Source organism: Chrysemys picta, chromosome 9 (genome assembly GCF_011386835.1).
Source record: "Chrysemys picta bellii isolate R12L10 chromosome 9, ASM1138683v2, whole genome shotgun sequence".
In the NCBI taxonomy this organism is placed as follows: domain Eukaryota; kingdom Metazoa; phylum Chordata; order Testudines; family Emydidae; genus Chrysemys; species Chrysemys picta.
The window spans coordinates 66803042-67091399 of NC_088799.1; the positions used below are offsets into that span (position 1 = coordinate 66803042).

At 43.2% G+C, this 288358-nt stretch overlaps 2 long non-coding RNA genes across 3 annotated transcripts; one reads left to right on the top strand and one right to left on the bottom strand.

Annotated features, from left to right (window-relative positions):
* Positions 1–6421: 6421 nt before the first annotated feature.
* LOC112059290 (uncharacterized) lies at positions 6422–181157 on the bottom strand. Of its 2 annotated transcripts, none has more exons than XR_010590236.1 (6): positions 180812–181157; positions 121060–121115; positions 21068–21192; positions 18133–18234; positions 14792–15184; positions 6422–6985 (listed from the first exon to the last, which is right to left on the bottom strand). It is a non-coding gene; the product is annotated as an uncharacterized LOC112059290 (long non-coding RNA). The 2 variants fall into 2 exon arrangements; XR_010590237.1 differs by lacking the exon at positions 180812–181157 and adding an exon at positions 136772–136859.
* Positions 153333–159287, top strand: LOC135973407 (uncharacterized). Its single transcript, XR_010590235.1, has 3 exons — positions 153333–153568; positions 154739–154821; positions 154922–159287. It is a non-coding gene; the product is annotated as an uncharacterized LOC135973407 (long non-coding RNA).
* Positions 181158–288358: the final 107201 nt, after the last annotated feature.

Consider the following 288358-nt stretch of genomic DNA (forward strand, 5'->3'; position numbering starts at 1 on the left):
AGTACTAGTGCTCAGTGTGTTTACTGTGGGCTAGATTGTGCCCTTGACTTACTCAGTCAAGCAGAGAAGTGAGGCCCTACCTCACAACTTGCTCTGCTGAGTAAGACTGACCCAGATCTTGGGTATAGCTCTTGTGACACCCTGATACCCCCTTGTTCACCACTGTCATATAATTAGGCAATGTTTGCACAAAGTAGGCCTTATGAGGTATCATTCTAAAACTCTTGATCTGCTAGACATTAATATCTCTTTGGATTGTGTGTGCTATCATCGTATGTGGAGTTATGAAGTTTGGCTACCTATGTGTTACTGAACATGTTGTGAAGTTGCAGCCTTTCTGGTACAACAGTAAAAAGCCAAACAATGTTAATGGCTTACTGAGGAAATGCACACAAGCACAAGGATTACCCCAGGAAATGCATACAATGAAACCTCTCAGAGATAGCAGTACACAATGGGAACTGTTTGACCCAGGTCCCAGCAAAAGACCTTTCCAGCAAGTGGGAAGAAGATATAAAAGGGGGAAATAACATCATGTTGGTATCTCACTCTCCCTACAACAACATACCTGGAAATACCTGAGTAACAAAGACTGAACTGGGGGAAGTGATGGTCCCAGGCTGCAAAGCAAAGGAAGCTTGTGCCTTAAGAATCTGTGAGGTTGCTTATCATTCAAGGTGAGAATTTGCTACCTATCTAGTATGTTAAGCTCAGTTTGCGTTTTTGTTTATTTACTAGGTAATCGGCTTTCATCTGTTTACTATCACTCATAATCACTTAAAATCTATCTTTTTCTAGTTAATGAACATATTTTATGTTTTAATCCAAACCACTGTGCGTTTGACTAAGGTATCTGGGGAAATTCTCAGCTTGGTTACCACATGTGTGCATGATCTTCTTCACATTGAGGGAGAGGCACACTGGGTATTAAACCCATATACTGGCCAGATTTGACCAGGACAGGACGGTACTGCTCTGGGGTCCTAGGCTGGGAGGCTGGTGGTTAGAGAGCCTGCATGTAACTGCAGCTGGGTGTGTCCTTACCTGTGGGAATGCTGATGAAAGTGCAAACCTGGAGGGCTTTGCAGCTTGTCACAGCAGCACAGTGTGAGAGGGAGCCCGGGCTGGTGGATCAGAGGTTCCGATGGTATCCCAGTTCCAGGTGGCACCCAGGGAGGAATCCGTCAAAGATCTGGTGTAGAGCATAATCCAGGAGGAGGTATCTGGAGAGCAGTATCTGAGCTGCACTGTGCTCTACACCAGACCTATACCCAAGTTCTGGGTCAGTCCCACTCACTGGCTAGAATAACTGTTCATGCACAAATGAGGAAGAAAGCTGCATTCTTTCAAGGGCTGTAGTAAATTTTTTCCCCTCAGATTACGAGGGGAGCAGAGGAGTAAAATATAAGAGAATTGATGCCTGCCAGGGTTACTCATGGTGAGGTGCAGTTTAAGCACCACCCCTTCTTTGCTCAGGGCAAACCCATTATTGAGCCCTCTAATATTTAGTTACTGTAGATGTAACATTGCATTCATGTGAAGCAGTACGTTCCACATGGTATGAATGAAGTATTAGACTTGATGCAGAACTGTTTGGGCTGTTTAACATGCCTCATTTTCTTCCTGCTTCCCTCCTTCCTGCAAGTCTGAAACACAACAAGCTGTTTTTTAATTTGTGATTCATACTTGTTTTGGAAGCTGATCCATGGAACAGGTTTCCCTCAAGAGAAAGGAGGAATACAAATATTACAATTTGAATTAAAGATAACAATTATCTTTCTTCGTTGTCTCCAGTTAAAGAGATTTGCTACAATGGCATACGTAGATGAATATGCTCGGAAAGAAACCAACTGATTCTATCAGAAGGTTACCTCCTGAGAGGTGTGAATTTCACAACAGGAATGCAAGTGTTTGCCACAAAGAGCAAGAACTGTGATTTAAACAGACCAAATGCTTACTTCTTTTCTGATATTATTTTCCTTGGCTCTTTTTGACATGTATAAATATCCTGCTTTGGAAAGAGACACAGAATATTATTTTAAGATAAGAATAAACAAATTTATCATAATTGAACTGAAACTGATGTAAATTAACTCTTTTTGTGTGAAGAGAAGGGAGTGAAGTGGTTTCCATGGAAATTCCTGTCTTACCTTTTAGACAAAGGACAGCTTGGAACTGTAAAATTAAGCCCCCTTTTACTCCTCCTTTCTCATACTTACAGAGAAACTTCTTGTGCTTTAAACCATCACAGAGACTCATCTTTTCTCATAAATCCAACTTCAAAATCAATTTCTAGGGCAAATTTGCTTTAAGTAATTATTTTAACAAGTCAATCAAAGAGTTAGTGACAATAAAAATCCTTATTTTAAACAGAATGGGCCATATTGTTCTCCCAGTTATCAATGGGGAGTCGCATAAATAGAACTGAGAGAACTTGACCCAATAGATTGAATTCCTCCCTGATGCAGTACTAGTAACTTAATTGGAGTGTACCAAGGATAAATTTGGCCCACTGCAAGTTCAGCTCTTTCCCCTCATTAGGATTATTCGTGAAGAATGTTATTATAATCTATTTCCGAATCCAACCATTGTGCTTCATTATGATTTTCTTTTGATTCAGTTACCATGTGAACAAAAAAATGCATATAGCTGCAGCACATGATCTCAGAATGTCAACCATAGGGCGTTCTCTGCTCCATAGCTGATTGGTAGGACACACAGTGTCCTCTGGCAGGTATTTGAAAAGTTACATACAAGTTTAGATCTAAAATTAATTGGGGATTAAAATAACTAAGTAGCAGGTTAAGAAAAAAATGTGTTCCATCTGAAAGTCTATTTTCACTGAGAAAACCTTCACTGTAAGACAACATTTTGTAATTATGGATCAGGTCCTCAGCTGGTATAAATCGGCATAGCTCCAATTACTTTAATGGCCATTGACTTCAGTGTAGTTCTTCTAAATTACATCAGCTGAAGATCTGACCCTGTATGTAGAGCTCCATTTTGCAAGCTCTCAATGTGTGGTTTTCTTATTGAAATCAATGGAAATGGCATGAATGGAAGCCTTGTACAATTTCTTCCACATGGCTGTGTAACTGTCAATGTTCATACTGTATAAATACTGATAATTTAATAATATGAATTATGTTTGTAAGCTTCTTAAAGACACAGGCCCAGATCCATGACTGTGGGCTGACGAGCACAAAGCGGAACTCATGATGTGGAGGTGCAAAGGTGGCTTTAAAATGTCTCAGTTTCTTATTTTACTAACAAAACCCAATGTCTACTGCTGATAGCACAATTGTTGGCCACATTCAGATTCTAGAATCTTGATAATTGGTGACCATGTGAGACACAATAGAACCCAGGTTTCAGAGTAGCAGGCATGTTAGTCTGTATCCGCAAAAAGAACAGGAGTACTTGTGGCACCTTAGAAACTAACAACCCAGGTTGAACTTCAGAACCCAGGTTGAAATTGCAGGGATTCGTGTTATAAAAATCATCTATTTGACTTCCAAACTGAGCCAATTTGATAGGGAGCTCACCTAAGAGGTAACAATTATGGAGAGCCACAAGGTAACTCTTTTGAGGATATCTAAGAACTAGTAGTTTTGCTGAGTACATTCAGCTTTTCTGGACTGTTGCATGCAGCTTACTAAATAAGTCCCAAAGTGTCTTGCTCTGGCACACAATGATGCTTGCTTAAAATCTGGATTGTCTTTACTTCATTTATTCCAAAGTCCTGGGCTAAAGCACACAGGGAAGCATTGTCCAAGACATTACAACAGCCTGGTGTGATTCATTGCAAAAGGAAGGAGGGAAACTATATATGATAGTTAACAAAAGGAAGGAGGGAACTGTATATTTCCAGTCTCCCTTGTTTTTTGTCAGCTTGTATATTATTTTATTATCCAGTGGGAAACTCAGAATTTGTTTGCATTGCTTGCTATGTTAGACAGAGCTACCTTTACATAATCTGAACCAGGGAAAGTAAGGATTTATGTTTTGCAGCCTGTGCGCTGCAAATGCACGTGTGAAGGCACAGCACCCTCTATGGTCAGATGGAGCATTACACAGAGCTCACTTAGTCTGGTGGGGCAGTCAGTTACCCCCTCTTGCCTGAGGGTATGTCTACACTACAAGAGTAGTTTGATTTTACTTAAAGCGAATTTGTGGTACCGATATTACAAAGTCGAACGTGTGTATCCACACTAAGGACAGTAATTCGACTTTGTGAGTCCACACTAACGGGGCAAGTGTCGACATTGGAAGCGGTGCACTGTGGGTAGCTATCCCACAGTTCCCGCAGTCCCTGCTGCCCATTGGAATTCTGGGTCGAGTCCCCAATGCCTGCTGGGGCAAAAAATGTGTCGAGGGTGGTTTTGGGTAACTGTCATCATTCAATCCTCACTCCCGCCCTCCCTCCATGAAAGCGCCGGAGGGCAATCAGTTCACGCACTTTTCTGGTGATTGACAGCGCGGACGCCACAGCACTGCAAGCATGGAGCCCGCTGCGACCATCGCTGCAGTTATGGCCGTTGTCAACACCTCGTGCCTTATCATCCACCTTTTTCAGAGGCAGATGCTGAGAAATCGGGCAAGGAGGCTACGGCAGCGCGGTGAGGACATTAAGCCTGAGAGGGGCACAGACCTCTCATAAGGCACGGGACCCCGCGCCGTGGACATCATGGTGGCAATGGGTCATGTTGATGTTGTGGAACGGCGATTCTGGGCCCAGGAAACAAGCACGGACTGGTGGGACCGCATAGTGCTGCAGGTCTGGGATGAATCACAGTGGCTGCGAAACTTTCGGATGTATAAGGAACTTTCCTGGAACTTTGTGAGTTGCTGTCCCCTGCCCTGAAGTGCAAGGACATCCGGATGCGAGGAGCCCTGACTGTCCAGAAGCGAGTGGCCATAGCCCTCTGGAAGCTTGCAATGCCAGACAGCTACTGGTCAGTTGCCAATCAATTTGGAGTGGGCAAATCTACCGTGGGAGTTGCTGTGATGCAAGTAGCCAACGCAATCGTTGAGCTACTGCTCTCAAAGGTAGTGACCCTGGGAAACGTGCAGGTGATCATAGATAGCTTCGCTGCGATGGGATTCCCAAACTGTGGTGGGGCTATAGATGGAACTCACATCCCTATCCTGGGACCGGACCACCAGGCCAGCCAGTACATTAACTGAAAGGGCTACTTTTCAATGGTGCTGCAAGCACTGGTGGACCATAGGGGACGTTTTACCAACATCAACGTCGGATGGTCGGGCAAGGTTCATGACGCTCGTGTTTTCAGGAACTCTGTTTAGATGGCTGCAGGAAGGTATTTACTTCCCGGACCACAAAATAACTGTTGGGGATGTGGAGATGCCTATAGTGATCCTCGGGAACCCAGCCTACCCGCTAATGCCCTGGCTCATGAAGCCCTGTACAGGCGCCCTGGACAGTGAAAAAGAACTCTTCAACTACCGGCTGAGCAAGTGCAGAATGGTGGTGGAGTGAGCTTTTGGACGTCTGAAGAGGAGATGGAGAAGCTTACTGACTCGCTCTGATCTCAGCGAAACCAATATCCCCATTGTTATTGCAGCTTGCTGTGTGCTCCACAATCTCTGTGAGACCAAGGGGGAGACGTTTATGGCGGGGTGGGAGGTTGAGGTTGATTACACCCAACCAGACACCCGGGCGATTAGAAGAGCCCAGCGGGACGCGCTGTGCATCCGGGAAGCTTTGAAAGCTAGATTCCAGAGTGACCAGGGTAACCTGTGACTATTACATTTGTTTAAACAGAAGCTGAACCTGCCCCCATTTCTTTACCCAGTTAATGTTGACTATCCACTCCAGTTACCAACCCCCTTCCCCCCCGTTCCAATACACCTTTAAAAATAAAATAAATGAAACTTTGTTCATGAACACCGTTTTCTTTATTAAGGATTTCGCGGTAAAGGGTTGAAACTGGGACGCAGACTGTGGTGGGGAGCGGGTGTAGTGATGGAAAGGACGCTTCTAAACTCGAGGAATGACAGGCTCCTGCTCCTAGAGCAGTCCGCAGTGATGGACTGGTTGTTTCAACGCAGCCTGCCACCCCTCCTTTTCGGGACTCTGTGTGTGGAGGCTATGTGACTTTGTGGCGGGGGAGGGCGGTTACAGATCCCCTGCTGCGTGGCTCTGTCATCCAGGCTAAGGACCGCTACCTAAGATCTGTAACTGCCCTCCCCCGCCACAAACTCACATAGCCCCCACACACAGAACATGAAAACCACCTCCCAGACTGACCAGTGTGCCTACTGACTGCAATTTGTGTGTGACCTTCTGCTGAACCTGCCCCCCATGTCTGTACCCTGGTAAAGGTGACTGTCCTCTCCAATTACCAACCCCTTTCCCCCCCTTCAAACACACTGTCCTCTAAAAGAACATGACGGAAACAGTAATTAACAGAAACATATTTTTTATTAAGAACTACACAGTTAGGGGATGAAACTGGGACGGGGGCTTGGGTGAGGTGCATTTGGAGGGAAGGAAAGGACATATCAAATCTTTGGGAATGAGAGCCTTCTGTTACTTGAGCAGTCTGCAGGGGTGGAGTGACTGTTTTCACGGGCCTTGCCGCCTCTCCTACTTGGGACTTTGGGTGAGGGGGGGATGGGACTTTGTGGCGGGGGAGGGCGGTTAGCGATAGAATGCAGCGGGGCTCTGTCCTCCTGCCTCCGGTCCTGCAGAACATCTACAAGGTGCCGGAGCATGTCCATTTGCTCCCTCATTAGTCCAAGCAGCGTTTGAGTCGCCTGCTGGTCTTCCTGCCGTCCTCCCGTTTGCTGTGTGATCGCTGGTATTGCGACATGTTCTCCCTCCACTGGGTCTGCTGTTCCTCGGCTCGGGAACAGACCACAAGTTCTGAGAACATCTCGTCCCGTGTCCTTTTCTTTTGCCGCCTGATCTGCGCCAGCCTCTGGGAGGGGGATGCCGGGGTAGCTCGGGAGACACTCGCAGCTGTGGGATGGGAAAAAGGGAGTGAATTCCTCAAAAAGATACATTTTTGCAAGCAATGATTATAGTCTTTCTCTGTGAACAAGATCACGCACAGTACCTATCACATGTGCACTCAGTACAAGGTCGAATTTTCTGTCTTCACATTGAGTACCTGGGGTCTTGCTGTACTGATCACACAAGCGGGGCCGGACAACGGAATTCTGCTAGCAGGCGGCCATGGTAAGCCGTAGACTTTTGGCTGCTTAAAGTTTAATTTACAGCAGTGCCCTCCTTTCACGTTCCAAGCAATGCTCCTAGCATTGGCCAGTTCCTGCTGCTGGCGATCCGGTCAGCATGAACTCTGCCCCTGTCCCACCCCCGTCACGGCTGTCTCCGGGAAAGATCCTTGCATGCTGTCGGCGAACCGCTCAGCAGGAACGGTTCGCCTCCCCACCCCCACCATGTGGCTGGGCTCGGGAAAGATCCCTGCACGCTGCCGGCGATCCAGCCGGCATGAACTCTGCTCCTGTCCCACCCCCGTCTCGGCTGTCCCCGGGAAAGATCCCTGCATGCTGTCAGTGAACCGCTCAGCAGGAACGGTTTGCCTCCCTGCCCCCACCACGTGGCTGTAAACCGCCAGTTACAGTTATTTACAGGAACAGGCAATCAGTCCCCATACTAAAATTCCCCTAATTCAAAGCAGGTCACCATGAGTGATATCTCTCTGATGAGGATTACGGAGACAGAGACAGACCGCATGCTGTGTGAATGCCAGCAAACACCGGGGCCGTATGCCGCCATGTTTTGCCAGGCAATGATACCGGAGTACCTGCTGCTAGCCTGCCGCGGAAAAGTTTCCTACCATGGAGGAGGCAATAAGGCCGCTCTCCCCAGGAACCTGATGCAAAGGCTTTCACATTACCTCCAGGAGAGCTTTGTGGAGATGTCCCAGGAGGATTTCTACTCTATCCCCAGACATGTTAACAGACTTTTCCAGTAGCTGCACTGGCAAGGACTAAAAAGTTAAGCGCCTAGCGCAAACTAATCATTAAAAACCCATTGCTAACATACCATGCCTATTCTATTCAAAATAAATGTTTAAAACACTTACCTACTGATCCTTCCCCTGATTCATGGTCCGAGTTACTGCCTTGGGAGGGTTGGTAGGGGATCTCCGTGAGGGTGATGAAGAGATCCTGGCTGTCGGGGAAATCAGCGTTGAAAGCACTGTCAACTGCCTTGTCCTCCTCATCTCCTTCCTCATCTTCCCCGTCCGTGAACAGCTCCGAGGAAGCGGCCGTCGACAATACCCCATCGTCAGAGTCTACGGACAGTGGTGGGGTAGTGGTGGCGGCCGCACCTAGAATGGAATGCAGTGCCTCGTAGAAAAGGCATGTCTGGGGCTGGGATCCGGAGCGTCCGTTTGACTCTTTGGTCTTCTGGTACGCTTGTCTCAGCTCCTTGATTTTCACGCGGCACTGTGTTGCATCCCGGCTGTATCCTCTCTCCGTCATGGCTTTTGAGATCTTCTCGTAGATCTTCACATTCCGTCTTTTTGATCGCAGCTCCGAAAGCACGGACTCATCGCCCCACACAGCGATCAGATCCAAGACTTCCCGATCAGTCCATGCTGGGGCCCTCTTTCTATTCTGCGATTGCATAGTCACCTCTGCTGGAGAGCTCTGCATCATTGCCAGTGCTGCTGAGCTTGCCACGATGTCCAAACAGGAAATAAGATTCAAACTGGCCAGACAGGAAAAGGAATTCAAATTTTCCCGGGGCTTTTCCTGTGTGGCTGGTCAGAGCATCTGAGCTCGGACTGCTGTCCAGAGCGTCAACAGAGTGGTGCACTGTGGGATAGTTTCCGGAGCTATTAGCGTCGAATTCCATCCACACCTACCCTAATTCGACATGGCCATGTCGAATTTAGCGCTATTCCACTCGTCGGGGAGGAGTACAGAAATTGATTTAAAGAGACCTCTATGTCGAAATAAATAGCTTCGTTGTGTGGATGGGTGCAGGGTTAATTCGAATTAACGCTGCTAAATTCGACATAACCTCCTAGTGTAGACCAGGCCTGAGTCTCTATGATAGTCTCATTCTGGGCTTCGCAGGGTGTTAGTTTCAGTCCCATGCCTGGGTTTCCCTTTATACTTGACAGGGTTATTTGATCCTGGTTCTCAGGGGGTCTGAACACCTCTTTTGGTTCTTATGGCCCATTGGGGAATTGGTAAGAGAACCCCAGCCCACCCATGCCACTGGGTTCCAGCTCAGGGCCTTCAAACTAGGCAGGTGGAATTAAGCCTTAACAATTCCTTCTGCTGTGCCCTGAGCTTGTTCTTATTTCCCTTAGGTCTGTAGGCTTCTCCAGCCTGTTGATCCAGTGATCCCATCTCTAGGGTGTTTTCTCTGGGCAACTTCTCACCAGCTAGTGGGCAGGACTTTCCTTCTCCAGACTGCTTATTTCTCTGGCAACCCCTTGCTTCTCAGCTCTTTTATTTTCCTAGCTGCTGAGAGGCTGCCAATCAGTGCTGGCAAGCAGTTCCTAACCCCTTGGTTGCCAGACCAACATGGACTATATACATCCCATGGCACAGCATAATGATCATACTATGATTTCAGCCAAATAAATTGTTTGGAAATTCTGTGGGGCTTGTTCAGTTTGTATTAGTTCTTTCCTGACCCATCTCTGCTGACCTGCATCACTCTAACTCTAATAAAAAGTGTCCTTGTCTTTTTTTTAATGTATATGGTCACCCAAGAGTTATTGGAATGCATCTGTTGAAAATGACCTAAAGGAGAAGATTAGGTAATAGTTTCATAGAATGGCCTCCAAGATATTCTGCAGAGACCCAGGGGGGAAGAGAAAAAAAGGCATGGAAATATAAATGGACTCTAGTGCCCTTTAGATTACTTTTAAGACTCTCTTGTTTGGCATCAGCTGTTCCTAAAACTGCGTCCTGTAGTTTGCTACGAATTACACCTAGCTCTCAGTCCAATTTAATTGCTACTCTGGCATGATAGGACCATTCCCGAAAGAATTGGAGGAGGGAGAGGAGAAAGCATATTGCAGTCATTCATTCCACCTCTGCCTAACAAGGATGAGTGGCCCTCTGATCTGCAGTAGAAAAAAGTTAAGAGCTCAAAATACTATTGCAAAGAGCTGTAAAACTACTGGGATTGCATAATACCCACAAAGGGCAAGGGAAGAAAAACTGCTTGGGTCTGCGAGCAGCCGTGAGAGGTTTCTGGAGGTATTTCTGGATCAGGAAAGTCAGTTCTGGATGGTTTCAGGGTAGTTTTCTGAATACCAGCAGGGAGGAAATGACCAGGAAAGGAACAGGTTCAGAGGGCCTGATTTAAAGTGATAGGGGCCAGCACTGACATTTCACTGAAGGAAGGATGGTTTTGTGATTAAAGCAGATTAGTCAAAAGATCTGGGTTCAATCCCAGCGATGCTACAGAGTCCCTGTGTGACCTTGGACAAATCACTAAAACTTAATTTGCCTCACTTCCCCATCGATAACATGAGTTTAATAGTGCTGCTTTCGTCCCACCCTTTGGCCTGGTCTACACTATGACTTTAATTTGGATTTAGCACTGTTAAATCGAATTAACCCTGCACCCATCCACACAACGAACCCATTTATTTCGAAATAAAGGGCTCTTAAAATCGATTTCTGTACTCCACCCCGACGAGCAGAGTAGCGCCAAAATCGATACTGTCATTTCGAATTAGGGTTAGTGTGGCCGCAATTCGATGGTATTGGCCTCCAGGAGCTATCCCACAGTGCACCATTGTGACCACTCTGGATAGCAATCTGAACTCGGATGCACTGGCCAGGTAGACAGGAAAAGCCCCGCGAACATTTGAATTTTATTTCATGTTTGCCCAGCGTGGAGAGCACAGGTGACCACAGATAGCTCATCAGCACAGGTAACCATGCAGGCCGATAATCGAAAAAGAGCACCAGCATGGACCGTACAGGAGGTACTGGATCTGATCGCTATATGAGGAGAGGATTCAGTGTTAGCAGAACTTTGTTTGAAAAGACGAAATGCCAAAACTTTTGAAAAAATCTCCAAGGGCATGATGGAGAGAGGCCACAATAGGGACTCAGATCAGTGCCGCGTGAAAGTCAAGGAGCTCAGACAAGCCTATCAAAAAACAAAGGAGGCAAACGGTCACTCCGGGTCAGAGCCGCGGACATGCCGCTTCTACACCGAGCTGCATGCAGTTCTAGAGGGGGCTGCCGCCACTACCCCACCTCTGACCATGGATTCCGAGGCGGGGATAATCTCATCAGCTACACCTGAGGATTCTGCGGACGGGGAAGAGGAGGAGGAGGAGGAGGAGCTTGCGGAGAGCACCCAGCACTCCGTTCTCCCCAACAGCCAGGATCTTTTTCTCAGCCTGACTGAAGTACCCTCCCAACCCTCCCAAGCCAGTATCCAAGACCACGACCCTATGGAAGGGACCTCAGGTGAGTTTACCTTTTAAAATATAAAACTTGTTTTAAAAGCAAGCATTTTTTAATGATTACTTTGCCCTGAGGACTTGGGATGCATTCGCAGCCAGTACAGCTACAGGAAAAGTCTGTTAACGTGTCTGGGGATGGAGCGGAAATCCTCCAGGGACATCTCCATGAAGCTCTCCTGGAGGTACTCCAAAAGCCTTGCCACAAGGTTTCTGGGCAGTGCAGCCTTATTCCGTCTTCCATGGTAGGACACTTGACCGTGCCATGCTTGCAGCAAGTAATCTGGTATCATTGCATGACAAAGCCTGGCAGCGTATGGTCCCGGTGTTTGCTGGCATTCAAGCAACATCCGTTCTTTATCTCACTGTGTAATCCTCAGGAGAGTGATATCGCTCATGGTAACCTGGTTGAAATACGGGAATTTAATTAAGGGAACAGAGGTGGCCGTTCCTACTGGGCTGTTTGCCTGTGGCTGAAAAGAAATCCTTCCCTGCAGTTAGCCAAGCGTGGGGGGGGGGGGGCAATTGGCCCTGAGCTTTTCACGTTTGGCTAGCAGGGATCTTCCCTGATACCAGCCATGCGGTGGGGGGAGGGATAAAGCGATCATCCAGAGAATTGGATGGGTGGGGGTTAGTTTGTTTTCTGCTGCTGAAGGTTAACAGGAAAACCATAGCACTCAACGGGCTTTGCTTGGTATGTGGGAAAGGAGGGCTCAGAAGCCGAAAGACAATGGCTTACCATGGCCGCATGCAAGCCAAATTCTGTTGCCCGGACCTGCGTCTGTGATCTCTAGCAGCAAAGCCACAGGCACTCAATATTAAGAGGCAAAATGCGACCTTGCACAGAAATCACATGTGCTATGTAATGTGAATAGTGTTGGTCACTGTGAAAGAGTATAAGCATTGTTCTGCAAAACGTATCTTTTTAAAAAATTCTCTCCTTTTTTCCCTCCCTCCAGCAGCTGCAAATTCTTCAAGCCTCCCTCCTCCGTCCTGAAGGCTATCTCAGATAAGGCGTTGGAAAAAGAAGATGCGAGACGAGATGTTCACAGAAATCATGGAATCCACCCGCAGTGAAAGAGCTCATCTGAATGAGCGGAAGGACACGGTTTCAAAGTATAGGAAAGAAGCCAGTGAACGTGAGGACAGGAGGGACCCACGTGAGGACATGAGGGACCAACGTGAGGAGAGGAGAGACGCTCGAGATGAGAGGTGGCGGCAGGAAGATCAGAGGAGGCAGGATGCAACGCTGGGGCTGTTGCATGAGCAAACAGACATGCTCCGGCATCTGGTGGAGCTTCAGGAACGGCAGCAGGATAACAGAGTGCCGCTACAGCCCCTGTATAACCCCTCTCACCATGTTCCATGGCCTCCTCACCCAGACGTGTAAGAACGCAGGGGGGGGAGTGGGGGAGGCTCCGTACACTGTCCCATTTCACCCCAGTGGACAGCCCAAGCAAAAGGCTGTCATTTTTTTAACCTTTTTTTAGTGGCCTTTTCCTTCCCGCCGATCCTCCTCCCAAACTCCACCCGGGTTCTCTCCCTCTTTTTATAATCAATTAATAAAGAATAAATGATTTTTAAATGATAGTGACTTTATTTCCTTTGAAAGCAAGCTGGGGGAAGGGGGGAGGGTGGGTTCCTTACAGAGAATGAGTCAATAAAGGGGGCGGGTTTTCATGAAGGAGAAACAAACAGAAATTTCACACTGTAGCCTGGCCAGTCATGAAACTGGTTTTCAAAGCTTCTCTGATGCACAGCGCTTCCTGGTGTGCTCTTCTAATCGCCCTGGTGTCTGGCTGTGCATAATCAGCAGCCAGGCGATTTGCCTCAGCCTCCCACCCCGCCATAAAGGTCTCCCCCTTACTTTCACAAAGATTGTGGAGCACACAGCAAGCAGAAATAACAATGGGGATATTGATTTGGCTGAGGTCTGAGTGAGTCAGTAACGATCGCCAGCAAACTTTTAAATGGCCAAATGCACATTCTACCACCATTCTGCACTTGCTCAGCCTGTAGTTGAGCAGCTCCTGACTCCTGTCCAGGCTGCCTGTGTATGGCTTCATGAGCCATGGCATTAAGGGATAGGCTGGGTCCCCAAGAATAACTATTGGCATTTCAACATCCCCAATGGTTATTTTCTGGTCCGGGAAGTAAGTCCCTTGCTGTAGCCGTTTAAACAGAGTAGTGTTCCTGAAGACGCGAGCATCGTGAACCCTTCCCAGCCAGCCCACGTTGATGTTGGTGAAACATCCCTTGTGATCCACAAGTGCTTGCAGCACCATTGAAAAGTACCCCTTGCGGTTTATGTACTGGGTACCCTGGTGTCCGGTGCCCAAGATAGGGATATGGGTTCCATCTATCGCCCCACCACAGTTAGGGAATCCCATTGCAGCAAAGCCATCCACTATGACCTGCACATTTCTCAGAGTCACTACCTTTCGTAGCAGCAGCTCAGTGATTGCTTTGGCTACTTGCATCACAGCAGCCCCCACAGAAGATTTTCCCACTCCAAATTGATTCCCGACTGACCGGTAGCTGTCTGGTGTTGCAAGCTTCCACAGGGCTATCGCCACTCGCTTCTCAACTGTGAGGGCTGCTCTCATCTTGGTATTCTGGCGTTTCAGGGCAGGGGACAGCAAGTCACAAAGTTCCATGAAAGTGCCCTTACGCATGCAAAAGTTTCGCAGCCACTGGGAATCGTCCCACACCTGCAACACTATGCAGTCCCACCAGTCTGTGCTTGTTTCCCGGGCCCAGAATTGGCGTTCCACGGCTATAACCTGCCCCATCAACAACATGATCTCCAAAGCACTGGGGCCCGCGGTTTGAGAGAATTCTGTGTCCATGTCCATGTCCTCATCACGCTGCTGCTGCGCTGCCGTCGCCACCGCCTCCTCGCCTCGTTTTTCTGGCTCAGCATAAACTGCATGAGAACGCGCAAGGTGTTTACAATGTTCATGACTGCTGTCTTGAGCTGAGCGGGCTCCATGCTTGCCATGATATGGAGTCTGCAGTGTTCACCCAGGAAAAAAGGCGCGAAAAGGTTGTCTGCTGTTGCTTTCATGGAGGGAGGGGTGAGGTTGTACCCAGAACCACCTGCGACAATGTTTTTTGCCCCATCAGGCACTGGGATCTCAACCCAGAATTCCAATGGGTGGGGGAGACTGCGGGAACTATGGGATAGCTACCCACAGTGCAACGCTCCGGAAATCGACGCTAGCTCCGGTACATGGATGCACACCGCCGAATTAATGTGCTTAGTGTGGCCGCAGACATTCGACTTTATACAATCTATTTCACAAATTCGAATTATATAAATTCGGATTAATCCCGTAGTGTAGACATACCCTTTATCTGTCTTGTCAAATCAGGTTGTAAGCCAGACGTGATGCATGAGGGAAGGGAGGGCACACACAGACTGAGCATTCTCAGCATCATCTGCTGAAGCCGCTGCGCTCACTCTGCCCCACCACTATCAGCAGGTACTGGTCATCTCTGTTGTAAGCTCTTCATGGCAGGGCCTCTTTCACATTCTGTGTACGTACAGATCCTAGCACAGTAGGACCCTGATCTCAGTTGGAGTCTCTAGGCAGTGGTGCTGGAACAATTTGTATAGTGGGAGTGCTGAGAACCACTGAACCAAACTGTAAACCCTGTATATGATTGTAAACACTTCAAAACAGAAGGTGCGACAGCACCCCCCACACCACTAGTTCCAGCTCCTATGTCTGTAGGCACTCCTGTAATATAAATAATAGCAATTTTAATTAATTAAAAGACATCTCTCAAAATCCTGACAGTCTTCCTTTTAGCCCCTCATCCCCCAGTTTCCTCTGTCCCCACAGTCTTGTCTCCCGCTGCACTTTTCCTTCTTGCCCCCAAAGTAATCCTCACATTCCTGTGTTTCCATATGGTCTCCTGCCTTGGCCACAAATGGTGAATAGCATGTACCTATCTTCTCTGAGGGCACCTTGGTTTTAAACTCATTGGAAATAAAGGGAGATGGAGTGGGTGGCCATCTTTACTCTTGCAGCCTCACTTCCACGTTCAAATGGTGGCATCTTCGGTGAGGACAGCCTGGCTTCAGCTGAGAACAATGGGAGATGGCTGCCATTTTTAGTAAGGGCAAAAATCTTTAAAATGTTGTAACTTTTCTTGGTATCAATATAAGCAGCTTTAACAAATACACCTAAAACCATGACAGCTGTCAACTATTTAGTGGTCATGGCTGATTTAGAGGATGTAATTATGTCTGCCAACTGGTAACCAGAGGCTAGTGTAGTTGTCACCAAGCAAGAAACTTTACTAGAATAAGGAAAACAGTATTACCCCTAAAGCTATACTTGTCACTCTCCCTCTCTCTCTTTAGCTCACTGTAGAGCTTCTGTCTACTACGTTCTCCAGCTCCTCCTTGCCTGGTTTCCTGATACAGATTTAACGAAAAAGTATGCATAACCTTGCTGTTTCTGCTGGAATTTTCTGTCTGCATATCTTACAGATTTGGTGCATAATAGTACCACTGCAGAAGAAATCCTGGAGGTGCTCCAGAAATCAATCAAGCTTTCCATTTTTTTTACAGGAACTTTCAGAAAAACAACAACCTATTCTTACTGTACTTCATAATGATATGCTCAAAAATCTTGTTTCACCTCAAACTCCTTCCTTTACTGAGAAGAACTGTACCTCAGCAAGTGTTATGTTCAGATTAACTTCCCTGAAAATGTCATGAAATTAGACAAGAGGAAAAAAATAAATAGAAATCCAGGCCTTTTTGAGAGTAAAGATTCAATACAGAAATATTCCTAATCATGATATCAGACTCCAAAATTTAGAACTAGATTTGACTTAATATCAGTGAATGTCAAATTCTTTGACAGAGGAATTTGTAAAGTCTTGGTAAAATGGTTACTGCAGAACTGTCATCGTGCAGGCTCCACAGTAGATTATATGACACTCACATAATCATCATTTCCTGGGTTTCCTCTTAATGTGATTCGACACAGATATAAATAAATATTTACAAAAAACCACACTCATAAGCTAATATGAAGCCACATCACTAACTGATTTATACTTCAAGCCTGAGAGAGGTCTACAATGAGTAGGCAGTTTGACACTAACCAGGCAGAGAATAAAAGGGTTGGGTTGGAGGAGAAATGCCATTTCTCATTGGGTTATGCAAAATTAGAGGAAGGAAGGAAGCAGCTAGTTATTTGAGTAGAAGCAAAGTAAGAAGCCACCTAGAGGGATGAAAGTTTCAAAGCTGGAAGAAGTCAGAGCGCCTGATTCTCCTCTCATATTGGTATAAATTTAGAACAAACCTTTTGAAGTCAATGGGTCAGATTCTGATTTCAGTTACACCAATATAAATACTAAATAACTCCACAGATACCAGTGGAGATACTCTGGAATTACACTGATGTAAATGAGATCCAATCTATCCCAATGGTGCTGCATCAGTTTGAATGGATAATCAGGATCAGAGACGGTAACTCCTATATTGTACATTCTACTCAGGTGCTGCAAAGGGTGTTGAGGGAGGGCAGGGAATGGACGGGGTGCAGACTCTACATAATGAATGAGGAGAGCGTGAAACAGAAGCACTTTAGTGCTGGACCAAGAAGAAATAAAGACAAGCCTGGCAAACAATGGGGAGTCAGAACTGAAGATGTCACTTTTAAAACAACCGATGATGGACATCATGATGCTGAGGAGAGGTAACAGCAAAATGACAAGGGATATATGAGTAATGAACATGAACAGTTGCTTTCTGCGAACCTATCATAACGTTGCAGATCCCCAAGAAAAAGTGTTTTGGGTTCAACTGAGGTTTTGGGCAAAGCTTCCCTGGGTGACCTTGTTTTCTCCAGAACAGTTTGCCCATTCCCAGTAAGCAGCAATATTTGGGCCCCAAGACTCTTCAGGAACAAGCTGAAAAGAAAAAATCAGCAGACTGGGCGAGGAGGTCATGAGTGTGGAAAATGGTTGAAACAACTTCCCCTTGCTCCAGGAGGAGTAGGCAACAAGAATAGCCTAAAAATGGGAGGCACTGGGTGGGAAAGGGGCATGGCCAGGGAGGTTGGAAGATGATCTGACTGAATGTATCCCTTCTGCTGTTTCTGCCAGCAGAACTCCTACAGTGTCTGTATGTCAGTCAAGTATTTATACTTATCACCCCAGTAACTAGGTACTGTCCTATCCCACGGGATCATGGCATAAATTAAAACTGCCTCCTTCAGGCAGAAACCCTGAGTTAAATTAAGGGGAAGCTAAAAGCAGAGAGCAATTCCCTCACCTCTTTCTGGCTTGGGTAAGCAGTGTTCCCCTACAGCTCCCCTTCCTCCTCAACTGATGCACTGAGAGCTCCCCCTTTGTTTCATTCTCCTTTAACCACTGGTTACAGTGGCAACACAACATGCCCACCCCTGGGGTGAATCTTTTCCTGGGTGTAGAGATCTGGCAGTGGGAGAGAGCTATAACTCACACCTCCATGTGCCAGCACTAGTGAGTCTGGCCTCATATTTCAAAAACTGGGTTAGTCTAATAACTTGCCTAAGTGTTTGGGTCACATTCTGTGCTGATTTAAATCCTGCACGGTCCCATTGCTTTCAGGCCAGTTGCAGAGAATTTGCAAACTTAAGCTGTAGAGAACCATTGCTGTGGTATGAATTGAAGATATACAACTTACCACCTAGTGAGGAATCAACTCTCTTGCCTGATAGACAGGAAAATCCTTTTGGTGCATTATATCACTGTCTCTCTTTTCCTGTATGCTGCCAGAGCTGGTTTCCTGCAACACAATGGCCAGAACTATGAAATTTCATGATATTTGCTAGGCAAATTGGAACTGCAAATGATGCTGCAGCTGCAGTCCTTGCTTGGCTAGTAAGCCTGAAAGCCACACTGATCCTTCTCAAGTACAGTGAGATATAACCTTTACTTTTTCACTACATCCAATTTCTTTAGATCATTTTTGTCATTCAGAGCATTGGCAATCTTTATGGGTAGGTGAGCACAGAAATGTTCCAGGTTATATTATAAGGAGTATGTGAGAGGTGTGACAAGGAAAGGAGGCATTATGAGTATCTCAGAGAGATTACAAGGAAGGCAGATGCAGTATTAGAAGAAGTATTTGAAAGGCAGCATGTGGAACAGATATATAGTATTATAAGGAGATACTGACAGTGTTATTATAAGGAGCAGCGAGTATCAAAGGATGGAAGATATTTGCGACATTTGGTAAGGAAGAAAAATATTATAAGGCATATGAGTGATGCGACAAGGAAAGGAGCAATTTTGTGACATCCCTGATGCTTTTTATCATAACTGCTGTATTTATCACCCATCATAAACAATTCAGGAATGAGCAGATATTTGGGGCTTGGATAATCTGGGGTTGATGAAGCCACATAAAAGGCTATTGGCAATTTAATGATTGTGATTTATGAAGTTACTTATACTGTATGATTGAAAATGTCCTGCCTAAGGAGCCAGTCTTGTGAGGCACTGGGCACCTTAAGTGAAGTCAATAGGGACCTGATTTGCAGAGGCGCTGAGAACCCACAATTGCGATGAAGTAAATGGAACCTGCAGGAGGTCAGCACCTCTTTGCTTGGGAGTTGAAGGCACTAAGCACCTGGCAGGTTCAGGTCTAAAGTGGCACACTAGGGCTGTGACAAATATGTTTAATAAACTTCTGTCACCACCATGAGTATGCACGTGCTTACACATACTCTCCACAGATAGTCTGGAAAGGCACTATGCCCCTGCATCTTCTATAGTTAAAATGATAAAAATGTAATGTCTAGCTAAAGGCAATCAGGGAAGCAGTAATTATCACAGCAGGCCTGAAAAATCGAAGCACTACTTTGGCGGGGCAGGGTGATAGGAAGGAGATGCAGCATTTCTTGAATGCAATGCAGTGAGAGAAAGAACTTTCCTTTTTAACTAGAATAGCTTATTCCTCCTTTCTTTAATAACTAGCAAACCCGACTGCTGCATACTGCATACCTATTTCTGTATATTCTCCAGGCCCTCATCCACAGACACCTTCACTCCTCTGTTATATCCATCCTTAAACCCAGATCTTCAAGCAATCCATCCTCCCTCCTCCTCCTCATTAACAATCTCCTTACACTCCCTCTCCTCAAGTGTTGTCATATGTTTGTTTTATTTTTGGTATGCGCTTTACAGGGCAGGGCATGTGTATAAATTTGTGATGCTATATACACATATCATGATAATACTAATGATGATCATTAATAATTAATGCACGTTTGCATCAGCAAAAACCTGTCTCAGGCTCTTCTTGCAAATGTAAAATGTGCCATGCCTTTTAGATGATAACAGGAAATATATGGTGTGGGCTAAATTATACAATGGCGTAAGTGATGATGGCTGTAATTTGCTCGGAAAAAAACAGTTATGCAGCAAGTGGTAAGGTACTGCAACCTGCACTATTTGGCATTTTGAGGAACTGCAAAACAAGTGGAACTTACATGCCTAGGGGTTTAGGGGGAAAAGATATATGATAAAACTCGACCCCTCAGTGCTGAAGTGACATTCATTTTGCATACTTGCTGATTGCCAAATAGGAGCAAGTTGCACTGCTCTACCCACTTACATAAGAATATAAGAACAGCCATACTGGGTCAGACTAAAGGTCCATCTAGCCCGGTATCCTGTCTCCCAATAGTGGCCAATGCCATATTCCCCAGAGGGAATGAACAGAACAGGTAATCATCAAGTGATCCGTCCCATCACTCATTCCCTGCTTTTGGCAAACAGAGGTTAGGGACACCATCCCTGCACCCATTTTCTTCTTGATTTTCCTCAATACAAAACTTATATCCACAGTTATGTCACCACCAGATTTGGCTGACAGGCTTCCATGGCAGTGGCACCTGTTTACAACAAGGGCCAAATTCTGTCTGAGTTACATTGGCATAACCCTAAGTCTGAGTAGGGTAGGGTCCCTCCCGCTAGACAGTGACCCAACCACTTCTGAACAAGTGTAGTTATTAGAGGCTAAGATACCAGTCTATGAAGAATGAGTGATGCTGAGGGAAGACGGGAACCAGGAATTGTTTTGCTCATTATAAATAGTTATATTTATGAAGCGAGAGTCAGAAATCCACAGAGTGCTATGAGATACCTGGAAATCCTGATCATTACTCAATAATTGTGGTTAGATTGTCTACTTTGTGAGAGTGCCTCTCTTTCTGGAACACAATCTCCTTGAACCTTTTCCTGCCAGCATTGATTGTTTTAAGAGATCATGCATGTCTCCTTCACAGCAGCAGGATGGATGTAGAGAAGTAACTGTGCTAGCCATTGTATGAGACTATCTTAACCAATGCCATACCAGACAACCCATGTGTGTCCTAGATCAAAAGTCTTCTGTAGTGTCCTATGCTTACCAAATGTTGCCGCCTGGTGGCTATAAAGAGGAGCCTATCTTGATATGGACTCCACAGGTGTTATTCAGAAGAGATATTGGGGGTAATGTCTTAATATTTACCAATTAAAAGATAACTGATTGATAAGGGATGAGTTAGATCATAAGGCTACATACATAGGAAACTCTCATTGATTTCAATGGGTTGAGTAGAGCAACAATGTACCTGAAGTACCTGATCCAGCTCCTTGCCTAGAGGGAAATGCCAGTCAGTACACATGTGGCTATCCTTGTGAGTTTGTCAGATGTCAAGGCATCTATGTTTTCAAGTTGTTTTAAATACTGTGCTTCCTGGAATAAAATCAACAACATTGGCTAATAAGCAAAGTGATCTCATGTTGGAAGCACTGCTATTTGGTGGCATTTGATCTTGAGGAAGATGCACTTTTTCAAGATAGACCCTGTCAAGGCTGCTTCCCCACTTTGAACTTTAGGGTACAAATGTGGGGGCCTGCATGAAAACTTCTAAGCTTAACTACCAGATTAGATCTGGTCCACTGCCACCATTCCCAAAGCTAATTCCCTTCCCTGGGAAGCCTTGAGAAACTCTTCACCAATTCCCTGGTGAATACAGATCCAACCCCCTTGGATCTAAAAACAAGGAAAAATCAATCAGGTTCTTAAAAAGAAGGCTTTTAATTAAAGAAAAAGGTAAAAATCTTCTCTGTAAAATCAAGATGGGAAAATAACTTTACAGGGTAATCAAACTTAAAGAGCTCAGAGGACCCCCCTCTAGCCTTAGTTTCAAAGTACAGCAAACAGAGATAAACACTCTAGTAAAAGGTACATTTACAAGTTGAGAAAACAAAGATAAACTAACACGCCTTGCCTGGCTGTTTACTTACAAGTTTGAAATATGAGAGACTTGTTCAGAAAGATTTGGAGAACCTGGATTGATGTCTGGTCCCTCTCAGTCCCAAGAGCGAACAACTTCCCAAACAAAGAGCACAAACAAAAGCCTTCCCCCCACCAAAATTTGAAAGTATCTTGTCCCCTTATTGGTCCTTTCGGTCAGATGCCAGCCAGGTTACCTGAGCTTCTTAACCCTTTACAGGGAAAAGGATTTTGGAGTCTCTGGCCAGGAGGGATTTTATAGTACTGTACACAGGACAGCTGTTACCCTTCCCTTTATAGTTATGACAGACCCTATAACTGACCGACCTACTGCAATAAATCTGTGTCTTTGGAGTTTTAAGCCCTCTGCCCCCCAACTAATAGAAGTTTTGAAAATTCCTCTCTGAGAATGAATAGCCAGAATCAGGACCAAGAGAACAGTTAGTTAGCAGCTGCTATGCCTTTCCTAGACCTTTTCCCTCAGTTTCCCCCCCTGTGCTTGTTTATCATGAGCCCAAACTATCATGGGTGTCTGTACAATTTGAGTTACTTTTTCTATAGCTGCATCATCTCAGTCTCTTTTCTCTCTAAGCTGAGGTTCGCTACAAGGACTTTGACAGCCTTTATGTTGAACAGAATTTTTAGTCTGGCAATCATGATTAACTCCTCTCCACAGAGAAGTGCTATTTTAATAAGACTGAGTGAACAGTTCTAAGAACATCTTTTTCTTTTCTTTTTTCTTTTTTGAAGACTTTGTACATGTCAGAATTAAGACTCTGTAACTAAAGTTTAGATTCAGCATGGCCAATTCTTCTCTAGACCCTTTACAATATTTCTGAAGGTTTCCAATGACCTAATTTATTTCAGATATGTTTTAGAAGCTATATTCAGGCTGACATAGCAAAATCCATATCATGTCTGCAGTCCTTACCCTCTTTTGACTTATGATTTTTTCTCCCAAAATAAAATGTGAAAAATACTTTATAAAGTAGAAAGAAACCTCCAAGGCTCAGGTACTGGACTTGTCTCAAATTTAAACCATAAATATCAAAGTAGCTTATTGAGGGCCAGGATCATGTATTAAAGCATTAACCTGCTGAAAACTATGCTCCATATATTTATATGAAAAAAGCCATATAATAATACTTTTTGCCCTCTCAAACAATGTTCTCAAAGAGCTTTACAAATATTAATGTGTTAAATCTTGCAAATCAGCCTCTCCACATCCAACCCCACTTCTCGTTCAGTACATAAGCTTTAACCCCATTTTACAGATGAAGGAAATAAAACAGAGAAGTCCAAATGACTTCCTGAATATCCCACAATAAGTCTGAGGAAGAGCAGGGAATAGAACTCAAGAATTCCCTCGCTATTTTGTAGTGAGTTATAGGAAAACCAAACAGCCTCAATGTGGCACCTTGAAAGTGTGGGTTGGAATCCAGGTGTCAGATTCTAGGAACCCATAATGGGTTATTCCGATGTCAGTTGCTTCAGAGAAGGGACAGCCAAGCTTGCAAAGGAAGCCAGATCTGATGATTATGTTCTGTTACTGTTCTCTGAATTACCAAGAAAGCCAGACCTCTTTTGCTCACAGGAGTCCCCACCCAGCTCTTACTCACAGCAACTATGGAATGGAATCTCCATCCTTAGCGGTTTTTAAGGCCCGGCTTGACAAAGCCCTGGCTGGGATCATTAAGTTGGTGTTGGTCCTGCTTTGAGCAGGGGATTGGACTAGATGACCTGCTGAGGTCTCTTCCAACCCTGAACTTCTATGATTCTATGAACTAGATACTTAACCAAAATTTTGAGAATAAGCTACTCCCTATATTACATCCATCTGGGACCCTAACAGTTTCTTAAGAGCTAAGAGCCAGGCAGGACGGAGGATGAGTTTAAGGAAGAAATAAGCATGAGGAAGAAAATAAAACCACTGTAGGATTACTGCATTTCAAATCTTTGTTGTGTATTCTGATGTTATACCAAAGGTTTTAAAAGAAGGGATAGAGTTTAGTGAAAAATCTAGAAGTGCCATATAACGCCTTAACTTTATCAATAGTCTTCTAGGGCTTTTGTTAGTTGGTTTTACAGGAAACTTTGTAGAAAGTTAATTGAAGAAGATACAGGTGAATTGCATGCCTGAAGACAGTTTCCTTTTGTCATGGCATTAAACTTTGTTCCAATGCACATGTAGAGTCACAGCTCAAACTAGCCCTGTTGAAGCATATAATAAAAAGATCAATAATCAGCAATGGCCTCTCATCTTTCCAAAAAAATCTTAGATGCTGGGGGGAAAAAAGCAGCGATGGGGGTGGGCTTCTCCGACCGGAATCTACAGCTAGATGCTGTATGGGGCTGATATCCTTACAGACACTCACCTTCTAAAAGAGGGAGGGAGATTTCTGGTTCCTGTTTTATCCTGAGAAATTACATTCCTGCATGAACAGTGTAAGATAATCACATTGGAACTGGATCAGTGAAGAAGTGTGAAAAATGTGCCAGCATTCAAGCATCTATTTGAGAACATGCATTTACCAGTCTTGGGAGTGAGAGAATAAGAAAGTATATAATTCAACATTTCCTTTTGATCTGTAAACTACTTTTTTCTTCAGAGTTAATTTGCTTAAAAAATGCACAAAGGGGGAGGGCAAGGAAAAAAGTAAATGTGCTAAAATGTTTGACAGAAATTCAAATGTTTGCGAGGAAGTGTGTTTGTTATTCCATGCAGACAGAGCATCAGTATTTGCTCTGCTTAGTTGGGTGCATTAATTCAATGCCAAAAAGGATTTTAATACAGTGTTAGATTTGAGACTAAAACTCAAAAACCTGAGCCTCTGTCTCCAGTAAGGAAATCTGCTCCAGTCGAGAGGCAGCACTGTAGTTACGCTGTGAAAACTGCTAATGTTGATGCTATGCAGTGGAGCAAAGCAGGCTTACGTTGGTGCGGCTGAATCCAGTAAATCACTGGGGTGTTACTTTGGTGTAACCACAGCACCGTAGTCACACTAGTGTGGATTTCCTTAATGTAGACAGGGCCTGAGGAACTGTACAGGCTCTTTCTGCACCTTACCTCCCTACCTCATCACACACATGCACTGTGAAACAATCTTTAATTACATAGATCGCAGCGAGGTAGCTGCTCTGCTACGCACGAAACCCTGACCCAGAATCAGGTCGTCTACGAATGATTTAGCACCAGGTTCCCCACGAACATGCGGTGCGCAACGGGTGAGAGGCGGCTCCCTTCTGTCCGCACTCCGGTCTCGACACGAATGGCTTGTGTCAAAGGCTGACTTTCAATAGATCGCAGCGAGGTAGCTGCTCTGCTACGCACGAAACCCTGACCTAGAATCAGGTCGTCTACGAATGATTTAGCACCAGGTTCCCCACGAACATGCGGTGCGCAACGGGTGAGAGGCGGCTCCCTTCTGTCCGCACTCCGGTCCCGACACAAATGGCTTGTGTCAAAGGCTGACTTTCAATAGATCGCAGCGAGGTAGCTGCTCTGCTACGCACGAAACCCTGACCTAGAATCAGGTCGTCTACGAATGATTTAGCACCAGGTTCCCCACGAACATGCGGTGCGCAACGGGTGAGAGGCGGCTCCCTTCTGTCCGCACTCCGGTCCCGACACAAATGGCTTGTGTCAAAGGCTGACTTTCAATTACATAGTCGCTTAACACTAGGCAGTTATGTGACATTTTTTAGTGATGATGAAGAGATAGGTGTTGCCTGAAGCAATGAGGTTAATTACATTTATTTGGGTTAGATTGTCCCTAAAGGGATAGTAAATTCTTTTACAGGACTGCCCAGGCCCTTCCCAGGAGCACTGTTGGTGGCTGCATGCCACTCAACTGCTATTTACTGGGATTAACATCAAGGGAGGAATCAAATGCCTAGCCTCATATCCTCGGTGAGGTGGGTCACACCTCAGCTGTCAATCAGTTGGGAAGGGAGTGTCTGGGCTGTGCAGCCTGAAGGGAGGCAGGCTTTTGGGAGGCATCTAGCTGTTATCAGCCAAGACGACAGAGAGGGAGCCCTGCCGTCAAACTGAAAAATTTATAATTAACTAGTTGTATTACATTAGCATGTAAATGCCCCAAGAAGGGACCAGTGTATCAGAAACTGTACACACTACACACACACATATAGTGGAAAAATAGTTCTTTGCCCAAAGAGCTAGCAGTGTAGGTAGCCCTCCTTTTCCTCATGCCCAAGGTATATTTGCATATTTTGTTTCTATGTCAAAGTCAAGAGATATGGCCTGCCACCTACGGACACCTTGGGCTGCAGAAACTCCATGACTCTGGCAGAGAGGCGAGAACCTGGGATATTACACAGAACCTCTTGCAGTGGAAGTAGGGGAATTAGTGTTTAGACTGCCAGCAGCTCCATTCCTCCCAACAGTGGAGCAAGCTCCTTCCTCTCCTAACCCATCAGCAATGGGGAGGAATGGATCACTCCTGACCATCTCAGGAACACAAGGCATAGTTTACATAGTGTGTTGGGGATCGTACGCCCCATACCACTGTATAACCTGGATTCAGGACTTAGCCCATTGTTTGTACAGACAAGTTAGTAAAGTCAAAAAGTACGTTGAGATACATGTGCACTAGAGGTGCTATAGAAAATCAAGATCACAATCGTTGCTTGAATTCATCATATTACTAGTCAAATTACATACACATAATTTAAAAAAATAAACATGCTCGTATCATATTCATTGCTTACCTTTGTAATGGAGCTCCAATCACTCACCTCCATGCACCTAATGTGTATAGCATAGAAACAAGCATTCTAATGGCAAAAACAGTGCTAACATGTCCCTAGTGAACCACTCTTGGGACAGGAATCATAGGAATGGGATGGCAGAATCAGGGGCTGCCCCACAGAAACACAGGGACCACTGTCCTAGCTCCTAATCTCTGCCCTGCAATACCTCCTTGGTAACCTGTGTTGCAGAGGATTCATGGACTGTAAATTGAACAGCTGCTATGACATCAAGGAATTGCGGTGCAAATATATTGTACTCCATGGTTCTTCTTTTTCCACTAGGGATATGTGTGAACTGAATCCCTTATCCCAACACCTCTAAACTTTGTGTTTTGAATGAAAAACCCAGATTCTAGCTATGCAAAGGACCATTCTCTTTATAACAGGCTAAAGTAAAACCACCAAACCACACTGAAGTTTGGAGTGTTAAAGTCTGGATCCAAATTCTGTGACTTGGTCCAATTTCTATGTGGCACCTGTTTATCTTGGAAGATGATGGTGTAAGAACCAAAGCGGTTCAGTTATTGTGTGTCACACTGCAGCATCGTGAGTGGCTAAAAAAAATCCAATTCTTGAGTGACAGTCCTTGCCACAGAGAATGAAACCAGCACACTACTAGCACTTGTGGCCTGCTGTGCTTTCCTCTTTTCCTTCCTCTGTCATCCACTTCTCTTCAGCCTCTTTGACTCCCTGGTGCAACACAGCTCTCCAATGTAGACTGTTACTTGCCTCATCCTCCTAGCTTGCAGTGTCAATGCTGGACATTTTCAAGTCCCTCCTGCAAACGTCCTTGAACCTGAGCTTAAGTTGGCCCAGTGATCTTGGAGCATCAGCAAGTTCTCCATACAGGAGATCCTTTGGCATGCATCTGTCATTCCTCTGGTGCAGATGACTAAGGCAAGGAGATGTCTGTGTTTGAGAATAGTGATTACACTTGGTAATTTCACTTTTTCCAAGTACTTCTGTGTCAGGAACTTTGGTTTCCCACTTGTAAATTTAAAAAAAAAATTGTTCCCCACTGTGATAAATTAGACCAAATTGCTGATGAATATAAAGAATTAACATTAACTTATTTTCCTAATGCTTTGCCTCATTTACAAATGTTGTAAAAGCCCATTAGGTACATTAAAAAAAAAGTACGTCAAGTAAAAATTAAACCCTCTACAGGAAACAAAGTAAAATATTTAATAATATAATGAAGACTCATTAATGTAATGTTCATTTTTTAAGATTAAAAATTCACAAGGATTGTCACAGCTTGTCTTACCAGATAAGGTTTTTTGTAATAGTTATTTGTGCTGTATTTTCATAAATGTTTACAGCTATATTTTCATTCCCCCCCTCTTTTGCTTTATTAAATACATTTCAAATTTGCTCACCCTTCAGAAGTATTTTTGCCATATGTGGACGATTGTCATTTTACAATCTGTCCTGTGCACGGGGCAGCACATAGCTGCACTGTCTCATCTGCAAGCCGGGAAACAAACGGTGACGCTGATTGTTATAAGCTGCCTCCAAGTATCCTGCTACACCAGCCCTATATCTGGCAGAGCGTACCTCCCCCAGCACACCAATTGGCATGTTGTGGGGGTGGAGGAGCAGAGTCAACTCTCCACCCATTCCCTGCCCTTTCCCCATTCAAATGGTTGGTGGTGAAGAAGGTAGCAGCTCCAAAGAGGCTGTCTCCCCTCTATGCTGCTACACATAGTATAAGTGGATGGTGCAGTGGAATAAGGGGGTGCCTTACATCTTCTTACTTACCTCATGAGTGCACAGGACAGGCTACAGGCTCATCTAGTAAATTCTGTAAAAATACAAACCTCTGGATATGTTTAAACCATTGTGCATACAATCTATTTCTGACAGTCGTACAATTCCTCTGTCAGTGGCCTGTCTTTGTCCAGTGTCCTAGAAATGGCTCAGAGAATTTAAGGTATAATATGATAACCCATTGCAATTCATGTCAGATCTCATTAGATCTTGCAATCTTAACAGCATTGAGCTCGGTCAGCACTTGACTACGAGGCCTCCATGGGAAACCAAGGTGGCATTCATCATTCTGAATCCATACAGAATTATTTCCACAATATGTGTCTGAGTGAGCACAGTGCTGAGTCTTTCAAATGAAAGTATGGCCCATGACTTTCCATAGTCCTTAAAGATTCTGTTTAGCTCAGTGGTGGGCAACCTACGGCCCGCGGGCTGCACGTGACCCGTCAGGGTAATCCGCTGGCAGGCCGTGAGACAGTTTGTTTATATTGACCGTCCACGGGCACAGCTGCCCAAAGCTCCCAGTGGCCGCAGTTCACCGTTCCTGCCCAATGGGAGCTGTGGGAAGCAGCAGCCAGTCCGCACCACTTCCTGTGAAGGAAGAGAAATTCCAAAATAGGTTATTACTAGATCTAGGTGAAATTTTTCAGATAAAACTTTTTTTCACTGAAAAATGCATATTTGGGTCAACTGAAACATTTAGTGAATTTGTGTTGAATTCACTGAATTGTTTCAGTTGAAAAAAACAAAAGAAAGAAAGAAAAGTCAGAATGTTTAATTTCAACATTTTCTAAAGGAAATGTGATTTTCATTGAAAACTTCCTTACATTCAGCATTTAATTGTATTTTATTTTAAAAAGGTTAAAACCCTAGAAAACAAAATGAAATGTTTCAAGTTGGGTCAAATTAAACTTTTGGTTGACCCAGAACTAATTTTTTTTCCAACTTTTTCATTATGGCAAAAAAAAAAAAAAAAAGAATTAAAATGTGTTGTTTTGGATCTACCTACAATGAAAATGTTTTGAGTTTTTGGTTCAGCAACTGAACCAATAATTGGTTATTTGCACAACTCTAGTAATTACTAGAGATGTGTGAAATTGGTGAAGATATTGGTTGGTGGAAATAAGTGAAAAATATTCCACCAGTTTGTTTTGTGATTTTGCACTACCCAACCCTTCCCAGTAGAAACAAAGTCAGAAGAGTGAACATTTCTTGTAGTGAAACATAGACAAATACAAAAGTCATCTTTTATGGAAAAATTTCACACAGGGCCGTAATAGGAATTTTGAAGAAAATCTGCAGGCATGAGTAAGAACTGGTGACTACAGGTCACATGATTTATAGGAATGGGCACAGCAGCTGGGAGCCAAGACTTCCTGAATGCTATTCCCATCTTCACCACTGCCTAGCCTTAATAATGTATTGAACATATGTAGCACTTTTCAACCTTTGTTAAGGTCCCATTCAGCAAAGTATCATCAGAACAGGGATCTAAGTATCGTGAGACCCAGATCTCCTGAATTCCAAACCATACCTAATACTCTCAGGACTCGAATACAAGGTGGGCGGGTGTTAATCTGCAGTTTTTTGCTGCATGTCAGATAAAATGCATTATGCCAACTGCAGTGATCGTTTGCACACTGTCAATGCGCATCATTGTGTAGACATAGTGGCAGGTTGAAGCCAACTGAGGGCATGGGGTACATGGAGGGTATCCCTTACTCCTTTGCCTCACTGCTGAGCAATGTGCATTTTAGGATTTTTCTCTCTGTGCATTATGGGACACATAGTTACAGATATCCCATTATTCTTCTGCCTTCACATCATACTTCCTTTCTGAGCAGGATTTTCAAATTGCTGTCAGGCAGCCTGAAGTCAACAATGCTCCATGCCAATATGCTGGCCAACTGAAATGTGCAGAGGCACTTGAGCTGTATTTCAGCACTCAAAGCTGGATTAATTTGGCTTGGAGTTTGTCAGCTGAACCACTGAGCAGATGATGTGGCAGCAGCAGCAGCTTCTCCAACAGCAGGAGGTACTTCAGTGGCTGTGGAAATGGGGCACAACAAAAAAGAAGAGGTACACACTGAGTAATTGATACTAGAGGACTGGTTTCTGGAGCAGCTTCACAACATGCACCACTCTTTCTGGGCTTGGGAAACCATTATGGATTAGTGGGAAAGGATTGTTCTGCAGACCTGAGAGGACCATGCAGTGATGAGAGAATTTCAGGGTGAGGAAGGCAACCTTTCTGGAGATATATGCTGAACTAACTTCAGAGCTACAGCAGCAACATGCCAACATGCAGTGCTCTATACCTATGGACAAGCAGGTCGCAAGTGCCATCTGGAAGGGGGTTATCCCCAAATGCTACCGGTCTGCAGTGAAACAATTTGGCATGGGCGGATTGACCACTGGGGCCATTGTCATGCAGGTGTGTGATGCCACGGAAAGGTACTTTTGCACTGAGTTATAAAGCTTGGTAATGCTCAGGAGGCTTTGATAGATTTAACACATGGCATTTCCAAACTATATTGGGGCAATTGATGGTTTTTATGTGCCTATTATTTGCTCCATCCCCCTTCAGAGCTCAGAATTCATAAACAGAAAGGGGTATTTCTCCACGGTGTGCCTGGGGCTTGTAGACCACAGTGGCAGGTTTATGGACATAAATGTGGAGTGGCCTGGAAGGGTCCACGATGTTAGGTTTTCTTAGAACTCTTCTCTATTTAAAATAATGGAGAAAGGACTGTTTGTCCCCAGGAACATTATTCACATTAATGGTGTTGACATTACTCCAGTTATTTTGGGGGACCTGGCTTACCCTCTGCATCCCTGTAAATGAAGCTATTCACAGGCCACTAGGACAGAAGGAAGGAACTGTTTAACTATTGTTTGTGTAGTTGCAGATTGACAGTAGAGTGTGAACATTGCACTGTTTGAAAGGGAGCTGGTGCTATATGTGAAATAGGTTGGAAGCAGCAGAAAAAAACATTCCCAAAGATTATAGCAGCATGTTGTACTTTACCCAATATTTGTGAGAGTAAGGGAAAAAACCATTTGCGATGGGTGGGACTTGCTCAGCAGTTTGAACAGCCAGCAAGGTGTCCAATATAAAATGCAAATATCTGGGGCAATACTGTCAGGTATGTATTGGTCTTACTTTGTGTCTGAGGTCTGAAATTGTGCTGCTGTAAATCCAGCTATTATACACACAGGGTTGGTGGTAGAACTGCTGTGGATTAACCCTCACTCCCCATGTAGACAAGCCCTAGCTGGCTTGCCACTTAATCATCTGTCTCAGTTTCTCCTTTTGTAACTTTGGGATAATATGTATAGTAAGTACATATGTATGTATATGTATACCTATATGTCTATGTATAATACCTAAATGTAGCTGCCGATATGTAGCTATATATATTCTGAGTCCAATTCTCCTCTCACTTACAGTGCATAAATAAATAATACAACTTTTGTAAATCACAGGAAAATTTGGGCCCTGAAGGCCTGAATAAATTTAGATTTTGCCTGTGGCCCTGTAACTTTTGTTTCTAGTCAGTTTTACTTTCAGGTTCCCTTGGGTGGCAAATACTGCAAGGGGAAGGTTTAAATAAAAAAATACACACAAGATTTTTACTGAAATGTTAAAAAAATGCATGAAAACTTTTCTGTTAATATTGGGGTTTTTAACTCCCTCTCCTAGTTTTAAAGAAAACAAAACAAAACTCCCTTACTTTTAGGACTCTTAAAATATCCGTGAAGATCCCTTAAATATTTCATTGGAAACTTAGAGATTTCTTATTCTTTTGAATTTGAACCACGGATGAAGACACCCAAACAGCAACTTTAAGTACCCCTTTGAATTCTGGAGAGATGGTAAATAGAGAACGTTGGATTTCAGATAGAGCTGGACAGATTTTTCCATTCTCTGGAAATTCCTAAAAAAATATTCAATTAGGGTTGAAACAAAAATGACTTTTTTTTCAAAATTTTTGGCAAATTGAAAAGCCTTTTTTTATTTCAGGTCAAATGAAACATTCATTCAACTAGAAGTACAATGTTTCATTTTCATTTTTAACATTTTTAACTGTTTTTCATTTAAAAATAATATTAAATGGAACTTTAAAATAAAAATTATTTTGATTTGAAAAATTGTAATGTTTCATTTAGAAAATTTCAAAACAAAATGATTAGTTTTTATTTTAAGGTATTTTTTCTATTGAAACAATTTGACAAAATTGACATGAATCTGTGAAATCTTTCTGGGTTGTTGAAGCTGCAGTCCCCCTCCCTTTGCAGTGTTGGTTGAAAATGTTCACCCAGTTTTAATTTTGATCTCCAAATCACTGAGACACCAAAGAGGAGGGGTATTCCTAAGATCCAGAACAGAAGTGACCTCTCTGTTTTCTGGTCCTGGTTTGGATGAGCCTAAAGACTGGATGCCTTTTTGGAAGATATACTTTAGTCAAACACGAGTTATTGGGCTCAGTACGGGGTAACTGAGTGAAATTCTATGGTTTGTGTTATTTAGGAGGCCAGACTAAATGATCACATGGTCCCTTGGCTTTAAAATCTACAAATTTGTGTGTTTATTCTTGTGAGATTTCAACTGAAGATGGCAGAAATCTTGCAAGATCATCTGATCTCATGAGAATTCTACCATTTCAAGTTGAAATCTCATGAGAACTGCTCATCAGACTGTTGCATGGATGAAAAACCAAACCTGAGCTATACTTCTTACTTAGCCTAGAAACCACACTGCAAACCATGACCTAATCTAGATCAGAACAACATCCTGGATCCATCTCCAGTTTGAACCTATTGCTTAACTTTGCATTCTACCACTTATTTATTTTTTGCAGTGAATTGAGGTGTACAAAGAGTAATGATTGGGAAGAAGACAGATAGGAGAGAATGCTGAGAGTGACTGGAGGACTGTCTCATAGTTCCACAAATAAATGTATATGCCATCTGGAGAAGCCCAGTAGCCTATCTGGCATCAATCCTCTTCTCCAGCTTTCAGCCTCAAATATGAGACCATTATATTCTCCTTTAACCTAGACCACACCACCTGAGGCTTTTCTAATTCACAGTGACAATGTAATTTATTCAACCTAGCCTGTACTTCACAAATACACTTGCTGTTAAATTTGGTCTGCTTCATTAGTAGCTTTGCAATTTTATAAACATGAGCTGAAATGAAAAAGGAGAGGCAAAGAGGGCTATTGTTACTGGAATGAGAGTTGAGCGGCACTCACTGTAAATACATTTTGTAAGCACTGTACGGGTTATAGAAATGCACACAATGTTCTTCTGATGTTTAAACCACAATGTGACTATGGCCATAGAGAAATTGTTCAAAGTCCTTTTCTGATTGCCGGCTGCTTGTTAAGCATTGTGTGTGATGCCACAACTATGGAACAACTTCCAGTAGTATTTGGCTCCAAGGTCATCACCTATTCTAAAAATGCATTGGACCACCATGTAAAATGGGCTTTTTTTTTTTTAAAGAAAAGGAACAGGGAGAATATAAATGAACATTCTCCCACCCTTATTTTTAATTAGTATTTTTACAAGACATAATAAAATGTATAGCTATAAATTAACCAAGGGTTCCTTCTGCTGCCATCACTCACTTCTCCCACCCTGCCAACTACCCCTCCATGGCAGCCATTTGATATGCTTTACACTTGCCTAAAAACCTGAACTGGGATCCCTCAAACAGCTCCCAAGTCAACTTTTTAGGTAAAGCATAAAGCAGCTAAGATGCTTGTGGATGAATGGGAATTGGGGTGATTTCCTTTGAGGTTTAGAGGCTTGAGAAAGTGCTCACTTAATTAAAGCAGAAGGGAAACTGTTTTACAGTCTCTGACACTGGGCGTCTGTAGTGCTTTTGTCACAAAAGATGTCTCTTTTTAGCAACATGGTCTCCTTGCCACCAACATAAGGCTTAGTTTAATTTGAAATACAATTTAAAGTTTTATACATGGTGAGAACTCTCTCTGTCAGAACGCTCGGCTGAACACAATGGGTGCAACTTTCTTTCAAGCATGCTGTGTTGCTTTGGAGAAATGCAGAAACACAGGCTAGGCTGCACAAATGAGCATCCAAAATTACACTTGAGGGAAACTTTAGCCTTCCAGGGATTTTCAGCAGATAAAGATTTCAGTAAATGGACAGATGCCGGCAATGAAAAATGGAATGCCTGTGTTATCAAAGTAATCTGTCTTTATTGGATTAGCTGGGAAATACTTATAGCTACACAGATGCTTCTGCAAGTGTTTGCAAATGACACATTTAATTTATCAAGAAATTAAAGGACAATAAGAGATTCAAATGAAAATGCACTAGAAAATAGAATACAAATATAATACAAAAAGCATAAACAACTTACTTTGTTTCAGATTGTTTTCTTTTATCATGGTAATACAGAACTCAACATGACTTGTATAAAAAGCTGTGAAGAGGATTTGGGATTAGTTCTCATTGAGGGAGAATTGTGAAATACTACAGGTGACAAAAGTAAGTAGTGAGACATGCTAAGCTTTATTATTTCTTTAAAGCACATAGGCTGTATATTATACCCACACTAGTAAATATGTTTCAGAAGAATACAGCTCTCTTCTACCAAAACAAAAGAAAACAAAAAAAGTCCACTGAGATGGATCCTTTATCCATTTGCTGAGTTCAGGCTCAAATATTTATGGAATTTTTGCAAACACAACAATTAATTACAGAATAAATGTAAAAATTTGTCAAGAGAGATTCCTTGGTTCTTAAAATGTTATTATGTTCCAAGTGACTATGGGTCAAGTTCAGCGGTGACACATAGAGTGGCACCCATCATCTTGCATCATTGAAATGAAATCTCACTCAACAACTCTCTGAGACCATTAATTCTATAAGCACTGAATTTGACCCAGAGACTTTCATGGGAGTTGCACTGATCTTTGCCAGGTCAGAATTTGGGCCACTGTCAAAGCTACTACTTATATTGAGAAATTGCTCTGAGTCAGTTACTTCCACAAGATGGGGAACTATGTGAGAATGCTTGAACTTCCCTTCACAACATGGATGGCAAACAAAGCTAACAGAGATTTCTATAGAAACTGGTAAATAAGTCTATCAAAGACCTTGTTTCAGGATACAAGGAAGCCACAACCTTCCTAATTCATATAGAATTTGGACTTGGAGCTCAAAAATATTTGACAAACAGGCACAGGTGATATTGAAAACTTCTGATCATTAGGTTAACCTTATTGCATGGGACATAAACACGTCTTCCCTGTCACCATTGGTACTATCACCATTGTCAAAGCCAATAAATATACTATAATAATCCCAATAAAACTAATTACTGTGCATAAACGACAACATTTCATTAAAAAGGGCATAGGGATTTTTAGCTGGCAGGATGGGTGAACATTCATGGTAGTCACTCTGAGAGACTGGAATGACTTCCAAGTAGCTGTTGCAGTTGATTGTGTCTATACTTTGAAGATTAAAATGTCCTCAACTAGGCCTTGACACAACAGATGGCAATGACTCCTTTCGTGTTTTATTTGTGGTGTGTTGTGTCAGTATTCATACAACTTTTTCAGAGCATTGTATCCTTGGATATTTCATGCCAATGAGAAGCTGAATTCAGTGGTTAATTATTGATTCTCTTTTGGAAAGTTGTGAGGTTTTGAGAGCTGTGGTTGTGCTTTTTTGTCTAGAGTAACTGGAAAGATCAAGAGAAATGTCAGTGCAGGAGGATAACTTTTTTCCCCAAAGGGCATGGATGTAATAGTTATAGGCAAAGCTCAAAAGATTTGGAAGATAGAGTTTGGATAAGGACACAAAACAAACTTAGGATACTTCTCAGAACCATAACTATTGGAATTTCTTGGCTCTTCAAATTTAGGATAAAAATCTTGAGATTCCAGGCTTTAGAACAAGACTCCTAATACTATCAGCTTCTGGTTTGGTCTCTCAGACTAGAGGGCATGAGTTTCTGATGGTATTTTAACATATGTGCTCCAGGGCTGAGTCTGGCGGTGCAGGTGTGTGGAAATGAAACATAGCAGTGATAGAAAGTGAATAGAACTTGTTCAGAATTCATAGACTCACTTTGCATTTTAGGTGACAATTTTGGGCCAGTTATTTTATCTGAACAAATTTGTGCATGCCTGAATTTTAATGGGACTTGGACACCTTTTTTAGACCCCCTCTGAAAAATCCAGCCTTAATCTCATTAAAGCTTTGATCTATCTCCCACTGAAATTAACAAGAGCCCAATTTGCCCAATCCAACTAACTTCATTTATATTAGAGTATGCAAAATAATGCATAACAATCCAATGATTTATAAAACACATAAAGAAAGGACAAATTATAGAAGTCATAGAGCATTTAAAAACAAAAGGTATTTTACCACACACACACCCCCAGCCCTTAGGGGCACAGCATAATTGTGATCTTATTAGATGTGGACTACATTGGAAGCTTTTTGTTTGTTTACTTGTGTTTTAGGTATTCTTGTCAATCTGTGCTGTTTTCCTGTGTCTGAAGCTTATCCCCTAAAGCATTTTGCTGCACTTGGTTGTGTTTGTTTTCTAAGCTTGTACCATGCCCTCCCCACTTCCATGCTCAGAGAGTGAATAATTTCCATTGCTTATGTTAGCTGGCACAGTGCCTGACTTTATTATCAGTGAAGAAGAACTGGTGTACAACTGTGACATGAGTTTAAGTAATTATCATGAAATAGCATGTGTTATTTAGTGGTAACAACATGGTAACTTCACAGTAAATATCTGCAGCAATGGTAATTACACAGTAACTCATCTTAATGCATTTACATTAGAATTGGATCACTGGGCTGATAACTAGTCTCACTACCATAGGTGATTCACTGGAGCAAGGAACTGAATGCAGCACCCCTAGAGGATAGACACTCTGCAGTTCACAGTTTTTGTTCAAGGTTTATTATGATAGTCTGAAGTATTGATCATCCAGTCTGGAAAAGTAGCTTGAATTACATTTTGTATTTTTTTAGCAGGCCTGATGATGCAAGATAACATTACAGGTGAAATTTTCAATGGCCTCAACATGCATTCAAAAAATCAGAGCCTGCACTCATTAGTGCAATCAGAAGCCCACCTGTGTGTGGAAATTGGATGATTTCATGCTTAGCTCCAAATGTACACAAGCAACTACCCGGTATGTGTACATTTTGCAAGCACACAAATCAGAAGCTCTCTGAAAATTTGGTGGTATGTTAACATTGACAACATAAAATGATGAAACAGAGCAAGAAAATATATGAAGTTAAAATCTTTATTTGCTGGTGAGGAGGGTGACAGAGAAAGTAATGAGTAATCCAACAGAAAAGTGAAGAATTAAAGGATTTTTCAGAATTAAGTTTTGGATGTTTGCATTAAAGGAAGTTTGTAGCTAGCCTTGTTAGATACCCATTTAATCACTGCTCTAGGTTAACGGAGAGCAGATGCATTTTTTAACATAAATGAGGAATAAACACAATGGGCAATTTAACAAACATATACATTAGTAGTAAGCCTTGGCGCATAGCAGCAGCAACATCCAGGAGTATCACAGCCTCCTGCCCCCCCCTTGTTCACTCAGCTCTGAAACTGGGGTCCTGACAGATATTTGTTTCTCATTTAGGACAGACCTGAGGAGGTGAGCACCCCGGGGAGGGAAATGGGAATAACTGGGGGAGTAGGGCAGATACAAAGTGGGCCAGGTTTAAGTAGGGGGAGGGCAGGGGAGATATTGGGGATTAGAACATGGCGGGATATAAGGGCTGAGAGCCTACAGCAGGAAAAGGGAGATAATGGGGTTAGGAGCATGGGGTATTGGACTGAGAGGGCAGGGGATATTGGTTGTCAGGGAAGAATAGGTGGCTTTATAATTGGTGGGGAGTTGTGATCAGCCAGAGGAGGGTGAGTAGAGGGTGCCTGGACAGTGGGCAGGTTAGCTCTTTGCAGGATGGCTGTAGGGTCCCCACTCCATCACAGAGAGCTGAGTGGCTCCTGGAGGAAGCAGTGCTGTTCCTGGCTACCAGTTCCAGAGAGCTCAGCTGCGGGGCACTTCTCCAGGATGAGCTGTGCAGTGTAGCCCTTACCCCTCCCCACTCAGAGGTTTCCTGTCCCTGGACCTAGAGATCCCGATGTGAGGGGCTCAGCCTGGGAAGAGGGTGCCTGATGGGAGTGTTTTACACCCACTTTGCACTCATTTCACAGGAGTGTATATGACTGTGAAGGGGACAATGTAGGGGTGGAGGAGGCAAAACTAGTCTGCAATAGCTGGAGGGTAACATTTTCAAAAGCATCTAAGTGACCTAGGAGCCTAAGTTTCATTGAAAGTCCTGCTTAAGGCGCCTAAGTCACTTAGAAAATGTGAAGCATTTTACCCAGGTAGTCCAGAGCACATTTAAAAAACATGGCTTTAAAAGTGGCTATCTGCTACCCACACCCGCTGGACAAACCCTGTTTAAATCATGCTAGCCTCCGCTTCCTTTAAACCACATTTAAAACCCCAGCTCTGCTAACAGTTTTATCTTCAGAGTAGATGGAGCCTTAAAGCGGCCTCGGCTCATTAAGCTGCCATCTATTCGTAAGTAGTAAAGGCAGATCTGAGGTACAATATGTAATGTCTTGCTGGGGCAATACACACTAGGCCAAATACATCTCTGATGCAACTCTGCTGAGCTCAGTGGAGTCATACGGGATGAATTTAGCCCATTATTTCCTCGTGTTTGAGCTGGCAGTGAAGCCATTATGAGGGCTAGAACTGAGACTGGATACAGTTCCACTGGTAGAAATAAATGAACAAGACTAAAGGGAGGAGATGGGAGAGAGGTGGAATTCCTCTTTGCTATTTCCTTTGTGAGCCCAGGAGTGGATACTGACTATTGGCCATCACTACTAATTTTTCTGGCAACAGACGGAAATGTCAGAAGTGCACCTCACAGTCAAATCAAACAGAAGGAGAAGCCAGTCCGTGGAAACTCCATTCCAAACACAAATATGCTCATTCATAAGCTGAACACAACATTTACAGTAAAGAAAGATCAAGCTTTATTTTCAAGTTTTTCCCAGACTGAAATCCCCCTTTTCAGGGGAGGTTTAGGTATATCTGACTTCAGAAGATTTACTAGGCAGGAAATGCCCCAATATTAGCCTGTAACATTTTCCTGACTGTGTTGTATTCCCTGCATTCTTTCATGATGTAACTTTATTCTACATGCTTTATAATTCTGTGTTTTGCTTTATTGATTTGTTCTTACCATTTTAGCAGGGATGAGCTGACCTGGAAGATGCTTTCTGCTGCCAGTGGGTATATAGCTTCTTGGCCAAACATTATTTTCTGTCTAAACAGCCTTAATGCAAGAGCTTTCCATGGCAGTCAGATAGGAGGGAACCCTCCCATCACACCACTGAGCTGTAATGCAGCTTCTACTGCAACACAGCATGGTACTCACAGACCTAACAATGCCTCTGGTCCTTTAACACAGGCTCCCTAAATCCTACCCTCTCTCTCTCTTCCCCCCCCCCCCCCCCCCACACACAGTGGAACCACACTTGCCTGTGAGTTTTTCATGCCCACAGTGGGGAAGGCATGGCGATATTTGCCTTTCTATACTTCTGAACTTTGGCATAAAGGGACTGGTGGGGACCACATTTTTAAGGTCATTCCTCATAAGCACTGCTTTCAAAATATACAGCTGTACTTTACTTTAGTATAGAGAGATGCTGTGATGTCCCTCTTGGCATTCCTGGTGCTAGGGCTCACAAGAATTACCTCAGCTGTGGTGCTAGTGCCCACTGGTTTGGAAAGTAGGGACCAAATGATCATGAGCCTATGAACACCACAAGATACCTTCTTTGGGCTACACCAGGGCAGCAATTTCTGACTGTTGAGGCTTTTACACTATAGTCACAATTCTTTAATCATTTGAATCAGTATTTTAACTTTCTCCCTTGAATTAATGCTGAAATGCGCAAGTACCAATTGGTATTTTTATTTTTCAAAATTGCCACACAAGCATTTTCCCCCAGGATTGAAATAAATATATTCAAGTAACTTAAGAATGTAGATGGTTCTGTAGTAACTAATTTGCTATCTCTGCTACACCAAAGGTGAACAGATTGAACAAGCTACTTTGCTATCTACTAGATAAGAGGAATGTATTATCATTTTCTCTGATTACTATCTTCTGCAGGTAATTATACTTCTCCTTTGCACATAATTAAAGTGAAGGTTGATTTCCATTCATTCTTCACAGTGGTAAAATTATCAAGTTACCTTTCAACTAATTATTTTCTGTAGTAGAGCAGTATTTCAGATCCCTGTCACATTCCATTTAACAAACACAACATAGCTCTGAATTAGTCTTATCACAGTCTGGGACTTTTATGCTATTAATTTGTAGGGGAAAAATCTTTAGATGGATGCTATCCAAGCTGAAAATGAATTTCTTTTGAAAGAATCCAATCAGGGTTCCCCCCCCCCCATCTAGTTCTGAATCTTTTTCCTGTTCCCAATTTCCATTGTCTTTTTGTATAATTTAAGTTTTCCTTAATTTGTTCAAGCCCACTACACTCTTATCTTGCTTAATTTTAGTGGGTGATCAACTCTTTTCTACCAGGAGTTATTTCAGAGGAGTTACATATTGTTTTAAAGTATTCAAGGTGTCAGACACAATACAGCAGGGGTAGGTTTTTTGAGACACAGGTAGAGATGCAGACAGTATTGTGATATGCAGAAGAACACCCACACAGAAAGCTTTGGCAAGAAATCCGTACATTATCAGCAGAACCAATTGTTGGTTGGTACCATTTTTTTTTTCAAAGACAGAATTTCTCTGTTTTCCCTGCCAAAAGCACTTAGAGGATTCTGACTGATTCTGTTATTTACAGGAGGGAAATTTAGCTCTTACTGTATTATTTTTCATCACTCAATTTAGAGCCATTTTGAAATAGGCTTTAAATTACATGGTCCACCCCACTACTGATTCTTAGATTTTATGTCATCCTCTTTCAATAGTTTTCTCTCTTTCTAACAGTGAGAACAAAACATAATTACTACAACTATTTTTCAGGTATCAGGTTTAAAGCCATCCCCAAGCTGCTACCTCTTATGGGGGTAATTTTTCTTCTCCTGTCCACTGTGTTGCTCTAACTAGTTTGCTGTGCTCAAAAGTATGAATTCTGCTCCTTGCATTGTTTTCTGCTCATGTTGTTCTCTGCCAGCTGTGTCAATCTGATCGCATCACACCACCAGTCCTCCAGGCTTCATTCTTCTCTGTTACCCCAACGTAATTCCATTGAGGTTCCCTGATTCAGGGTGGTGAAGATAAGAGCAGAATCTCTCTGCCCTTATTTATAGCACAGAAGCTTTTTGGTTAACAGGCTCTGAGACTCACTCTTTGGGTGCAACAGCCTTTCTTATCTGTGGCATGCAGTAACAATGTTAAATTTGCCCCTCCGCCCCCCCAATCCCATGTGGCAATGTTTTGATAGTCTGAGATTTTACTGTCACCTTCCACATTAACGTTTCCTCGACTCCTGGATGATAATCTTGCCACTGATATGCTCTGATGTATTTTCCCTTCTTTATTTCACTGTCTATTATGATAATTAGATGTAATATCATAGAAATCTGCCCTCCCCCCCACCTCTTCTTTCTAGTAAAGCTTTTTTTCAGCCTGTTTTCATTGTTGTCCAGGCAAGGTGCCATCAGAAGCCTTTAACAATCTTGAAAAGTACAACCTGTCTGTCAGCTCCTATTTACATCTTGAAGATTTTACTGTCCGCAAATGATGGTGCAAATCAGTCTACTTTCCCCATTACACTCAAAGTTATGACTCGCTTATAAAATATGTAAAATAGAATCTTTTAATTGGGCCTGGCACTCTCTCAATAACTAGATTTCATTTTATCAGTTAATTTAAGCTCAAGGAAGTTGCTAGATTGGCAGCTCTGGAAAATTAAGTTTATTTATCTACAGACTAGGTAACTGCACAAACAGGACAGACTTCCCCACACCACCCTATCAGTATGCCTCAAGAGCAACCTGGAGAGACCATTTTTAGGAGTAAAATGATAGTTTAGTCTCCATGTACTGTGACAGACCCAGACCAGTGGGGTACAGGAGTCTGGTAGAGGGCAAATATACTGGTCACTGGATGAGTAGTTTCCTGTTCCCTGAGTGACCAGACCTATTGGGATCCAGGAAGTGGGTGGGCAAAGCCCACTGCTCCTCGAAGGTGTGAAGGGAGCCAGTGGACGCCGCCCAGAGGAACTCTGCCCGGATACGTGAAAGAACGGAGGACCTGAAATACGCCCCACAGTCACAGGAAACTCCATCGGCCAACCTCCTTATTCTGGTTTTATAGATGACCAGTTTCGCTAGGGCCAGAAGGAGGTTGACCAGGAGGTCCCGCGACTTTGTGGGGCGATGGATAGGGAGTGCATAAATAAAAAGGTGAGGAGAAAAGTGCAACCAAAATCTTAACAAAACATCTGTGAGGAGCCGGAATAGGGGCTGCAGCCTGGCGCACTCCAGGTAAACATGCGCCAGGGTCTCCCTCACGCCGCAAAAGGGGCAGGTGTCTGGGATAGGGGTAAACCGTGCCAAGTACACGCCCCTGCTCACGGCTCCGTGAAGGAGCCGCCAACTGATGTCCCCAGTGGGCTTCGGGATCAGAGCAGAATAAAGGCTGGCCCACCGGGGCTCCTCACCCTCCAGAGGTGGCAGAAGGGCCCGCCACTTTGTATCGGGGCGGGACGTGAGGGTGAGGACATGAAGAACATGGAGCACGAGCGTGTATAGATGTTTCCTTGGCGCAGTCCGGAACAGATGGTGCAGCCGGCTCATGGCGAATGGACGGGGAGGGGGCTGGTTGGGTCCATGAGGGAGGGCTCGGAGTGGAGGGTGGGTGGGGCATGCCCTCTCCGAGCAGCGGGTGGCAAAGCGGCCCTCACTTCTTGAAGTACGCGCCGGGGAGTACGAGGTCTGGAGAGCCCCATGCGCTGAGCGAGCATCAGGGGATCCAGCCATTCTCCCCGGTCGTAGTCCAGGAGGTCTCCAACTTTGGTGACTTCTGCTAGGACCAACCTCTGGCGAACCATGGGGGACTCCGCCACCTGCACACGAAGCTGGGGGTTGTGTAGCAGGGGCTCCGTGAGGAGATCTGCCCCCACGGTGGCCGCCACGGACCTGGTCACTGAGAACAGTTTCCAGGTCCGGAGGAGGTCCTGGTAGAAGACCGGCAGCTTGGAGAGGCCTCGCGGAAGACCTCTCGGATGGAGACAAAGGAGCTGCCGGTCATATCGGAGCCCTCGGAAGCGGCGCAGGAAGGCGTGCGCCAATACGCTCCATGCCGGACTACCTGCACCATAAAGGAGCCTCTGCAGGGCCTGAAGGCGGAAGACGTGGACCTGAGCGTGCAGACACTTCAGGCCCTGCCCTCCCTCCTCCAGGGGTAGATGGAGAACCCCCGCAGAGACCCAGTGCAATCCTGACCAAAAGAACTCCAGAATCAGCGTCCGGAGGATGGTCAGGAAGCCCGGGCAGGGACCAGGGTGTTGAGCCGGTACCAGAGCATGGACAGGACTAGTTGATTGAGCACCAGTGCTCTCCCTTGAAGGGAGAGACACCGGAGCAGTCTTGTCCATTTCCGGAGCCACTCTGACACTCTGCCCTCTAAACCTAGCCAGTTCTCCGGCGGAGACGGATGTGTGGCAGAAAGGTAAACGCCGAGATAGAGCAGAGGACCCGTGCTCCACCGGATGGCCTGAAGTGCGGGTGGGAGGGAGCTCGCCTGCCACCCGTCCCCTACCACCAGGCCAGAGCTCTTGACCCAGTTGACCCCGGAGGAGGCCACCGAATAGATGGTCTGGCAAGCCTCCACCCGCACCAAGTCGCCTGGGTCCTGGACCACAAGGAGCACATCGTCGGCGTACGCCGACAGGACCAGCTGCAGCTCCGGCTCCCGCAGCACCAATCCTACGGAGGAGACAGAGGAAGGGCTCGATCGCCAGAGCATACAGCTGGCCCGAGAGGGGGGACCCTTGACGTACTCCTCGCCCGAAGCTGACCGGTTTGGTCAGGGTCCAGTTGAGCCTGACCAAACACTCTGCGGAGGCGTACAGCACCTGGAGAAAACCCACAAACTGGGGCCCGAAGCCAAACGCTCTCAGAGTGCCCAGGAGATACCCGTGGTCCACCCTGTCAAACGCCTTCGCCTGATCCAGGGACAGGAGGGCGAACGACAGACCATCCCTACACCCGAGTTCCAAGAGGTCCCGGACCAGATACAAGTTGTCGAAGATGGTGCGGCCCGGGACGGTGTAGGTCTGGTCTGGGTGGATCACGTCCGCCAGCACGGACCCTAGTTGCAGCGAGATGGCCGTCGCTACGATTTTATAGTCCGTGCTGAGGAGCGAGATGGGATGCCAATTCTGTAAATCGCGGAGGTCCCCCTTCTTCGGCAATAAGGTGAGCATGGCTCGCCTGCACGAAAGAGGGAGGACCCTGCCCTGCAAGGACTCGGCCCAGACGGTGACAAGGTCCGGGCCGAGGACGTCCCAAAACACGCGGTAGAACTCCACAGTCAGCCCATCCATGCCCGGAGATTTATTGGTGGGCATGCATCGGAGGGCTTCCGAGAACTCGGCCAGAGTGAGAGGCAGCTCCAGCCGGTCTCGGTCGCCCGCGCTGACCGTCGGGAGTTCATCCCAGAGCATTCTGCAAGCGTTAGGATCGGTTGGATCCGGGGAGAAAAGGCCTGCATAGAAGGCCCTGGCCCTCCCGCACATTTCCGCCGGATCCGTGAGGGGGGGTGCCGTCCTCTGCTAGAAGGCAGGTGACGTGCTTCTTGGCCCCCCTCTTTTTCTCCAGGGCGTAGAAGAAGCGGGAGCCGCGATCCATCTCCCGAAGGAGGCGGATGCAGGATCGAACAAAGGCACCTCGGGCCCGATGGTCCTCGAGGGTCCGCAGCTCTTCCCGCTTCTCCCGGCACGCTCCGCAGAGGGATGGATCACCGGGGCTGGCGGCCAGACGCCTCTCCGGCTCTAAGACCTCCCATTCCAACTGCCCTATCGCCGCATCCCTCCGTCGGCTGGTGCTCCGGGTGTAGTCACGGCAGAAGAACCGGGCACGCACCTTCCCCAGGTCCCACCACCGCCGCGCCAAGGGAAAGGCACACCGCTGCCCTTGCCAGGCCAGCCAGAACTCCCGGAAGGACGCCACGAAGCCCACATCCTCCAACGAGCTATTATTAAAGTGCCAATAGGCCGGCCCCGGCCTTTCCGCGCAGAGAGAGGCTGTCATGGTGGCTAGATGGTGATCTGAAAAAGGGGCCGGCCAGATGCTGGAGGAGTGGGCCCGGGAAAGATGGAAGCGTGACATATAGATGCGGTCCAACCGGGAGTGGTACGACCGATGGACCTCCACCCGGACAAAAGTGAACGTTGAAACGTCATCCGGGTGGTGGTCGCGCCAGACGTCCACCAGGGAGTGATGTTCGACGATCTCCCAGAGGACATCCGCGGCGGCCGGGTGCTGCTCGGTCCCCGAGCGATCCCGTTCCTCAAGGGTGGCGTTCAAGTCCCCGCCCAGGATCAGGCACTCGCGAGGATCCAAGGTGCCGAGGAAGGCGGATGCCTGCTGATAAAAACACAACCTCTCCGGGCCCAATGTCGGGGCGTAAACGTTGACGAGATTAACCACAAGCCCCTCTATGCGGACCCGGAGGTGGAGCAGGCGGCCTGGCACAGCCTCGGCGACCCCCAGCACCTCGGGCCGTAGGTCGGGGGAGAACAGGGTCGCCACTCCAGCCGTACGAACTGTGAGGTGGCTAAAGTAGACCCTGTCCCCCCACTCCAGCCGCCAGCTAGCTTCAGCGGCCGGATCCGTATGGGTCTCCTGCAGGAAAATCACAGAGTACCCCCCATCCCGAAGGAAGGAGAGCACATGGCTCCTGCGGAGACCCATTCTACAGCCCCGGGTGTTTAATGTTGCAAAGATGATTGGTGCCATGAGGAGGGCTGGGGGGGATCCTCGCTAGCAGAGACACCCATGGCCTCCGTCGGGCCGCGCAACAATCCGTGACCTACCCCATAGGCGATTAAGGAGTCACGGAAGAGGCGGACCCATTGATAGGCCGCGGCGGCCTGCCTCCCGGTCCTCTTACCCTCCCCCATGAGGGCCCTCGCGGCCCGGAGGATCTGATGGAAATCCCCCCCCATCGCTGGAGTGCAAGCTGTACCTTGTTGCGGGAGCCACGGACGTCCTCAAGGAATTCCCGTAGCTCCTCTCTCAGCGTATGGGGGGTGGGGTTATCGATCTATGGCTATTCCCCAGCGGGGCCCGTCTCAGCCCCGTGGCCCACCGAGACGGGCAAGCAGGGGGCAGACCCTCGACGTGGCGTCCAATGGGCTGGTGCCACGTGGCCCGTCTCAGACCCTGGCTCAATGGGGGGCGGCGGAGGGAAAATAGCAGCCCCTGGTGGGTCGGGACAGGGAAAAACAAAGGCCGCTCCTTGGGGGTCATCCTCTGGGATATGGAAGGAGACAACCCCAGGAGCGGCAATAGCATCATGGGAAGTGGAGGGGACAGGGAAGGGGTCGGTGTCAGGGGCAGGGTCGGAGTCAGGAATAGGGACAGGGGAAGGGGCGATAGTGGGATGGAGGGTCCCAGCAGCCGGACCACTCGGTGGGGGAGGTGGCACTCCACAAAGGGGCTCAGGGATTTGCAGGGAGGGAGGTGGGCCCTCAGCGATGCCGGACTCGAGCTCCAAGGCAGATGGTAAGGCCATGGCATCCGTAGGTGGAGAATCAATGATGTGGCCTTCACCCAGGAAGGAGGTCGGCTGCCCCTCAGGCATGAGGGAGTCCCCTGGCGACTCGGGTGCCGGTTGCATGGCACTGGCCGTCGCCTCAAGAGGCTCGGCGGCTGCTAGTGGGGTGCCATCTGCGGCCGGGTTAGTGGAAGAGTCCAGGGGCTCCTCAGATGCGGGAGTGGAAGCAGTGGGTAGGGGGACAGAACATGCGCCAGGCGCACCGGGGGAGATACCCCTTGGGCCCGAGCGGGAGTGTTGGTGGGCCGGAAAGGAGGAGGGGTGGCTTCAGGCGCCGGGCAGCTAGGGGCGCCGGCGATGACTGGGCCGGCGCCCTGCCGGGGCTTGGGGGTCCCTGATGTCCCTCCATGCTGGGCCAAAGGGCAGTCCCTCCGGACGTGTCCTATCGCCCGGCAGAGGTAGCACCGGGCCTCCCCCGTTGAATAATGCACCCGGTAGCGGGCCCCCTGGTAGGGGACCAAGAAGGACCCCTCGAGCGCCTCACCGTCACGTGCCGCCGGCGGTAGTTGTAACTGTACCTGCCGGCGGAACAAGAGGACATGACGGAGGGCGGGGTCTTTGCAGCCCAATGGGAGAGGGCTGACCACAGAGATTGGCCTCCCCAGGGTAGAGAGGGCGGGTAACAGGGCGGCATTTGGAAGGAAGGGAGGGACGGAAGTCAGGACCAATCGGGCGCCCAGGTCTTCTAGCGGCTCCAGGGGGACGTATACGCCCCCCACCGCCAGGCCCTTCTCCACTGCCTCCTGGGCTGCGGCCTCCGATGCTAGGAAGAAGACGACCTTTCCGTACATCTTAGAGGCCACCACAATGGCCGTGGGCCCCACCACCCTCGCCAACGCCCGCACTTAGGTCTCCACGTGGGGTAAGGCGGGTACGAGGAGGCAACGGATGCTGTGCTTCCGGGTTAAGGTGGGGAAGGGGCCTCGGCCGCTATAGATGGTAGCAGAGGTGGTGGATGGGGAAGATGACGTAGCGGCAGGCGGGGGGGCTGCCGCCACCTGGGCGTATGCCCTGGGAGCTGGGGGTGGGACACCCACAGAGCTGGTGGAGGGAACAGCAGGGAGAAACGCTGCAGCCAGTTGTGGTGCCGCGGCAGTGGGGGCACCCCCTGCCATGGAGGGTCTGGCTTTTTTAACGGGGCCTTTACCCTTTTTTGTGCCCTGGCCCTTCCTGTCAGCTGGGTGGGCTCCCCCAGAGTCAGAGGGGGCGAGGGACGTGGCAGCAGCGGAGGTCACCTCGTTACCCACCGCTGCCGGCACGCCAGCAGGGGTGGTAGCAAGTGGATCGGCAGCGGCGGTTGAGGTAGAGGCTAGGGGGGATGATGGTGGGGCGGTTGGAGGAGGGGCAGCAGGGTCTGCCCGAGGGGTCTCACTCTCCTCGTCCCCTGCCATAATGAGGACGGGGGGAGAGCAAACACTGGAGCGGGGTAGGGAAGGGGGAAGCAGGTCGACCACTCCCCCCCGCTAGGCTGTAGGCAGGGGAGGAGGGCGCCAAAAAACGGGGGGGGTGGATGGGGAGTTACCAAGGGCTGGGGGTCAGTCACCAACTCAGGGAAGGTTTCCGGCTCCTCTTGTTGCACCAAGGAAGGGAGGATATAACAGCATTGGGGAGTGCAGTGAGACAGAATCAAACTAAAACGGGGAGGGGCACAAGCGCATGGGAGGGGACATGGGCGCACGAGGGGAGGGGCTAATCAGGGCAAGGGGACCGCAGGGGGAAGGGAGCAACCAGGTGGGAAATGGGGCAGAGGAACCACGGGGCTAGCTTCAGAGGCTGGGGCAGGTCAAACAAAGGCTGCAGAGGGAAAGGGCGGGGCAGGCATACAAACTGGAGCTAGCGAGGGGCTGGGGCAAGGAGGAGGGGCAAAAGGAAGTAAGGGGCAAACGGGTAGGTAACGGGCAAAGCTGGGGGCTTGCTGTAGGGGGGAGGGGGTCAGTCCAAAATGGGGGGCATGTGCACCCACCTGCACTTGCAACAAAAAAGAAAGTCCTTGTAAGCTGGCTGCTGTATCAGGCCCAATGGTGGCAACAGGGCGTGGCAAGCCTTGGGGAGCAGCTGAGTCCCAGAGGCAGGAGCCCAAGGCAGATGGTGAGTAGCCAGTGGGGGTGGTGGAGGGAGCAACGATGATGGTGGTGGTGAGGGTCGGGGGGGGGGGACACAGGTGGACCAGGGGGCAGGCTCCATGCCACACCTCCTATGTCTCCACAAACACAGTCTAGATCCCCACCACAAGAGTACAATTCAAAAGTTACTCAGTCTGGGAGGGCCTGCTCTACGGTGGTCTGTAGAATTCCTACATGCTCCCCCACTGGCAGATGGTCCTCTTCTTCTCCTCAGGGCTCCAGCAGCTCCCCAGCAGCAAACACAGCAGCTCCAGGTGGCAGTCTGGTGTCCAGCAGGAAGGACCCTTCTCAGGTGGAGGTGGTGGTGGTATCCCCAGCAGCAGGAGCAATGGTTGGGGTCTCTCCCTCCCCTCCTCTGGGGAGTGGGCCAGCAGGCCCCCCCAAGGGGCTGTAGCTGGAGCAGCAGCACCCAAGGGTGTGGGTGGGTCTAGCAGCCAGCCAGCCAGCAAGCAGGTAGCAGAGAAAGAGAAGGAGCAGCCCCCTACCTCCTTCCCTCCAGGCCAGAGGACTACAGGAGAGTGATCTATTAGTCCCAGGTCAGACAGGGTTTCTGTTCCCTGAGTGACCAGAGAAGGGGTTGCACTAGAGTAATCAGGAACCTGCTAGAACCAGTTAAGGCTGGCAGGCTAATTAGGACACCTGGAGCCAATTAAGAAGAAGCTGCTAGAATCAATTAAGGCAGGCTAATCAGGGCACCTGGGTTTTAAAAGGCGCTTTAAAAAGCTGAGAGTGAGAGTGAGAGGGCGTGCTGCTGGAGGACTGAGGAGCACAAGCGTTATCAGACACCAGGAGGAAGGTCCTGTGGTGAGAATAAGGAAGGTGTTTGGAGGAGGCCATGGGGGAGTAGTCCAGGGAGTTGTAGCTGTCATGCAGCTGTTACAGGAGGCACTATAGACAGCTGCAGTCCACAGGGCCCTGGGCCAGAACCTGGAGTAGAGGCTAGGCCTGAGTTCCCCCCCCAAACCTTCCAATTGACCTGGACTGTGGGTTCTTCCAGAGGGGAAGATCTCTGGGCTGTTCCCCCAACCCACATGGGGAATCTCTGAGGTAAAAAAATCTGCCGATAAGTGCGGGGCCCACAAGATAGAGGAACTCTCTTGCAGTACATAGAGGTCCAGATCCACCAAAGCACTTAATGGCATATGTAATCCCATTGATTTCAGTGGAACTACTTGTGTACTGAAACTTAAGCATGTGTTTAAGTGACTTACTGCATTTGCACCACAATCCCTAGACTCTTGGAGACTGCCCAGTGCCTGATAAATTCCAGTGGTAGTGTTTCTGTTCACTGGAAGATGAATTGTGATCACCAGTTCAATCAGCTGACAAACAGCTATCCTAAAATCACTATTTCTGGACACTAATAACCTGGAAGTGAAAAATCATACTGTCCTTTCACCTAAGCCACCCTAATAAACGTAACAACTCTACTCTACAGAAATTTGGGGGAATTTCTAGATTCTGTTTCAGAAACTGCTCAGTTGAAAATCACATTCTAACATGACTTTTGTATCTGACATTTCAAATGGCTTTTATTAATGCTTGAGCTAATCTTTTCTTTGTGTGCTCTGAGATGTACTGTGTATGTGAATGATTTTGTTTTACATGAGATAACTGTGGGTGTAGGAAAGGGAAGTGAGAAAATATTCTCTGAGTATTTCACACCTGAGAGCAAACTAAGGCTTTTAATTTTACTAAAAGTAGATTATATAAATACCCCCTCTAAGGGTCCTTTTCACAGCTTTTGATACTGTATGTCATCCTAGATCAGAAATGAATGCCCTCTGAAGGCAATGCTCAAAAACTGAGAAGCTGTCCAGGAAAGGTATTTTAATTCAATGAAGAAATAAGCCACAACTGTGCCTGCAATACCTGGTTACTGGTGCAAGTCTTCAGTGTTTTGTTAGGATGAGTGCTAGACCTCAAGCAACTGAAAGCTGCAGCAATATTTAGTTAATACACACTCCAGCAACACAAGAGCTTATTTTGAGAGAAAAAAAAGTAGCTTTTCTAACTAGTACTGTGCTGGGAAAATAGGTAACAAGTAAAGAATACAAACTAGAACTTTTACAAGTATGATTCTACTCTGAAAAGTGAGTATTCTGTTAGCCATCAGAGCTATGCCAGAGTGAGCTGAATGCCATTTTGGCTCACGCAGGATCAACGGAATTGTTAAATGAATACCAACTTGTTGGACCAAGTCAAGAAGGATATGCAGGTGTAACTGACGACAAATTTGGCCCTGCAGAATATTTGTTACTGGTGATGAATCACAATGAGGGAAAGAACTCAGCTTGACCAGGGTTTAGTATGCATGGGGCTGGGTTAGGGGAAAAAAAAAATCTCTCTTGGCATGTAATGGTAAGTGACCCACTGAGTAGATAGGAACTAACAGTGGGATTTTCAAAAGCACTTAATCAAGTTAGATGTCTAATGCCCATTGATTTCAACAGGTATAAGTTACCTAAGATGCCTAGGCACTTTTGAGAATGCCACTATAAGAGATCAGTAGGCCATGTGGATACTACCTTATCCATGAATAGTCTCATTAAAATCAATAGAAGCACATAGAATAAGGTGTTACTCAACATGAGTATTGATTAATCTGGACAAAGGTTATTTCCAAGTATTTATGTATCTTTTCAATGATGAGCCCCTAGCTATGTTCGATGGATTAGGTGCATCGCTGTCATATCCGCCCAAAAGATCAAATTTACCAATCAGAAAATGTCTAGGGGCCCTATCATTCTGCAGAGCCATTTTATAACATTTGTAATAAAGTAATAACTTTTCTTCAAGAAAATTCTATGTATAAACTAGAGTTGCATAGAAAAGTTTCACCATCAGTAAAAAAAAAAAAAGGTATTTTTGCAGTTTTACTTAAAATGATGTTCTGCTTTCTAAAAGTTTTAAAAATATAAATGTAAAGAAGAAAATATTATATGGGCTAATTTCATAAAAAAACCTAAACCATGCTATTTTATAAGTTCCCAGCTCCCTCCGTACCCTCCAAATATTAAAAAGTCCCAACAATTGGTAGAATTATTTACTGACAAATAGTACATTTTGTCTGTGTCGGATGTGTGAAGATTAGCAATATGTCCCAGGGCTGAATATACCATATTAGCTATTTGTAACACACAGATACCACTCTCAAAAAACTGTTTGCATACAGAAATGGCATGAAAACTCACTGAAACCACTGGTTTGACCTGCAAAAAATTGAGATGTTTCAGTTCTATATGAAACCAAAGTTAAATCCCCTTCCCCTCCCAAAATCTCACAGCTTCAGGTAGCCTAGTGAAAACAAGGTATGTGAATCTTCTTCTTTTCAGGTGACACATGACTGGGATTCATCACCAAATTTGAGCCGCTGGTTGGATCATTAGCTTCCCCAGCCCGGACCAGGTACCGATGGGGAATGTGACATGAACATTGATCCACGCCCCCTGGTACATGAATGGCAAACTAATAATAATACTCAGCTCCTATATAGCACTTTTCACCAGTAGATCTCAAAGCAATGACGTGATTACCTAACTGATACTGACTGTTGGGCAATATAACAAGCTGTACAAATAAGACAACAGACAAGTCAGCAGAAACTAAGTGCTGTTTTCTATGAGGTGCTGTGTGCCTTCCCCCACACTGCAGGCACTCAGTACCCTTCTGGTGTGGGCCCATTTATGTTTGGTTCCTACGGCCAGATTTATACTAGGATGTGGAAGTGTATATTTAATTCCAAGAAGAATCCTTAAAGTAAGAATTTGACCTAAACATTTAGCCTAGCATTCTGCTTTATACCCAAAATTTGTAAGATTACCTTAAAAATCATAAGGGTTTAAAAAAAATGCTTTTTATTTGTCTTCTGGTTTTTGAGACTTTAGGGCTCACATTTCAAGTTTTTCTTTGAAACCACAAGAGCTAAAGAATTCCGTTTTAAAAAATGCAGGCTCCGATTTTCATGTATTCACATGACTGCTTGAGCTGCAGCTTAAGGAAAACAAAAACTAGTGTGAGATTCATGGACTTAGGCTTCTAAGTGCCTAGATAGCTATTAAATATGGGACTTTGGCTTGTAGGTCACTTAGGCACTTTTTTGAAATTATTACCCTTTGTGCAGCAGTTTTCTATCTGTAAAATAGAACTAATTATATTTACATTTTCACACCCTTTGTCTGTTTTATCTATTTAGTTTCTAAGCTCTTTGGAATAGGGCCCATCTCCTATTATGGGTATGTTTAGCACCTAGCACAATGTGACCCTTCTCTAAATTGGGTCGCTGGGCGCTACCATTATTAGTTATTTTTGTATTACAAGATATAGTGGTAAGAGGTTGAGCTCAGCCCCACAAAGAGAGTGAGATTCTTGAAAGCTTTTTCTCTTTAGCCTATAAGTAAAAAGGTATCACAATGGATCTAAAAATTGTATTAATAATGTTGCCATATCTCATTATTTTAGCATTAGATGTATTGTCAGGTATCAATTTGACTTAACCCTTTATCAAATCTTACTACTATGGCACAGTCTCATGAAATCCTGAAGACATTGATTATTTCTGTTCATTGAATATTGATGGCCACTACTTTCTATTCTAATGGGATACTTATTACACCTTCTAGCTGAGACATTCTTTTAATAATCTTGAATCTGGTAAAACAACACCAGAGATGTAGTCATAATGAGAAATAAAGAATATGAAATAATCAGTGAAATACTCACTATGAATTGCTTCATAAACAATTTACCCAATAGCTCTAATAAAGACTATTCACTGAACAATTTTGAACAAACAAATCCATAAAGCTCACGATCTGTTCAGACAATCTGCAAACAGTACAAAAGACATGATGCCTCTTCCACACTGGCCCCCCTGCACAGAATGCCCTCCCCAAACCTCCTTCCAAAGCTACCTGTCTTTCATTCAAATTGCCCCTGAAGACTCACTTCTTCTATGTATGCTTATAGAATTTGCAGTTGACACTAAGGTGGGAGGGGTTGCAAGCACTTTGAAGAACAGGATTAGAATTCAAAAGCACCATGATAAATTGTAGAACTGGTCTGTAATCAGCAAGATTAAATTTAATCAAGACAAGTGCAAAGCATTTAGGAAAGAAAAATTTAATGAACAAATACAAAAAGGGGAATAACTGGCTAGGCAGTAGTACTGCAGAAAAGGATCTGGAAAGTATAGTGGATCACAAACCAAATGAACCAATAATGTGTTGCAGTTGCTAAGAAGACTAATATCATTCTGAGGTGTATTACCAGGAGTGTCGTATCTAAGACATCAGGGCTTTGCTTGGCCCTGATGAGGCTTAGCAAGTATACTTGGCCTTGCCTCAGCATGGGGGATGGACTAGATGACCTCTTGGGGTTCTATCCAGCCCTACAGTTTTATGATTCTTGAAGAAGATCCCCATAGGCTGTGAGATAATTAAAACAACAAAAGGCAATGGAAACACCAAGATGTATGAGTGACTTACTGAGAAACAACATTTTTTATTCTTGCATTTTTACTTTAATCTCCAGATCTCTTATTTGTATTTATTTGTGAGCCCTACTTAGTGTTTCAAATTTAGCCCTGATCCTACAATCTCATCTGTGTCAGCACATCCCTGTCACCCATTCACACTGGGTTCTACCCATGTGGATACATTGTAGGACTGGGGCTTTCAACTGGAAGCTTCTTGGGCTGTCTTTGCTTACTTCTTTGAGGGCTTCTAGCACTTGAATAATAAAAAATAATTATATTACTATTAAATCAGAACAGTCAGACCAGCTCTACTGTTACCTCACTTAACATCAGCTTCTAGGAGACACTGGAAGCTTTCAGTTGAATAAAATAATATATAGGTATAGCACTTAACAATCAGGCATCTGAAATGCTGCCAAGTTGAGCCTCTTGAAAAAAACAAAACAACTTGCATTCAACCATCAAATTGTATTTAATAAGACACTAAGAAAAACCATCACCTAAAATGTCACAGTAATGGCCTAACTTTGCAGGATTTAGAGTGCATGATTGTTTGATGCTTTTGTTAATGTGTATCAAATGTGGTTAATGGGCTAGTGGTTAAACCCAGGGACAGGCAATCAGAACTCCTGGGTTCAATGACTTGCTTTTTGTGATCATGTTTTTCAGATTTAGATGTGCAAAGATGAGTATAATCATGAAAATGCAACTTGACTAAAGTATTACTTGTCCATTTTACAGGGGTGTCACAAGGCTTAAATAATTGCTTGTACATCCTTGTGAGATCATCAGGTAAAAACTTGCTATGCAAGCACATTCTTTATGATCAGATGCATGAAAAATTACTTTATTATTACCATTTCTTATGGACTGCCATCTACATTCCATATCAAATTAGGTGAGATATTTCTGCATTGCACTCGCTATACAACTTTCCATGTACGTTTCTTAGCTTGAGGATACAAGAAAAGAAGTTTGTATAAAGATGTATCCCTGGTAAAACCTTAATTCAGTATTAATGAATTGCTCTTTCAACACTTCTGAACCTTCTGGAGAAAAATGTACTTATCAAATATTTGACATGTTAAGCATATAAGAAAAAACAATTTTTTCAGGGTGAATCCCATACTTTAATTAGGCGTGAGAGTGCTCATAGTAATTGGGAGAGGGGTGGAGAATGGGTCATGGTTACTAGCTGAGAAATCAGCCATCATTTTTCAGGTTCCCCGTGAATTGTTTGAAAACCTTTTTTTTTTGGGGGGGGGGGAGGGGAGTACATGGAGAGTTGATGGTCTGCACATCTGTACCTTTGATTAGGATGGGATCTATGACAACTTTTTCTACAGTTAATTTTCATTTAATACAATGCTGGAGGAGCACAAGACATACCTTACACAATAGATCTTACCTGTCCACTTCCATTCATAGATTCACCAGGTGACTACAACTATCATTATAATGAAGAACCACACTTCAGTTCATGGTGTCTACATGAAAATTCTCTTCAAATCCTTTGTTTTTCTGTTTGTTCACTTACTCCCCCTCTTTGCTAGGTAAAGAGACTAGGAGCCAACTGAGCAGCATGGTATGAAGAGCAATAGGATGGCAAACCAGGCCCATACAGGTCAGACAAAAATACATGTCCTTTTAGCTTTAAAAGTAGATGCCAATCAATTTGGGTGTGGTTCTGAGTGTTACAATAAAAGAAAAAAATCAATGAAAAGATTTTTTATGTCAAAAAATAGGGTTACTTGCAGAGAGAAGGTAACACTTTCACTTTTAAAAGTAGGACATATGACAATATTAATTTTAAAAGTGCAAATATTACTTTCTATATGAAAGTAAAACTTTCAATACTTCCTGTAGATACGGTTTCCCAACTGGCAAAAGTTGGAAAACAGTCACAAAGTATGAGTTTTTCCCCACTTTTTGACTCTTTTCAAACTTTTTCTAATTGGAAAACAAATCAGAAAATATGAGAAAGTGGAAGGGGAAATAAACCAAACTTGCCATGTTTGGTTACTGCTATGTCAGTAGTTGGGGAAAAGTAGGTTTCTTGAAACTTGCTTTTTTTTTTTAAGTTTTCCCATAAGGAAACAGTTTTTTCCCCAACAGGAAAATTTATTTATTTATTTCCTGTGAAAATTCTCATGTGAAAAATTCTCATTTCCCAGCCAGCTCTACCAAAGGGTATTAATTGTCCCTTGAGGCAAAGATGGCTTATATCTTTGCCATGCTGCTTTCTAGATCCTTTTATATGCTGGATGCTCAAGTCCCTGGTTTTATAGTCCCTTCTATTTCAATTGGCATTTTCAGGGATTGGGTTGCAGTGCCAATTATCAATTTCCATTTATTTATTTCTGGATGAGGTTATCCATAGGGAATGGGTATTTTAACTGTCTCTCATCACTAGTGGTAAGTGAGGTAGCTACACAGGAGTTCAGTTAATGCTCTTTCCCCTGCCCCCACCCAGGTTCCCGGCTTTGTTCTAAGAAATCTGACATATCCGTATTTTATCAAAAGAGAGGGGAGAAAAATGAACGGCAGAAAAAACAGCTGGATTCTCAGATGTTTTGTTCTCTTCCAGATAGCCGTTCCATGCTGTGATATAATTTTTCAAAAGCTAGCTACTGCTGCTCTAAGAATAAGGCTAAGGAACTCATGTAGATTTCAGCTGTGAGAAGGGCAACTGTTTGGACAGACAGGTGGCTCTTCACTCCTACAGGATCCTGTAATTTCATAGTCACAACTACATGAACTCCTAAAACCCTAGCACACATGCTGGCTGTCTCGAGAGTCGTCTAAGTTAAATAGTTACACAGTTATTAGGTTTTCAAACTATTCATGCATGTATAGTAGGGAAGAATAGGTCAGGCATATCTTGTTATGTATTACTGTAATATTATCTAACTGGTTAAAGCATGTGCAATTACCTTTCATTTATTATCCTTTTCTCTTAATACTGATTTCTCTCAATCTGCTCTTTCCCACACCCTCTTTGGGCTACCCTCCAGCTTCAGGCAACACACTCAATGGAAAACTTATGATCCAGCTGTTTAGTAGTTGCCTATTTGTCCATTTCTCCCACAGGCATATTTGTGCTTTCTTTCACATCACCCCTTATTTATGGAATGCTCTCCTTAACTAATCCTTAAAGCCACTACTCTGTCCTGCTTCAAATCGCATTTCAAATTCCACTGGCACTGTGATGCCTTCTGATAATAGCTAGGTAGATACTTATTTTATTCACTTGCTGATTTATGTCTTGTAATTAAAAATCCCATCAACCTCAATGACTCAAAACCACCTGACTATGCTCCTAGATAGTCCTAGGACACTGTTACCCTAATCTTCTTCCCCCAATCCCTTCAACAGTCACACCCGCTTGTTTGCATATCAGCATTTAAGGGGAAGGGACTGTCTATTACACATATTTGCCCGGAGTCATATGGTTAAATAGCAAGAGGTTATTCATGCCATACTGGTATCTCTCAGAAAATGGAAATAACCCAACTGAAGCCAATAGAAAGGCGCATAAAGTACAATAGGTAAAATGTAGCCAGATCAAAATGAGAAGGGCAAAGAGGGAAATTGAAAGCCATATTGCCAAAAATATAAAAACAAATAAATTCTTTACAAATATCAGAAGCTGGAAATCTGAGAGAATGTATGGGTCAGGTGGGCTACCTGGAGAAAAGAGAGCAGTTAAAGAGGATAGGGACGCTGAAGTAAAGGTGGTACAGCAGTTGCTATGTTTTCCTCTTTGACTGAGGCATGAAATCTGCTTTATGCACATATAATAATGATGATAATACTTTGCACTTCAAAAGCTATTTCTATCCCAGGATCTGAAAGATTAATGAATTAGACTTCACAAAACCTATGCTAGTTAGTGTTGAATTGATCATAGTGTTTACAATGCCATGCACATCTTTATTTTTTTATAATAATTTAATTGAAAAGCTTACATTTTAATATTCACTAAACTACAAAGAAGATGGAATTATAACCATTATGGGTCAAATCCTGCTTGCCTTACTCATGCAAGTAGTAAGAGCAGCAGTAGTTGATTTTATCTGTTTCCTGTAAGAAGTAGCAACATATCTAAATTACTGAGTTCTAGAGGTATTATTTGTTCTGATGAAATTATTTTCCTCTCTCTCTTTCTGAAATCCTCACACACAGCATCTTCTTTTCCTCAATCTCTATGTATTGTTTTGATAGCTATATCTGCTCCTGCTCCTCCTGTAACAGTCCTTTTACCTGGTAAGGGCTAGGGCAGGTGGGATCCGTGCTCGTCCTTCATCATTTTTACTTAACTGCTATGACTTTTCTTTCCAAGCTGTAAGAAATTCCAAAAGCTACAGTATGTGTGTCAGGGATGTGCTGCAGCACACAAATCAATATTCATGCTGGGGCTGCTAGGAGTGCAACTCTGACATGACAATCCTGAAACGGAGCTAGAAAATATGTATGATGCATGATGGTCTGTTGTCCCCCACCAACCAAAATATACACTTGTCATCCTCTCTCAAGCTCCAGGCTCATGAATCAGCTAGTCCTGGTTATGAACTAAAGGCTGCTCTTTATTATAGGATCTAGGCTCTTTTATTCATTACAGACCTACAGAGAGTGTTTTCTTTCCTGAGTGCTCAATTCTTCTGGGACAGTCAAACTCCTGTGAAACACTTAATGAAAATGTAAAGGACAGGAGGAGATGATGTGGTCTGCAGAGACCTGCCCTGACTAACCTTGGGAAAAGACCTGCATCACAAATCCTAATCCCCTTTTGAAAACAAAGGTGGATGTTTCCCCTAATTTTTCTCCTGTTCCAAATGAAGATCCAATTCGGTCCTACTTATTCGGGCACATCTTCCAATGAAAGAAATGATTATTCAGCCTGTGCAGTAACTGTGGTACTTTGAGATGTGTATCCCGAGGGGTGCTCCACTCTAGGTGTGCTAGTGCCCCATGGACTATTGATTGGCGATTTCTCATAGCAGTGTCTATTTGGCCTTAGCATGCGTTAGTCAATCTTGTTATATAGCACTACACGGGCAAACCGCCTTCAACTCCTTCTCTACTATGAAGTCCCATGGCAGAGAACTCCAAAGCAGAGTGGAAGGAGGGCAAATAGTGGAGCACCCGTAGGAACACACATCTTGAAGAACCACAGTTACTGCACAGAGTGAGTAACCATTTCTTCTTCTTCTTCGAGTAGCATCCCTAAGGGTGCTCCACTCTAGGTGACTACTAGGCAGTGCCTTTTAAGGTGGTCGGGGCTTTGGAGTCAAGTCCAGTACAGTGGAAAGCACAGACAAACTGAACACAGTACTGGAGATAGAAGCATGAGTTATTGCGTAGTGTTCTGAAAATATATGTATAGATGCCCAAGTAGCAGCTCTACAGATTTTGATGATCAGTATGTTTTTGAGGAAGGCCAGGGAAATGGCTATAGACCTTGTAGACTGAATGTATGTAAGCAAAGGTGAACGAATGTTATGAGACTGGTAACAAGAGTTCCTGCAGTCTGATATCCATTTGGAAAATCTCTGGTTAGAGATTTCTGACCCCGTTGATCTGTCTACTATTGAGACAAATAACTTGTCAGTCTTTCTGAAAGGCTTTTTTCTGTCTAGACAGAAGGCCAGAGCTCTCCTGATGTCCAGAGTATGCAGCATGCATCCTGGGGATTCAGATGCAGTTTGGAGTAGAAGATAGGCAAGTGAATGGGTTGATTGAGATAGAATTTAGAAGAGATTTTAGGTAAAAATTTGGGGTGGAGGTGCAGCATGACCTTGTCCTTTAAAAACCCTGTATAAAGGGAGGGCATGCCATCAGGGCCCCTATTTCACCAACCTGTCGCACCAGCTATCAGAAATACTGTCTTCATTGAAAAATGGCGAAGCAAGTGTAACCCACACACCTCCTGCGTGTGGTGTTCTGTCCCATCTAGTGGCACCAAGACCACTTAGAGAGAGATATTAATGAGTTTGTTCTACAGCCTTAGCTAACAGCCAGTTGGCTTTTAGCTCATGTGGTAGAGGCTCATTCACTAAGCTCCAGAGGTCCCAGGTTCGATCCTGCCTGCCAACGCCCAGGGTCTGTCAGCGTTACACAAGCAGGTAAGCAGAAGTTTGAAGGGAGGTCTTGTGAGGCATTTGAGACACATCAATCTCTGAGCTCCAAGAGATTGATGTGTCCTTTTTTTGTGACTTCTATGTGCCCTGGATCTTGTAAGTGTTGAGATGTGCTTCCCACACTAGCAGAGAGTCGTCCACCATTATAATGACTGTTGGTGAACGATGTGTGAATGGAACTCCTGTGCATACATTGTGATGGTCTGCTCACCGGTTGAGGGATTGTTTCATGAAGAAAGGTACGTAAAGAAGCATATCTAGACTGTGCCTGGTGGGTGAATGAATGGTTCTGAGCCATCCTTGAAGGCAGTGCATTTGAAGTCTGGTATGTTCTGTCATGAAGGTGGTGGCCAGCATATGTTCCAGTAATTGAAAACAGTTCCTGACCAGAGTTTGGGGACTGAGCTGAATTGTATGTGCTATGTTGGAAAGAGCCACAAACCTCTGCCAAGGAAGGCAGGCTCTTGCTGTCATTGATTTGAGATGTGCACCCATGAACTCTAGGTTCTGTACTGGGGTCAAAGTGGATTTTTGTATGTTCAGTTATAGAACCAATTGGAGGAAGTTGCCAGAGACATCTCCAGGGAGCAGCCTTGCAGCAACCAATCATCCAGATAAGGGAATATTGAAATACCTTTGCTGTGGAGCTGTCTTGCTACCACCAACATGACCTTCAGAAAGACTGTTGGGGTGGATGATAGGGCGAAGGAGAGCACTCGATATTGGAAATGGTCCTGGCCAATAATAAAATGGAGGAATCATTTGGGGGATGGGTAGAAAGCGATGTGGAAATAGGTATCTTGAAGGTCATGGGCTCAGAACCAATCCCCTTGCTCCGATGAAGGAATTACCGCTGCAAGCATCATCATTTTGAACTTCTGTGCCTTCACATAAGTGTTGAGTAGTCTCAGGTCCAGGATTGGTCTCCAACTGCCAATCTTTTTTGGTACCAGGAAGTACCTTGAATAAAATCCCTTCCCTTTGCATTGTATGGGAACTGGTTCTATAGGTAATGCAGATTGCCCCTCTCTATTGCGGATGGTATTGGATGCTCTGGAAAATTGTTGGCGATAAGCTCCCAAGAGTCCAAATATGGCCAAGGAGGAGGTGCACAAGACATAGGAGGTGGCACCCAAGTATGCTCATACCAGCAAGGCGTTGGTGGTAATCGTAGACCATGAGCAGTTGCAGCTTCAGCTGAAGCCTCTGGGAAGGCAGCTCTGAAGAAGTGAGGAGGAGAGCTCTGGGCTGACACTTGTGAGACCAAGGTGAGAGACTCATCAGAATCCGCTTTCTCAGATTCACTCAGGAACGGTGAAGTTCCTGGAGAGATCTGAGGTGAAATAAAGTGGAACAGGTTGAACATCAGGTGATGTTCTCAGTACTGACAGCACATTGGAGCCAAGTATCGGAGAGTCAGAAGTCTCACATATAGCCAGGTCCTGGAGAAAATGGAACTCTTGTGGTACCATTAGGGACACTGTTACTGAGGCTGATGACTGTGCTAGAGTAGTTGTGGCCAAGGGTGCTGACTGTATCACAGTCTTTAGGTACTCAAAGGGAAACGCAGTTGCTGATGATGATGGTTAAGGTTTCGTGCGCACTGAGAAAGGTGAGGTCAGAGCCTGAATGGACTTCTTCGGTACTGAGGAAGCAGAGGAAGAGCTGTTCTTGCTGCCTTGAACTGTTGATGGTACCAAGTGTCTCTCCAGGCCCGCGGCCTTTCTGCCTCACAGTCTAGTCATGCCCTGGAGACCTGAGGAACCAGGAGCCTCTTTGTTCCTGACTGGAGAGCCAGTGGTTCCGTGGTAGCTGAGGGTACTGAGAACCTCAACTTTTTAAAGGTAGACTCTTTATCTGACTAACCCAAGGCATGGTCTTTTGAGCAAGGGCGGCTCCAGGCACGAGCACACCAAGTGCATGCTTGGGGCAGCAAGCCACGGGGGGCGGTCTGCCGGTCGCCGTGAGGGCGGCAGTCAGGCTGCCTTCGGCGGCATGCCTGCGGAAGGTCTGCCGTTCCCGCAACTTCGGCGGCAATTCAGCGGTGGGTACGCCGAAGGCGTGGGACCGGCGGACCTCCCGCAGGCATGCCGCTGAATCCGAGTTACCAGCGGACCACCGGCAGGCATGCCGCTGAAGGCTGCCTCACTGCCGTGCTTGGGGCGGCAAAATACATAGAGCCACCCCTGCTTTTGAGGACTTGTGACGGGAGTCCTGTATCTTCCTCTTAAGTGCCCTAGAATCGTGGGACTCCGAGGCAGCAAATTGCTTGGGGACCAGCATACAGTGGGGTCCCTTGGCCTGGATCCGAGGCTGGATGCGGAACTTACCATCATAAAGAGGAGAAGCTTTATTTCTCCCCTTTTCCTAGCTCTAAATTTTAACACCAGACAAAATTGTACTTTTGAGTGACATGTAACTCTCCAAGGCAACAGATACAGCAGGATTGTCCAACACTGACCGGGATCACCTTCCAGCATGATATACAGCACTTGAAACCAGGAGAACTGGGCATCACCTCCTAGCAGAAAAAATCATCAGAACTATCTAGAAACTATCTAAATAAATAGTAGAGGAAAGAGAAATATTTTTGGTTTTCAAAAAAAGAAAGAAGTTTTTTTAATTCTATCTACTAACTATACAAAAACTAACACTACTACTATCAGCAAAAGAGAAAATAGAGGTGAGGAAATCTAAATAGGACAACTGCTAGAGCTCCATCTCAGACCAAGGTGGTTAAGAAAGAACCCTGCCCCCCCCCAATGCTATATAACAACGGCATGGACTAACAGGTATGCCCAGACCAAATGGACACTGCTATCAGAAATCTCCAATCAAAGGCAGAAGGGGCGATAGCGCACCTAGAGTGGAGCACACGTAGGGACACTACTCAAAGAAAAACCAATCACACCCAAGGAACAGACGTGTTGTCTGAGTAGGTAGAATAAAACTGGGATCTTTGTGGTGTGTGTGTGTCTGATTTGCATCTCTGTTACATCAATGTAATTCTGATTTCAGTGTAATTACTCTTTATTTATACTGTATAAATCAAGCCAAATCAGGCGCATTACTTTTAATTCCCTGCTCAATTGACTTTGCTTACCAGCACTACTGCGTTTGGGCCGTTTGTTCTCTTATTTCCAAAGCCCAAATCAGCTCCAGAGTTTTCAGAGACTCACCCCAAACTCCTTCAATCTTTAATAGTCTACTACTTTTCAAAAGTAAGTAGCTGCACAAACCATCAGGATTGCCATATCACACAAGATTGGTCCACTTGGCCCAGAATCCTTCCTCAAGCAGTAGCAAATTCCTTACATTTCAGAGAGGCAGAAAAACAAAGCAATGAACATAGCTGTGCAATAGTGAGAAAGTTAGGAGGAAGAAGATCCCTTCCTGACCCCACAAGCAATTCATCTTACAGCATGCCATGTAATATGAGATTGATCACTCTTTTCTTGGTATGTCTTCTGTAATTAGGTCACAAACTTATCTAACCTCCTTTGAAAATCCAACTACAGTGCCGGGGAGTCACTTCAGGGACACATACTTTGCTCAGATACCATGTTATTAATGGGTGACTTGGTACAGAGGTGCCAGATTCTGATCTCACACACACCAGGGTAAACTCAGTAACTCCATGAATTACTTTGGTTTACACTGGTATGACAGAATCTGATCCTTAGTGTCATAAATGATTCCCTTCCTACCCCAAAAAGGGAGAACCAGTGCTTATGTCTAAACACTGTTCCTCTTGTTAAAAGGGCAGAACTTGTGGAATGCATTATGGCTGCTGTCTCTCACATTTGAACCTACGAGAATTGCTAAATGATGCAGGTTGGGTAAATATGAGGCACATCACTTAAATCAGAAGAGCAGCAATGGCAGTGCAGCCACTATGGGAGGTGAATATAATGAGACTGCAACTGATGAGAGCATTAATTTATTTAGCAGGTTAGTAATTTAGAATGGTAATGAAGAGTTGTCTATTTGTTGTCTAAATCCTATCATCTGTTACCTGCAGAGACAGCATTACTTGTCCTAAGCGCTGCTGTTATCCCGTTAATAATTTCATAGTTCATTTTGTGCCTCTTATTTTGGGTCACGTAACTTTATTTGTGTGACTAGAAAATAAAAAAGCAAATAAACAAGCAGCAGCTAGAACTCTGTCTTAAAGGCCCTCCGGCCAATATGGTGACATTTTGTCACTGCTACCTCACATAATTAATGTAATTTTCAATTACATTTAATGAACTTCTCTATTTAGTCTTCACTAGATCTTAAGTATCTTTCCCTCTCCTGACTTGAAATGGAGCATTATTGGGAAATTGTCGCAGTTTCTAGGAGGACCTGGGTTTATTGTCTGTCTTTAACAAGTTGTTTTGAAGTCCTGGGATTTTTCATTTGGCCGTTTTTCTATAGAGTTTGTCGTTTTTGTTGTTGCTGGTTTTCTTGTGTTGGGTGCCCAAAGATGGCACAGAATCTAATCTGTGCTCTTACAGTTTAGGACCTTGAATCCTTTCAAGAAGCCAATGAGTGAGTAAAACCTGTTTTGTAAGGAAGGGTTCCAGAATCAGGGCCCTTCCATTGCGGTTGATGTACAGTAGGCTGGAGAAGAAAGCGGATGAAGGGCCTGACTTTTTACTTAGGTATCAAAAGTAAAAGAATAATAACTCTGGTCCTGGGCCCTACCAGAAAGTCACAAGCTCTATGGTATTTGTCTCCATTCCGTCTGGACTCTCATTAAAAGAGAAGGAATACATCAGTATTTTACAATAATGATCCAACTTACTGTAGTGTCACTACTGTAAAGTGTCCTTTTTGTATGGGAACATGGTATAGGACAATGCCTTGTTTTAGGGGCATTAACTCTCAGCCACAGTATGCTGTGCAGGGCTTTTGCTCCTTGAGTAAACTTGTTTTAAAAGCACTTATCCAGGACTCCAGGTGTACGTACACACTTTAAAGACATACAAAAAAGGAACATACAGACATACAAAAGTTTTATCTATGTTCCCCAAAGCCAAACTGATTTCTCAAGGTATGAATTGCCCCTTTAATTAACTCACCATAAGTAACAGTCTTCCCTAGCAGTCCAACTCTTCTGGTAAAGCCCAGGATGATATATGGCATGAAGGTGAAAGGTCAGCACAAAGAAGGATGTCAAACTAAGTAGACTGAGTAAATTTCCCTCATGAAAATCATCCTGGCCTCTTGTAAACCAGAGTGCTATTAGCTAAAATGCCCCAATAGATCAGAAGCGCTGTTGCCCCTTAGGCTGAATCGTTAGCCAATACTAAGGGCCTTAGGTAGTTTCCGTTAGGAGGAGAAATTGATGGGAGAAGTCAGGTATTTCTTTGATGCAATCCTGTTTATTTACAAAGAATGTACACAAAGTCCTGTTTTCCCTAACACAGTAGGAACAAATAACAGCAGACAATTTCCTTGTTCAGAAATCCAAGTCTGCTTTGCAGCCAGTTCTTTGCCAAAAAGATGCTCTCTCTCTTGGCTTCCTCCCAGTATAACACTTCACACACTTTCTCCTGGATTACCAGTTCTGTCTGCATCTGACATACAGAAACACACAGCTCCATCAGTCAGTGTCCCAATCCCTGTGTGACGGGTTGAATCACAGAAACCCCCTTGGGAGCTGCCACCAGATGTGCAAAGACTACCCCGCTCCTGTTTTCCCTGCCAGCTCAGGACTCCAGCACCCTGTCTTGCTAAGCCGGACACTCCCGTCTGGCTCCAACACAGATCCAGGGTCTGAATCACTTGTCCCAAAGCTGCAAGTTTCCTGAAAACAGCTTACAGAAGTGCGCTTGTCTTTAGCACTCAGATGCCCAACTCCCAATGGGGTCTAAACCCAGATAAATCCGTTTTACCCTGCATAAAACTTATGCAGGGCAAACTCAGAAATTGTTCGCCCTCTATAACACTGATAGAGAGATATGCACAGTTGTTTGCTCCCCCAGGTATTAATACATACTCTGAGCGAATTACTAAATAGAAAGTGATTTTATTAAATACAGATAGTAGGATTTAAGTGGTTCAAAGTAGTAACAGACAGAACAAAGTAAGTCAACAAGCAAAATAAAATAAAATGCGCAAATCTATGCCTAATCAAACTGAATACAGATAATTTCCTCACCAGTTCCAGAGTGCTCCCTTTTACAGGCTAATCTCCTTTTAGCCTGGGTCCAGCTATCACTCACACCCCCTGTAGTTACTGTCCTTTGTTTCAGTCTCCTTCAAGTATCCTGGGGGGGTGGAGAGGCTCCTTCTTTAGCCAGCTGAAGACAAAATGGAGGGGTCTCCCCTGGGTTTAAATACTCTCTCTCTCTTGTGGGTGGAGACCCCCCTCCTCCCTCTTATGCAAAGTCCATCTCTAAGATGGAGTTTTGGAGACACCTGGGCAAGTCACATGCCCCTGCATGACTCAGTCTTTGCAGGCTGACGCCATTGTCCACATGGCATCTTGCATGTCTCCAGGAAGACTTCTCATGTGGATTGGAGCATTCCAAGATGCATTGTTCCCTAAGTGTCTCCTGATCAGGTACTTAACCTGGTGAATTCCTTCCTAAAGAAGCTGACCAAATGCCTCACAAAGCTTACTTAGAAATCAGGCAAGCATACAGCCCATATTCTTAACCTCGAGTAGAAAATGATATATATGTACAAATAGGATGAATAGATATAGTAGACCATAACCTTTACGGAGATATGTTACATGGCACAGGCAGCACAAAACATATTCCAGTTATGTCATACATACATTTATAAGCACCCCCTCTCCATAAAGCCTTATGGGGTACACTGTCACACCCTGCATTTGCAATCAGTCCCAGGGAAACCTCTCTTATTCTCTCTGAGTTTGTTCTTTTTCAGGCCTTCCAATGTGCTCCAGTGCCTTGGGCAGAGGTTTTTATTGCTTTAGTTATTTCTAAACAAGGGGGTATTTAATTACGCCATCATTTAAGCTGAATGAAAAGTGGTTAGCACATCCTTTAGCTTCAGGGAGGTCTGTGCTTTCTTATAAATTAAAGAGAGGCTTTCTGGCAGCCATCAAAACCCTCCAGTATAACAATACAGTTGAATCAGATGGTGAGAAAGGTGGAACCCTGAGAGGATGGTGAGGTTAGTATTAGAGATGGACAAGTCTCTATTCTTTCCATGTTCAAATAAGCATCCAAACACTCATGTGCTTATTCAGAACTAAAGTTCTTCACTCCTCTTCAGGAGCTTGGAATCATAGAACCAAAGTCTTTTTTTTTTTTTTTTCAACTTTTCCAGACCTCCTGTTTCTCGTCATGTCAGTAAATACAGTGTGGCCTATCCACCACTCCTCGCTGGATATCAGAAGTGTGCAAAAACAAAAAGTATTTGAACATTTTTGAACTTGATAAAAACATTTTAAGTTCCAGTTTGATTCTAGAAATGCAATGAAACTTTCTCGGTATCTACTCATCTATCATGATACCACTCCAAGCCTTGTATAAATTGGCTCACCTATGTGTCTACCTGCTATTTGTTTGCAAATTGACTGGACCAAATATTAGCTTGCTTTCTAACTGGGGGACTCAATCTTCAAATTGAATGCAGCTCACACAGTCCTACTACCATTCCTGATGGTGTTTTCTGTAACAATAGACTGCCAGTACCTCTGTTATCCCCTGCTTAGTCTTCAATTCAATGAGACTTGATTAGTATGGAATCATAGAACTAGGAAGGACCTTGAAAGGTCATGTAGTCCAGATCCCTGCACTCATAGCAGGACTAAGTGTCATCTAGATCAGGGGTTCTCAACCTTTTTCTTGCTGAGACCCCCCCCTAAACATGCTATAAAAATGCCAGGGCCCGGCTGGAGGGGAGAAGGGAGGGGAGCATAGGGCTGCAGGCTGGGAGGGAGGGACGGGAACACTTGGGCATAGGCATAGTTTAACTTTTAGTTGGGAGGGCAAGGGCTGGTGGGGCTTGAGCCAGCTTTGCAGGGTGCAGGCAAGGTAGGGTGACCAGATGTCCTGATTTTATAGGGACAGTCCTGATATTTGGGGCTTTTTCTTATATGGGCTCCTATTACCCCCCCACCCTCTGTCCCGATTTTTCACACTTGCTGTCTGGTCACCCTAAGGCAGGGGAGTAGCTCAGGGTGCAGGCAGGTGGTAGCTAGAGGCTGTGTATGGGAGGGGTGTGTGTGTGTGTATGGGCAGGGGGGAGACCCCAGTGTAGCTCCCAGCTGGGGCAGGGGCACGCTGGGGCTCCCGCTTCAGCCACCTGCTGCTTCTGGCTTTGGCGGTGGGGAGGGGAGGGGAGGGGGGAGGTTTTCCGGTTTCAGTCTGGCGCTGATCCCAGCTTCAGGGACTTGGGGTGGGGGGGTGCCAGTTTCAGCCCGGCACCGCTCCTGGCTGGGGTGGGGGGCCCACCGGCTTCAGCCCAGCACTGCTCTTGGCTGGGGTTGGGAGGCCTGCCGGCTTCAGCTCCACGCCACTCCTGGCTTCAGCTCTCAGGCTCGCGGCACCGGGTTTCAGCCACAGGGCTCCGTGGCCCCCCTGAAAGGGGTTGAAGACCTCCGGTTGAGAACCGCTGATCTAGACCATCCCTGATAAGCTATATTAGTGTTGCTAATGTAAAAAAGGACGGAGACACCCCTCAGGTATCTGCCAGAGATATGTAAGATTTGCCCTTGGCAGAACTACAAACTCTTTGGGGTTTGAGCCTCATGGCCATTTGTCAGCATTGTCAATTCCTCAAGTAGTGGCAGACTGATATATACTCCAATACAGTGTTGTTGTAGATGTTTTCGCAGACCTGAAAAGGAGTGCTGTGTAGCTTGAAAGTTGCCTCTTTCAGCCATGGAAGTCGGTCCAATAAAAGATTTATCTCACCCTCCTTTTCTCTCTCATACAGTCCAATGTCATCTCTGCAGTATCCTTCCTTTCTACCAGGGTCAGACATTGTTTTTCCTCATCACTTTTTGATGAGAAATTTTTATGATTCCTGATAGTTTGAGGAAATCTCTCTCACACATTTCCTTGTATTTGGGACCTTGGAGTAAAAAGTGTCTCTTTGTCTGAATCGTTTCTCTTTCACACTGGTTGCACAGTCACTCCTCTGGGTCTGGACTGTGTTACGTGACTCCTAATTTCCACCTCTAGTTTATGGCCACTGGTACTAGATATTTGGTCAGAGTCTGTCTTAGCATCTCACATTTGATGATGGTAGGTACTCTGCTAGTAAGACAGTTCTGAGCAAGGGTATTATGTCATTTACCAACAGTGCTTTCCTTTAAAAACAGACAAATGATAGACAAAGAAAGGGATGACTGGGAGGGGTTTGTCATTTTTCCTGACCCAGTTTTTCATTTCTCATTTCTATTAGGTTTCTAGAGACAGATCAACTCCTGCATCTTTCCTTCCTCTAGTACCTTCTGTACAACTCCATATGGATCGTTTCAAAAACCTTGCCTTGTTTTTCATCCTTCCCTCCCTGTTCTCTGTTTGCATCAGTGCCCTAATTTTATTCCTTATTTCTTGGTAATTGTATTCAAAACTCTTTGTTTGTTGTTTGCTAACCTGCATTTCCTCCCTTTTCTAGTCAGCTTATCTCTTCTTTAGTCCTTTTGATTAAGTCCTCAATTCATTTTGTATCTTTCTGTTTCTCCCCAGTCTTTCTAAACTAAAATTGTAAAGCACTGCAGGGAATACATGTATTTACCTCTCAATGCTCCTAGCCAAGGAAGCTTTCAAACTGCCTTGCAGGCTGCATAATGCACCTTAAAGACTTTCCAACACAGACATTGAGCCATTTCACTCTTTTCTTCCTATTCTCCTCTGACAACAGCAACAGTCCTAGATACTAGCCCCCATGAGGGTCTTTTTGAACTATAGCTTGCTTCTGCCAGGGTCCTCTTGTGATTATTAGATAAAGTGAATAACTTATACCCTTTCGGCACTTGCAGCATCACTGCAGCAGGAGGGGAGAGGCAATGGGTTGTTACACCAGATGAACTTTTCAACGTGCATGTAATGTGGCAGTTTTTCACTAAACTTCTGACAGATGTTGCAAGAAACGGGAATAATATTAGTCTGCAATTCTGCTGGGATTTATCTCCTTTCTTAAAGGAAAAGTTTGGGTAACTAGCAAAGAAATATTAAGCCAGGTGCCAAACGTAGTTTTGTTTGATTAGATTTTGAGTTTTATTATTTCTACAGACCCTTTTACTTCTTGCACAGATACTGGTCTGGTCTGCAGCATTTCTACCTGCTCCATTAATACCAAAAAGCACAGCTTTCATTTTGCTGAAGTTGCTTAGTAACAATAGGTGAATATATAGGAGAGAGAGAGAGAGAGACACACACACACACACATCCATATTTTGCCATTTTTTGGCATGTGAAACTCCCATTCAGACCATTAGGACAGGAGTCCTCAAGATTTTTCATAGAGTAGACCATATCTTAACAAATTGATTGGCTCATGGACAACTTCCCCTTACAATCATGATACTGAGAACTACCTCCACTCTAATTGTGATTGTATAATACCCCAACTGTCTGTGCAAAAATGAAGCATCAGGAAAGTGTGAAGGGCAGGAATTTCAAAAGTGCTCAGCAGTGTCCTAACTTCGCTCCCACTGAAGTCAATGGGAGCAAAGGCCGACCTTGATTGCTTTTGAAAATCCCCATGTGTCTTTAACAGTCTTTCAATGTGATTAGTAGGTGAAAGCAAAGAGAAGGAGCTCATACCATGTGACAGCCAGCTCTCCATTGATTAATCCACCATGTTATGGCAGTAAATGGCCCTGTATACTTCACACGTAACATACTTCTATGGCTTGCCACTTTTACTCTGTGAGCATGCTTTGTTACCCCTTGGGGAGTCATATCCTCAGCATAAGAGGTTGATTCTGCTCTCACTGAAATTTTATCATTAACTTCATCATGTGTATGCTCAAGGCTATGGAGTTTGGTTTTATATTTAGGTATAGATTTTACAGATAAAAAAATCTTTTAAAAGTTGAGTGCAGGGCCCAGTTTTGAATATATCTATGTTTAAAAGGTAGGAATGAAACTATTTCTGTACCTGATTATGATATATTTAAAGCTTTTTCTTTTCTTTCTTTTTTGTGTGTGTGTGACTACATCTTGCTTTTTAATGTGTGATTCTTAGGAGAGAATGGGTTGTTGCTTAGACTGCATGGCATTACTCATCCTCCACTCCCCACGGCAGATTTTTGCTGCTAACGTCTGGCAGGGGTTGGTTAGACACAAGCTGGTGGAGTACAGATCATAATTAATGCAAAGAAGGAAGGATTTTTAAATTTTAAGATAAAATGTAACACCAAATGTGCATGTTTTGTATAAAAACTCAGTGGAATTGGGTGTTCCGGCACTGATAAGAAGAGCTTTATATACTAAAGGATGCATCTATCTAATCTTGCTGTATCAATGCAACCAGTTTGATTGCAAGGGTGTAACTGGGGCAAAATATGGCCTATTTAGTTCACATAAGACAGAAACTTGTGTATTAAAATTATGGCACGCTAAATGTCATTTGAGTTTAACTGATGAGATACAGCAATTGTGCAAAGCTTCCCCCCTCCCCTTGGTAGCGAAGAATTAATTCCATATGCTAAGAAATTAGGATTATAAATCCTAACAAACATATTACATTTCTACAGTGCGCTTCATGCTGAGTGATCTCAAACTATTTTAGAGACAATAACCCAAAGGCAGCAGCAATTATTTAGGCCTTACTCAGGCAGTGAAGTTTCAATGGGAATTTTGCCTGATGAAGGACATTTAGGATTTGGTCTAATAAAGAAATCAATTCATTCACTTTGGAAATGAAGTGATATCTTAAAGCTCCATCCAACTCAAGACTACTGAATCCAAGTGAAGACTACTGAATTCAATTGAAATGGCAGGGGGAAATTTAGGAGGCAAAATGCAATTGGAAAAATTAGAAAATAGGAGCATAAAAGGCTCTTAACTGACTGCAAGCAATAAGCACGGAAATGTCTGCAAGTGTTAAGCCAGCAGCACCCTTAAAGCCAATCAGCTCAAAAACGGCTGGAAAAATAATCAACCACATGCACTGGCGAGCAATTCTTATTTTCATTCTCTGTTATCCAGCTCCTAAAATGTGATCCATTGTAATACATGTCGCTCAACAAATTCACAAATGTAATAAAAAGAACTAGATAATTCCCCTCAACTAATGGAAGGAAAGAGGAAAAAAATGTGAACAATAAAATTCCATTTCAGAGTTCTTCCAGTTTTTCTGTATTTGAGGCCAGCAGTTCCCTTTTAGTTTTGTGTACATTGTAAATGTTGCGGCCATTATTTATTCAGCATGTTTGTCTTTTGTAAAGTCATTTTTAATTTTTAATATTCACAGTGATAGGCTTTGTTCACCAGAGTGGTGCACAGGGGCATAGATCTGTTTATATTTATTCATTAGTGTGTTGCTAATTAAAAATGTGTTTAATTAAACTTGTAAAAAAAAGATAAGAGAATGAACATGTTGAAGTAAAACACCCCAAGGCTATGAAATAACTTCTGCAGTTGACTTGTTAAAGCTAATGTGGGCAGCAGAAGTGTCAAAAGCATCTAATGCTTGCTACAAAGTACAAAGTTTAAAATGAAATGCTTGTGCCAAAGGTGGCAGGTAAAGTTAACATGTACCTGTCTCTCTCAAAATATTATGCCCAGGAATCAAAGATCATCACTCACTTTCCCTCAGGCTGCTCCCCTGACTGGTGTTTTGCATTGTTTTCTTAGAAGCAAGTCTTTGTAAAGATGTATAAGACCACATTGCATATAAATGAGTACTGTCCTTCCATAGGAAGTGAGTGCACACTTTGGCCAACTCTGCCAGGTTGAACAACATTGCACTGTTCCCTTCTCCAAGCCTTCATATGTCCTTGTCCAACTGCTGAAATGCCACAGCATCTGCAGTGTTTCCCTCTTAGATCCCAATCCTGCAAACAGTTAATCTTGGGCATTTAGTTGCTCCTATTGGCTGTTAAGTCAGTAGTCACTATGTATGTCTCAGCTACTTACCCTGCGGGCAACTGATGGCTGTAGAAGCTCCTGACAGCAACAGAACTGGTGTGGTGCACTGCACAGGAAATTTGTACTGTGGGTCTGTGCATGGTGGGGCCTCATTGTGAAGAGCTATTTTGGAAGGGCTAGGGGTGATTTGGGCCTTAGAAGGAGTGAGAGCTCTACTGATCGATCCAGGAAACTGCAACAACAGAGTTGCTATGTAGCTACTCTGTAATCTCCAGAAGATTTCTGTCCCTCTGTACCCATGCAGATCCTAAACACATAATGTGGCAAGGGGTCCTGGATTTGGCCCCTGCTTATTTGGATATAATGTACTTATACCACATAGATACATTAATTTGCCCTTAGCATGTGGAGTCACTCTATTTGACCATTTAGGACCATTCTTCCCCTACCATCTCCCCACTGGATTTGGATGGATGTGGATTCTAATGAAGGGGAAACATACTGAAAGTTATAGTAAACAAGAAGATCACACAAGAATGGAAGTCTCAGTCATTATCTATGATAAGTGATTGGTTAACAAGCAAGGAATGATTCAGTTGCTTGGGAGAGAATAACCTTCAAAATGAATTAAAATTTAGGCACATTTAACAACATATGGAGTCTTTTCATTCAAATTTAAGATGAAAATTTTATGATTATTTCATGAAATTTTAACTATCATCTGGAACAAATGACTTATGTTTTCATTATTTCCTTAAGGTATTTATTTAATTCTCTGTACATTAAAATATTAATGTTCAATTTCATATATATTTTCCTTACCTTCTTATATCTCTTCAATTTGTCCATTAAAAAGTTACATCAAAAGAAGTTAATTAAAACATCTTCCCAATGTTTATAGAGTATTTTCATTAAAATATATTAAATATAGCACTGTACATTTACATGGTGCTTTACAAGCAGATTGAGAGGCTCCCTGCCCCAAAGACCTTACATTACATAAGGAAAGTCAAAATGCATACACATTACAAGATACTGGACAATAGTTGATGTGAGGGAGAGCATATGGGTTATTGACAAGGAGAAGAGAGGAAAGATTTCTTGAAGACATGGGGTGAAATTCTAGACTCACTGAAGTCAACTGGAGTTTTTCCATTGACTACACTGGGGCTAGGATTTCACCAATGGAATTTAAGGCAGAATTTGAAGGACAGAGAAGTTCCTTGGTGGAGGAGACAGATTGTTCCAGGTGTAGGAATCAACCAAGATAGCACAATCATGGATCAAGATAGATAAGGCTGTTATAATAGAGACCACAGATTAGATGAGAGAGCATGGTAGAAGGTGCCAAGAGTGGGGGAAGGAGACATAAGGTTCTTACTGAAATCATTGATGCAGAATAAGGTCCAATGTAGTGGGAAGTCTGTGGCAGTATGAAGAGCATTAGGGGGAAAGGAGAGCAAAAATATACATGGAGGTAAGATTATGGTGAGGCCAAGGAACTTAAATTTAAAGCAGTAAGAGAAAGGAAGTCAACTGAGGGATTCCAAGATTGGATGATTTGTATGGAATGTTAGGAGAGGAAGAGCAATTTACACATGTAAAAACTGACACCAAGATTGCAAACTCAAAAGCTAGGAAGGATTGTGGAATTGTCAATGGCAGTAGAGAGGGAAGTGGAGCGATCATGAATTAATTCAGTTCAAACTAAATGGAAGGATAAACAAAAATAGATCTGTGGCTAGGGTTTTTGATTTCAAAAGGGCTAACTTAAAAAAAATAAGGAAATTAGTTAAGGAAGTGGATTGGACTGAAGAACTTGTGGATCTAAAGGTGGAGGAGGCCTGGATTTTTTCAAGTCAAGGTTGCAGAAACTATTAGAAGCCTGCATCCCAAGAAAGGGGAAAAAACTCATAGGCAGGAGTTGTAGACCAAGCTTGGAAAAATTTTTGAAGGAGAAAGTAGTTAAGGACATTGAGGTCAATGGTAATTGGGACTAAATACAACACGGTTTCACAAAAGGTAGATTGTGCCAAACCAACTTGATCTCCTTCTTTGAGAAGGTCACAGATTTTTTAGACAAAGGAAACGTAGTGGATCTAATTTACCTCAATTTCAGTAAGGCATTTGATACAGGTCCACATGGTGAATTATTAGCTAAATTGGAAAAGATGGGGATCAATATGAAAATTGAAAAGTGGATAAGGAACTGGTTAAAGGGGAGACTACAACGGTCATACTGAAAGGTGAACTGTCAGGCTCGAAGGAGGTTACTAGTGGAGTTCCTCAGGGATTGGTTTTGGGACCAATCTTATTTAATCTTTTTATTACTGACCTTGGCACAAAAAGTGGGAATGTGTTAATAAAGTTTGTGGATGACACGAAGCTGGGAGGTATTTCTAATACAGAGAGGGACTGGGATATCCTACAGGAAGATCCAGATGACCTTGTAAACTGGAGTAATAGTAATAGGATGAAATTTAATAGTGAAAAGTGCAAGGTCATGCATTTAGGGATTAATAACAAGAATTTTTGTTATAAACTGGGGACACATCACTTGGAAGTAACAGAGGAGGAGAAGGACCTTGGAGTATTGGATGACTATGAGCCACCAATGTGATATGGCTGTGAAAAAAGCTAATGCAGTCTTGGGATGCATCAGGCAAGGTATTTCCAGTAGAGATAAGGAGGTGTTAGTACCATTATACAAGGCACTGGTGGGACCTCATCTGGAATATCGTGTGCAGTTCTGGTCTCCCATGTTTAAGAAGGATGAATTCAAACTGGAATAGTTACAGAGAAGGGCTACTAGGGATGATCCGAGGAATTGAAAACCTGTCTTATGAAAGGAGACTCAAAGAGCGTGGCTTGTTTAGCCTAACCAAAAGAAGGCTGAGGGAAGATATGATTGCTCTCTATAACTATATCAGAGGGATAAATACCAGGGAGGGAGAGGAATTATTTAAGCTCAGTACTAATGTGGACACAAGAAGAAATGGATATAAACTGGCCATCAGGAAGTTTAGACTTGAAACTAGACGAAGGTTTCTAACCATCAGAGGAGTGAAGTTCTGGAATAGCCTTCCAAGGGGAGCAGTGGAGACAAAAGACATATCTGGTTTCAAGACTAAGGTTGATAAGTTTCTGGAATGAATGGTATGATGGGATAGCCTAATTTTGGCAATTAATTGATCTTTGACTATTAGCGGTAAATATGCCCAATGGCCTGTGATGGGACACTAGACAGGGTGGGATCTGAGTTACTACAGAGAATTCTTTCCTGGGTGTCTGGCTGGTGAGTCTTGCCCACATGCTCAGGGTTTAGCTGATCGCCATATTTGGGGTCGGGAAGGAATTTTCCTCCAGGGAAGATTGACAGAGGCCCTGGGGGTTTTTCGCCTTCCTCTGCAGTGTGGGGCACTGGTCACTTGCTGGAGGATTCTCGGCACCTTGAAGTCTTTAAACCACAAGTTGAGGACTTCAATAGCTCAGACATAGATCAGGGGTTTGTTACAGGAGTGGGTGGGTGAGATTCTGTGGCCTGTGTTGTGCAGGAGGTCAGACTAGAAGATCATAATGGTCCCTTCTGACCTTAAAGTCTATGAGAAGGATTAGGAGATCAAATGAGTACTTGAGACACTGACTTTGAGATGGTGGTGGGCTATTAAGGAGATCCTGTCAGAGATCTGGCTCTAGAGATGAGACTGGATGAAAGGGAACAGGCTAGAGACAAATTTGGGAATCATTTGTGTATCTGTACTAGTGTTAGTCATGCAAGCAGAAGAAGTGAAAAAAGAGATAGAGGGACTGTATTAAAACAATAAGTAATAACATAATATGTAGTGTGTTCCAGTTATTATCTCAGTAGCAAAAGTCTTTCTGCAAATATTCCTGAAGGTTATGATGTCATATCAGTTAAGAGATGAACTGTTGAACTGAGTTGGACTATGAAACACATGAAACAAAGGTATTTAGACACTACAGTAATGGGCATAATAGTAAATAGTAAGACAGACAACTGTAGCAAGATTAATTTACACTATCATATAAACGTACCAAAGTAAGTGTACTGCAATTACTGTAATGCCTTGGAGCCCCAGTCACAGACCAGGACCCCATTATACTAGGCACTGTACAAACATAGAATAAAAAGATGTCACCTGCCCCAAAGAACTTAATTCAAATTTCACTATAGGCTCATTCTTCAAAGGTTGGTTATAGACTATAGCTAGTCTCTGTGAGAATTCATCTCCCACATACCTCATTTGGTGATATTTTACGTGCTGTCCACAAAACAGAAACAAAGAATTATTTTGCTATCTATGTTACCAGGAGTATTTTCAATTATTTGATTCAGTAATTACATTTTAAAAATCACGAAGAGTGCTGGAATGACAGTGCTGGAATTATACACCAGAGAGGTGAGGCAGGACACCAGCAGTTCAGGTCTTTCCACACTTACCTGTCAAGGTATCTTACAGTTTTCCTGGAGAGACCAACCTGAAGAGTGAGGGGAGAGATCATACTCCATCCATGTCTTTCTGCTGATAATTGCCAACAAGGGCACCAAGTAACATGGTGGTTTCCCTCTGCTAGTAGTTTTGGCTGATCTACTAGAGTTTTGGTCTTTTCCAACTTGGGTCTTGATGCTGTAACATGTACAGTTCCTGCATGGTACTCCATTGAAATCAATGGGGGTCAGCTCACAACAAGGAAATTGTAGAAGGGAGGCCTTGTTTTAAGTCTTAATCCCTCCTTAAAACTCTCCTTTGCCATGATGTCTACAAAAACATGATTGTGGTTAGGCAGTTAGTGTGCTGAGACCACTGCTAATCATGCGGACCAATATTGTCTATGTTTTCTTGTGCTCCTCCCTCTGTCTGTCTGTCCATCTCTTGTCTTATACTTATGTTGTAAGCTCTCAGGGGCAGGAACTATATTTTTGTTGTGTTTGTACAGCACCTAGAACAATGGGGTCCTGGTCCAAATAACAAAAACTCTTCTTGATTTGCAGCAGTGACCTAGAGGTAAATGGTTCTGGCATCCTTTTCACAGGCCCCTTAACCATCTAGTCCCCAGAAGTCCTAGTATAAAAACTTACATGGTGACACCCCAGCAAAATATACCCTACCTACATCTCATTAAACAACAAAAATTTTTTGTTATGACAAAATAAAACCCTTGGGAATGCTACTTTAACTGACTGAATACACACAACATACACCTCTACCCCGATATAATGCGACCCGATATAACACGAATTTGGATATAATGCGGTAAAGCAGTGCTCGGGGGGTGGGCTGCTCACTCCGGTGGATCAAAACAAGTTCGATATAATGCGGTTTCACCTATAATGCGGTAAGATTTTTTTGGCTCCCAAGGATAGCATTATATCGGGGTTGAGGTGTATACTGTACCTTTTTGTTATAAGCTTAAATAAAAATCTCTCTCTAGTCAGTGTCACATATGTTTAAACAAAAATATTGTTTGCAGTTCATTTCTTGGTACTAAAGATATTGTTATTCCACTTTTCATAACAGAGTCAAGTGTTTTACAATGTTCTTCATTTGGTAGCATCAACTATGCACTGAGATGAAGTGTCTGCCAGATGCGAAGGTGAGGGACCTCTTCAGACATCTAGATAGACCTATGTGGAGTGCTGGGGAGTAGCCAGGGGTTGGGTATATGCAGAAACTGATCACATAGGGAAATATAGGAGAGAGGTCCTGGAGACCAATGTAGACTGCTAAATAAGAGATTAAAGTGCAGATCTCTTTGGTAGCATTCTCTGAATGGGTAGAATCCCATGGTAGCATTCTCTGAATCCCCTATGTAGCAGCCTAAATTCCAGTCCCATGTGCAGAGCCAGTTAAGCAGAACTGCAGGGTTTCAATGCATGGATGAGACAATGGTGTAGAGAGGAGGAATGTAAGTTTATTGGAAGTGAGGAACCTTTTGGAAAAGCAGGAGACTATACATGAAGAATGGGCTCCACCTAAAACAAACTGGAACCAAACTGCTGGTAAGTAAAATTAAAAAGGTTGTAGGGGAGTTTTTAAACTAAAGGCTGGGCGAAAGCTGACACGTGTGGAGGAGCACATGATTTGGATAGAGACATCCCTTTGGGGAGGATTTATTAAAAGGGATACTCTATAACCTAGTAAAGATGAGAGGATAGAAGTTGATAAAGTATAGCTAGGAACTGAAGAGAAATAGCTAAATGAAAGAGTCCCATTCAATTGCAACACATAAAGGTAGACAAATATTGACAAATTTTATAATCGCTTGTATACAAATGCAAGAACTCTATAACTAAGATGGTAAACTTGATCACCTGCTATTATATGAGAATATTGGTATAATAGACATCACAGAAATTTGGGGAAATGCTAATCAATGGAATACAGTAATACCAAGGTATAAAATATATAGAGGAATGACAGATCAGGTTGCACTGGTGGGAAGGTGGCACTATATGTGAAAGAAAGCATAGAGTCAAATATAGTAAAAATCTTAAAGAAATCAAACAGTACCATAGAATCTCTATGGATAGAAATTCCATGCATGAATAATAATAGTATAGCAATAGGAATATATTACTGACTGCCTGACCAGGATGGTGATGATGATTGTGGAATGCTCAAGGAGATTAGAGAGGCTACAAAAACAGAAAACCCAATAATAATGGGGGATTTCAACCATCCCCATATTGATTGGGAATGTGTCACCTCAGGATGGGATGCAGAGAGAAAATTTCTAGACACCATTAATGACTAATTCTTGGAGCAGCTGGTCCTAGAACCCACAAAGGGAGAGGCAATTCTTGATTAAGTCCTAAGTGGCACAGAGGATCTGGTCGAAGTAGAGAATATAGCTGAACCACTCAGTAACAGTGATCATAATATAATTAAATTTAACATTCTTGTAGGGGGAAAATACCAAAGAAACTGACCGCAGTAGCATTTAACTTTATAAAGGGGAACTACACAAAAATGAGGCTAGTTAAATGGAAATTAAAAGGAATAGTCACAAGAGTGAAATGCCTGCAAACTACATGGAAACTTAAAAAAAACCACCATTGAAGGCTCAAACTATATGTATACCCTAAATAAAAAACAGACAAAAATAAAACAAAAAGAGTAATAGGATGAAAAAAAGCCACTATGGCTAAACAACGGAGCAAAAGAGGTAGTTATAGACAAAAAGGCATCTTTTTAAAAATTGGAAGTCAAATCCTAGAAATATAAAAAGGGATCAACAATAGAAAGGAACACAAACTCTGGCAAGTCAAGTGTAAAAGTATAATGAGACAGGCCAAAAAAACATTTGAAGAGCAACTAGCAAAAGACACAAAACTAATTTTTTTTAAAGTACATCTAAAGCTGGAAGCTTGCTAAACAGCCAGTGGGGCCACTGGACAATTTAGGCGCTAAAGAAGCACTCACAGAAGACAAGGTCATTGCGGAGAAACTAAATGAATTCTCTGCATCTGTCTTCACTGCAGAGGACTTGAGAGAGATTCCCACACCTGAGCCATTATTTTTTGGTGACAAATCTGAGGAATTGTCACAGATTGAGGGGTCAATAAAGGAGGTTTGGGAACAAATTGGTAAATTAAACAGTAATAAGTCACCAGGGCCAGATGGTATTCACCCAAGAGTTCTGAAGGAACTCAAATATAAAATTGCAAAACTATTAACTCTGGTATGTAACCTATCACTTAAATCAGCCTCTGTATCAGATGATTGGCAGATAGCTAATGTAATGCCAATTTTACAAAAAGGCTCCAGACAATCCTGGCAATTACACACCGGTAAGCCTATCTTCAGTACCAGACAAATTGACTGAATTATCAGACCCATAGCTGAACATGATATGTTGGGGAAGAGTCAACATGGCTTTTGTAAAGGGAAATCATACCTCACAATCCATTAGAATTCGTTGAGAGGGTCAACAAACATGTGGACAATGGTGATCCAGTGGCTATAGTGTATTTGAAAGCCTTTGACAAGGTCCCATACCAAAGACTCTTGAGCAAGGTAAGCAGTCACAGTATAAGAGAAAAGGTCCTCTCATAGATCTGTATGTGGTTAAAAGATTGGAAATAAAGGGTAGGAATAAATGGTCAATTTTCACAGTGGAGAGAGATAACTAACGGAGTCCCGCAATGATCTTTATTGGGACCAGTGCTGTTCAGCATATTCATAAGCGACCTGAAAAAGGGGTAAACAGTGAAGTGGCAAAGTTTGCAGATGATACAAAATTAGTCAAGATAGTTAAGTCCAAAGATGAATGCAAAGTCTTGAAAAGGGATGTCACAAAACTGGGTGACGGGACAAGAAAATGGCAGATGAAATTCAGTGTTGATAAATGAAAAGTAATGCACATTGGAAAATGTAATCCCAACTATACATAAAAAACGATGGGGTCTAAATTAGCTGTTACCATTCAAGAAAGATCTTGGAGTCACCATGGACAGTTCTCTGAAAACATCCACTCAATGTGCAGCAGCTGTCAAAAAAGCTAACAGAATGTTAGGAACCATTGGGAAAGAGATAGATAATAATACAGAAAATATCATAATGCCACTATAAAAATTCATGGTACACCCGCATCTTGAATACTGCATGCAGTTCTGATCACCCCATCTCAAAAAAGATATATTAGCATGAGAAAAAGTACCGAGAGGGATAACAAAATGATTAGGGGTATGGAACAGCTTCCACATGAGGAGAGATTAAAAAAACTGGGACTGTTCATCTTTGAAAAGAGAGGACTAAAAAGGGATATATAGAGGTCTATAAAATCATGAATGGTGTGGAGAAAGTGAATAAGGAAGTGTTAGTCACCCCTTGATATAACACAAGAACCAGGTGTTACCCAGGCAGCAGGTTTAAAACAAACATACGGAAGTACTTTTTCAAATAATACACAGTCAACCTGTGGAACTCATTGCCAAGGGATGTTGTGAAGGCCAAAGTATAACTGGGTTCAAAATAGAATTAAATAAGTTCATAGATGATAGATGCATCAATGGCTATTAGCCAGGATAGTCAGAGATGCAACCCCATGCCCTGGGTGTCCCTAAACCTCTGACTGTCAGAAGCTGGGACTGGATGACAGGGGATGGATCACTAGATAATTGCCATGTCCTGTCATTCCCTCTGAAGAAACTGACACTGGCCACTGTCAGAAGACAGGATTCTGGGTTAGATGTGTCACTGCTCTGACCAGTATGGCCATTCTTATGTAAGTAGCGATAGCTACCATTTCAAATGACATGATCCCTGCTTTGGATCTCTGTTGCATGTGCTCCTCACAGAGGAACTCTTCTCTTACTTCCTGGCAGCTGAATGTGGTGCTTAGTGAGAGCATGTTCACTGCCCGTTCTTGCTCACAAGTAATACATAAGGTGTGAGAACTGAGAAGGATAACAATGGCATTGAGAAGATTTCTGTGCATGTACTGAAATGTTCCCTTGAAAACAAAACCAACAACAACAACAAAAACCCCAACACACACACACACACAAATGCTCAATCTGTGCTGTAAAACATGAGAGTTTTCTTAGTGTTACCTCTATGCACAGGTTCTGGATGGTGCTTGCACCCAAAAGCAATTCCCATCTGACTGTAGATTAATACATTTCTTGCTCATAATAATTTTTCCCAATTCTACCCGCTGGCCTCTGCAATATGATGTCCTGAGTGTTAATTCTCAGACAGCAGGTTAAACCCCGCCCCCTGGGTGAGGTATACAACTTATTTGTGGGCCTGCCAGTCTTTCCCAGAGGGCTCATGTAAATACAGTCTCACTTAAAACAGTGATTCCAAGATAAAAGTGCCACCAAATCTTATTGAGAGGAGCCCTGGCTTTGGCTCCAGTTATCATAGAAACAAGAGCCCACTTCTTCAGAATATGCCTAGTGGAGTCCAGGAAAGGTCCCCATAGACTTTGAGTCCCTAGATTTCTCTCAACTCCACTGGGGCTGGCATATGTACAAAGTGGCTTCAGAATCAGAAAACGGCAACCAGTACCCTAAGAGCCTCCCTGCACTCGGAAGCTGGGCTCAGCAGAGAGTCTGGTCCATAGAGTGCAATTCTCCAACAGTTAGAGTCTAACTCAATCCCTTTCTTTAAAAGAAGTGCAGAACTGTGGATGCAAAACAGAGGCAGCAAAATATATGATCACAGCTATTTTAATTGAACAATGCTACACTTCATCCAGAGCATAAAGAAGTAGGGAAGTACATGTTGGGGAAGTCTGGATCTAAGCAGACCTTTCCAAAGAAACCAGACCGTTAAATGACTCTTTTTACTCTCTGTTTCTATTCTTGACCCCTCTATTCTTTTTTCATTCTCCACAGGTTCTGCCAATGGTGTGGCCACCCAGCCTTTGTCAGAGCTGCTGAAGTGTTGGCAGCCCCTGGAAGCAACAAAAAAGAACAGAGTTATCAAGGCTAGAAATAGAAAGTATGGTAACTCATTTAGCTATTTGGGGTTTCATTGAAATGGTGTTTATCAGATTCAGACCATCTCCACCTTATTAACCCCTTGAGCATCACACCTGGTACATACTCAGGAGTCATGCATTTTTGTGCAGCACCTATTGACCTCCATGAAAATTGTATAGAGCTCTGAAACTTACAGCGTATGATCAGTGTGCCACACATGTGCCACTTTGATGGATGAATGTACAGGGCGCAAATTGCAGGGCAGAAAAAGGGTTATAAAAGTAAAACAATTTCTTATACTCTTATTGAGTCTGCTACACTGCCTCAGACTATTTGGTCATATAAGCCAGCTTTCTGCCAGCAGCAATAGCTAGCACCTGATTATTAATTATTATGTATATGAATATGCTTTTATACAAGGCAAAAACCCCACACAGCCATGATGCAAGTAGTGAATTATGAACTGTGTAATGCTGTACAGTATATGGTGTGGGAGTAAATTCCACCTTTACCCCTACAGGTGGCCAGTTTATGACCTAAAGCAGGAGATTTGATTACTCTTATAATTATCCTAGCTTGCATGACAGCTACAAGCAATGATAGTGGTCATAAAATTATCCAACCCATTTCAAAATCCAGCTCCAGTGTTTGTTCTGTGACCTGCTACTTCTGCGAATTCCAGAGATTGCTGATACTATGGGTAAAGAAGGTCTATATGTCATTTTATTGCTTCTAAATGTATTGCTCATTAATTTCAGTGACTGCCCCCTTGATCCTATATTATGGGGTGGCGGGAAGAAATGGAGGGGCTGATTGGTTTTCATCACTTCATATACCTCAATCAAGTCCTCTCTAATACCTAACCTTTACAGGCGAGGTTAATTCTAGCCATTGCAAACCGTTGGACCCTTGATGTTCTTCAGTGCCTTCATGAATTTAAATGAAATTTAAACACATGCAGGGAATTACACCAATATGTGTATTACGGAGAGGGAGGGATGAAAGCAAGCAGCCCCAAAATTCCCCGTGGGAAGCCAGGTACTCCGTGGGACTAATTCAAAACCATGTCCCATTTTAATCAGCAGTAGGACTTGAACAAATATTTCCTTCTTTCAAGCTCATTTGGGCTCTGTTATAGCCTATCTAGTTTTGAGCCTACAGGCTAATCTGAAGACCTTATGGGATAAACCCACATGTTGAATTAAAAACAGGCCTGGCTCGCAAAATGTGGCTTTGGTTGTGAATGTGCCTAAAATCCAAGTGAGTTTGAATCCAAGCTTTGGTTTGGACTCATCTCTAGTGGGAACTGATCCTCCTATTTGTCAGTTGCTGCTGTTTTGTGGGGTTTTTGTACATATTAACTTTGAGAATTTTATTCTATAGTAGTAGTACAGTTTATGGAAAGGAATAGATGAGATTTTAGTGGGATATAGAACAGTGTACATGGAGAGCCATGAACATGAAACGTCTGGCAAGGGTTTTACTGGTAGCTTGTGAAGTAGGGAAAAGCCTTAAACTAGACAGTGGAGGCAACTATCTTGGTAACACTGCAAGGGAGATCCAGACAGAAAAAACATCACCACTTCCACTGGGCCTGCTTCACAAGTTTCCAAAAATTGACACTCAAAAAGAAAAATGTGTGTTCTCATATGATCGAAATATGAGAATATGTAGCATTCAGGAATTAGCATAGCATAAGCAGAGGTGAAGGCCTAATAAAAAGACAACCTAAAATGTCCTGACCCCAGTCTTTTCCATCCAGGGACTCTTGGCTCAATGAAGCAGTCTTTCCGTAACGCACACTTGCATATGATTCTATAGACTATTAGGATAAGACTTTCAAAAGCACTTAGCATTGGCCTAATTGCTCCATTCAAGTCAATTGGACAACAGAGTTATGTGAAATCTGGTTGCTTTTGAAAATCCCACATGAGACAGATACAGTAGACCCTCAGAATTAGGAACACCAGAGTTACAAACTGACCAGTCAACCACACTCCTCATTTGGAACCAGAAGTATACAATCAGGCAGCAGCAGGGACAAAAAAATAAAAATTAAATATAGTACAGTACTGTGTTAAACACAAACTACTAAAAAAATAAAGGGAAAGCAGCATTTTTCTTCTGCATCATAAAGATTCATAGCTGTATGAAGTCACTGTTCAGTTATAAACTTTTGAAAGAACAGCCATAACATTTTGTTTAGAGTTACGAACAGTTCAGTGTTACGAACAACTCCATTCCCGAGGTGTTCGTAATTCTGAGATCCTACGGTAAGTGATTTTAGCATCACTGCAGCTGATAAAAGATCTGCTAATATGCCACTCCTTAAAGAACTGGCATGGTGAGTACCTCAGGCTGTGAGCTATCAACTATCATGAGTTAAGCAACATTAGTCCAAGTCAGTAGTGGAAGAGGAAACATTAAGGGAACTTTCCTCTGTGAGACAGCTGTACAGTATTACTGTGGCTGCATTTCAGTGATGTGATATTCTTGTAGTTCGCAAAGTGCTTTGGGATCCTGCAGGGCATAAGGTAGTGTATACAAATGTACAGTATATGATTAATCAGATTGCTTTGTGCCCTCAAAATAAACTTCTTAACATTAATTCTTTTTAATGTGGAATATTGTTTTGTAGAGCTTGCATGCTAAACTTTTTAGTAAGGGTCTTTAAGCTTCCTTCAGCACTGCTTATTTATTTTATTTTATTTTAATTTTCCACTCTATATGCTGTAAAGCCACGATATGTAATTTTGGTGTCTTGCTGAATTCACATTTTTTATTTGTTTATTTTTTTATGTAGGGATACCTATCAATCATGTTGTCAAAACAGCTTTGTTGTATTATCTGTCTAGCATTACCTGTCTTTAGAGATGTTTAAAGCTTCTCTGATGTGGAAACACTGATTTACACTCTGTTGTCCCAGACTGGACTTACTATAATTATCTATAACCTGGCCTTTTCAAAACTTTAATTAGGAGATTACAGATTGCTCAAAAGCCTGCTACTAGACATTTTACTATTTCCAAATTCAGAGACATTACTTCCACTATATTGTATTGATCACAATGGCATTCTATGCAATAACCATGTTGATTTCAAAATTCTTACTTTGACATTTAAATTTCTTCATGACCTTTTCCATTCCACTCTCCCCCTCTTTTGCTTGACTAAACTTTATATTGCTTTGTATTGTCTTAGGTGTGATATTTCTGAGTTGGAACAGAAATAAGCTAATAATAAGTGGGGCTGCATCATGAAACTTGTACTTTATTAAGAGCCCACTGGAGATGTAGCTTTCCGGCTTACATGCACTACCCACTCTGCTCTCTGCATTCTAATACCTCACTGTAGCTTTACAGTCTCTCAGAGGACTTTATAAACTCTGGAATTAATTATATTGTTCTGTGGAATGAAGTCACAAATTCTGGAGTGGATTTTGTAGTTACATGAACTAGCTGACACGTTACACTAGGGTCAACTAACCACAGTTTATTTTATACAATGCCACTAGCATATTAGGATTTGTCTGAGGCAGCTGCCTTAAAGATGGTGCTATGTGAAACATATGGTTTGAAGCATTACCTTTGATTATCTAGTTGTTGAGAAGGGGATGGACACTTAAGAACATCACAATGACGAAGGAGGAAGTTTCAAAGGTCAAATAAATATCCAAGCTTTTGGATGCATTTCTGGAGCTATCAAGTTTTCCTATCTGAATAACTTCATTGTACACATGTCCGTAGATGGGGTGGTGAATCCATAGGACTGGTTCAGCATAGTAGCAGCAGTACAAGCAGTTTTGCAATAACAAGTAAAGCTTGAGTGTTCACTTAAGATTTTTTTTAGTACATATCCATTCAGTTCTTGGTGGACCTACAGTAATTCCAATAAACATGCCTATGAGGGAATGTTACTCACCCTGTGCAGCAACAATGGGTGCTCGCTCTAGATGTGCATGAGCCCCATGCATGTCAGATTAGAGATTGTAGGTAGCAGTGCCTGTTCAGACCACACATGCACCCCATGAGGCCCTGTGCTCTGCACCCTGGCTATACAGAGCTGTGTGAGTAAACCATCCTCAGTTACTTCTGTACTCCAGAGCTCCATGGTAAAGAATTCCAAAGCAGAGGAAAGAAGAACAGGTAGTGGAGCATCCATCGGGACACACATCTTGAAGAACCACAGTTACTGCACAAGGTGAGTAACCTTCTCTTCTTTGAGTAGTGTCCCTGTGGGTGCACCACTCTATGTGACTACCAATCAGTACCCTCTATGAAGTGGTGGGTCTTTGGAGTCAACTCCAAGATGGAAGACAGTACAGTAAATCCAAACATTGCATCAGAAGGCATGATTAACAGCACAGTGTTCAGAAAAGGTCTGAATGAAGGTCCAAGTTGTGGCTCTACATATTTCCATGACGGGAACAGTCTTAAGAAAGGCTATTGAAGTAGAGAGGGATTTTGTGGAGTGAGTTAATACTTTAGGAGGTTGAAGATCATGAGACTGATAGCAATAGGTAATACAGACAGATATCGACCTACAGAGGATTTGCTTGGAAGTTGGAGATCCTTTAGTTCTGTCTGCAATAGAAAGAAACAATCTGGGAGATTTTCCAAAGGGTTTTCTGTCTAGGTAAAAGGCTAATGCTCTTCTGACATCTTCTGTAACACTGAACCTCCTTTTTCCTGGTGCAATTTAGGGATGAACGCTGGAAGGTGGATAGGTTTGTTAATGCAGAAGTCTGAAGATGCCTTTGGTAAAAACTTGGGTTGCTATGTGACCTTAAAAGGAATTGTGAAGGAGTGATTTGCCATCAGAGCCCCTGCCTCTCCAACTCTTCAAGCAGAAATAATTGCTATGAGAAAAGGCTTTTATATAGACAAGTGTAGAATGGAGCAGGTAGCCATAGTTTCAAAGTGTATGTGTGGGGGGGGGAAGGGCTTGTGAGGCATCTAAGCACCAAGTTGAGGACCCAAGCTGTGTAGGGCATCTGACTTGTGGAAAGAGGTTCCCCAATCCCTTGACAATCTCATTGTTATAGGATGAACAAAAAAAGTCCTCTACTGTATGATGGAAGGCCATAATAACTGCTAAATTTACTCTAATGGAACTTAGAGATAATCCTGTCATTTTTAGCTCTAGGATGTAATCTAGTATATCTCATAGACTCATAGACTCTAGGACTGGAAGGGACCTCAAGACGTCATCGAGTCCAGTCCCCTGCCCTCATGGCAGGACCAAATACTGTCTAGACCATCCCTGATAGACATTTATCTAACCTACTCTTAAATATCTCCAAAGATGGAGATTCCACAACGTCCCTAGGCAGTTTATTCCAATGTTTAACCACCACTTAGGAACTTTTTCCTAATGTCCAACCTAAACCTCCCTTGCTGCAGTTTAAGCCCATTGCTTCTTGTTCTATCCTTAGAGGCTAAGGTGAACAAGTTTTCTCCCACCTCCTTATGACACCATTTTAGATACGTGAAAACTGCTATCATGTCCCCTCTCGGTCTTCTCTTTTCCAAACTAAACAAACCCAATTCTTTCAGCCTTCCTTCATAGGTCCTGTTCTCTAGACCTTTAATCATTCTTGTTGCTCTTCTCTGGACCCTCTCCAATTTCTCCATCTTTCTTGAAATGCGGTGCCCAGAACGGGACACAATACTCCAGCTGAGGCCTAATCAGCGCAGAGTAGAGCGGAAGAATGACTTCTCGTGTCTTGCTCACAACACACCTTTTAATGCATCCCAGAATCACGTTTGCTTTTTTTGCAACAGCATCACATTGTTGACTCATATTTAGCTTGTGGTCCACTATAATCCTAGATCCCTTTCTGCCGTACTCCTTCCTAGACAGTCTCTTCTCATTCTGTATGTGTGAAACTGATTTTTTTCTTCTTAAGTGGAGCACTTTGCATTTGTCTTTATTAAACTTCATCCTGTTTACCTCAGACTACTTCTCCAATTTGTCCAGATCATTTTGAATTTTGACCCTATCCTCCAAAACAGTTGCAATCCCTCCCAGTTTGGTATCATCTGCAAACTTAATAAGTGTACTTTCAATGCCAATATCTAAGTCGTTGATGAAGATATTGAACACAGACTGTCCCAAAACAGACCCCTGCGGAACCCCACTCGTTATACCTTTCCAGCAGGATTGGGAACCATTAATAACTACTATCTGAAAACGGTTATCCAGCCAGTTATGCACCCACCTTATAGTAACCCCATATAAGTTGTATTTGCCTAGTTTATCGATAAGAATATCCTGCAAGACCGTATCAAATGCCTTACTAAAATCTAGTTATACCACATCCACCGCTTCTCCCTTATCCACAAGGCTCGTTATCCTATCAAAGAAAGCTAACAGATTAGTTTGACATGATTTGTTCTTTACAAATCCATGCTGGCTATTTCCTATCACCTTACCACGTTCCAAGTGTTTGCAGATGATTTCCTTAATTACTTGCTCCATTATCTTCCCTGGCACAGAAGTTAAATTAAATGGTCTGTAGTTTCCTGGGTTGTTTTTATTTCCCTTTTTGTAGATGGGCACTATGTTTGCCCTTTTCCAGTCTTCTGGAATCTCTCCTGTCTCCCATGATTTTCCAAAGATAATAGCTAGAGGCTCAGATACCTCCTCTGTTAGCTCCTTGAGTATTCTAGGATCATTTCATCAGGCCCTGGTGACTTGCAGGCATCTAACTTTCTAAGAGATTTTTAACTTGTTCTTTTTTTATTTTATCTGCTAAACCTACCCCCTTCCCATTAGCATTCACTATGTTAGGCATTCCTTCAGACTTTTCGGTGAAGACCGAAACAAAGAAGTCATTAAGCATCTCTGCCATTTCCAAGTTTCCTGTTACTGTTTCTCCCTCCTCACTGAGCAGTGGGCCTACCCTGTCTTTGGTCTTCCTCTTGCTTCTAATGTATTGATAAAAAGTCTTCTTGTTTCCCTTTATTCCCGTAGCTAGTTTGAGCTCATTTTGTGCCTTTGCCTTTCTAATCTTGCCCCTGCATTCCTGTGCTGTTTGCCTATATTCATCCTTTGTAATTTGTCCTAGTTTTCATTTTTTATATGACTCCTTTTTTATTTTTTAGATTATGCAAGATCTCGTGGTTAAGCCAAGGTGGTCTTTTGCCACGTTTTCTATCTTTCCTACCCAGTGGAATAGCTTGCTTTTGGGCCCTTAATAGTGTCCCTTTGAAAAACTGCCAACTCTCCTCAGTCGTTTTTCCCCTCAGTCTTGATTCCCATGGGACCTTACCTATCAGCTCTCTGAGCTTACCGAAATCCACCTTCCTGAAATCCATTGTCTCTATTTTGCTGTACTCCCTTCTACCCTTCCTTAGAATTGCAAACTCTAGGATTTCACCTTCACCCAAGCTACCTTCCACTTTCAAATTCTCAATGAGTTCCTCCCTATTTGTTAAAATCAAATCTAGAACAGCTTCCCCCTAGTAGCTTTTTCAACCTTCTGAAATAAAAAGTTGTCTACAATGCAGTCCAAGAATTTGTTGGATACTCTGTGCCCCGTTGTGTTATTTTCCCAACATATATCTGGATAGTTGAAGTCCCCCATCACCACCAGATCTTGGGCTTTGGATAATTTTGTTAGTTGTTTTAAAAAAAGCCTCATCCACCTGGTTAGTTGGCCTCTAGTAGACCCATAGCATGACATCACGCTTGCTTTTTACCCCTTTTAGCCTAACCCAGAGACTCCCAACACTTCCGTCTCCTATGTCCATCTCCACCTCAGTCCAAGTGTGTACATTTTTAATATACAAAGCAACACCTCCTCCCTTTTTCCCCTGTCTATCCTTCCTGAGCAAGCTGTTCCCATCCACACCAACATTCCAATCATGTGTATTATCCCACCAAGTTTCGGTGATGCCAACAATGTCATAGTTGTACTTATTTATTAGCACTTCCAGTTCTTCCTGCTTATTCCCCATACTTCTCGCATTTGTATATAGGCATCTAAAATCCCGATTTGATCTTGCCTCCCAGTTTTGCCGTGACCCTTCTTTCTCTCTGCCATTATAGACCACACACCCTCCTATTTCTGACCCATCTCCCAGGTCTCCATGTTCTCCACTTACCTGAGGGCTTTCTGATAATGGAGAGGATGTAGATGAAAGATGTCTTGGGTTGTACCAGTGATTGAATCTCATCCACTTTTATTATGAGTTGAATGTTTCCTACTATGGAAGAACACACTCTTCGCATCCTCTCTAACCCTGTGAGCCACTTATCAGCCATGCCTTGAGTTGAAGAACATGCATCTGAAGAAGTGGGTTTTTACCTACAAAAGTTTATGCCCAAATAAATCTGTTAGTCTTCAAGGTGCCACCAGACTCCTCATTGTTTTGTGGATACAGACTAACACGGCTACCCCTCTGATACTCAAGGTTGTGGTGAAGGATTTGACTGGTATTATGAGAGAGAAGATGGGGAACTGTCTGGAAGGTGATTGGTTGGCAGATAGCAAGCTTGGTAAGGTAAGGGAACCATGTTTGTCTTGGCCACGTTGGAACTAATTGAAAAACCCTGGCCTTTACTTTTCTTATCTTGAGCAGCATCTTGGATATCAAGGAAGTTGGGGAAATGCATACAGCATGCTTGACAATGGTGAAAGGCACCCCACATGGAGTGGTGACCCAGTTTATCCTGGAGCAAAAGTGTGAGCACTTCTTACATTTGGCTGTGGCAAACAGGTCTATCTGTGGGATGTCCCGACATCAAAATATATGGCAGAGTGTAATGGGATCTGTCTCCCATTCATGAACTTCTGAGAAACGCCTGCTGAGGACATTGGCTGTGATGTTTTGCATGCCCAGAAGGTAAGCTACTGAGATGTTGATCTGGTTTCCTATGCACCAATTCCAGAGCCTCACTGCTTTAGCGTAAAGGGAGGGTGATCTTGTTCCCCCTTGATGGTTGATGTAAAATATGCATGACATACTGTCTGTCATGAGCCTCACGTATTTGCCCTGATCAGTGGAAGAAAATAGATACAGGCATTTCTGACTGCTCTGAGGTCTAGCAAGTTGATATGCAGAGTGGACTCGAGAGGTGACCCCTTTGCTTCAGCAGTGTGAGAATCTAGATGAGCTCGCCATCCCGACAGGGATGCATCTGTTATTACTGACATTGGAGATGATTGAGCAAAGGGGACCCCTGTGCATACATTGTGAGGGTCTTTCACCAGTCAAGGGACTTTTTCATGATCAAAGGAATCTAGAGTAGTTTGTTCAAACTGTGTTTGCTTGTTGAATAAACAGTTTTGAGCCACTCTTGAGGGCAGCTCATGTGAAGTCTTGCATGGTTTATTACAAAAAGTACTGACTGCCATACATGCCAACAGCTGGAGACAATTTCCGGTTGATGTCTGGGAGCTGATCTGGACTGTAGAGGCTAAGATGTCTAGGGCTGTGAACCTGTGCAAACGGAGGTATGCTTTGGCCACTACTGCACTGAGTAAGCTGCACTGGGGTTAACATGAACTTTTGAATGTTTACTTGTAGTCCTAGTCTGAGAAACAGGTTTATGGCCCTGTGAGTAGCCATCGAGACTTCATTGTAGGAGTATCCCTTGAGCCTACCATTGTCGAGGTATGTGAATATCAGAATTCTATGTCTCTGAAGATGAGAAGCCTCCATTGAGAAACTTTTGAGAACACTCTGGGCACAGATGAGAGAACGAATGGGAGCACCCTGTATTGAAAATGCTCTTGACCCAGAGTGAAGCATAAGAACCTTCTGTGGAAGGAGTGTATCACTATATGAAAATAAGCGGCTTGTAAGTCGAAGGCCAAGAACCAGTCCCCTTGGTCCAATGATATAATTATTGTTGCAAGAGTTTCCATCTTGAACTGCTGAATCTTTACAAATCTGTTGAGTAATCTTAGATCTAGAAAGGATCTTCATCCACCATTATTTTTTGGAACAAGGAAGTATCAGGATAAAATCCATTCCCTCTGTGTTGTGCAGGAACTGATTCTATAGCACCTGTGTCTAGGAGGTTGTCTATTTCTTGTCATAGAAGTGCTCATGAGAGTGGTCCATGAAGAGGGAAGGGGAAGGTAGGTGGGATGGTGGGAGCCAGGTAAAGTTGATGGAGTATACCATTGAAATGATCTCCAAAACCCACTTGTCCATGGTGATATGTTACCGATCTTGTAAAAAATGAGAAAGATAGTTGCTGAAGCAAGGCAAACATGCAGATTTTGCAGCAGATATGAGGTGGGGATGTAAACCCAGCACCTTGAAAAACCAATTTTGATGGGGTGGTCAAAGTTGTAGGTTTTGAGGCCAGTGCCTGAGAAGTAGAGGGTCTCTTCTTCTCGAACTGTTGTCTCTTACACTGGGGTTCCTAATGGCAGGAAGCTGAGTGGGACAAGATCTCTGTACCATCTAGAACTTAATAAACTTTCTTTTTGTGCAGAGCTGAAAATTCCCAGAGAATGCAAGGTGGCCCTAGAATCTTTTAAGGTATGCAGAGACTCATCAATTTTTTACCAAAAACAGCTTTGATTCTTCAAAAGGAAGGTCCTTAACTGTATTTTGGATTTCCCTGAGAGCTGAAGCCAGGAGGCTCTCTTCATGACTACCACCATGGACATAGAACAAGCACCTGTATCAGTGGGGTCACCTGCAGTGATGTTCTTTCCAGCAGTTGACCTTCTGTGATGTGTGCCTGAAATTGTTCCTTCTGCACTGTTGGAAGATTCTCAATACATGAATTCAACTTTGCCTAATTAGTATAGCTGTATTTCACCATGAGGAGTTGGTGGTTGGTGATTCTAAATTATAGATTAGCTGATGAATGTGACCTGTGGCCTAATAAGTCAAATCGCTCTGGGTCTTTTTCGTACAACATCAATTTAGTGTGGTGTTCTCTTCCATGTTTGTTCACAGCATCAATTACAAGGAATTTGGTGGAGGGGTGCGAAAATAAAAATTTTGAGTGCTTAGATGGAACATAAAATTTTTTGTCCACCCTCTTGCAGGTAGGCAGTATTGTGGCTAGGATATACCAAATTATTTTTGCAGGGTCTAGCAGAGCCTCATTAATAGGTAGTGTGATGCGGGCAGATGATGTTGTATGCAGGATGTCAAGCAATTAATGCTGTGTCTCCCTAACCTCCTTAAGTGGAATTAGTAAGGAGTCTGCTATCCTTTTAATAAGAGTCTAGAGTTGTTTAAAGTTGTCAGCCAGGGATGCTGGAGGAGGCATGATGGATTCATCAGGGACTGAGGAAGAGATATTAGTTGTAAGAGTGATCTTCTTGTCCATTCTTGCTTCCTGCTCCTCAAAAGTTTCCTTCTCTGGATCAGGCACCCTAGAGAGAGGCTGGTAGAGATTGTCTGCCCTCCTCCTGACAAGAAACACTAGGGGCCCTGGAGAATTGTTGATGGTAAGCCACCCATGGGTCCCAGTAGGGCCAATGAGGGGTGCCTATGGCATGGGTGGGAGCACCCAAAGGTGTCTATAATAGGGGTATGTATCTTAAGGATGTCTCTCATGGGGATATTCTGATTCCCTAGAGGTCTTAGGAAAGAAGGTCCCCAGTGATGGAAGGGACAGCTCTGGATGGAAATGTGGAAGACTGATGAGAAATCCCCATCATCTTCCTTCTCGTTGTCACTTGGTAGGGGTAGGCACTCACAAGATAGGCAGAGACTCTGTCAATACCAGGGGAATGTCCGGAGATCAAGAGGTCCTCAGTACTGGGAACAGGTCAGTGCTGAACAAACGAGATTCAGGGGTGTCTGTTATTGTCGTCCTGAGGGAATCAAAACTCTTGCAATACAATGAAGCAGCCTGGGCAGAAGTAACTGTGGCAGAGGAAGCTGATGGTACCGAAAGTCTTATGCACTCCGATGAATGAATAGTTGCTGTTGGTCTGGCCTTCTGAGGTACCAAAGTGCTGGGTATGGAGGGTCTAATAGACTCCGTCACTACCGATTTAGAAGAGCTGGTCTTTTTCTCCCTGCTGCTCCGATCACCAGATGGTAATAATGTTCCAGAGCTGGAACCCTTTGAGCCCTTGGGCTTGCTGGTGATCACAATACCGGAAAAATCTGAAGCCTCCTGGTTCAGAAATGGGTAGGTGAGACAGAAGGTATCTGAACCAGAGCCCATCTCTTTTGAGGTAGATTCTCTAACTAGAGGGCCTGAAGACAATTTCCTAGAGTCCTTTGAGAAGATTCCAGAGACTTCCTCTTTGATGATCTAGGGAAGTGCTGTACCAAGGAGGTCAAAGTAGTCCACTTCCTCAGAGAACATTGTACTAGGGATCCCCTGGCCAGGGTCAGAAACCAGTTGAAGCAAACTCTTCATCATGAGGTGATGTAGCTTAAGTTCCCAGTTCTTTCTAGCTCTTGATTTTAATGCCAAGCAGAAATTATACTTTTGGGGAATGTGTGAGTCCCCAAGACAATTACCACACTGGGAGTGCCCATCACTGACCAGGATCGCCTCATGGGACGAAAGGCAGTGTTTAAAACTGGAAGAACCAGGCATGCCCTCCCAGAATTTAAGTTCCACTAGGGGGAGGGAAAAAAGAGTGAAAGGAAAATGCTCCTTACACACTATATAGATATAGATATAGATAGCTATAGATATAGATAAATATTTTTTAAATTTATAGAATTACTACAGCTAACTAATACAAAGCTAATAGTAATTACTAACACTAATTAACTAGTTATATAAGAGAAATACAGGTGAGGTAAGCTCAGCTCAGACACTGCTGAGGCATCACCTCAGACCGAGGCCATTGAGAAGGAACTGACAGTGGTTCGCCTGCACAGCTGTATAGAGCCATGGGACTGCAGGAGGGGGGAGGGATAGCTCAGTGGTTTGAGCATTGGCCTGCTAAACCCAGGGTTGTGAGCTCAATCTTTGAGGGGGCCATTTAGGGATCTGGGGCAAAAATCTGTCTTGGGATTGCTCTTGCTTTGAGCAGGGGGTTGGACTAGATGACCTCCTGAGGTCCCTTCCAACCCTGATATTCTATGATTCTATGTGCAGGCCAAACAGGCACTGCTATCTAAAATCTCCGATCTGAGGTGCATAGGGCACACGCACACCTAGAGTGGAACACCCATAGGGACACTACTTGAAGAAAAAAATATAAGTTATTGTGGATATTTGTGTGATGTGAGTGTCTCACTTCTATCAACTGGACCGAGACTCTCTAAGTCAGTGGTTCTCAAGCTAGGGCCACCGCTTGTTCAGGGAAAGCCCCTGACGGGCCGGGCTGGTTTGTTTACCTGCTTTGTCCACAGGTTCGGCCGACTGCAGCTCCCACTGGCCGCGGTTCGCCGCTCCAGGCCAATGGGAGCTGCAGGAAGGGCGACCAGCACGTCCCTCAGCCTGCGCCGCTTCCTGCAGCCCCCATTGGCTTGGAGCGGCGAACCGCTCCGGTGGCTATTTAACGGGCTGGAGCGGTAGAAGCAGGGGAGCTCCGGGCCCTTTAAATAGCCCCCAGAGCCCTTGGATAGGGTAGGGTTACCATTCGTCCGGATTCCCCCGGACATGTTCTGGGGGGGGCTGTCAGGGGGCATGGGTGGGGAGAGGGATCGGAGCAGTCAGGGGACAGGGAGCAGAGGGGTTTAAATGGGTCGGGAGTTCTGGGGGGGGCTGTCAGGGGGTGGGGAGTGGTTGGATGGGGCGTGGGAGTCCCAGGGCTCTGTCTGGGGGTGTGGATAAGGGTTGGGGAAGTCAAGGGACAGGTAGGGGGTAGGGTCCTAGGGGGCCAGTTAGGATGGGGGGGAGGGTCTCAGGAGGGGGCAGTCAGGGGACAAGAGGCAGGGAGGCTTAGGTAGGGGGTGGAGTCCTGGGGGGCAGTTAGGGGCAGGGGTCCCAGGAGGAGTCAGTCAGGGGACAAGGAGCGGGGGGAGGGTTGGAGGTTCTGAGGGGGGCGGGAAGTGGGAGGGGCAGGGCGGGGCTAGGGCAGGGCAGGGGCGGGGCTCCTCCCGTCCTCTTTTTTGCTTGCTGAAATATGGTAACCCTAGGATAACAGGGGGCTCCAGGGGCTATTTAAAGGGCCAGGGCTCCAGCTGCCTCTGCTGTCCCAGTCCTTAAGTAGCCACTGGAGCCCCGCCGCTTCCCCCAGGGCTCCAGCAGCTCTGTGTGGGAGGGGCTGGGGGATCCTTCCCAGCTGGGAGCTCAGGCGGGCCAGACAGGACGGTCCCGCAGGCCAGATGTGGCCCGCAGACCAGAGTTTGCCCACCCACTCGCCTGCCCCTTTAGGAACCGGTTCTACACTGGCTTCTAAATTTAGCAACCAGTTCTTGCGAACCAGTGCGAACCGGCTCCAGCTCACCACTGCTTGTATGCCAACTGTGATTTCTCAGCACGTCTGACTGGGTTTGCACCTGCAAACTTTTCCTTTGGGAGCTGTGGCCCATGGTTAATACAGTGAGCACACAACTTTCTTAAAACAAAGCACTGTTTAAATTTAACAGTTGGCACAGTAAAGTATAAGAGAAAAGGTTTTTTAACACAACAGTCTACACATGTCTATTTTACTTAGGCTCACCATCTCCCGGGAAGTTTATGAAGGCTTAGGTTTAGGAAGGCTCCTGGGAAGTTTAGGAAGGCCTAACTGCTTCAGACCCCAAAGTGGGTGTCTATCTGTGTCAGTCTGCTACTTCACGTGGATCTCCCAGACAACTACCACCCACTTCTGGGCAAAGATTGAATTTTAACTGTTACAGCCCCTGTGATCTGATTGTTCCCAGCACTGGCAAAGCAGCTGTGTGATTTTGGCTGGAGCATGCAATTAGCATCTTCATAGCTAATAGCTCAGGTACCGTTTCTTAACTTCCTGACCTATTTATCTGGAGGTATTTTATCTGAATCCATTGCACTGCCTTCCTGCTTGTTTCCTAACAGACCTGCTATTAACTTAACCAACCTATGCATACAGCAAATTAACTCCATATAGTCAGACAGTAAATATTCCTATAACCCAATGTAGGCCTACGGCATTCATAAATTCATACAGATATGTCCTCCTCACTTTGTATCCCACCATCAATATTTCATTATTTATACAGGAGTAATAAGTGTACAAGATGCTTTACACACACACAGAAGATACAATTGCTATCCAAAATAGCTTACAACCAATGCTGGAAAATACACAGGCAATAAAAGGAAAGGAGAGAGACAGGAAAGGATGTATTATCAAGTATTATTATTTGTATTGCAGTAGTACCTTGGAGCACCAGTCATGGACCAAGGCTCCTTTGTGCAAGATGTTGTACAAACAGAAAAAAGACAGTCCCTGCCCAGATATGATTCTTTATTGGTTCAGGGTATTGTGATAAACTCAGGACAGACAACTGCAAGGGGTGGTGGTAGTAGAAAACAGTCCCAGAAGGTTAAAAGGCCCCCTCCCTATCAACTGAGAAGGGGTTACCAGAGAATCCTCAGCTGAGAGGGAGTTACCTGAGGTCAATTAGGATCAGCTGATTCCTACTGCTTGAGACCTTTTTAAACCCTCCCCTTTTGGGAGAAGAGGGGGAAAGAAAGAAAGAAAGTGGCAGTCAGTCATGCTGCCAGTAGGTTAGGATCAGCGAGATAGCAAGCCTCACTGGGAGGGTAGGTCGCATTCCCTCCCATAAGGGAGAAAAACAAACCCAAAAGACTGGTGGAGAGAAGGAAAGGACTTCCCCTATGCAACCAAGGGGCACTGTTTTACCCAAGCCTGTCTCACCAAGGCTAAAAGCAGTGGAGGCTGGTGAGACTGAGAAGGTGCCTTGCCACAGTATTTTGAAAGTTAATTTAAGGTACAATTATTCATTGCAAATAAATTAACTGATTAATTTAGCCTCCCTCTGCTGCTCTTCATTGACTTTTCACAAACTGATCCTGATTTCTGTAAAGGTACTTGTTGTTTGCAATTATTCACTGAGTAATTTGGACACACAATGATGAGCCCATAAGAACTATTCATTTTAGCTAATTCCATGAGAACACTATTATTTGGACAGAGAACAGCCATCCCCCAAACCTGGTCGCAAAAATATTTGCAAATACTGAATCTGAGTGATGGCAAGGCAAGTGACTTTATCAGCAGCATGCTGTATGAACCAATTAGAGAGGGGAGATATGGAAAGCAAGTAACTTAATCAGCAGAAAGTTAAAATAATCAGGGCCCTGCTCCTGCAAAGATGCATGCATTGAAGTCAAATTAACTATTCACAGTGCAGAGGTAATATCTTTTATTGGATTAGCATCTGTTGGAAAGAGAGACAAGCTTTCAAACTTACACAGATCTCTTCTTCAGGTCTGCTTGTCTCTCTCGCCCACGGAAGTTGCTCCAATAAAATATATTCCCTCATTCAACTTCTCTCTCTAATATCCTGGGACCAACATGGCTACAACAACACTGCATATCCCAACGTGCAAAGTTAAGTATATGCATAAGTCTTTGCAGGATTTGGATCCAGATGAGAGATGATGAGAACAAGGACCAGAGAGGATATAGGGAGCACTCAGGTTTGTAGAGAGAATAATATGAAGAAGTCAAAGAATAACAACAAGGACAAAGGAGTGAATAGCATCAAAGCTCCTCTATTCCCCCTTAAGGTCAGGTCACACTAGAGGAAAAAAAGGTATATTTAAAACACACATGAGCTAACACATGTTACTGAATGTGTTAAAATCCTAGTTTAGACAAGGCAAATTGTAATTAACATGTGTTAGCTGGTTGAAGTAACCTAGTGTTTACCTCGACCAGCTAACGTGTTAAAATTGGGGCAGTCAAGTGATTAAAAAAATTAATCAGAATTAATCATGCTCTTAAACAATAATAGAATACCATTAGTTTAAATATTTTTGGATGTTTTGTACATTTTCAAATATGTTGATTTCAATTACAACACAGAATACAAAGTGTACAGTGCTCACTTTATATTTATTATTGATTACAAATATTTTCACAGTAAAAAAAAACAAAAGAAATAATATTTTTCAATTCATCTAATACAAGTACAGTAGTGCACTCTCTTTATCATGAAACTTGAACTTACACATGTAGAATTATGTACAAAAAAATAACTGCATTCAAAAATAAAACAATGTAAAACTTTAGAGCCTACAAGTCCACTCAGTCCTACTTCAGCCAATGGCTCAGAAAAACAAGTTTGGTTACAATTTGCAGGAGATAATGATGCCTGCTTCTTGTTTACAATGTCACCTGAAAGTGAGAACAGGCGTTCACGTGGCACTGTTGTAGCTGGCGTCACAAGATATTTATGTGCCAGATGCTCTGAAGATTCATACGTCCCTTCATGCTTCAATCACCATTCTGGAGGACATGCATCCATGCTGATGACGGGTTTTGCTTGATAACAATCCAAAGCAGAACGGACCGACATATGTTCATTTTCATCATCTGAGTCAGATGCCACCAGTAGAAGGTAGATTTTCTTTTTTTTTGGTGGTGGTTTGGATTCTTTAGTTTCTGCACTGGAGTGTTGCTCTTTTAAGACTTCTGAAAGCATGCTCCACACCCTGTCCTGATCAGATTTTGGAAGGCACTTCAGATTCTTAAACCTTGGGTTGAGTGCTGTAGCTATTTTTAGAAATCTCACTGATTGGACTGAGTGGATTTGTAGGCTCTAAAGTAGAGGTCACCAACCAGTCAATCGTGATCTCCGGTGGTGCAGCATGTCAGCCACTAAGGCAGACTCCCTACCCCGGCCCCACACCGCTCCTGGCTAGGAGAGCTGTGGGGGTGGTGCTTGCAGGCAGGAGCATCTCGCGGAGCCACATGCCCCCCGTCCCCTCCCAGGGGATGCAGGGGCACGTTGGCCCCTTCCTGGAGCAGTGTGGAGCTAGGGTAGGCAGAGAGTCTGCCTGAGCCCCTCCCAGAGCCAGCACCCCAAACCCCCTCCTGCACCTCAACCCCCAGCGCTGAGCCCCCTCCCAGAGTCAGCACCCCATATCCCCTTCTGCACCCTGAACCACCTCCTCCACCCCCAGCCCTGACTCCCCTGCCAGCGCCAGTACCCTGTACCCCCTCCTGCACCCCAAACCTCTGCCTGAGCCCTGACCCCCGACTCCCCACCCAGAGCCAGCATCCTGTACCCACTCCTGCATCCCCACACTCTGCCCCAGCCCAGAGCACCCTCCTGCACCCAAACTCCCTCCTAGAGCTTGCACCCCTCACCCCCTCCTGCATACCAACCCCCTGCCAGCTCAGCCCAGAGTCCCCTCCCACACTGTGAACTCCTCGGCCCAGAGCCTGCACCCCCTCCAGAACCCCAACCCCCTACCCCAGCCCAGTGAAAGTGAGTGAGGGTGGGGGAGAGCGAACGATGGAGAGGGGGGATGGAGTGAGCGGGGCGGGGCTTTGGGGAAGGGACAGGGCCTCTGGGAAGGGGTAGATCCTGGGTTGCCCTTAGATTAAAAAAGTGATCTTGGATGTAAAAAGGTTGGAGACCGCTGCTCTAAAGTTTTACATTGTTTTGTTTTTGAGTGCAGTTATGTAACAAAAAAAAAAATCTACATTTGTAAGTTACACTTTCACAGTAAAGAGAATGAACAACTTGTATGAGGTGAATTGGAAAGTACTATTTCTTTTATCATTTTTACAGTGCAAATATTTGTAATAAAAATAATAATATAAAGTGAGCACTGTACACTTTGTATTCTGTGTTATAATAGAAATCAATATATTTGAAAATGTAGAAAAACATCCAAAATATTTAATACATTTCAATTGGTATTCTATTGTTTAACAGTGCGGTTAATCACAATTAATTTTTTTAATCATGATTAATTTTTTAGTTATTTTTTTAGTTAATTGCGACTAATCGACAGCCCTAGCTAAAATTACAACTTGCCTCTTCAACACTAGGGTTTTAACAAGTATTAGCTAACATGCCTTTTTTTCCTTAGTGAAGGCAAGACCTCAGGGTCTGTCATATAAATAATAACTGTTCAGTGAAGCCTAAAATTGCACTTGATAACAGAGTTTTGCCGAGTTTCTTCTGTGTTGTTTTTTGTAGGTACACAAATGTATAGAAATAATAAGTCAGAGATACCTCATTAAGCCCAACATATAGCACTTTCCTTTATAGAGCACAAATATATATCTGTTTGGCATATGAAGACAGATGCACAGTTATGGAAGTGGTGTACTAGAGTGCACTGTTGATCAAACTAATTCTAACCTGTTGAAAATTATATTTCTGCTTTGTTAGCTCCAAACCATTCATCAAGTTGCATGGAAATTCAGTGAACATCTTTCTCTGAGGCATCTTTAGGGAAAAGCATGCCTAGCATGTTTTTAAAATGGATGTATTTTGTTTTAATAAAATGTTTGTCTCGGTAACATAGACTGATATTCTCTGTCAAAATGTGTTATCTCCCCAGATAACTGTGCAACACTAGAGTATTATTTGACACATTTTTAAAGACTATTTTGGCTTATTTTTGCCTACTTATTTTATTTATGGTTTGGGTTTTTGTTTGTTGTTGTTACTTTCAGAGCTTAGTCTGATCTCTCTTTTCCTGTGCATTTTCTGCATGACTTACTGGATACTTAAAGGGAGGCTGTCAAGGTTGGTAGGTCCAAAAATTGACCTAAAATTCTCCCTCTTTATACTGTATATATTTTCCGAGTTCCTTTTAATTCTTTATGGACCTGATTCAAAATTCATTGAAGCCAATGAAAAGACTCCTATTTACTTCAGTGAGTCATGGATCTGAGAACAAAATTTGCCACACCTTCATAAATCTTTTGGACTCTATACACTTGGTGAGAGGACAGTGGGGATGGAAGGTGAATTTCATCCCACAACCCAGGCCCACAGTGCAGGAAAACTAATATATATAGTTTATTTTTTGATACAAACACTTCAATGCTCTTTTCTTTTCAAGAAAATAAATCAGTATCAGCGTCTCAGAAGTGAGCTACCCCTAGAATAACAAAACAGTGCAAATTAATGCATGGTAGAGGGGAAAGATGACAGTAAGGAAGCAGAATTTGTTTCAATGATTTAAGAATTATTAAAAATAATGAGAAAAATAAGCTCATTTTAAAATTCTGAAAAAATAACTAGCACCTCCCTACTAAGCATTATATTCTGCCAGCTTGAGTTTTCCAATGCATGGCAATGCATTGGCTTTACTGAGAAGCTTCCAGTTGCATAGAGATTTGAAACAGAAGTTGAAATAAATTCATGGCAAAAAATCTACCATTCTCTTGTACAGAAATGACACAATTCCCAGAGTGTATTTGATATGTTGACTCCCATCCTCTGTATCACATATGCACTCTGGTTGGGGGACATAATATAATAATAAGTGTCTTTCTGGTTATGGGTGAAATTATCCCCCAAATTAAAAGTTTAAATGGTGCAAGGGGGCCTGCGTGGGCCCTTCGTACCAGGGAGTCAATTTCACTCCTCTCACATAAAGCTCAAGTATTTGGATTCTGTAGAGGAAGAATGCACAAAGGCTGGGAAGTGAATTTCATCCCTCAAACCAGGCTTGAGGGGAAGGACAGCTAATGTGCTGTATACAGAGCCATAGCCCCTCCACATTCACAGTACATGGTACTGGGGACACTGGATCTGCATGAATACAGACTGCACCCTTGTTCATCCCCAGAGTATATACTATTTCCACCACATGCAAACACCCTTGCATGATCAGTCAGACAGTTGACCAGGCCCTGGCAGTCACTATGCAGGGCTTATGCTATGTGGAAGGACTTCAGCTGGTTCTAGACACCAGAGGTGAACTTCACCTCAGTGAATAAAGATGAAAGCCAAAGTAAGTCTCAGGATTCAGCTCTTGGGAGTCACAGGATCATGATGCCTTTATAGATAAAGCAATCCAGAGGATAAAAATAAAAATGAGGCCAATATAGAATAGAATATGGTTTTATATAGCACTTTATTCACCCAAAGCATCTGAAAGTACCATATATACTCGTTCATAAGCTGATTTTTTTTTAGCAAAAAACGGGAATCATCAGAGAAGGGGATCGGCTTATGAATGGGTATAGAGAGGGAGAGGTGGGACACAGCCCCTCCCCCCAACAGAATGGGCAAGGAGAGGCAGCACGGCCAGCAGAGCCAGAAGGGAAGAGGCGGGGCCAGAGTCTCTCCGCTTCTGGCCACACTGCACTCCCCGCAGCCACCGAAGCAGCTGCAGCTCCAGGACTGGCAGGCTGTGGCCGTGCCATCCAGCCCCGCCTGCCAGAACACACTGCGGCTGCGCCGCCTGGCTTGCCGGCTGGAGCAGGTGCAGCCACACCGCTTGGCCCCGCCCATCAGAGCAGGCTGTGGCCACACCACCCAGCCAACCATGCCGCTCAGCCTGCCAGAGCAACTCCAGCCAGGGCAGAGACATCCTCCCCTGGCCTGCCCCAGCTAAGATGGGAAGGGATGGGATGGGGAGAGTATGGGGGTCCCGGGCTAGGAGTGGGGTCATGTGGGGGGTGGTCACAGCGGTTAGTCCCTTGACCCCCAGCTTCTCCCCTCTCCCCCGCAAATTTCCCCACCAGTTGCTGTCCCGGCCCATCAGGGTAAGCAGTTGGTGGGCCGGGACACTTTTGTTTACTTAGGTTTACCTCTGTGCCTGCGGATGCTCGAGGTAAACAAACCGTCTCAGCCCGCCAGCGGCTTATCCTGATGGCCCAGGAGCCAAAGTTTGCCAACCCCTGAATTATAGGGTCAGCTTATGAATGGGTCAATTTTTCCCCCCATTTTTACTTATCCATCTGGGGGGGGGGGGTTGGCTTATAAACGAACCGGCTTATGGTACTTTCTGAAAGTGATTACAGCAGTTAAATATGGATGGTGTAGTGGCTGTAAACATATCACTCAGTAGTGACTCCCATGCAGCTTTAACTATTAAGGCCTTTTGTCACTGAAGGTTGGAATGTTGGCCAGGGTACCAAAATGCTCTGTGCTCTGAGAACTGTCATGGATCTTTAACTTCCATGGGTTCAAGTCCCACTGGTCTTTTAGCTTTTGCCTAGACAGCCATCAGAGCTGTGCCTCAGAAGAGATGTGAAAGTGGAGACTTCTCTTTCACATCTCTTCTGGAGCACCTTTGACAATCTTCCATTACCATAGTGCAGTGTATGTAGGATGTATTAGGCCACGTTATCATGTAGGAATTAAACTCACGGTCTTCTGACCCAGAGTAGAGATTGCTACAAGCTGAGTCATTCAAATAATCCATACTTGGTACATATGTTTGTTAACACATATCTGTGATCTCAGACATTTTTGATTTACCATTTGGGTTGGAGTTCTTATAGTGACATACCTCATGGCAGTGAACCCTTTACCCCATGCCCTTTTGACTGACTACCCAGAGGATGATTGATTACAGACCCAATTCCTTCACTTAAGGTTGTTTCACTTTTCTGGGACAGTGTGCACATTTCTTAAATAAATTAAAACCACAGGAGTTGGAAAAAGAGAGAGAGAGAGAGAAGGAGAAATCAGATTAAAACAAAAGGAACAGTGTGTATAACATAGTCTGAAGCTCATCTAGATACTGCATATGTAGTTACAGGCAATAGCAATCTCTTACATTAATAGAGAATACACCCCCTTTTCACCACTTGTTCCTTTTCCCCTTGACCATTTTGGCAAGCAGCATATTAGAGAGAGTCTCTTGCTGGTGTTCTCCCCATATTTCCCTCTCTGTCTTGTGTCCTTCTCATTATAGAGCACATTCATTTTGATCATACAGGTTCATTATGATATCAGGAATGCCCTACAAAGTCAAAGTGCCAAGTTCTGATCTCACTCGTGCCAGTGGAATCCATCTGAATCAGTTTAATTGGGTGCAAAGGACTCGGTTCTGCAAGCTCGTCACATGCAGAACTCCCCTAGGTATATACCAGTCCTTATTTAAATCATATCCCCATTGAGTTCAATGGGAGGTCCAAACATGGAGAGGTTGCAAGATCAGGCCCATAGTTTGATCAAAAGAGAATTATCCTTATAAGCCATTGTGCAATGTTTTAAAGCTTATTCCAGTAATTCAGCAATTCAATTGTGAAAAACTACTTTTTTGTAAACAAAAAAGTGACAGAATCTATGGAAAATTCTCCTACTTAGAAGGATTTTCTAACTGCATCTTTATTTGTTTTAAATATTCTCTTTCATTTACTACCTCCCAGATGTAGGCAACTAATGATGGTTTAGCAATTTGGTTACCAAATACATTGATTACAACAATAGTAAGTACATGTATTCTCTTGCTTATATGATTGTGTGTATGTATGAACATTCAGAAATGAACTCCTTCTAAGTTATGAAGACAACAAATCAGGCTGCACATTTTGTGAGAACTCAAGGAGCTGCTGACAGGCCAAATGGAGGTACTGTGAATTAGTAGTGTGTTCCATTCACTATGAACCTGAGGAAGTTGCAATGATCTGGATGGATCACTATATGGAAGTAAGTGTCCTTTAAGTCGCGGGCAGCATACCAGTTGCCCTGTTCTCGAGAAGGAATGATGGAAACTAGGGTAAAATCATGCAGAACTTTATTTTCTTCAGGTACTTGTTTAATTCTCTTAGATCTAAAATAGGTCTGAGACCACCTTTTGCTTTGGGTATAAGGAAATAGTGGGCATAAAAACATTTCCCCCTGAGGAACAGAGGAATTTCTCCTCTACTGCTCCTGTTAGAAGGAGAGATTGGACCTCCTGCTGAAGAGTGGTCCCTGAAGGAGGACAGGGAAGGGGGGATAGAACCAATCTGAAGGGAATATCCCAGATCCACCATTTTTAGGGCCCAGCAATCCAATGTGATGTGAGTCCAAGCATGAAGTAAGTGAGATAGACAATTGGCAAAAATATGAACAGATTTGTCTATAATTACTGGAATGCTGCCAAAGACAAGCCATCAAAATGCATGTTTTGACTGGGCTGCTGACTGAGTGGAACCTCCTGTTGCAGATGATGAGTGAGGGTAATGACTGCCTCCTGTAATTCCTGCCCTTTTTCTTGGCAGGTCTTTGGGCCAAGGAATAAAGCTCTGATATCTGTGAGCCTGTTGGGGCTGGAATTGCTTCCTTTTTGTCACCAGTGTGTACATTCTAAGTGACTTCAGTGTTGCCCTGGAACATTTCAGGTTATGTTGCCTATAATCTGTTTTTTCTGAAAAGAGGGACAAGCCCTTAAATGGCAAATCTTGGGTGGTCTGCTGTACAGGAAGAAGACCAGAAGACTGCAGCCACAAACACTTCTTCAGAGATATGACAAATGCCATGGATCAAGCTGCTGAGTCTGCTGCATCCAAACTGTCCTAAAGAGCTGTACTTGCCACCAGCTTGCTCTCCTCACCATGAGAGCAAACTCTTGCCTGGAGTCCTCTGGTAGCCTGTCTTTAAACTCCATGATGTTTTCCCATAGGGTGAAGTCATAGCGACTTAGGAGAGCTTCCTGGCTAGCAATCCTTAGTTGCAGGCCTCCCGTCAAATAAAGCTTATGACCATAAAAATCCAGCATTTTTGATTCTGTATTCTTTTGTGTGATGCTTGGTGTCCCTGCCTCTCCTGCTCATTAGCTGCTGCCACCACCAAAGAGACTGGAGGCAGGTGAGAGTAGAGGTGTTAGCCTTAGAAGGGACATACTTCTACTCCCACTCCTTTCTGCCCATTTAGCCTTAGGTGGGAGGCAAAAAGGGGTCTGCTACAGTATTTTAACCAGTCCAGAACTGCTTCATTGATCAAAAGCACCACTCTGGAGGGTACCACAAATGTTAAAATGTCCACTAGCTTGTGGGATTTCTTGTGGGCCTCTTCTGCTTGAATGTCTAAAACAGATCACCCTCTTATGCAGTTCTTGGTGAGCCAATAATCATCTGCTGGTGGAGAATCACTCACCATTTTTACAGCCTCATCTGATGATGAGGAAGAAGAAACACCTGGACACTGAGGCAATGACTATTCTGCTTCTTGAGGTGGAGGAGCTGTACAGGTTGTACAAGTCCCAGTGGCAGGTATCAGAGAATATTGTGTGCAGTGCCAATGATCTCGGTGCACCCTCAAGAAGTCAACTCAGATGGTTGAGATGTCCTAGCAGGGGGAGGGACCCCCCATGGTGTCCAGAAATGCCGTTGGTATGGTGGTGGTGGGCCCCATGTTTTCACAGGCCATTGCCCCTTGCAAAGTGCCCACTGCTGGGATTGCTGTGACATCCATGGACCCTTTTGAATCTGATAAAGATGACTCAGTCCTGAAATAATGGTGGAGCAGAACCTGTAGGAACAGGAGATAGGTAAGCTGAACCCAGACATAGTGGTACCAGGGATACTAACGATGGCTTGCCCCTGGAATGTACCAGCCTCTTAGGTACCAGAAGTGGCAATGATACTGCATACTCTTACAGAGCTGGTGTGGGGACCACAGTCGCTGGTACCAGTTATAACACTTCCTGCACTGTCAGGAACACTGGTACCAAGAGGTTAAGTAATTCTCTGGCAGCAGCGTATGCTTCCAGTGTCATTCGTACTGGAACTGTGTCTTGGATCTGATGTATAGGAACTTCAGGGGTTGGCCTTGACAGACCTGGAATAGGTTCCTGAATTGCTGAACCCACCCTTTGTAGCAGAGGAATGCTCTGGAGAACACTTGCCTTTAAAGTCCCTGCCAGAGTTCTTGCTTCTAGCTCGCCTCAGTACTGAAGATCTTGCTGGATGATGTACCATGTTCTTAGTAGATCTGTGTCTCTTCTTCAGTGCTGTACACACAGAGCGTGGTGCCAAAGACATCTAAGGAGGTGCACTCTGTACCAATGGTGCCACACTCAGCGTATGCTCTGAACCAGACGGCTCCAATAGAGGGTGAAGTGCTGCCTCCATTATGAGACACTTAATTCATAGAGTCATAGATTCTAGGACTGGAAGGGACCTCGAGAGGTCATCGAGTCCAGTCCCCAGCCCGCATGGCAGGACCAAATACTGTCTAGACCATCCCTGATAGACATTTATCTAACCTACTCTTAAATATCTCCAGAGATGGAGATTCCACAACCTCCCTAGGCAATTTATTCCAGTGTTTAACCACCCTGACAGTTAGGAACTTTTAATTTCCAACCTAGACCTCCCTGGCTGCAGTTTAAGCCCATTGCTTCTTGTTCTATCCTTAGAGGCTAAGGTGAACAAGTTTTCTCCTTCCTCCTTATGACACCCTTTTAGATACCTGAAAACTGCTATCATGTCCCCTCTCAGTCTTCTCTTTTCCAAACTAAACAAACCCAATTCTTTCAGCCTTCCTTCATAGGTCATGTTCTCAAGACCTTTAATCATTCTTGTTGCTCTTCTCTGGACCCTTTCCAATTTCTCCACATCTTTCTTGAAATGCGGTGCCCAGAACTGGACACAATACTCCAACTGAGGACTAACTAGAGCAGAGTAGAGCGGAAGAATGACTTCTCGTGTCTTGCTCACAACACACCTGTTAATACATCCCAGAATCATGTTTGCTTTTTTTGCAACAGCATCACACTGTTGACTCATATTTAGCTTGTGGTCCACTATAACCCCTAGATCCCTTTCTGCCGTACTCCTTCCTAGACAGTCTCTTCTCATTCTGTATGTGTGAAACTGATTTTTTCTTCTTAAGTGGAGCACTTTTTATTTGTCTTTATTAAACTTCATCCTGTTTAACTCAGACCATTTCTCCAGTTTGTCCAGATCATTTTGAATTATGACCCTGTCCTCCAAAGCAGTTGCAATCCCTCCCAGTTTGGTATCATCCGCAAACTTAATAAGCGTACTTTCTATGCCAATATCTAAGTCGTTAATGAAGATATTGAACAGAGCCGGTCCCAAAACAGACCCCTGCGGAACCCCACTCGTTATGCCTTTCCAGCAGGATTGGGAGCCATAAATAACAACTCTCTGAGTACAGTTATCCAGCCAGTTATGCACCCACCGTATAGTAGCCCCATCTAAATTGTATTTGCCTAGTTTATCGATAAGATGATTTCCTTAATTACTTATCTTCCCTGGCACAGAAGTTAAACTAAATGGTCTGTAGTTTCTTGGGTTGCTTTTATTTCCCTTTTTATAGATGGGCACTATCTTTGCCCTTTTCCAGTCTTCTGGAATCTCTCCCATCTCCCATGATTTTCCAAAGATAATAGCTAGAGGCTCAGATACCTCCTCTATTAGCTCCTTGAGTATTCTAGGATGCATTTCATCAGGCCCTAGTGACTTGCAGGCATCTAACTTTTCTAAGTGATTTTTAACTTGTTCTTTTTTTATTTTATCTGCTAAACCTACCCCCTTCCCATTAGCATTCACTATGTTAGGCATTCCTTCAGACTTCTCGGTGAAGACCGAAACAAAGAAGTCATTAAGCATCTCTGCCATTTCCAAGTTTCCTGTTACTGTTTCTCCCTCCTCACTAAGCAGTGGGCCTACCTTGTCTTTGGTCTTCCTCTTGCTTCTAATGTATTGATAAGAAGTCTTCTTGTTTCCCTTTATTCCTGTAGCTAGTTTGAGCTCATTTTGTGCCTTTGCCTTTGTAATCTTGCCCCTGCATTCCTGTGCTGTTTGCCTATATTCATCCTTTGTAATTTGTCCTAGTTTCCATTTTTTATATGACTCCTTTTTATTTTTTAGATCATGCAAGATCTCGTGGTTAAGCCAAGGTGGTCTTTTGCCACATTTTCTATCTTTCCTAACCAGCGGAATAGCTTGCTTTTGGGCCCTTAATAGTGTCCCTTTGAAAAACTGCCAACTCTCCTCAGTTGTTTTTCCCCTCAGTCTTGATTCCCATGGGATTTTACCTATCAGCTCTCTGAGCTTACCAAAATCTGCCTTCCTGAAATCCATTGTCTCTATTTTGCTGTTCTCCCTTCTACCCTTCCTTAGAATTGCAAACTCTAGGATTTCATGATCACTTTCACCCAAGCTGCCTTCTACTTTCAAATTCTCAACGAGTTCCTCCCTATTTGTTAAAATCAAGTCTAGAACAGCTTCCCCCCTAGTAGCTTTTTCAACCTTCTGAAATAAAAAGTTGTCTGCAATGCAGTCCAAGAATTTGTTGGATAGTCTGTGCCCCGCTGTGTTATTTTCCCACATATATACAGATAGTTGAAGTCCCCCATCACCACCAAATCTTGGGCTTTGGATGATTTTGTTAGTTGTTTAAAAAAAGCCTCATCCACCTCGTCCACCTGGTTAGGTGGCCTGTAGTAGACTCCTAGCATGACATCACCCTTGTTTTTTACCCCTTTAGCCTAACCCAGAGACTCTCAACACTTCCATCTCCTATGTCCATCTCTACCTCAGTTCAAGTTTGTACATTTTTAATATATAAGGCAACACCTCCTCCCTTTTTCCCCTGTCTATCCTTCCTGAGCAAGCTGTACCCATCCACACCAACATTCCAATCATGTGTATTATCCCACCAAGTTTCAGTCATGCCAACAATGTCATAGTTGTATTTATTTATTAGCACTTCCAGTTCTTCCTGCTTATTACCCATACTTCTCGCATTTGTATATAGGCATCTAAGATACTGGTTTGATCTTTCCTCGCAGTTTTGTCCTGACCCTCCTTTCTCTCTGCCAATATAGCCCACACTCCCTCTCGTTTCCGACCCATCTCCCAGGTCTCCATGTTCCCCACTTACCTGTGGGCTTTGCTCATCTGTCCCCGTCGAACCTAGTTTAAAGCCCTCCTCACGCGGATAGCCAGTCTGTGTCCAAATAGGGTCTTTCCCCTCCTCGAAAGGTGAACGCCATCTCTGCCTAGCAGTCCTTCCTCGAATAGCATCCCGTGGTCTAGGAAGCCAAAATCCTCCTGGCGACACCATCTTCGCAGCCAGGCATTCACCTCCATGATGCATCTGTCTCTGCCTGGGCCCCTACCTTTGACAGGAAGAATCGAAGAGAATACCACCTATGCTCCAAACTCTTTCACCCGTACTCCCAGAGCCCTGTAGTCACTCTTGATCCGTTCAGTGTCACACTACGCAGTATCATTTGTGCCCACATGGATGAGTAGCATGGGGTGGTAGTCAGAGGGCTGGATAATCCTCGACAATGCCTCCATAACATTTCAGATACGGGCCCCCGGCAGGCAGCATACCTCCCGAGATGAAATGTCAGGGCGACAGATGGGCGCCTCCGTCCCCCTCAGCAGAGAGTCTCCGACCACCACGACCCTACGTTTCCTATTCGCAGTGGTGGCAGCAGACCTCCCAGCCTTAGGGGTACGAGGCTTCTCCTCCTTTACAGTAGGGGGTGATTCCTTCATTCCTGTATCAAGAAAAGCATAACGGTTACCTATTACCATGGGGGAAGGGTTCGGAGCAGGGGTGGAGCACTGCCTGCTGCCAGAAGTAACCAGTTGCCAGTGTCCACCCTGAGCCATCTCCTCCTCCACCAGTGGTGTATCAGCAGTCCTGTGTATTGGGACAGCTAACTCAGCTGTCTCCACATGAACACTGTCCAGGAATTGCTTGTGGATTTGGATGCTCCTCAACCTAGCCACCTCTTCCTGTAGCTCTCCCACCTGCTGCCTGAGAGATTCCACCAGCAGGCACCTTTCACATTGGATGGTCCCCGCAGCCTGGATATCAGTAAGTGGAAATTGCAAGTTACAGTCTCTGCAAAACCACACCAGGATCTGGGTAGAAGCATCCATGCTCAGGTGCTCTGTCTGGCTACAGGCACAGGTGGAGGAGACAGAAGCAGTGCTGGCACAGGTGTTGCGGGTCTTCCTAACCATCGTAAGCCTCCCTCTGTCAAACTCCCATCTGCAGCCCCCTGTCCACTGAAAGGGTTGTTTAAGCAAGAAGTTTTGAATGTAGTTGGTTTATAGGCTTTAAGGGGAATAAAGAGAAAACAGATAGAACCGGCTAGGGATCCTCACCCCCTTCCCACTCCCCTTCCAAACTCCCTTGCGAAACTCCCTGTTAGTAGCCCCTGTTCGCAAAAGCTCCCTGGTCGCTTGTGCGCTGCTTTATAAAGCACTGGCCTGTATGAATGCCGCACCCACTGATTAAGGCTCAGCCACTTACCAGAGGCTTCTAGCTTTCAAACCTTCCTTTGAAGCTCACAGCTTCCAACTGCCAGCCACAGCACATGGTCCTTCAAACAACCAAACAAACAGACTGACAAACACAAGCTCAGCACACAGCAAGTAACCCCCAAACACAAACAAACACACACTACAGACAGTCACTTACCCCAAAAGGGTGCTGTATTGCTCCTCCTTCACCTGGAGAACTCCCTTGCGAAACTCCCTGTTAGCAGCCACTGCTCTATCTTTTTTAGAGCGAGGCTTCTTAAACCCTCTACAAATGTGACACTTGTCACTGATGTGTGACTCCCCCAAACATTTTAGGCAACTGGGGTATGGGTCACTAACTGGCATCGATCTCACACATGACCCACAGGACTTGAACTCCAGGGAGTGAAACATGGCTCCAGTTCCATTACTAAGAATCAAATTGGGTTCAAAATGGACCTAAAAAATGAAAACCTTACACTAACTATACCTTATATTGAACTAAGTACTAAACAAGAAACAGACTATATATAATGAGTGACAGAAATAAACTTGCAATAACGAGACTAGAAACATTCCAACAACTGTAACTGACTGTAAGAAGGTTCTAAGGGGGATCAGGGCAGTTCTGCCTTCCTGTAACAGCATGAAGTGATGCATGGCAACAGAGGGCACTCAAACTGCCTGGATGGGTTACCACTGAGGGAAAAGGTTCTCTGACAACTGTGCACAAGGCATGCACACACCTACAGCAGAATGAACATGTGCAATCACCTAAAAAAGAAAAGGCCATGATCACCAAATGGGTTCTTCTTTCGTATGGAAATAGCAAATTTACAAGTTAATAGAAATGTTTCAAATCCATTCAAGGGCTTCGGGAGATGTAGAATGTGCCATTGCCATCTTGCCTGGAAATGAAGAGACTTGTTCACAATGTGTTCAATGGTTTGGAGGCTTCTACATTCACACTGTAGTGAATCCTTGTTTCTTCATTTGTGCATCAGATGCACACATGTTCCTAGTAACACCCTAATATGGTTGATGGTCATCCACTGTCTTTGGTGGTACGAAACCAAGTGGTTCAATAGTGGGATCATCTATGAGGGGTCTGTTGTTTATATCAGATCCTGCCCATGGCATCCTTCAGGTGTCTTCTGGGTTGAAACTGGGTGACAGAAAAGCTTCTCCAGCCACCCAGAATAAACTGAAGGTCATTCACTGACCTGTCAGTTAAAATAGCAACCAACTGAGTAAGGCAGTGGGACAGATCATGAGAATGGAACATGAGTTGCATCCTCAACTTTCACTGTGTAGTTTATGATCAGATCTGGCACTTGTCCAGCCAAATGTCTGGGCCCAGGCAATAAGGAAATAGGTGCAACTCCCACTCCCATTTTCTTATTTTTGCTTGCTTTGGATCCACTATGGTTTGTGCTGCAGTAAATTGCTTGTGGTAACTAATTGGACTAAACCAGGATTGGAGGTACCATTTAGCCAGGTCTCAGCAATGGAGACAAAGTTGGGAGCCTCATTCAAAACTAGATTAAGGATGGTGCTGGCAGTACTTCTTAGTACAGGTGTATCACTTACACAAAATGACACAATTTCTGAAATCACTGAACCAGGAAATATTATAGGCTCATTAAAGAATACAAATCCAGAGAGGTGATGATCATCTCTCAGGAGTTAGCCCACAGAATCTAGTTATCCAGCTGCAGATGACACATTTCTGAATCTTTTCTAGCTTGTTAACTGAATTCTGCAGCTCTGTATGGGTGTTGTACACTATACTAGCTAGAATAAGTTAGATTTATGAAAGTACTGGTTACTGTCTATGATCTTATATTTATATGATGACTTTCCACTTTACAATCTTAAACTGATATAATAAACCACACAAGGGTCATGTTTTCCATCACTGCAATACAGCCCCCCACTGGGGCTGAGATGTACTAGTGACTATTTAACCGTACACAATGCCACCACACACCAGACTAGGTTAACACTTCCTCATCCTATTGCAAAGACTGTTAATGAGGATTCAACATATTATCAATGGTGGTGGTGTTTATGTGATGTGGATTTTTTCCACTAGAAAATAGACCGAAACCCCCCAAATAGTTTCACAGAGGCCATCAAATGCCAATTAGATAGATATGGTTTATTTAACGTGGGCTAAACCCAGACTTGTGAACAGCTCCATATTTCATTACCAAACCACCATCCCACACCAAGTCAGTTCCTGTGAAATATGCTCCTATAAATTAAACAAAAATTGCTTGGGCAAGAATAATATATTAAAGCTTGAGAAAAAGTAATAGGCAGGAGATAGAAGTAGAGCTGGTTTATTATTATACACATACACAGAAGTGCATCTATAAGGACTGAGTGTACTAGGCCTGGAAATGGCATGACTAGGACAACCAGTAATTTAATTTCTGTGTTCTGAACTTTACTGTCATTCTGTAAAAATAACTATGACTGCTGCTGTCTGAAAATGCTTTGAGCAAAAGTCTTAACATTCCAAATGATCCTGAAAATTTCATTTCTGTATGCTTTTTAAGTTGCTTAGTTCTGAATCAGCAGTCTAAAAGTGTGTTTAAACACTGCAGGTAACCATTTCCCATGGAACAAATACGGAGGAAATCAGGTTATAGTGAGGGCACCCAGCAGGACTCTTCTACTGTCTATTCAATGTCAGTGTAAACTGATTTCTTTAAGAAAGACACTCTGGGAGAAGAGAACAAATTGAAGAAAACATGTTCTGCATGCAAGAAAGAGCAAAGAGATGGAACACAGGATACTATGAGATAATTATGCAGAGGGAAAAAACAGAGGAAACAGGACAGCAGAAGAATAACAATATTACAGCAGGTGGGAGTTGTACAAACTAGGCTGGCTTGCAGCAGCACCAAGCAGATAATACATGAGCATTTTCACTCTCACTCTCTTTAATTCTTTCATGCAAAATAATTGCCTGCTCATAAGTTCCTGATGGTTTCTTTATCATGGTTTGTGTTACTAAAATTGCTGTTCGCTAAGCATTAAGTTTTGAACTAAATTAGAAATGTGCCACACAAGAACTACAAAGAAGTTTACACATTGCATTAAAAAAAGAAAGCGAGTATGTTAGGCTGCTCAGAAATAAATAAAAAAAGATTGAGGGAGTCCAGAAAATTGAGAAAGATTTGCTGTAACAGACATAGAGCTAGATCCTGACAGATGCCATATACCTGCAAATCCCAGAATCAGGTGGCTCAGCACCTCTCGGGATGTGGCCTTCAGTGAGCTGCATACTGGTTATGGGGAAACAATCTCTCTCCAGGTATGATCTCACAGCCGATCACACAGTATGAAAGGGAAGAGACCAGTTGAGAGGGATTGTGGTGGGAGATGCATTTCTCTGATATAACATCAAACAGTTAGAGCATCACTTCAACATTATTCAAATATTCTCTAGCAATACTCTAGCCAAATAGAACACGGACTATATCAAAAGGACTAGAATACATTAAAGATTTCTGCCGAGTGCTGTTATTGTTGACCTATAGTTTCATTATTTCGTATTATTGTAGTACAGATTCTCTGTTCCGCTCTGGTCCTTTTATGCTGCACTAGCTACATAGTGTGAAGCCAATTGAAACAGTCCCTCAGAAATACCTGCTGGGTAAGTGAGTCTCCTGGATGCCCTCACATCCCCTGGCATAGGGGGCATGCTACAAGTACAGGACATCAGTGGGATATTACTTAAAACTAACTTGGCCTATGTCCTATAGCTGAACTGAACAGAGCTCAGATAGAAAGGAAAATAGACCTATTTTTTCTGGTCTAATTTAAAAACCACTTAAATATTGTGAGTTTGAAAGTTCAACTCAAACTGCTTTTGTGTTTTGCTTAGAGACTTTGAATTAAAGAGAAAAAATGAAAACTCTATTGGGAAAAAATAAGGTGGAAAACTGAGCCAGAAGAGAGAAAACCACAGTGGGAGACTATACATATGGCTACACTGGAGCTGGAGGTGTAGTTTCCTGCTCAGGTAGATGTATGTGCACTAGCTTTGATCAAGCTAGCATCCTAAAACTAGAAATGTATCCACGGCGCTGGGAGGGGCTAGCTGCCCCGAGTACAATCCCACTCAGGATTCTACATATTTATTTGGATGCCAGCCCATCCCACCGTCTGTGCCGCCAGAGCACCACTTCTATTTTTAGCACACTAGCTCGATCAAAGCTAGCACGTGTATATCTATCTGAGCTGGAAATTGCACCTCCAGCTCTAGTGTAAATGTACCTTATGAGAAAAAGAGCATAAATGGATATATATATCACACACACATGTTATATATGTTGTATCTGTCCTTACCACATAACACAGGCTTCCCTTTACCTAGAACAATATTGCTGTTAAACTGATTCATCCTTGAAACAAACACCAGGCTTCAATGATAGGCAAAAATATCTGCAGATTCAGCTTAGTTCTGTGAATCCCAAATATTGCTCAATGGGATCACAAGACCCGAAGAATAGTGCACTGTTCACCTTCTCCCTCCCATTTTAAAGAAATAATATTGCAATGACAATGTCTGAACTTCATCTGTTTGTTTATCCTATTTCTGTATTTGCTGCTTCCCTCCTAAATCCTTTATTGCCAGAGTAACAGCTCAAAGCCAAATGAAGGTTTGATGTGGTACATGGCACGCCAAGAAAATGAAGCCCAATTTCAGGCTGCATGAGACTGAAAGCTGTGATTTTGCTAGTGTGAGGCTGTTGCTTTGGAAGGAGTAGGAGGATTGTGAAGCAAGCCATCACTTGTCAGAATTCTGGGATTCTACTGTCAAGATCTCAAACACAAATAAGGGTGGCAAAAAATCAACCATACAACCCAAAACTTGGAAGACACTAGACAGCTGTGTAGGTACTGGAACTAGACAAAGGCCACAGCAACCACTCATTCCCATTCAGCAAAGTAAATAATATGAAGGGTTTTTCTGCTGAGGTCACTGAGTGTGAAAGGAGTGGGCACAGGAAGCATTGCCACTTAGATGTATGATCACACACAAAACAACAATCATACTCTCACAACTGTGTTTGGTTTCCCAGTTGCTCCTCTTTAAACTAACCCCGGCCAGGTTCTTTACCTTTCAGATAAAGCTGATGGTCTCATGAGAAAAGGTGTTCTTTTAAAAAGCCTAGCTGCAGCCATATTCAGTTTTCAGAGCTAACCATGGAGTTTACAAATGATACAATACAAGCTGCAGATTTCAAATGTTCTTGGTTTCACAGCTGAGGTAATAGGAAGCGGCTTGTCCTCAGCATTATTAGCTGGCACTGAAAAAGCAGTCAACAGAATTAGAGAAACAGATGATGTACTTAGGAAGAGCAAGTAAATTAGAGAAGCTCATGGATGATACATGGCTTGTGCTAGCCTTAGAAGAGCCAACAGTAAAAGGAGACACAATTCAGTAATTGTAAGAAGTATGTATGTGTAATAAATAAAGCAGTATGTATAATAAACAGATGAAGAAAATATGGTGGTAACCAAGGGATCATAGGAATTTGATTCTGTGAAGGATAATTCAGAAAATGAAGTAATATAAAACAATTTGGGGAACTAAATGAGGAAGCAAGGGAGAAAGAATTGGAACAAAGAGGTAAGGAGGAATTTGTTAATGTGCTTGGTAGAGAGCCATTTCTTTTAGAAGGGTCATGCTAATTAGATTCTGAAGCAAGGGTTAAGGATTAGTTAGATCAGAGGATTGCAGCCGAAGCTGTTATAGTTTTGTATGCTGGAAGAAGGGTGACAAGAGATACTTAAGAGATAATTCAGAGACTGGCCCAAGATCTTAGGGGAAAGAGAGTATGAAGTTGTATTTTCAGCTGTGCTACCAGTTTCATTATTGGTAGACATGAGAGATGCTCAAACGATTATGAACAATTTGTTCATGGAATTTCATTCCCCCCCACACCACCATTTTAAAATTCCATACATCTGGAGGAAAATTTCCCTTACTTTCATTACTCATATCTCCTTGATGAACATTTTTAATAAATATTGTGGTCTACAAGAGCAAATTGTTTTTGTAGGTAGGCAATGGTCAGGATTATACCAAAGACATTGAGCATGCAAAAATTGAAGCCAAATCTTTCTTATGAGATCATTTTCAAACCATTTAACTCAGTTGTTGATCATGCTTACAGATACAGTGTTGTTTTGCCAAAGGTCTGTTTGCATCCTCTTGACAATCTCAGTGTATTAACAGTGCAGTGCAAGTCAGGACTCTTGCCAAGGGTCCTGGGGAATGCTGTCTTACTGCTGTTTTAATTGTCCCAGCTCAAATGCTACTATGAGCATGGATTTATTTATTTATAATTTCCCCCACTTTCTACTTCTTCATTTGTCATTTATTTCCACCTTCCAAGCCACAGGGAGGTTTTAATAGGAGCCCTTCCAAACACCCAAACATTTGCACCCTCCCTCTACAAAAATGTACAATAGGACCCTTTGAAAACACTAAACAGAACATGATACATTTATTTTGAAGTGTCTCCAAACTTTTTCTTTTAAAAAAACCTAAATGTTTGCCCAACAATAAGAGAAATGAAAAACATACATGATGAATTTTACCTGTATGCACAGGGACCATTTATATCCAATTTAAGCCCTGTTTTAAAAGCTTACCTGGATTTAAGTGGTCTGCTGGTCTTGTGCTGATGTGCTGCAGTGGTGAATTTCAGCTATAAGAAATGACATGGTGGTAAAAAGTCAGTAAACTCTTGTCACTGAGACGACTTCTTATATTTTTAGTAGACAGGGAATATTTTAGAGTGATATAATGATTGTTAATTAAATTTCAACCAGACATCATAACACTAGATTATGGGCTTAGAGTTACATTCTGCAGTTGGAAGAATAAATAAAATGCTTATTAGCTTGATAAGAGCTGTGCATATACCGTGTAGATATACTGTGCTAAATTTGGTTCTTTAATGCAGAGTTTCACCTGAACATTTATTTATAGTTTTAGAAGGAAGATTATGAAGAAGTGACCTGCATATATCTGAATATAAGGGGTTTGATATAGCCTGAGATAATGCAGTGGTGTGTCTACACAGCAAAATCTGTACACAGGCTGACCAGCCCGTGCAAGCTTGAATCCTGGTAGCAGTGAAGACATTGCAGTGTGGGCTTCAAAACAGGATAGCATGTTAAGTATGTACCCAGTGTCTGTACTGGGCGTGTACTACCCATGCTGAAGCCTGCACCACACTGTTTCCACAGCTACTATTACACAGGCTAGCTGGATTCAAGCTAGTTTGCGGTGGCTAGCCTATGCACAGCTTTTGCTGCGTAGATGTACCCAGGGGCGGCTCTAGCTTTTTTGCCACCCTAAGCACGACAGGCAGGCCGGCCGCCTTTGGCGGCTTGCCTGCGGGAGGTCCCCTGGTTCCCCGGCTTTGGTGTACCCGCCGCCGAATCCGCGGATCTCCCGCAGGATTGCCGCCGAAGGCAGCCTGACTGCCGCCCTTGCAGGGACCGGCAGGGCGCCCCCCGCGGCTTGCTGCCCCAGACACGCGCTTGGAGTGCTGGTGCCTGGAGCCGCCGCTGGATGTACCCTAATTCTTGTACCAGTGTAACTCCAGTCAAACCAATAGCTTTGTATCGGTATCAAGTGGAGTAATGGAGTGGTGAATCAGGCCCATAGCATCCACAATTAACACTGTGTTGAAATTTGCTAGATAGAACAAAGGGAAGTGAAGAGATCAACAAGTTAAATATCTTTTTATATAGGTGCTAGAAAACTTACATTATATGGATATAGAATTCTAGGTAAATATACATATATTGCAGGAGAAATGAGATATTTTTGGAACAACAAACATGGTGAAGCTAGGAAATTGACTAGAAATTTAAAATATCAAAATGCAGAGCTTGCTAAGTGATAGGTAAAATAAAGCTTAGTAAAATAGAGGTGTAGATTTTGTTGAGGAGTATTTTATGCCTTCAGCAAGAAATGATATAAATATATTGGCAGACACAACAAAAAGCAATTTGTACAGAATACAGGCAAAAATATAGTAATGTCATTCTTTGCTCTTAGTACCTGTCTGTATGACAGTTTGAGAAAGTATTTATACAGATGAAATGCCTATAAACATACCAGAGCATTGATCATGGGCAATTTTAAACTCTTTTGCACTAAACTGGGTTTTTCTGACAAATTGTGATAATGTATCTTGTGTTAGTGCTAATGGCAGGAGCCCCAGACCTGCTGGCTCCAAGAGGTTAATTTCTGAGATACTGATTATGATAATAAATATGGAACAACAGGGTGTGGGAGTGGGTTTATTCTAGAGAAAATGCAGTGTTGATTTCTTACTTAGTATGCCACTTGGACTCACAGATTTTCAGCTGGTCTGCCCCTCAGCTCCTTCTGGACCTCAGAACAAGTGTATATATTCTTGATGTATAATGCAACACTTCCTCCCTTTTTTCCCTGCCTGTCCCTCCAGAAAAAAGCTATACCCTTCTATACTAATATTCCAGACATGAGGTTTATCCCACAAAGTCTCAGTGGTGCCAACCAAGTCATAATTTATCCTATGTACTAATACTTCCAGTTCTTCCTGTTTATTCCCCATACTCCTTGCATTTGTGTATAGACACCTAAGATGTTATGCAGATTCCCTCACTGTTATCCCACTTGTTGCGCTTCTGACCCTACTGTAATTTTCAATTATCTTCCCCTCTGTGCCCCAACGTTTAGCCCTCTGTTAAGGTCACCTTTTTATATACCTATCTGTGGGTGTTTGTCACCTGCCCCCTTTGAACTTCGTTTAAATCTATTTTACAGGTTGTGAATCCAAGACCTGAAAACAAACCAAGAGGTTTAAGCCTTTTACTGTGTCTACCAAGTTTTTCACTGAATCTGGAAAGCTGCCAGTATGATTAAAGCTATAGTGAACTCAGCACTGCCAGTAATGATTTCTTAACCCACGTGCCACTAGACCAGAGGTGTCAGATGTTTTCAGTTACAGCCATCCAACCCTGTTATGGAACCCCCTGGACTAGATTATCTGATTTACATCTGTGCAGCTTCACTGACTAAGAGTTGCGATTGTAAATCAGGGTAGAATTTGGCCTATGCAAGGTACTGTAGATACAAAATGGTACCCTGCTGCAATGCCTGAAAGCTGTTTGGGGACCTGACCCTGTAAGGAGCTAAGAGTCTAATTCCTATTGACTTGAATAGAAGTGCAGGGCATTCAGCACTGTGAAGTATCAGGTCTTGGTTAGTGCCAACAGGGGCAGATTCTGTTTTCTTTGCACACTCAGAACTCCCCTTGACATCAGCACAAATTTTGCTTGTGCGATGAGTGCAGAACAGGCCTAGTATTATTGCATCCACATTGTTTCATTTATGATAAGAAATAAAGTAATGTAAACATTATAGATCTTTAAGAAGTCAATTTCTTTGGGTTTCCCCCCTCTGTTATAAAGTAACCTCTTGTTCCATTTCCACTAAATCTGCTCTGTGCTTTCTCTGCTAAATAAAGTTTAAGTTTGATTGCTTCAAAGAATGCCAATAATCACAAATCACTACCCACAACACATCCTGTAGTAAGCCCTAGTGTATGTAACCGCATTGCCTTTGCCAACATTTTAGATAGTTTCATGCTATTCCTGCTGTTTCTCATGTCACAGAGGTTAGTTCTCCTGTGAATGCGTATGAAACAGCTAGTAAAAAGTAACTATTATCTGAATCCAAGTACACAAAATATTCCCAAGCGACTAGCATTTTTCTTCTGGTAGGCTGAGAGACTTGATTGTGTAATTTACTGAATGCAGCCATTAATAACAACATGACCTGATATTGTTCGAGTACATATCTCCTTAGAGCACTGTGTCTGCAAATTGTCCCAAAATTGCAAGATCAGGAAAAAAACAACTAAATAACTGTTAAAAAAGAGGCAATTTTAAAAGGAAAAATACTGCACCACCCAACTGAGCTGAACTTTCCATCTCTCTCCTCTTGTTTTTATGCATGAATCTCCCAAGGAGAGTGATATAAATACAGATGTAACTTTAGAAAGAACAGTCAAATGATACAGCAAGTGATTTCCCTTTGTTTGTTCTACATCACTGTTAATATGTGAGATCAAAACTGTAGAGACAAAAAGCATTTAAGGTAGCTACTTTCAGGATAGCTTTGTACAGTACAGGCAGAAAGGCCCAATCCTATAATTCCTCCTGACTAAGAGCTCCTGGATCTAGCCCTGTATTTATACTGATTTTTAGCTACAAAAGGTTTCAATGCTTCAAAACAATGCATCAATGCTTAATCAATGCTCATCAGTGTTCCTTAACCATTAGAGAATCATTAATTCATGGATCGTTCCAAATCCAGTCTAAAATAAGCAAATGCAATGCCCATGGAAGGCTCTGGGCCAAATCCAATGATGACAAATGGTGGGGTAAAGTTTCATACCGGGTAAATGAATCTTGTCCTGTACCTCATGTGGTCACAGGCACCAGAGAAAAGTGGGTGTAAATCATCTAGCATTCTGATCTAGTAATGTTTTACACCCTCTTTGCACTGGTGTAAATGACCATGTGAGGTGCAATGTAATAGTGATCTGGTCCATTTCCACTACCACCGAGGAAGGAATTTATATCTGCACTAGTGTGGAGGTCAGCGCAAAGACAGAGGATGAGCAGTTTATGCCTCCCCATTACTGGAACTACTGGGGACCAGTTCAATCCATGGCTCTGGCTCAGACACACCTGCAGGATGCCCAAGGCCCCTATGTGCCTTGCTGCCGCCAAATAACGACCACGGCCATAGATGCATCTCAGACAATCTTCCTCTCACCCATTGTGTGTCCGAAAATGTATCTCTCAGCTGGCGTGGCAGCTCCAGAAGAGGAGCACTAGAGGTATTCTCTGAGCGGACTGTGTGGCTGCTTTGCAGTCTCTTTGCACTGGTTCTGCCAGTACAAAAGGGCTGCAGAGGAACTGCAAATCAGGCTGTGAGGGGCTGAGGGGAGTGTATGTAGATAGAGCAAGACAAATATCCTAACACTGCCCTGGCAACTGGTTACTTCAAAGCACTAGCACATAATTATGATACCGCTCATAGCAGAATGCAGGCAGATGAGAATTCCTCAGGCTGTAACATTCTCCATGAGTACTGTCTCTAAGAAATGAAAGGCGTGAGAAAGCTCTGCAGTAATACCCCTTTGTGTACTCATCTGCCTAAAGTTTTTCGTAACAATACATTAAACAAACCCACACATTCATTCAGCAAGTACTTTCTTTGTTCATTCTGGAATTTAATTTTTATGTCTCCATAACTAAGATACTATAACAACAGCAACAGAGAGGTCTCAAGTGCAAACTTTTTGAAAGTTTAGGAGTTTTCAGATGTAGGTTTTGAGGATCCCCCCAGTCCGTTTGTCTCTTGTTTTATACTTTGTCCTTTATACTTTGATTGTAAGCTCTTTGGTGCAGAGACCATCTTTTTATTACGTGTATATACAGTGCCTCGCATGAGACTCCATCCCTGATAAGGGCTTCTACGCACTTCCACAATACAAATAACTAATAGTAATAGGATCTTGCTTTGTCCCATTTAGAGAGAAAAGGCAGCTTCAAGGATCATATCAGCGATTTGGGATGGATCCAGTCTCTAACTAGAGGTAGGTTTAAATAAGCTATTTAATTATGAATTTAATTAGTGCCGAGCAAATAATGCAGAAAATTCCCCACAAATATTCATTTGAATGACATTTACTTCAGCTATGTTTATGTCCATATCTATGCAACTGATTTCTGTGTGATCAAATTTTACTATCATGAATATTTGAGGAAAATGAATGTTAAGCTTGTACGGATGAAGATTTGCAGAAAGCACTTTTTAAATTCATTTTCCACAGGCATCCACGTGGGAAATCTGATGTTACATTATAGTCATCCTACCAGGCAACAGAAACAGTACTACATGACTTATTATCTGACCATTTGCAACATCAGAACAGTTGAAAATTTGAATTTTTGAGTTAACAGCAAATCACCAATTCATGAAAAATATTGTTGAGTAATGTCATATAGTAAACAAAGGGGAACTTAATCTGCTGGCTGGACAGTTCACAACCAGAAAGAGGCAAAATCTGTTTAATAGATTATTTGTTCTAAACTATTTGCACAGCTCTAATTTCCACATTTATACTGGGAACAAAGCAGAATTTGGCTCAGAAGTTTTAAAACATCTGTTTTAATTATAGCTGAGATGGTCTGGATATCTGATGCTATAAGTGGCACCATATAGACCCCAAGATATCTTTTAAATATACAGTGGCTATGTCTACACAGGGGAAGAAGGTGCTCTTTTGAATACAATTAGCTCAGTCAAATTAGATTACCATGTCTGGAAATTGCCCTTGCCACCTGAGTAGACAGTTTGATGCTTTTTCAGTTGCGTTAGTTGGTTGTGGTGTAGTCTAGGTGCTAAGAAGGGTTTTCAGTCAAGATAAGGGCTTGTCTACATGGGGAAATTACAGTGGTATAAGATAGGGTGTCTTTGAACTGCTCTAATTATACAAGTATGACTCTCTGTATGGACGTATTTTTTTCAGTGTAGCTTATGTCACTTTGGAAGGGATTTCAGCTGAACCAAAAAAGCCACTCATTTTAGAAGAGGAGTCAGTGATTTAACTATATTGGTATAATTATACTGGTATAACTGGTCAAGCTTTCCTTTGTATAAAAGCAATGACTCTGAAAAATGCACCTTCTCCCTTTGTATAGACATGGCCAGTGGGATACAAGTTTTATAGTGGGATACAAGTTATATTTCTAATGGGATTCGGCTGTATAACTGGGTTTTCTTCTATCACCCCTTTACCTTCACCCTACACATGCAACTGGAGCTTGCTTGTGCAATGTTCAGAGGAGCAAGAGTAAGTTTTTTCCCTACCTATTAGCTGTTATTTATTTTCTTGCATCAGCACCACTAACATCCCCTGAGCCCCTGAACCATGTATTTGCCATATATTGCTTGCAGTTGTACTAATGCACCCCAGAAAGTTTTGCAGAGGGAAAAAGCACTAAAAGCCTCTGTAGGCAAGCAAGGAAAGTCAGGCATGTGAGATCTAGGGTTCTGAACTGAGACGAAACTGGAGTTGGGAGGCAATTCAGTTTGGCAAGAGAGGTCAAGACCTGATGGTTAAGAGTATTTGGAGGGCTAATGGGGTATGACTATTCTTCACAATCTGATTACTGCTTGATTATTTTCTCTCTTTGATTTTCACATCTACTGGAGTGGCTTCTGAAACTATGGCATCTGTGTCTATGGAAGAGTGGCTCCCACTGTTATGACTCTATCTCAGCAACAGTGTTCATCCCTCTGGTATTGTCCTCTTGTGGCTCTTTAGAATTAACCAAATTAGACCATTTCCAAAGTGACATAAGCTAAACTGGGGAAAGGCAGTCCCTCGAGAATAAGAGGGACCACACCGAGCATTATATTGGTATAACTATAGCAGTAAAACTATACTGGTGTAATTATGTCTGTGAATTTCCTCATGTAGTCAAGCCCTAATTTTTTTTCTCAGTGAAATTCCCCTAAACTCACTCTATGATCCATTTACTTCAGGAGAGAAGTAACTTTTGATTGCACAATCAAAGTATATGTAAGCTGAAACACAAACTCTATGCCAAAAGAAGGAGGAAGGGTGGGAACACATTTTCGTTTGTCCTCCACCGCCAGAATAGTTTTGCAACAACGCCTCTTATTATTGCATTGCAGAGAGTGTTTGGGGAGAAAAAAAGAAGGAAATGAACACAGACACACACACACCAACTCAGAAAGAGATCTGGAATCCATCATTTTGTCCCTAATTGACAGCTAGTTAAAGCCAAATACTCTCTGATCCAGTTACATTTGTAGTTTTTTGGATGTCTTTATTGGCCTAAGACCTATAAACACCATCCGGTAATAATTAGAAGCATGTGAACTGGATGAAATTCTGTTTGCGATTAACTTTCAGAAAGTTATATTCAGCCAGGATAATGACTCAGAGCTCACTAATGGTCTAGTGGCTTGTTCATGTATTCCACAGCATGGAGTTAAAGAATTACACCCTTTCTTAAGTAGGTGAGGCATTCCACATTAAACAGAGACATAAGTCTCTGGATTTTAGCAGGGCATGAAGGAAAAAAAGCAGAGGAACAACACTAGGACTTTCTCAAAGATGCAATATAAAGCCAAAAAATGTACAGGTGATTAAATATTCCTGTTCAGCAGAATTTGTGGCCCAAAAGTCAAAATCTACATTAACACAGAATGTATATGAACAAGGTCAAATTGGCTCTAAGACACTGGAAAGAAATGGGGGCAGGGTACAAAGCCATGTGAGTGTCCGGGTGGATTCTGGCTGACTCAGCCACAAGACCCTGTCCTCCACATGCCTCTCACTGCTCCAGTGAGAGAGTCTAAGATGTTACCCGCACCATTCACCTTGATGGGGACTGGCCCCTTCAGAGAAGGACACAATGGGTAGAGAAGGCTCTTTGGCATATGGGCATCCACCATCTGGCCCTTAGAAATTGAAGAAATTGTTTCCCATATCTAGTATTTTCAAGGTGAGTGAAAGATTACTTATAACTTTATCTGTCCTTAAAAAAAAATCCTCACAATAAGCCCTCACAATATCAGGAATACTGTGCATAGCCAGCATCCCATTGTTGTGATACATTCATACAACATCCTGGCAAAGATCATCTCTGTGCTCCTGACCACGGCTTTGGAACAACTGAAGCAAAGTTGACCCATGCAGATTCCATCCCAGATTTTATGCATGAACCACAGGGAGCATTTTAGTTCAAATAGTCTTATTTCCTTTTAGAAATCACAAAGAGAAACATAATACAACAGCAGCCAAACTGGGTGCATTCATTAAAGCTGCATATCATTTACCCTGAACATACAGTCTCTGAATAAAATTCAACTGTCATTTATACATGCTCACAACAATCTGGCGAAACTCCACCGGAGTCCTCAATTGCAGGTACATTTTGAGGTCCTTGCTTGTGCAAAATACCCAGGGAAGTCAGAATTTGGCCCTTGGGTAAGTGTGGACTTACACTGGTATAAATTATTTCAGAATGTGCACTGGCAAAACTGAGAGGAGAGAGTTTGGGCCTTTGTATTAAAGATCCTACTTGCCTGAGAACAGCAGGGGAGACTGCTCCTGTTGTCTGTCAGCATGTCCATAATAAACAGAGTAACTGGAGTGAAGCATCACACTGCTCCTCCATGTGCTATGTACACATATCCACTAGTGCCAGGCCCAGGTTGTGAGAGAGGGAAATTCCCGCCCTGATGATTTAGTTTTGTCCTGGTAAAACTAAAACCAAACCATGGACATAAAAACTGAATTTCACTGATAATCAGTCCACATTCTGTTCTGGTGAATTTAAGTATTTTGAGTAGAGAAATGGCTGAGAAATCGAGGTTGAACAATCATTGACGGCATACACTTTGCAGGATTTGCTCACATCCCTCACTGTTAGTGTGGGATTTTCATAAGCTTTCAGCATTAGACTAACTCTGCTCTTCCTGAAATCCATGGTAAAACTTCCACTGACTTCGATGGGAGCAGAATTAGAATAACACTGATCATTTTTGAAAATTCTACCTGATGACTCCATCCAGACTGTGGTATTGAGCAGCCAGGTGACTGGTGAATGACAGGGGAAGCAGAGATTCCGTGACTTCATGTACCATGGGGGAAGGGAAAACATGGTCTCTTCCTTTATGAGGACAGCCAGGAAGAGAATACTGAATGAGGGCTAAATTCCTCAGTAAGACTGGTGTAAATCCAGAGTTATCCCACAGAAGTGAACAGAGTTACTCTGATATAACAAAGTATATCCTGGCCCTGAGCGTGAGCTCCAAAACAGTACTCTAGGCCCAGGACAGAGCAGAGTCCTCTGCGTTGAAGAAGCCACCTTGCCTCAACTCATCCTCCCAGCAGCCAGTGTTGAGGAGTAGACAGACTCTCAGAACTTTTACAAAAACTCATTGTTTTAATATCCACCACATCAGGGACATTGGGCCCCTCTCCCTTCTTCCGTGGCAATTCCATAAAGGATAATACAACTCCAGGACTGCAGTCCCTTATGGTGGCCAGGATACTTTGTCTGGAGGAAGGGGAGAGGTGTGGTGACATTCTCTCTACATCAACCCCCTGTTCCTGTGTGGCAGGTATGTTGCCCATCTGTTCCCTTCCCAGTGGGAGCCCAACCTTCTTCAAGGTCAGTTAACCAGGCTGTGCACAGACTGGTTATGTGGGAGTAATGGCTTATCTATCCCTGAGCACCACATAACTGAGCCAGAGAAACTGGGGGTTAGTTATTAAGTGTAGCAGCTGGTAGATGTTTAGTTTAAGTTTATAGTAATCTGTATAACATATGCATCTGCTTACAATTGACCAGCCCAGATGAGATACAGTAAAGAGATTATATGCTATACAAACACCCATTGATTTCCAGGGGGAGTTTATACAAAGTGAGTTGCATTACATTCACCTAACATTCTATCAGCTGTAAAGCAGGCTAACCCCTGGTGCTGCTGTAATGGCCCCCACGGGGATCACCATTAGGCAGCACTGCAGCACAGCCTTCTGCAACTTGAGCTCTAAGAGTCACTCCATTAGCTTGTAGGAGTAGTAGGCTGTATCCTCTAGTGAACCAATCACTGGAAGAGAACACAATACAGACACTTCCTGCATGTTACACAGTCTGAACTGATTATTTATTCTGCCTTCCAAGAGAAATGAGACCATATTATGATAACAGTTGGGGATGGAGGAGGGGTAAAAATGGCTCAGATTTGGAGATTGGATGGGAAAGCAGTGAACTCCTTAATTAAAAGTGAGGGTAGAATACTCTGGTTCCTGGGGGCTGGCACTCTCACTAAACTAAACTAAGAAGAAAACATATCCAAAATGGAAGTATCACAGTGTGAGGCAGCTTGGTCCAGTGAACAGGGCACTGGAGTAGGAGTCAGGAGACCTGGATTTTCTTCCTGGTTATACGATAGTAAGAGTGGATTGTTTTGCAAATATTTATTTTCAAACTTCTAATTACAGTGGCTGAGTTCTCTGTCCTGAGAAACAAGCTGCATGGCAGAAATTCCAATAGATCTTACCAACTGTCATTTGCTTGTCCTTTTGTTTGTTGTAGACAGAACCCCAAGGGAAGCAGAGGTTCTAATCTAGTAGATAAGGGTTTGGACTGTGCATCAAGAAGTCTCTCTTGCAGAGAGAGCTGCTAATAAACTTCTCAGCCCTTTCAGTGATGGAATGTTGCAATGTGTCCTCATTCTGGAAAGCTGCTCTTTTGGCTGAAAAAAGACCCTTACACATGGGTCAGTTAATAGAAGTAATTAAATATATCTCACAACTAAATGCTTTCCCTAAGTGGGCACTATATTTCATCTTGTTATCATTCCTGGCCCGGTTAGAAGTGGAAATAAAACACAGCACAGAACAGGAGAAAATCTGCAAAACCTTTGATGAATCTGGAGGAATATTACTACAGTATATTCAGATCGGACTTAAGCCCGTAAGCGTGAGTTAAATCACAGTTAAGGTTTAAACTCTGTTTTAGATCATCCCCATGTCCTGATACTGCCAGGGTTTTAACACAATGAGGTGGGGCATTGGAGAAAGCATGTTACGTATCACCTCTTGTTTGCTGCATTACTTGGATTTGTCTAATTACAGATTTTCTGCCTTCACTCTAAACACCCTCAGTTTTGTGGGTTTAAGTCACAGTCCTTAATGTTGTTTAAATGTAGTTTTTTTGTCTGAATTACCATTTTATGGTTGTATTAAACTTGGGTTTTGACATGTTAATAGCACTGGGTTATCACATGACAATTCCACTATTAATATGCATAACCACTATATTTAGTCTATTTTCCCAAAAGGAATTATTTACTCATCCACTGGAGCTATTATAGTCGATCAGGTAAATATATGCAGTATTTGGTTTGAGTACTAATTTTGAAAATGCACGGTATTTACCCATTATAGCTGCCTACTGTGTATATCCATATTGAGACTTTTTTTTGAAAGTGCAAAGAGACTGTAAGATAGTCATTGACTGCCTGACACACATGCACAGTAAATCTATCCCTTATTCAAGTCCCTGCTCCAATAAAATAAATAATAATGGTTCATTTACACTTATACAGCACCTATTGGCTGAGACTGTCAGGTGTATTTCCCTGAACCTTAGTCAGTCCCTCAGCTTCCCCATCAGTAACAGAGATAATACTATCTATCTACCTCACTGGGGAGTTCTGAAGATTCAATCCATTAACCTCTGACTGTGCCCCTGTGCCCTATGTTAGGGGTTCTTTTTCTTTCTGAGCCTCTCCCCCCAACATGCTATAAAAACTTCACAGCCCACCAGTGTCACAACTGTTTTTCTGCATATAAAAGCCAGCGCTGGCATTAAGGGGCAGCAGGCAGGACAATTGACTGGGGTCCCATGCCACAGGGGTCCCCACAAAGCTAAGTTGCTCAGGCTTTGGCTTCAGCCCCAGGTGGCAGGGCTGGGAGCCCTGGGCTTCAGCCCCACACTGCAAGGCTTCAGCTTTTTGCCTTGGGCCCCAGCAAGTCTAACACTGGCCCTGCTTGGCGGCCGCCCTGAAACCTGCTTGTGGCCCCCAGGAGGCCCCAGACCCCTGGTTAAGAACCACTGCCCTATGTTACAAATGGGGATAATACTGTCTATCGACCTCACTGGGGAATTGTGACTATCCAGTGTGTTAAGTAAAGAGCTTTGAGATTCTCAAATGAAAAGCAGTGGAGAAGGGCAAAATATAATTACCAAGAAGATATTTCAGGTTAACGCCACAGGAACGATTTACCTAAGTTAGCCTTACAACAAATCAGTGACAGAGGTGGGCTTTTAAAAGCCAGATATACACAATGCAGAATCCAGCCACTGATCTAATCTAACTTGGGCTCTGTAACATTCTGAGTTTCAAAGAAACAGAGTAAAGCACTGTGATTCAGTCCATCCTAGAAGACAGATGATCTGGAGTTTAAGGAAATCCTAAGGATTTGTATCTTTTTGGTCAAGCTTGCACACTGGGAAAGATGGGATAACTTGAATGCAGGGGTGGAATGAACAGTTTATTAACAGTCATAGCTCATAGTCAGTATGAGACTGCAGACAGCCCTAACATATGCTATCTGACACAAAGCCCCCCAGAAGAAAGGAAGAAGAGTGACTGCTTCAGGGATGTGGTTAACTCCAGGCTGAGAGTTTAGAGGCATAAAGGAAACAAATTAGTAATTATATCTCAGCTATTATGCAAAGGCACCAGTAGGCACATGAGATTCCGGTAAGAAATTCCTGTTCAGAATAGCTTCATTACTGCTTGCATTTATAATGTGTCCATCACCATGATGTCTGGGTGCACCTTTTGAGTTTAGATTAGGAGCAAACAGCATATTCTCAAGAACAAGGATTTAAAATACTTTGTGACCCCAATGGCAGCAGCCAAACTAATTGCCCTAAGAGGACCAGAGATACAGCATGCCAGGGGATTCTGAAATATGCATTAGCAGAAAACTGGAACACCGAGGTTTATCGTACATCATGGTCTAAGACTGTAGTTTTTAAACAAATTTTTAAGCAGGTTGTTATATAGTTGAATTCTGCCCTCCACCATTGCCAGTTCAACATATTGTTCCTAATGTCATGCATGTGCTGTGTTATGGGTGGGTCTTTGACATGATTGTTAGGCTGTGCCAGGCTTTTAACACATTTCTTCTGTTGCTATGGATGCATTTGTGTGACCTGGCTGTATCTGTGTGACTGAGATAAGCCAGTTGTGCCCCTGCTATTCAAGGGGGATGACATATCAAAGTGGATGGTGCCAGATAAAAAAGGACCCACAGCCCTTCTCTGATACCAGCAGTAAAGTAGCAGGTGATAGCTGCCCAGATTTTCCCAGAATGCACTGACACAAATCTAGCTGTGCTATGTGTTTATTGTGAGCTGGTCAGCAAGGCCAACACACGGATGTGCTGGGAAAAATGGTATGTGCCCATGCCAATCACATTAAGTGTTACTGTGTCAGATAAGTGTGTCAGAGCCTACTTACACTGAACATAGTTCTAGCTGTAGTGTAGGCAAAGCTTTAAAACAGCTAGACTCAGACATACATCAGGCAGGAGCAAGTTCCAGAGGCAAGGGCCTGTCACTGAGAATGTCCTGCCCCTCAGCAACAACTTCATTATCTCATCCTCATTGGACTATTTCAAGCATTCAACATGTTATCCATAACAGCACACTTCACACAGAATCAGTGGAGGAGGGAGAAAAGAGGGTTAGAAAGAACTTTCTGCTTAAGGGAGTGAAAAAGCAGGCTGTCCTGAGCTCTTCATCTACTCCCCTACATTTAATAAGGGCAAAACCATTTATCTTCCCTCACATAAATTGAACAGATACTGCCTCTCTCCTCAGGGCCCTGAAACCCACAAGGGAAGGCTAGATTAGGCCTGTAGGACTGATGCAACCTCATGTGATGCATTACTTCATGGAGCAGTAAGTTAGCAACATGTTTTGTCGCAAAATATTTTCTATATGGTTTGTCTCACACAAACACCACACAAAACAAGTAACTGCAGAGAGATTTGTGCTGATATTTCTGTGCTGCTGTCGCCTCTTTAGATGTAAGCACTGTGTCAGACATTTCACAAACGGGACCCCTTCCTGCAAACATGCACTATGGCTGAATGTTAAGGATTGGCAGGATATTGGCAAAAGGGATAATACAGCACAGGAAAAGACATGTAACAGCATTTAATATATAGCAACAGATCCTTTTTATTTGAACGCTAGTTAAGTTCCTTTATTTTTTTCTTTGCCATTTCACTGCTTGCTATCATTCCTCATTTGGAGGACAGCCCTGTACTAGTTTCCAAACAGAGAGCATATTGTTCTACATGTTCTATGGTTCCTGAATCACACTAATTTGTATTATTACATTTTTAATTTAGTGATTGATATGTTGGCTTTGAAAACTGACTGTCAGAATAATTCATAGAGTAATAAAAAAGTGCATGGCAGTTTTATTAATGCACCCTTAAAGAATAATGAAACCTTCAGCATTGCTCTAATGAATTCTGGTGAAACGTTTATGAATGATGCTCTTCATATGTGTCTGTTCCTCAGTTGGTGAAGGAGAAGGAAAATCAGACAAAAAAAAAAAAGCCCAAATCTCAAATGATAAACTGGAAGCATTTTCTAAACTAATCCTCGGCTATTAAGTTTTCATATGAGAAATGTCAGCTTCAAACTTCCACTTTTCCCCTATCCCCCCTCCCCTCCCCCCGCCCCACGACCACACAGTGCATGATCAGTAAGGTATTGTCTTCCTTTTTAACACACACAGGCAGAGTTACCTCAGGTTTTCTACATTCAAAGAGCAGCATTTCTGCCTGGCTTCTAATACTGTAAGAGCACAGAGATTAAACTCGAAGCCCTAATTCAGGCACATTCTAGTTGCCTTCAATGGGTGCTTTTCCTAAGAAATAAATTTTGCCTCTACTCCACATCCGTGGGCACCACAGAGCCCACAAAACAATGGAAATTTCCTGTGCTGTATTATCCCTTTTGCCAATATCCTGCCAATCCTTAACATTCAGCCATAGTGCATGTTTGCAGGAAGGGGTCCCGTTTGTGAAATGTCTGACACAGTGCTTACATCTAAAGAGGCGACAGCAGCACAGAAATATCATCTGAAAGGGAGATTTTCAGGACCCATGTGCAAGGAATGCACATATTCTGTTTACTGCAGAATAAAGCTCCATAGGACCCCCTCATGGGATATGCAAGGATCTTTTGTGGGAGGAGCATGTACGGGCCCAGGGAGAGTCAAGGAATGAGGTGGGTTATGTTTGCCACAATGTAGGACCTTCTGTCATTCCTTCCCATGAAGGATGGTGTAGCACAGTGCTGAGGCTGCAGCTATGGCCACCCCACAGCTGCTGTGCTAAATATGGGGTGAAGAATGAAACCCCTGGATCTCCCCAGTGCTCACCTGACATATTATGTCCAGGCACCATGGTTTGGACTGTACACCTCTCTCCCAAGAATGGCCCCTAATTTAATGAAACATAACTGAAGCCATTAATAATTTTGCGCAAAATTCTCCAAAACAAAATTTGTGTATTTCTCACAGCTGTTGCTGTCTAATTCAGCTGGGACATTCTGGGCTGAGAGTGTAACCTGCTATGTGGTCCTGAGGAAGTCACTTTACTTTCTGTCTTAGTGTCTCCACCTATATAATGGAGATAATACTCACACACTCAATGTCTGCAAAATGTAGAGCTGGATTAAAATCAAAATTTTCATCCTGTGGTAAATTCAGATATGTCAATATTTGTTTTTGTCCTGAAAAACGGAAATATCGAATTTTGTCACAGAACAAAAAGTGCCAAAATACTTTGATACAGAAACCTGAAATGTTTCATTTCAATATTTTCAATCAAAACAAAACATTTAGACATTATCAAACCAAAAAGTTTTTTTTTTCAGTTTGTTGAACTGACTTTGTTTCAAGTCCGATCAACATGAAACTGCATTTCCAATTGTGGTGCATTGCTTTACAGGAGTTGTAGTGTGGGATGCGTGATGTCCCCATTCTCTCTTATGGCCCATGCATACTGGCTGGACTACATCTCCTATGATGGACCTGCAGCCATTAATTATGATGATGATTTATTGTATTACCGTAGCACCTAGAAGCCTTAGTTATACGCCAGAACCCCATTCTACAAGGCGCGGTATATGATTCCCATGATAAATATAGACGGGTTCAGCCAAGGCTTGTCCCTCCCCAGGATGGCGGGGAACCACACTGCCTCGCTACGTTCGTTCAGTTGGGTCAGAGAACTAGTCTGGCCGCAGGGTCTCACACCATGGTAGCGATAGAGGAACAACAAATTGTTACTCATGCCTGGTTGGCGGGCAGTAGCGAGTCCCGCGCTCCGGTCCTCAGACAGGAGCTGAGCAGCTCCTATCTAACAAGCAGGCCCAGGCCCTCTTCAATGACTTGCCACATGTGGTGCGGCAAGGGCCTGGTCGATTCCCAGATCACCACCCCAGGCTCCGTCTGAATGGTATGCTGAACTAGGGTCATGTATCCCGATTGAACGGTGAAGGTTCACGGGAACGTCTGCAGGAGGCACTGGGTCTGCTTGAATTGCTCTTTGGTAAGTGCCTCCCCGAGCTGGGGTCCTGCGGGGGTCCTCTGTTAGAGGTGCAGAGGGGCCCAGCTCGGGCACTGGCAGGTAAGGGTTAATTAACAGACCACCTCGCTCCCGCCAGGGTTTTAGGAAGTTGATGTGGTACCATTGAGTTGTTTTGCGCCGGTCGGGCTGGTTGATCTCATAAGTGACAGGCCCAACCAATGGGCCAGCAGCTGTGACTCACTTGAGGGTAGGAGGAGTAGAACCCAACCACCGGGTTGAAAGTCGCGGGTCCATGCGTCCCGGTTGTAGGTCTGAGCCTGAGCTTCTTGTTTGGCCTTCAAATTTTCCTGAGCCAGGGCTCCAGCCTGAATGAGGCATTCGCGGGGCTAGAGGACATATTTCAAGAGGCCCTAGTTTGGCGATGGGGTTTGCTCTCAGGTTTCACGCATTAGGTCCAGCAGCCCCCGAGGGCAGCTCAAAGGGGGAAAACTTTGTAGAGGACTGTGGCATCTCCTGGATCGCCAGGAGCAGGGATGGGAGTAGCTAGTCCCATCGGCGTAGTTCTTCTGGGGGGAACTTACGTAACATGTCCTTCAGGGTACGGTTAAACTGTTCGACCAAGCCGTCAGTTTGTGGATGGTAGATCTAGGTGCGCAATTGCTTGATCCCCAGGAGCTCACAAACCTGTCACAGCAGCCAGGAAGTAAAGTTGGTACCCTGGTCCGTGAGAATCTGCTGGGGCAGACCTACATGAGCGAAGACCTTCACGAGCTCACCCACGATGGTTCAGGCAGTGATGCTCCGGAGTGGTATTGCCTCTGGGAAACGGGTAGCATTGTAGGGATATAAAAGAAGGTACTAACAGTGATTCCCCCAAGTGACAGTGACCCCCTCATAATTTGTCCCCTACACTTTAAAATCCAACCGTTTCACCAAGTTCAAAAATCTTTTGGGTCTTCTGTTAAAACTTGTAAGCTACTGTCTGTAGAAACCATTGATTATATCTATCCTGTGAAAGATACTTTACTCCTATGTAAACCTTACAAACAAGTTAACTGACTTTGTTCTTGAAGTAATTGATACAATGCAAACAAACACTATAAGCCGTTAAGTGACTTTCACTTCATTCAATGGCTCCTAGGACAGACTCCCACCCTCTGTGATTAAAGGGCCGGGAGTCTCAAATGAATTAGCACACACCCTGAAAGTGGTGGAGACAGTAAATTAAAATATGGTTAAGATATGGAATGTATGCTGATGAATGCTTGATATACATGAATGGTTAGGGAGGTGCCAGCCTAATAAAGGAGTATCCATCGGCGGAAGAATGTGTCGAGTAGGACCACCAAACAACCCCCTGAGGGTAAACTGGGATCCACCCCACCACCTGGAAGGATGAGAAACACAAACTTTGGACAGTGTGGAGCCACCAAGAATGTGCCACTTTGGACAGGAATGTGCCATCTGCTGATTGAGTCAGCAACAGCAGGATGAAACAGTTCCCATAGACTAACATAGGAATTAATTCCTATAAGAATGGACTCTAAAGACTGATGACTTTGAGTCTCTGGTTCTGCTGCCAGCCTCCAGGAGCATCAGGTGCACCTGACACAGACTCGGCTCCATCCTCATGACCAAGATACCTGGCCAGTAACTTGGCATGAGCAACTTCTAGGCTGGTAACTATAACACTTATACAGAACTTGAATGAATGATTGTGTAAATGAATCTCTCTCTCTCTCTCTCTCTCTCTCTCTCTCTATTTATATATATATATTTGTGTGTGTGTGTATAAGAAATAAGTAATCAAACAACGTTGTTTACTTTTATCTTTTGCTTTATCAGTATATTTACAATAAATGTGGCATCTTTGCCTTATCCCTCTTAATAAGATCCTGCTGGTTTTTATTCTATTGGTATAACAGCATAATCCATCATGACCAATACATACTGAAACCCGGTGATGCGTTTTGGGAGGGGGTCCACCAGATCCATGGCCATGTGCTCAAATGGTGTTTCGATTATGGGCATGGGGACCAGCAGGGCTTTGGGTGTCTGCGGGGGAGCAGCTAGCTGGCATCCTGGACGGGACTTAAGTAGTTCCTCACATCCTGATGCACACCGAGCCAGAAGAAGTATGTCAGTATCTGGGCTACAGTCTTCTCATGGCCCAAGTGTCCAGTCCCAGGGATGTTGTGGGCGAGTTTTATTACCGCTCGCCGGTGACATTGGGGCACGAGTAGTTGGGTTTGGGGTTCTTTCATGCACGGGTCCCGTTCTACCCAATAGAGACGATCCTGACATAGTTCAAAGTGTGGCCACTGTGTTGCTCAATGTGGGTCAATTACGGCCCCATCGACCACAGCCAGATGCCCGTAAGCATGACTGAGGGTCGAGTCTACCCTTTGCTCGCGGCAGAAGTTGGTGTGCAGCAGGGGTTCAGCAGCAGCTCCCGGAAGGGAGGCCTCAGGTTCTTCTCCCTATCTGTTGGAGTCTGGTGCCTCCTCCCCTTCTGACTGGGTCTCAGGGAGGCCTCCTTCCAGTACTGGGGCGACCGCGGGACTCTTCTCGGTGTTTGAGCAGAGGACTTCTGGGAAGTCTGGCCAGTCCCACCCCAGGATCACCGGGTACACGAGTCGAGGGGCCAGGCCAACCACCATCGGCTGTGTGACCCCATCCATGGTCAGCCGGACTTGGGCACTGGGGTAGGGTCGTACATCACCGTGAATGCACTGTAGACAGATAGTCGTCAGGCATGGGTTGGCCTGAGGCCTAGGCTTTGATGAACCAGCGTCAGGCTGAAGCCTGAATCAATTAGGGCCAAGATTGGGCAATCCCCGACAACCACTGGCACCGTAATCTTGGCGGCCTGTGGGCGTCGTGCATGGGCTTCTCCCGTGCAGACCTGGCCAAAGCTGCAATCCATCTCGGTGCAGTCCCACTGTAAATGGCCATATTTCCCAAAGGAAAAACAGGGTCCAAGGTCCAAGCACCCAGGCCGGAGCAGTGTTCCCGCCGGGCCCCTGGGAGGGCTTCGGTTGGTCCCTTGGGTAACTGGTCGAGGTGCCGGGCCCCGTGAAGGATTTTGTGGTTCAATCCAGGTAGCCCCCCTTTTCTCTGGGTTAGGGCGCACCAGTCCTGATGGGACAGCTTGGATAGTCGGTCCCACTGGTGCTTCAGCAGCAAGGAAATCGTCCATCAGGGTGATGGCAGCGGCTAGCATCACAGGCCAATGGCAGAGGACCCAGGCTCTCCCTCGCGATGGGAGTATATGGACGAATTGCTCCAGAATAATTTGTTCAGTGATCTCATCAGGGGTTCGCCTTTTGGACTGTAGCCACCGCTTGCATGCTTCCCTCAGCTCCTGAGCTACCAGCCGGGGTCGGGCATCCGTAGGGTAGACTAGGCTCCAGAACCGCTGTCGGAATGTCTCTGGATTAACATCCAAAGCATCTAAGATTGCCACCTTTACCCAGGTGTAGTCCCATGCTGCGTCCGGGAATAGACCCTGATATACGGTTTGAGCAGTCCCGGTCAGGTCTGGGGCCAAGAGGGTAGCCCATTGGTCTTGGAACCAGCCTGTGACTAACACCACCCTTTCAAAAGTCACAAGAAAGTCCTCTGGGTTGTCGTTGGGGCCCATCTCTGTCAACCGGATGGGAGGGGCTATGCTGGGTGGTCCAGTGGCCCCCGCAGGCTGGGGCTCTGCAGAACAGGGCAGCAGAGTTGCCAACTGCTGCAGGCATTGTTGCTGGTGGTCCCAGTTCCGGCATCCTAGCTCCAAAATCAGCTGTTGCTGTTGTGTCCTGAGGCTGCTGCTGCTGGAGCTGGGTGATTGCCTGCTGCTGCTGCTGAAGCTGGGCTGCCAGCTGCTGTTGTTGGCTTTCGGCCAAGAACTTAATAAGCTTACCTAGGTCCATGGTTGCCCGGGCACGCCCCTCCTCTGATCCCTTCTCACAGGGATCGGGGAATTGCTGCCCACATTCTCCACCACGTGTAGAAGGGTTCGGCCGGGGCTCGTCCCTCTCCAGGGCAGCGGGGAACCACACTGCCTTGCTACGTCCGTTCAGTTGGGACAGGGAACTAGTCTGGCCGCGGGGTCTCACACCACGGCAGCGATAGAGGCACAACAAATGGTTACTCATGCCCGGTTGGTGGGCAGTAGCGAGTCCCACGCTCTGGTCCTCAGACAGGAGCTGAGCAGCTGCTATCTAATGAGCACTGAGCAAACAGTTAAATAACAGGCCCAGGCCCTGGGGCAAGGCAGGGCGGCAAAGAGTCAGTGGCTCAGGCCCTCAGGCAGGGGCTGAGCAAACAGTTAAGCAATAGGCCCAGGCCCTGGTTCCAAAGAGCCTGGGAGAGGAGGAGACTGCCACCCACAAGGGGGGATACAGGGGGGATGCAGGCCCACCCACTCCACTGTGTCCCAGCCCAGGGCCCTAGCAGTCGCAGAAGGCCTGCTACTTTGTCAGTGGGGATCCTGGCTGCACCACACTGACATAGGCTCTGGCAGTGCTGCAGCCATACTAGTGTTGGCTGCCCTGGGCTACTTCCTGACTCCCCCTCTAGAGGTACCTGCATCCGGATGGTGTCCTCCAACGGGTCAAGCACCAGGGGTTCCTCAGGGTAACTGGCAAGCAGTAGGCTTGACAGCTTCTCTGGGTAACTTGCGAGGGGCAGGCTTGACTGCTTCTCCGGGTTCTGGTTGGCATCAGGCATCGGCTGGTCTGGCCAGTCCTCGGGTCGGCCGCCGATTGCCGGGGTCTCCCAACCAGGAGCTCGGCCACAGGCATCTGGCATCTCCGGCGGCCGCGTCTCTAATGAGCTCTGGGGTTGGGCTTTTATACTTCCTTTCCTGCGCCTTGATCTCTGGGCGTTATATTGAACTTGCTTTGATCCATCGGAGTGCGCAGTCCCTCCCCCCCGGAGCGCTGCTTTACCGTGTTATATCTGAATTCTTGTTATATCGGGTTGCGTTATATCGGGTAGAGGTGTACTAAGTATTGGAGTATTGGTCCAGAAACACATTCCGGAACTTGATGAGTGTTTGAAATTTGAACCCAGGTCTGAATCCTAGTTGTATAGTTGGCTCCTGTTTTTACAATGGATTCAAGCCACTATCGTGGATCCTAACACCCTCCAGACACAAACCAGTTTTATGGCTTGAGCCCATCTCTGCTTACTTCCCCCGAATCACAGAAATGTAGGACTGGAAGGGAACTTGAGATGTCATCTTGTCCAGTCCCCTGAACTAAGCTAGGACTAAGTATTATCTAAACCACCCCAAACAGGTGTCTGTCCAACCTGTTCCCAAAAGCCTCCAATGACAGAGATCCAACAACCTCCCTTTTCTACTGTCTAACCTAATTCTCCTTTGCTTGAATTTAAGCCCATTACTTCTTGTCCTGTCCTCAGAGCATAAGGAGAACAATTTATCACCCTTCTCTTTATAACAACTTTTTATGTACTTGAAAACTGTTATCATGACTCCCCCCCCCTTTCAGTCTTGTCTCTAGACTAAACAAACCCAGTTTTTTTTTCAATCTTTCCTCATAGGTCAGGTTTTCTAGACCTTTAATCATGCCTTTTGCTCTCCTCTGGACTTTCTCCAATTTGTCCACATCTTTCCCAAAGTAGAGTGCACAGAATTAGGCACAGAACTCCAGCTGAGGTCTTATCATTATTCCTTCTTTAAGTGTAGTATTTTTCATTTGTCCTTATTGAATTTCATCCTACTTATTTCAGACCATTTCTCCAGTTTGTCAAGATCATTTTGAATTCTAATCCTGTCCTCCAAAGTTCTTGCAGCCCCTCCAAACTTGGTATTGTCTGTAAACTTGATAAATGTACTCTTTATGCCAGTGGTTTTCAACCTGGGGTCTGCAGACCATGTCTAAGGGGTCCGCGAAAAGTTGTCATTACCATAGAACAGTAGTTTTCAACTTGTGGTCTGTGGACCACTGGGGTCCACAGATTATGTCTAAGATTTCCAAAGGGGCCCAGACCTCCATTTGAAATTTCTTAGGGGTCTGAAATGAAAAAAGATTGTAAACTATTGCTCTATGCCATTATCCAAATTATTTATGAAGATATTGAATAGAATTGTACCCAGGACACATCCCTGTGGGTCCACAAGTCTTTGAATCCAAAAGTCTTGGAAAACACAACATCCCGTGAATTATTTTTAAACAAACAAACATTATGGACACCAAAGCTACATCTACACCTGTAGCTTCAGGTGTGATTCCCAGCTCAAGCAGACATACTCATGATAACTTTTATTAAGCTTGTGTGCTAAAAATAGTAGCATGGCCTGTGGTGAGCAGTGACATGGGCTAGTCTCCCTGAGTACAAACCCACCTGGACCCTGTGGGAAGGCTAGCACATATTGCCACTCACCTCTGCCAATGCTACCATAGCTACACTACTATTTTTAGCATGCTAGCTCAATGAGAGCAAATGCAGGCATGTCTGCTTGAGCTGGGAATCACACCTCTAGCTTCAAGTGTAGATGTAGCCTAACAATTGTCTGACTCACTTAATGACAAGTAGAGAGTGATGTTCTCATTCTGTTGTTCCTGGCCACCAAAAGAGAGGAAAACTGAACGGAGGCATTAAATTAAATCATCGAGTGATTACATTAAAGAAAATGATGGTCTTGTTATGGAAACCACTAAAACAAAAATTGCTATGTAAATATAACCACATTATTATAATAGCGAAAAAAGAACCCAATGTAACATTAGTATGTTATGCAATTTAAGAAATAAACATTTTACTGCTTTCCTTGGCTATGTTTGCAAATTGCTTTAAATACAAAGAAAAAAATGAGAGTAATATAAACTAAAAAGAAAGATGTGACAAAACATGGAAGAAGATGGGCATTTTCAAAAGTGACTATTGATTTAGTGTTACCAACGTGAGGCACTGTAAGGAGGCCTGACTTTCAGAGGGTGGGGCCCAGCACTTTAGAAAAATCTGGCCTGTTTAAGGTGCCTCAGGTTGAGCACCCAAAATCATTAGCCATGTTTGAAAATTTACAACAGGAGGCATTAAATTAATGACAAAACTGCCACTGACTTCAATGAGAGAAGGATTTGGCCCTGAAAATGGGAAAGTGATTTCACAGGAAGATAATAAAACAGATGCTGGGGCCACACTTTAGCCAAAGATAACCAGTTTCAATGCAAATAAAGACCACTGAAATTTCTCCAAAATAATAACTGATTCCAGAAAGCCTTACATATTCTGGCCCAGAGCCTCAGTTGTGGATAAAGAGTGATAAGAAAAGCTCAGAAAAATGGGACGCAAAGATGACATTAAGATACATTTGAGCTCCCCCAGTTTGCTCACATTTACACTAGCTGTCAGTGGCTACTCTGGCTCTTCACTACTGGAGGATCCCGCAACAATAAGATAAGTCTATCGTGGGCAGCTTTGTTGACTTTTTGGCTCTACTACTGCACAGGATCAAATCCAGAAAAGCTATTTTGCTCCTTTTAAGACTGTGTAAATATACATGAAGAAAAAAAAGGCTACATATCTATATGTAAATGCATGCCATGTAAGGTTAAAGATCTGGAGTAGGGACCAGATCCTACAAGATGATGAATTCCTCCTGATATTAATGGGACTTATGGGCATTGGCCACTTTGCAGGATTGGGGCCCTTTGTGCAAAATTTCAATGGAAAAATCTACATTGCATTTTCTCAAAATTATTTAGCACAGGTATCTGTATAATTGTGATATGTCATTTTAATCACAGATTCATAGAAATGTAGGGCTGGAAATGACCTCAAGAGGTCATCTAGTCCAGCTCCCTGCACTGAGGCAGATCATCCCTGACAAGGTGTTTTTCCAACCTGTTCTTAAAAATCTCCAGTGATTAGGACTTTACAACTTCCCTTGGAAGCCTATTCCAGTGCTTTACTATCCTTATAGTTAGAAAGTTTTTCCTGATATCTAACCTAAACCTCCCTTGCTGCAGATTAAGACCATTACTTCCTGTCCTACCTGCAGAGGTCCTGGAGAACAATTGCTCACAGTCCTCTTTATAACAGCCCTTAACATAGTTGAAGACTGTTATCAGGTCCCCCCTCAGTCTTCTTTTCTCAAGACTTAAGTTGACCAGTTTTAACCTTTCTTCATAGGTCAGGTTTTCTAAACCTTTTATCGTGTTTGCTGCTTTCCTCTGGACTCTCTCCAATTTATCTACAGCTTTCTTAAAGTATGGGGCCCATCGTAACACATCACAATTGCAGAAATACTTGGCTTAAATGCATTGTACTCCTGCCAGCTTAGAAAACATAGGATGCAAGTGGGGCAGTCGGTGAGGTCTTGCTGGCTCTTACAGTCTTTTGGGGACATTTCAGGCAGGAAACTATACACAACTGCAATATGGACCTGATCCAAAGCCCAGTGCAGTCAACCGAAAGATTCCCATTGACCTCAGTGGGACTTGGAGCAGGCCCTAAAGCTTTGCAAATGTTGTAGTACAAATTCACACAGAACAATGCCCGTTTTTCAGGGGATAGCACTATAACTAACATCAAGCTGAGTGACCTTTAAGAGTCACACATTCACCTGCAGGGTGGGCGAATAGCTGTCATGAAAAATATATGGGAATGCCACTTGACACAAACTGCTAGAAATTATTCTTATATTGTACATTTTCCTTTTTATATTGCAGTGTATTAGATTTGTATTTCTGCTTTAGTGCAATGAAGAAGAAGTAGAATAGGTGCCATAGCTTTAACACCACACAGAAATTTCAGCTGGAAATTAGGTGGTTTTTAACTTTAATTAAAGTTGTGAGGTTCTAAAACAGCTTTCCAGTAGGAGTTGTGGGGGAAAGAAACCTAACTGTTTTAAGATGGCACTTGATAATTATATGATGGGGGATGTGGTTGCATGCGATAGTAAGGGACTGGAGTTGATGACCGAGGAGGTCCTTTTCAGTCTGATGTTTTTATGTAGGAACTTTAGACTTATCTCAGTATCCAAAAGTTCAGAGGTAGGCTCAAAATCCTGACTGGGGTCTTTGGGCAAAACCATACATATAAATAATCAAATAATGATCATTCTTATAGGTAATACTTGTAGCAGAACAGTAGTCTCAGCAATTAGCTCAGTAACTCATCACAGCACTTTTAGAGACAACATTTTTTAACTTAAAAACCACTGTCAAGCTTAGGGGCCCTTAAAAGGTGCTTGATTGAGAGCCCTGTATTAATATATTTTAATGCAGAACAGGTACAGTATAAGTGGTGCCAGTGTAAACTTCCCCATATCTCACCCCTTCTAAGGGTGAGAGATTGGTCCACTCACTCTCCTGTTTTGACTGTCAATTAGTACCAGTTAAATTGGTAGTTTTGTGGAAGGGCCACATCCAGGGCAACTGGACTGACAACTCATTGCATACAGGGTCGAGCAGCGGCACCGGAGGCAGCAAACAGGGCGGCTAACAGGGGAGTTTGAGAGGGAGTTTGCAGGGGGAGGTAAGGGGAGGCAGGAGGGCGCGGTGTGTTGTGTGCTCTGTGTCCCCAGGTGCTGTGGGCAGAGACTGCAACAGCCATGAGCCAAGCAGCAGCAGACAGAATGCAGATGGCTGCATGTGGAAGCTGTGGTATGTATATAGTCCTAGCAGGGGAGCTGGAACAAAGGTATGTTTGTATGAAGTGTCGCCTTATAGTGTTACTGGAGGAAAAGATTAAGGGGCTGGAGATGCAGGTAGATACCCTAGTCGAGTTTAGACGGGGGTTTGAGCAGCTGATGGAGGACAGGCAAGGAGGGGCTGAAGGGGAATGCTCAGGGGTGCAGGTAGAAGCAGAGGTAGAGGACGGTGAGGGGGGAATGGTAGGGGGAGAACAAGGGCAGTGGAAGCATGTGACCGTGAGAAGCAGGCCAAGGAAAAGGAGGGCCAGTGAGGGGGGAATAGAACTCAGGAATAGGTTTGGGTGTTTGGATAACGAGGTGGAGGGGCAGCAGGTGGTGACTGAAGGTGGGAGGGTGAGGAAGAAGAGAAGAGCAGCTAGTCCGATAGAGAGCGGGGAGGTGTTGATGGAGACAGCACAAAACCTGGGCCCCCGGAGGATAGAGGAAGGCACAAGGGGGAGCATAAGAGAAGATAGGAACGGACACAGGTCAGGACTAGAGGGATCAGAGACTGGATTACTAGATCGCACTGTTGCCAGGCGACGGCAGGTGTATGTAATTGGAGACTCTTTACTGAGGAGATTGGACAGGCCTGTGACCAGGGCGGACCCGGAGAACAGAAGGGTGTGCTGTCTACCGGGCGCAAAGATACGCGATGTGGACCTGCGGTTGAAAAGGATCCTAAAAGGAGCAGGTAAGAACCCCTTGATAATCCTTCATGTGGGAACAAATGACACGGCTAGGTTCTCATTAGAGAGAATCAAGGGAGATTATGCCAGGCTAGGGAAGACGCTCAAGGAGATAGAGGCTCAGATTATCTTTAGTGGGATTCTGCCTGTTCCTAGGGAAGGGCAGCAAAGGGCTGATAGGATTGTGAGGATAAATAGCTGGCTAAGGGAGTGGTGCTATAAGGAGGGCTTTGGGATGTATGGCCACTGGGAGGCTTTCGGGGACAGACAGCTGTTCTCGCGGGATGGGCTTCACCTGAGTAGGGAAGGAAATAGACTTCTGGGAGGGAGGCTGGCTCATCTTATCAAAAGAGCTTTAAACTAGGAAGTTTGGGGAGACGGTTGGGAGATGTACAGTTAATCTCCACGCCAGATTCCAACATTGAAAAGGCAAGTGATGAGATAAGAGGAGATATAGCTGGGGAGATGAGATTGGACGTAAGAAGAAAGGGGGGACGAACACAAAGAGGCCTGTATCATATAGCGTTACTAATGGGAGACAGGCTAAACGACATACAATAGGGTGTTTATACACCAATGCGAGAAGCCTAGGTAACAAAATGGAGGAATTGGAGCTCTTGGTCCGAGACTTGAAACCGGATATCGTAGGAATAACTGAAACGTGGTGGAACGGCAGTCACGACTGGAATACAGGTATGGAGGGGTATGCGCTGTTTAGGAAAGACCAGAACAAAGGTAAAGGTGGGGGGTGGCATTGTATGTCAATAATGAGATAAGCTGTAAAGAAATAATAGTTGATGCAATAGATAACACAGAGTCCGTCTGGGCAATACTCACACTGGGTAAAAGAACTACTAGAGCCTCCCCTGGGATAGTGCTTGGGGTGTGCTATAGACCGCCGGGATCGACCCAGGATATGGATAAAGAACTATTTAATGTGTTTAGAGAAGTAAATACTAATAGGAACTGTGTAATTATGGGGGACTTTAACTTCCCAGGTATAGATTGGGGAACAAACGCTAGTAGCAATAATAGGGCTCAGATGTTCCTAGATGTACTTGCTGATCAATTCCTTCATCAAGTGGTAGCTGAACCGACGAGGGGGGAGGCCATTTTGGATTTGGTTTTGGTGAGTAGTGAGGACCTCATTGAGGAAGTGGTTGTAGGGGACAACTTGGGCTCCAGTGATCATGAGCTAATCCGGTTTAAACTAAATGGAAGGAGTAACAGAATTAAATCAAAGACTAGGGTTTATAATTTTAAAAAGGCTAATTTTAACAGATTAAGGGGACTGGTAAGGGAAGTGGATTGGGCAAACGTATTAATGAATCTTAAAGCAGATAATGCCTGGGATTACTTTAAGTTAAAGCTGCATGAGCTGTCAGAGGCCTGTATCCCAAAAAAGGGAAAAAGATTACTAAGCAAGAGATTTAGACCGAGCTGGATGAGCGACCGACTCAAAGGGGCGATTAGGAAAAAACAGAAAGCGTACAAAGAGTGGAAGAGGGGAGGGATCAGTAAGGAAACTTACCTTAGTGAAGTCAGAGAATGTAGAGATAGAGTGAGAAAGGCCAAAAGCCATGTAGAGTTGGGCCTTGCGAGGGGAATTAAAAGCAATAGTAAGAGGTTTTACAGCCATATAAATAGGAAGAAAGCTAAGAAAGAAGAAGTGGGACCGCTGAAGACTATAGCCAGAGAGGAGATTAAAGATAATCTAGGCATGGCACAATATCTCAACGAATATTTTGCATCGGTGTTTAATGAGGCCAATGAAGGTATTAGGGATACTAGCACCATGACAGAGGGGCATACAGGATGGGGGATTACCGTATCCGAGGTAGAAACGAAACTTGAACACCTTAATGGGGCTAAGTCGGGCGGACCGGACGACCTTCATCCGAGAATATTGAAGGAATTGGCGCGGGAAATAGGCCCATTAGCGATAATATTTAATGAATCTGTAAACTCGGGGGTGGTTCCGTTAGACTGGAGAATAGCTAATGTGGTTCCTATTTTCAAGAAAGGGAAAAAAAGTGATCTGGGTAACTATAGGCCTGTTAGTTTAACATCTGTAGTGTGCAAGGTGCTGGAGAAAATTCTGAAAGAGAAAGTAGTTGAGGACCTTGAGGTTAATGGCAATTGCGATAAATTACAACATGGTTTTACGAAGGGCAGATCGTGCCAAACGAATCTGATCTCCTTCTTCGAGAAAGTAACGGACTTATTAGATAAGGGAAATGCGGTGGACCTAATATACCTGGATTTCAGTAAAGCGTTTGATACTGTACCCCATGAGGAATTATTGGTCAAACTGGAAAAGATGGGGATCGATATGAAAATCCAGAGGTGGATAAGGAATTGGTTAATGGGGAGAATGCAGCGGGTCGTATTGAAGGGTGAACTGTCAGGTTGGAGGGAAGTTACCAGTGGAGTTCCTCAAGGTTCGGTTTTGGGACCCATTTTATTTAATTTATTTATAACTGACCTTGGAACCGATTGCAGGAGTGGACTGATAAAGTTTGCGGATGATATGAAGGTGGGAGGCGTTGCCAATTCGGAGGAGGATAGGGATATTCTGCAGGGAGACTTGAACGAGCTTATGAATTGGAGTATCAGAAATAGGATGAAATTTAATAGTGAAAAGTGTAAGGTGATGCATTTAGGGATTACTAACAACAATTTTAGTTACAAGCTGGGGACGCATTGGTTAGAAGTAACGGAAGAGGAGAAGGACCTAGGGGTCCTTGTAGACTGCAGGATGACTATGAGTCGACAATGTGACGTGGCGGTGAAAAAAGCCAATGCGGTCTTGGGATGCATTAGGTGAGGTATATCTAGTAGGGATAAGGAGGTGCTGCTTCCATTGTATAAGGCGCTGGTGAGACCTCATTTAGAGTACTGTGTGCAGTTCTGGTCTCCCATGTTTAAAAAAGATGAACTCAAACTGGAACGGGTGCAGAGAAGGTCCACTAGGATGATCAGAGGAATGGAAAACCTGTCGTATGAAAGGAGACTAGAGGAACTCAGGTTGTTTAGTCTGACAAAATGAAGGCTGAGGGGGGGATATGACTGCTCTCTTTAAATATATCAGAGGGATAAATACAAGGGAGGGAGAGGAATTATTCCAGCTTAGTACTAATGTGGACACGAGAACGAATGGATATAAACTGGCCGTGGGGAAGTTTAGGCTTGAAATTAGACGAAGGTTTCTGACCGTCAGAGGGGTGAAATATTGGAACGGCCTTCTGAGGAAAACGGTGGGGGCGAGGGACCTGTCTGGTTTCAAGATTAAGTTAGATAAGTTTATGGAGGGAATGGTTTAATGGAAAAACATATTAGCCAAGGAATACCGAGCAATGGCAGGTAAATAGTACAATGGCTAACAAGGGTCAGGCTGGAGACTCTTGCCTACATGCTCGGGTATTTACTGATCGCCATATTTGGGGTCGGGAAGGAATTTTCCTCCAGGATAGATTGGCTGAGGCCCTGGAGGTTTTTCGCCTTCCTCCGCAGCATGGGGCAGGGATCGCTAGCAGGAGGGTTCTCTGCCAATTGAAGTCACTAAAACACAGGATTTGGGGACGTCAACAGTAGAGTCAAGGGAAGGGGTAGGGACGGTTTTGTGGCCTGCAGCATGCAGGGGGTCAGACCAGATGATCAAAATGGTCCCTTCTGACCTTAATGTCTTTGAGTCTATGAGCTATCAGGTAATTTAATTTATGTGATTTACATGATTTCAAATAGCATTCTAGAAGTGAAAGGTTCCATATTGCATTACCAATCCTTTTGGCCAGCCACTTACCCAGAAATGATGTGTTTTTTTCCCAACCCTTACGTCTCTCATATGTAGGACTCAACCTGGCTGCAAACCAGCACCACATCCACTTATTTGATCTGTACTGAAGAAAAAAATGAGCCTGATTCTCCTTTCACTTAAATCAGTTCCACACCAGCCTGACTCTATTGACTTGAAAGGCAGTTCATCCTAATTTACACCAATGAGAGAAGTGTTTCAGCCTGAAATGCCTTTGTAGATGTAGTTTGATGCAGACACAAAAAGAGAAGAACTCTAGGATTTGTACAGTGTAAATACAGTAAGCATGTCTTCCCTCTGAATCCAGTGCTTTCTCTCCAATACCCAGTGTGAAGGACAATGAAAGGGGAAGAATCAAACCTGATATATTTGGGTTCATTTTTAATTCTAGTGGAATTTATCTACTCCCCGCAAAAGAGGCAAGTCGCGTCATATCATGTCATCCACAGTGTATGTATCTTATCTTCATACAGCAATTCTTTTCTTCAAGCAGACAAAGGACTAAGGAAAAAGAACCAGACAGATCCAGCACTACAATTATTTTTCTCTATGTGCTCCAGTAGAATTAAGATGAATACAGAGCTACTGTGGCATGCCAAAGATACATTTTGGTAGTGGCAAATACTGTCACATTTCAGGAAACGTGTGCTAAACTTTGCTGTTTTTCAGCCAAAGCGCAGATAGAAGCCCAAAAATAAAACAAATATGAGAATAGAAATGGATGTACAACCCTGAAAGTATAAGAGACTCTCAGGAAATGTCATGCCTTTGAGGAGCTCAAACAAAAGAAAAAAAGCAGTTCCAAATTTCTAGGATTGTTTTGCAACACCATGAAGCTGAATTGTTTTAACAATAACAGGATCTGTATACCTCAGGAGCCTCTCTGGGCCTGTGCTTTTCAGCTTGTAAAACTTTTTGTGAACATGCAAGTTTAAGGCTGTCAAGTCTCCCCCCCCACCCCGCCCCACCCCCGTTTTCAAAGCTTGCATGGGTGGATTTACAGTGACAAGTTATAATGGGGAGTATCATTTTGTAAACTTGGGAAAGCTGCAAGGGGGAATAAATCAAGAGGGAGACTTCCTTTTTGTTACATTTACTTTTGTGGTATGAGACATGCGGGAACAGAATAAATAAAATCATACAAACAAGGCTGAACTAGAAGAACATGAAATACGAATATCCCTTTCTTCTGCTCTGTCCTCACTCCACCTACAGCTTTTTCTTTCAGGAAAAACAGTCATCTAAAAACCTAAGAATATTTCTGTTTTTTCCTAGTTAACTGCCATTATTATGGAAAGTGAGAAATAACTGTTGAAATAATAAACAAAACCAAGCTAAATCCCCCACAGCCAAACATGTTCTATATAGGGACTTTGTTGTTATTATGCCAGGCGAGCAGAATAAATAATTTAAACAAATAATTAAAAATGTTAATAATTAACAATCCCAAAGCACAGTACACTCTCCAGATAACAACAGGCTTATTTTTATTCCAAAGTGCAAGTCCCAATGTCCAAGGCAAGAGAGACTAGAAATTCAAAGCACAGGACATTTATTGTCTTTGATGGGAGAATAGGCCTGAGCATGGCAAATCCCATAGTCAAACAGAGCTCTGTGGAATCATCAAAATGCTACAGCAACATTTAATTCTGAAAAGCGACTTTGCAGAAATGACACCTTCTTATTGAACAGACTTACTCCCTGTGTATATTCGGAGACAAAACCATATCTGCTTAGTTTAGAGACAAAAGTAAGTGTTCCCTACTTTTTGCTCCTCTTATCTCTGAAGAGACGTTTATGGGAGAGGGAACTGGACTCCGCTCTCATCAACAGAATTAATTTTTTTTTTAAATTTTGGTAAGGCTAAGATATGGAGCGGGTGGAAGTTCTCCATGAACATTTTTATCATTTTCAACCAGCTCATGATTCAATGTAGGGCCAAAATCTGCTGACGTGACATATGCAACCCTAATGTCATCAAGGCACAATCAAATGCAGCCACCTCTGGGGTGGTATATGGTAACTGTTTTACACCAATATCACCATATAGCAGTGTTTAGGAAAGAGAGTGATTACTTCTCTAATTGAAACTTCAGGGGAATTTGGTAGGTAAAATATAATCAGGGGATTTGGCCATGATTATGGGGTTAATATTGCAACTGTTTTTAAAAGTTCATGAGACCTTTTAGTGCTAAAAGTCAATTCAGTCAACAGGAATGGCTGGTGCTCAACACAGCTTGGGCTCGGGTCTGTAAGGCCAGATGTTTAAGTGCTCAGAACCCACAACTGGGGCTGGATTTTCAAAAAATCAGGTTCTAGCAACTCCCTATGGCAAGATTTTCAAAGGAGTTATGCACCCAACATGCACAACTCTTTTGAAAATCTGACTTCCCCACTGTGGGTGTGTCAGGGCCTTCTAAAGAGTCCAGCCCCCTTTACCTCAGTGGTCAAGTGGACCTTGACTTTACATCTGATTCTCACACAGCTCCTTATTACGCTCTCATTCAATGGAATTGGAAGTTTTGCTTACATAAAAACTTATGATCTGGACCATGGAGGTTAAGCTATTCTACAATAATTGATTTATGGCAATTTCATAGCCTGGCTATGATACAGATCACCACAGAATCCGGGACTTTATTATTGCCTCTTGTTTTTTTAAACTAGTAATCTCAGAAATATTCAAAAAGTTTATTTATATCCAATGACAAAGCTTTTGCTTTAGTGCAGTGTCAGTGCTTACTGGAGCTTTAACGCCTGAGTTCAGGCATTCAGCTAGACTCTGTGCAGCACTGGAGCAGAAGACTTTTCCATGTGAGATGACTGATGAGACAAAAGAATTTTTTTTTTAAATCTGATCAGTGCAATAAATATCCACTATAAATAATCTCAGTGATCCTCTCTTTATTCTGCGTTTCAGGGGATTTTCTTGGTTTTCACTTGATTCTTCTCAGAACCTTTTTATTTCTTTTTAACCAGCTTTTAAAGCCTGAAGATTTCCAGGTAAGTGGGCCCTATTATATCTTTTTTTAGGGAACACTTACTAGATCCCTTAGGAGTCTCAATTTTTCTTCCTCTCCTCTCCTCCAAACCTCCATTACAGGCACTACATTCCCACCCAAGAAGATTTCAACAGGACTGCCAATTGCAACTGTCTGTGCTGTTTCTTAACTGACCAGAGAGGTGGCTCTTCAGCAACATGAAGTTCTCCCTTCCTCCCAGGAACTGAGCACGCTGTCTCTGAATCATTTACAGCAGTTGTGACCTGAGTTGGAAACTGGTATCATGGGAATCAAAGTGAGGTCTCTCTCGTGGCAGTGCAGGGGACTGTGACAAGTCTCTCTGTTAAGAGTTAAATTCTCTCTTCTTACACCAATTTCTTCCCACATTTCAGTGGGGCAGCATGGTGATGGGCGTACATGAAAGTAGAATGTGTTCCTTTGTTATTTTTATATAACTAAGCATTTGAAGCCCAGCAGTTATGAGAAGATGATTCTAGGTCACAGCCCACTCTTACTTGTGACTGAATCAACATAAATTTTAAAGAGAAACTACTGGTGAGCTTAAATGACCTGGGAATGTATTGTAGCAAGCAATCTTTGAGAAGGAGCAAATAACTCTTTGTAAACAGCAAGGCTGTCCCAAGGAGAAGACCAAACTGGGAACCGCCATGAATTACTGAAGTCTCTGGCCGACTTGCCTCGTATATGTCTCGATCTGGACTGCATTGATGCCCTGTAATGCTCTTAACAGAAAGGAACCTTCTTCCCAACGCACATTCTTCACCAACATAGGTCATACATGTATCTTGGCCACTGTAATAGGACATCCATTCCAATTCAGGGGGCATACATCGGGGGAGAAACAGATTTCCTAGATATGCCAGGCACATTCCATTAAAATCCTGCTGCATGCTTATATATAATAAAAGCAGTCTGATTGTAATAGCCAGCACTAGTAGGAGTCCTTTTTAAATGTTTGCTTTAAAAAGAAATGCTGTTGATTGCCTGTCTCTATTTTTTTAATATGTACACAATATAAATGGGGAGTATTTAGGTTGGTAGAGAAACCAAAGTGCCCCAAGTTTTCAAATCCAGAAAAGCATTTGGGGTTTTTTATTCCTTTCCTGACAAATCTATTGAAGCATGTGTTATTCAAAAATGGCTCCAATTCACACTCATGTAGATGGGGTGCTGTGCAAAGTGAATCAGAAGGGAGCTCATATGGATAATAATCCCAGTTCACTGCACAAGCACATGCCAGCCAGCATTCCAGGTCTTACTGTGTTTGTAGCTATTCTGTATTTCCAAAGAACATCATACTAGGTCTTGCAGGCAGCCAAAGGGCAAATAGTGTGTCCAGTCCAAATCTGAGCAAGGCAGGTAGGAAAGGCTTTTAATTAGTTTTAGTTTGACTGTTCCAGCTGTTCACCAAAGTCATAGACTCTTCCCTTCTCAGCACTCTTGCAGCAGTAGGTTGAGGTGAAGGTAAAGAAGTAGATTCATAAGTATATGGTTGCTAATATTAGCTGACATCAGGATCACCATCAACACATCATCCTCCCAGTTGCACACTCCCACATCCGAACTAGTTAACATCATCTGCTACTATTGGCTCTGAAAAGAGAAGCTATCAACATCCTCATCCACTCAGCAGTCTGGAGTGGATGTGAGAGAGGAGATGGAGTCCTGAGAGCAGGTGGCTGTGGATGCTGATATATAAGTATTATTACTTAATGCTCATATAATGCTTTCCATACATAGCTCGCAAGTCATTTCACTAATGGGAGTCAATGCTATTATCTCCAGTTTACAGATGGGGAAAGTGAGGCACAGCAGGGAAGGGGTTTGCCTGAGGCCACACAGCAGATCAGAGGCAGAGCCTTGAATGGGGAGATGAGTGGGCTGCAGTAAGTGCTGATACATAATGCACATAAAATTGTTTATTTTAGTTTGCCTCCCTCTCTTTTTGCTCTTTGTACGGCACTTGTCTTGTGAATTCTCTGGGGCAGACCATGCTTTCCTGTGTGTATGTACAGCATCTTGTACAAGAAAGCCCAAACACTGACTAGGCCTCTGATGCAACTACAATATCAATCCTAAATAATAACAATACTGCATCCTTTTTTACACTTTAGCATTTAGAGGAGCCACCGAAACCAGGTTTATGTTCTGCAAATCCTCACTGTTAATGTTCTGGCTTTGCAATCCCAAACTAAACCAGGGGGCTTTGCATCTACACTGTATCCAAAGCATCAAGATTTGCTGCTTTCCTTCCCCAGAAAATGTACTTAGGCCCCATTATCACTTTAATAACACCCCATCCTCCCAATTCAGGCTGCTGGTCTAAACAGAACCATTAGAGATTTGTCCGTCAGTCACTTAAAATTAGTATTGCCCTGAACTTGTCACTGCCAACTTCTTCCTTCTCCCTCCGCGCCCCCACTTAACCATGCTAAACAAGCTCCCTAGAGCTCAGATGCTTTGTCACTTGCCCTGTGGGTTTCCTCTTCATTGGAGCCTCAATGCTCCTATTAGGTTTAATGAAGAGAGAGACAAGAGAGGGAATGATGAGGGATGCCCTCAAACTGCAGTTTAGAATGACATTAAATAAGGGTTTCTCGACCATGAGATGGAGGAATCAGGACTGAGAAATAAAATAGTTCTTTATTTTGTCCTTCCTGGACTTCTAGAAAGAGGAAAAATCCATTATTTTTAGTATATAAAATTCCCAACAACAAAAAAAGTTGCAAAGCAACAACACAATAACAAAGTATATATAGTACATACTATAGGAGAGACATCCTAAGTCTATTAAAAAAACTTGACCAGCAACCTACATGGAAGGGATTCATAATGAGACAATATAATCTAATGGTAGCACTTGTATAGCTTGTCATGTCAATAAGGGCTCATTGAACTGAACTGAAATACAGTGGATTGAGGATGACTCTGGGAGCTAGAACATGTATGTTGTAACCCTGGCTCTGAAATTTATCCAAGTTCTTATAATGGTGCCCATCAGTGCACTAACTGAATGCCTGCTCACTGACAGGCCTTAGACAAATCATCTCACCTCCCCGTGTCTCCATTTTCCCATCTGTAAAATAAGAACAGCAATATTACACTGAGGCTAGGAGGCAGTTGTGAGAATGAAGGTTTGCACAGTATTGCAAAGATTCATGAGCGAGATCCTCAGCTGGTATAAATCAGCATAGCTCCACTACATAAGTCAGATTCTCAACAGTGCTGATTTACATCAGCTGAAGATCTGGCCCATGAAATGCCATACAAAGTGTTGGGTATTATTATGGAATAGCCACCCTTAAAAACTGCCAGCTTTGCCACAGAAAACTGGACACACTTAGCTCAGTATTTGCAGCATTCTCTATACGTATTATAGGGAATGTTGTGAATGCGGAGATAAAATTAGGATCAAAAACAACACATTTCTCAGAGTCACCATTTTAGGAAGTGTTCTTGCAACTCACTTAGCAAAATACGTATTTCTGAGTGTGGCACAAAGTTCATTTGGCCTAATTTTGCTCAGTGATCTACTGGTGTAAATCTAGTGTAAAGAAGAGCAAACCCTGTAATCCCCATTAGCACATCACTCTTCAGGCACTATCTAGAACTGCAGTGCCCGTAGGTTGGCCTGTGTGAGAACTGGTAGCAGGAATAGGTATGTTGTGTCTGCTTTTGACACTTTCACTAGACAGACCTATTTCAAGAACAGGAAGACTTGTTTCTAAATTAACTGCTCAAAAGGGAAATAATGTGATTATTTGCAAGTAACTGTAGTGGTGTTTGGCACATACATTTTACCATCACTGAAATCTGATAGGATGAAGGCACCCTGAAAAAAACAGTAGTGATAGAACTGAACAATAGCTTTTCTCTTCTCCTTCCACTGAACAAAATACTAAGACCGAAACCAGGAGCTTTAGTAGCACCAAGAAGAATTACCGGTAATACGCTTCCAGCAGGTGGTGCCATCAGTTTGTAGGCAAAACAATTTTGACCATTTATGGGATAGGGTGGGATGTGTGGATGATTCAGAATTGGAGTGGGTGGCATTTATGAGGATTTTCTCATGATCTCTGAGCATGCTGTGGAAGCAGTTTATTGGTGCCAGTGAACTCATTCTCTCTGTGTGCACAACTGTGGGTAAATCAGAAAGCTATTCCACTCCCTCTAATAAATAATCCTCCTGTGCCACAGGCTCAGGGCTCGAGCAACTCAGAACGCCCATGCTCCTATCAAGGAAAAGGAAAAATCAGGACTGCCAGCAAATGCAAATCAAACTGCTGTGTGCCAGATACAAACAGCTGTATGAATTCCATTTCTTATGAGGCTTCATCACATACCACATGCCAGTCACTATAATTAGAGTGAGTTAGTAGGAAAACTCATTGTAGAGTTAGGAAACATACAGTAATATGTATAAATAAAATATATTGCTTTCCTGTGCTCTTGTCTCTTCTAATTCCTGTTTTCTCTCTCCACAGAACAACAGTGGTACTGAATTCTGATGAAGCAATGTTTGGTTCAACCTCGGGCATTTTGTGAGGGGGTAGCAGTTAATTGATGCTAAAGTGCAGCACTTAACAGCATTGACTTTCTTGGCAGGGAGATGGCTGACTAAATAGCCAAGTTTGGGGTAATTTATAGTTTTTAACCAAAGAGTTACTAGCATGTTTTATTTGGCTTTTCCTCATTACCTCTCCGATTCTGCAAAGCACATGCTTAACTCTAAGCCACTGTGAAGTCCACTGAAATCAAATGGACTACTCGCTTATGTGCTTTGGTAAATCAGGACCTAGAAAACTTCTATTCCTGCTGTGAAATCAACAGCTATGGACAGGCCTGGACTGGGAGGAAATATAGTAATGAATGGTGGTAACAGTAATTCATGGCAGTCTTGTCTGTAATATGAAGCAGCAGCAGTTGTACTTTATCATGTGACATAACAGACACTGTAATTCATATACTAGTTTATTTTTGCACTCTTGAACTATGCACAATTCCAAAAAGTTACTGAACTAAGAAGAGAAAAATATTAATCCAACATTTCCCCCTCTCACTTCCTAGATCCAGCAGAGAATTCAGAGTTTATAAAGGTCTATAAACTTTTAAAGCTTCTATTTTCTGATGGGAGGGGGGCATCCCTAGCAATGAACCAGGGATTTGCTGAATTATTTTTATGTACAGTAGATGTAGGTTTGACAGAACTCATGAGACAAAGCATGAGACAAAGATGGACAGTGTGCCTAGATCTTTCATGCTTACAACTGTCAAACTTGTTACAGTATGCTATTTTTAGTGAAATTACAATTTGGAGCTGGCATGTTGATTCAACACGATTGGAGCCTGCTTCAATGTCAGTGAACATACTTTGATTTATTGCTCTCTTATTCAGGTCAGGAATTGTAACCTCAAGAGCAGTCAGTTCATGGGTTTTAGCTTTCTGGACAAGAGGTGAACATAGCCTTTAGCATTAGAATTGTTTTAGTTCAGGGAAAGGAGAAAATTATAGACAAGGAGTTCACAATGCTTAAATAGGTATTCACTAATTAGCAATAACTACTGGTGTAAAAGACAACACAATAAAGAATCACAGTCCTCTTATTTCTACTGTGCATACTTAATGGAACTGAAATCTGTAGCTAGAGTGCACTCTCAAGTATAAAAATACCTTAAGAGCACATAAAAGGAAGGAATGAAAGATGAGATGAGAAATTTTAAGAGTAAGCCATCCTTAGTATTTGGTCCTGCCATGAGGGCAGGGGACTGGACTCGATGACCTCTCAAGGTCCCTTCCAGTCCTAGAATCTATGAATCTATGAATCTATTTATCTAAATGGCTACTCTTTGAATTAGGCCATTGTCAATGGGATTCAACCCCCCAAAACAAGCCCAGAACAGCCTGAATTTCAATCTGAAAATAGTTATGAAGTTCTGAAGCCAGGGTTAACACCTCTCACCACACACAGCCTCATGTTTCAAATGTTATTTCTGCCATCTCTGGATTTTGATCAATGATTTACCAGTGTTTGAAGCATAAGGGGCATCTATTGTGCCCAGGGAAAGAAAATAGATAAATAAATTTGTAAAGCTGAGGAATGTACCAGGTAGTCAATTGGAAATCTCAAAAATGGTCTCTAAGTGCCACTTTTCCAACATTAACTAGAGGAAGGAGGTTGGCAGTGGGCCGTATGTTGTTACATAAGGAAAACTAAGGCACGTCAGCATCCAGCACTACCGGCAGAATCAACCTTGTTGAAAGCTGCCCTAAGAGCTGTGCAAAAAAGGAAACTTTTTAGAGTTTTTTTCCCCTGTGAACTACAATAATTTGGTGTTGATTAGTGAGACAAGCAGAAAAGAATGTGATGATGTTGCTACTAGCCTGACTTTCTGCCTGCCATTCCTTTCAGTCTGACAATGGCTTAGCTTTCAAACCCTAACATTATGCCAGAACAGGCTCCATAAAACAAACAAACAAACAAAACAAAACCAACAAACAAAAACGGGGAATCTTCAAAAAAAGATTCCCAATGAAAATGTAATAAAACACTGAAAACCTCCACCCCTCTCCTGCTTTTAAGCGCAAACAATTAAGGGCCATTTTGAGCACAGTAGCCAGGGGGGAATGACAGAAATCAAACATTTTCAATTCCAGATTAAGTAACATTACTAGAAGACAAACACAAAGAATAAAAAGGATTGGTTCTGCATTGATGAACCATAAGGGACAGAAACCAGTGTTGGCATAACAACATTTTCATTAACTACAGCAAAAGCGAAACGTACATATCAATGGTACGCATCCTTTTCTTGCCTAGGGCTCTGATTAAGTTCCCAAAAAACTTCTCTATGCTCTACAGGTTTTAATGTACCACCACACATTTTTCTGCTATCATTGAACATGCCAGAGGTGGCAGGAAATACATCTGCAGCACACAAAATCTAGACTACGGATTGAAGAGACAAGAGTTCTCTCACACATGGGCTATTAAAGTGGCTCTGATTAGGTATTTTTTCTGTTTAATTATGGCCAGACCTCTGAAAGAATAACCTCAGTTTTGATATAGAATCTCTGTATGCCACATAGATGCTCAGATGACCCAAAGTGGCCTTTTGTGGCTGGAACTAGCCACTGGAGATTTGCATAGGGAACTCATCTGCTATGTAAAGCTGGCAGAGATGGTGTGGTCACCTCCCATAGCATATGCTCTCCACTTCTGGGGTAGGGTGCATGTAAACAAGAGAGAGGGGGCATGGCAGAACTGGATTGACCAAAGGGATCTTACACCAGCTGAGTAAGTTATAGCTGCTCCTTATATATTCTCATTATAGGGAAATACTGTTCTTGCCACATTTACTCAGAGTGATAAATGCCGAGTTTTTAATGGTGCCCTGCTTGTGTGTACATTTGCATAACTACTTACCTATATTCATTGCTTATAACTGGAGGATAAAATCTCTCTCTGAACTGAAATTTGTCTCAGCCTGGGAGAAAATGTTTCTCCGCCTAGTTGAAAAACTGGTTTCCTCTCTGTGTATCGTGGGGCATAAGTATAACTGAGGGCAGAGTTTGTCCATAAACCTTTATGCACAGAAGAATGAAACCAACTTCACATTATCCGACAATAGATTTTAGCAGGTCTCACCAACAAGGTCACTTTCTCACAAAATGAGTCACATAAGAAACTTCAATATTAATTTAAAAATCTTGGGGCTGCTCTTTCCCACTGAAGTTAACATGAACTTTACCACTGGCTACAATGACAGAATGATTGGGTCCTTTATTTTCAAATACAGTTTGCAATTGATAAAGCTAATTTCTTATCTTGTGAATTTTCAGGCACTAGGGCTGCTTTCTTTATAATACTGTAGCTTTGGTAAAATAAGGCTAGTTGTTAGTGTGATGTGTGAAACACTCAGTTTCAAGCTACAGACACAAAATTTTCATTTATAGAACATGTGATATTGCCCACCACCTGCACAAGTAATTAAAATCACTGCAGGTGCACCTCTGGCCAACGTAAAGCCAAAATCTTCCCTGTTGCACGCAGAGATTTTTAGTGGTCCAAGAATGACTTTGAGAGTATTTGACTTCTAGGCACACCCTATACACACTCACACGTCTGTGTCCTGTTAGAATTGACAACAGAGGAACAAACTGCATCGAAAGCTTTCTGATCTCTTCCCGCAGGGCATCATCAGCACAGCTGCACAATTTTGATGCTGTGTGTCCATACACAGATGGCCAGGCTGGAGGAGAGAAAGCGTGCATATTTCTTGTTCTGTGCTCTCCTGTATATTCTGGGAGGTTGGCTGTGATGCTCTAACAGCTGCAGCTTTGCCAGCATCTAGCTATGCATTGACTATTCTTTCAGAAGATGAAACAGTAGGAAAAATTGAGAAGATTTGCATATTTGGGGACCTTCCAACATGCAGGTAAAAAAAAAAACACACAAAAAAGACTGAATATTCAAATCTGTTAATTGCACTTGTGATTGCATCCTTTATTTATCTGACATTTCTGCAAATCAACTAAGTAAACCAGTCTATGTGTTAAGGCAGGTGAGAAAGTTTAGTATTAATTTAGGCTTTTAGGGGCAAGCTTTGTTTTCAGTCAGACTGCTGTAAAGCTGGAGTAAATTGATAGAAACCATTGGATTTACACTGGTGTAAATGGTAGCAGAAATTATCCCTCAGTCTGTTCTTTACAGTTTACAATTCAACATAAAATTCAAACCTCTGATTGAATTTTCAGACAGAATTAAAGCTGCATACCTGCACAATGCTTAGCACAAAGAAAACGTGTTGGGGTAATTGTAGTATTTGACTTCTGTAAAACTCCTTTCCTCCCAAACCAAACATATTATACACACAGTACTACTAAAATGCAGCCACTGCTAGGAAGAAAACTGGCAGTCAGCTGGTCCACACCACAATAATGTGGGAAAAGTGTATTTATTCAGCTGCAGTTCCCATATTGTGCCCATCACTCTGGTACCAGAGCACAGCCCCAGTACACTTAAAGTGCCATTATGTCCAGAAAGTGCAGACAGATGTTGAAGGTTCCAGCCAAAAGACTCCCACACAGTAAAATGCATAGTTATAAATGTAAGTCTCAGAAGGATAAAGGTCTGAGCCAACCAAACTAGGCTTGAACATGTGACCCAAAGCAATCTCCATAGTTCAGTTAGACATCCGCACCATCTACTACAAGTTAGAGTCATCCCTAATGTCTAGAAATTTTTTTTTACCATATACTAAATAACACTTAACCAAACCAAACTTTCTGAAGGTGCTGAAATGTTTAGCTGTTTTGTTTTCCTCTTTATTTTACATTTTTATACTTCTTCCCTGCCAAGATCTGCCTGGGAACAGAACAAAAAGAGCTAAAATACCACGAGAAAGGCAATATTTCCAGAGGAATCAGAAGCTGGAAGCATTAACAGGCTCTCTCAGGAGATCAACATCATGAGACTTCCAGGACACTTCTAAATACTCTGGAGGCTTAGACAGACTTAAGGGAAGTATCTAAATCAAAGCCAAATGTTGAATCTTTTGGAGTCCCATCTGTCATGAGAATTAGTCACCATATCACGTATAGTTTAATTCCTGTTTCTCATTTCCATTGATGGCCTCTAGGGCCTGTGCAAAATTTCTAACTCTGGGATTTCTCATGCAAACTCTTTGAATACACAGAGGATATAAGGAGAATATTTAAATTATCTTCAGAATGAGACTAATGAATCTTGCCAGCAAAATTGCAACTCATCCTGGAAACAGCAAAATTCCGTACTCTCTCTTCTTTGATTATGATAAACTACATGAGGTCTGCGACTTATTGACTTTTAAACACCTTCAGTCTAAATAAAATACAAGCTTCAACACCTTCTTTGGAAAGGGGAAGGGAGTGCTTTGTGATTTCCATACCCTACCTTTTCCTTTCAGCAATTCCTCAATTGTAGATGGGCTAATGGACACCAAACAAACCCATGTGGTTTTGGGTGAAAATCTGGTGAAACTCCATAGTTTTGCCGGGGTTTTGACACCAAACCAGGAAGAATCACATTATTATTATTATCTGTACTTCAGGAGCACCTAGAGACCCCATTCAGGGGTTAGGGCTCCATTGTACTATACACTGTACACACACAAAGTCCCTGCCCCAAAGAGCTTTCACTATGAGTTAATGCATTCATCAAACCTACAAACTCCATGCAAACTGCAAGTACAAATCCCTGTCACCCCCCAATTAAGGTTACACTAGGGATAGGAAAACTTATTTATCTATATTAAAAGCCATTGGCACATAATTGTTTTTAATGTTTTTCTTGCACTCAAGAGGTTTGTGTTCTGGTTAGGAGACACTGTCGGGGAGAGGCTTAGGTGGGGGAACAGAAAATATACCACAGCTACTCTCTGAATGCATAGCAGGAGATAATCAGCAATGACTGCATGGTAACAATTAGTCAGCATTGATTTTTTTTTTTTTTTAGTAGCTTCCACTGTATATAAGTCAACCAAATATGCTAGCCTAGCTTTGGTCTGTATGGATCCTCTCTTTCAAAAAAAAAAAAAAATTACGCAGAATAACCTCTTTAGACAGAAAATGTATGTTTGTTTTTAAATTGAGTAACCTTGGGAGCGGGGGCGGGGGCGGGGGAGGGGAAGAGAAGAGACAGGGAAACATTACAGGAGAAAATGGTTTGTGAACTCCAGCCAAGGCTGTAAACATCCAAAGCAGTTCAGAGGACACATTTCCCTTTCAGGCCCAAGCCTTGCAAAACCTTCAGTTTCCAAAGTTTCATTGCCCTTAATTTGCATGAGTCTTTCTTCCACACAGACCAACTTATTGACTAGCTCTAACAGTCAGACTATGGGCACATGCAGTTTTATTATTAATGCAACAACCCCTGCAAATGGATTTTATTTTTTTTAATTTCCAGCATTGCCCATTTCATTATAAATGGTTTAGATGAACCTATCTGAGCCATTTCTAATGAAGTGAGCATTGCTTAAAACAAAGTAAAGGGAGAAATATTTGCAGTGGTAGTTGATGTGTTTTAGCTACTCTGTGCTGTAAATACATTGTAAATAATTTGTAAGGTATTTATGCATTCCTGTACACTATCTGTAGCAGGCTTATAAATATATGATCAGAGCTTTATAAATCACTGATAGCCAACCCTTAAAATAAAGCGGTACTACAGCCTTCTATGCTAAATGCAATCTTGCAGACCTTTTCATCTCTAGCGGCAGAGTGTTTGGTGAATTCATGGAATAAGGAGTTTAATGTGGGAAAAGCCCTATGACCTCTTCTCACTAGGGACCAGTCTACCTCAAACTCAACCACACTGGGAGAATCTAATTCCAACAGTAGTCTCTCAGTATTGTTGAAAAATGTTATTTTCTCTGGAAAACGGTGCTGCTAGCCGGGCACCCAGCTCTGAAGGTAGTGCTGCCACCAGCAGCAGTGCAGAAGTAAGCGTGGCAATACCATGCCCACTGAAGGGCTCTACCCCCTACGTTTTTTTCCCATAATTTCCCAGCTTTGTGCTCTGGGAAGCTGTCCTGCTCGCCCTGCCATGGTTATGGTCCTGTAGTTGCGTCAAATTGTCAAAAAATAGTTGACAGGTTTCAGAGTGGTAGCCATGTTTATCATTCCAGCAAATTTTTCTTAAACAAAGAGGTCTACTGTGGCTTTTCCAAATTACTGCTATTAATGAAGGTCCAATATTACTTTTCTGTGATTTTCCATGTCTTGTCTGCAACTCAGCCACAATTATTTAAAGATCATCCAGCGATTCAAGTAGGGTCTTAATGATCATATATTAGTTTTTTTCCCAGGACTCCTTCATTCAGTGCACAGGATGGACACTGCTCACTGAAGAGTAGCTATTCAATATTTCTTTTTATCCTCATCATCCAGTGTGTGGCCCCATGCATTATTTATTATACACCGGTCAGACCTTGCACTGAATGCAGAATTAACTTTCTCATGGGCTTTTCTATGTTGCTTTCACTGTAGTGTCTGAGTTCTTAATGTTTATTTTCTTCACAAAACCTCTCTGGAGTGATTTGATATTATCATCCCAATTTTACACTGGGGAATGAAGGAAGAGAGATTAATGTCAAAAGTGTCAACTAACTTTGGGTTCCCCATCTGAGAAGTTTAGAGCCTGATTTTTTCAGAATATGTAGCATTTTATAGTGCTTCTGGGACATGCCAACTCAGTGCAGCCAGGACGGTGGATCCTTCAGGTAAGCAGTGCCTGTTAAAATGCTCAACCGCCCCTCACACTTCTGCCCCCAGCATTAGAGCACGTTTTGAGGGCATGGCCATAAAGGGGGCAAGGCGTCCATTGCGGCCTCACTTCCTTCCGCCACTAAAGCAGAATACCAAGTAACACTGAAATTAGGGCTCTGCAGGTGCGGGGAAGGCAGGCTGGGACTGCAAATATGCAGAGTCCATCTCAGAGAATTCCAGTTACAGGTAAATAACCTTCATTTCTTCTTTGAGTGTCCTCTGCATATTCTGTCTTGAGATAGCTTGCAAACAGTACCATAAATTGGAAGGAGGGAGCAGAGTCCTAATTAAACAATGAGTGGAGCACCACTCTGCCACACTGTATATCAGATCTGGATACCAGATCCAGTGCATCATGTTTTGTAAAAGTGTGAACTGAACTCCATGCAGCAGCAGCCTTGCATATTTCAATAAGAAGGATATGTTTACAGTATGCTACAATGAAGCAACTTTTCTAGTAGAAGGGCTGCAAGAGGAACAGGAGGAAAGTCTGTGTTATGGACTGGGATATAGGTGGTCTGGCCTAGTAGTTGGAGCAGGAGTCACGTCTAATGGGCAGAGCAGGGGTCCAGATTGGGGAACAAAGCCAAGAATCAGAGTCAGGGATCAAGCCAGAGTCAGAACCAGGAGTCAAAGCTAAGGGTCAGAGCCAAGGTCAGATCTGAAATGCCAGAGCCAAGGGTCAAACCAGAGTCACGGTTAGAGCCAGGACTGGCCACTGGTGATTGGTGGCAAGGTGTAAGGGCAGGAATTGGAGGAGAGGCAAGGATCAAACACAGAATAGGAGCATGATGGAAACATACATGAAGGCAGGTGTCAGGCAGGAGGCAAGCAGGAATCAGGTTTAGGTGCAGGAGACAGGCACATGCAGGGCCCAATGAAGCCACAACAGGAAATCATCTTGTGGCTCAGACAAACTTCCTGTGCCTTCTTCTGACTTAAATACCATGGTTGGACCAATCAGTGGAGCCAGACGATCCTCCAAACAGTGCTCAATCAGTGGAGCCTTGGCTGAGGTTATAGTCATACTAGCTTCTCAGGCTTAGTTTTAGCAGACATTGGGTGGAGGCCAGGATGTAGCTGTTGGCTGGGGACTTCCAGCTGTGGGTTCAAGACCTAGCACATCATAAAATAGCACTCTTCAATAGAGAGTCTAACCTATATAAACAGGGACTGTGCTGACGTAGCCTGACCTTTAAAGGTAATAGCATGTGAAGATTTGAGTTCTGTCCATGTAATACAAGACTGTTCTCTTTACATCTAAGGAATGTAACCTAGATTTCCCTTTGAGGTTTTGGGAAAAATAAAGGTAAATTAATACTTTTATTTGCATGAAACTCTGAAATCATTTAAGAAGGAATTTAGGGTGTGGTTTTAGAACCTTGTCTTTATGAAAAGTACCATGCAGGGGTGAGCGTGTGTCCATCGTCGATACATAGAATGCATTAACGCTAGGTGTATTTATGAAAGTTGTCTTCAAAGAAAGATGAAACAAGGAGCAGCTCAGTAAAGGTTCAAATGGGAGAACACATAAATTGCATTAGAATTAAATTCAAATTCCATGGAGAAACTGGGTCCTGTATTAAGGAATGCAGATTTCATAAGCCTTCTTTAAAAGGTTTTCACCAAGTTGTGCAAGAAAATGGATTTTCCATTAACGTGAGTATTGCTGATAAGTGGACTCTGACGGAGGAGAGAGACAAGCCCATGGTTTTAAGTGTAACAAATATTCTAACATAAATTGTATAGGACTGACACTGGGTCAACATTCTTAACAGTTTCCCAAATAAATCTTTTCCATTTAAAGTTTTAACTTTTTCTTATAGATGGGGCGGAGCATTACTTAGAATTTGCTACACCTCGAGGGAGCACAATTTTTCTAAATATGTCAAAGTCCTATTGCCCAAGCTATCAGATGTAATGACTGAAGGCCTGGGTGCAAGATGCTCCCTTTCTGTTGGGACAGTAAGTCCTTTGATAATGGGAGCATCTTGTATTTGCTATTGGATAAATGGAGTAACTCGGTGTACTTCTGTTGTTTTGGCCATGCTGAAAAAACTAAAATCACCTTCTTTAGAACTTTGAGGATTAGAGGGACTGGTGGAAGTGCATACATCAAACCTGTTCCCCAATCTAGGAGGACTGTGTTTGTTAGTGATTGACTCTCTGAGCCCACTCTTGAGCAAAAATGAGGACATTACATATTGAATCTGGAGGTGAATAGATTTATGTCTGGAAACCCCCAATGGTTGGAAATGATTTGAATCACTGAGTCCTTTAGAGACCACTTGTGCGTCTTTGAGGAATATCTTCTCAGACAATCTGCAACCACACTGTGTTCTCCTGCGACATATAAGGTAATTGGGTCAAAGTTGTATTAGATACACAAAATTTTACTACCTTGTGACATAGTTGAGACAATCAAGCTCCTTCCTGTTTCTTCAAAGAATATCCTGTAGACACGTTGTCCATGGCCATTCTGTATCTGTGGAAGAAGCATTTTGAGAGCCAGACGGATCACCCTCAGTACTAATATGTTTATGTATAATAAAGATTCTCTGTAGTTCCAAAGACCTCAAATGAAAAGGTTGAGGAGACTGCTCCCCAGTTTATCTTAGACACATCTATAGTTATTATTAACATAGGAGGAGGAGGGTTGAACAATATTCCTTTGAAGACATTCTGTGGTTTCAGTCACCACAGTAGAGAAAGATAAATTTTCCTTGTAATGGTGACTATTTTTAGCATACTGTCCAAACTAAGTTTGAAGTTCTTTAATAGCCAGTTTTGAAGTAGTCTCATTCTTAGCCTGGCATATGGAGTCATGCTGTGAATGCCATAAGGCCTAATAACATCAGAAAATATATTACCCTCTAAGAGGGGTGTTGAAGCAGCCTCTATATGATGGTGATTAGTTTCTCTTCTGGAAGGAAAGCCCTTTTCCTGTATGGCATCCTTCATGATGACAACAGAAGGAACTTTGTTTATGAGAAGATCTAAGGTTCCAAACAAAGAACAGGTCACCTGAAAGGTTTTCTCTAATTGTTTTTTGGACAGGGCCTTCATCAGCCAATCATCTAAATACGGAAAAACAAAAATCCCTCACCTCCTCAGATGAGCTGCTATGGGTATTTGCTAAAAACTCTGGGCATAGTGGAGAGGACAAAGGGTAAGACTCTGTACTGGAAATGGTCTGAACCAAGGCTAACAAGTAAATATTTACAGTGTTATGGTTTCATGGCACAATGGAAATATGGAAATATGCATCTTTGAGACTGACAGCAACAAACCAATCCAGAGTAGACAGAGGGATTAATCAGAGCCAGAGTTAGCATTCTGAATTTTCCTGATGTATCTGTTTAACACTCTGAGATCTAGAATTGGTCTGAGACCTCCATTCTTTTTCAGGATTAGAAAGTAATGGGCGTTAGAGCCCTTTCTAGAAATTAACAGTACTTCTTCTATAGCCCCTGCATGGAGTATAGTTTATACTTTTGCCCTTAATAACCTCTAATAGGAAGGATCCCTGAAAAGGGAGAGGAAGGGTGGTTTGCATAGAGGAAGGGATTTCATTTGGGTAGTAGAACCTTCCTTTACTGTGTCTAAAAGCCTTCTGTCTGAACTGATAGTTGTCCATTCATCACAGAATTGGGACAGACAGTCTCAAACAATGTGGGTTGTATTTTCTGAAATTGGTTCTAAGCTCTCTATCATCACATCAAATCTGCAGCCTGACATTAGGCTGGGAGGATGTGGCTGTGGAATTCTTTGTCCTCACCCAGGGCTTGTAGGATTTCTTCCTCTCCTGTGTTTGCTGTTGGTGTTGCTGTTGATAGTATGACTATCTTTCTAAGTATAATAAAACAAAGAGGAAGAATGTGGAAAGTATTGCCTGTGATATCTGAACACAGCCAAAGGTGGTTTCCTTCAATAAGTAGGCACTAACCCCAGAGATCTAAGTTGCCACAGAGTGGGTCTCCTTCATCTTTTCAAATACCTCATCAGTTTTTGTATCAATAGACCATCCCCTTCAAAGGACAGATCCTTTATTTTAAATCTTGTTTCCATAGGAATAGAAGATGATTGTAGCCATGCATACATATGGAGAACTATTGCCAATGCCATAATCTTGAGGTAATAATCGGAGATATCAAATGATGCCCCAAGAGCATACTTAACCTCTTTTTGGCCTTCTTTGATGAGAGCTCTTAACTTTCTCTTATCCTCTGGGAGATTTTTGGTGAAGATTGATATCTTCTCCCAGAGAAACTGGTTGAAACTGATGCCTGGCCATAACTGCTTGATAATTGACTACATGCATGTTTAAGGAAGTGGAATAATCAATTTCCTCCCTATAGAGTGCAACTTTTTTCTCTCTTTATCATAAGGGTTAGAACGTTGAAGACCTTACATAGATCTTTGAAGTGTTGCTACTATAACAAGAGAGTTAGGCTGAAGGTGTACATGAAAACAAGAGAACCCCTCAGGGGCAATCTGATATAATTGGTAAACCTTTTAAAAAATTGATTGCACAATGACAGATTGGACCAGAGGGGTTTTGCTGGTTGCCAGAGCCCTTGCAACATAGACAACAAGGCCTTACTCTTTGCAGTATAACCTCAAATGTCAGAAACTTGATGTGTGGCCTCTTCCAAAGCCACTAATGGTAATTTTAAAGATACCTTCTTATCCAATAGCTCATGACATTGTCATCTCCTTTGGAGGACATGATTCAATATGGGAGTAAGCTGCAGCATTATCTGGATATGAGCCACTTTCCAGTTCCAACTTCCATGACTTGTTAGAAAGCATCCTGGGAAGATTCCTCCTCTCCTCAAACAGTGTCTTGAACCCAGGAAGGAAACATTAACTGGCTATTGGAGCCAGATACCTTGGATCAGCATGTTCCAGTGGAAGATGTTCCGGCACTGGAGAGTCTGATTTTCTAGTATGGTATTGGTAAGTAGAGTTTGGGCAATATGGCCAGGACATCCAAGGTGGCATTGGTCAATCTTGCCAGTTACCCCAGTCTGGCATCATATCACTTGCTTGATACATAGGATGTTCAGGAGTGTTAATTCAAGGAGGAGGATTTTGTTTAGGAGTGTTTGATAGGAGTGCTGGATCCAACTCAATATCTGATTGTGGATCAGATCCCGGATCAAATAGAGAAACAATCAGAGAGATAACTGAGGTAGGGATCTGAAATATGGAGAGTGGTGATACAGTCTTTCTTGGTGAGCCAGTTGGAGTTTTAGGTGGTGGGGGTATGGACTCTGGAGATTTTCCCTGCTCAGCATCCCATCTCAGTCTCTTGTCAGGAGAACAGTGTGATATGGCTGGATCTGTTATGACATGCAGATCTAGATGAATCTGCACTGTAACTGTGATAGTATGTGGTTGAGCTGTCATGGTCAGATCTGATGGTCTTTTCCTCAGGTCTGTACATTGGAGCAATCTAGAGGTCTTAAATAATTAGGTCTTGGATCTGCATAATGAGAATGGTCTGAAGAACTGGCTGAGATGTGCTTCAATTTAGCCTTTCTTTTCCTCAAAACTAATACAGTTGTTTCCAGTAAGTCTTTCAGCTCCTTAGGGTGTCTGTCCACTACTGGTTCCAATGGAGACTAACAGATTTGGAGCTGGAAAAAAAGGCTACCAGAATCTCAGTTAACTTGAAATTGGAGCTTGGTGCCAAAGACAAAGACTTCACTGTGAACATTTTCTTGGATCCAAACACATTCAGAGCCAATTCAGGTCTCCTATTCTTGTCCTCAGATCTCTTAGAATTACTGGATCTCAGAGGATTGACCAACAACACCTTTTGTAGTAGAAAAGCTGAAGTCTATTCTTTCTTTCCTGCCAGGCTCGAGGAGTAAGTGTGCTGCAGATAGCCCAGCACGCTGGCAAATGATTCACACCTAAGCATTACAAGCATCACCTATGCTCATTGGACACTGGGAAGATTGCTGGGCAGAATGCTTACCTCTTACACTCATGCTTCTTTGTCCTAGGAGCCACCATGTCAGATCTGGTAAGTGTTCTACTTCAACTAGCATGCTCTACACTATTCTAAAACTAACGATACAAACTTCTAACAATGACTAATCTAAAATGGCAGTTATCAAGCTATGGATCTAAGATCTGGAGAGGTTCACATCCTATTGCTACTGCAATTGGAAGGGACTGAAGCAGTAATGGCTGCCAGGCCCACTTTATGTCCATGCCCTCATGTGCTTGAATGCTGGGAGTAGAAAGGTTGCGAGCGTGCTCTAAAGACACTGCTACTAGAAAGTCCCACTATTCTGGCTGCACCTGGTTGGTTGTGAAAATGCAGAGTACATTCGAAGAACACACCATTAATAACCATCCATGAAAAGTTTGGTTTAAGTTACTTGCCCAGCATCACATAAATTCTGTTGCAGAGGAAGGGATAGAATCCCATTGTCAGGGACCCAGAGCTGAGCTAGATCCAGCTCACTGCTCTGAGATGATTCAGCTAATGAACCTGGCCTCCTGCCTGTCTGAAGACTCCAGCAGGCACATTCTTAAACCCTGCAGCAGTCCCAAGTCCTGGCTGCTCAATAGCATTCCATTTCTCCTGCTGTGTTTCTGGTCCTGCTCCTGCTCCTCTCTCAGCTATTTCTGTGCTCCTGATGCATTCTCCTGTCTCCTGCTCCTTGTTCTTGGCTTCTTTCCCCTGGCTCCTGTTTCCTGGTTTCTGCACCTGGCTCCTGTCTCAGCTCTGGCTGATACTCTAGCTCTGACCCTTGGCTCCTGGTTCCTCGCTCAACTCACTCCCTGGACTTGGTAACTCAGCTCCCGATTAGGCTTTGGCCACTAGGCCTGGTTATCTCTGCTCCAACCATTAGGCCAGCTTCCCACCCTGACCATTAGGCAAGACTACCCATGGCTAGTCCCTTAACACCAATTCTCCAGGATGACATTTGACTACCTTACCCGTGACACCATATTTTCTCTTCCTACAATTCCCTGCCTCATTCACTACACAGCTTCCAACTTCTGCAACAAATGGGTCCTGTTATTAGATGTTTGGCTGCCTGTGTGTGTTCTCCCTGTGTGCCAGCTGGCACAGCAGACCTCGAGCAAATCGCCCAATGACTACAAGGTCTGTTAAGGTACAAAGGCACCAGGCCAGGTTTATTGTGGACAAAACATGGTAATAGCACCTGGCAGACTCTATGAGGATACTAAGACATATATGTCCATGACAATGGATGCAGCTTAGTGAATGGCGGGAGTTTCCATTTCCCCCTCGGCTGGACAAAGATACTCCCTCTGAGATACATCTTTATACCCCGATACAAACAAGTTACATACTGCCTCTGACATAGTTACTGCCCCCTGCCATGGCTAGTTATCACCCATCACCTTGTACATGTTGGGTCGATTAAAACATTTTTATTACTACTGTCATCCGGACCTTATCTTTTAGGAGGGGTCAGTGTGTTCCTGTTATTCTTGAAGAATGTTTTTGTATCATACTTGATATCGGGATGTTTTGGTACCACTTGATATTGGGATGTGTTTGCGTGAGTACTTTGTGTTAGCACTTCTTAGGAGTGTGTATTTCTGTAATATTAGCCCTGTTCTTGCCAGATTTTGTGAGCAGGTCCTGCCTCATACCAGGCCTCTGATACAATGGCTTGTGTTTCAGGCTCTCTTCCTACTACAGGTCCTACAGATAACTGTCTCCTTCACTACACAGTCCTAGTTTATTCGCAGAGAATCATCCCTCCTGTACACTGAATGAGGAAATGGGTCCTTTGGAAAAAACAATATGTGATCATTTATTAAAGACCATCTTAATGCATATGCACAAGGAGGCTGAATTAGGGTTGGGCAGCTCATTGCTCCCCATCTCCTTGCCCATCCAGTCCCAGTTCCTCGTCTTCTGACTCCTTGTCTGATCTGTTCTCCGCACCCACTTGCCTCCTATCATGTCCATGTCCCTCATTCCTTGTCCCCAGCTCCCAGTCCACTTTCTCTGACTTCTTGTCTAATCTCAGTGTCCCTCCCCCAAACCCAGTTCTTTGTCTGAGCCTCTTTGCCCAGCCAGTCTCCGGCCCCAGCCACCTTGCTTCTCATCAGATCTTTCTCCATTTTCATTCCCACACCCACACCCACCCTCTGCCCCACATATTCCTACTCCCAGTCTTCTTGCTCAGCCAGTCCCAGTCTTTTCCCCCAGATCCTAGTTCCATCTCTTTGTCCAAACAATCCCCATCTTCCTGCCACCCTCCAGTCCCAGCCTTCCTTCCCAGGCTCCTTTTTCCAATTTACTTGCCCTGTCCCAGGGTCTGCCTCTTGTCTTCTCTGCATTCAAATCAGGCATCTTTATCTTTCAGGCTGCCAGCACCCAGCAGGGGGCCACTGAGATCACAAGAGACCCAGACCCAGACCAGCCTGGAGCAGTTTGGAACTTCAATTGCAGTACTGCTCAGCTCCCTGCAAACCCTGCTTGCTCAGTGCAGATGGAATCTTTAAGGAATTAAGTTGTGAAGTTCTATCAAGTCTCTAGTGAGCATGTGCAAACTGTTTATAACTTGGCGAAAATTGGATGGATTTCCACAGGGACAGCAAAAAGCACAACATTGACACAAAGGCCACCCTCAGCCAAATTTCAAGTCCCTTCTTCAAAGCATGGGGATACTACAGCTTCTCAAAAAAATGAACATGTATATTTCCTGTGCCTTGTACTCAGGTCCGGCTCTAGGTTTTTTGCCACTCCAAGCAAAAAAATTTTTGGCTGCCCCCCGTCCCAGCCCTGGGATCCTCGCCGCACCCCCCTGCCGCCCCAGCCCTGGGCTCTTCTCCACCACCCGCACCCCCCTGCCTCCCCAGCCCTGGACTCTCACCCCCCTGCCGCCCCAGCCCTGGGCTCTCACCCCCCCAACCGCACCCCCCTACCGCCCCAGCCCTGGGCTCTCCCCCACAAACACACACACACCCTGCCACCCCAGCTCTGGGTTCCCCCTACCCTCCCACCATTGCCCCCCCACCTGCACCCTCCTTCCACCGCAGCCCTGGGTCACTGGTACCTCGCTCCCAGGGCAGGTCATTCAGCAGGAATTTTAGATGTGCACAGAACACAGATAGGATTGGTTCCCATATGGTTACAGAACTGCAGTAAAGTGGAACAATTTTCAGCTTGTGTGATTGGAGGATATCTGGATGCATATTATAAGACTGTCCTACATAAATGAGGAAAAGTTGAGGTGCCTTTATTATTCTTTTGTTCCACTCTTTCTTTCTATGGGGAATTTGCCAATGCAATATCACTGTCTTCTTTTTAAACAAACAAACAAACAAACAAAAAGGCAATGGCTGTTGAAAATAGCAATTCCAGTCCTAATAACAAGTGGGAAGCATTTCTTGCTCAATTTTATCCTACTTTTTCTACAGAAAGTTACAGTGGATCAGTATATTTGATTTGGGAGAAATGAAGTAACAGCTGCCCAACTGAGCTTGAGCAATCCTGAATTTTGAGGTGTTCAAATCTCGAAGGCAGGTGCTGGGGGGGGAAGGGGCGGGGGGCCTGTGGCTCCGCAGGGGAGCACGGCAGCATGTATGCAGTAGCGTGTCTGGCGCTGCGCGAAGCCAGACACGCTGGTCTGAGTGGCACGGTAAGGGGGCTGGGGCATTGGAGAAGGGGTAGGGAGTTCGGGGGGGGGGGGCAGTCAAGGGACAGGGAGAAGGGGGGGTTGGATGGGGCAGAGGTTCGGGGGGGCAGTCAGGGGACAGGCAGCAGTTGGATAGGCATGGGAGTCCCAGGGGTTTGTCAGGGACAGGTAGGGGGTGGGGTTCTAGGGGGGAAGTGGGGGGGGTCTCAGGAAGGGGCAGTTGGGGACAAGGACCATTGGGGCTTAGATAGGGGTGGGAGGCAGTTGGGGCAGGAGTCCCAGGAGGGGGTGATCAGGGGACAGGTAGCAAGGGGGTTGAATGGGTTGGGGTTTCTGTGGGGGGCAGTCGAAGGGAGTGGATGGGGGCAGGGTGGGGCTACCCTCCCTCCCCGTGGAGTGTCCTATTTTTTGAATGTTAAAATATGGAATCCCTACTCACAGTGCAGCTCTCCATTCATAGCAGGCTGCAGCATGAGGTTTCAGCTTCCTCACTCCCTCCCCCTTTCCTGTTGGTAGTGGCCAAGGGAATGCTGGGAAATGTAGTTCTTTCCCTGCTCCAGGGCTGGCTCTATAGGCAGGGAGCTAACCAAGGAACTACAGCTCCCAGGGCCCCTGTTGGTTCTCAGCTCCCATGCTGGATCCCTGCCGCCCCTGCAAATGGGCTGCCCCAAGCACATGCTTGCTTTGCTGGTGCCTAGAGCCGCCCCTGCTTGTACTTGGAACCAATCGAACGTTCTGGCTGAAATGTTTCACAGAAACTTGAGCCTGAGGCAGACACCCTCCATGGAAAATATCAGACCAAATGGTTAAAGTCTGGCAAAGTTATAAGCAACTGAAAACAGGGTCTTATAATAGGAAAATTGGGCAACCTTAATAATAGGTCGTGCTACTCACCCTGCCTCTAATATCCATCCATCTAGTCTTCTACATGGAGCTTGTTACAAGAGGTTTCACAGCTATTTACTGCACAGAAATGGACTATTGAGACTCAGGAATAATGGATTCAAATTAGAGATTCTGTAGAGGAGTGTTCTCTAGTGCTTACAGACTTTGCTGTCTCTTCTCCCACAGCCTCTCCCTGTTCCCTTTCTCTCTCCCCTCTTCTGCTGCTATCCCTATTAACTCCAACCCATCCTCCCCTCCCCCGCTAACTCCTGCACCTGTCGCTCCTGTCGTATTCACCAGTATGCCCCTTTCCCTCTGCCCTTCTCCCCAGCTCCTGTCCATGGTTCCTCCTACTGTTCCTATCCTCCCTGCTCAATGGCTCCTACTCCTCCCCCAACCTCTTGTTCCTAAGCCCCCACCCTGTGTTCTGCCCAAGTCTGCTCCTGCCCCGACTCCCCCAACCCCAGCTCCTACCCCTACTCCCACTTCCCTCACCCGGTTCCTATCACCCTAACTCCTGATCATATTTCCTCCCACACCCTTAATTCTTCACCTGTTTGCATTCAAGTCATGCAGCTGGTGCACTGAAAGTGCAAGTCAGACTGAGGACTAGCATCATAGGGGCTCCTAGCAGCAGGGAGGAGCAAACACAGGGAAAGCCTTACTCTTGAACCCCCAGAATGGAGCACGTTCAGTCGCTCTGTGGGGATGATGTGCAATAAAGAAATTGTTCCCACTTACATTTTTTTCTTCTTTCCCTTGGATAAGGAGGGAAACTTTTTTTTAAAAAGTACAAAGCAAGACTGTCTTTCACTGTTTACATTTTTAAAATCTTTTTAGATGCTTTTCTCCACTTATGTAGCAAAAAAAAAAAAAAAAAAAAAAAAAAGCGGGGGGAGGAGAATACCCCCAAAAGATACATGAAAAAAAGTAAATTTAAAACTTATAAAATTATTTATTTATTTTTGCTAGAATAAATTTAACCAAAAAATTACAGCCACCCCTCCTTGATATAGTCCTACTCTCTTCTCCTGCCTGAGGAGCCCAGAACACAGCCTCTGAAGTATTCCCAAACTCCTCCGTGTTAGGAAGGTAGGGAACCAAGAACAGTATATGGACTTGGATTCCTCAGGGCCAGCTCCAATATAGTACTCTTGACAGCTAGCCTGGTTTAAAGAGATAGCTGAAAATAGTCCTTCAGAATATAAAAAATACAGATAACAAAAAGAGAACATGAGAAGTTATAAACAACTCTTATTAAAGAGTATCAAAAAAGGTTAAACAATCTCTAATATTTGCTGGGCCAAGGGTTTTTGAAACAGCTCACAAAAGACTGATTGTTTAATCTTCTGTGCTGAATCCTCACTGCCCCGCTCTGCGCACAATTTGCCTAAGTGTACTGCTTAGCAACACATGCTAATATACTGCTAGCTGATACTAAGAACTCAGTCACGCAGGAAAGGCAGAGAAATGATTATAACTTCATGTGGTGTGACTGTGTCTCTGCTTTGTCCCTCCTGCTAAGGGAGAGAGAGCGCTCCTTAAAATTCATGAATGTGTGTCATTTGTCCTAAGGGTGTAACTGGGGAGAATGTAAACAGGATCCAGCAATATGGACCTCCCTAGCAAAACATTTCTGTGAACAGTAAAGATTCCATAATGCAACAAATTTGTCTAGCCTTTCAAACAGCTCTGTATTATTTTCATATATATACATTTAAAAGACAGAGGAGCTCATCAGCTCTATGGCCCAAGAAAAGCTAGGTAGAACATTTAAGATGGCTGAATTATTGAATGTGGCAGCAGCACATCAAAATTCCAGAAGCAAAATTGCCATCAAATAGTTTCATTACAATAGAGAGTATCTAATTTTGCTGTCCCCATTGAAGAGCAGAATAAATACACAATCTTTCAGCTTCTGCCTCTGATTGATGAAGTTTGTAACATGAAACAGCACTTAGCACATATATACTGTAGAATTGTTCAAAGTGCTTCAGAAACAGTCAATCACTACAACACTCCTTGGAAGTGTTTAGTAAATATGATTACCCCAATTTTACATAACAGGAAACTGAGGCACAAAGTGGTGCCAAGAACTACATTTTCAAAAACTGGAAGGCACACAAATATCCAAAGCATGGAGATCAGATTGGATTTTCAACTGGAGTGGCTGTGTGCAAAAGCTGTGGAAGCATGGAATGGGTGAGGCAAATGGGCTGGGTCTTGTTGGTATCACCTGGGAGGGAAGCTTCCATGACCTATTGTTGGTATTGTAAGGAACGCATCCAGGCTGACAAGCATATGTAGGCTAGTTATAGGTCAGACAGATGTAAACCTGATGCCCAGGAAGTTGTGTCCCATCCGGTTCCCATTAACCAAAGGGCAAGCCATTATAGTTCAAAAGTCAATAACAGAGGCACATTGATGTATACATTATCCATTTAAATTGCTTATGGCTACTCATCACTACGGTGTCTAAAGCATGAAGATTCACTCTATTTATGGCCACTAGCTGAGCTAGCCATGACTGTTCTTCACTTTGGCTGTGTCCTTTGGCCAGACAGATTGTCCTTTATACACACAAAGATGCCCCTCTCCACTTTTTCTGGATTTCCACAGTCAAGTGATAGCCAGCCATTTACTGCCTTCCACATCCTCTCCTTCTGATGGCATTTGTGTCCTGGAAGCAGTTCCTAGAGGCCTGGTCTCGGGGTGAAAGTAACTTAAAGGACTTACCGGTACTCCAGAGTCCTGTGGAGGGGGCAGGGCCTCAACTGGAAGAGGCCTGGCCTCTACCGGAAGAGGTGGGGCCTTTAAATCCCGAGGCTTTTAAATGAGGATTTAAAGGGCTCGGGGATCCGGCTGAAGCTAGGAGCCCAGGGCCCTTTAAATCACCCCCGGAGCTACTAGTTGCAGAGGCAGCTGGGAGCCCTGGGGTTTGGGCAGGGGTGAAAGTAATTTACATTTCTTACCCATATGGTCCAATCGCAAGCAAGCAACCCACCTCTCCTATGTACTTCATGGATCCCTCCCATTGCATGACATAGATATAGAAAATAAAGCTGCTACTACTACTAAAAATACTGTTTGTAATAAAACTTTAATATTGGAATAAGCCTGAAAAAGTGAAAACTCACTGTCACATTTTTCTCCATGTCTTCCCTCCTCCTCCAGCCAGGCTGCCGACGCTAGGCCATGCTTTCCCCCTGCCTGGCACTCAGCAGCTGCAGGGACTCCCCTCTAGCTTGCAGCAAGGAGCAGGGAGACTGGCAGAGGGAGGGAGAAGCCTCCCTCCTGCATAAGAACAGTTTAAACTCAGCTGTTCCCTGAGCGGTTCAGCCCCCGGGGTTAGGAGCTGTTTCTGGCATCCTTGTTAATTTCACTCACAGTTGTTGCGGGGGGGAGGGTGTGTGTGACCATGGCAGGGGCAGTTCTTTTCTGCCCCCGAGATGAGGGGATCTCACAATACAAGCATTTGGCTGCACAGCTTAAATCCAGAGCTAATAAAAGCAGGTGGAAGGGGAAAACTCACTGTCACCTTGGTTTCTCGTCTCCTCCCTCCTCCTCCAGCCAGGCTGCAGTCAGTAAGGCTCTGGCATTCCTCCCCCACCACCCACTCAGCAGGGGATCTCCTCTAGGCTTTAACTTGCAGTGAGCCGGGAGACTGGCTGAGAGATGCCTGCTGCTGCTGCCTGCATAAGAATAGTTAAACTCAGCTGTTCTCTGGGCAGTTCAGCCCTCGGGGTTAGGAGCCATTTCTGGCATCCTTGTTAGTTTCACTCCCAGTTGTTGGGGAAGGGGCAGGGGGAAGGCGTGTGTGACCATGGCAGGGGAAGTTCTTTTCTGCCCCCTGGATGAGGGGATCTCCAATACTACTATAATACAATAGTAGGGGCTGGTTGCTGGGGTCGGGGCAGTCGGCAGCAGGCTGCAGCTGCATTGTTTGTGACACACACATTCATACACATACATACTGTATGTATTACTGTCCTGTGGGGAAGGTGCCAGTGCCCTTTTAAGGGGTGTGGGGGAAGAGACAAGTGTTTCTGGGCTAACACACCTAGGAACTTCTGCTTAATGTGTGCTGCTTAATGGAGTCCGTCCTTCCCCAGGGGGCTGTTTGTTGGTCCAACTCCTACACTGAAGAGCTATCTTTTTTGAGAGATCCATCCATACTGTACATATACATTTAGAATATACCTGGATCAGAGTAGATTTAGATCTGTGAAGCAAGACAAGAAGATTTTGTTTTCCCAGGAAGACATTCATGTGGATGTTCCAAAGTTAGCTTTTGAGTGCCATACGGTACCCCCACATGGGAATCGCGCGGGCTTGCTATTTACAACTGCCTCAAACAAAGCCGATCAAAGCACACGTGAAGAAAGGTCTTCCAATTATAAGAACTTAATTAACAATTTGTCAGTTTTGAATCCCGAAAAATGGCAAGAGAATCCAGAGAATCCCCATTTCGGAGAAAAGGAAATAAGAGCATTGGATGATCAACTGAGGGATTTGTTGAAGTCAAGGCTTTTGGAGGAAAAAACATTCCTGGTAAACTTAAAAAACTCGTCCTTGCAGTGGACCCCCTTGATGCAAGCAATGCTGACTGCGAAAGGGGATTCAGTGCGATAAACAACATCATTACAGTGAAACAGACTGCACTTACCACTCGTCATGTGGCGGACTTGCTATTCATTTCATTTGTGGGACCTCCTTATACTCAATGGAATCCCATGCCATATGTGAAATTGTGGCTTGGAAAGGGCTGACATGCAGCACATTCATCTCGAGGCATGGCACGACAACAGGGAGAGCAGCGAGAGCAACTGTATGGCCCAATGTGGGAGTTGCTATAAGGATGCTTTGCTCCATCCAGTCCTTCCCATGGATGCCCCTTTCTTGCCCCCGCTGGGCTGGCCCACTCACACCTTCCACGTGCAATGACTGAGCCAGGGATCTGGGGCGGCTTTGCTGTGGGTAGTGGTTCCCGTTGGAGCTGCAGCCCCCACCTGACACCCCCTATTGCTTGTGTTGTTGCTGCCGCATGCCCCCCAGACCTCCGTTTCCTCCCCTGTCTCCCGTGCGGCTCCCTCCCACAGCCTGGAAGAGAGAACAGCAGCTGCTGAGGCTGGAAGTTTTCCTGGGGACACCATTAAGCAGCAACCCGAAAGCTGGGTGCCCACAGATGTGTTGGCAGTGCCCAGCCAGACCTTGCCTCTTACAGAAGTTCCTGAGGTGTGAGCAGCAGAAATACGGTCTACCCTGTCCCCCCACCCCTCAAAAGGGCACCGGCACCCTTCCCACGGGATAGTAATACATACAGTATATATGTGTATGTGTATGAATGTGTCACAAACAATGCAGCTGCACCCTGCTGCCGACCCATAGCAACCCCAGCAACCAGCCCCTGTGGGCTGCTGCTGCCTGCAGAGAGCCAGCAGATGCCGCTGGGCTGAGTCTGCCAAGGAGTAAGTAACCAAGGCAAAAAACATAGTCAGCCAGCTAGGGAGGGAGCCAGGGGGGCAAGGGACTGCATTGCACCATACCCACCAGTGCCCCACTTTCCCTAGATCCTCCCTATTTCCTAGCAAGTCAGATATCAAGGATTTTTTAATCTCCCTTCCAGGCACATAAAAGAGTGCAGGGGGCACACCAATGGGTGGCTAGTAGTAGAGGAAGGCAGGGGTGAATGAAGAACAACTGGAATAGCCTTCATGAAATATACAAGATATTTACAGAAAGTTTTGCCTCTGCACTCTGGAGGGAGGACAAAACAAAAAGAGATCTGAGATTGCGCCCTACGTCCAAAGGACATTTCAGGTGTTTAAATCAATATATAAAGAGGGTGGAATGAAAACTACTATTTCTTTCAAAGGAGGCACAATAATTTCCCTGAATATCCAGTTTCCCCTCCAATCCCTTTGTAGTTTTGTCTATGGGGGCTATTTGCTTTCCCTGTGAATCTTTAGTTGCTTTAGCAAAATTGCTTTGCCCCAAATAAACCCTGATCATCATGACACATCTTCCCACCATGTTCATTTCAAAGAGGATCTGCAAGCAGTTTTGACATCACAACCATGATCCTCTGCTGGGGAGGGAATGGGATAGATTTGAACTTGGAAATGGTTCCTGATTTTGATTGTATTTTTTGTGTATAGGAGATTCCCTCATCCCGGGGGCAGAAAAGAACTGCCCCTGCCATGGTCAAACACACCATTCTTCCCCCCCTCCTCCCACAGCAACTATGAGTGAAATTAACAAGCATGCCAGAAACGGCTCCTAACCCTGGGGGCACAGGGAACAGCTGAGTTTAAACCTTTCTTTTGCAGGGGGCAGGCTTCTCCCTCCCTCAGCCAGTCTCCTTTTCTTACCGGTCCTCCGTACTGGCTTACTTTCACCTCTGCCTGGCCTCATGTCTGAGTTCACCTGCCTTGTCATGCAATTAAGCTTTGTTTTAGAACTGCTACCCACAGGACTGCTTGAACTAGCACCATCATCACCAGCAGCACAAGAAGTCACCCACACAGGTATGGCCACCACAGGATGTTGCAGCAGCCAGTCATACTTTGTACAGGTTACTTTTTGCACATGTTAATGTGCATCTTATTAGCAATAACAGATGTAACTGCATAGGGCACACCTGCATAGCTCTGGCTGACCAGATTCATTGACACCCAAGTTTTGAAAATTTGCCTATCAAGTGGTTATGCTGTTGCATGGGTCTAACTCCTCAGCCCCTACATAGAGGCATGGAGCCTATAGGCAAGTGAAGATCTGACTGCCTAGTAAAGAATGTCCTTCATCACAGGGGACAAACAGCTTAGCTTGCCCCAAAATTATTCCCAGTACCCTCCCTATAAATATTACAACACTCTCTGTTTTAGCCTAGATAAGTGCATATCCTCCAACTGGCCCTTCTCTCCTCTTCCGCTAAAGGAAATGGTAGCAAGTCTCACTGTGCAAAGAAAAAAACAGGGGGCTGGAACAATACATAGAATCTCATTCCTATCTTAACAGAGCAGTGATGGCCTTTCAACAGACGTGCCATTCTACTGTTTCACTGTTCTGCTCTGTGTTTCTGAGCATGTGAGTTACCATGGGAAGGGAGAGTTAGATCAGTTCAGAGGTTGGGATCTGAAAAATGGGTTCCAGTGAAAGCAGAAGTAGCATACCACACTCTTTCCCATTGTGGAAGCAGAGCAAGGCCTGACAGGGATTGGAAGGGAATTTCAAATGCAAACAGTCTTTGTTAGCAAGAGTCAGGCTAACTGTAATCCTAATAATGCGAGATTTGTAGAAGCGAGGATTGTGTGAGGCGAGTGGGAAAGAACTGTGTGAGAAGTTGTTGCGACCTTGTGTAGATAATGTGTAGATAATATGGAATGTAGACTAGAGTCTAAATAAGTGAGAAAAATAAGTTATCAGGATGACCTATGTATAAACAAAATGCAGCTGTTGCTCATTATTGTCTGTAACAAAAGGTATAAATGCTTGCTGTAATTGTTTACCTGTAGAGAGACCTGCCTAGGAGGGGGACACCCTGTGTGCTAGTGCACTCTCTCACTCTACGCAATTGCTTGAGAAAATAAAGTATCTATCTTTGCTGTACCCAACTAAAAGAGTGAGAACTGTGTTTTTCTCCGACACCATTGACTACAGGAGTCAGTTGGGGTGACCCTAAAATAGCACTTGTGATCAGCAAAGTTGAGAGAAGCTTTTGAGCCACAGGTGTTTATTGCTATTTGGCGGGGAGGGGGAGGACACAAAAATATTTAATCTATTCCTTGTTAAAGAACCACTATGTATCAGGCACCAATGGCCTATTACATGCATTGCTCATTACAGGGAATTTCTAGCAGCCATGGCATGAGTTTCAACATGTTTACCTAGGTCCAATTTGATGTTGTCAGGAGGCAAATTGGGCATCTAAAATGAGTATGGCTGCCCAAACACTTTAGCCTGACACAGCTCTGTTCAAATTTGAGCTGGCTTTGGCACAAAAAGTACATCTCTAAAAATAGACACCATCGTCCTGTGTACAGAGAAGAGTGCATGCCTATAGAGCTCCACCATATCTGTACAGCTGATGCTCTGGAAACTTGGATCTCAAATTCCTTACCAAAAAGCACAGTGAGAGATGGTGCCAGAGGTAGAATTAAAATTTAGGCAAATAGCTTGGAATTATCAGTGAGTCATTTCTGATTTTTTTAAGTGAGTATAAAAATAGTTTAATCATTTGCTTTTCCTATCTTATGCCATGGATGTACTTCAACATCCATGCTACTTCAACATCTACTTATTCTGTTGACGTGAAGTTTATGTTTCAAGGCAAGTTTATAGCTCTAAAGCCTAGTTACCCTATTCATTTTTTTTTAAAATAGTGGATCCCACAAGAAAAGAAATCTTTACTACTGAATATATCTTTACTATAGAATATGGCAGAAGTGGCTGGCTACTAGTACTTTACTCAGGCTATGTCTACACTAGAGACCTTACAGACATTTACTGCTGACAGGGGAGGCAAAAGGTGCAGGGACGTACCAGTAAGTCTTCAGAGTTACTTTCACCCCTCGTGTAGCCGCTCTATGCTGACAGGAGATAGCTCTCCCGTTGGCATAATTAAACCACCTCCAACAACTGGCGGTAGTTATGTCGGTGGGAGAGCGTCTCCCACTGACAGCAGTGTCCACACCAGTGCTTCTGTCAGTGAAACTTATGTCAGTCAGGGGTGTGTTTTTTCACACCTTTGACCAACGAAAGTAATAGTGTAGACATAGCCGTAGTTATTTACATTTGTATTAATTATTTATTGGAGGCTTGGATTTTTTTGGTCTCTGAATTGACATTCAAAATATGAAACGAAGTTGTAGAGAGGACAACCTTCAGTTTATATTACAAAATCCAATTGATTTGGCATAAGGACAGTCCTCGTTGCATGTTTTAAGCCTTCATTGTTTGAACTTCAGGCTGTTTTCTGGAAATGTTTGAAGGTTGGCAATTTGTATTGTTGGACTCACATTTTTAAACACATGCTGCAATCTGAATTACAGTGCAGAAATTCTGGCATCTTTCACTACCTATTTGTTTTATATTTGTGTATATATTCCTGTTTCTCTGCTTCTATCAATCAAAAGCTTTTCTCCATACCAGATGCATTTTTACTGGGTTCTGGCTCTCTCAAAAGTGGCCATAGCATTAGTGCATGCCAGGACACTTGGTAAGGAACCATGTACCATATACTAGCTCTTGCTTATTCACACTAATGTCAAGAAGACCCATTGTGAATTACCAATCTTGTAAATTAAGGAGTAAAATGCTTTCCAGGTATGTTTTATTAATTTATTTTGATAATTATAGTTCAATTTAATTATTTATGATAATACTTGATAATGTTCTAGTAAATGTTCTGGAGTATATTTTGTTAAAAATAATGAAGTTTTAAGTAACGTGGCAACTCGCTCAGCTTTTAAATCTTTGCTGAGAAGAGGGGAGAAATGCCAGTATTTTGTGCAGATTAGGGAGAATTTACTGTAGTGGAATCAGAAACACTGTCATTATTACTTCCTCATCACTTAACCAATTAACTGCTGTCAAGAACACTGCTCATGTCTAGCAACTAAACACCCACACCTTACACTGCTGAAATATCAAGTAAGGCTATCAATTTCAATGGAATGCTATGCAGCCGAAGAAGTGAGGTTTTTACCCACAAAAGCTTATCCCCAAATAAATCTGTTAGTCTTTAATGTGCCACCAGACTCCTTGTTGTTTTAATGGAATATCAGTAGCATAAGATTGAATAAATAGATCCATAGCAAAGGAGATGATTAATAATGCTTATAAAAGTTCTGAATTCAAACCAGTGCCATACTGCCCTTTCATGAGAGACAGCCTACCATTCCCAGGTAAGCCATTTTCTACTCTCACTTTGGAGGACTTTCCTCACCAGCTTAACTAGATGCAAAATGCAAAAGAAAAAAACCCTGAAGATGTTTTCTTCCATTTTTTATCGCAAGTCCATTTGGATGGAAATTTTCCATTTACCAGTTACTGACTCTTCCTCACAGCTGTTACCTGGGGTTCAGTGGGAGCATCATCACAGGGCTTGTTCATATGATCTGGCACTTATTGAACATATAAAGACCTATTCTTTACTAATGTAAGCACTTCCATATCTGATACCAGTGGTGAATTTGACCTAGGTTGGCCCAATTTTTTAAAGATCAGCAATTGAGTGGTGCCTCAGAAAATGAATGAAGATGATGACAGCTATACAATTTGCCATTATTTCCAAAAGTCCTTGTTTTGCTGACGGTCACATATTGCCATTGTAACATAAGGTGGGAAATAGAAAAACTTCACACAGATCCATCATCTGTTTCTCATTTTGTAACTCCTTAGGTGAGAACGAGTTTTTGTTCCAAAGCTCAAAAAGTAGTAACAGAAAATTCACTACAGAAGCAAGTCTGAAACACACACAGTTTCCTAAAATCGGAATCCTTCCAACTGTTGTGCCAATGTAGACAGTAAACTGAGAAGAAACACAGATAAGCATTCTTTAAACATTTTCAGCTTTTTTGATAAGCAAACACTCCATTCTATGGAACTTTGTCAAACTACAGCTGGAGAGAATCCTAACAAGGCTCCTATGCAGATTTTAAAGATTCCTATTCTCCAGAGAACATAATGCCAGCACAATCCCATTGGCATTACAAATAGCCAGTTCTACAGTATACATCTTGGCAGAGATACTGGCCAAATTCTCAATGACAGCTTGAAATTCTACGTCATTTACTGACAGAGGCGCCCTAAGACGTTGCACCAATGTAACTGAGATGGCCCTATTTCATCCTACAGAAATATCATTGCTATTGTGATTGTCAAAATTGGCACAGGGTGGTGGGGTATTACATTGTCCACACATGGTGGAGATTTAATCCTTTTACTTCACAAGATGCAGCGTCTTTCCAAGAAATACTAACTTTAAGAGATAACACATTGGGATTTGTCATAATAATGGAATAGCTGACTTCCTAGCATGGTAAGGTACTTCCATGAAATATTGTTTGACTTTGTGAATGGCATATAAAAGTAAGACAGCATGGCAGGAAGGAGATATTGGTTAATGGAAGCAAGGGTTTTTAAAGTTTAAGCAGGATTAATTATAGGACAAAAACAGACTAAAATTGCAGGTAGAACTTTTTGAAGGTGCAATTTTTCTGTGGTCAAGGTTTTGCTCGCACAAAATTTGGATTTGGGATACAAATCAAAGCCGGTATTGTCAAGAGAGACCAAGGATGCTGGGTGACTAATGCGTTTAGGCCTATTTGTAAATCTCAGCTCAAGTGATTAGGCATCTAATGGAGCTTTGCATGTTGAATAGCAATTTCCACACCTAAGTCCATGTTTTGCATGTGCAAATATTTGTTTATAGAAATTAGAGCACATAAATTTGAATAAAGAAGAACAGGAGTACTTGTGGCACCTTAGAGACTAACAAATTTATTAGAGCATAAGCTTTCGTGGACTACAGCCCACTTCTTCAGATGCATATAGAATGGAACATATATTGAGGAGATATATATACACACATACAGAGAGCATAAACAGGTGGGAGTTGTCTTACCAACTCTGAGAGGCCAATTAATTAAGAGAAAAAAAACTTTTGAAGTGATAATCAAGCTAGCCGAGTACAGACAGTTTGATAATAAGTGTGAGAGTACTTACAAGGGGAGATAGAGTGGGCTGTAGTCCACGAAAGCTTATGCTCTAATAAATTTGTTAGTCTCTAAGGTGCCACAAGTACTCCTGTTCTTCTTTTTGCAGATACAGACTAACACGGCTGTTACTCTGAAACCTGTCATAAATTTGAATGGCAGCAAGCAGCATTCTTCATCACACATGAGTTGTATTACATACTACATTCCATTCCTATGTGAACCAGTAAGGCTTTCAAATGTGTACCTTTAAAAGGGATGGGTCATTTGCTTATTCCTAAAGAAAAGCAAAGAAATTCTCTACAAAAACAGAGAACCTTTTGATATCCATGTACGTCAATGTCTTTATGTTTTTTACACTTTATTACATCTTTGGCCTCAGATTCTAGAATTAAAAGCACACAAATATTTTCATAGCACAGTATCAGAAACAGTCAAAGTAGCAATTCCAGGTCTAACAGCTGGTTACTCACTTTTCCCCTCCATTCTACACTTTTCATATGAACTGCACACTACTTGATAGATTTTGTTTTGATCTTAAAGTGAATTATGCTATATATGCATATATGTGAGAGTCCATGGAAATATATTTTTCAGATGGAAAGTAATAAAATTATGACCAAGAGAAAACACCCAGTAAGATGAGGTCCAAGGCGTGAATAAAAAACAAAGTCAGCAAGGGGTGCAAAAATATTCAGTACAATGAATAGAATACAAAATACAATGAAATTAGAAATGTCCAGAGTTTTCACACTTCATTATCAGCTTCACCCAAATTTCAGCAGAAAAATGTTGTGAACAAACCTATTTTCAACAGAAAATGGTTAAAACTTTTGAGCACAATTTGTTCGTCCTATAGAAAGATTAAATTTGGCTATTTTGCATATTTTCATAGCCAAATGACTGTTTTCATGAAATTTTGCAAACACTAATTTTTTTTGGGGGGGGGGGGGGAAGGGGAGGACAAACAGAAGAATGTAATGACAGAAAATTTCATGAAACTTTCCACAAAAAATGAATAGTAGATTTGCTTGGTGTTCACTTTGCAGCTATTTATTGATACTTTGCCATGTGGCATTCTCAAATATAAACCAGACAGTTAATCATTATTCTTTACAACAGCCCTGAGATCTAATTCAGAAAATAAAGCAAGGAACAACAGCAATGGAATTGTCCTCTTGCCTAGAACACCTGGAATTTCATGTCAGATTTCAAAGAGATTGAGCTCTGCAGGTTTCACAAAGACTTCAAGGGAATTTGAGCTACAGTATCTGAGCTCATTACAAGAGCTTAAAATTGAACAGGATCAGAAATGCCAAAAAAAAACAAAAGACATGTCTTGCATTTCCCATATCACCCTGAGTCTATGATTGTATATAAAATGATAGTAATGACAGAGTAAAAAACCTTTGCATTGAGTTGACTCTAAAGTGACATTAAAAATGTGTGTGTGTGTGTGTATATTTAAAGAAGGTGTGTGGAGGCAAGTACTGATATAAAATCTCAGTTATGCACAACTCTAAAACTAGAGGATAACAGATAACGATGCCTATCTAAAAAGGAGCCTGATGGGTGTTTATACATTTTTAAGAAATGTTTACTCCTATAATGCAGCATTTGCTTCTGAAATTGTGTAAAGGCTGACTTCTATCTATTTTTATTGCATTATGAATAAGTAGTCCTCTTTTTTGATCAGCATCTTTTTGATATACTGGGATTTTGTATAAATTTGTTTTCCATCATGGTGAAAGCCAGATACGCATACACACATCCACATCACTACTGCTAAAAACAGCCTGATCAAAACAGTAGTTATTTAGTTCTATCATTTCATCAGCTGATTCTTTGAATTGTCTCAGAATGACAGGGAAAAGCTGTGTCAACATTCTAAATTCTACTTGAAAATGTGTTATCCAAAACCTGCACAGCCTGTACGCCCTGGAATTCTTATGAGAGTCCACAGGGGTCTGCCATCATGAATCCAATAGTAGGAGTGGAGCCATGGGTTGTTTCACCATTTTTCCCATGTGCTTAAAAATTTCCCTCTTTCTTAAATATACATAACAGAAAATTCTGATAACATAAAATACTATTCATGTATTTATCTCAAAACAGGCTAATTAACACATTACATTTCTGTATTTAAACACACAGAAGAACAGCTTCAGATGAAAGAAGTCAAAGACTGGGTCTATTATGTTTTAACTCACTCACTGAGTAATATAATATACTCCCTAAAAAAATTTAAAATCTTGATATTTGTGGTTTTCAGATTTTATTTTGACTTCATTAAAATTATCGAATTCCCTGAATACATATTGAAATGTGAAATTTTTCTACTTGGAAAATGTGCTGATTTTTATTTCAAGTTAGTCTGATTCTCAAGGAAAAATCACTGTTTTCAAATTTCTGAAATTTGATTTCAAGTATGGGGAAATTTTAATTTTATGTTTTTAGGCACAAAACCCATTTTGTGAAATATCATGAGGAAACAAAGGATATGTCTACACTACCCACCGGATCGGCAGGCAGCGATCAATCCAGTGCGGGTTGATTTATCACAGCTAGTCTAGACGTGATAAATCGACCCCTGAGCGCTCTCCCGTAGACTCCTGTACCTCCACAAGAGGCGCAGGCAGAGTCGACGGGGGAGCAGCAGCAGTCGACTCACCGCGGTGAAGACACCACGGTAAGTCGATCTAAGTTGCGTGACTTAGATCGATCCCCCCCGTGTAGACCAGGCCAAAATTTTGCAGATACTCTTATGGAGTCAGAGGCCTGAAATCACAGTTTTGTCAGAATATATTCAAACACATGGAAGGAAAGGACTGCAAATTACAAGCTGGTAAATGATGAGAGTTTGAGAGTCTAATTAAGGCTTCAATCCTGCTAGCACTTATGCACATGCTTAATTTTAAGCATGTGAGCAGTGTCATTGAGGTCAACGGGTCTACTACTGCACTTAAAGTTAGGCATGAGTTTCATGTTTGCAGGATTGAAGCCCAAATTAATCTAAAAGGGTATGTCTACACTGCAACAACTGGCCTGGGACACCTGACTCAGGCTTGTGGGGCTATAAAATCGCTGTGTAGATGCTCAGGCTTGAGACATTGGCTCCAGCCTGAGCCCAAACACTGCAGTTTTATAAGTCTGCAGCCCTAGCCCTGTGAGCCCAAATTAGCTTACCAAGCCAGCCACAGGTGTTTTATTGCAAAGTAAACATACCAGAGTTTAGACAAACATAGCTTGGTTTAGCACAGGGGTAGGCAAATATTTTGGCCCAAGGGCCACATCTGGGAATAGAAATTGTATGGTGGGCCATGAACGCTCACAGAAATGGGGTTTGGGTGTGGGAGGGGATGAGGGCTCTGGTTGGGAGTGCAGGCTCTGGGGTGGGTCTTGGGATGAGAGATTTGGGGTGCAGGAGGGTGCTCCAGGCTAGGATCGAGGGATTTGGAGGGCAGGAGGGGGATCAGGGCTGGGGCAGGGGGTTGGGGCATGGGGAGAGGTGCAGGCTCTGGGCAGTGCTTACCTCAAGTGGCTTCCAGAAGCAGTGGCATATCCCTTCTCTGGCTTCTATGCAGAGGTGCGGCCAGGTGGCTCTGCACACTACCCCGTCTGCACGCCCCTGAAACGTCTGCAGTCTGCACTGCCCCTGAAACTCCCATTGGCTGTGGTTCCGAAGAAGTGGGCTGTAGCCCACGAAAGCTTATGCTCAAATAAATTTGTTAGTCTCTAAGGTGCCACAAGTACTCCTGTTCTTTTTGCGGATACAGACTAACACGGCTGCTACTCTGAAACAATGGGAATATTGGTTTGGCTGAGGTCTGAGCGAGTCAATAACGTGTGCGAGTGACCCTTTAAACATCCAAATGCACATTCTACCACCATTCTGCACTTGCTCAGCCTGTAGTTGAACAGCTTCTGATTATTGTCCAGGCTGCCTGTGTATGGCTTCATGAGCCATGGCATTAAGGGGTAGGCTGGGTCTCCAAGGATAACTATAGGCATTTCAACATCCCCAACGGTTATTTTCTGGTCTGGGAAGTAAATCCCTTGCTGCAGCCCTTTAAACAGATTGATGTTCCTGAAGACGTGAGCGTCATGAACCCTTCCCGGCCATCCCACGTTGATGTTGGCGAAACATCCCTTGTGATCCACCAGTGCTTGCAGCACCATTGAAAAGTACCCCTTGCCGTTTATGTACTGGCTGCCCTGGTGTTCCGGTGCCAAGATAGGGATATGGGTTCCATCTATCACCCCACCACAGTTAGGGAATCCCATTGCAGCAAAGCCATCCACTATGACCTGCACAGTTCCCAGAGTCACTACCTTTGGTAGCAGCAGCTCAGTGATTGCTTTGGCTACTTGCATCACAGCAGCCCCCACAGTAGATTTGCCCACTCCAAATTGATTCCCGACTGACCGATAGCTGTCTGGCATTGCAAGCTTCCACAGGGCTATCGCCACTCGCTTCTCAACTGTGCGGGCTGCTCTCATCTTGGTATTCTGGCGTTTCAGGGGCAGGAGAAAGCAAGTCACAAAGTTCCATGAAAGTGCCCTTACGCATGCAAAAGTTTTGCAGCCACTGGGAATCATCCCAGATCTGCAACCCTATGCGGTCCCACCAGTCTGTGCTTGTTTCCCGGGCCCAGAATCGGCGTTCCACGGCTATAACCTGCCCCATTAACAGCATGATCTCCAAAGCACCGGGGCCCGCGGTTTGAGAGAATTCTGTGTCCATGTCCTCATCACTCTCATCGCCGCACTGCTGTCACTGCCTCCTCCTCGCCTGGTTTTTCAGGTCCTGGTTCAGCATAAACTGCACGATAATGCGCTAGGTGTTTACAATGTTCATGACTGCTTCTTCAGCTGAGCAGGTTCCATGCTTGCCATGGTATGGCGTCTGCAGTGTTCATCTAGGAAAAAAGGTGCGAAACGCTTGTCTGACGTTGCTTTCATGGAGGGAGGGGTGAGGCTGTACCCAGAACCACCAGTGACAATGTTTTTTGCCCCATCAGGCATTGGGATCTCAACCCAGAATTCCAATGGGCGGGGAAGACTGCGGGAACTATGGGATAGCTATGGGATAGCTACCCACAGTGCAACGCTCCGGAAGTCAACGCTAGCCTCGGCACATGGACACACGCTGCCGAATTAATGTGCTTAGTGTGGCCGCATGCACTCGACTTTATACAATTGGTTGCCAAAAATCAAATTCTGTAAATTCAGAGTAATCCCATAGTGTAGACATACCCAAAGAAATACTTGGTATTGAGGATGGACTGACTACTATCTATGTACATAGCCTCCCACTTCGGTGTCTTTTACTTTCTAGTCTTCACTGACAGGCAGAAACATTCCTCGCTTATGGACTAGTATCCCCAGGCAAAAGAACGTCAGCAAGGGCACATCTAAGAATCAGAGACTATGAATGTATTGCAGGAGCTGCATAGCAGTACTCCTGAGGGCCTAACCCATCTTGTGCTTTCTCTCTGCATTTATAGCCTCTGATTGTGATACAAATGTATTGTGTATCATCAAGGATTGGACATTTATTTACAGGGCTTTATTTTGCGGTGCATCCATTTTATTTTCTTCCCGGTCTCCAGAAAATACAAAGATGTAGAAAACCTTCTGTTCATAGTACAAGAGCTGCAAAAGCCGCTGCTACCGTCAGAGCATAAGGTCTGGCAACAGTCTATGCAGTGCTAAGGGAGCAGTCTAGAACAGGGGTTCTCAAACTTGGGGTCATGACCCCTGAGGTTATTACATGGGAGGTCACGAGCTTTCAGCTTCTACCCCCAAAGCCCACTTTGCCCCCAGCATTTATAATAGTGTTAAATATAAAAAATTGTGTTTTTAATTTATAAGTGGGGAGGGGTCGCACTCATAGGCTTGCTATGTGAAAGGGGTCACCAATACAAAAGCCTGAGAACCAATGTTATAGAAGGTTGTACTTCCCCTACAAAAACAGTCTAGTATTTTCCTGTAAATGTGCTTCCAGCCCAGGCTGGAACTAACCAAAAGTTATGACCATTACTCAATGTACCATGTGTAACATATGGGGAGCTCAGTCCATTTCCCATTGGATATATGCTTATAGTACAAAAACACCACTACAATTCATACCTATTCTCAGCACTTAAAGCAGAAAGGCCAGCAAATGAATGGAGCAGGAGACTGAACTACTGTTTCAACTCTAGAGCTTGTTTCTCTGTGGCCAATGGTGAAGTTTTGCTCTATGTAGGAGAGTGAATCCTCTGAAGAAGTTATGCTAGGATAACAGCTGAGGGGATAGGCTAATATAGGATTGCCCATATCCTGAGAAAGGGAATCTGCCATCTGCCTCTTTCCCAATTTGGAAGAAGAGAATTCACAACTAGCAGTCAAGTTATACACATAATTTATAATTTCTATTTATCCATCTTTCATTATGATGGATAAAGTAATAAAAATAAATACGTCAGGTAGTCTCAAAGTTTTCCTGTTGTGAACCATATCTCAGTATAGAGTTTCTCACTAATACCTCCCTATTGTTCACATCTTCACAGGCACATCTTCCTCCCATTCACAATTGTATAATGTCCTCATGGTGCCAGAGTAATTGTTTCAGAGAGTGGTAACAGTAGAGAAGTAGGCTGATGCGTTTAGCTTTGACACCGTGAATATTTCATCCGATGGCAAAAGAAGTTAACCACATTGGGTTTTTTTGTTTTGTTTTTCATGACATACACATCACCCAACTATCGTGATCCTCTCTCTCCATGCCCCCTATCCATATTTCCCTGCCAGCTAGCCCTCATCTGTCCAATTGTATTTCCCTGCTGTATGCTCTTCTTACCCTGCAAATGCTTTCCATTCTTAGTTTTCTTCTCCTTTGGACATTGCCCAGCCACCTGGTCCTTTTGCACCCCTTGACAAACCCTCCAGCTGCCTCCTTGCACTCCCTCTCCCTTGGACACTTCTCTCTGGTGGCTCTGGTCACTGAGAGAAGCACCTATTTTCCTTTCCTCCTCTGTATGCTAGAGTAGACCTCAGGAAAAGTAACTGCTTTTGTAGGCCTCCAACTTGTCATTGCAAAGAAAAGAATGAACACCTGTAGAACAGCTGGAAAAGAAACCAGCCCATGAGAGGCAGTCTGCTAGTGGCCCATGCATAGGTCTGTTTGGTATTATTTAGTGGTTATAACAGTATAACATCAGGTAGGCATATACATTCAGTTTAAAAGAATAAAGCCAGGCTGAAAGCAAATGAATAAATAAGGACTATCGGCAGCATAGGTCTATCTATCCACTAGTGTATAACCATAGTTTACTGTAGAGTTAATGCTCCAGTACATCCACAGATTGTTGTGGAAGGCAGAGGGTAAGTTAGCATGTAAACCAAGGTATACAAATGACATTGGCTTATCCAGTAGTTCAACAACAGGAAAAAGGTCTCTGAGGTCTTATCTCATATTGATTCAGTTCTTCACATAACAGGTAAAGCAAAAATTTTTCTTCATTTTAAAAAAAGATTTTGGGCAAGCTTACAACATAGAGAACATACAGAAGATTTTCCTAAGAGGAAAAATTTTTCCTCTTCCAGCCGATTAAACAGGCACCTATTGTCAAAGAGCACGCAGAAGGAAGTGGGCTGAGTTTGCTCCTTTTCACAATGAGATATAACTTGTTTGCAGAATAGTCTGAAGTATTTGAACCATCTTGACAGTCAATTTGAATTTGGATGGTGAAAGGAAGTGGTGAGAAAGAGAGAAAATGGGTCAGATGAAAATAGGTTAGAAAGAAAATATTTCTAGAAAATAATTGGCGGATAAGTATTTATTTGATTGCCTTCTCCTGTTGCACAGACATATGCACCCCTTAAATTTACCCTGGATACATACAAGGGAAAAAATCAACAGTAATAAAGTACCATAGAACAAGAGGAGATGAGCAAAGAAAATACTAAATAGAACTGATACATTTATAACACTTAGCTGCATATTGCTCGCTGCTTTCTTAAATTTAGCATCTAGATTGGTCTATATGCTTCTTAAATAGCTGGTATTAAACACTTAAGTGTCTGATAGTCCCAAAATGATATCAGAAGTTATACTGTGGAATTCAGGCAACATTGGAACAATATAACCCCTTACTTTCAACCCAGAACCTTCTGCACTAGAAGTAACTGACTATTACTTCGGCCTGGTCTACACTACGGGTTTAGGTCGACTTTAGCAGCGTTAAATCGAATTAAGCCTGGACACGTCCACACAACGAAGCCCTTTCTTTCGACTTAAAGGGCCCTTTAAACCGGTTTCTTTACACCACCTTCGACGAGGGGATTAGCGATAAAATCGGCCTTTACGGGTAGGAATTGGGGTAGTGTGGACGGAATTCGACATTATTGGCCTCCGGGAGCTATCCCACAGTGCTTCATTGTGACCGCTCTGGACAGCACTCTCAACTCAGATGCACTGTCCAGGTAGACAGGAAAAGACCCGCGAACGTTTGAATTTCATTTCCTGTTTGCCCAGCGTGGAGAGCACAGGTGACCACGCAGAGCTCATCAGCACAGGTAACCGTGATGGAGTCCCAGGATCGCAAAAGAGCTCCAGCATGGACCGAACGGGAGGTACGGGATCTGCTCGCCATATGGGGAGATGAATCAGTGCTAGCTGAACTCCGCAGCAGTAAAAGAAATGGCAAAGTATTAGAAAAGGTCTCCAAGGCCATGAAGGACCGGGGCCATAACAGGGACACACAGCAGTGCCACGTGAAAATTAAGGAGCTACGGCAAGCCTACCACAAAGCCAGAGAAGCAAATGGAAGGTCCGGGGCAGAGCCGCAAACTTGCTGCTTCTACGCGGAGCTGCATGCCATTCTAGGGGGTGCAGCCACCACTACCCCAACCGTGTGCTATGACTCCGTCAATGGAGAAACACACAGGGAAGACGGTTCGGGGAACGAGGAAGATGAGGATGGAGGTACTGTAGGTAGCTCACAGCAGCAAGGAAGCGGAGAAACCAGTTTCCCCAACAGCCAGGATATGTTTGTCACCCTGGACCTGGAACCAGTAACCCCCGAACTCACCCAAGACCCTCAGGGCACACAGGAGACCTCTGGTGAGTGTACCTTTGTAAATATTACACATGGTTTAAAAGCAAGCGTGTTTAATGATTAATGATTAATTTGCCCTGGCAATCGCGGCCAGTACATCTACTGGAAAAGTCTGTTAACGTGTATGGGGATGGAGCGGAAATCCTCCAGGGACATCTCCAGAAAGCTCTCCTTCATGTACTTCCAAAGCCTTTGCAAAAGGTTTCTGGGGAGGGCTGCCTTATCCCGTCCGCCATGGTAGGACACTTTACCACGCCAGGCCAGTAGCACATAGTCTGGAATCATTGCATAACAAAGCATGGCAGCGTATGGTCCCGGTGTTTGCTGGCATGCAGACAATATCCATTCCTTATCTCTCTTTGTTATCCTCAGGAGAGTGATATCATTCACGGTCACCTGGTTGAAATGGGGTGATTTTATTAAGGGGACATTCAGAGGTGCCCGTTCCTGCTCTTCTGAACAGAAATGTTCCCCGCTGTTAACCACGCGGTGGGGGGGAGGGGTGAAGTGATCATCCCAGAGAATCGGGTGTGTGTGTGGGGGTGGTTTACTTGGGTTTGTGCTGCATGTTAACCCGGAAACCGCAGCCCCTCCTTTTACATTGAAAACCCATTTTAAATGGCCAACCCAATTCATCCTTGATATGGGAAATGCGCTGCTGTTTGAAACCTTTCCCGCATGTTAAGAAGGTTAAAAAAGCCAAAAGACTGTGGCTTACCATGGCTGCCTGCAAGCCGAAATATGTTGCCTGGCACTGCGTGAGTGATCTCTCATACCAAACCAGCAGGCAGAGGGAAAATGCGACCTTGTAACGAAAGAGTGTACCCATTGTTCTCTAAAATGTGTCTTTTTTAACCACCTCTCCCTTCTCCTCCACCAGCTGCAAATGTTTCTCCTTCGCAGAGGCTAATGAACATTAGAAAGAGAAAACGGAGGACGCGGGACGATATGTTCACGGAGCTCCAGATGTCCTCCCACGCTGATAGAGCACAGCAGAATGCGTGGAGGCAGTCAATGTCGGACATGAGAAAAGCACAATATGAACGAGAGGAGAGGTGGCGGGCTGAATGGCGGGATGAAAAGAGCAAGTGGTGGGCTGAAGATGATAGGTGGCGTCAGCTTGCAGACAGACGGCAAGAGTCAATGCTCCGTCTGCTGGAGCATCAAACTGATATGCTCCAGCGTATGGTTGAGCTGCAGGAAAGGCAGCAGGAGCAGAGACTGCCGCTACAGCCCCTGTTTAACCAACAGCCCTCCTCCCCAAGTTCCATAGCCTCCTCACCCAGACGCCCAAGAACACGGTGGGGGGGCCTCCGGCCACCCAGTCACTCCACCCCAGATGATCGCCCAAGCATCAGAAGGCTGGCCTTCAATAAGAGTTAAAGTTTTAAAATGCAGTGTGTCCTTTTCCATCCTTCCTCCCCCACCCATCCCAGGCTACCTTGGCAATTATCCCCCTACTTGTGTGAGGAATTAATAAAGAATCCATGAATGTGAAAAAACAATGCCTTGATTGCCTCTGCAAGTGGTGCTCGAAGTGGGGAGGGGAGGATGGGGTGGTTGGTTTACAGGGAAGTAGAGTGAACCGGGTTGGGGGGGGGTGGAGGGTTCATCAAGGAGAAACAAACAGAAGTTTCACACAGTAGCCTGGCCAGTCACAAAACTCGTTTTCAAAGCTTCTCTGATTCGCACCGCGCCCTGCTGTGCTCCTCTAACCGCCCTGGTGTCTGGCTGCGCGTAATCAGCGGCCAGGCAAGTTGCCTCAACCTCCCACCCCGCCATAAAGGTCTCCCCCTTACTCTCACAGATATTGTGGAGTGCACAGCAAGCAGCAATAACAATGGGGATATTCTTTTCGTGAGGTCTGAGCGAGTCAGTAAGCTGCGCCAGTGTGCTTTTAAACGTCCAAATGCACATTCCACCACCATTCGGCACTTGCTCAGCCTATAGTTGAACAGGTCCTGACTCCTGTCCAGGCTGCCTGTGTACGGCTTCATGAGCCATGGCATTAAGGGATAGGCTGGGTCCCCAATGATCACGATAGGCATTTCAACATCCCCAATGGTTACTTTCTGGTCCGGGAAGAAAGTCCCTTCCTCCAGCTTTCGAAACAGACCAGAGTGCCTGAAGACGCGAGCATCATGTACCTTTCCCGGCCATCCCACGTTGATGTTGGTGAAACGTCCCTTGTGATCCACCAGGGCTTGCAGCAGCATTGAAAAGTACCCCTTGCGGTTTACGTACTCGGTGGCTTGGTGCTCCGGTGCCAAGATAGGGATATGGGTTCCGTCTATGGCCCCACCACAGTTTGGGAATCCCATTTCAGCAAAACCATCCACTATTGCCTGCACGTTGGCCAGAGTCACTACCCTTGCTATCATCAGGTCTTTTATTGCCCTGGCAACTTGGATCACAGCAGCCCCCACCGTAGATTTGCCCACTCCAAATTGATTCCCGACTGACCGGTAGCTGTCTGGCGTTGCAAGCTTCCACAGGGCTATCGCCACTCGCTTCTCAACTGTGAGGGCTGCTCTCATCTTGGTATTCTGGCATTTCAGGGCAGGGGAAAGCAAGTCACAAAGTTCCATGAAAGTGCCCTTACGCATGCGAAAGTTTCGCAGCCACTGGGAATCGTCCCATACCTGCAGCACGATGCGGTCCCACCAGTCTGTGCTTGTTTCCCGGGCCCAGAATCGGCGTTCCACGCCATGAACCTGCCCCAGTGACACCATGATTTCCACATTGCTGGGGCCTGTGCCTTGTGAGAGGTCTATGTCCATGTCAATTTCCTCATCACTCTCTTCGCCGCGCTGCAATCGCCTCCTCGGCTGGTCCGGGTTTCGCCTTGGCATGTCCTGGCTCTGCATATACTCCAGGACAATGCGCGTGGTGTTCATAGTGCTCATAATTGCTGCGGTGATCTGAGCAGGCTCCATGATCCCAGTGCTAGCTATGGAGCCTGGTCTGAAAAAAGGCGCGAAACTAGTATCTGACGGACCAGGAGAATGAGGGAGGGGGGGAGGGAGGGAGGGCCGAGTGACGACATGGCGTACAGGTACAGGGAATTAAAATCAAGAAAGGTGGCTGTGCATCAGGGAGAAACACAAACAACTGTCACACAGAATGGTCCCCCCAAAGATTAAACTGAAAACCCTGGCTTTAGCAGGCCGTTGATTTCACGGAGGGAGGGGAAGCAAATGAATACAGAACAAATCTATTTTTTACATCTTAAGTTGGCAGCCGACGGTGCAGCATGACTGATAGCCTCTGCAGTATGATGACGATGGATACCAGTCGTAATATACCATCTTCTACCAAAAGGCAAGGGGCTGCTGCTGTGTAGCAATGCAGCCCCACGTCTGCCAGCCCCACGTCCGCCAGCACCCAGATCGCCCTCGGCCTCTTCTGGGTGCTTAGCAGACAATACTGGGCAATTGGCAGAAAATAGTATACTATGACTGATAGCCATCATCATCGAGACAGTAGCATGTCTGCCCAGGTGCCCATGACTGACAGCCACTGCAGTATGACAACGACGGTTACCAGTCGTAATATACCATCTTCTACCAAAGGGCAAGGGGCTGGTGCAATGCAGCCCTACGGCTGCCAGCCCCACGGCTATTAGTCATGCTACACCGTCTACCGCCAAAAGGCAGTTAGCAGCTGCTACTGTGTAGCAATGCAGTCCCACGTCTGCCGGCACCCAGAGGACATATGGTGACGGTGAGCTCAGCTGAGCTGAGCGGGCTCCATGCTTGCCATGGTATGTTGTCTGCACAGGTAACCCAGGTAAAAAGGCGCGAATCTATTGTCTGCCGTTGCTGTGATGGAGGGGGAGGGGCCTGACGACATGTACCCAGAACCTCCCGCGACACTGTTTTGCATCATCCGGGCATTGGGATCTCAATCCAGAATTCCAATGGGCGGCGGAGACTGCGGGAACTGTGGGATAGCTGTGGGATAGCTACCCATAGTGCAATGCTCCGGAAGTCGACGCTAGCCTCGGTACTGTGGACGTGGTCCGCCGACTAGAGCACTTAGAGCATTTTATGTGGGGACACACACAATCGGCTGTATACAACCGATTTCTATAAAACCGGCTTCTATAAATTCGAACTAATTTCGTAGTGTAGACATACCCTTTATCTAAAAGGAGTAATTTCTTTAGTGAGCAGTAATAGAAGACTCTTATGTAGGCCAGCCCTATGATGGGAGAAAGACACGTACATTGCACCAGTATGGGTTACAATGACATTAAATTCTCAGATACTAAATGAGCCTTTTAACGAACCCAATCCAGAAAGGGCAATGACTGCTGCAGTTAGGCAAAATTGCTACTATAGCAAAAGAAGAGGGAAAGAATCAACCCCCAACATACACTTCAGTTGTTGCCTTGTATACTTAGGACCAGTGGGCTGTGTCTGCTACTAGAGTTATGAAAAGGTAGCAGACAACCCACTGCTCCTTCAATCCACAACATTTCGGCCATGTGGCTCCATCCTGTGAAAACAGTCTGCTATCAGATTGACTGGATGTGGGGATATGGGTGGGGGTCGAACTAGGAGGCTTGCTCCACTCAAGGATAGCTTATGTGGAAAGAAGCCAACAACACAACGGCTGTAGATCTCTGAGGGAGGAAGGGACAGAATCAACTGGCCCCAGAAGATGAAATGGGTTATGTTCTCCAAGAGGGAACCCTTTGTCCTCAGAGAAGGGCAGGGAGTTGCAGACTTCTGGAAACATTTCCATCCCAGATTACACATATGAGGAGGGAATCCCCCATTTCACAAAGGGGGGTGTGTAACAGGGAAGAAGGGAACAGCATGCAAGTGAATTTTGATTGGGACTCAGAGGTCCAAATACTAACCCAATATTAAAGACTAAATGAAAATACTCTTCACTCATTCTTTGTCTGCAATGTTTGGAGACCCCACAATGTTTAGGGACTCTGGTAGCACATGTTGAATGGGAAGCATTAGAAAAAAAGGGCTACATTACAAGCCAAAGCTAACTTAAAGCAGATTTTAAACTTACACACAGCAATGGGCCTCTCCTCCTCAAATAGTGGGAGATCTCTTCTGCAGGACCATTTTGCCCCTACTAGGGGGAAAAGGAAGGGAGGCATGGCAGCTGGTGCTTGGTCTGAAGAGTGACAGAATGAGCAAGCTTCTCTCTCCTTTCTTTGGGGATCTGTAATTAGCTAGTATGTTTTAATCAAGCACCTTCCATTGGTTTACCCTGAAACTGCATCCCTTGCCTCAATTAAGTGGAACCCCACAGAACAGCTGGGAGGAGTTCATTACCTCATGCTCATTTTCAAAGGACTCTCTTTTACTTTTTCACTGCTTTCTTCTGTCTCTTAATTGCCTAGTTCTACCTTTTCCTGACTGCACACCCCCTGGGAGGCAAAGACCACTTAACTATTTGTTCACACAAGAAAAGGAGCTTTGAAAAATAGCCATTACTGTTGTGGTCTCATTTTCTGACATCTGACAAATGAGACTAACTCATTAGTAATTAAAAAAAATAGAGTTTTAATAGCCTAGTTTATTAGTGTGCAGTAAGGAGGCGGGGAGAAAACTGGATAGCTCTCTTGGCATGATTCTCAAATCTGTGAGCATGCACATAAGAAAGGTAAAATCGCCCATGATCTACCTCTCCCAATTCCCCATCTTGCCACCATTATCTATAATGCCTGATTATATGTCTTCTCAGCACTCACATGGGACTATCAATTCATGTTTTATTATAGTCAGAATGATAGCTTCATTCACGTCTGCTGCTATTTGTGAAAAGTCAAAGCACCTGAGAGTTTATGTCGTCTCTAGGTTATCTGCATGAGTATAATGACAGACACTGGTATGAGTATTTAGTTGACATCAGCTTGAGGCTATGGGACCATCTATTCACATTTTATGATAGGCAGATAGTTACCATCATGACTTATTTTAGAACCCTCTTAAAGTGATGCCATTAAGATAAAAATCTTATTGTAAGAATCACCCACCTTTACTCATATTAACAGCACCCTAAAATCCTGCAAGTGAGATAATTTGTTTTAATTAACTGCTCATCCCTTATAAAATTAGCTAAGACTTAACATTATTTTTAAAAATCTCATGATTTTTAAGCCAGGCTGATGGACTTTTCATTACTTGGGGTTAGCAATCCTGCATTTTCATTTGGCCTCAACTTCAGAACTAAAATGGTCGGCTTCACTTCCTGTTCATAGTAAGTGGTGCTTTCCGTTTTCCAGGCACTAACACAATCCTATTGAAATTTGTATTTCCCATGCAGTATGAGAATTTTTTAAAATCCGCCCCCTCTCCCAACCACTTTTTTTTGTTTTTGTTTTTATTTAAAACTTTTCTTTGCATTTAGGTGAGAGTGAGAATGTATGATGCGCCTCAGGAATAGAAAAGGGGAAACATAACTGGGTTTAAGAATGCTTTTCAGCTGGAAGCCATGGAGATGCCACAAGCAGCAGCCAATTGCAAAATACCCCATTATGACATTAGTTCTGCCAAGTGTAAAAGATCAGTCCCCAAAAGGTTTGCTGGAAAAAAATAGTTCCCATGATAAGAATTAGTAGGGAGCAGGTAGTTATAAAGAATGGTGTTCCTGCTGCATCTATGTCTTGCATAACATTACTATGAGAGAGGCAAGGTGGGAGGGGTAATATTTTTTATTGGACCAACTTCTGTTGGTGGAGGGGACAAGCTTTTGAGCTTCACGGAGCTCCTCCTCAGGTCTGGAGAAGGTAACCAGAGTGTCACAGCTAAACACAAGGTAGAACAGATTGCCAAGCATAAGGAGGCATATCTCCACCGCTACAATGATCAATACCCTTCAAGATCCTACGTGCCTATCACAATATGTAGTGTACTTCATCCAGTGCATCAAATGCCCCCACAAATCACCTTGTTGGTGAAATCAGAATCGTTATGCTCTCAAATGAACTCACACAGAAAAATGAAAAAAGACAAACATTGTAACACTTTTTTTTTTTAAACACAAAGCAATCACTCCACATCTGATCTCTTCGACCTCATCCTCAAAGGAAACCTGGCCAACATCTTCAAAAAACAAGCCTGGGAACTTAAATTCACAACTCTGCTGGACACTAAAAATCATGGAGTTAGCAGAGATGCTAGTTTTATGGCTCATTACAACAATTTGTAACACATTCTGTGGTCTACTAACCTCCTTTGTCTTATGACTGCAGAGGTGTTAAGTGCCCACTTCAGTTTAATGGTCTCCTACAATGTGTCTAAAATCCTTGGTTACCTTCTCCAGACCTGAGGAAGAGCGCTGTGAAACTTCAACGCTTGTTCTCTCCACCAGTAGAATTTGGACCAATAAAAGATATTACCTCACCCACCTTCTCTCTATCATATCCTCGGACCAACACTGGCTACAAGAACACTGCATATAATGTTACTATATTACTGTGTGGTAAACTTATTTTTAAGGTACAAAAAATAAACAGAAGGCCTAAACTGACCTTCTGATTCTTGAGAAGACTCAGAAGTCATCTTTGATCTTCAGTGCTGATTGCTGGTTTGTTCACATAAAGGCACTGGAAGTTTCTGGCCTTTTACTATCTACATTTCAATCTTTTAATCATCAAACTTGTACAAACTGTTTTAGTTTAATTAATAATATCTCAAGAGTTAGAGGAGAATTGCATGGAAAAACACATCTTAAACCTTCCTGATTTTTTATATAAACACACACATTTTAAAACAAAAGGGATCAGATGCATTCTGGGTATATCACTGAAATCAATGGAATTACTACAGAGATAAATGTTGCCTAATATTAAACCTATCTTCCAGTCCTCTTTTGAGATAATATTGTGGATGGAACTAAAAAATAAAAGTCTAAATAATTTATAGCTGCTACTACTATTTGCAACTTAATCTAAATCTCCATATTAACATGTTAGCTGATCTGAGGGTTCAAAAACAGAACTGTGTGTGCACCATGCACTCTCTGCCCAAGATATAGACAGGGCTGCCCGGGGGGAGGCAAGTGGGGCAACTTGCCCCAGGCCCCGGGCCCCGCAGGGGCCCCCATGAGAATATAGTATTCTATAGTATTGCAACTTTTTTTATGTAAGGGGCCCCCAAAATCCTCTGGGTGGCCCTGGGTACAGAACAGACTAATTGTCCAGGTATATAGTGGGTAATTTTATTTTTTCAACTAGCATAAGGCAAAGAATGGAATCTTTTAGCTACACATCCCCATGAGCATAGATTGAGAGGTACACAAACACATCAAACCTCAAACTCCAGGTCAGTTTGAGGTTCAGTGACAAAATGTTGTCCCACTATAGATGTAATGCCTCTGGCTCTATAACACACCCAGCAGACTGAAGTAGCCAGAAATTATGTCTACTTTTGCTGTGTTTTTCAGTTTTAGGAGTGACTAGAGTGGAATGAAAACATATAATACAATGCAGTTTCTAATGCTCCTTTTTTTTTTTTTAAATGAAAGGGAACAATACCACAGAAAGTTATTAGGATTCACTGAAACTAGCACTGTGAATAGCATTGTGAGGTACATGGAGTCACAGTTTCATTGTTTGTCCTGTGTTTCAGCAGGCACATTTATCCATCTCCAAGGTAAAAAAATAAACAAAGAACTCTCCACCACCACCACACACAAACACCCCCCCCAACCTTAAAGGACTGCTTGGGGCCTCCAGCACTTCACACATTTTATACCTCCTGTAAACTTGCTTCTTGTGCTTTGTTTACTGGAGGTGACACAACTGCAGTACTCATTATTAAACTTCACTTTGATATAGAAATAGTTTCTGCAGCACCCACATGCTGAGTGAATGCACACACACACATATACTACAAACAGAGACAAATGCCTTTTCATCTGCTTTCCATTATGAAATCCAACATTAATATGGTTTTTGAATGCTGTAAGTATGCACTATTTGAAGTAATACATTTAACAAAGAGATGGGCCTGAATCAAATTCCAGTACCCTGGAACCTGGGAAAGTTCACATCCAGAACAGATCTTTGTGGCTCAGGCTTGTGGCTTACGCAACTATGGGAAAAAAACAAAAACAACTATGCTGCCTTTTGTTTTCTCTGTAATGCATCTCTAGATTTTGCCTGCATACAAAACCCTTTGTGCTCTTAGGGTATACACTGCAATTAAAAAACAGCAGTTGGCCTGTGCCAGCTGCCTTGAGCTTGTGTGGGTTGGGGTAGGGGGCTGTTTAAGTGCAGTCACTCAGGCTGGAGCCCAGGCTCTAATCCCCTGAGAGGTGGGAGGGTCCCAGAACTCAGGCTGCAAGCCCTAACCCCTATAATACAGTTAAACAGCCCCTTAGTCTGAGCCCCAATCATAGAATATCAGGGCTAGAAGGGACCTCAGGAGGTCATTTAGTCCAATCCCCTGTTCAAAGCAGGACCAATTCCCAGACAGATTTTTATCTCAGTTCCCTAAATGGCCCCCTCAAAGATTAAGCTCACAACCCTGGGTTTAGCAGATCAATGCTCAAACCACTGAGCTATCCCTCCCCCCCAGGCCAGCAGCTGATTTTTAATTGCAATTGTAATTAGAGTTGCCCTTAGGGTTTGTCTATACACATGGTTCCACTGCTTTAACTTAGGGTGTGAATTTACACCGCTTTAATTTAATTGATGCAAACCTGTGTGTGGACATACTAACGTCAGTTTAAATCAGGCTTACTTCAGTCTAGCTAACTCGATTAGGAATAAATTTAAGGTGGGTTGAAATAAACCCAGTTTACACTGAAATTAGAGAATGTCCACACTGAAGTACGCACTGATTAACTAGACTAGCACAGGCTTGTGAGTAGATAAAGCCTTGTGGAAGAGATGCACACACTGTGCTTTCTCTGTGTGACTTTACTTTTGTTCTTTCTTGCTGCTTTCCTTAAATATAAAGGCAATTTCAGACAAGTATAGAGGCGATCCTTGTGTACAGAAAAGCATCTGTAGCCAAACTGCTGGATGCACTCAGATGAAATTATACTGTTATGCCGTTCATAAAATTGTGGATTCCTTGATGACTATTCACGGATAAGTCAACTTGTTTAAAATATCTAATTGTCTCAAAAATGCAAATGTGGCGTTCAATGGGGAAAACACATTCAAGGCTAAGTACTTTTTACCAAGCTGACTCCTAATAACTGATTAAATGTATCTTTGTCGTCACACTGTCCCAGTTCAAACCAGAACCAAGATTAGTTCCAGCAATAACTGAGAGAGGATCTATTGAAGAGGAAAGAGCAATTTTAAAAGCATAGAGGAAGTGTTCATATTTAATCATAACTACCAACTATAGACACATTTACAATCTAATATTGACTTGGGATGGAATTATTGTCGATAGTTTCACTAGTAGTACACAACAAAATAGCACTTTGATATCATTGTTAAATTAATTAACAATGCAAGTCTGAAACTATAGCAAAAATGCTGGCATTATTAATCAGTATGTGACAATATAATTAGTTTTCTATTGAGTGGACCACCTTTGAGATCAGTAAAGTTGGTTTACATGAAAAAAACTGCAATATTACTTAACAAGGTCAGATGGCTTGTGTTAAAACTAATCCTATACAAATAACATACTAAAAAGTATGAAAAGTAGCTCTCACTGTATACAAATCTCAGTTTCATGAATATTTTGCCATCGAGAAAAAAAGGAGTTGGTAACTAAGAGACTGGAATTCAGGGATTTTTTTTTAACTTCTCAGACATCATTAACTACCAGTGTGACCATAGGCAAGTGATTTAGGACCCTGATCCTAAAAGTAGCTGAGCTCCCTCACGGCACACTGCACCTTTGTGCCTCAGTTTACCTATTTATGAAATGTATGTAATAATATTTCTATATGGGGCGGAGATGCTATGACTTATGCCTTTGTAATATGCTTTGAGTTCCAGTGATGAAAGGTACTATAGAAGTGGAAAGGGTTTCCTAATTACAATAAAACCCTGTTTTACTAAAGGGTTTTGGAGAGGTTTGAAAGCTTCAAAAATATTAAGTTTGAGATAAATGGGTGAGCTAAATATGATGCATGTTTCTTTTGGGGGAACATGACTGTACTAAATCAACCAACTAGGAGGATTGGTTAACCAGAAGTTATTTAAATGGGGGCTCTGTTGTATTAGATGTAGCAATGGTCTTTCCCCCCTTTCCTTTGATTCATATTATGAGCTGTGTGTCACAAATGCACTGAGGGTAGGTTTTGTGTTGGAAAAATCACTTCCCCCAGCATGGCCTGATGCCTTTTAGAAAAGAATCATGTTCTGATTCAGAGTCTGAGACATTTCCTGAAAACATATCACATTTGGAAAAATGCTACACGGAGCCATATGCTCCCTCCATTCCTTGTCAGGCAGAGAAAACCAAAACCACACATTAATGACATGAAAAGGGGGTCCTGTCGCAATACAGATTGTGCAATAATCACCCCCCAACATACACCAACACTGGCCACCCTTCTGACAACACTGTGCATACAGGACACCACGCAAAACAAGTGATGTAGCCTGGCAACAGAGGCAGTAGAGTCAGGGAACAATCATGATGCAACTCAATCCCAGTGGATCCCACACTAAGTTAATGTTGACTGGCTGAAAACATGAGCACAACTGTGTCGACTTAATTAACGGAGAGATTTTCCACTGTAAATTCAGGAAACCAAGTTTCCAAATGCTTTTCCAATTTCTAGAAGGATATTTTTAAATTGTTGATATAAGGAAGTGGTCTTGTGCTGCCATGATAGCTGAGACAACTGGCCTGCGGGAGCTCAGCAGACTGTAAGAGTACAGAGGTGGCCTAAAGGCACCTTTAATCCCCTTCTCCTCAGCCACACTGAACAGAGCCCAGGTGTGCTGGAGGAGCTGGCAGAGAATAGGAGTAGATAGAGTGAAAAAAAGTGGGAGAAGAAAGAAGCATGAGGAGCAAGGATAAGGCAACAGAAGCAGCAACCATGTTGTATTGCTATGATAGTTGAGATAATATGAGGTGCTCAAGATAACTGTTCTCTCCTGGTATAAATGGCAGTTGGATCTTCCTGGGGAAGGCTTTGGAATTTGCTTTCCTTTGGTCTACTCAAGAGCCAGGTGTGGTAACCTTTGAGCCATGATGCAATATCCACCCCTTATCCTAGGATTTTCCTAACGAGGGTTTGTGGGGGAGTTTAATGAGGAAATGGGACAGCTGGGTTGGGAAATGGTGTCTGGATTTGGAAAGGTTTCAGAGTAGCAGCCGAGTTAGTCTGTATCCGCAAAAAGAACAGGAGTACTTGTGGCACCTTAGAGACTAACAAATTTATTAGAGCATAAGCTTTCGTGGACTACAGCCCACTTCTTCGGATGCATATAGAATGGAACATATATTGAGGAGATATATATACACATACAGAGAGCATAAACAGGTGGGAGTTGTCTTACCAACTCTGAGAGGCCAATTAATTAAGAGAAAAAAAACTTTTGAAGTGATAATCAAGATAGCCCAGTACAGACAGTTTGATAAGAAGTGTGAGCCTATCCTTTGTTTGTTTGTTTGTTACAAGGAACCTATCCTTGTAACAAACCCCGATGCCAACTCTGTCCACATATCTATTCAAGTGACAACATCATAGGACCTAATCACATCAGCCATACCATCAGGGGCTCGTTCACCTGCACATCTACCAATGTGATATATGCCATCATGTGCCAGCAATGCCCCTCTGCCATGTACATTGGCCAAACCGGACAGTCTCTACGCAAAAGAATTAATGGACACAAATCTGACATCAGGAATCAAAATACTCAAAAACCAGTGGGAGAACACTTTAACCTGTCTGGTCATTCAGTGACAGACCTGCGGGTGGCTATATTACAACAGAAAAACTTCAAAAACGGACTCCAAGGAGAGACTGCTGAGCTGGAATTGATATGCAAACTAGACACAATCAACTCCGGTTTGAATAAGGACTGGGAATGGCTGAGCCATTACAAACATTGATTCTATCTCCCCTTGTAAGTATGCTCACACTTCTTATCAAACTGTCTGTACTGGGCTATCTTGATTATCACTTCAAAAGTTTTTTTTCTCTTAATTAATTGGCCTCTCAGAGTTGGTAAGACAACTCCCACCTGTTTATGCTCTCTGTATGTGTGTATATATATCTCCTCAATATATGTTCCATTCTATATGCATCTGAAGAAGTGGGCTGTAGTCCACGAAAGCTTATGCTCTAATAAATTTGTTAGTCTCTAAGGTGCCACAAGTACTCCTGTTCTTCTTTTTGTGGATTTGGAAAGTGTTAAGAGCTGATGTAAAGAGCTGCACAAAGGAAGGTATTTACAGTGCACACAGCAACACATTTTAGTGGTCGCACAAAACCTGATAAATATGCTATATATTGTTAAGCACATCTACTGGCATCTTATCTATTACACTATTTATATGCAGACAGAGTACTCTTGTACATAAAGCTGCCTGAAATTTTTTCAGCAGAATATTTCTCTAATAGAAAATGCTGTTTTGTTGAAATCAAAACTTTCCATGGGAACATGTTGATTTTGACAAACTTTCATTTTGAAAAAATCTGAAACAAGTGTTTCAATGATGCTGACATTATCTTATGGAACATTTTGACTTTTCATTTTGAAATGACTTTGTTGCCAATGTTCTTTATTTTTTATTTTAAATTATAATTTACATTTTAATATACCTGTTGAAATTAAAATGTTTCGATTGACCTGAAACGACTTTTTTAATTTAGTTCCTTGGGACATTTTGAAATTCTTAGTTTAATTTGGATTTGGAACTAAAACAAATTTAGAAATCACAGCATTTCCTGCTAAGTGGAAATTCTGGTTCCCACATAGCTGTACTTGTAAGAGCAAGAGGTTGTGGGAGGTCTGCTTATTTTCCTATCATCTATTGATATACTCTGTGCTTGAGCACCCTCTTAGTTTTGTTTGGTTCTAAATTTTACACAATCACAATTTCAAATTAAACACAGTTAATAAATTTGAATGCTTAAATAATAAATAATTATTCTTCAAACCAAGATATCATCACTGGAGGAGGTTATTTTCTTCTGATGATTTGCATCTAAATAAACTGTAACTAGTAATGTGGGATAATAATTCTTTAGATTTGAAATAGTGTTGATTTAAAAAAGATTGAAATCTCAACAATACTAGTGGAACAAACGAGTCTATTCGTAAATTACAATAACATCTAGTAATTATTGTGTATGCTGGTAGATTTCATGTGTCGGGGCAGGAAGGAGAGAGGAGAAGGGGGAAGAAAGCTTTAGAAAAGTTCAGTTTGAGTTTTGAGGAAAGCTTTGGGGAACTAGTACTTTTAGTGAAGCTGACTCACCCATTCGTAACACTTAATCATACAAGTGTCAATAGCTAGGTACTGCAGGGTGAGTGGCTAAACCACACAGATCCTCCTGTTTTTGTTAATTAAGTCAAGAATTTGGCTTTACTTTAGCTTCATTTTCCTGAATTTAATGCTTCTTTCTGTTTGCCCTTGCTTTGATGAACATTCTTCATGTTGTTGAATCACTGCATGCTGACATTTTCCATAACGGTTAATGGCACATGATGACTTTGCAACCACAGAGCATTTAGGGGAAATTTAATGAATGGAGCCATCATCAGAATCAATAAGAGTGTTGGATGCTTCCTAAGTTTAAGATAAATCTTCTGTGTGTCCAAATAATGTACTTCTTTAATACTTTTATTTTCCCTGTAAATGAAGAAGCCTCAATAAATATGACAGATTTTTACTTTTTTGCAATTTGCCATCATTATAGATGCCTTAATGTCTAATATATGACAATGTAAACTGGCATACTAAATATTTCTTTGATGCAGGCTGCCTACTCTGTACAATCTGAAGGTGGAAATGAATGATAATAAAATTGCTCTATTCATTAAAAAAGGTAACAAGACAAAAGTGATTGTCTTTTGGTTGTTTTTAAGACAGTACTTGATTTGATTAGTATAAATTCCAAGTTGGCTTGGTCTGAAACTGATTAGTTCAGGGGAGCTGTTTGGGTATAAAACTATTGTACACAGATTTGTTGGAACCAGCAATAAAATTCTAAAACAAAAAATATTTCAGTTAAACCTGAAAATACACTTGAGTTAAGGTTGAAATTATGTATCAGTAACATCAGGGAAATATGCCTTAAAAGAATGTTTCAGTTTAAAGAACCCCCCATTGTTAGAAAGACAGGACAAGACAGTAATTGTTGTTCTTTGAGATGTACACACATACATTCCACTGCAGCTGTTGTGCGCCCTATGCATTCTAGTAGGAGACTATTGCCAGCAGTACCACTAGGTGATGCATGCATCCCTGCTCTTCTTGTGCTCTCAGGCAAGGGTATGCAAGGGGCTTTTTCGGTAAAGCCTCACAGAAGTGCAATATATTACAATTTTCTCATTTTTCTGAGCCCCTTAAATTTAATTTCTCCTTTTTTTTATCCAGTAGGAATCACAATTTAATGACATTTCAATTTGCAGAATTGTCTTTGAAAAGTCTATATGGTATCCCCAGTTTCTTTCTGCATTCTCTGTCACACAAGTGCTAGTCCTGTGCATGTTGTAATTGACAGTCCTTAACCAATATTGAGAGTAATTTTACTTGATTTTTTTGCCTTATGTCTAACCATTGGCAGGTTTTTACCTGTTGCTTCTTTTTCTTTTTGCCACTATTCTGTGTAAGAAAGAACCACCCAGTTTGCGGTGATGCCCAATATGTATATATATGGATATAAATTCACACACCACTAAAAGGCAGCCACCTCTGGGCTGGAATGCAGCAGCCATTCTACGTTACCAGTATTCTATAAAAATGTTTAAGAAGGGGTGTATAGAATGTTTCCACTGAAACTACATAGGCAGTTTTAGGAGGTGAAAAATGCAGGGCCTAATTCTTCTCTCCTACTAGTTCTAAACCTATGTAAATGTAGAATCAGGTCAGTAATTATAAAAACTGAGTGAATTACTTCTTAGATGATGTATTTCAATATTTTTCTGTACTCAAAATGTCTGCAAACAGAGTTAGTATCGGGCATTCATTATTTGAAATGATATCTTCACCAAATTAAGTGTGGTCAGCAGATTATTTAAGCTGCAGATTTTGTCACATACAATTTGTGCCATCACTTATTTACCTAATCAGAATAGTGTTAATTGCATATATGAATGTTATATTTCTAGTGCTCACAATGTTGCTTAATTCCATATGTCATCTAGACAAGGAACAGAAACAACAGATGACTTACCAAGCAACGGCGTAAAAAGCAAACTTTACAGTCAACATACAATTCAAAGATGCATCCAGCAAACAATCTAGCTGAAAAAAGTCACTTATCACACTAGAAATTCTTGAACACTCAAAATGTTTGTGGAAAATGAATAGGAAAAAGGTAGCAAATGGGGCCAAGTCTAAAAAATATATTTCCCCCCATGTATTGGCTTAGCTCCAGTAACACTAGTATACAATTTTTGAGAAGTCGTCTGCTTCAGAGATAAAATGTGCTATTTATTATGTATTTTGATGTGCTGAATTCAAATAGGACAGTTAAAACAACTGATTGGCTACTGTTTCTAAGATATTTAAGTTTTTACATTTTATGTCTATGTATATTGTGTAGATAGTAGAGTTTTAATCATAAATTGTAAATCTAGGTCTTTTCATGTGTTTATGGTTGCTTTACATGATAATATTTCACCTGTCCTGTTTATGTAACACTTTAAAAATCAGCAAAAGGGTTATATAAATAAAATGTATTATGAAACAAAAGGCAAACAACTATTATGTATATAGTTTAGTCCTATTCAGTGTCTACTCAGCGCTTCTTGGCTTTTCTCTTGTATTCATTAAATGGAGCATCTCTTGTATCTGTCCAGCAATAGTCTGCAAGCATTGATGGGCTCCATTTGCCCTGATAGCATTTCTCCATTGTTGCAATGTCCTGGTGAAATCGCTCGCCGTGCTCGTCACTCACTGCTCCGCAGTTCGGTGGAAAAAAATCTAGATGAGAGTGCAAAAAATGGATCTTTAGTGACATGTTGCAACCAAGGCTTTTGTATGCCTTGAGGAGGTTTTCCACCAACAACCTGAAGTTGTTTGCCTTGTTGTTGCCGAGAAAATTTGTTGCCACTAATTGGAAGGCTTTCCATGCCGTCTTTTCCTTGCCACGCAGTGCATGGTCAAATGCATCATCTCGAAGAAGTTCACGAATCTGAGAACCAACAAAGACACCTTCCTTTATCTTAGCTTCACTTAACCTTGGAAATTTTCCACGGAGGTACTTGAAAGCTGCTTGTGTTTTGTCAATGGCCTTGACAAAGTTCTTCATCAGACCCAGCTTGATGTGTAAGGGTGGTAACAAAATTTTCCTTGATTCAACAAGTGGTGGATGCTGAACACTTTTCCGCCCAGGCTCCAATGACTGTCGGAGTGGCCAGTCTTTCTTGATGTAGTGGGAATCTCTTGCACAACTATCCCATTCGCAGAGAAAACAGCAGTACTTTGTGTATCCAGTCTGCAGACCAAGCAAGAGAGCAACAACCTTCAAATCACCACAAAGCTGCCACTGATGTTGGTCATAGTTTGTGCACCTCAAAAGTTGTTTCATGTTGTCACAGGTTTCCTTCATATGGACTGCATGACCAACTGGAATTGATGGCAAAACATTGCCATTGTGCAGTAAAACAGCTTTAAGACTCGTCTTCGGTGAATCAATGAACAGTTTCCACTCATCTGGATCGTGAACGATGTTGAGGGCTGCCATCACACCATCGATGTTGTTCCAGGCTACAAGATCACCTTCCATGAAGAAGAATGGGAGAAGATCCTTTTGACGGTCACGGAACATGGAAACCCTAACATCACCTGCCAGGAGATTCCACTGCTGTAGTCTGGAGCCCAACAGCTCTGCCTTACTCTTGGGTAGTTCCAAATCCCTGACAAAGTCATTCAGTTCACCTTGTGTTATGAGGTGTGGTTCAGAGGAGGAGGATAGGAGAAAATGTGGGTCCTGTGACATTGATGGTTCAGGACCAGAAGTTTCATCCTCTTCCTCTTCCTCGTCCGACTCAAGTGAGAATGATTCTGGTGCATCAGGAACCGGCAGTCCTTCTCCGTGGGGTACTGGGGGTATAGCTGATGGAATGTTTGGATAATGCACAGTCCACTTTTTCTTCTTTGACACACCTTTCCCAACTGGAGGCACCATGCAGAAGTAACAATTGCTGGTATGATCTGTTGGCTCTCTCCAAATCATTGGCACTGCAAAAGGCATAGATTTGCTTTTCCTGTTCAACCACTGGCAAAGATTTATTGCACAAGTGTTGCAGCATATGTGTGGGGCCCACCTGTTGTCCTGATCTCCAATTTTGCAGCCAAAATAAAGGTGATAGGCTTTCTTAACCATACTGGTTATACTGCGCTTTTGTGATGCAAAAGTCACTTCACCACAAACATAGCAGAGGTTATCTGCACTGTTCACACAAGTACGAGGTATCTCTGCTCACTTTGATTTTGCAAAGGGACACATTTCTGTTTAGCCAACAAAATAAGAGAGCACGACACTGTATGATTTCTAGAGCTGATATAGGGCAATTTGTTCAGCAGAGTGATGTAAGCTTCATTATGATTGCATCATCCATGACTTCTAGGAATAACATGATGCAATTCATATCATGTATGACGCAATAGCAGCTTCAGATTGCATCATTCATTGTTTTACCTAAAAAGCAAGTACTGTCCAAACCCAGTCATAGATTTATTCATAGATCCAGTCAAAGATGTATTTTAGTCATTTCTGGTTTAAATTGAGATCCCTTCCCTTTATAACTCACTTATCCTCCGCCATTCCCAAGTCAAGGGTCGTATATACTGACCCAATAGGATATCTTGAAAACTAGAGCCAATCAACAATTTTAAGCATCATTTTCGTTCTCAGTGACCCAGAATTAGTAAAGTTTGACTACATTTATTTCAGAAGCATTTTGGCTGTAGAGCAGTGTAATCATCCAATTTGTCAAGGACACCAGGGTTAATCACCCCAGCTCTTTTTCAAAGCTTCCTGGGATCACCAATGACTATAAGCAGTGAGGGCCTACATTTTAGGTCTCATCCTTAAGACAACATCTACAGCAGCACATTGGCCCCTATCATCATATCTATTGACTCAAAAGGAAGAGTGACATCACTTCTGGTTACATCTGGATTGTACTTGGAGGTCTCTTATATAATCTTCTCCAACCCCAATAAGGGCTAAATATAATGATTGTAGTAGCTTGAGTGCATTAAGGAGGGAGAGAATGGAAGAAGCTACAAACACTCTTCTATTCCCATGCTGTACGCAGTCATACTTAGAACTAGATGAATAACTGATTTTTCAGTTAACTGGTAATTCTGAAAAAAAAATAGGGGAAAAAAAGTTTCAACCAAAACCAAACTACATTTTTTTTTGAATTTTTGACAAAGCAAAAAAGTTGACAAAATTTTGTTCCAGGTTGAAATATTTTGTTCAATGTGAGATAAAATCTTTCATTTTGTTTCTGGACATTTACAATTTTTTAAAAATAAAAACAAATAAATGAAGGGCTAGACTCACAAAACAACCAAATGAGAACTGTCCATACAGCATATTGAGTTCTTTTGCAAATCTGGCACCAGCTGTGCTCTTTTGAAAATCTGGCCACACAGACCTGTTCTACTTCTGACATCTGCTGAAGTCAAGGAGTTACAACAGTACAGACCTGGCACAATGAAGACAAGAGTTAGGACTAAAGTTTGACAGAAATGTTCAGATTGTAATTTAAAAACAAGATAATTAAAGATGATTAAATAATGGAGCTCAGCATTCAATAGTGTAAAATTACTTCAGCTCCAGTGGAACTTCCTTACATTCACTGTTTGTGTATAATGGATTTTGTGTGTGTGTGTAATTTTTTCTTGAAAAGGTGTAAGATATTAAAATGTGTTTAATTCACTAGTCAAGAAAGAGCAAATAACGGCCAGTTTTATACACTGGAATCCAAATAAGAATAATTGTGAGTGCAATGAAAACTAAAATAGAACCAGAAATGACATGTAAATACAAATAATAATAAAAAAGCCACACTAGATGCTTCTGCCAAAATACTGTCAAGTTGTACAGACTGCACTGCACCATAATTATAGTAGCTGACATATGTAAAATGATTATAAATTAATGGTTTGTAGAACAGAGTCATATGTTTTAGATTTTTGCTAGGTAGCTATACAATCATAAAGAACAAAGGACTATTAAACAGTGTAACAGTGACGAAATCCATCTAAAATTGGTACACAACAACCTCTGTGGAAATTATGGGATCATTCTTAACGTGCTTAAAATCCAAATTGCATAGACCTCAACACATCTCTTAAAGGAAGATTGTTGGAAGTGGTTCTGCATACAGTTCTTTACCTCCTATGTGAGAGTATATGGTAAGCTTTTTTAATGAAAAGACCTCAGTAGTTCCTAACCCAGTGGGAAGGATTTGGAATTAGATGTAAAAATAAGATATATGAGCAAAACATGTATGTCCCATGTTATAAAGATGGGACACACACGGGTGCTGATAAGAGACACTGAACTCCATTTCAGGTGAGAGGCTACAAAGATCAATACTCTTGTCATATGACAAGGATCAGACTCAATCAACTCCAGGGGTTAACGTTGCATTTTCCTTTTTATTTTTGTAAATGAAATGCCAATATTGTGCAACACCGACCAAAACAGCCAAAAACTCATACAGCCAATTAATAAAACAAATGGACACCTAGGATGTAGGTTAGGGTAGATTAAATTAACTCTCTTGACAGAGGACAGGATTATCTTGCCTTTTACTGGACATTTGTCAATAATCGCTGTCTCTGAATCTTAGTAGCTTTCTGATCATATGACCTCATCTCATGGGGCAGTGCTCACACTTGTACAGACTCAGATCCCAAATCTTTAACTTATTTGGCTTCAATACAGTGACCCCACTGCTAACCAAGTTAGATGGTGTGTGTATTTGCTCAATAGCATCGACATTTGACACCGGGTCAAATGCAGTTTGTGTGTGCATATATTTTCAGTGTCATATTGAGATCTCTCTCAATGTGATGTATTATATACTTATTGCATCCCAGTCTGTTAAACATATTGTCATTCTTTAAGATTACACCGCTCTACAGCCAAAATGCTTCTGAAATAAATGTAGTCAAACTTTACTAATTCTGGGTCACTGAGAACGAAAATGATGCTTAAAATTGTTGATTGGCTCTAGTTTTCAAGATATCCTATTGGGTCAGTATATACGACCCTTGACTTGGGAATGGCGGAGGATAAGTGAGTTATAAAGGGAAGGGATCTCAATTTAAACCAGAAATGACTAAAATACATCTTTGACTGGATCTATGAATAAATCTATGACTGGGTTTGGACAGTACTTGCTTTTTAGGTAAAACAATGAATGATGCAATCTGAAGCTGCTATTGCGTCATACATGATATGAATTGCATCATGTTATTCCTAGAAGTCATGGATGATGCAATCATAACGAAGCTTACATCACTCTGCTGAACAAATTGCCCTATATCAGCTCTAGAAATCATACAGTGTCGTGCTCTCTTATTTTGTTGGCTAAACAGAAATGTGTCCCTTTGCAAAATCAAAGTGAGCAGAGATACCTCGTACTTGTGTGAACAGTGCAGATAACCTCTGCTATGTTTGTGGTGAAGTGACTCTTGCATCACAAAAGCACAGTATAACCACTATAGTTAAGAAAGCCTATCACCTTTATTTTGGCTGCAAAATTGGAGATCAGGACAACAGGTGGGCCCCACACATATGCTGCAACACTTGTGCAATAAATCTTTGCCAGTGGTTGAACAGGAAAAGCAAATCTATGCCTTTTGCAGTGCCAATGATTTGGAGAGAGCCAACAGATCATACCAGCAATTGTTACTTCTGAATGGTGCCTCCAGTTGGGAAAGGTGTGTCAAAGAAGAAAAAGTGGACTGTGCATTATCCAAACATTCCATCAGCTATACGCCCAGTCCCACACGGAGAAGGACTGCCGGTTCCTGATGCACCAGAATCATTCTCACTTGAATCAGACGAGGAAGAGGAAGAGGATGAAACTTCTGGTCCTGAACCATCAATGTCACAGGACCCACATTTTCTCCTATCCTCCTCCTCTGAACCACACCTCATAACACAATGTGAACTGAATGACCTTGTCAGGGATTTGGAACTACCCAAGAGTAAGGCAGAGCTGTTGGGCTCCAGACTACAACAGTGGAATCTCCTGGCAGGTGATGTTAGGGTTTCCATGTTCCGTGACCGTCAAAAGGATCTTCTCCCATTCTTCTTCATGGAAGGTGATCTTGTAGCCTGGAACAACATCGATGGTGTGATGGCAGCCCTCAACATCGTTCATGATCCAGATGAGTGGAGACTGTTCATTGATTCATCGAAGACGAGTCGTAAAACTGTTTTACTGCACAATGGCAATGTTTTGCCATCAATTCCAGTTGGTCATGCAGTCCATATGAAGGAAACCTGTGACAACATGAAACAACTTTTGAGGTGCACAAACTATGACCAACATCAGTGGCAGCTTTGTGGTGATTTGAAGGTTGTTGCTCTCTTGCTTGGTCTGCAGACTGGATACACAAAGTACTGCTGTTTTCTCTGCGAATGGGATAGTTGTGCAAGAGATTCCCACTACATCAAGAAAGATTGGCCACTCCGACAGTCATTGGAGCCTGGGAGGAAAAGTGTTCAGCATCCACCACTTGTTGAATCAAGGAAAATTTTGTTACCACCCTTACACATCAAGCTGGGTCTGATGAAGAACTTTGTCAAGGCCATTGACAAAACACAAGCAGCTTTCAAGTACCTCCGTGGAAAATTTCCAAGGTTAAGTGAAGCTAAGATAAAGGAAGGTGTCTTTGTTGGTTCTCAGATTCGTGAACTTCTTCGAGATGATGCATTTGACCATGCACTGCGTGGCAAGGAAAAGACGGCATGGAAAGCCTTCCAGTTAGTGGCAACAAATTTTCTCGGCAACAACAAGGCAAACAAGTACAGGTTGTTGGTGGAAAACCTCCTCAAGGCATACAAAAGCCTTGGTTGCAACATGTCACTAAAGATCCATTTTTTGCACTCTCATCTAGATTTTTTTCCACCGAACTGCGGAGCAGTGAGTGACGAGCATGGCGAGCGATTTCACCAGGACATTGCAACAATGGAGAAACGCTATCAGGGCAAATGGAGCCCATCAATGCTTGCAGACTATTGCTGGACAGTGACAAGAGATGCTTCATTTATTGAATACAAGAGACAAGCCAAGAAGCGCCGAGTAGACACTGAATAGGACTAAACTATATACATAATAGTTGTTTGCCTTTTGTTTCATAATACATTTTATTTATATAACCCTTTTGCTGATTTTTAAAGTGTTACATAAACAGGACAGGTGAAATATTATCATGTAAAGCAACCATAAATGCATGAGAAGACCTAGGTTTACAATTTATGATTAAAACTCTACTATCTACACAATATACATAGACATAAAATGTAAAAACTTAAATATCTTAGAAACAGTAGCCAATCAGTTGTTTTAACTGTCCTATTTGAATTCAGCACATCAAAATACATAATAAATAGCACATTTTATCTCTGAAGCAGACGACTTCTCAAAAATTGTAGACCAGTGTTATCTTTTGCATCTTTTTCACTAGACAACTTACATACTTGTTTAATCAATCTACATTTATGGACCATAGTTAAACCCAAGCACATCTGGGGCTTGGCTTTATGCTATTTCTAACCCTACAGAAACATATTGTCCTTGGGCAGACATTCCCGTGTTTCTTTGCCACATAGGCTCATTTTGTGATCATTATGTAAGTTTAGTTTTCAATTTTAATATTGGGGAAGTCATGCTAATTTTTTACACTTTTGCAGTGATTAGACTGCATTCAGCTCTGATAACAACCTTGAAGTTCACCCTATCCACATATTTCCAGTTTCACAAATCAGTCTGTAGCAGACACATGCTTTATAGGTGTATTAAGAATTACACTTCTACTTCATCATCAGATCTTTGTCCTCCAGCTGAATGTTCATGAAAGCATTTTGCCTTATGTCTTTGCCATCTGTGCTAAAAGCAACACATTCTTGCAAAATTCTACCTTTTATTGCAAGAATGACACAACATCCCTTCTACTGGACACCTTCACATTGTGAACTGTCTTTGGATTTATAGGTAACGAATCTGGCTTCTGCCATTTGACTGCCCTTGTAGTCTCTCTGTGCCTAGCTATGTAGTAAGTAGATGCAAAGCACTTCAATTATTTTACTGCTTGTGAAAACCTTAGTCTTCACTAGCCTTCCAAATATCCAATTCTGCAAAGTCAAATCCATTTCTAATAATAACTTTACTTTGACCTTGTTCATTTATAGAACAAATAAATCAGTCTCTGATTAGTCTGTTATCTGTTCATTATTATATGACTTAGCTTTATTACATATGCAGTGCATATTATACATATTTCTATTACATAATGGTCAATGGGCTCATCTGGCAGTTGCTGGCTTGCCTAAATAAATAAATAAATAAAATAAAAAGCCCTTTCCAAGCAATAATTTTGCATGGATCACAATATTCTTGATATTTTGTAATGATTGTGTCCTACAATTTGCAGTTCCCTTCATGTTCTCCCACTAGTCTGCTGTAGATCTTTAATGCATTTGGGCTTTCCAATGGAACAGCATGGAGGATTCCAACCTCTCTGATTTCTCTGCTCCCAGGAAAATTTGGAAGAGCTGCAACTACTTCCTGCAGTTCTCTGCCAGGTTCTCTCCCAGGCTGAGAGATTCAGGTGGGTGGTTTTGCTACATTTTTTGCCAATGTTCAAGTTTTCTTCTGGCACCATATAATAAAGACCAACCAAGACTCCTACATGACACCTATTTCTTGGCTCCAACCACATGACATACCTCAGGGTTATAGATGTTTATACCTTTGCCTTATGGCAGGGAGCAATATCAATGAATGGCAGATTTTTTATTTTTTTGGTAAAAAGGTTGTGACTTTGCTTCCTCACCCATAAAATATTCAGTTGAGATGGAGAAATAGGAGTATGTAATAGTTCAAGAACAATGGGTCAATACTGAAGTGCTTACGCAGGCAAGACCTTCTTATACATAGATAGCCTCAGATTTGCAGCCTCAGGTTTGCAATTATTCTGCAATTGGGATTTACAGGGCCTGAGAGAAAATATAAAAGTGGGACCTTACAATTCTCCCTTCATTCTCACTATGACATTCTATACCTTGGGGGAGCTTACTGTAACCCCCATATTCCTCATGTTCATATAATCGTGGTTTTACATATAAAGCATGCCTTGTAAAGTATCAGGGGAAAGGTTATGATCTGTTGAAAGTCATTTCTCTATTCATATATGTATATTATTAATGCATATGAAGTTATGAGAATTGTGTTGTATGATTGTCACTAAAACAGCAAGGAAAATAACCAACCCCCGGGCGGGGTGTGAAACAACCCATTAACAGCCATTGTCCAGCAAGGGAGCTACAATTCAATGAGGCCACACCAGGGGAATTGCTCCAATTTGCCTGGAGACTCAGCAATGCCCGCAGTCATTCCTGGACTTGTGTTTTCCAAGCACATGGACTGAGGGTATAAAACACACAGAATAGACATATCCTGGGCCCTTCTCCTGCCCCCACCTATGCTGCAAGCAACCAAGACACTGAGAAGAAGACAAGACTCCAACAGATGAGATTGGCCCAGGTTTAAGGAACAAACTTGTATATTAATGTCTGCAATATCCAATGGGGTGAAAAAAACTGCTTAATATAGTTGCTGCCCAGTCTAATAGGGTTGAGAGTTTAGACTGCATGCTTATATTTTATTTCTTTTGGTAAGTAACTGACTTTTTGCCTATCACTTAATATCACTTACAATCTACCTTTTATAGTTAATAATTTTGTTTAATTGTTTATCTTTACCAGTGAGTTTGTATGAAGTGTGGGGCAAATCTGCTCAGGTTTGACAAAGGCTGGTGTATGTCCTCTTTCCATTGTTGAAGTGGTGAACCAATTAATAAATTTGCACTGTCCACCTTGAGCAGTGCAAGCCGATATATTCCTGAGGTACAGTGCTGGGAGCGGGGGGGGGGGGGGGATTTGGCTCTGGTGTCTTTCCCTGTGTGATTCATGAGTGGCTCTGGGAACATTCATGCAATATAGCTGGGTGTGGGGCTCCACATGCTGTTGTGCTGAGTGATAACAGTGCCTGGAGGGGCTTGCTGCTGGTCACTAGCAAGGCATTGTGAGAGACAGCCCAGGCTGGAGTGAGTCCAGGGGGCACAACGGTCCCATAGTCCCAGGCTGTACTCCGGAGGTGCCCATCACGCTAACCTCTGAAATTTTTCCTCTCAATCTTTTCCTCTCCCGATCCTCCACCCTTGCAGAGCATCTTATATAATAAAATACTGTTTAAAAATACATTTTTTTCTTTTGTAAAATAGTTGTAAATCTAAAAAACATGAGTACAAACTTATTGCACAAAGTGGACCATCCATTAGATGACTAAGACAGATGCAGTACTGTAGGTGGGTGACAGGGTAGCACAGGCAGAACCAGCAGGCAAAGGAGCTTAGAATCTAGGGGAGTTTCCTTCACTTTGTGGTTCCCCAATCACTCAGCAAAATGAAATTAAACAGTGCACAGCACCACACTCACCTCCTCACAACCCCATTCAGTCCCCATTGCCCATGGATTGTGGGTCTACACAGGTTGGCTTAGGCTCTATGTGCAGATCAGTACCAGGACAGAGTGCACACTTTTCCCTACCTCATGGGTGTCCAGATTCACAGTACACATACAGGACCATATCTTAAATTGCACAGAGATCTTGCAAAGCAGCTGAATTGTAAAAATCAGTAGCATTATTTAGCCCAAGATTGGGTCACATATGCTTATCCATGGCAAAATAGAAGTTACTTGTGCTTCCTTGTGTATTTTAATAAATCACATATAATCCCTATTACAATAGAGTACAATACGCAAATTAGTCATGACTGGTGAACTGATCTCCAAATCCTGTAATTTACCCATTGAAGTACTGCCTAAAGAATTCAGTACTTTTGAAATTTGCATGACAACCACCCACTTGGAACTGACGTTCCCTGAACTAGGAACAATAATGTCATAGCACTGGAAATTCCAAGAAGAAAATAAAATTTGATCTCTTCCAATGTTATATTGTTGTAGCCATGTTCTACTCAGGATATCAGAGAGACAAGGAAGAAGAAAATACACAGAAGGGGAAATCCCCACTTATTAGTCCTGGCAGCAGCAAGGACAGCAAGATAGTAATCCTACACATCAATCTCCAAATAACCCTTTTGACAAAAGGTCCCAAGATCTGAGTTAAGGATGATAGGATACTAAGAATTTCTGTGATCTGGGGGAAGCCTGAGCCATCATTTTCCTTCTACAAGCCTTTTTAGTGTTTAATCATTTTTCTAATGGCAATATAATTTGTATTGACACCTTTTTATTTCTACAATTCATTGCAGGCTCTTCAGAGGCTTATGCTGAAATCTCTCTGCCATAAAGATAGTGGTATCAAATTGGCATCATAATAGATTGTCTGTGTACTTGTATCCTTATATATTTTTCCCCATTCAAATCTCAGATTGTAATGACACCATAACTGGGTCCCCATAGACTCCTACTGCAATCATTACAAAATAGTTAACATTAGAGACACTCCAGATTAAACTGAATAGGAAGTCAAAAGCAATATAGATAAGAACAGATTCTGAAAAGTAATTACTGTATATGCTCATGTTTTTTAAACAAGTCTGTTTTTAAAATATCCCACAAAGAAGCTAGTCTATGTTAAAAAAAGCTACCTGGCAGCCTGATACATGTTTTTAAGTGAGAAAATGTTCAGCTAGAAAATGTTAGACACCGGAAACCAAAACATGTCAGTAGATAACTAGAAAATTGTTTAATAGTAGAGTGAAACTGCCAAATAGAGAGAAATGTTCAGTTAGGGCCCAAGCTAGTCTCACTGACGTCAGTGGGACTACACAGATGCCTAATACATGTTTGCAGGATTCCAAGATTATAAAGCCAGAAGGAATCACTGTGATCATCTAAGTCTGAGCTCCTGAATATTACAGTATTCAAGGTGTAAGGGCACTGAAGTCAATGGATTTACACCAGGGACAGATATGGCTCATTATGTCTGAGTGCCACAATTTGGGTCCATTAGATCACAAAGGATACTTTTTTAGCTGTGCTACGTCATGCATGTCACATGCAATTATTTAAGTTCAAGAAGCCAAGCTTCTCATTCCAAACTACAGGGAATAAATACCAGTGCAATGGAGGGCTGTCTGGCAGGTAAATTTCTAGGGATGTATACTACCTAAGTACAGCCGGATCACGGATAATATCACTGAGTTCTGCATTTTAAAAAGGAATTTCTTCAATTTCAGAGTTATGCCGGAATAACATAGTTCATTTAGCAGAAAGGACCTGAATCTGGGTTATAACCAGAGTAGGCCTTTTCTGGCGAATAAGAACTGCTGCTCCCACCTTATAATAATATGTATAGGAAAATCCCAACTCTTCCTCTTTTTTAAAGTAAAGATTCTAGTCCTCTTCCATGCAAACATCCTTGAAAAAAATTGCATCCAGTGCAACCCAATTACTAGAAGAGACTTTCCCGAACATCACAGGTTATTCATACCCACTAGCATTTGGCTTTGGAGTCTGAAAAACAATTATTAAGTCCTCCTAGATTTCTGGGAGGAGACTAGATCATATTTACTGTTGCAGGGAGCAGTGCTCCTCAAGCGACTGCTGACAATAGAGTGTTGGTGCTTAACTCTATACATGCCGTTTTGAACAAACCTCTGTGCCTCACTTCCTTACATGTTACATGGAGATAACAATGCCTGATAAATTTGGATAAAATATCTATAAAATAAGAATTGTCTACCTCCCATAAAGTCGTGACAATCAAGTTGCTAAAGTTTGTGAAGTGCTATGCTAAAGGCGATCATTTTCAGCAGGATGTACACAAAACCATGTGGTGGTGTGAAACTTAGTAGCCCTCAGAACCCCAGCTTAAGCAGACAATGTCAATGGCAAAAACTTTTTTTAAGTGCTGGCAGTGACAGTATATAGGAGCTTGATGGACCAATGGTCTGATCCCCTCTGGAAAACCAGTTATCCTAATAAAACTATAGGTCATTTGTAAATTGTTCTGTAAGTCCTAGAACACCATCCTCCTAGGTGAATTAAATCTGATTGTGTGGCTGGTTTTTCCTCTTTTAAAAGGGCTAAAAAATATCCTGTTCGAAGTTTATTGTGTTATGAGCAGCAGCAAAATAAAAATAAACAAATAATAAAAATCAATGCCAAGCTCAGTCACAGTTTTAAAGATTAATCTAAACAAGGATGAGTCACCTAAAAAAAATTAGTGTTTTCTATTACATACTAGGTCAGTTACCTTAGTTTGTTGTAGATATAATCTTCCTCTACCCTTCCAGCTAATATCAAGTACTATAAAGAAGGAATCACAGATCTACCTTATGAGGGTATAATTTTACTGGAGTCTCTCATCATTGGTATGTTCAAGGTAGATGTTGAAGAAGTTGGGCCTGTATTTGAAGAATGTAGCCTCTAGCCAATATTGGGAGGGTGAAAAGGTAGAGTGGAGAATTCAACCAGAAGGAGAGTGATTGAGAAGACAGAACTGTACATAGTATGTGCAAAAAGTTGAGATGCGGTTTGTGGCATGAACCATGATGGCAGGGAGGATCCCCATATGTTGGGTAAGCTCTGTAGTGCTCAAGTCAGTATTTTGAATTTTCTGTGGAATATGTGGGAGTTTATTTGAAAGTTAGAAGTGGCACATTGTTGGAAGTAATGGTTCAGAGTTAAGGTTGGTATATGAGGGTACGTCCAGACGCGATGTATCGATCCCTGAACGCGCTCCCTGTCGACTCCGGAACTTCACTGGAGCGATCGGTGGTAGTGGAGTCGACGAGGGAGCCGCGGCCGTCGATCCCGTGCTGTGAAGACCCAAGGTAAATTGATCTAAGATACTTCGACTTCAGCTACGCTATTCACGTAGCTGAAGTTGCGTATCTTAGATCGATCCCCCCCGCCCACAGTGTAGACCAGCCCTGAGCCAGAACACAACGCTTTCTGATAAGGGATACTGAAATTGTTGGTGCAATCTTCCAGTTTTATTACTTTCACACAGCATATTGTTAACCTGCATTTCAGGACTTGCACATTTATTTGGTAGAATTACAATGTTCTGGAAAATGTTGTCTTGAATTTATAAATATTTATTTACAACCTTAACACTGTCTTAAAATATTTTTTCTAGCAATTTTTTTTAAATTGTCCTTTTAGTTCCAAGGGAGAAAGGTATCTTTGCAAAGATAATTCACTTACAGGAAAGTGGTTAATTTTTTTTCTAAGATGCATGTGTTTACTGTGTATGGAATACATCAGGGCTAAACCTCCTGAGTCTTCCCATTTTTCAAGTTCAAATAAAGTTCACAGATTTTTGGAAAATACTCTGAGATCTTCTATTTGAACATGGAATTGAGCAGAAGCTTTTTCTCCCCCACACAGCAGTAGGGTGTCACCTACAATTCTCTAACGTGAATAAACACTATAAATAATAATGGTATGGACATAAAAGAAACCTTAAAGTCAAATGAACTCAGAGTTCTAAAGAACATTTGGATAAAGTTGCATTATTTCAGCTAACAGTAGAAGCTGTAGAAGAAACTAATTTGGTGTATATGTAATGGGTCCAATCATGCTATGAACTTAAAAAGGGATATTGGTAAATTGGCTAAAAGCCTAATTTAGCTTTTCTAAAAGCAGATGTTACAAATCATGATAGCAGTAGAAATATTTAATGATTGTTATTTCCATTTTAATATTTCCCTGAACTAGTGGAAACCCAAACTTATTAGCATTATCTTACCACAGCAATTCTGAACCTTTTCTATACCATGATCCAGGTTTCAAAAGGAATAAAAAATTAATTAAAATGTGGGAGTGCTCTCAAAGAAAGAGAAAAAAACAAGGCGGGGGGAGGGAGATGTTACAATGATTCCCTGAATCCCAGTAAGAACCACCAAGTGGCGAACCCATGAGCTAGTCCTCTGGAGAACCTGGTCAATACAGTTAAACTGACCAGTCTAGTTTCACTATTCAAGCTGTGGAGAAAGTAAACATCATCAGTGGTGAAAACATATTTGATTTTTAACATTCTGCCATCTTCTATAATGTCAAGTGTTGTTAGTAACATAGCAAAGGACATTTTACAAAGGTGATTTTATCTTACCAATGTCCCTTTACATGTTAGAGAACTGCTCCCTTGTAGCTAAGAACATACATGGCTCCGTAAAAGTTCACAAATTGCCCTTTCACATCATGCTGTGACTCCCAGTTGAAAGTCTCTTTAATATTAGGTGACCACATTTGTGTTCCCAGCTACAGCACATTAGCCCCTTCACAGCTAAATTCAGTGTCAGAATGGCCATATCCATACACAGCAATCACAAATCTAGAAAGATAAGAGAATTCCATATAATATAAAAAACTGGTCCTTCAAATATACTACCAGAACACTGTCATGAAAATATATTAAGTCCCATCTGAAAAACTTTGCACATACTTTGTGTCAGTTGTACAGACTTTCATCAGAGCAGAGCAGAAAAGGCGATTGCACCTCTTCTGGGCCTATCATCTTATTTATGTGCTTCATGCTGTTAAATGATCTATGCTAGAAAATCAGTGATCTATTCATTTCCCCAGCCAATGTAACTTTAAGTAGGGACAGGCTGCACAGTTTGGCCACTATTTCATGTTGTGTTGCATGTAATATGTTAATATTTAGCTTGTCTTTTAGCCATGCAAGAAATCTCTACAGAACTAGTAGGGATTATTAGGGATTAAATTTAGATCTGTATTGAAATAAGAAAGGTCAAGATGTTTCCCCCTTCTTCTTGTGAAAAACAAACAAACCAATCACTGTTTCAGAACCAACAATCAAATAAATGGGTTATGCAGATGTTTGAAATTATATACACTGAGGCTTTGGGAAGAAACTACAGCAACTATATCAGCAAGCTGTAAAACATACTGCAAATATTTCTTATAATTTAAACATTTATCTGCAGCTCCCACTATTGCCTTTTAAGCATTCCTCTTAAATTCTCTCACGTAAGAATTGTGAGGCTGGGAATACATTTTAAGAAAATATAGTAATGTATCAAAGCAGCCATAAATAAAAAAAAAATAAAGTGAATAAAGAGAGATATCGAATGGTGTTTTATGTTCTGAAACATGAACACTTGTTAGCTTTTTACACTTCCAGGATACCATAATATTTTATGAACTATTAGGATGTGCGTATGAATGAGAGAGAGAGCTTTTCTTCCTCTTTTATATGCATTTTCCCCCTCCTCTCTCATATTTTTTTATATTGTTCTTGAATAAATATGGCATTCCCCCCCCCAAACAAGTTCCTTTTCAAGAAAAAAACTTACTGTATCAAGTATCTTCTTTTGCAGACCACAGCAGTTTTACTGAATGGCAAACATTCATTAGTATGCCCTGATATGCTGAAGATCTTACTGACAATTCCCAGAGCGTTCCCTCTTTCATAAACAGATTGTTGATGGTTGATGCATAATCCATCTAAGTATTGGAATAAAGGGAAAAATATCACACAATGTATGCAGGGCAGTGCAGATACTGAATGCCAAAAAATGCTACTGATAGCAGGAGTCAATAAATTATTTGACTATATACATTTCTTGTATTTACTAGCATTATTCATAAAGAGATGTAAGCTGTTATATTTTGTCACTGGATTTATGTGTTTTCAAAACAGACACTTATCAAATGTTTTTTAAAGAATGTTTCATTCAATTTAATATAAAATTAAGCCACAGAAAACTATACTGCTGTGATATTGAGGGTTTGACTCAATTGTTATGTTTGAGTTGCTCATGCTCCATGGAAAAATATTGAACGAGTTTTCATTTTGTGACACGTTTGTCATACTCAACAAACTTGAGCATCCCTGAGTTGCCTGTGGCACTGCATCAACTGGTCCTAATGTACCATGATGATCTTGTGTCCAAAATTCTGTAAGGTGTCAAAGCAACAACATACTGTGAAATGTCTTTATGAGACAATGTTTTATGGGCCCCAAGTGTAATTTGTGGACAAACTCTTCAGAGCAATATGTGTCTCTTACTATGACTAGACACATCTCCAAGCTCAATGCTGCCCCATCTTAGTTGGGACCTCTAGATGCTACTGTAATACAGATAGCAATTATAAAACAGAACTAGTCAAATTATTAATTGTGAATAACTTCTGACTAGTATTAGCAATTTTCTGTAAACAAACTATTAACACATACATGTTTGCAATATGTGGATTGTTTGATAAATGGCCAAATAATATTCTGTGAATAAGTCACTAGACAATTTTTACGTCAATCACCAAATCATTTATTCACGAATAGCTTTTTGCTATTAATCAATCAATCCTACCTACAAAGTGTCCCCAAAAAAAGAACAAACAACCCCCAAAAAAACAAACCAGACAACAAATAAAAACCCGAATGTAGAAACGCTGAAGAAACTGGGACAATCCTGCAAATCTTGCAACCAGGGGCAACCCAAAGCGGTAGCTACAGCACTGGAGTGGGAGTCACAAAACTTGAGGGTTTATTCCCAATTGAGCCAGTAGATTACTCTGAGGCCTTGGGCAACTCATTCTATCTACCCATATGTAAACATAGTACACGACCACGTATTTCACAAGTGAAAATGTGAGGCTTAACTATTAGTAAAATGTATGAGATTCTTAAAATAATTTCTGTATTCTTCTCCTTTATTACAGAGGACTTCTGTTGAAAACATATCTTAATGTTCATCAGATCCTGCTGTCTTTGGAGGTGATTAGGATGTCACTAACACAGGACTTATGACTTCAGCTAAGGGATAAACAGAGCAGATGATACAGGGTATAATATAATCAGTATTGCTCCAATTTCAGCAGAATATTTTAAAAACTCTCTCATCGGGTATTAGTCACTTCTTTATGGTTTCCACTTAAATCAAGAGGTTAAAAAAAGAACAGTGGGAGGATTGTGACTCAGGGAGTTTAATGGGATACAAAGCAAACAGCCTGAACTTGACCAAAGTTAGGAAAGGGTAACGTTTGTCACATCTGACTACTCAACTATACTGAGATGCTAACAACTTGTGGTCATCACTGGCCTATACCTGGTTAGAACTAAGGACCTACAAGTGGAAAAAAAGATACATCCCATTTCCAATCTTGGGAAATCCACAAGACTAATTCTGCCATTATTGCTAAAGATTGCCAGTGTCACCTTTATGAAATGCAATTTAATCTTTTATTCATAAACAAGAAAATCCTTAAAGTGTTTTAATTAGGGGGAACACATTTAACTCTACCTCCCACAGCTTCGAACTTCTTGACTGCTGAGGAATATGTATGCCATTTCTATAAATTGACATGTGCATAATATATTGACACACACATTCAGGGTATAGGATTATTACCATCTAGTTCTCCAGACTGTCTCTATGAGTTTCATGATGAATTGATGTTACAAATTTTCATTGCATTTTAATGGTTGATTTACTGATGTTTGTAAAACCAAAGGTCAGTTCAATAACTGAAAATAGGAGTGACCGTACTGGTGGTGAATGAACAAAGATTTAAAGAAAAGTGAAAACATGGCTGATAAGGTCATAAAGTTGAACACTTGAATACGTTTAATTGACCTATTTTCTTCCAAAGGCCATAAACTTTGTCACACTTTGTAAATGCCAGAGCAGTGTTCTTACACTTACAGAGAGAGCCCTAACATATAAGCCAAAAAAGTAGCTTTAAGTGGAAAGGAAAGGAAGATTAAAACAAAAAAGCCTCTCTTTAAAGCAATAGTTAAAAGCAGCACACAAAGTAGATCATTAGCAGAGGTTCAAGTAACATCAGCTTTCTGAATAAAAGTTGCAATTAATAGAGGAAAAAATGTCAGGAGGAAGACTAATTTTTTTTCCTTAAACATTTTCCGTGATATACTTTTCCAAGTGTAATCACATATTTAGGTTGTAACCTGTTTGAAGCATGGTCTGTGTCTTATTCTATGTCTTTACAGTACCTAGTGCAATGGGACGCTGATCCCAGTTGATGTCCTGAGGTACTATTATAATTTGTATTACCAACTGTTCAAAACGTATGAATCGGGCACCAAAAAAATCATGAGATTAAAAAAACATTTCGGGTTGTTGGGTTGTTTGAGCCTTTACGGTACACTTGGGTCAAATTTTCAAGCTATTCTCTGGCTACTGTGAGTGCTAGAATTTTTTTTTTTAAGTGAAAGCTACAGTGGAGGTGCTGGGCAGCTGCTCCCCAGTCTCTTGTCAGTTGTCAGGGCTGTGAGCATGGGCTACAGCAGCTGGGTGGGAAGCTTCCATGGCCCTCCAAAGCTTTGCTTGAACTTACACTTCCCCCCTTGGGGGGGGTGGGGGTGGGGAGGAAAGGGATCTGCTGTTCATGCCTGGTGCCAGGGCCACTGCCTTTGCCAGTCCCAGGATTTTGCTGCTGAGGTGAAGCTGCTGCTGTCTGGAAGTATTCCTACTCAGGGAGGTAGAGGCAACACATGTGGGCGTCCCTCCAGATTTCTGCAAGAGTTTATATGCCCTGCCCTAAACCCCACTGCATACCAGCAGAACCTTTAAATTGTGCCCCCCTCAAAAACAGTTGTGTGTCATCTGTGCAGGGAGGCAGGGAAGTTGCAGGACACTGTTCCAGCCCTAGCCTTTGAGAAAGCCTTGGGTCTCCACAGAACAGGCACAGATCTCCATGCAGGCACTCAATGAGTGGGGATGGTGCAACTTCCAGCTTTCCATCTCTTAGCTTTCTCCACCATGCTGCACTCCATGTGGGTGAGTGAGGGGCCTGGAGATTCCCAGTGACTGTGGGGAGAAAGGGAATCTTCTCTGCTGATCAAAGCAGACCCTGAGAACCTGGACATTCAAGTCAATTTTGGGGGGGTCGGGTGAAGGTTTCTTCTTCAAATTTGCTCTGCAGCAGGAAGGAGCTGATCTCCCTGCCTGCCTGCAGCTGAAGAGGCAGATGAAAAACTGGAGGTTTATCAGGAATGGAACCACACCTTCCCTGCTACTGACTGACAAATGTGATCTGTCTCCAAGGCTACATGGAGCAAAAACCCCAGTGTCACGGACCAGTGCACCTCATTACAAATAAGAAAAAGCATCCATCCATACAGCTGAGTGACTTCACAATGCTTAAAAGATAAAATATCCAGCAGTTTTATTAAAATGACACAAGGATCAAGGACTTTGTGCTGACATAATGGCATATCACAAAGGTGAATTTGATTGAAATTAAGAGCTTCAAAGGAAAAATAACAAAAGTAAATCCCCTATTGGAAATTATGGATTGGTGGAGGTTCACAAGGATCCACAGTGCACACAAGACTTTTGATGGATATTTATCAAGGGACCTCAGTTTATGAAACATGACAACACTGTAAATGGCAGAGACCTGCATTGTGAAGGTGCTTGCCTTGAAACCAGCCTGCTGACTTTGTCCTGAGTAAATAGCAAGAGACATAATAGACTAGTATTCCTACAGTTGCACCAGCTCTTTCATGTGATCTAAATTCTAGCATAGGCAGAGAGTTAGTGGGATTCTTTCAGAATGGCAGAAGAATGTCATTAGAATAGCCTGATTAGTTGCTTGATTATAGCTTCTAAGCAGCTAAATCTATGTATTGTACATCTGTGTGGGAAGATCAGGCTATGATATATCAGATCTGGCTGATGAGGAAGAAATATTGGAGGACACAATGACTCAGCTAGCAACTCCAATGGGAAGCTGTTATTATACACATGGATCTTTCCCACTAGAAGTACTGACATTCTTGGATTAACTTCTCAGGGGTGATAAAAGCCTGACCCAAAGACCTGTGCACCACACCAAATTTCTGCAAATTTAAATTGAATTGTCGGAGAAGTAACTTGAGGCCAAATCCTGCAAGACTTTTGCTTGTGAAACTCCCATGGGCCTTTAGAGCCCTAATAGCCAACAGTAGACCCCTTTCTTTTTCCAAAAAGATGACTCCTGCAGACTATAAAACTGAAAGTAGAAGAGGGATATATTTACAAACACATAACCTCTCCTCCTCCCCCCACAAGTATTCTGCAATAATGGCCCTAAGTGCTACATCTTACACTAGTGTTAGTTTGGTAGTTTTAGATTATGCCATAGTATTTTTTTAATAAATCATGTACTGAATGATTACAAAATAGTATCCATCAGGACATCAACGTGGTTTCAGCTGTTCTCAATTTTATAGGTAAAGGCCAAACTCATCTTAAAAAGCCATAAGCCTGACCTGGCCTCATTAAAGCCTGAGAAATTACACATAAGCTTCAAATGAAGCCAAAAAGAAGCTGTTTTTTTCATGTAGGTTTGTATTTGTGAGGGCTCACTGGAAAGGCACTTAAGTGGTTATTCTTTCCCCACCTCAATTAGAAGCACCTCTTGAGATATTAGACATGACTGGGTCTCATGTAGAAGCTTGGGAAACAGTTTTTGTTTTTTTCATTCCCACCTGGGTTATAACTGACTTCTTTCTTTATCTCCTTCTGATAAAATCTGATATGCCTATTTTCTGTAGCAAATTCTGTAGCATTCATAACTATCAACCTACTTAAGTTATTTTTTCTTACTCTACCTGATGTAAAACTTAAAACTATAAAATGTAATGCATTTTAAAAACTGGGACCCTTTGTAAGGTAAGAAGGATACATTATAAGAGCAATATAAATTGTGGGAGGTGTATTTTTTGTAGAACTAGAATTATTAAACAAATCTGGCATTTCCTTACTCCCATCTCCACTAGACCACACTTTAGGGGACCAATTCACTGTCTACTGCAAGTGTACTTCAGGAAAACATTATTGCTAGTTAAACTATTCTCTGTAATTCATTATTCCATGTACCTCTACGCTTCTTTAATTATATTAACTTGTTTCTGCATTTTTACAGATTCATTCTTACTAGATATTTTTAAGTTGGGTTTCAGTTGCATTGTTGCTAACTGTTCCCTATGTTTTTCAAAATTTCTCTATTAAAGGTTTTATAATTAATATGTAACAGGTTACATAATTCATATATAATTATGCAATTACATACAGTAACTCCTCGCTTAACATTGTAGTTATGTTCCTGAAAAATCCGACTTTAAGCGAAACGATGTTAAGCGAATCCAATTTCCGCATGAGAATTAATGTAAATAGGGGCGGTTAGGTTCCAGGGAAATTTTTTTCACCAGACAAAAGACTATAGTTTATATATATATATAAATATATATATATATATATACACACACACACAGAGTATAAGTTTTAAACAAAGAGTTTAATACTGTACACAGCAATGATGATTGTGAAGCTTGGTTGAGGTGGTGAAGTCAGAGGGTGGGATATTTCCCAAGGAATGCCTTAGTGTTAAATTATGAACTAGCACAGGGGTCGGCAATGTTTGGCACGCAGCTCGCCAGGGTAAGCACCCTGGCGGGCTGGGCCAGTTTATTTACCTGCTGACGCGGCAGGTTCAGCCAATCGCAGCCCCCACTCGCCGCGGTTCACCGTCCCAGGCCAATGGGGGCGGCGAGAAGTGGCGCGGGTGAGGGATGTGCTGGCCGTGGCTTCCCGCCGCCCCCATTGGCCCGGGACGGCGAACCGCGGCCAGAGGGGGCTGCGATCGGCTGAACCTGCCACATCAGCAGGTAAATAAACTGACCCAGCCCGCCAGGGTGCTTACCCTGGCAAGCCACGTGCCAAATGTTGCCGACCCCTGAACTAGCACTTGGTTGAGCACTCAAGGGTTAACACATTGTTGTTAATATAGCCTCACATGCTACAAGACAGCAGGAATGGAAGGAGGGGAGACAGCATGGCAGACAGAAACAGAGACACACGCAGTGTGTGTGTGAGAGAGAGATGTGCATTGCCCCTTTAAGTACGCTGACCCCACTCTAAGTACATTGCCTTTTTCAGCAAGTTGAGACAGCAGCTTCTGCCGGCAAGCTCCCTCCATCCTGAGCCCTGTCATGTCTCTCCCCCTGCTCTATAGACATGGGGTAAGCGGGGAGCAGGAGCAGAGGGGAGGGGGACACCCTGACATTAGCCCCTCTCTTCCCGCCCCACATCCTGAACAGCAAGCAGGAGGCTCCCGGGAGCAGCTCCAAGGCAGAGGGCAGGAGCAGCACATGGCAGTGTGGGGAGGGACAGCTGAACTGCCGGCAATTGATAGCCTGCTGGGTGGCTGCCACACAGGGAACTTAGGCCTGGTCCCCACTTAGTCCGGACTTCGGACTAAGGTACGCAAATTCAGCTACGTTAATAACGTAGCTGAATTCGAAGTACCTTAGTCCGAACTTACCGCGGTCCAGACGCGGCCGGAAGTCTCCCCCCGTCGACGCCGCGTACTCCTCTCGGCGAGCTGGAGTACCAGCGCCGACTGTGAGCACTTCCGGGATCGATCCCAGAACATCGATGGCGTGCCGCCGGACCAGCCGGTAAGTGAAGACTAGGCCTCAGAGTAGCAGGGAGCTGATGGGAGGTGCTGGTCCACCCTGGCTCCAAGCCTCTACCAGCTAGCTGCAACGGGCTGCTCTTCCTGCAAGCAGTGGACAAAGCAGGCGGCTGCCAAACGACATTATAAGGGAGCATTGCGCAACTTTAAATGAGCATGTTCTCTAATTGATCATCGATGTAACAACGAAACAACATTAACTGGGACAACTTTAAGTGAGGAATTACTGTACAATACTCTTTAAGGCATTTCAATATTCCCTCAACATTAACTGACTGACAATCTAAAACTTGTGTATTTCCTTTTTTATTTATTCTTAGATGCATACTTCAAATAAAATTATGATCACTAGATCCTACATGCTCATTCTTTATTAATTATACTTGCCTCATTCACGGATTAGTTTCTGAATAGCCTCTGACCATGTAGATTATTCTACAAATAGTGTTGGAGAGCAATCCTGTTCTATCTGCAGAAACATTTTTTAATAATGTAGTTATCACAATCAAAATCTCAGTAATTAAAATCCTCCAGGATCAAACTTCTGGCCTTCCACCAACCTTTTCTTATCAGTAGCAAAAGATTTCCTGATCTGCTTTCCCTAACTGCTCTGGAGGGCTATAACAACCTGACTACCTTTGTTGTCCTTATCTACTAAGCTTTCTGATGTATCAGCCAAAATATTTACCTTATTTCTCTCTGAAGGCTCAATATCATCCCACACCAAAGAATCAAGACATTCCCTAGTCTTTCTGCTGCTCATCTTACAGCAAATTGTGTGTTCTTGAGTTTTATACCTTCTCTAATTTTTGTCTTCAATCTTGTCTGTTTTAATCGAATAATATTCCTACCATTCTCAGAAAACCTTTACCTCCGGTTCAACAGACTTATTATGTATGCTTCTACCATTTTACTCAATATGGTTTTGAAGTCTGTTTTCTTTTTATCCCTCCCTTGCTTTACCTTCTCACTAACTCCTACACTCTTAGCCAGACATACATTTTTGGGTTCTACAAAATGTACTTCCTCATCTTATTTTTCTTTTGTCTCATCCCTAATCTAAGAATGCATGCAATATAATTTTTCAAGTCAGCTGTTTATTTGCTTTCCCTCACACAGCTGGAATTACTCACAAGCTCCAAGTGCCCTCATATTCAGAGTTATATAGCAATTCTGTCAACACCACTGTATCACATGTATATGTAGCCACTCAGAGTACTGATAGAGTTGTGTGGCATTCATTACCTTCAATACACTGGGCATGGCTATATTACCGTTAGCTCCAAATCTCAGTGGTTCCTCTTCATGCTGTCTGTCCAGAGACAGCTGAAGATCAGGACTGCTAATAAGGAGATATTGATTGGTGGGGTGAGAAGAAAGGCCTGAAGAATCGTGCTTGCTCACTGGCAGTTTTATTGATTGACTTGGTATGCCCCAGGCAGACTAGAAGGGTGGGGAACATATGTGCCATTTAAAAAAACAAACAAACCAGGTTTTAGGGATTAAAAATAGACATGGTCTCTACTAGACATAGACTTAGCCACATGGATTCATATCTTCTTGGCCTCTAGGCTTGATAAATGAAATACGCTTTATTTGGGATTTAAAAAAAACATCAGTTTATAAGTGGCAATTACACTACTGCAGAACAACACTGCTATACAGCTTCACCTTCTATAGGCCTTCCCATACATTAGTCATCGGCACCAACTTCCTGGAGTGCACTGGTTCCATTTTATCTAACAAGGCAAATTAAACATTTTACTATTAGTATTAAAACCCTCAAATGTTAATGGGCCTATTGATCCAAGTGGCTGTCTGCTGTTCTATTTCCCTCCCCAGTGAATGAGTTCAGATTTACTGGCCATCTCATAATATAATCTCGAGATGATGGGATGCAGGAAATTCTCCACTGGAAAACACATCTGAGGCAGTGGACAAAAGTCATGACATTTTAATTTCTCTTTTAGCTTTTTTTAAATGGAGATATCCTATCTCCTGGAACTGGAAGGGACCTTGAAAGGTCATTGAGTCCAGCCCCCTGCCTTCACTAGCAGGACCAAGTACTGATTTTGCCCCAGATCCCTAAGTGGCCCCTTATATGTTGGGAAGGTGCAATCTTCTAATATAGGGAGTGATCTGGGGTCTGGAGCTTTATGTATATCCCTTGTTCAGTCACTATTGACCCACATTGCCTTTTAATGTATCATATTTATTTATATTTATGTACAGTCTTGTCAGGTATCCAGAACTCATGGGGGCTCATGATGAAATCTGTCCCTATTTTCCATACTATAGGCTTTTCACAAACAGCTACTCTTGTTTAAAAAAAAAAAAACAACAACTACAGAATAGTTGACACCAGTTGGTCAGTTACTGAATCATCTTTAAGATCCTGCTTATGAATTAATCACTTTTAACAGCATCTGGTAAAAAAATTCTTCTTGAATATTTTTAATATATTTGAAGGCACTGTGCTCTTGGTTCCCTCTGTTACAACATACTGCCACAATATACTTCAATTGCAAGGGGACTAAGAAGTTTCTAATATGTTCTAAGCATGTTTGAAAGCAACTCTGCATTTTCCCAGAAACATCTGAGTAACATTTAATTTGGATTTTTTAGAAAACTGGTTAGTAAGAGTTGAAAAAACCCAAGGCTCAGACCCTAAAAGTGAATATCCACACCATGTTTTTTTACACACACATGCACACACACATGCACTAACGTTGGAGAAAGAGAAACATGCACAAACAACAATACCAAGACATTTCTTGATAATGATTATAAAAATATAAGCTATTTCAGGAAAATGAAGAAGACCATGCTTTTTTAGTGGATATTAATCCCACTCACCTGCTTTTTCACCAATACACTTAACACCCTCTCTTTCCAGACACAACTAGAAGTCCCCTGAATTAACAAATCATTTTTTATGTCCCCTGATTTCTCAATGCTTCACCAAGGCTGACAATTTGTCTTTGAGTCTTCAGCATCCCTCTTTTTTTGGGGGGGGGGGCCCAAGTGTGACTTAAATCAATTTATGTAGGGCCTAATTAGGGTTTCTAATGGTGGAACCATGCTGAGGGAGTAGGGCAAAAGGAGGTGGTACACTGCCCTAGTGACTGAAGATATTATGTCTGTGGAAGCCAGCATAATACCTGCAGGTGACCTAAGGGTAACATCCTTGCACCATCTAGTCTCATCCTAGCTACCATATGTGTAAACATTGTAAAGCAATATTATCCTCTCTTTCCTAGGATGGTGGCTAGCATGGCAGATAGTATTCTAGGTGCATTCCAACAATTGTCTCATCAATTTTTTGTAGTTTCTTTTTTCCTGCGTTAACACTCCCAAGTTCCTTGGCTTTTTAAAAATTATATTCTCTTTTTTTGTTTTTGACTTAGAAATACTGAACACTCCATAACCTAAGCCAATGATCACATTTGAAAACCTACGTTTTTTTTCCATTACGGATTGTTAATTAAAAAATCCATTAAAATAAATAGCTAAATACAGCATGGTTTTTAATACGAAAATGAGATTTTATGGCATCAAATTGTTGGAACAGGTTATATCCATCTTTTGGGAACAAACTAATTAGGAACAATGAGAGTGGCTAGAAGCATACCTAGAAGCTGTTTTACTCCTGTCAATACTTAAGAAAACAATGGTGTCAAATACTTAATATAGGTGGCTTTGAGGGATTTAAAGCTTCTTCTTTTTTTCCCCAGTAGCAAAGCTCTTTTGCTAATTAGGTAGGTAGAAGACAGAAAAATCAGTAGAAAAAGACTCCTCTATGAAACTTCCTCATGTTGTGAAGTTCTCTTACAAACACTGTGGTGAGTTTCAGTTTTGCCAGCCTCTCACTGGGGTCCTGGCCATGCATCTGTTGAAATTAGTGGCAAAACTTTCATTGATTTCAATCAAAGTTGGATAGGATCCCTAGTCTGAATCCCTTACTAGCACAAGGGTGCGACTGAATTCAATGTGCCTGCTGGTGTGGATGAGGACTACTAATATGAGTACGGCTTGTGGTTAGAAGGCACTAACTGTCCTCAAAAGCCACATCGCTAAGCTGGACCAATACTGCAAAATTTTCCCCACAATTATTCAGTTTACTTGGATTGTATTTACAATTCTTGTGTTAATTTTTAATAATTATTGTAGTAAACAAGTTTACTGTGAAACAAACAAGTGTTAAGTGAATATTGGATAGTAGTCTTAGAAAACAAACTGTTGAACTCATAACACTGAGCATTTGTATGAGAAATCTGATTTCGAAGGGTTATGTTAATCTAGCCAAGGAACAGAAATACACCCCTTGAACTATGTGTCCAATCAAAAGTTGCCACCATAACTCCAGTTTGATGTAGCAAATACTTGCCACAAACAAGCTATGATCTATTCACAAAACACACTTTGGGAATGACTTTGAGGACATATATTAAAGACAGAGGTGAAAGTAATCCAGTATACAGCCGACTGTACCGGCGGTGGCTGGGAGCCCTGGGGTAGTGGCGGCGATTTAAAGGGTCCGGGGTTCTGGCCCTTTAAATCACTGCCGGAGCTCCGGGGTAGCGCTAGCGGCTGTGGCCGGGAGCCCCAGGCCCTTTAAATCGCTGTCAGGCTGCACTGAAGGGCTGGCTGGGGGAGTCTGGCCCCAACCCGTCCCTTCCACTTGAGGCCCCCTCCAACCTTGCTCAGGACCCCGGCTGCCCTGCATACCTGTAAGTCCCTTAAGTTACTTTCACCCCTGATTAAAGATAAAAGATATACTCTCCCTTTATGGGCAGTTCAGGAATAGAAAATCAGATTAATTCAAATAAATTAGATGGGAGTTATTCTCCCACTTTTTTCATTTAACAATTAACCTTTAAAAAAGACTTTGAAATTTTTGAATAGGATTGAATTTCTACTGGAGCACTGAGGGTGGAGGGAAGCTTGCATATACATGGGCCGCTATAATTTGGCTCAACCTTTTCACATTACTCACATCCCTGCACTATCTAGCCTCATCCTAGCTACCATATGCTGTAAACATTGCAAAGCAATAATATCCTCTCTTTCCTAGGATTGTGGCTAGCATGGCAGACAGTATTCTAGGTACATTCCAACAACTGTCTTGTCAATTTTTGTTGTTGTTTCTCTTTTCCTGTGTTAACACTCCCAAGTTCCTTTGGGTTTTTAAAAATTATATTCCCTTTTTTCGTTTTTGACGTAGAAATACTGAACATTCCGTAATCTAAGCCAATCACCACATCTGAAGTGCACATTTCTGGATACTAGGGGCTAAATACCCCTCAGGTAAATTCCATTGGAAAATAATGGACTTTTACAAGAGTTGAACATGGACAAAAAGAATCAATCCAAAGTGCACTGCACAATTGAATGTATTAGCTAAAATACAGTAGAAGGTCTTAAAAAGTAAAGATTTCCCAAGAGTTACTACAGATATATCCTAATCCAAGTACAAAAGGGGCAAAACCTGCAATAACCTCACATACTGCTACTGTGCAGTTAATATTAGTAAATGCTTTTCATCCCTGATACAATTCCATTCACTTTGCTGGAGCTCCATGAATTTGGCCCTATATGACCTAATACCTTTCTCTGTAAAGAGCCACTGTCAGAAACAGGCTATCACACTGACTACAGGCACCATTTTTGGAACTAATATGTCAATTGTAATGTTTTTATGCATTTGTTTTGTGGGATGGAGCAGTGGAAGGGATAAAGAAAGGAAAGGGGATAACTTCCCCCCCACATGTAAGAATTTATGTATTTTTCTAATATTCATACAAAATAGTCAAAATAATTTAAAAATCTGTTTACGGTGATATTTTACACTCATACTATCTGAGCAAAAATTGGATAGACACCTCAAATGGAGATGTTCTTCATGCTGATTTATTCTTGTGTCCATCCAAAAATTAAACTTGCTTGTTGCTTACATCACAAGCTTTGTTTTCCCAAATAAAGAAGAGTTGCAAATGAAAAGTCAATTTATCTGAAAACAAAACAAGGAGGGGTCAACCAAAACCCCAAATCCAGCCACCTGCCCCCAACTTTGGGAAGTTCAGATTTGGATTGAAGTTTGGACGGTGGGTCCATATCTGCAAGGAACTGGGAAGTAGGAGCAAGCCCGCTGTTGGTCTTTAAAATGCATAACTATTTTATTCACAGAAGATTGTGAACTTAGTGCTATATTTACTGTTAACCACTTCTGATTCTTACTGTATCTAAAAGAAGGAAATACCAAAAACGTACACTTCCCTGGCCTCCAGAACCAGGAAGCTAGCATTCAGAAATTGCCAGATGTATAGATCCTCAGAGTCATTAAATAATAGATGGGAGTAGACAACTGAGTATAGCCAGTATGGTCCCTATATTGACCAGTTACTTTCCTAGTTAGTATAGTATTGGGACCAGTTTTGCAATCCTAACTCAATCCTTATTTCTTACTAAACAAGGATTAGGTCTATGGTATATGAAATGGAAAAAAATAAAAGTGTGTTACTTACTGAAAATGGAGAATACTCTGAGTACCCAGGCCAATGAGCAGGACTGTTTTAGTACAATGTCTCCAAAAGAATAATTAAAGAAAATAAAATCAACTCTTATAAAGCAAGGTGGAAATGTTCGAGAACTAGATCCGAGTAGAAAACCTCAGGCTACTTGGGCTCCCAGATGATCTTTGTAAGTAAGAGCTGGTTAATTTTCTTGAAAATTGGATTGCAAAAGCTTAGCAGCATGCAGTTGAAGATGACCCACTTTGCACTGAAAAGGCATACAAAAATCCCCTTTCAGAGTAGAAATAAAAAATCTTGAGTAGGAAGACTTTTATACTTATTCTCTCAGATCTTAGATAAGATGGGATCCTCAAGACAGTACATGACAAAAGCAAACTTATTTTTACAATACACTCAGGTAAATTAGCACTTTTGAGGAAGAAGACGAATGTAGTAATTTTGGCTCCCACAAACACGGAACCATATGCTTTTTTTCCACAATAGTATATGCCATATGGAGATACGGGGGAAGGCAGTGAGCAGTGCATCCGTACTCTGCTCCCTCCTTCCAGGAAAGCCCTCCTGCATAATAACCACATGGCCAGAGCTCTGGAGCTTTGGAAAGCACTGTGGTTTAGTAGATTAACCAGGAGCCTGGGAGTTTGGACACCAGGGTTTTAATTTTGGTTCTGACGTGAATGTGCTTTGTGCCTTGGAAAGTCACTTACAGCCACTTCCATAAGTGACCACTGATTTTGGCCTTCATTGGTGAATTGCCCATCTGGGTTTGATTTTCAAAAGTGATGAACACCTGCAGCTACTATTGTCTTCAACAGGAGTTGCAGATGTTCAGGACCACTATATAACAGATGAAAGGCATCAAGCTGGCCACACAAACCCCAGAATCCATGACCACTTTTAGCCTTAAGCTCTGTATATGTTTAATTGTGTAATGCAATTAATACTCACTCAGGCTTACATTTCCAGTTGTGAGGTTAGTCAATCATTTATAGAATGGTTTGAAAATGTAAAGATCTATGTAAATATTAGGACAGCAAATCAGGAACTGAAATCTTACATTACAAAAATGAAACAACTTGGTAAGAATGTGATTTTGACATGAAGTGGCAGAGGCTTGTAATACAGTATTGGCTACATCTAGAAATGTAATGTTCCGTATTGTAGTGATGTGCCCATTACTTCTTTGGATTGATAGCCAGATTTCAGACTGCTTTTATTTTTGACATATGTTAGCCCTGAAATCATTAACAGTAACTATGAGATCTCTCATTTCTACTGGATTAATCTCAGCAGTTCAAGAGCTTTCTTCATTATTTTCTCAGCTCTAATTTTCTTCTCTCTCTGAAAGTCTCCATGGCTTAATTAAGACCATCTCAGGCTTGCAAGCTTTAAACAAGACAAAAATAGTGAGCTACCCCATCAGGAAACTTTTCGCAGATTTGTACTAAGGCTGGATGAACTGACCCAAACCTTCACCTGTCCCTCAAGCCAGAACTCCAAACCTTCTGAGATTCACCTACCACTGGTTTGCACACTCGTCTATGTCAGATTAAAGACTAAAGCAAATTAAAAGATGGCATTGATAATTCACCTGCAATAGTTTCTTATTTTAAAATTATATAGAATGCTTTACTACTAGTAATATCACCTCAGAAATAAATGGCTTTATGTTGTAATTTAGTTCCTTGGCCATTTTGGAAACACATCCTTTGAGATAGCACAGCCTATGAAATTAATATGATTGAGATGAACAATTGTATTTTATGAACCTTCTTTCCAAACCAGGACTTCTCATTATATGTAACATCACCAATGACATCAGCACATTCTGGGAATAGTATTTGCAGTGCCAACAGGAGCAACAAGCCTACTTGTGGAATATTGGCCCAATTCTGAGGAGTACTGAGCACCCATTTTATGTATGAAAGTCAATGGAATTTGGAGTTCAGCACCTTTGAAAAGAAAAGCCTGGTCTGATATTACTATTTTATGTTCTGACATTAACTTCGTCCCCTGAATTTTTGGATGAACAATTTTCTGGTGGCTTTCTTTTAAAAGACCACAACTAGAAATTGTAATTCTGTAGGGATGTTCTCATATTTATTTTATTAAGACCATAACAATAATACTTACCACTTAGATAAATGCTCAAGGAAGTGTGATTATAAAACATTCCATCTTCCATTACCTGTCATAACTGAATAGCTATCTCCAAACACCATAAAAAAATTGTCCACCTGGTTTTCAAACCTCTCCAGGAATTTGCCCCATTCTACCTCTCCATGTCAAAAGCATGTCCACATCTGCTCATTCACTGCAATCCCTATATCTCTGATTTACCTGAGGTCATTCTTTCACTTGTACTAAGCTACTCATATTACTAAACCATTAATTTCCTCCTCCAAAGAACTACTGAGATTGTTGATTTAAATCATACTAAAATAAAACCCCATTTTTCTTGGCTTTAAGATGTACAATAGACTCACAGCTGAAGCATTCCATGAAAAGACCCTGTATAAAAATATGTTGCAGTTTATTGTTTTCCATTTATGCCTTAATTTAAAGTAAACACTTTGCTGACATTCTATATATTACAAAGGAGGGGAAAACACGAGCAAACTGCTTTATTCTTGCGTACATAATTAGAACTCGATTCTTAAAGGAACTTTGATGACATTCTCAGAGATTCTTTTATTTGAACGCGTTAAAAATTATCCTGAGTTGGTTAGTTTGAAGAAAATTAGGTTCTATTCAACAATAATAAGTGGAATGTACCATCTAAGGAACAAAAGATCATAACCCTTATGATAACCATTTGATTTTATAGGCTGCCAAATCAAGTGTGTTTTAAACTAGTCTCTTGTGAATGTACATAAATAAAATTTTATATTTCTGTATATAATTTTTCATTGATTTGCCTGGAGCAAAAGAAAATGCTCAGCTAAAAGGATGATGGAAAAGTCATTTAAACTAGGAAGTATAACAAGTTACTCCCATTTTAAAAAATGACCTTAGGATATTATTAGAATTGCTGGAAACCAGCATTTTGTTTAACTGTCTCAGACTGAAGGAGCATGCTGATGTTAGGCTCCTTTTCCCATATTAAGGTGACAGTGCATCAGAAACATACTACATTGCTTCATTGCGTTGCTATCAACACCATGATCCTAGGCTTGGAGTTATTTTTAGCTGCTCCTCTTCTCCCTCCCCACTAATGCAAGATGCCAGGTACCTGAATTTTTCCATCTCCACAGTAGTATATGTAAAAAATCCAATTCATCCCCGATCTGTATGGGCAAATCATTTGCCCACATCTTGCTTCTCACTCCTTGCTCACTGTAACCTTCTCTCCAATATCTCCATTTTCCATCTTGATCCTCTCCACTCCACCTAGAATACACCAGCTAATGCCACTTCCCTCCCTTGCTTTCCATATCAAGTTTAAGAAGTTATTCCTCAACTGCAAGGCTCTATACAATCCTGCTCTCATTTCCCAGAATGTTCTGCAAACAGCCTCTGCCAGCACATCCCTCGGCCCGCGCCACTTGGCCTGGAAGGGTGAACGGCGGCCAGTGGGAGCTGTGATCGGCTGCAACCCCCTTCAATTTGCTATGTCCTGATTGCTTCCCTTGCCCAGTTGCTGACTCTGCCAGGGTGCTCCAAGGAAAAACGCTCCAGACCTGCACAGCTTTAGGGGGTCTTGCCTGGTCATATGATGAGTTATGTAGTTCTGCTTGACTTGGGTTGGGAGAAATAAAACTGAGGTGGGAAACCAGGCAGCTGCCTGACATGTGCTGCCAGCTTCGTGATCCCAGCACAGAACTACAGATGGGCTGTTCCCTAGTAATAGCACAGGAAGGCAGTTTTAAAACAAAGCTGAGAGTTGTTTTCCTTGCTTATGTGGCATGTCATCAACCAAAACTGTGGGTGCTACTATGTGGCACCACTCAGGGATTCACAGTGTATCACTTCCCTTATCCCCCCCATCACTACTCCCCTGTTCCCAATCCATTTAATGTTAGCTAACAATGAAGCATTTCAGATATTCTTTGAGTAAATGAAAACTGGTAAATAACACCTCACAATTAAATGAAGCCCTGAAGTTCCACCCACTTCCCATCACCATGGCAAAGCAAAAAATGCTAATTGTGCCTTATGAAATGTTCATATATAAGCTTCAATTTAGTTTTGTTATTTTCCCTCATGACTGCCATGAAAAAATTAAGCCATGTTATCTGTGAACAAAATTTTGGAATTCATGAAAACCTGTGAAAATTCAGCAAGTATCTCGCAAGCAAATTTGGGAAAATACAGGAGGTTTTTTTTCTTCTTTTTAGACCATTTTATTATGGGAAAAAAGTTTCTGGGTGTAAGAACATAGGCAATTGCGGATCATGCATCAAGGAAGAGACTGTTAGAGCAGGATGCATGTTTTTCATGGCCAAAAAACAGAGTTTCACAAGAAGCTAAGCATTCTTCCCTCTTCAGTCATTTGTATTTCAATTTGTATTTCAATTTATCCAACAGAATTTATCCAATTTATCCAACAGAATTTATCCAACAGGTGCATGACTTATGAGGAGAGGCTGAGGGAACTGGGCTTATTTAGTCTGCAGAAAAGAAGCGTGAGGGGGGATTTGATAGCAGCCTTCAACTACCTGAAGGAGGGCGGGGTCCAAAGAAGATGGATCTAGGCAGTTCAAATTGGTGGCAGATGACAGAACAAGGAGTAAGGGTCTTAAGTTGCAGTGAGGGAGGTCTAGGTTGGATATTAGGAAAAACTATTTCACTAGGAGGGTGGTGAAGCACTGGAATGGGTTACCTAGGGAGGTGGTGGCATCTCAATCCTGAGATGTTTTTAAGGCCTGGCTTGACAAAGCCCTGGCTGGGATGATTTAATTGGGATTGGTCCTGCTTTGAGCGGGGGGTTGAACTAGATGACCTCCTAAAGTCTCTTCCAATCCTAATCTTCTATGATTCTATGAATGTGCAATTTCACACAAGCAAAGACTCTTCCAGCAAGTGGAAAGTGAGGCAACAATTAGACCCAAAGGATACAAACAAAAGATCCTTTAAGTAAAACTTTATGCCATCTCCTTCAAGTCTTACCTTGCCCTCCCAAATCTTGGTGGGATAGTGTCCTTGTGGCTAGTCTGCCAAGGCGAGATGTGAAATTAATTTACTGTATGCATAAATTATAATCATCATGAAATGTATGCAGGTCTGAAAAATTTCAATTGCCTAAGAGCAATGCTCTTTATAGACCACCTCCGAAGCACAACTCTAACAAAGAAGGAAAGGTTAGTGGATACCACACTCATATCTGGAACTTCTACTTCTACTTATATATAGCATTTATGGACTTCACATGTTTTTATCATTACAAGGTTGGTGGGAGATGAGTCTGTTTCTAAATAGAAGATCTTTGTGGTTTCATGCCAGGAAGCAGCAATCATACTGAAGACAGCCAATTACGTGGGATAGGCTTACAGCATAAGGAAGGAAGAAATTAATCTAGTGGGCCTCATTTGACACTGCTTTGCATCTTATATACTATCACTGTGCAAAGTGATAGTAAATTGCTGCCAAATCAGAAAGGATTTACACCTACTTTGTGTATATGTAAATGACTACACAAGGGGCAAAGCAATTGACAATCAGATGCACTAGATCAAAGGTACAAACTGAAGAGGGGGAGGAGAAAAAAGATTTGATGTGTGTATTAAGGCTTCCCTTTAAATAAAATGAACTGTTTATTATATGTAGTAAGCCAGAATGCCTAATCCCGCAGACATCACCAAAAAACAGCCAACTAATTTGCAGGCCATCTGAAGAATTTGGCAATTAGAAACCTCCTGTCTAACCACTCTGTTCCACTGGCATCTCTTAATTCTATTATAACAATCAACACACAAACCCTTTTGTCATTTTTGCTTGTTCTAAATTAAATCAGTCTGAACATACAATAATTAATTCAGAGTTTCCCTCCAGTAAAAAACAGAAGAGATATTAATATGAAGGCACATATAAAATTGCAACCCACAGCCTAATAATTACAGATAGACCTGACTATTTTGACTAATCAAGTGTAAATAGTCTAGTCTAGTATGACACAAGTCAATTAGTACTTCTTTAATAGACTAATCATTTTGCATTTAATTGTCATATCAATAATACTGGCGAACCCCTACACCAAAGTCAATAGTTATTACACCAACTAATTAAAAACTAAGTTAAAAGGTAACTTGCTGAGTGTACTATTCATGAAATGCAAATTCTTGAAGGAGAAACAATAGACTAAAATTAGTCTTGATGGTTCATTTTTCATTTTCTTCTCTGACTGAACTGAAAGTGTTGTGTGGCTCTCTACACACTATTGGAAGTGACTTTCTATTGGCGTAATGAGCAGAACAGCAAAACAGATGGGTCTACTCTGAAGTTACCCAAGACTCCCAGTGGACAGTATAAAATGCTGACAGATAACAAAGGAATTCCATACTTGTTATTCAGTGAAGATTAAAATGTAAACATCATCTGAGCAAGCCAGGCATTTGAACCAATTTTCTTAGCATAGTATTGTAAATTACAGAGAAACGGTAGCAAAGGGGTTGAAATACAAATTAATCTTTTTGAGACACCAGATCTGTTAATGACCCAAGGAAACTTTTTTCCTGCACACAGTAATGCAATTCTGAAATGTAGCAGGATTATATATCTGACCTTGCTCCATATGAGTCTATAAAAGCATTTAGGAACATTTAAAACAATTCAAGGAATCATGTCTAACAGTATTATGTGAACATTTCACGTATAGTAGCCAAGCAAGCTATGGCAAAGCAAGGAAAGTTACTTTGTGGGAACATATAACCACAGTTAGAAATTATACTATTGGTACAAGTTGTTCTTACGGATTTATAAAAAAAGGAGGAAGGATGGGCTGGGCAGGGGAGTTGGGCCGAGATGTGTGAAAAAGCTAGACTAGAGACTAGATTTGCCCAAGTAGTGTATGTCAGAACATAAACAAACAGAAAAATGGAGAAAGAAATAAACCTTGGATGTCTGAATTTCTAGGAATTAGGATTGAAGACATAACTAATTCAGGGGAAAGCGGGAGGAGGGGGGAACCAAGAGAGAAAGCATATTTCCAAAGGGAGGGAGAGTGAAATAAACATCCAGTACATTTTAATGAATCAACCAAAAATGAAGAAAAGCAGGAGATAAATAAGAGCAACAAACATTATGTCAAGAGGAACAAGGCCACGGGAAAATTCTGAAGATGGATGAATGACACTTTGGGGAGTACAGTACTTTGTGGAGATTAAAGGAAGTTTTGAAGTGTTTGAACTAAGCAGACCTGCATTTCATGCTGAAGAACATCGCAGATAACAACATGAAAACAGCCATTTTTCTCTGACTGCAACTGCTAGCCCAAAAGATATACAATATTTGATAGGTATATTTCTATAAAATAAAGATTTGTACTGTGATTATATATATTACATATATAACACACACACTGTGTGTGTGTGTTCATTCACCTGTACATATCAAACTGCAGTTCTGGACACATCTGGATTTTAAACAAACAGTTGTATGAAAGATTGTTAAAATGCAAAATTCACCCTGGTCAAAAACAAATTGACCACCCCCCGCACCCAAAATAAACTCATAGTCGCATATGGTCTAGTGGTCAGGATTCCTGGTTTTTCACCTAGGCAACCTGGGTTCAATCCCTGGTGTGGGAATAGTAGAGAATTTTGGGGGTGAGGGATAGCTCAGTGATTTGAGCATTGGCCTGCTAAATAGAGGGTTGTAAGTTCAATCCTTGAAGGGGACACTTAGGGATCTGGGGCAAAATCAGTACTTGGTCCTGCTAGTGAAGGCAGGGGGCTGGACTTGATGACCTTTCAGGGTCCCTTCCAGTTCTGAGATAGGTGTATATCTCCATATAGTAAGCTATGGAGTATCCTTTTTTTTAAAAGCAAAACACCAGCATAGGAGTCTTTACCAGGACACACAAAGAAGCATATGCATACTCTAAATACAATATTTGTTTTGTTATTCACAACATGATTGTATAGCAATATTACATATATGGAATATTTGAAGACTATTCCATTTTCATTACATTAAAATATTAGGTGATATAAAACAGTTACTAACCTTTCCATAACTGTTGTTCTTCTAAATATGTTGCACATCTATTCCACTGTAGGTGTTTGTGCGCTCCAATACACAGTTGTCAGAGTGTTTACCCTTAGTAATACCTATCGGGGTCGTCCGAGTGCCCTCTGCTCTTTCACACACACCATGCAGACAGAAAAGGGCCAAGTCACCCCAAACTCCCCTCAGTTTCTTCCTGCAGGAATGACTCCAATAGAGAGGGGAAGGCGAGTGGATGGCAGAATGGACATGTGCAACACATCTTGAAGAACAACTATTTTTTCTTCTTTGAGAGATGACTCACAAGAAGTTGAGTCTGGAGGTGGGTTCAAAGTATATCTGAACAGGGACTGGAGGGCCACTCGTCCAAATGTAGTATCGTCTCTAGATTGTTGAGTTTACATACTGGGAGGCAAATGTGTGACTTTGCCTCTTTGGAAATGTGTAATGTGGGCAAATGAGCCAGAAATGCTGCAGAGTCTGCTTGGGCTCTAGTTGAATGACAATACACTATCTAGCAGCTTCATGTTAGACAACTGGTAACATGGGTGAACACAACTGGATATCCATGACAAAATCCTTTAAGTGAAAACTGAACTGCCCTTCATTCTATCTGCAAATGCAATAAACAATTGCGATGTAGACCTGAGAGGTTTAGTCCATTCCAGATAAAATGCTAACACTCTTCTAATGTCTAAAATGTGCAGTGTCTTCTTCTTCCTTATTACTGTGAGGCTTTGGGAAGAAGGTTGATAAGAAAATTGCTTGGTTGATATTAAAAGTGGAGAACACTTTGATAAGATAACTTGGATGGGGACGATGATAGACTTTACCTGTATAGAAAAACATATTTGGATGATCGGATACTAACACCTTCAACTCCCCTATTCTCCTGGCCAACGGAATGACTTTTTAAAATGCTACCTTCATTGAAAGGTACAAAAGACAGCAGGTCACTAGAGGCTTGAAGGGGAAACCTCAGCTTTGCTAAGAGTAGATTCAGGCTCCGTGGTGGGATAGGGCTCTGACTGTGTTGAAATAGTCTGTCCAAACACTTTAAAAATCTTATGGACATTGGGTTGGAAAAAAAGGGAGCAGTTATTCACAGGAGGGTGAAATGCTGATATAATGGGCAGGTATATCCTGATTAAGCTAAATTGTCAAAAGATAGTCCAGTACATGCTGAATAGAAACAAGAATAGGGGAGATCCTTTTCAGCTTTGACCAGAAGGAAAATCTCTTTCACTTATCACGGTAAGCTGTCCCCAATGATGTTTTTTTACTATTCAGCAGTACCTCCTGCACCTCTCTGGAGAAGGACTACTCCACTGATGTTAACAATGAAGTATCCAGGGCATCACATGAAGGTCCTGAAGATTGGGGTGGAGGAGGTGGCTGTGATTCTGTGAAAATAGGTCTGTGTGTAGAGAAAAGTAACAGTGGGAACTGATTGAGAGGTCCAAGAGCTGTGAAAACTGTGTTGATAGGGACATGCTAGGGCAACCAATATAAGATGGGCCTTGTCCTGCTTGACCTTGCACAGAACTCTGAGCAGAAGGCTGGGGGTGGAATGGAGGAGGAAATGTGCAGCAGACCCTTTGATCATAGTAATAACAAAAGTGGTTCCATCAATGAACCCAGGCCGTCTCCTGCTCTGGAGCAGAACTGGTGACTTTTTGTTTGTCCTTTGTTGCAAACAGATCTACTTCAGGAGTTCTCTAGAGCTGGAAAATGGACCTTGTTATGTCTGGGCGAAGAAACCACTCATGGTGATTGATAAACAACCTGCTCAGGTGATCTGCCAGCATATTCTGAGTCCCCAGGAGGTGGGCCACTTTCAGAAGTATAGAGTTGCTGATGCAGAAGTCACAGGACAGGATTGCTTCCCAGCTGAATACAGAGGACAAGGCTCCTCATTGTTTGTTTACATAGAACATTACACAATAGCCCCTGAAGCGAGGAAGGAACACCATGCATGCTAAATGGCTAGACTGCTGTATTTTAAAGAATCCTTATTGCGGTTGCAGGAACAAACCATCCCGATGTGTAGAAAGAATAGTAAATATGGCAGGCGACCAGCTTGGCTAAACAGTGAAATCCTTGCTGATCTTAAATGCAAAAAAGAAGCTTACAAGAAGTGGAAGATTGGACAAATGACCAGGGAGGAGTATAAAAATATTGCTCAGGCATGCAGGAGTGAAATCAGGAAGGCCAAATCACACTTGGAGTTGCAGCTAGCAAGAGATGTTAAGAGTAACAAGAAGGGTTTCTTCAGGAATGTTAGCAACAAGAAGAAAGTCAAGGAAAGTGTGGGCCCCTTACTGAATGAGGGAGGCAACCTAGTGACTGAGGATGTGGAAAAAGCTAATGTACTCAATGCTTTTTTTGCCTCTGTCTTCACGAACAAGGTCAGCTCCCAGACTGCTGCACTGGGCAGCACAATATGGGGAGAAGGTGACCAGCCTTCTGTGGAGAAAGAAGTGGTTCTGGACTATTTAGAAAAACTGGACGTGCACAAGTCCATGGGGCCGGATGCACTGCATCTGAGGGTGCTAAAGGAGTTGGCGGATGAGATTGCAGAGCCATTAGCCATTATTTTTGAAAACTCATGGCGATCAGGGGAGGTCCTGGATGACTGGAAAAAGGCTAATGTAGTGCCCATCTTTAAAAAAGGGAAGAAGGAGGATCCGGGGAACTACAGGCCAGTCAGCCTCACCTCAGTCCCTGGAAAAATCATGGAGCAGGTCCTCAAGGAATCAATTATGAAACACTTAGAGGAGAGGAAAGTGATCAGGAACAGTCAGCATGGATTCACCAAGGGGAAGTCATGCCTGACTAACCTAATTGCCTTCTATGATGAGATAACTGGCTCTGTGGATGAGGGGCAAGCAGTGGATGTGTTATTCCTTGACTTTAGCAAAGCTTTTGATACGGTCTCCCACAGTATTCTTGCCGCCAAGTTAAAGAAGTATGGGCTGGATGAATGGACTGTAAGGTGGATAGAAAGCTGGCTACATCATCGGGCTCAACGGGTAGTGATCAATGGCTCCATGTCTAGTTGGCAGCCGGTTTCAAGCGGAGTGCCCCAAGGGTCGGTCCTGGGGCCGGTTTTGTTTAATATCTTTACTAATGATCTGGAGGATGGTGTGGACTGCACTCTCAGCAAGTTTGCAGATGACACTAAACTATGGGGCGTGGTAGATACACTAGAGGGTAGGGATTGGATACAGAGGGACCTAGACAAATTAGAGGATTGGGCCAAAAAAACCTGATGAGGTTCAACAAGGACAAGTGCAGAGTCCTGCACTTAGGACGGAAGAATCCCAAGCACTGCTACAGAATAGGGACCGAATGGCTAGGTAGCAGTTCTGCAGAAAAGGACCTAGGGGTCACAGTGGACAAGAAGCTGGATATTAGTCAACAGTGTGCTCTTGTTGCCAAGAAGGCTAACGGCATTTTGGGCTGTATAAGTAGGGGCATTGCCAGCAGATCGAGGAATGTGATCGTTCTCCTTTATTCGACATTGGTGAGGCCTCATCTAGAATACTGTGTCCAGTTTTGGGCCCCACACTACAAGAAGGATGTGGAAAAATTGGAAAGAGTCCAGTGGAGGGCAACAAAAATGATTAGGGGTCTGGAGCACATGACTTATGAGGAGAGGCTGAGGGAACTGGGATTGTTTAGTGTCCAGAAGAAAAGAATGAGGGGGGATTTGATAGCAGCCTTCAACTACCTGAAGGAGGATTCCAAAGAGGATGGAGCTCGGCTGTTCTCAGTGGTGGCAGATGACAGAACAAGGAGCAATGGTCTCAAGTTGCAGTGGGGGAGGTCCAGGTTGGATATTAGGAAACACTATTTCACTAGGAGGGTGGTGAAGCACTGGAATGCGTTACCTAGGGAGGTGGTGGAGTCTCCTTCCTTGGAGATTTTTAAGGCCCGGCTTGACAAAGCCCTGGATGGGATGATTTAGTTGGGAATTGGTCCTGCTTTGAGCAGGGGGTTGGACTAGATGACCTCTTGAGGTCCCTTCCAACCCTGATATTCTATGATTCTATGATTCTGTGAACTCCCTGATGGTTATGTGCATACTGAAATTTTGTGGAGAGCAGAGACCCTGAGTCTGCAGGGATTCCAGGTGAGTCACAGGTCCAAGCCATCCGTGACTAAGGTCAGAGATTGTTGAGGTGGGGTGGAAGGAACTCTCTTGCAGACATTGGTTGGGTCATCCACCAATCTCGGGAGAATAAGATGTGACTTGGTATGCACACTAACATGTCTATGTGGTGCCTTCTTGGAGAATATACCATTGCCACCTTGCCCTGAAGTAGTCTGAGAAGCAGTCTGACATACAGGACCAAACCAGTGCATGTTACCAGGTACCCCAGCAGCCTTAAACAGTTTCCCAGAATGGTGAGAGGATAAGCCTTTAAGTCCAGAGTGAGGCTTTGCATTTTATGAAACATTGGCTGTGGAAGTAAGGCTCTGGCTGTTGTCCAGTCCAGGACCAATCCAATATATTCTATTTTCTGTACTGGCAACAGGACTGACTTGTCCGAGTTGATCAGGAGGCCTAGCACGTCAAAGGTGGATTGTATTATGCAAATGCTAGACACCACCTGGATCAACCAATTATCAGCCAGTTGTCCAGGTAAGGGACTACATGGACTCCTAACCTCCATAAGAATGCTGCCACTACCACCATACTCTTTGTAAAAAACTTGGGGGATCTGAGAGACCAAAGGGGAGGACTGAACTGATAATGGGAGCTGCTGACAGTGAATCTCAGAAATTTTCTGTGGTTCTGATGAATTACAGGCAATGGGTTTCAAACTATAGCATAGCAGTTTTATATTAAATTTCAGGAAAGACTTCCTAACTGTAAGAATGGTAGGACAATGGAACAAACTACCTAGGGAAGTTGTGGAAGATCCTTACTGGAAGTTTTCAAAAATAAGCTGAATAGCATCTGTCTTAGATGGTTTAGACACAACAAATCTTGTATCTTGGCAGGGGGTAGACTAGATGACCCTTGCGGTCCCTTCTAACCCTATGGTTCTATGAACTGTCACATACAATTGGGTGTCCTTTCAGTTGAGACAGGCATACCAGTCCCCTGGCTCCAGGAAAGGAATAATGGAAGCTAGAGTGACCATCCAGAATTTTGTGGGGTTTTTTCAGGAGTTTGTTTAACTGCCTTTGATCTAAAATAGGTCTGAAACCCCCTTTAACCTTCAGGACCTGGAAGTACTGGGAGTAAACCCCCTTGCCCCTGAACAAAGGAGGGACCTCCTCTAGAGATCCTACAAGGAGAAGTGATTGTATCTCTTGCAGTAATACTGTCTTGTGAGATGAGTCCCTGAAGAGGGACAGGGAAGGGGGACAAGAGAGGGGTGGGAATAAAATGGAGTGTATATTCCACTTCCACAGTGCTTTGAACCCACCGATCTGTTGTGATGTGGCCTCAACATGACAGAAATGGGACAGGCAGTTTGCAAGAATTGGAAAATAAAAAGATGGCACTCTTGGAACTGGTAGGCTGCTCCCAACCTGCCCATCAAAATGATGTCTTGTAAGATGCCACCTGCCTCAATGAACTGGCAGCTGCAGACACAGAAGCAGGGTTGCGGACATAGAGGGAGGAGTGGTCATTGTTTGTAACCTCTGCTCCTTCTTCTTCATAGGTCCTGGGCTTGAGGAGCAAACTCTTGAAAATGCTGAGACTGATGAGGGTGGAACACCTTCTACTTCACTGCTAGGGTGTAAATGCCCAGAGATTTCAGGATTGCTCTAGAGTCTTTCAGACTATGCAGAGTCTCATCCATCTTTTCTGAGAATAGTGATGGACCTTCAAAAGGTAAGTCCTGAACTGGAAGCAGTAGCTTGGACACTGGTGCTGGGCAAGTCTCTGAAACAGTGCCACAAAATGTGGCAGGGCTTTGTCCCCGCCCCCAGCTTCTGGCCCCACTGCTTCCTCTTCTTCCCCTTACCCTATCAGTTGAGGTCAGGTCATTGTGCAAACATCACCATTTTTGTCTGTTGGAGGTGGCAATGAAGTCCACCTGCTTACCATCTTCTTTGATGCAGTCAAGCAATCACTTCCTCGATTTTCCTCAGGGTCTCTTTCCTACCATCTTCTCCAGCCATGCTGTCTTCACCAGGTAACAATCATTCATCCTCTGCATGTTTCCAACCAGCGAAGTTGCACTTCCTGGATTTTGTCAGCCACATCATGGACTTTGATTTCCATCGTTATACATTCATTTAAAAAATCTGTATTTTCATTTCAAAATCTGTCTTTGTGTAACTCCTCTTAGGTTGCAGAGACATCTCAAACACCTGTAGGATTTGAACCTCCCATCTCCCGAAGCCAGTTTAGCTGGTCATTTCCTCTAGATCTTCCTTTGAGGGGGCCTTTATTGCTGTGTCTTCTGCATATAGCACCTTCTCACCTTTTTCCATCAGGAACTTCCTGCTGACCTAGTCCATCAATATGATCAACACCAGACTTAGGGCCAACCCCTGTTAAATTTTTTTTAAATTAATGGAGATATCCTATCTCCTAGAACTGGAAGGGACCTTGAAAGGTCATTGAGTCCAGCCCCCTGCCTTCACTAGTAGGACTAAGTACTGATTTTGCCCCAGATCCCTAAGTGGCCCCCTCAAGGATTGAATTCACAACCCAGGGTTTAGCAGGCCAATGCTCAAACCACTGAGCTATCCCTCCCCCACATAGTCCAACTTTCATTTCAAAAGGACATGTCATTCCAAACCATGTTTGGACATGTTTTAGGTGATCTATATGGTTATTAAATCCTCAGACACTTCATATTTCCACAGCACTGGTGTGAGCACATCTTTCTGTTCACTTTGGTGTATGCCTTTTCTAGATCTGTAAAAGCCCAGAAGCTATCCTGTCAGTACTCTAGCCACTTATCTATTCCTTGACAAATTACAAACATGGCATCTGAGATTTGCCATCTTGTTTGAGTGGGGGTTCCACTACTCTCCTAATCCTAGTGTCCCCACATTCCAGTATCTTCATCCCATGCAACAATAGCTTTATCCTTCAATAGTTTCCACAATCATGGATGCTTCCCTTCAGGACAGACTTGCACCAGTCTTTGGGAATTTTTCTGTCTTACCATGTGGATTTAATCACTCTGCTCATCCATTTTATGCCTCTCTCACCCAAGACTTTCACCAGATCTGCTATCAATTCATCAGGTCCTGATACCTTACCATTCTCCATTTCCTAGATTGCTTTTCTCACCTCCTTCTCTGTTACCTCATGCTCAGGCACCACATTAGGATCTCATGTTGGCAACTCTACCTAAAGGGGTGTGCCTCATTCAAGAGACTCTCAAAAGTATTGTTTCCACCTCTTCTTCACTTGTTCAGGAGTTACTAGCAGTCTCCCTGGTTATCATTTATAAATGGTGTTACAATACCATCCTCCTTCCTTATAGTATTTTTTTCAATGCTATAGATCTTTTTGCAAGCCAGCTGTGGGTTGTTTACAATGCTGGCATACAAATTGTTTGAGGCACTCTTCGACCTTCACTGCTTGATTGGCAGCTTGCTTTGCTTCTTTGTATTTGTTTTCATTTACAATTGATGGATTCATCTCTTTTTCTTAAACTTGCCATTTTCTTGTTTTGTATCACTATTTGCACTTTGTTGGCCGCCCACCACTTCTCTTTCCTTTGGTTTTTCCCATCTGGTATGTGAGTTCTTTAACTGTGCAGGTCACTGCTTTTCTTCAGACTCTTTGCCCTGACTGCTAGTCTGCCTAACACTCTAGAGAACAGTTCAGATGTTGGCCACCTGAAATCCTATTGGCCCACGGCTGCCAGGCTTGAGGAGGGTGAACTTCTGGCTGAAATACCTGCCCACTCTTATCATTAGTCCCTTGTGGAGAAACATAGAGGCCCTTTGGTAACTTGCCCCAAAAGGAAGAAAACTGCTTGCACTCACAATCACCTTCTGCCAAGAAGAATGATAGTGTATTGTTTGGTGTTAAATGACTTGCTTAAGTTTTCCACAAGTTGTAGGGTTGGGAATATAATCCAACTTTCCAGACTCTCAATCCTTGTGCCTTATCGAGATTATGAATCTTGATATATTTGAAGGGCAATTTTCTACTGGACAAAAGGTATGTTATGGAGTCCCCCATTTCTGTTTTTAAATATAAATAATATTCAAGTAAATTGTGGAAGGTTACAAGGATATTAACTATCAGCAGTAGGTGCTAAGCAACATTCTAATCATTAGTAAAGAAAACAACCATGACTTTCTCAAAAAACATGATTTGAAGTTGGATCATCATATAGTTGAAAAACATTGTAAAAAAGCAAAACCCCTTATGAACATTAATTAGCTAGCTCTGAGAGAACCCTTACAAGGTAGCTGGGTATGATCTCCACATTACTAATGGGTAAATTGAAACAGAGGGATTAAGGACCTGATTCCATTCAGTGAGAGATTAACACTAGGAGTAGAACATAGGAGACCCAATTCTCAGCCCTATGCTTTTACCACTAAACCACAATGCCCCAAAGAATATACTAGTCTCTCTGATCAGGTAAAGCATTCAGAATAAACTGCAGGAGTTGAAGAGATTCATTCTACTTACAAAATGTATAATCCGTTGTGTAAACCACTGCATAGGTCCTATACATTAGAATTAAATCCTGTCTAGTTCTACTGAACTACTTGAGGAAATTCATATCAAATCTGTCCACTGCAGTTAGTTTTTATGACAAAACTATTACAGTGAAATAAACAGTGTCATTGGTGAAAGGAATGTCAAGCTGCTTTTGAATTGGCTAAACAGCAACTGATGTCCTCAAGGATTATAGTGCATTATGACCCTGCCCTGCCAATCTGTTTAGCTACTGACGCTTCACCATATGTGGTCAGAGCAGCGATTTCTCACATAATGCCAAATGACCTAGAAAAGCCTGTAGCATTTGCATTGTGAATGCTTACTAACGTAGCAAAGAATTAAGCCCAGATGGAGAAGCTTTAACTTATATATTTTGATGTACTGTCATTAAATTACTAAATTTCACTATTCCATGTACCTTGGTGATTGCCAAGGAGCGAAAGGCCCTCCTGGGTAGATGTGCCACATATACATGGAGTTTTATTTAATTGAACTCAGTGGGGAGACAAAGTTTCCAATACCACCTCGAGACTCAGAATGTTTCACTTTTTATCGATGGTCATATCTGATAGAAATTAACATGATTTGATAGGCCAGGAATGGTTACCAGGGCAAGGAAAATAGGTTGGTATACAAAGAGGCATAAGCTCATCTTCGACAAAAGCATTTTAAACAAATAACACAAAGTAGTGAAATATGTATTTCAGAGTTAATGAAAATTGTTACTCGTAACAAGCTGCATTTTAGCCAAGAAAGTTAACAGCAAGGTATTCATTCCAAGCTCATGGATTTTTCTCTTTTTTCACACCAAATTCTGTTTGCCATTTAATTTCATACTATTTATTTATTTATTTAACGTGTGCATAGTCGTCTAGCCAAGCGTGGCATCTTCAGTGGCGTGAAGCAGTTCTTCTAGGCTAGGGATCAGCAACCTTTGGCACACGGTCTGTCAGGGAAATCTGCTGGCGGGCTGGGACAGTTTGTTTATCTGCAGCATCCACAGGTCCAGCCGATCGCAGCTCCCACTGGCCGCAGTTCGCCGTTCCAGGTCAATGGGGGCTGCGGGAAGTGGCGTGGACCGAGGGATGTGCTAGTCAGCTGGCATTAATTGACAATGTGCTAGTCAGTTGGGATGAACCTAGTCAGCTGGCATTCATCGACAATGTGTGTCATCATCTGTGTCGTGCCGCAGCTGCACAAAGGGCTGTCACAAAGGCTCCAGCAATACCGGTTGGCTATACAGAGACTGTGCCCGGTCTGGAACCTGTTCAACAGGGACCACTGGCGATGGGGCAGGTCAAAACCAGGGAGGCAAATTGTGGGGTCGGTGATGAGGAACTGGTTGCAGATTATGACAGATGTCCATTCCTCTCGCCAGAGTGTTTCCGCCCTAACATCCTGGCATGGCGGATGAGACCATAATGGGTGATGTGATGGCAAACGTGCAGCGGGTGGTTTAAAAAGGTCATTGTGCAGCGGCAGGCTTGGGTTAGCATGTACTTTCTACAGTAACTTGCCAGTGGCAATCTCTTGTCTGATATGAGGAGGAGCAATATTGCTCAGACCTGGAAGCCTTGGGAGTGGAGTCGGGCACAGGATGCCGCAGATGATACACATGGCGGCATGTAGCTGTGTATCCACCAGTTTGGTGTGTGACGATCGACTCCAAACTGGTGCGCAGTACTCTTCCACCGAAAACGAGGTGGCAAGAGCTGATGTCCGCCAAGTTGGAGCACAAGCACCCCATGACGAACCTGCCAGTTTGCTAACAGCTTCATACTGAGAAGCTGTTACACAGTACATCTATTAAGAGACACAATATAATTCATCTTTTACTTGGTGGGGAATGTAGGAGTGAAGAGGAATGGAGACCAACAACCCAGTTCTGCAAAGGGCAGAGCACCCTCAACTTGCATAAGAGCTGGAGTTGCCCAGCAACTCACAGGATCAGGCTTTTCATTTGGATACTAGGTAAAGGGCATATATTCATCCATGCTGAGAGATTATTTACTGTGAAATTAAATACCACAATATTTACATTTCAGAGAACAGAAAAAAGTTAACTTAATCAAGCAAACAAACCTCCTCCAGGTTTGCTAAATGAACAGACCTAGAGAAATTAGAACATTACAAGGACAAATATGCTCTCCTGTTCCCGTTCCTGAACTGCTTACATGCTGAAAGCTCATGGTGTCAATGGAAATACGGGGCTATAAATACCCAGCCTGCATGTACTCTACATGAACAGTGAGGAATAGGAAGCTTTGAAGGTTAATATATTTTATTGAGATTTTAAACCTCCATTCCCTGTAAAATTATTTTCTCTTTCTCTTATCATTCAGATTTTAAAAATTACATCTTAAACCTACAGAAACAACATGGCAAACTAGTACATTCTTTCCTTATGTATAAATTAAGAAGAAACAATCTGTAACAACATTTTATAGAAACCACTCCTTTGAAGGACATGTATGATTCCATCTGAAGGCCTATGATCAAATGAGATATATAAAGAAATGTCAAGAGAAAGCACAAAAGAGGAGGGGAAGGGGGGAAAAAGTAATGTGGGAAGGGCTAATAGATTAATAGGTTAATCATCTGAAGTAGCAATTTCCCAACGTGACATGCTAAAGAATTTTAAATTAGCAGTAATAGTACAAAGGATCTGAATGGGTATGTGCAAAATACCCAAAGAAGGCACTTTCAGTGTGTTTACAACACTGTCAGTGAGAGCAAAGCCAAATGATAAGTAGATGTGATTTGATTTTATAGACAATTAAAGGTGAATGTTCAGCACAGTATGCAAGGAAACAGGTACCGAACCACCATTAACAATAATGGGAGCAGTGACTCTGTTTCGGCATGCAATGTGTTGAAAATGTAACCATTTACAGGTGCCAAAGGGAGTGCTGCCAAAATGAAAGTGTAATCAAGGTTTAACATAGGAATGGAGGCACCTGAAGAGCTATGCCAGGGAGCAATGCACATGAGCAGAAAAAAAATCCCCTAATAGCTGAGAAATATTTGTTATTTGGGGATTATGCCTCTTTCTAAGAATTCATTGTCTGCTTCGGTTTACTCCCCAAACCCTACACTTCAGATATGGGCTGAGATTCCTACCAGCCCCCTCCTCCCACCATGATGCAATGAGGCAAACTCACTCTTCAGTCTTCACCCTCCAGCATAGGGTGGGAAACCTGCTCCCTACCACCATCATCACTGTCTACTCATTGGTGAGGTCATCAGCCTCATTGCAAGCCACTTAGGGTGACCAGATGTCCTGATTTTTCACACTTGCTGTCTGGTCACCCTAAAGCCACTGCTTCCACCATTGGCTGCAGGGCAGAGAGTTTGTTTTCCAGCACTTTTCCCCTCAGGGTAAGGGACAAACTTGCTCTCCAGTTGCCAGGGTGCAGAGCAGTAATCTTGCCCCATGCTGTAAGGGGCTTGGCTTTTAAATTTCATCTTTATAACTATGTACCTCATTTCCCCTAATAAGAACTAAATGGACAACCCACAGAGTTTGGGAGAAGATACCAAACATTTCCCAATGAACTTGCCATCAAAGTGTGAAATAAAGCTGGGGATCTGTATCCACACATGTTCCTAATACAGACTGTGTCTGTTGGACAGACAAGAATGAGACTGGCCTCCTGAGTCAACTGTGGAATGGGTCAACTCAGGAGCAGCCATAATGTCATGATCAAAAGAAATAGGGGATGCATTTAGCAGCTCGCTGAAATGTTGACTCCAGAATGCCATGCACTCTGCTTCTGTATTTATTAGCTGACTAGAACTGGAATGAACTGCATTGAGTGAATGACATGGCTTCTTAGTGAGGTCATGCAAGTTTTTATACAAGGAGGTGACGTCATTCCTGGTAGAAGCTTCCTCGCTCGTGAAGGCTTTGGTTTCCATAAAAGCTTTGCGGTCTGCATATACTGCTTTATAACCAGTGCCATTTAGGTTATCAGTTATGACTATATTACCTCTAAAATGAGCTATACAACACTATTCAATGATGGTTATGATACTAACAGAGATCGAGGGCTTCTTGGTTCTCTTTTGGGGAACTGTGATGGTCATAGCAGCATCAATTATCTGGGATCTGAAGTCCAGCCAGGCAGATTCAGCATGTGTGTTCTCTGGCAAGGCCTCAAACCTGTTAGAGATGTCAGCTGCCTAGGGATTTTGAATCCTGTTGATTTTTTAGGTTAGATAATTTACATTTTAGTAACTCAATCATAGCTTTGTCTGAGTTTTTTAATCTAAGATGGCAGTGTGAAGAGACTAATTTGTGGTCAGTGTTACTGAGCTCAGCAGACTGATAAGTTCTGCAGTTGCTGATAGACAATTTCCAGTGATGAGAGATGCAATTAATCATCTTCTTTGTTCAGCCAGCGATATCCAATCAAGTAAATTGGCAAATTCACTTCCTATGTTCGTAAAGACAAGATCGTGCAAAAACACAAACAACTGTAGAAGGCATTTGCCATTGTCATTCAAGGAATCTGGATTACCAGTTCCAATAATGTTTTTCCATGCTCCACTTGAATTATCAACGGTAGCATTAAAGGCACAGAGGAGAGTGACAAGGTCATAATTTGATATAGTTGAAAGAAGAGAGCTGAGATGATTGTAGAATTCTCTCTTTTCTTCATCAGATGTCTCACTGGTTGGACCATAGCAAAGATGGACCATTGTCCATCTTTCATGCTTATGCTGGTACTGGACATTAAGTAGTGACAGAAAATTGGTTTAAATGACATTCCAGATAAAACATTTAAAGAGGAGTTCCACTCCTTTTTTCTCATATCCCAAGTACCTGACAACGTAAGATGGTAGTTGCCTATTCTTTTCTCACTGCTTACCTTTAAGGTGGGTTTCAGTGAGGCCAAGGATGCCTTTCTCTGATGAGCAGCTCTTTAGAGCCTTCTTTATTCCATGTTAACACTCTCCATGTTCCAATACATACAAGACCCCAAATTATGAGGTTAGTTTTTAATAGATCATGATCAGATTGATTGGAGGCAAAAACATTTGTGGCTTTCATAGCATTTGAGTTCAGATGGAGAAGTGGGGGGTCACTAGCCCACACAACCATAGGCGTGGGTCCCACTGGAAGACATGAGAGCCCTGCAATGGGCTTCACCCGCTATGATAAGGTTGGAGCTGCCTTGTATTGTGCATTTAGCACAGGTAGTGAGGCTGCATACTAGTGAGATGTGGCAGTATGATTGAGGCAATCAGTGCTTAGATGAACACCTCACCCAAAGTGTCTAGTGATGCTCTTTAAGAATACTCTGAATAAGGTATTATCTTTTTTTTTTAATAGATTGAAAAAGCCACAGACAGTGTAAGTGCTTTACCCAGGGCCATACCAGAGACAGAACTGAATTGGCACTTGAGTGTTCATGGCACTCAGTTCCATGACCATTACACTGTCCATCTACTCACTACCTGCTCCATTCTCACTAATCTTTTCCAACTGCCTAGTATTGGGTGCTGCCATATCCTTTCTGAACTATGTATATTCCACTTTCCTTTTGCCCCTTCCACAGGGCAGCTGCCTTGTTTTACCCTCTCTACTGCCTAGTTTCATTTATTTAGAATACATTTCACAATACCCTCAACACTTCCATATTTGTACAGACATTCTCCATACAATCCTGTCCTAAGAAATTAAGACTATATCTTCATAATTCTACATTTCCTGAACCCCAACTTTACAGGACCTTAAAACTATTCTGTGCACAAACATGTGTGTTTTGTAAGGCACGGCATGGGTGGTTACAGTTAGTTCATGCCACCCTATTCTCAAATCCTACTTCTCCCTAGTAAGCAGCATCGCTATTTTGTTTACAAGTAGTGCAGTTGTGTCTGTAATGTATTCTACATGATTTTGAAACCAGGGAGACCAAAAAGTACATATATATATGGAATTAATATTTGCATTGTTCTGTCTGAAATGTGTTTGTGTAATCTGCATTTTGGTGGGTCTTTATTATTATTATTATTATTCATTATAGAGGGTCTTTATCTTGCATTCTCCCCCATGAATGAGGCCTGCTTATGGGAAAATTCCCTCACATGCTCCTGCAAAAACAGTCAGTTTAACATTGAATTGCATACTACAGGATACATAATATTGTCTTAAAGCTACTTGAGGAAGACCATGATTGATGGGAATATCACAGGCTGTGTAATTAGCCACAAGCAGTGTCTAATAAACTGTCTACTGTGCCTTTTCAATTATTGGAAATGAAAATTCAAGGGAGTAATACCACATGCATTTCAGAGAAAAATAGGATTTTGGAAAGTATGTACCTAAATTGTTAACACAACTTGCCTACTCATGTGTGAACAGGTGCACAAACTAGTGACTATGCATGCATACACAATGAAAACCTTTTCTAATGCACGATCACCCTTCTTCCATGTGCAACTACCTACTTTGGCCAGTGAAATTACTTGTTTGCTTCACATGCAACTTAGACACCAGTTTCTGAAAGTATGGCCAACACTATAAACGCTCATTCACTTTGGTGATGGATAGTGTTTAAATACATAGGTTAGTTAGATAGTATAGTATAACATGTCTGTAAATAACTAGAAAGTTTTCCCATACCCTCAGTAAATGCTAGCAAAACAGTAAAGGTGCTATTCAAATCTCAGTTGATGTCAGACAATGTCCACAATTTGTTCAAAGGCTGCAATCAATTGTATAACTTAAGCTTCACCTATATTGGCTAATTTAAACACTTTTTTCAAAATTTTAGTGCATAAGGGTATGTCTACACTACGAGAGTACTTCGATGTCACTTAAATCGAATATGTGGAATCGATATTACAAAGTCGAACGTGTGTTTCCACACTAAGGACAGTAATTTGACTTTGTGAGTCCACACTAATGGGGCAAGCGTCGACATTGGAAGCGGTGCACTGTGGGCAGCTATCCCACAGTTCCCGCAGTCCCCGCTGCCCATTGGAATTCTGGGTCGAGCCCCTAATGCCTGCTGGGGGAAAAAATGTGTCGAGGGTGGTTTTGGGTAACTGTCGTCATCCAACCGTCACTCCCGCCCTCCCTCCCTGAAAGCGCTGGCGGGCAATCAGTTCGCGCACTTTTCTGCTGAGTGACAGCGCAGGCACCACAGCACTGTGAGCATGGAGCCCGCTGCGACCATCGCTGCAGTTATGGCCGTTGTCAACACCTCGCACCTTATCAGCCACCTTTTCCAGAGGCAGATGGTGAGAAATCGGGCGAGGAGGCTACGGCAGCGCAATGAGGACATGAAGTCTGAGAGTGGCACAGACCTGTCACAAAGCACGGGACCCCGCGCCGTGGATATCATGGTGGTAATGGGTCATGTTGATGCCGTGGAACGGCGATTCTGGGCATGTGAAACAAGCACTGACTGGTGGGACCGCATAGTGCTGCAGGTCTGGGATGAATCCCAGTGGCTGAGAAACTTTCGCATGTGGAAGGGAACTTTCCTTGAACTTTGTGAGTTGCTGTCCCCTGCCCTGAAGCGCAAGGACACCCGGATGCGAGGAGCCCTGACTGTCCAGAAGCGAGTGACCATAGCCCTCTGGAAACTTGCCATGCCAGACAGCTACCGGTCAGTCGCGAACCACTTTGGCGTGGGCAAATCTACCGTGGGGGTTCTGGTGATGCAAGTAGCCAAGGCAATCATTGATGTACTGCTGTCAAAGGTAGTGACCCTGGGAAACGTGGAGGTGATCATAGATGGCTTCGCAGCGATGGGATTCCCAAACTGCGGTGGGGCCATAGATGGAACTCACATCCCTATCTTGGGACCGGACCACCAGGCCAGCCAGTACATTAATCGAAAGGGCTACTTTTCAATGGTGCTGCAAGCACTGGTGGACCACAGGGGACGTTTTACCAACATCTACGTCGGATGGCCGGGCAAGGTTCATGACGCTTGTGTTTTCAGGAACTCTGGTCTGTTTAGACGGCTGCAGGAAGGTACTTACTTCCCGGACCATAAAATAACTGTTGGGGATGTGGAGATGCCTATAGTGATCCTCGGGGACCCAGCCTACCCGCTAATGCCATGGCTCATGAAGCCCTATACAGGCACCCTGGACAGTGAAAAGGAACTCTTCAACTACCATCTGAGCAAGTGCAGAATGGTGGTGGAGTGTGCTTTTGGACGTCTCAAGGGGAGATGGAGAAGCTTATTGACTCGCTCCGATCTCAGCGAAACCAATATCCCCATTGTTATTGCAGCTTGCTGTGTGCTCCACAATCTCTGTGAGAGCAAGGGGGAGACCTTTATGGCGGGGTGGGAGGTTGAGGCAAATTGCCTGGCTGCTGATTACGCCCAGCCAGACAGCCGTGCGATTAGAAGAGCCCAGCGGGACGCGCTGTGCATCCGGAAGGCTTTGAAAGCTAGGTTCCTGAGTGAGCAGGGTAACCTGTGACAATTTTGTTGGTTTACAGAGAAGCTGAACCTGCCCCCGTTTCTTTACCCAGTGACTGTTCACAATCCTCTCCAGTTTCATACCCCGTTCACCCCCTTCCCCCCTTCCAACACACGTTTAAAAATAAAATCACTGAAAATTTGTTAATGAACAACGTTTTATTTATTACTGTTTTTGCGGTAAAGTGTTGAAACTGGGACGCAGACTGTGGTGGGGAGCGGGTGTAGTGTACTCATGCAAAGGACGCTTCTAAACTCGAGGAATGCCAGGCTCCTTCTTCTACAGTGGTCCGCACTGGCGGACTGATTGTTTGAACGGAACCTGCCACCCCTCCTGTTCGGGACTCTGTGTGTGGGGGCTATGTGACTTTGTGGCAGGGGGAGGACGGTTACAGATTCCCTGCTGCGTGGCTCTGTGATCCAGGATAAGGACCGCTGCATAAGATCTGTAACCGCCCTCCCACGCCACAAAGTCTCATAGCCCCCCCCCCCCAGACAATGAAAACCACCTCCCAGACTGACCAGGGTGCCTAGTGACTGCACTGTGTGTGTGACCTGCTGCTGAACCTGCCCCCGTGTCTGTACCAACCACCTTTCCCCCCCTTAAAACAGACTGTCCTCTAAAAAAACATGATGGAAACAGCAATTAACGGAAACATATTTTTTATTAGCAAATGGACAATGAAACTGGGATGGGGGCTTGGGTGATGCGGGAAGGAAAGGACTTATCAAATTTTGGGGAATGACAGCCTTCTGCCACTTGAGCAGTCTGCAGGGGTAGAGTGACAGTTTTCACGGGCTCTGCAGCCCCTCCTTCTTGGTACTTTCGGTGAGGGGGGTATGGGACTTTGTGGCGGGGGATGGTGGTTACAGATAGACTGCAGCGGGGCTCTGTCCTCCTGCCTCCGGTCCTGCAGAACATCCACAAGGCGCCGGAGCGTGTCCGTTTGCTCCCTCATTAGTCCAAGCAGTGTTTGAGTCGCCTGCTGGTCTTCCTGCCGCCACCTCTCATGTGTGATCGGTGCATTTGGGACAAGTTCTCCCTCCACTGACTCTGCAGTGTTGACTCGGCTCAGGAGCAGCCCATAAGTTCTGAGAACATGTCGTCCCGTGTCCTTTTCCGTCTACGCCTAATCTGCGACAGCCTCTGGGAGTCTGATGACAGGGTAGGTCGGGAGACAGCCACAGCTGTGGGATGGGAAAAAGGGAGTGAATTCCTCAGAAAGATAAATTTTTGGGTGAACAAAGAAAATAGTCTTTCTCTGTGAAAAAGACCATTCACAGCACCTATCACATGCGCACTCAGGACAAGGTCGAATTTTCGGCCTTCGCATTCAGTCCCTGGGGTCCTGCAGTGCAGATCACAGAATTGGAACAGCACAGCAGAATTTGGGTAGCGGGCTGACATGGTAAGCCGTAGACTTGTGGCAGCTTAAAACTTTCATAATAGCACTGCCCTACTTTCACGTTCAAAGCAATGCTCCTAGCGTTGGCCAGTTCCTGCTGCCAGCAATCCGGCAAGCATGAACTCTGCCCCTGTCCCACCCCCTCGCAGCTGTCCCCGGGAAAGATCCCTCTATGCTGCCCCTCTCCCGCCTCCACCGCATGGCTGTAAACCGGCGGCTACAGTTCTGTAAAGGAACAGGGAAGCAGTCCCAATACTAACATTGCCCTAATTCAAAGCAGGTGACCATGAGCGACATCACTCTGATGCGTATTTCTGACAGCGAGAAAGAATGCATGCTTCGGGAAAGCCTCCAAAGACCAGGGCCGTATGCCGCCATGCTGTGCAAGGCAATGATCCCGGAGTACTTGATGGTAGCCTGGCGCGGAAACGTTTCCTACTACGGAGGGCACAACAAGGCCGCTCTCCCAAGGAACCTCATGCAAAGGCTTTCCAATTACCTCCAGGAGAGCTTCATGGAGATGTCCCATGAGGATTTCTGCTCTATCCCCGGATATATTGACCGAATTTTACTGTAGCTGCACTGGCAAGGGCTAAACAGTACAGCGCCTAGGGAAAACCAATCAAGATTTACCGGACATTGTTAGATTTTTTTGCAGCAGTTGCACTGCCAAAGACTAGAACTTTAAGTGCCTAGGACAGTCTAATCATGAAAAAGCCACAGTTAATATTTATATTCTTTTATAAATAAATGTTTACATGTTTAAACCACTTACCGGCTGATCCTTCCCCTGATTCTGGGTCCGGGTTAACGGCTGGGGACGGTTGGTAGGGGATCTCTGTGAGGGTGATGAAGAGATCCTGGCTGTCTGGGAAATCAGCGTTGTAAGCGCTGTCGACTGCCTCTTCCTCCTCATCTCCTTCCTCTTCTTCCCCGTCCACTACCATCTCAGAGGAAGCGGGCGTGGACAATATCCCATCCTCAGAGTCCACGGTCAGTGGTGGGGTAGTGGTGGCGGCCGCACCTAGGATGGAATGCAGTGCCTCGTAGAAACGGGATGTCTGCGGATGGGATCCGGAGCGTCCGTTTGCCTCTTTGGTCTTCTGGTAGCCTTGTCTCAGCTCCTTGATTTTCACGCGGCACTGCGTTGAATCCCGGCTGTATCCTCTCTCTGTCATGGCTTTGGAGATCTTCTCGTAGATCTTTGCATTCCGTCTTTTCGATCGCAGCTCCGAAAGCACGGACTCATCGCCCCACACAGCGATCAGATCCAAGACTTCCCGATCAGTCCATGCCGGGGCCCTCTTTCTATTCTGAGATTGCATGGCCATCTCTGCTGGAGAGCTCTGCATCGTTGCCAGTGCTGCTGAGCTTGCCACGATGTCCAAACAGGAAATGAGATTCAAACTGGCCAGACAGGAAAAGGAATTCAAATTTTCCCGGGGCTTTTCCTGTGTGGCTGGTCAGAGCATCCGAGCTTGGACTGCTGTCCAGAGCGTCAACAGAGTGGTGCACTGTGGGATAGCTCCCGGAGCTATTAGCGTCGATTTCCATCCACACCTACCCTAATTCGACATGGCCATGTCGAATTTAGCGCTACTCCCCTCGTTGGGGAGGAGTACAGAAGTCGAATTTAGGAGACCTCTATGTCGAACTAAATAGCTTTGTTGTGTGGACGGGTGCAGAGTTAATTCGATTTAGCGCTGCTAAATTCGACATAACCTGCTAGTGTAGACCAGGCCTAAGTCTTGACTACACTTCCACCTCCAATTTTGCTACAACTGGCGAAGTTGCAATAATAGTGAATTATGAGACCTAACTCGATGAAGCCTTAAAGACCACTCTGTAAATAACTAATATGATCTAGAAGGTAAAGGAAGAAATTAATATTTGGCCCACCTTCCATTGTCTTCTGCCAGTTGGTTGAGAACAGAGGCAATACTATTGTCACAGCAGTGCAGCTTGGGTAAGCCAAACAGATGTTACTCTTATGGTTGCCATTAAATATGGCCACACTTCCAGGCAACCCACTATTAACTGAACACTGCTGATCAAGCTAACTTAAATATTAGGGTTTTTTTTTAATTATCACTAAAAGGAAGTGAAACAGTATACTTCCCTAACATATACTTCATTTACAATACATTTAGAGAAATGGAGAATGGTTGAATAATAACAGAGACAGAAAAATATGTCACAGTTTGCATTAACCACGTTTCATATTTACAGAATCATATCCCAAATAAATCATACACTGCTAAGTGATTTTCTCATTTTTTTTTCCAGAATCCTACCTTATCACTGTCTAAGTACATTGTGGATTTCACATGCAATCCATGTACCAACTAAGTTTGGTCCAAAATACTATTTGGACATTAAACCTTACACTATTACTTAATTATTTGCCCAAGTTTCTCACTTTAAGGAGTGTTCAGATTATGTTTCCTCTTAAGTAACATTATCCCTAGTGTATTTGCAGTGCTGTCAGCACAAGGCTCAAGGTGACATGGTGCGAAGACAGGTAGCAGAGCTAATAGCCATCCATACTCAGAAACATATACTGAACAAGAGAGAATGGTGTTTTTACAGTACCTTCTGTGCCATCAAAATACACAAAATTTGAGAAGTTTGAGATCTGGAAGCTTTGGAGTAGGCCCCATATGTCAGCAGTGGAAACTGGGCTGTTCTCAACAGTCCCTTTCATCAGCCTTCTGAGATGCATTCTGTAAAGCTTTAAGACAATTTACTTCTACTGCAAAGTAGGTGGATGCTTTATATACCATAAATGACACAAGCATTCCCACATGAACAAGTCTTCCTATTAAATTTTCACTTTTGTACTAAATTCAAATTTTAAGGAGAAAATAAAAAAAGATTCAAGCTTCATGTCAATGATCCAATCGGAATACACTTTAATATGCTGAGCTGGAAAAGAACTTAGTCTACTGACAGCATTCATCTTCTGTGTATCCTGCTTCTCCAAGTCACTTCTTAACGCTGTAGTTCAGAGTAAGAAATAGAGTTGCTATGTTTACAAATATGCAGGAGTAAAGATCCAGGCAATCCACATGCAATGTTTGTTCTGCATGGAAGCCCATTTCAAGAATAAGGGTTAAAATATTACACGAGGATTCCCCAGATGAAGATGGGGAAAAAAAACCACACATTTGCACACAAATCGGAGACCATTTTACAAATGTTAACACATCTATGCAAAAATGCCATTTTTAGGCATACCCCTTTAGTCCCAAAATTCTAAGAAGCAGAAGAAAAATTTGGCTTCTAAAAGAATGTGGACTGTCCTGAAAATGAATGAGACCACACACGCTAATGTCTAGCATGTAAGACACCTTCTTTTCAAGCATCTTCTTTTCAATATTCATTCATAATAAGATTTCAGGCAGCAGAATAAGATGCTTCTATGAATAAGATTTCTGAAGATCAGCATATTGTTCCAAACTCAACAGTAGCCCTGTGGAACTGAGGACCAGAGGTGGGACCAATATACATAAGTAGTATTATGCAACTTAATGTTAAGCTAATTGGCTACATCTTTATGAAAGAGCAAGCTGCACACTTGTGCAATTATGTAAAATAGAATCTATGAGATCTTGACTGTCTTGCGAATTGGTCAGTTGTGTTATGTATCACTTATTAGTGTCTTGAGTCAACTCACATAAATATCAAAGTGTGCCCATCCAGACTTAGTCACTCTAGTCTTTTGATTATTTTTCCCACTACAGGTTGCTTGAAAAATAACTAGCATTCCCAGCTACTGTATTCACAGGCAAAGCAGTAGATATCATAAAAATTGGGTCATATTTACCCAGAGTAATAGTTTTGAGTATGATCTCCTTCTTTGTCAGCAACTCCTCCGTTGATGGTACTCAATAGTGCCCCATCTCTGGTCCAGCTTTGTATGATATTTGTAACTTCTGCATAAGTAACAGAAGCTAAATGGCGGCTGCTTCTAACTCCAAGAGTTAGGCCTCAGGCCATTCAGAAAGCCAGTGATGGCTGGAGCCCAGAGATGCCCTGGACAGGTCTCATTTCACTAGGATAATCCTCTGTGCCAAGACAGCAGTAGCATAAAGCTGCATCCATAAAAAGATGCATCTAGGTGTAACATGAATCTTCATTTTGATGCCAATCATGAAAACTCCATTTCACTATGCATTGCCATTCACAAGTCAGTTGTCATGCAGTGTATTTCAGTTCTAACATTGTCTCCCACAAAGTTATTTCAAGAACATTAATTGAGATGACAAAATATATCCTTTAAAACATATAGAAAATTTCTGGATATTTACTGGATAGGGAATACCAATTTAATCTCTGGTGTATCCCAACTATCTATATTCTCCAGAACATCCAATGTAAGGGTGATATGGCAAACTGTGATAATCACCCCAGCGTTTCCCAACTTTCTGTTGCTGGGAAAATTCTTGTGCAGGTAATACTGAATAGACCTAGCACCTATCCTTTGGAAACTATCCTCCCTGAGTTTCAGTGTGGATTTTGGATTGGATGTGAAACTGTAGATGTGATCTTCACAGCCCATCAGCTTCAGCAAAAGAACTGAGAGCAAAACTCTGGTCTTTATATGGTGTCTGTCAACTTAAAGATTGTGACTCTGCAAATTGAGGGATTCTGGAAACTTTTGCTCATCTCTGGATGCCTACAAAGTTTATTTCTATCCTTTGGCCCTTCCATGATGGGATGATGGCCAGAATGGTGGAAAATGGTGAGATATGAGATCCCTTTCTGGCCATCAATGGCATCAAATGAGGTTGTGTGCTGGCTTCCACATTCTTTTCCATTCTTTTTTCCCCCACTATGCTTATGTCAATGGCATGAAATGCATCCAGAGAAGTATTTATCTAGTTCTGCGCCAATGGGAAGTTGTTCAATCTGCAACACTTCTGTGCTTACACAAAAGTGGCACATTTAGTCATTAAAAGCTTTTATTTGCTGATGATTGATCCAATGGTTGCTCACTTAATTGATGACTTTCAGTTTATAACTGATCTCTTTGCTCATGCAGTCAATGGTATTGGTTTCATAATCAGCCTAAACAAAGCTGAAGTACTGCACCAACCTGTGCCAGGGGATGTGCATGTCTACCCAATTATTAAGATCAGGAATGCTCCTCTCAAGTCCATGGAGAAGTTTTGCTACCTAAGGAGTATGCTGTCACAGAATGCCACAATTGAGTATGAGATTACCCATCGCAAAGCCAAGGCCAGCTCTGCATTTGGAATGCTGTCATACAGCCTACAGGAATGTCAAAGTAAACACTAAGCTAAATGTCTATCAGGCAGTCATGCTTTCAGGGCTTCAATATGGTTGAGACATGGACAACATATTGTTACCAAATTAGGAAACTTGATTGGTCTTTGGTCTATTTGCTGGGGCAAATAATGAGATAAGATTACCAATATCAAAATCCTTCATCGTTGTTGGATGTCTTGCGTTCAAAACATGCTCATAAAAATTCATCTGCATTGGTCTGGGCATCTCATTCATCTGGGTGACTTGAGAATACCCAACACATTATTTTATGGTCAGCTAGAGCAAGGCACCCATCCTTGTGTGGTCAGTACAAACAATATAAAGACACGTTGAAGTCAAACTTGAAAGCACATCATGCTGACCCCACCAACTGGGAAGCTACAGCCTATAGACAGACCAAACTGGTGGCAGATTTGTAATGTTGTCATTAACTACTTTAAAACATTAACATCACACAAGCATTAGCAATCCACACAAAACAACTGGAGGTGGAGGCAGCCACATTATAACTTTTAGCTCAGTGGTTAGTATACTTCACTCCACTGGAATGTGGGAGACCCAGGTTTATTCCCCCCCCGACAGAGAAGGAGAAAGGATTTGAACAGGAGTCTCCCAGGCCTCTCAGGAGATTGCTTTACACACTGAGCTATGCTACATTCTGATGGCCTGATTCCCTCAGTCTTTCCCTTGGAAGCTGTTCCACTGTGTATAAACCCTGAAGGAGTTATTTGGCCAGAGAGAAAGTGTGTGAGAATGTGGGGTTTATACTGTGGGGCTAGGGCACCCACCTGGAGGTGGGAGGCTTAGCATTCAGTCCCCCTGTTCCAATGATTCATTATTTATCCAAAATATAAACAGCTTCAACTGGAGAGATTGAGGGAAGCCTACATCAAAATATCCCATAGTTCAGTGGTTAAGCACATTCCTGAGAGGTTTGGGAACCCCCTGTTCAAATCATTTCTCCACCTCTGCTTTAGGGGGGAATTAAACTGTGTTTCCCACATACCAGGTGAGTATTCTAACCACTGGCTAAAAGTTATTAGGTGAGCACCAATACCCACTCCTCTGACACCTAGGAAACTATTACAGCAGAAATATAGTTGCTTATGGGGCTAGGTGACAGCAGACAGGGAGTTTTGTGAATCACAGTGGAGCCTAAAACTGGGACTTAAGTGCCAAAGTGTGGGGTTTAAAAATCATGCACTTTTACTGATCTAGGCCTTGGTCCTTCAGACCTGGGACAATACCATCTGTACTTTGTCTGACATTTTAGGAGTTCCTTTGTGTCATCTTCCTGTCAGTTAGTTGCACCAGATCACAACACCACTCACTCAAATTTGGCCCGGCTGCCCCTTCATTCTAATGGAGGAGTGGCTGGGCCAAATTTTAGTCGTGGTGAAGGCTGCACACTGAAGTGTTGCTTAATTGTGTTGAGTGGTCTTTGACCAGAGAATCCTCTGCCTGCAGAACCAAATATGAACTCTGGACCTGCTTAGTGGTTTTCCAATTTCACCAAAATCAGGAGGGTTTTCACTGAAAATTTGGAAGTGAACAGATTTGGTGTCAAAAAGTTATCGTGTTATAGACAGAAAATGCCATCAAGTTGAGTGCAAGGCCTCTTTTCATTCAACCATCCACTTCTGTCCTCAGGTACAATAAGACAAGAAAAAAGTTTGTATCCCTTGGGTGCTCTAAAAGACGGTGGGTGTCTGCTGGGATATTTATACCACATTCATCACTATGGAATCTGAGCACCTTGCATAATTATGAAATTCAGAAGTGATCTGATCACAGGTTTGCTCCTTCCTATTACTGACCTTGAAGGTGTTGTTTTGTTTGAACATTGTAGAAAAAGTAAACTGAAGTGCATTTTACATTTTGCCCTTTCTTCCAATGAGGTGTGGACAGCCTCTCTTAAAATGGAGCCCAGATGAGATTACTTTTCATAAAGCCAGAATGGGCATGGATCAGAGTCACAAGAAGTGGCAGATTCCCTTCAGTGCTTCTAAGTAGAGGTGGATGATTTTTTAAAACTAATTGTATCACAAAAATGCATTGTTTTGGACTCTGAAATTAATTTTGGTAGGTGAAACATTTTGAAAGTTGAAAAGTTGTGTTATAGCCATTTTGAAATATTTGTTTTACTTTTCCAATCAAAATGGCATTTGATTTCAAATTTGGCCCATTTAAAAAAGAAACACAAAAGAGCACGGAAAGCACCCAAAATGGCTGAATTAAAATGAAAAGTTAAAAAAATAGTTTTGAGTTGAGCCAACAAATGTCAGTCAAATCAAAATGAATTTAAGTTTTTTGATTTAAGGAAAAAATAAGAAAAACTTTTTTGGAATTAAACTGGGTTTTTCTCCTGGATTTTTTGATTTGGCCTCTGTTTGCCTGTGAATATAGGTTTTTGTATAAATATTCAGAAGAGCAAAAAATCAGTTAATCAACAATAAGGGTGTATAAAAATACTCAAATTGAACAGAATTGTAGTAGGTTTGGGCCGAGGTTCGGTCCTCAGCGGGGTTGTGGGGTGTCCCACAGCCTTGCTCTGGTCCGGCGGTAGTCCGGGGCAACAGGCATACAGTTAGGGGCTCAGGCCCATAAGCAGGGGCTGAGTCCAGAGGTCCGAAACCCAGGCCCTTAAGCAAGGGCTGAGGCAAAGTCTATAGCGGCCCAGGCCCTAAATCAGGGCGGGGCAGTAATCAAATAGTCAATCAGTGGCCCGGGCCCTTAAGCCGGGGCTGGGTCAGTAGCAAATAGTCAATCAGAGGCCCAGGCCCATAAGCAGGGGCTGAGTCCAGAAGTCCGAAACCCAGGCCCTTAAGCAAGGGCTGAGGCAAAATCTATAGCGGCTCAGCGCGGGGCAGTAATCAAATAGTCAATCAGAGGCCCAGGCCCTTAAGCAGGGGCTGGGTCAGTTTGTAGCAGCCCAGGCCCTAGGTCAGGGTGGGGCGGCAAACAAATAGACCATCAGGTACACAGCCTCTTTAGGCCAGGGGAAACAGGGGGAGTCTGCCACCCAAGGAGTGGGTGGCAGGGGGGACGCATGCCCTCCCACTCCACTGCGTCCCAGCCCGGGGCCCTAGCAGCAACGGAAACTCGCTGCTGTCAGTGGGGATCCTGGCCGCAACACACTGACATCTGCTCTGGCAGTGCAGCAGCCAGACTGGGGTCGGCTGCCCCCGGGCTACTTCCGCACTCCCCCTCGTATGGTACCTGGGCCATCTTGCTGTCGTTGGTGCTCTCCACCAGCATTGGCTCCTCTGGGTAGGAGGCGAAGGGCAGGCTTGGCTCCTCCTCGGGGTAGCTGGCACGGGGCAGGTTTGTCCAGTCCTCCTTGGGGGAGCTGGCACGGGGCAGGCTTGGCCAGTCCTCCTCAGGGTACCTTGCACGGGGCAGGCTTGGCAAATCCTCCTTGGCGTAGCTGGCACGGGGCAGGCTTGGCCAGTCCTCCTCTGGGTAGCTGGCATGGGGCAGGCTTGGACAGTCCTCCTCGGGGTACCTGGCAAGAGGTAGGCTCACCGGCCCGGTGACTCAGCAGGCCGGTTGCGGCCTGCGGCTGTTTCCCAAGCGGGAGCTCGGCCACGGACATCTGCTCTCTCCGCCGGCCTGGGCTCCACTGAGCTCTGCAGGCGAGCTTTTATACTTCTGGGTCGGGGCCATGACCTAGGAGGGGTGGGCTCTGCCCACGTTGGGATTAGGGGAGGTTCGGGCCTCAGCGGGGCTGTGGGGTGTCCCACCGCCTCGCTACACCCCCCCCCCCCCAAGGCTGGCTCCCGTCCCTCGGGGCCAGACCCGTCTAACTCTCCCATGCGGGACAAGAAGTCCGCGTTCACATGGTCCTTACCGGCCCTATGGCGGATGGTATAAGCATAGGGCTGTAATGCCAGGTACCACCGCGTTAACCGCATATTATTGTTCTTCATTCGGGGCCCCTAGGATGTAATAACGCAGGGCGTCACAGGCCCATTTCACTGCTAGGGCCTCCTTCTCTATTACTGCATAGTGTCTTTCTCGCCGGAATAATTTTCGGCTGAAATATATAACGGGGTGCTCCTCCCCATCCACCTCCTGAGACAGAACTGCCCCTAGTCCTACCTCCGAGGCATTGGTCTGGAGGACGAATCCACGGTCAAAGTCGGGGCTGTACAGGACGGGCTCGCAGCAGAGACAGTCTTTGAGGGCCCGGAAGGCGCTGTCACACTCCAGGGTCCATTCCATCCGTCTGGGATTGGTTTTGGTGACGAGCTCTGTTAAGGGGGCTGCAATGGAGGCAAAATCGGGGATAAACCTCCGGTAATAGCCCGCCAGTCCCAGAAATTGGCGTACATGGCGCTTCGTAGTGGGTGGTGCGCATGCTGCTAGGGCTTGAACCTTTCCGACAAGTGGCTTCACTTGTCCTCCTCCAATCGTGTAGCCTAGGTAGGTGGTCTCCTGCCATCCGATAAGGCATTTCTTTGGGTTGGCGGTTAACCCGGCGGCTCGTAGGGACTGCAGGACAGCCACTACCCGCTCCAGGTGGCTCTCCCATCGGTCACTATAAATGACTACATCGTCCAGGTATGCGGCCGCGTATTCCCGATGAGGAAGCAGGAGGCAGTCCATGAGCCGCTGGAACGTCACTGGGGCACCATGGAGACCAAAGGGCATCCAGGTGAATTGGTAGAGGCCCGTGGCAGTGGCGAAAGCAGTTTTCTCCTGTGATGTGGGGTCGAGGGGAATCTGACAATACCCTTTGCTTAGGTCAAGGGTCATGAGGAAGCGGGCCTTGCCTAAACGGTCCAGCAGCTCATCTTCCCGAGGCATGGGATAGGCGTCAAACTTTGAGATGGAATTAACCCGGCGGAAATCGATGCAAAAGCGCTGTGTGCCATCTGGTTTAGGAACCAGGACTGCTGGGCTGCGCCACTCGCTTTGGGACGGTTCAATGACGCCCAGCTCTAGCATCGCTCGGACTTCCTCCTCGACGACCTGCCGCATACGATAGGGAAGGGGTCTCATTGACTCTCGGATCACCATCCCCGGTTCCGTCTGAATGTTATGGTACACGAGGGTCGTGTAGCCCGGCTGGGCGGTGAACGTCCCACGGAATGCCCGCAAGAGGCACCCGGTCTATTTCCATTGCTCCATAGTCAAGAACTCTCCGAGCTGCGGTGTGCTGACGTCCTCAGTCGGTGTAACCCGAGGCCTCAACTTGGGCTCTGGTGGACAGGGATTAATCAAGAGGCCTTCCCGTTCCCGCCAGGGTTTCAGGAGGCTGACGTGATATCGCTGGGCTTTCTTTCGGCGGTCGGGCTGGTTGATCTCATAGGTGACCGGCCCAACCTTCCGGATCACCTCATATGGCCCCTGCCACTGCGCCAGTAGTTTGGATTCACTGGAGGGTAAGAGAAGGAGAACCGATCGCCAGGCTGGAACTCGCGGACTCGGGTCTCGCGGTTATATGTTTGGGCCTGAGCTTCCTGCGCGGCCTTCAGATTCTCTCGAGCGAGAGTTCCGGCTTGTGCCAGGCGTCCCTGCAGCTGGAGGACATACTGGAGAAGGCCCTGAGTGGGTGACGGGGCTTGTTCCCAAGTCTCTCTCATGAGATCCAGCAGTCCCCTCGGACAACGGCCATATAACAGCTCGAAGGGAGAGAATTTGGTGGAGGCTTGGGGTACCTCACGGACGGCTAGGAGCAATGGTGGGATCAACTGGTCCCATCGGCGCAGGTCCTCAGGGGAGAACTTGTGCAGCATGTCCTTCAGGGTGTGGTTGAACCGCTCGACTAGGCCGTTGGTTTGTGGGTGGTACACAGAGGCGTGCAGCTGCTTGATCCCAAGGAGTCTGCAGACCTGCCGCAGCAACCGGGAGGTGAAGTTGGTACCCTGGTCGGTGAGGATCTCCCGGGGCAGGCCCATGTGGGCAAAGACCTTGACGAGTTCGTGGGCAATGCTCTTTGCGGTGATGCTCCAGAGCGGGACGGCCTCGGGAAAACGGGTCGCGTAGTCCACTATGATCAGGATGTACAAAAACCCGACCCGGCTCCACGGGAGAGGTCCCACCAAGTCCATGGCCACCCACTCGAACGGGGTCTCCATAATGGGCATGGGGACTAGTGGGGCCGGGGCGGTCCGTGGGGGAGCAGCAAGCTGGCACTCCGGGCAGGAGCTACAATAGTTTCGCACCTCCTGGTGCACTCCAGGCCAGAAGAACCGGGACAGAATCCATGAGAGGGTTTTCTCTTGACCCAAGTGCCCGGCCGCAGGGATGTCGTGGGCGAGCTTCATCACCGCTCGTCGGTGGCACCGGGGCACAATCAGTTGTCTCTGGACCTCCCTGGTGCGGGAATCTCGGTCGACCGATAGAGACAGTCACGCCGTAGCTCAAACCGGGGCCACCCCTTGGCCCGGGCGGGATCAATCAGCGCATCGTCTACCGCGGCCAACTGTTCATAGGCCCTGCTCAGGGTGGGATCCTCCCTCTGGTCTTGGCAGAAGTCCGTAGCGATCTGAGGGTCGTCTGTCGGCATTAGTGGGAGGTCGTTAGGCCCTCCTTCCTGGCTCCGATGTCCCGCCTCTTCAGTCTCCTCAAGGGGGTCCTCGCGGCAATCCCCTTCCAAGGCGGGGGTGATATTGGGGCTCTCCTGCATATGGGAGCCTAGGACGCCAGGGAACTCTGGCCAGTCCCACCCCAAGATCACGGGGTAAGCGAGTCGCGGGGCCAGGCCTACCACCATGGTCCGCGTGACTCCGTCAACGGTCAGTGGGACTTGGGCACTGGCATAAGGTCGAACGTCCCCATGGATGCATTGCAGGAGGATGTTCCCCAGCTGGGGGTCTTCGGGGAAGCCCAGGCTTTGGCGGACTAGGGTTTGTCCACAGCCCGAGTCAACCAGGGCTCGGGTCTGGCAATCCCCAACAACGACGGGCACGGTGACCTTGGCAGCCTGCGGGGTCAGGCACGGTTCTCCCCGGCGCACACGTGCCCAAAGCTGCAGTCCATCTCAGTGCAGTCGCGTTGGAGATGCCCACGCTTCCCACAGTAGAAACAGGGCTCGATTTCTGGTCGCCCGGGTTGGGCTGGGCCCCGCACTGGGTTCCTAGGGGGACTCCGCGAGCCATGGCCAGTCCCGCTCTCAGGTCCCACGGGGGCAGGCCAAGGGGGACCCTCGGGACGTTGATACCGGGGCTCCTGACTCCCCGGGGGATTCCGTGGTTCGACTCGAGGGTTCACCTGTCTCTCGGGGTTGGGGCGATCAAGTCCTGGAGGGTGGCCCCACATACCTGGCCCCACCGGGGTTTCTGCCGCCAGGAAGTCCTCCATGAGGGTGACGGCAGCTGCTACCGTTGGAGGCCGGTGGCGGAGGACCCAAGCCCTCCCCCGGGACGGGAGGATATGAATGAACTGTTCCAACAGAACTTGCTCGGTGAGTTCCTCGGGGTTCCACCTCTTGGGTTGTAGCCACCGCCGACACAGGTCCCTCAGCTCCTGGGCCACCAACCGAGGCCGGGCGCCCGGGGTGTAGGACAGAGCCTGGAACCCTGTAGTTTATCCTCCTCGGGGTAGCTGGCACGGGGCAGGTTTGTCCAATCCTCCTCGGGGTAGCTGGCACGGGGCAGGCTTGGCTAGTCCTCCTCGGGGTACCTAGCACGGGGCAGACTTGGCCAGTCCTCCTTGGGGTAGCTGGCACGGGGCAGGCTTGGCCAGTCCTCCTTGGGGTACCTGCCAAGAGGTAGGCTCGACCAGCCCGGTGACACAGCAGGCTGGTCGCGACCTGCGGCTGTTTCCCAAGCGGGAGCTCGGCCACGGACGTCTGCTCTCTCCACCGGCCTGGGCTCCACTGAGCTCTGCAGGTGAGCTTTTATACTTCCAGGTCGGGGCCGTGACCTCGGAGGGGCGGGCACCTGACCGGTGGCTCCGCCCATGTTGGGATTAGAGGAGGTTCAGCCCTCAGTGGGGCTGTGGGGTGTCCCACCGGCTCACTACAAGAATGAACAGTTATTCTCAAAAATAGATTTGGGTATTTGACCACCTTTCTACTAGAGTTTGAGGGTTTACATAAGCCTTAATTCTTCTGGTGCAGATCCAATTTGAACCGATTTCCAAAACTGATAGGAGATGGGGCTATCACGCTGCAGATAATAAGGCTGTAGTTTCTCTCTCTCTCTAGTGAGTCTTCATCCTTCATGAAGCACAACTATTCAAAAATTCACAAGTGGTTTTTTTTTGAAAGCAGGAGAAAGATGTAGACACGTAAGACATGAAAATTATGAATAAGTAGTTTAATGTCTCAGCAAGAGTCATTGATTATGATGCTTCGCCTAGTAAATTGGACAGCAAATACTAATGAAGAGCGACCCTCATTTGCAGATTTTTACTTAATTCAGTTTCGTCCAAAGGAAAAAAAAATTGGAACATGGAAACACTATTTCTAAACCTGTAAGCAGATTGTCACCAAGGCAGAAACCTCTTGGGAGACTGACTTTTTCATGTGATTTGATGCTGTAATTGTAAAAGGATGTGAAATGACTTTTCTTCATTTATCCTTTAAATTGCCACTAAAGTATAGAGGATGCCTGCAACCTACTGTATGATGTCATTGAATTATAAGGGTTACGTCTACTTGCAATAAAACTATTCTACCTGACAACCACTCTATGGTAATGGCTTATGAAGCTCCTTGTTTCCCAAGTACAGTTATTCAGAATTCTAATGGGGAGTCAGTTATAGCATCTGCTACACCATGTGCTGACCCTGACAAGTAGCAACAGTAAGAAAAACAATCACAGGCCTGTTCAAGACATCAAGCCCAGGTTTATGTTGGAATAAAGAATGTTTGTACTACAAAAAAAGTTGAATTTGTTTGAAGTAGGGGCTTGTGTTTTGGTTTAATGTATTCATATTGTTTGTTAGTTATGTTGGATCTACAGTACAGTGAGAAGTATCCTTTCTTGAAAATTTCTATTAATGTTTTGCTAACCAAGAGGATGAATAAAAAAATCACTCTCTCATGTGCAAAACATGACAATTTAATTTCACAGTTTTTACATTTTGTTATCTAACAACGTTTTATAAAAGGAAGCATATAGTAAATCAAACTTTTAAAAAACCAATTGCTTGGATCAAAACAAAACCCTTGAAATTCAAAAGCCAGAAAAGTAAGCATAGGTGTATTTCTTTTTTTAAGAGCTTGGACTGCAAAACTTTTTTCAAGAGGTAATATCAACACAGGTCTCGCACATAAAGGAACTGCAGTACACGAAGTAACTAGAGCTGAGTACAATGTTAATAGTGAAACACTCAAATGAGTAAAGTAATAAACATGAAAATTGGTCCAGGCTCATGACTTTTTTTTTTAACCTTGACCTAGTACCAGCAGTTCATGGGTTGAGTGTTTACAGTAGAAACAATGCAAAAGCCAGTGGTTTTCCATTATTCAAAGGTCAACCCAGGCAAAACTTGATGAGTTTTGGCAGAGTTTCACTTTAGTTCCATTCAAATTCAAAACTTAAAATCCATACCCAAACCGTAAAGTGAAGGCATATCACCCCATGAAATAAAACCAAAGGAGAAAAATTAATAAATTGCTCTGGAAGCAACTCCTCAGTGCCTAGTCAAGGAGTCAAATTCAGCCATGACTGAAGGAACAGATTTTAAAAAGGCAAGATTGTGTTGAGGGACTAGAAGTAAAAATGAGTCCAGAAGCTGTGATGAAATAATAGGATAGAAAATAGTTGGGGGATCCTTTACACTCCTGTGAAGTATTGATACATCTAAATCAGGGGATAAGTCAGGCAGGATTGAACCTAAAGTATTCAATAAGCCCTGCTGGTGTCTTATAATAAAAAGATCCACATCTTAGCTGCAAGATATAAAATACTTTTTTTCCCTTACCCAATAAAATCTAATCCTAGACTTTTATTAGTTGACTCTTCTTCACACAATTGATCATTCTAGGTCTGTCTCTAAATGGCATTTTTTAGGTGTAAATACTGACCAAGAATGATATAAGTGAGAGCAGAATTTGCCTCTAAATATATTTCAAAATGAATACCAGCTAGATTCTGATCTAATTTAAGAGAGCTGAGAGAAACAGAGAATTTCAGATACAGTAACTAAAAGAAAAAGAAAGATAGCAATAACCAAGGTTACTGAGACATTATTGGTTTTATATATAGAAGTGCACCAGGGAAACTGCAAACAATTGAAAAGATTTGACTTAAAAGCAAAACTCACACTTGTTTAAAAGAGAATTTAGAATCTCTTTTCTCCTTTAGTGACTTCTGGCCATCCATACAAATTGGTAGACTTCCCAAATACTATAGGCTAGCCATTTTACACTATATAACACACAACTCTGCTGACAATCCCTCAGCAGGCTAAGCAGAGCCAAAGTGTTTCAGCTTGGTAACTCTCTTGCAGTACTCAGTAGTGTGTAGCACAATAAGCACAGGGTTCATTGAAATTTTTAGAGTACCAGAAAGTTGTTCTGTGTCTGGAGCAAAAGTATATTTAAGGGTCTGCAGACAGTCTGGAAAAAACAGTAAAGTTTATCAAGAGCAAGACACATTTATCTGACACTGTGGTGAGACAATGGGCTGGAGCAGAGAGCCAGCCTAGCCTCACTGGCCAGGAGCCACTGCTGCAGGGTGAGTGCAGGGCAGGCTCACACTCCAAGCCCTCAGCCCTGCACCCTCACAGCCTCCGATCCTGGGGGCAGGTTCCAACACACCATGTCCCTGCGTCACTGCTTGGGGACAGGACCAGACCTCCCCGATGGGGGCAGGACCTGACCCCCTCCCCCATGTATCTGCCCCCCCCCCACACACACACATGCACACACTGGACTACCAATGGATTTTAATGGATTTTGTGCCCCTCCACTATCTTAAAATTAAACATCCCTGGCTTGGGGCTATTGCTCCTACTTATAGTGCCAGAGCTCCTGGGTTTCCAATCCTACCAGATCTCTGGCTGGGGAAGTAAATTTGGCACCTTTAATTTCTGTATTATACAGGAGTTTGGACTAGATGGTCACAATGGTCCCTTTGGTCACTGGAATCTATGAAAATATCCACTGTCTGCTTTTGGTTCATTGTGCATTTAGCATGCCCACAAGAAGATTGCTTCTATATTTTTTCACTTTTAAATGTTTTGCAATAGTACATTGTTCTGTGGGATGGCAAGTGGCTTATATTGCCATCTTGCCTGAACCTCTGAACTCTGTCATGAGTCATATCCCATTTGCATTGAAAAATGGGTGGAAGAAAACATCATCCTGATAATTCTATCCATCAGGCTCAGTTCTTCAATGAGTGTTCCATACACATGGGACTTGTAGTATTGGTTCTCTCCTGAGAGTTTCTAGTGTCTGCACCTGTTCTATACCTACCTTTAATCATTCTAATGTACCACCCATTCGCTCCTGCCTCTTCACTGTTGCTGTGATGCATGTTGTGCAAATGTTTCTTCGTGCTTATTTTTCAAGTGGCTTCTTAGAACAGACTTTCCCCTGAGTGTACTTTCTCTTTCTTTACTAGCCCTCTTTTCTAT